Source organism: Ovis aries, chromosome 1 (genome assembly GCF_016772045.2).
Source record: "Ovis aries strain OAR_USU_Benz2616 breed Rambouillet chromosome 1, ARS-UI_Ramb_v3.0, whole genome shotgun sequence".
In the NCBI taxonomy this organism is placed as follows: domain Eukaryota; kingdom Metazoa; phylum Chordata; class Mammalia; order Artiodactyla; family Bovidae; genus Ovis; species Ovis aries.
Genome location: NC_056054.1, coordinates 262,670,663 through 262,956,125, shown reverse-complemented (window position 1 = coordinate 262,956,125; position 285,463 = coordinate 262,670,663). Strand labels below are relative to the sequence as shown.

The 285,463-nt window shown below is 49.4% G+C and overlaps 4 protein-coding genes, 1 long non-coding RNA gene and 1 pseudogene across 10 annotated transcripts; 5 read left to right on the top strand and 1 right to left on the bottom strand.

Moving 5' to 3' along the window:
* Nucleotides 1-21,887: 21,887 nt before the first annotated feature.
* ZBTB21 (zinc finger and BTB domain containing 21) lies at nucleotides 21,888-42,327 on the top strand. 4 transcript variants are annotated; one of them, XM_042237439.2, is made up of 3 exons: nucleotides 21,888-33,958; nucleotides 35,141-36,725; nucleotides 37,326-42,327. In XM_042237439.2, the coding sequence occupies exons 1-3, from the start codon at nucleotides 33,956-33,958 to the stop codon at nucleotides 38,294-38,296; spliced, it is 2,559 nt and encodes an 852-aa protein (XP_042093373.1). In that variant the 5' UTR covers nucleotides 21,888-33,955; the 3' UTR covers nucleotides 38,297-42,327. The 4 variants fall into 4 exon arrangements, with proteins under 4 accessions (XP_042093373.1, XP_027816546.2, XP_042093368.1 ...); XM_027960745.2 differs by having other exon boundaries at nucleotides 21,888-21,990; nucleotides 35,141-42,327; XM_042237434.1 differs by having other exon boundaries at nucleotides 21,888-26,351; nucleotides 35,141-42,327.
* A 30,631-nt stretch (nucleotides 42,328-72,958) lies between these two features.
* C2CD2 (C2 calcium dependent domain containing 2) lies at nucleotides 72,959-135,910 on the top strand. The gene is made up of 14 exons (XM_027960742.3): nucleotides 72,959-73,602; nucleotides 86,265-86,363; nucleotides 99,238-99,357; nucleotides 101,658-101,762; nucleotides 103,384-103,506; nucleotides 106,318-106,438; nucleotides 108,571-108,679; nucleotides 112,203-112,267; nucleotides 114,864-114,988; nucleotides 116,026-116,200; nucleotides 117,363-117,476; nucleotides 120,255-120,382; nucleotides 122,299-122,617; nucleotides 131,627-135,910. The coding sequence occupies exons 1-14, from the start codon at nucleotides 73,330-73,332 to the stop codon at nucleotides 131,845-131,847; spliced, it is 2,097 nt and encodes a 698-aa protein (XP_027816543.1). The 5' UTR covers nucleotides 72,959-73,329; the 3' UTR covers nucleotides 131,848-135,910.
* Nucleotides 135,911-141,980: 6,070 nt separating this feature from the next.
* Nucleotides 141,981-204,318, top strand: PRDM15 (PR/SET domain 15). Of its 3 annotated transcripts, none has more exons than XM_042237413.2 (24): nucleotides 141,981-142,058; nucleotides 155,474-155,519; nucleotides 156,045-156,138; nucleotides 157,512-157,665; nucleotides 159,913-160,165; nucleotides 170,464-170,565; nucleotides 170,882-171,106; nucleotides 172,576-172,696; nucleotides 174,079-174,260; nucleotides 174,375-174,469; nucleotides 174,820-174,907; nucleotides 182,280-182,447; nucleotides 185,005-185,102; nucleotides 187,224-187,355; nucleotides 188,228-188,362; nucleotides 189,053-189,216; nucleotides 190,039-190,118; nucleotides 190,413-190,532; nucleotides 192,084-192,215; nucleotides 193,811-193,894; nucleotides 194,228-194,403; nucleotides 198,159-198,239; nucleotides 199,910-200,119; nucleotides 201,694-204,318. In XM_042237413.2, the coding sequence occupies exons 2-24, from the start codon at nucleotides 155,483-155,485 to the stop codon at nucleotides 202,168-202,170; spliced, it is 3,408 nt and encodes a 1,135-aa protein (XP_042093347.1). In that variant the 5' UTR covers nucleotides 141,981-142,058; nucleotides 155,474-155,482; the 3' UTR covers nucleotides 202,171-204,318. The 3 variants fall into 3 exon arrangements, with proteins under 3 accessions (XP_042093347.1, XP_060261778.1, XP_027819821.2); XM_060405795.1 differs by having other exon boundaries at nucleotides 141,981-142,062; nucleotides 170,470-170,565; XM_027964020.3 differs by having other exon boundaries at nucleotides 141,981-142,062.
* LOC132658549 (uncharacterized) lies at nucleotides 161,183-168,335 on the bottom strand. Its single transcript, XR_009598356.1, has 2 exons — nucleotides 167,955-168,335; nucleotides 161,183-167,411 (listed from the first exon to the last, which is right to left on the bottom strand). It is a non-coding gene; the product is annotated as an uncharacterized LOC132658549 (long non-coding RNA).
* Nucleotides 204,319-233,997: 29,679 nt separating the features above from the next.
* RIPK4 (receptor interacting serine/threonine kinase 4) lies at nucleotides 233,998-261,077 on the top strand. Its single transcript, XM_027960699.2, has 8 exons — nucleotides 233,998-234,224; nucleotides 243,913-244,204; nucleotides 249,038-249,186; nucleotides 251,032-251,081; nucleotides 253,324-253,482; nucleotides 254,251-254,354; nucleotides 256,549-256,810; nucleotides 258,525-261,077. The coding sequence occupies exons 1-8, from the start codon at nucleotides 234,043-234,045 to the stop codon at nucleotides 259,682-259,684; spliced, it is 2,358 nt and encodes a 785-aa protein (XP_027816500.2). The 5' UTR covers nucleotides 233,998-234,042; the 3' UTR covers nucleotides 259,685-261,077.
* A 23,745-nt stretch (nucleotides 261,078-284,822) lies between these two features.
* LOC114110417 (translation machinery-associated protein 7-like) lies at nucleotides 284,823-285,013 on the top strand (annotated as a pseudogene).
* The last annotated feature ends 450 nt before the right edge of the window (nucleotides 285,014-285,463 follow it).

Below are 285,463 nucleotides of genomic sequence, written 5' to 3'. Positions count from 1 at the left end.
AACAATACCCCGCCCTTCCCCAGCCCAGACAGACCTGGTAGTGCCAGCTTTCGTCTGACTTCCTGCAGAATGACTGCACTTGGTTGTTATAATCTGCCCTACCGAAGATGCTGGGGTGGAGCCTTCACTCCGCTCTGTCCCTGGTCTGGCGCCATGCCCCCCAGTGGTGGAAGACCCTGGAGGACTTCTCCACCCCTGGAAGAATCAGTTCCCAACCCCAGGGTTCCAGAATCTGACTCCTGCCTCCTTATCCCCAAGGCCTCAAGTCCCATCTGCCTGGTTGCCAGCCTGTTCTGTTTCACCCCTTTTGCAGGCTTTGGCTTGGTTCTCTGTCCTCTGATTGTGTGCGTGTGTGTCCCCAGTCATGTCCGACTCTGTGCAACCCCACAGACTGTAGCCCGCCAGGCTCCTCTGTCCATGGGATTCTCCAGGCGAGGATACTGGAGTGAGTAGCCATTCCCTTCTCCAGAGGAATCCTCCCAACTCAGGGATCAAACTCACATCTCCTGTGTCTCCTGCATTGGCAGGTGGATTCTTTACCACTGTGCCACCCGAAAGCCCAAAATTTAACAGCCATTTTTAAACAGCTCCATATAATTGGCATGCTCTAAGGAGAAGGCAATGGCACCCCACTCCAGTACTCTTGCCTGAAAAGTCCCATGGATGGAGGAGCCTGGTAGGCTGCAGACCATGGGGTCGCTTGGAGTTGGACACGACTGAGCGACTTCACTTTCACTTTTCACTTTCATGCATTGGAGAAGGAAATGGCAACCCACCCCAGTGTTCTTGCCTGGAGAATCCCAGGGACAGGGGAGCCTGGTGGGCTGCCGTCTATGGGGTTGCAAAGAGTCGGACACGACTGAAGCAACTTAGCAGCAGTAGCAGTAGCAGAAGGACCTAACACGTCAAGTTCAGAAGGGAGCCTCATGAACGGGGCTGCATCTGGGGTAGGGAGATTCTAGGGTCACAATTAGGGTCTCTACCTGTTCTTCCCTATTTCCCTGTTCCCTGTGTGTGCTCAGTCATGTCTGACTCTTTTGCGACCATACGGACTGTAGCCTTCCAGGCTCCTCTGTCCATGGGATTCCCCAGGCAAGAATACTTGAGTGGATTGCCATTTCATCCTCCAGGGGATCTTCCCCACCCAGGGACTGAACCTGCATCTCCTGTATCTCCCTGCACTGGCAGGCGAAATCTTTATCACTGAGTGACCCAGGAAGCCTCCTAATAAATCCTTACTCAAACCCAAGGCCTTCCCAGTCCTAGCTACACCTACCCGGAACCTCAGCATGCTCAGGACTTCACATGGTCACCCTCCGATTTCAGAAGTCACATTTCCCGTGAGTGGCCTTCAAAGTGCATCTTCTGGACTTCCACGGGCTCTGGGAAGCTGCCCACTCAGACCATAGCAGGGATGTATCTACAGAACAGGTTCAAACAGCACCATTAACAGCTGACTAACCACTGTTCAGTTCAGTTCAGTTCAGTTCAGTCCCTCAGTCCTGTCCAACTCTTTGCAACCCCATGATTCACAGCACTCCAGGCCTCCCTATCTATCAGCAGCTCCCGGAGTTCACTCAAACTCATGTTCACTGAGTCAGTGATGCCATCCAACCATCTCATCCTCTGTTGTTCCCTTGTCCTCCTGCCTTCAATCTTTCCCAGTATCAGGGTCTTTTCCAATGAGTCAGTTATTCGCCTCAGGAGGCCAAAGTACTGGAGTTTCAGCTTTAACATCAGTCCTTCCAATGAACACCCAGGACTGATCTCCTTTAGGATGGACGGATTGGATCTCCTTGCAGTCCAAGGGACTCTTAAGAGTCTTCTCCAACACCATAGTTCAAAAGCATCAATTCTTCGGAGCTCAGCTTTCTTCACAGTCCAACTCTCACATCAATACATGACTACTGGAAAACCATAGCCTTGACTAGATGGACTTTGTTGGCAAAGTAATGTCTCTGTTTTTTAATATGTTGTTTAGGTTGGTCATAACTTTCCTTCTAAGGAGTAAGTGTCTTTTAATTTCATGGTTGCAATCACCATCTGCAGTGATTTTAGAGCCCCAAATCATAAAGTCTGACACTGTTTCCACTGTTTCCCCACCTATTTCCCATGAAGTGATGGGACCAGATGCCATGATCTTCGTTTTCTGAATGTTGAGCTTTAAGCTAACTTTTTCACTCTCCTCTTTCACTTTCATCAAGAGGCTTTTTAGTTCCTCTTCACTTTCTGCCATAAGGGTGGTGTCATCTGCATATCTGAGGTTATTGGTATTTCTGCCCACAATCCTGATTCCAGCTTGTGCTTCTTCCAGCCCAGCGTTTCTCATGATGTACTCTGCATATAAGTTAAATAAGCAGGGTGACAATATACAGCCTTGATGTACTCCTTTTCCTATATGGAACCAGTCTGTTGTTCCATGTCCAGTTCTAACTGTTGCTTCCTGACCTGCATACAGATTTCTCAAGAGGCAGGTTAGGTGGTCTGGTATTTCCATTTCTTCCAGAATTCTCCACAGCTTATTGTGATCCACACAGTGAAAGGCTTTGGCATAGTCAATAAAGCAGATATAGATGTTTTTCTGGAACTCTCTTGCTTTTTCGATGATCCAGCAATTTGATCTCTGGTTCCTCTGCCTTTTCTAAAACCAGCTTGAACATCTGAAATTTCACGGTTCACATATTGTTGAAGCCTGGCTTGGAGAATTTTGAGCCTTAATTTTGAGCCTTAGAAAGCATCACTATGAACAACGCTAGTGGAGGTGATGGAATTCCAGTTGAGCTATTTCAAATCCTAAAAGGTGAGGCTGTGAAAGTGCTGCACTCAATATGCCAGCAAATTTGGAAAACTCAGCAGTGGCCACAGGACTGGAAAAGGTCAGTTTTCATTCCAATCCCAAACAAAGTCAATGACAAAGAATGCTCCAAGTACCGCACAACTGCAGTCATCTCACACACTAGTAAAGTAATGCTCAAAATTCTCCAAGCCAGGCTTCAGCAATACGTGAACTGTGAACTTCCAGATGTTCAAGCTGGTTTTAGAAAAGGCAGAGGAACCAGAGATCAAATTGCCAACATCTACTGGATCATGGAAAAAGCAAGAGAGTTCCAGAAAAACATCTATTTCTGCTTTATTGACTATGCCAAAGCCTTTGACTGTGTGGATCACAATAAACTGTGGAAAATTCTGAAAGAGATGGGAATACCAGACCACCTAACCTGCCTCTTGAGAAATCTGTATGCAGGTCAGGAAGCAATGGTTAGAACTGGACATGGAACAACAGACTGGTTCCATATAGGAAAAGGAGTATATCAAGGCTGTATATTGTCACACTGCTTATTTAACTTATATGCAGAGTACATCATGAGAAATGCTGGGCTGGAAGAAGCAAAAGCTAGAATCAAGATTGCTGGGAGAAATATCAATAACCTCAGATATGCAGATGATACCACCCTTATGGCAGAAAGTGAAGAGGAACTAAAAGCCTCTTGATGAAAGTGAAAGAGGAGAGTGAAAAGGTTGGTTTAAAGCTCAACATTCAGAAAACGACCACCATGGCATCTGGTTCCATCACTTCATGGGAAATAGATGGGAAACAGTGGAAACAGTGTTAGACTTTATTATTTTGGGCTTCAAAACCACTGCAGATGGTGATTGCAGCCATGAAATTAAAAGACGCTTACTCCTTGGAAGGAAAGTTATGACCAACCTAGATAGCATATTCAAAAGCAGAGACATTACATTGCCAACAAAGTTTCGTTTAGTCAAGGCTATGGTTTTTCCTGTGGTCATGTATGGATGTGAGAGTTGGACTGTGAAGAAAGCTGAGCACCGAAGAACTGATGCTTTTGAACTGTGGTGTTGGAGAAGATTCTTGAGAGTCCCTTGAACTCCAAGGAGATCCAACCAGTCCATTCTAAAGGAGATCAGTCCTGAATGTTCATTGGCAGGACTGATGCTAAAGCACAAACTCCAATGCTTTGGCCACCTCATGTGAAGAGTTGACTCATTGGAAAAGACCCTGATGCTGGGAGGGATTGGGGGCAGGAAGAGAAGGGGACGACCGAGGATGAGATGGCTGGATGGCATCACGGACTCAATGGACATGAGTTTGGGTAAACTCCGGGAGTTGGTGATGGACAGGGAGGCCTGGCGTTCTGCGATTCCTGGGGTCACAAAGAGTCAGACACGATTGAGTGACCGAACTAAGCTGAACTTACTAGCTGTGTGAGATGAGTGCAATTGTGCAGTAATTTGAGCATTCTTTGGCATTACCTTTCTTTGGGATTGGAACGAAACTGACCTTTTCCAGTCCTGTGGCCACTGCTGAGTTTTCCAAATTTGCTGGCATATGGAGTGCAGCACTTTCACAGCATTATCTTTTAGGATTTGAAATAGCTCAACTGGAATTCCATCACCTCCACTAGCTTTGTTCTTAGTGATGCTTCCTAAGTCCCACTTGACTTCACATTCCAGGATGTCTGGCTCTAGATCAGTGATCACACACCATTGTGATTATCTGGGTCATGAAGATCTTTTTGTACAGTTCTTCTTGTATTCTTGTCACCTCTTCTTAATATCTTCTGCTTCTGTTAGGTCCATACCATTTCTGTCCTTTATTGTGCCCATCCTTGCATGAAATGTTCCTTGGTATCTCTAATTTTCTTGAAGAGATCTCTGGTCTTTCCCATTCTATTGTTTTCCTCTATTTCTTTGCACTGGTCACTGAGGAAGGCTTTCTTATTTCTTCTTGCTATTCTTTGGAACTCTGCATTTAAATGGGTTTCTCTTTCCTTTTCTCCTTTTCTCCTTATTAGCATATGTGTAATGCAGTTGAAGTCTTTCCCATCCAAGATAACAGCTACTTATTTTGATGAACTCTGGCATGTTTGGCAGTGTTAATTAATTAATCAGGGATTGATTAATGCAACCACCTGCAAGGATTCAACAGGCAGGGACAGTGGGCTGGGGCAGTGTGTCCAGAGTTGATAGCATGCAGAAGGGCATGAGAAGGAAAGTGAGAGGGGAAGCAGCCGTCATGGGCTAGGCCCTGGGGTACATCTCCCTCCCTCTTCGACTGGCAAACCCTTGGAGTCATAGCACCCTAGACTTTCCCTCCTGGTTGTTTGCATCAGTGTCGACGACTGCTGTCTTGATTCAGGCCCTTTCCATTCCTCGCTGTAAACATTTCAGTTGACTCATCACTTTTGCTCTCCTCCAGTCCTCTGCAGAACACCAAGGCTCACAAGTTGGATGTGTCTCTCCTGACAGGAAAACCTCACTATGTCCTGATCACCCAAGGGAAGACCAGGCCTGGTCACGTGCTCACAGATCCTCCACCCATCCAGGCTCAGCCCTCATCCTCATGGGTGCCAGCTGGGCCCACACTTGTCCAATGTGGACTCCATGAAGGCGGGAGATTTGCTTTGCCTATTGATCCATCCTAAGGGCTGGAACCGGAGAAGGCACTGACAACCCACTCTAGTACTCTTGCCTGGAAAATCTCATGGATAGAGGAGCCTGGTAGGTTGCAGTCCATGGGGTCACAAAGAGTCGGACATGACTGAGCAACTTCACTTTCAGTTTTCACTTTCTTGCATTGGAGAAGGAAATGGCAACCCACTCTAGTGTTCTAGCCTGGAGAATTCCCGGGACAGTGGAGCCCTGGTGGGCTGCCGTCTATGGGGTTGCACAGAGTCGGACACAACTGAAGCAACCTAGCAGCAGCAGCATCAAGGGCTGGAACAGTGCTCAGCATGTAGTAGTGGCAGAAGAATGAATGGATTAAGACAAGTGACCACTTGGTTTGGGCACAGGGAGGCTACCAGTGACCTTGGCAAGGGGTGGAGACTCAGAAAGACTGGAGTGAAGTAAGGAGAACCCGAGGGGTATGTGAACAGAAATAGGGACACAGACACTATCACACTGATTTTATGTTGATGACTTCCTGTGCGCCACTGACTAGTTGAGCTCCTTCAGGGCAGGGTCTGAGCCTTGCACATCTCTGCACCCCACCAGCAGCAAAAGCACACTTCCTCACTGGCACCTGCTCAGTAAACACTGATCAAGCACCTGCCTAAAGCTGTAGATAACAAACATCACTTTTTCTCACAACTCACCAGCCATAACTGCTCATTGGTCCTCTCCAATGGCAGAGGGCAGGACACGTAATTACTGTGAGCACCCTGGGTTGAAGGGGAAGGACACTCAGAGAAAAGTGTTCTAGAGCCCGTGCTCTGCAACAAAAGAAGCCAGTGCAATGAGAAGCCAGCTCCCCAAAACCAGAGAAAGTCCACACACAGCAGTGGAGAGCCAGCGCAGCCAAAGAAATAAACTTTAATAAAAAAGAAAAGAAAAGAAAGGGAGGAAGGAAGGGACAGGGCATCTATTTTAGGAGGAGTAATTTCACAGGTATCAAGGAACCAGACAGTGCACCAAATCAACTGGGTCACACATTGGGGTGCTCGCTAATTGGAGAAAGGGCTTCCCAGGTGGCGCCAGTGGTAAAGAACACACTTGCCAATGCAGGAGACATAAGAGACACATGTTCGAGCCCTGGGTCCAGAAGATCCCCTGGAGGAGAAAATGGCAACCCACTCCAGTATTCTTGCCTGGAAAATCCCACAGACAGAGGAGCCTGATGGGCTACAGTCCATGTGATCGCAAAAGGAGCACGCACGCACTAATGGAGAAAGCAGATTAAATCATCTGGCCACGTTTTTATGAGAGTGCTTCATAAGCAAACTACAACTTTTATAATGTTTTATTGAGTCTAGGTCTATAGTTGCTACTTTAATATTAATTGGGGGGAACTATTAAAGGTGTTTAAATGTGTCAAATGGATGGCATAAGATATGCCCAATAGCAAAAGGAATCTTGGAAATGATTAAGTACAGTAAGTAGTTTTAAAATCGAAATTCAATGCATGTTCATATCCCTTGTTTCAATAGTGACTCACGTTCTGGACAAGGGTCAACAAGGCTGACTCTTACTAGAAGAAAAGGGATGAAGCTCTAGAGTCTCCAAGATTTTTTTAAAAGGAAAAAAAGAGACAACAAAAAATAGTGACATCTCTGATCTTTTAAAAGTGGCTTCAAGATCAAATCAATTTAGTCGGCAGTTTTATTTTATTTTATTTTTATTTTCTGGCTGCAGTGAATGGCATTCATGATCCTAGTTTCCTGATCAAGGATCGAACCTATACTCCCTGCAGTGGAAGTGTGGTTCTTAACCACTGGACTGCCAGGGAAGTGCCTAGTCAGCACTTTCAGCCCTCGGTTTACTATGTACTTGGAAACATGTGAAGCTTGAGCTCCAGATGGGACAAAAGTGCCCATTCATGGGCGTGTCCAGGTGAGAGACGCCTCCATCCCACCTGCGGATACCCATAATGCACTGCTGTTTGGAAACTGCCACCTGACCAATGCCTTTCAGTGAGTGCTTTTCCCCCTACAATTTGCTGTCTTGGTCTAAAAGTCCAGAAGGACCATCAGCTCTCGTGTCTGCCCTGGACCCATCTTCCTTTACCAAAGACATCAGCTTTTAAAAGGATTGCATTGTTGTTGCTCAGTCGCTCAGTCATGTCCTACTCTGTGACTCATGGACGGCAGCACACCAGGCTTCCCTGTCCTTCACTATCTCCCGGAGTTTGCCCAAACTCATGTTCATTGAGTTGGTGATGCCATTCAACCATCTCATCCTCTACCACCCTCTTCTCCCCCCATCTTTGATCTTTCCCAGCACCAGGGTCTTCTCTAATGAATCGACTCTTAGCATGAGGTGGCCAAAGGATTGTAGCTTCAACTTCAGCATCAGTCCTTCCAATGAATACTCAGGGTTGATCTCCTTTAAGATCGATTGGTTTTGAAGAGCCTAAGCTATTCCATCTTGTAAAAGAACTCCATTTTGTAAAGGTTCCGGGGAAAAAGACTTAGACTTTGGATATTGCCTAAACTTACCCCACTGTGCATGAGCCAATCAGCCCTTAGGTTAAACCTCCTGACTTTAAGTTCAAGAATTTGTGATTAATGATTTACATTTGTGATTTACCTTGGAAGTAATGAGTTACATTTGTGATTTACCTTAGAAGTAATGATTTACCGTGGAAATGGGAACCAATCAGAACCCAACACCTAACCCCTTCCAGAGAAGGTAACCAATTATACGTCTCCCAACACGGAAACTCCCGTTTTTCGAATTTTTCGCGCAAGAATACCCTATATAAGCAATGTAACCCAGAGTTCGGGGCTCCTCTCCTTAGCCGCTGTGTCGGTAATGGTGGGAGCCCCAGCTCGAGCTTGGTAATAAAAACTCTCTTGCTTTTGCATTGGATATTGGCTCCCTGGTGGTCATTGGGAGATTTCGCAACTTGGACATAACAGTTTGATCTCCTTGCTATCCAAGGGACTCTCAAGAGTCTCCTCCAGGACCACAGTTCGAAAGCATCAATTCTTTGGTGCTCAGCCTTTTTTGTGGTCCAACTCTCACATCCGTACATGACTGCTGGAAAAACCACAGAGTTTTGACTCTATGGACCTTTGTCGGCAGAGTGATGCCTCTGCCTTTTAATATGATGTCGAGGTTTGTTAGAGCTTTTCTTCCAAGGAGCAAGTGTCTTTTAATTTCATGGGCTACATTGCCCCCATCTTTCATGAGAGCAGCTTATAGAATGGCACACATGGCACACATATAGATGATAAATCTCATCTAAATCCATGCTTATTACATAGTTCATAATCAATACTGAGAACTACAACTGCTATTACACACACACACACACACACACACAGGAGTCCTTTCCCAATCTTGCTGAAGACAAAAGGGCTGCTAGGAACTGGTGTTGAGGTGTTGATGTGATCTGGTTGCTCGGGAGCAACTTCGGCTGAACTGGGGGACCTTGAGGTGTCTATGTCTTTAAGGACCAGGGTGGTGAGAAGAGAGGGCAGGAAATCAGGTCCTGCCTAGAAGGGGAAGAGCACAGAGGACTGATGCTTCTGCTGGGGGAGGTTCTTCAGTTTGGTCCCCAACCTCTTCTTACCATGATGTGTAAAGACCGGCCTTCTCAGCAGTAAGAATGTAGTGGAACTGACACTCAGCCTAAGAGAGAGAGAGAGCTGGGGCCCACCCAGTTCTGAGGCTCACTGAGCATTTGACATGACTTACACTGTGCAGGTAATTGTCCTAATCCATTCACACAGAAGCTAACATTTCACTTCTCTTTCCCTTCCTTTTGTTCTATATCATCATATGCTTTTCAAAGACCTTTCCCTACCTCTAATATGCAAACAACAACACTAGCCTCATGTGTGGTAGGTTTAATAGTAGCCTCAAGATGTGTGTGTGTGTACACATGTGTGTGTACACAGTGTGTACACTTGGTGATGTCCAACTATTTTGCGACCCTATAGACTATAGCCCACCAGGCTCCTCTGTCCATGGAATTTTCCAGGCAGGAATGTTGAAGTGTGTTGCCATTTCCTACTCCAAGAGATCTTCCTGATCCAGGGATCAAACCTGCATCTCTTGCATCTCCTACATTGGCAGGTGGACTCTTGACCACTGTCAGTTCAGTTCAGTTCAGTCACTCAGTCCTGTCTGACTCTTTTCGACACCATGGACTGCAGCACTCCAGGCCTCCCTGTCCATCACAACTCCTGGAGTTTACTCAAACTCATGTCCATTGAGTCACTGATGCCATCCAACCATCTGATCCTCTATCGTCCCCTTCTCCTCCTGCCCTCAATCTTGTCCAGCATCAGCGTCTTTTCCATAGAGTCAGTGCTTTGCATCAGGTGGCCAAAGTATTGGAGTTTCAGCTTCAACATCAGTCCTTCCAATGAATATTCAGGACTGATCTCTTTTAGAATGGACTGGTTGGATCTCCTTGCAGTCCAAGGGACTCTCAAGAGACTTCTCTGACCACAGTTCAAAAGCATCAATTCTTCAGCCCTCAGCTTTCTTTATATTCCAACTCTCACAACCATACATGACTACTGGAAAAACCAAAGCCTTGATTAGACAGATCTTTGTTGGCAAAGTAATGTCTCTGCTTTTTAACATGCTGTCTAGGTTGGTCATAACTTTTGTTCCAAGGAGTAAGCTTCTTTTTATTTCATGGCTGCAATCACCCTCTACAATGATTTTGGAGTCCTCAATCTGAATGCAGAGTTCCAAAGAATAGCAAGAAGAGACAAGAAAGCCTTCTTCAGTGATCAATGTAAAGAAATAGAGGAAAAGAACAGAATGGGAAAGACTAGAGATCTCTTCAAGAAAATTAGAGATACCAAGGGAACATTTCATGCAAAGATGGCCTCGATAAAGGACAGAAATGGGATGGACCTAACAGAAGCAGAAGATATTAAGAAGAGGTGGCAAGAATACACGGAAGAACTGTACAAAAAAGATCTTCAAGACCCAGACATTCAGGATGATGTGATCACTAATCTAGAGCCAGACATCCTGGAATGTGAAGTCAAGTGGGCCTTAGAAAGCATCACTATGAACAAAGCTAGTGGAGGTGATGGAATTCCAGTTGAGCTGTTTCAAATCCTGAAAGATGATGCTGTGAAAGTCCTGCACTCAATATGCCAGCAAATTTGGAAAACTCAGCAGTAGCCACAGCACTGGAAAAGGTCAGTTTTCATTCCAATTCCAAAGAAAGGCAATGCCAAATAATGCTCAAACTACCGCACAATTGCAGTCATCTCACACGCTACTAAAGTAATGCTCAAAATTCTCCAAGCCAGGCTTCAGCAATACGTGAACTGTGAACTCCCTGATGTTCAAGCTGGTTTTAGAAAAGGCAGAGGAACCAGAGATCAAATTGTCAACATCCGCTGGATCATGGAAAAAGCAAGAGAGTTCCAGGAAAACATCTATTTCTGCTTTATTGACTATGCCAAAGCCTTTGACTGTGTGGATCACAATAAGCTGTGGAAAATTCTGAAAGAGATGGGAATACCAGACCACAATACCTGCCTCTTGAGAAATCTGTATGCAGGTCAGGAAGCAACAGTTAGAACTGGACATGGAACAACAGACTGGTTCCAAATAGGAAAAGGAGTACATCAAGGCTGTATATTGTCACCCTGCTTATTTAACTTATATGCAGAGTACATCATGAGAAACGCTGGACTAGAAGAAACACAAGCTGGAATCAAGATTGACGGGAGAAATATCAATAACCTCAGATATGCAGATGACACCACCCTTATGGCAGAAAGTGAAGAGGAGCTAAAAGCCTCTTGATGAAAGTGAAAGAGGAGAGTGAAAAAGTTGGCTTAAAGCTCAACATTCAGAAAACGAAGATCATGGCATCTGGTCCCATCACTTCATGGGAAATAGATGGGAAACAGTAGAAACAGTGTCAGACTTTATTTCTCTGGGCTCCAAAATCACTGCGGATGGTGACTGCAGCCATGAAATTAAAAGACGCTTACTCCTGGGAAGAAAAGTTATGACCAACCTAGATAGTATATTCAAAAGCAGAGACATTACTTTGCCAACTAAGGTCCATCTAGTCAAGGCTATGGTTTTTCCTGTGGTCATGTATGGATGTGAGAGTTGGACTGTGAAGAAGGCTGAGCACTGAAGAATTGATGCTTTTGAACTGTGGTGTTGGAGAAGACTCTTGAGAGTCCCTAGGACTGCAAGAAGATCCAACCAGTCCATTCTGAAGGAGATCAACCCTGGGATTTCTTTGGAAGGAATGATGCTAAAGCTGAAGCTCCAGTACTTTGGCCACCTCATGCAAAGAGTTGACCCACTGGAAATGACTCTGATGCTGGGAGGGATTGGGGACAGGAGGAGAAGGGGACGACAGAGGATGAGATGGCTGGATGGCATCACGGACTTGTTGGACGTGAGTCTGAGTGAACTCCAGGAGATGGTGATGGACAGGGAGGCCTGGCGTGCTGCGACTCATGGGGTGGCAAAGAGTCAAACACAACTGAGCGACTGAACTGAACTGAACTGAAAAATAAAGTCTGACACTGTTTCCACTGTTTCTCCATCTATTTGCCATGAAGTGATGGGACTGGATGCCATGATCTTCGTTTTCTGAATGTTGAGCATCAAGCCAACTTTTTCACTCTCCTCTTTCACTTTCATCAAGAGGCTCTTTTGTTCCTCTTCACTTTCTGCCATAAGGGTGGTATCATCTGCATACCTGAGGTTATTGATATTTCTCCTGGCCATCTTGATTCCAGCTTGTGCTTCATCCAGCCCAGTGTTTCTCATAATGTACTATGCATAAGTTAAATAAGCAGGGTGACAATATACAGCCTTGACATACTCCTTTTCCTATTTGGAACCAGTCTGTTGTTCCATGTCCGGTTCCAACTGTTGTTTCTGGTACTGCATACAGATTTCTCAAGAGGCAGGTCTGGTGTTCCCATCTCTTCCAGAATTCTCCACAGTTTACTGTGATCCACACAGTCAAAGGCTTTGGCATAGTCAATAAAGCAGAAATAGATGTTTTTCTGGAACTCTCTTGCTTTTTCCATGATCCAGTAGATGCTGGCAATTTAATATCTGGTTCCTCTGCCTTTTCTAAAACCAGCTTGAACATTTGGAATTTCACAGTTCACGTATTGTTGAAGCCTGGCTTGGAGAATTTTGAGCATGTGAGATGAGTGCAATTGTGCAGTAGTTTGAGCATTCTTTGGCATTGCTTTTCTTTGGGATTGGAATGAAAACTGACCTTTTCCAGTGCTGTGGCCACTGCTGAGTTTTCCAAATTTGCTGGCATATTGAGTGCAGCAGTTTCACAGCATCACCTTTTAGGATTTGAAATAGCTCAACTGGAATTCCATCACCTCCACTAGCTTTGTTCATAGTGATGCTTCTTAAAGCCCACTTGACTTCACATTCCAGGATGTCTGACTCTAGGTCAGTGATCACACCATGGTGATTATCTGGGTCATGAACATCTTTTTTGTACAGTTCTTCTGTGTATTTTTGCCACCTCTTTTTAATATCTTCTGCTTCTGTTAGGTCCATCCCATTTCTGTCCTTTATTGAGCCCATCTTTGCATGAAATGTTCCCTTGGTATCTCTAATTCTCTTGAAGAGATCTCTAGTCTTTCCCATTCTATTGTTTTCCTCTATTTCTTTGCACTGATCACCGAGGGAGGCTTTCTTATCTCTCCTTGCTATTCTTTGGAACTCTGCATTCAGATACTTATATCTTTCCTTTTCTCCTTGGCTTTTTGCCTCTCTTCTTTTCACAGCTATTTGTAAGGCCTCCCCCAGACAGCCATTTTGCTTTTTTGCACTTCTTTTTCTTGGGGATGATCTTGTTTTCTGTCTCCTGTACAATGTTACAAATCTCCATTCATAGTTCATCAGGCACTCTATCCGATCTAGTCCCTTTAATCTATTTCTCACTTCCACTGTATAATCATAAGGGATCTGAGTTAGGTCATACCTGAATGGTCTAGTGGTTTTCCCTACTTTCTTCAATTTAAGTCCGAATTTAGCAATAAGGAGTTCATGATCTGAGCCACAGTCAGCTCCAGGTCTTGTTTTTGTTGACTGTATAGAGCTTCTCCATCTTTGCAAAGAATATAATCAATTTGATTTCAGTTTTGACCATCTGGTGATGTCCTTGTGTAGAGTCTTCTCTTGTGTTGTTGGACAAGGGTGTTTGCTATGACCAGTGCGTTCTCTTGGCAGAACTCTATTAGCCTTTGCCCTGATTCATTCTGTACTCCAAGGCCAAATTTGCCTGTTACTCCAGGTGTTTCTTGACTTCTTACTTTTGCATTCCAGTCCCCTATAATGAAAAGCACATCTTCTTTGGGTTGTAATTCTAGAAGGTCTTGTAGGTCTTCAGCATTACTGGTTGGGGCATAGACTTGGATTACCATGATATTGAATGGTTTGCCTTGGAAACGAACAGAGATCATTCTGTCATTTCTGAGACTGCATCCAAGTACTGCGTTTCAGACTCTTTTGTTGGTTATGACTACTCCATTTCTCCTAAGGAATTCTTGCCCACAGTAGTAGATATAATGGTCATCTGAGTTAAATTCACCCATTCTAGTCCATTTTAGTTCACTGATTCCTAGACTGTCAACATTCACTCTTGCCATCTTCTGTTTGATCACTTCCAATATGCCTTGATTCATGGACCTAACATTCCAGGTTCCTATGCAATATTGCTCTTTACAGCATCAGACCTTGCTTCCATCACCAGTCATATTCATAACTGGGTGTTGTTTTTGCTCTGGCTCCATCTCTTCATTCTTTCTGGTTTATTTCTCACTGATCTCCAGTAGCATATTGGGCACCTAGCTGGGGGTTCATCCTTCAGTGTCCTATCTTTTTGCCTTTTCATACTGTTCATGGGGTTCTCAAGGCAGGAATACTGAAGTGGTTTGCCATTCCCTTCCCCAGTGGACCACATTTTTTCAGAACTCTCCACCATGACCCACCCGTCTTGGGTGGCCCTACATAGCATGGCTCATAGTTTCATTGAGTTAGACAAGGCTGTGGTCTGTGTGATTAGATTGGTTAGTTTTCTGTGAGTGTGGTTTTCAGTCTGCCTGCCCTCTGATGGAGAAGGATAAGAGGCTTATGAAAGCTTCCTGATGGGATAGACTGACTAGGGGGGATACTGGGTCTTGTTCTGCTGGGCGGGGCCATGTTCAGTAAATCTTTAATCCAATTTTCTGTTGATGGGTGGAGCTGTGTTCCCTCCCTGCTATTTGCTGCTAAGTCACTTCAGTCAGTGTCTGACTCTGTGCGACCCCATAGACGGCACCCCCACCAGGCTCCCCCGTCCCTGGGATTCTCCAGGCAGGAACACTGGAGTGGGTTGCCATTTCCTTCTCTAATCCATGAAAGTGAAAAGTGAAAGTGAAGTCACTCAGTTATGTCCAACCCTCAGTGACCCCATGGACTGCAGCCTTCCAGGCTCCTCCGTTCATGGGATTTTCCAGGCAAGAGTACTGGAGTGGGGTGCCATTGCCTTCTGGGGTCAAACTATGGTGGAGTAATGAAGCAGTGGTAGGCACTGGAGTGGCTGTGAGGAGAAGCCCCAGCAAAACGGTAGGAGGGGCGAATTCACGTTTAGAATCAAACCCTGTTCCTGCCAGAGACACTCAGAGGGCTCAAACAAACCTTGTGGGCACCAGGACCTAGGGACCCCACAGAGACTGAGACAGAACTGTGTTTGAGCATCATCTCCTGTGGAGGTACGGGTTGGCAGTGGTCTGCCGCAGGGACAGGGGCTCTGGGTATGGCATAAGTCCTCTTGGAGGAGGTCACCATTAACCCCACTATAGAGCTGCCAGAACTTACATAGGACTGAGAAATAGACTCTTGGAGAGCACAACAGAACCGTGTGCACCAGGACCCGGGAGAAAGAACAGCGACCCTGCAGGAGACTTGCCTGTGGGAGTCTCCGGTGAAGGCATGGGTCAGTGGTGGCCTGCTGCAGGGTTGGGGGCATGGACTGTAGCAGTACATGCCTGGGATCTTTCGAGGGAGGTCACCATTATCTTCATTACCTCCACCATAGTTTTTGACCACTGTGCCACCTGGGAAATCCCATATCCGGTCCTAAATACTATTTATTCCACTGATATGAGGTCCCTAGAACAGTCAAGTTCATACAGTCAGAAAATACATTGCACTAATAGATGCTGGGGGCCAAGGCTGGTTGTGGGGAAGGGGGGAAGGAGGCAGGTAGGGAGGGGGGATGGGAGTTAGTGTTTAGTGGGGACAGAGTGCAGTTTATGAAGGTGAAAAATTGGGGAGATGAATGATGGTGGGAGCCGCACAACAGTATCAGTGCACTGAGTGCGACTGAACTCTACAGTTATATACGGTTAAAACAGTATGCTTTATAATATGTGACTTTTACCACAATAAAAAAAAAAAGAAGTTTAAAAAATGATATCAGGTCCTAATCTCTGGAACCTATGATGTGGCTGTATATGGAAAAGAGGTCTTTCGCATATATGATGTGATTAAGTTCAAGGTCTTGAGATGGAGAGACTGTTGCTATTGTTCAGTTGCTCAGTCATGTCTGACTCTTTGCAACCCCACTGACTGCACATGCCAGGCTACCCTGTCCTCCACCATCTCGCAGAGCTTGCTCAAATTCATGTCCATTGAGTCGGTGATGCCATCTAACCGTCTCGTCCTCTGTCATCCCCTTCTCCTGCTGAGATGATCATCCTCAATTACTCAGGTGATGCCTAAATGCCATCCCAAGGGTCCTGATAAGAGAGGCCAAAAGCCAAGGAATGCCAGCAGACAGCAGCTCATAGGCACCCGAGCATCCTCCCCACATCCTCGATGGGGAGAATGATCCTGCCAGAACCCTCATTTCAGCCCAGCGACATTCATTTCAGATTTCTGACCTCTGGAACCGTGAAAGAATACATCTCTGTTGTTTTAAGTCACTCAGGCTGTGGTAATTTGTTTAAAAAAAAAGCCACAGAAAATAAAACCACCACCCTCTACCCTAACGTTAGTGTTTAAAGGGACAACCCCTCAACCTACAGGTTGGGAAAATTTGCACATTTAGATGCAAGTTCAAAATGAAATGGAAAATCGCAGCTGGTTAAACCTTCCCACTTCCAGGACTTTCCTGGTGGTCCAGTGGTTAAGAACTCATCTGCCAATGAAGCGGACGTGGGTTAACCCCTGGCCCAGGAAGATCCTGCATGCCTCAGAGCAACTAAGCCCTTGCACCGAAACTATTGAGTCCTCACGCCCTAGAGCTTGTGCTCCACAACAAAAGAAGCCACCCGAATGAGAAGCCCAAGCATCTGCTCACCTCAACTAGAGAAAGCCTGTGTGCAGCAACAAAAACCCAGCACAAAATAAATAAATAAAAACTAGAAAAAAAAAAAAAAAGCTTCCCATTTCAAAGTATGGAGAGGCTTATATTTTTAAACCTCAATTAATGAAAGAGGTGTTTAGTACAAGAAATGCAAACAAGTCAACTTATAAAATTACTGACTCAGACTCGGACATCACAGTGACAGTTTCTGAGGGAAAACTGGTCATCAAAGGCAGATGGCCCAGGATGCTAGCCATAGGCCGGTAGCTGGGGGCACACAGGTTAATGGGTGCAGTGTCTGCACCAAGAGCCCACAGGCTAGTGGAGCGGCTGGCCCGTGAGCAGCCAGCAACGGATGGACAGGTGTCCCAGCAGAGCAAGTACAGCACAGCGACAGGAGGCCTGAAGTGATGGCTGGAGGAGAAACGGGGTCTGCCAACAGATTGAATAAGAAAAGGGGATCTGGGAGGTGTCTGTCCCAGCTGCACATGCTGGAGCTGTGTGCAGTAGGGACACCTCCACTCCACTTTGCAGGCCTTGCCAGCACTGAGGGTGCAGACATCAGATCTGCACTCATATTGGACTGAAAACGAACTGGACTGGGAAAGGACGGTGCAAACCCAGAGCAGGAACTTGGTTGAGTGGCTACAATGACTGGCCGGAGGCCCTGGAGGCAGGGAGCAACAGCAGGAGGGCAGCTGAGGACAGATCGGGTGTTCAGAGGTAGGCTGATAGGCCTGGGTGATGGCTGAATGCAGACACTGAGACAGGAGAGTAAAATTACCATCAGGTTTCTGGCCAGGATTACAGGGCAGCCCCACTTGGTAGGACAGGGTTAGGGGTGGAGGAACAGGTTTAAGGGAAGAGAGAAAGCACCTAGAAGCTAAACTATGAGCCTGCTGAGCGCAGAGCTGTAGGTTATCTGAATGGTGATAGCTAACAAGAAGTTGGCCAGATAAATGATGTTAACTGTGTCTAAATAACTGATGCTTTTGAATCGTGTCCAAATAATTAATGCTTTTGAACTGTGGTGTTGGAGAATGAAATGGTTGGATGGCATCACTGACTCAATGGACATGAGTTTGAGCAAGCTACAGGAGTTGGTGATGGATAGGAAAGCCTGGAGTGCTGCAGTCCATGTGGTCGCAGAGTCAGACATGACTGAGTGATTGAACTGAACTGAACTGTCTAAATAAATATATAATTATATGGAGCTAGAAATCCCACTGGGAGCCATCTGTGTATGGATAACAGGCAATAAAAAGATGTTAGGGGACTTTCCTGGTGGCCCAGTGCCTAAGACTGTGCTCCCAATGCAGCGGGGCTAGGTTCAATCCCAGGTCAGGGAACTAGATCTCACATGGTACAATTAGGAGTTCGAGTGCCACAGGTAAAGATTCTACACGCTGCAACTACGACCTGGTAGTTGCTGTTGTTCAGTCGATCCATTATGTCCAATTCTTCGTAACCCCATGGACTGCAGCACACCAGGCTTCCCTGTCCTTCACTATCTCCCAGAGTTTGCTCAGACTTATGTCCATTGAGTTGGTAAAGCTATCTAACCATCTCATCCTCTGCCACCCTTCTCCTTTTGCCTTCAGTCTTTCTCAGCATTATGGTCTCTTCCAATAATTCAGCTCTTCCCATCAGGTGGCCAAAGGGTGCAGCATCAGCACCCTGCTGAGCACTAGGCAGGCAGAGGCGGGACAGGAAGCCTACTTCGGGGGAGAGGTTACTGGCAGGCAAATCCAACAGCATGTGCATGAGTGCAGAACAAGCTTCTCTAGCAACCATGGGAGCATGAGGCAAGAGCACCAAACCCAGAATGAGGCTGAGTGATGACAGGGGAGGAAGGGGGAATGTGAACCAGGAAGATAAAATTACCAAGGGGAGACTGAATGTGCACAGGGCTGGGGGAGGAACTTCTCAGGGAAAAGCACACACACACATGAGGACACTCAGAGGCAAGAGACAGAGCGTGACTTGTTCAGAGAAAGTGTGCGTCCATGTGGGTGCCAGGGATTAATTAGAAGTGGGCTGTCACCAGGCTGGTCAGCCACACTGTGAAATTTGAAAGTTATCCTTAAAGCAGTGGACAGCCATCAACAACTTGAACAAGGGGGCGGTGTGATACTTCTGGCTTTTAAAAAAGATCATGTGGACTGCAGAATGACTATGGGTTGAAAGGATACCTCTTGGCAGCTGGGGGGACAGTTAGAAAGTTCCTGGACTGGCCGTGGTTACGTTATCAGAGTAACAGTCAGGAAGTGGTTGGCGTGGACTTGGTGATGGGCCGAACACTGGCAATGAGGGAGAGCCTCTGGCTCAACAAGCTGGGCTCACGTCCCAGGGATGGACAGGACGGCATGGGGTGAATGGAACAAGAGGGCCAAGGTCAGAACATCAGGAGACCCAAAGTGTGAGCAGGGTCTGGGCAGAGGAGCTGACAGGGAAGGCCAAGGGGCAGAGGTCAGATTAACGGGTAGGAAATTCAGGGGGAGGAGGCACCACTGAAACAAGTAGGTAGAAAGTCCAGAGCAGGGGATTTCCTGGTCCTCCAGTAGTTAGGATGCCGCACTTCCACTGCTGAGGGGCCAGGTTCAGTCCTTGGTTGGGGAGCTAAGATCCTGCAAGTTGTGTGGCACGGCCCAAAAAAGAAAAAGAAAATCCAGGGGAACGAGGAGGCATCGCCAAAACAAGTAGGTTTCAAGATGAAATTGGTAGAGCCACAAACCAACGGGGCCAGCTGAACAGACTGAAAGATTCTGCTGGATTTAGCAGTGTCCCCATTTTTATTGGTCTGTCTGAAAGTCACTCAGTTGTGTACGACTCTTCGCAACCCCATGGACTGCAGCCTGCCAGGCCCCTCTGTTCATGGAATTCTTCAGGCCAGAATGCTGGAGTGGGTTGCCATTTCCTCCTCCAGGAGATCTTTCCAAACCAGGGAGGGAACCCAGGTCTCCTGCATTGCAGGCAGATTCTTTATTGTCTGAGCCATCAGAGAAGCCCGATTTTTATTGGTCATTGTTATTTTCATTTATTGATGTTTTATTTTTGGCTGAGGTGGGTCTTTGTCCCTTTGCTGGGGCCTTCTCTAGTGGCAGCAAGTGGGGGGTACTCTTCATTGTGGTGCACACACTTCTCACTGTGATGGCATCTCTTGTAGCAGAGCACAAGCTTTAGGCACACAGTGTTCCGTAGCTGCAGCACGCAGGCTCAGGAGTTTTGGTGCACTGGCTTAATTGCTCAGGGGCATGTGCAATCTTCCAGGACCAGGGATCAAACCCAGGTCCCCTGCACTGGCAGGCAGATTCTCACCCACAGCACCAATCCTATCACTCAGATCCCTTTCCTTGAAATGTTCTTAAACAGGAGACACCAACATGGCTCCTCCTGAAGCAACTAGAAGGGACGCAGGCAGAGAACTGCTTCTGGCATCTGGTGTCGTACACTAAAAACCAGACAACTGAGCTTCTAGCTCTAGCTACACAGATGGTATAGGTTTTCTTACCTGTAAAGCATGCTCACCCAGCCTAACCACACAGAACCATAAAACTCAAGGCCGTTTGAAAGACTTACAATCACTGTTCTTTTATGTTCAAAGCCATTTTTTGCTCAACCATGATTCAGCTCAAAATACAAAAAAACTTTTATAAAGTTTTTAAATAGTTGCAGCAAAGACTTTGAGGAGCAAGATCCTTCCTTTGAGACTGAGTCTTCTTAAAATGAGAGGAATGAAAACAACTCACAATAGAGCTGTTCACGTGGGACACGTTTTTCATTTCAGCCAACCTAAGGCAAGATTATTTCTTACACATATTCTTCAAACATTTCATAAATTATTTTATCTTAGGTCATGTGCATAAATTCAACTTTAAAAAACATTTTATCTGAAAATTAAGACTTTTGAAAAGTGTTAAACAACATGGGTTTAAAATCCAGAAATTAAGACATCAGTCCTAAAAATTATCGCTTTAAAAGGCAGTCTCCAGAACTCCCTGAGGGTCCAGAGGTTAGGACTCTGACTTTCCACCACAGGGGGAATAGACTGGACCCCTGGTAGGGGAACTAAAATCCGGCATGTCCTACTCAAACAAAACGCAGTCTCCTCACCCTTCCAATCTGATCTGTTCTGGCTTTGGGGAACACATCTAGATGTATGTTTATCTTGCCCAACAGAACCTTTCTTTAGTGTTTACAGTTTGGCATTTCTGTCACACTAATTTTCCGGTTCTGAGTGAGTGAAGTGAGTTTTCTAATTGACGAGCTTGTAACATTCATACAAGAAAACAACACTCTACCAGACAGCAAATGAGAATTAATAAGAGATGGGGGGAAAAGTTAGCTGCCCATTGATCTTTGAGTCAATGACTATAAAGCTGAAGGCGTTTGGGAACGCGCAGCTGACAAGCGGATGCCGCGGGAGGCTGAAACACAGAGCAGCCACCCCCACCTGTTCAAGTGGAAGGAACCTGGAGGCCGGTCCACCTCAAGTCAGCCCTGAGTGGTACCCAAGACCGGACCGCCCAGGTCGGTTCTTCTCGGCAGGTCGCAGCCCGCGTGCCCCCACGGGCATCTGCGCCACCGGAGGCACCTGGACCTGGAGGTACCTGGGGTACCGCGCCGCCGCCGTCGGAGAACCATCCTTCGAGGGGGCGAGCGGAGGCGCAGGCGCACCGCGCCGGGCCCGGGGCACCAGCCGGCCAGCCCACCGACGCGTGACCCCGCGGCGCCAAGCCCACCGGGGCTGCCTCTTGTGCGCCCTCGCGATGCGCGCCCCCTCTAGCCTTCGCTGCCGCCTCCCCTCAGGGCCGCCCGTGGGGCACGCGCACCCCGCCTAGGGCCGGGAGAGGACGCGGGCGCGGGCGGCGCGGGAGGAGGAAGAACCTCGAGCGGAAGGCGCGCGCGGGACGACGCGGCAGCGGCAGCAGCGGTGGCGGCGACCCGGCTCCCGTCAGGCCCGCCCTCGCCCAGCCCCCGGCGCTGCGCACCTCCCTCGCCCCACCCCCCCGCGGCCCGGTGGCCAATCATAGCGCCGCGCACGTGACGAGCGCTGCCTGCGATGACCTCATCCCTGGTGTGGGATGACGTCAAATTCAAGATGGATGGAATCACAGCGGCAGCGGCGGCTGCGGCGCGCGCGAGCCGAGTGTGAGCGGAAAGGGGCCTGACGTCTGCCTCGGGGCTGAAGACCGGTGAGTAACTGTCACGCCCCTCGCCCCAGGGGAACTGCGGGGCCCGTGGGAGGCCATAGCCTCCCCGCAAAACGCGGCCTTTCCTGACGTAACTCTGAGGTGATCTCTCTCCTCCTTTTTCTCTCCGCCAGCGGGTTGCGGGTTCTGAGCGCTTCTGCGCGTGCGCCGGGCCCGGCTCTCACCGAGCATGCCCCAGGCTCCCACGTAGCCGATTGTGCCTTCACACTGCGCATGCTCTTTGCCCGCACTTGGCCTCGCCCTCGCCACTGCGCACGCTCCATCCCTCACAGGGCTTCCCCCGCCGGGCTGGGCTCCCGTCCGCCGGGCGGTTGGGGTACCTTCCGGCCGAGGGCGCGTGCTCCATGCCGGGCAGGCGTGGAAGCCGGCCGGTGTTCGCCAGGGTGCGCGAGCGTACGCGGAAGCTGGGGTGCGGGAGAACCCGCACCTGCCGCGGCCCGCACCCCCGCCCCACCACCCCCTCGAGCCCCGCCTGGCGGCCAGCGGCACATCCAACCATTGACCCAAGTAGACTGCTCTCCCCGCCGCGTCCCCCGATCGACCCCTCCGGGAGGACCCGGTTCCCTGACTTTCCACCGCTGGTCGCGAGCGTCCCTGCTGGAATGTGGATTCCCCCCCCCACCCCCAATCGAGAAAACTCTGGTCCGCAACCTGCGGGGTTGGGGTGGGGAAGGGGGAGTTGAGTCCCGACTGTCGCGCTGGAGATCCCGCCCCAGAGACCTCCTCTGCCGGAGTCCCCGACATATTTTCTCTCATCGCCCAGACCCCTCACTTGGAGCAAGTTCACTGACCCACTACAGAAGAGCATTCCCTTGACCACAGGAACGCTCCGCGGTCCTGGCCCTTCACCCCGGTTGGTGCGCACTCAGTCCGCAGCACTGCTTTGCTGCTGGAAGAAGCCCCTCGAGCAGCACGTTAGCGGGCGGGGTGATTTTAGAGACAGGTTCTCCGGCTGGATGGCCTGGCAGTGGGAGGTGGGGGAAGCGTTAACCAGACGCCGCACGGTCTAGCAGCCTAGGGGTTTTGGTGCCGAAGGTCAGGAGCGGCTCACGACTAGCGTCTGAGGGCACCAGCATGTTCAGCAGAATCCATGAGTGTTCATAACGCTGTCCCTGAGTCATCCAGACGGAGCCTCCGTTGTGTACTGGTTCCTTGTTTGGAAGAAAGTGGGTTAATCCATTTTAGATTTCTCCTTGACGGTTATTTTCGAGACCTTTTACCCTCCGATGCTTGGAGTTAAATCCTTCATCCACTTTAATGAGTAATAGCCATTACATTGAGAATCACTAAATATCGATGTTAAAAAATAAAGTAGAAATTTGGGGCACTGGTTTACTTAAAAATAACTTGAGGTTTAATTCATTCTTCCTGTTAACACTATCCCACGTTTAATGTGCTTCATTCTGTGGAAATAGAAGTTGGAAAGGCTATGACCCCCACCTTAGAGGAACTTAAGATAGTTTACGGCAGGGCATATTAGGTGTTTAACAGAGGAGGGGCCAAGTTATTGAGAGAGTGTCTGGGTTAGCGGGAGATGACTGAGGGACCATTTCAGTTGGTCCCAATGTCAGTGGGGTTGAGGAGAGCAGACTCTAGAGCTGTTTATGAGCAGGGCTTGACAGGCTGGGTCACTGCCCTGTCGGAAAGAGAAGAGGTTTCTAGTTTGAGAGACTTGCTGGTTGGCAGCATACCAAACTAAATGGAATATGTGAAGACCAGCAGATGTGGGGGTCAGAGTCAGGGTACTGGACAAGGGGCATATCCTGTAATGGAAGAGTCCTGAGAAGTCTAAGCAGGAGTACAGAGTTGGGAGTCATTGGCTGGTGGGATTTAAGGCCACAACCACTCATACCAAAAGCAAAGATAGCTGCCACCTGCAACTCTCCTGGCCCAGCCCAGGTCTCGAGCCTTCCTGATGGTTTGGCTCTTTGTCCAGGAGGCACTTGTTGGACCTGCATGAAGCATTAGGAATACACAGCTAAAAACAAGTGTTCTTCCTTTCATGGACTCTCATGAGAGGGTAGATGTGGAGGCAGGTAACTTAAAATAGCTGTTACTGAAGAAGAGATGAGGTGCTGTGGTGGCTTAGGTGGCTGAGCTCCTGGCCAGGAGCCATCTGTGGAGCTTTGCAGAGGCAATGACATTTGGGCCTGTAGAAGTTCTACCAGTGAAGGAAAGGTAAGAAAGACAGTGGGTAGGGTAAATGCTCATCTGCATGCTGTCCAGGAGGGGTGGGGAGGTGAACTGTGATCAGAATATGAAGACTCTGGTGTGCCAGTCTGGAGAGTTTGGTTGGGTTTTATCTAGGGAGCAATAGAAAAATCGATACAGTATTCTAAAGGGCACTGATGGGACTAGCTCTGCTTTAGGAAAACAAATAAAAGGCACAGTTTCTACTCCTGCATCTAATTAGAGTGTCAGAGTCCAGAAAAATCAACAAATATTTATTGCTGTGTAAGATATTGTGTTGGGCATTGTGAAGAGTGTCAAAAGACATTAAATAGAGTCTTAGCCCTTAAATAGCTTCCAGTTCTGCTGGGGGAACAGACAGCTAACAGTACGCGGCACTGAAGAAACACTGTGGGATAATACTGGAGTTGAAAGGTGTTTGCTCAATGCAGACAGCAGTGGTCCAGGAAGGTGTGTATAGAGTAGTGATCTAGGGTGGCCATAACAGAGCACCACAGATCAGGGGCCTTGAACCCCATTCTGGAGCCATTCAAGATGAAGGCTTTGGCAGGGTCGATTTCTCCTGAGGCCTCTCTGCTCAGCTTGTGGCTGGTCGTCTTCTCTGTATTTACAAAGTCTCCATGTCTGTGTCCTTATCCCCACCTCTTACAGAAACACCACCCCATTTGGGGGGACCTTAGGGCCCACCCTTAAGGATTCGTTGTAACTTCTGATCTCTTAAGGGACCCTGTCCCCATATCCACTTACATTCTGAGGGGCTGGGGTTAGACCTTGTGGGACAGCCCATGACTGAAGGCTTAATGGGAGAAATGGGCCTTGAGCTGAGCTTGGAAGAGTGAGTGAGCTTCAGCTGAGCAGTGTCAGGGGAGGGGTCAGAGGAGGGCTGGGACACTGTAAATTGGATAATAGAAGAGGTGAGACCTGCAGGTCATGTCTCAGAGACAAAGTATCTGAAGCAGGAAGTTATCACAAGGCAATAACTAAAGCAAAGAGAATTTTAAAAGTAGTTTGAAACCAGATTGATAGAATCCTGAAGTCCATGTTTTTAAAATTTTGCGTTTTAACCTATGAAGAGCCATTGTTTTCATCGTTTTATTTTTTACCGAGGTCTTAGGTGTCAGGTAAGCCATGACATCAAGGCATTTACCGACCATCTTCTGCGAACCCTGGTTACTCCCCCAAGTCCTAGCACTCTGTTTATTTCCTTGTAGCTCTTAACAAAGTCAGAGTTACCTTGTTTCCTTGTTCACTGTCTGATTTACCCCACAAGAAAATGGGGGCCTTGTCTGTCTTATGCACCTCTGTATTCCTGATGTCTAATTGCGCCTTGCACATAATAGGAGCTGAGTAAATAAGCTGAATTAATGATAGTAATACTTAATGCGCACATCCAGGGAATGATCAGAGCTGTGTTTTAAGAAGCCAGTCTGGCAGCAGTATTAATAAAAGGTGGATTTGGAGAGCATGATGGGAAGAACCTAATACCACTTGAAAATATGTTAGGGTCCTTTTGTAACAAGAGCAGAAACTGACAGACCAGCTTAAATAGAAAAAGAAATTGACTTTAAAAGTGGAGGGTTGCTCTTGGGAGTGAAGGGGAAAACGAAGAATGGGGCCAGGAAGGATGAAACCAGGGTAACTGCAGGAGTCTGGATCGTGGGTGCCGCAGGCTGCATTTTCAGGCTGTGACTGAGATGCACCGGCTCCGCTCAGTTCTGCCTTTGTTGTTCTGAGCCCACTTTCCAAAAGAGAGTTTCCTACCAGGCTTAGCCAGCCCTGAGCAAGGCCTGACAGACCACTCAGGATGGCGCGCTCCAGTGCAAGGACGACTGGCTGCCCAGCGGCCAGCACCAAGCAGGAGGCTGCTTTAGTCGCCGAGGTGCCTCCTCCTGGTCGTGGCCAAGCGCACACCTTTAGACCAGATCAGACCCTCTCTAGGGAGACTGAGCATGTGGGAAATGGGACCCAAGGCAGTGACATCATTGCTCTCCAAGGGTCAGATCAGCCAGGCCCGCTTTGAAATCCGAGGAGCTGTCAATGGTGTCTGGATGTCTGCGTTATCTCCAAGTGAGCCATGATTAGATCTCACCTCAGAGCCGCTTCCTGTCACCATCTCACAGTGAAATCAAGGAGAGTCAAGGCTGAACCCAGAGGTAAGACTGTGAGGTGAACAGTGTGTGTTTATATTCCAGAGTCAAATGTAGGTGCTTTGTTTTTCTGTTTGCTTTGTAGGACTATATAAGCAATCTCCAACATTCCAAAGCATCGTGTGCCCAGAGTTCAGTTTCACATTAATGTTTTGGATGTAAAGAGATATTTCCCTACAGAACTGGTAGCAAGGGTTTTATGGACTAGTCTAGGAGTAAATTTGATTTGCAGTGTACCTTTAGCTCTGACGCCAGTCTGGTGTTAGTCTCCAGAACTCGGAAGCTGGTTGGTGTGAGGTTATGTGGCCCCTCCTCATCTCCCGGCCCTTATCTACTCCCAGTTTCCTTTTATCTGCGTGTTAGCTCTGCTTTGCTTTCTTTTGTTTATAGCCCCAGAATGTTCTATAGTCCAAAAGTGCCTACCCTTACTCCATCTCCTTAGAAATCTTAGCTTCCTGCAGTTGGTATAAAGAGGGAATTATTTGCATTGAATCAACTTATATTAAGATATGGATTCTCTGTCTTAGCACACGGTCCCTGAGGACTTTGAGGTGATGGTATGAAGTAGTTTTCTGGAATCCAGTTGTGAAGGGCATTGAAGCTTTTCTAGGGAATTGGAACTTCAGTCCAGGGGCTTCTGGGGTTTTGAAGCCCTGGCACTGTTAGATGCATGTTTCTGGAAAATGTCTACAATACAGTGAAGAGTGGAGTCTGTGGTAACATAACCATCCAGTGAGCACGGAGTCCCCATCTTTACTCACATCCCCAGCATTCACTCATGGACCCTCCCACCCCTGGGCCAAGTCGACTGCTTGCTGAAATCATTCTTCTCATAGCACTTTTTGTATCCTTATGTGTCTTTCCTACTGTGGAAACTTTCAGGAAAGGAAGAGAAGGATGAAGTCAAGTGCCAGCTTGCAGACAGGAAATACTGTATGTACCGGAAACTTGCAGACATACTGCGTTCGTTGTCCTTCATAAGAATCCCATAGGGTGGGCAGCTGTTAGTCTCATTGAACAAGTTAAGGAAACTTGTACTCAGGTCAAGTGATCTTTACAAGGGTAGATACCTAATAGGTGGCAAAGCCAGGATTTGAGACAAGTAGATGACTTTGAAAGTCTTTCCCATGGAGCTGTAGTGACTGCCATGGAGTGTTAACTGTAAAGATTCCCTCATTTTGAAATATCAGGAAACAACATGAAATAGAAACAATTCAGGCAGAGTTTGGGAAGATTTCTGTTCAAGGATCCAAGTGGTAAGCAAGCCAGCCCTGCTTTAGAATCTGGTTTTCCTGGGGGATTTCCCCCCAGTTTTTTCCATAGGGGAGGGACCTTTTCTTCCCTGTTTCACCCACTTTTCTTGTAACAGTGCCAAGGTTTCCACCGTGACTGCAGCAGTGGCTGGCGCTCCTGCACTGGGGACTCCAGAGATGAGCAGTGGAGGGAGGGGCTGAGTTACAGCACATGTCTACATCAGAGTCATCAGACCCAGGATGCCCTGTGTGTCCACAGTTAAAACATACTGAGAGATTAGGGCTTGATAAGTCAGCAGAGTTACGAAGGAGGAAGTACCTCTGGCACCAAAACTAGCCTTATCTGAGGCCAAAGAGCTGAAAAGGCAGGTGGTTTTGAGAGTTCAGCCTGCATATCCACCAGCCACCAAGGATGTGATTGTCACCCTAATCTTGATTATCTCATGACACTCAGTAGTCATGATCCCTGTTGTTGCCTGCATTCTTAGTGTAGCATTTTATATTTTTAATAAAATTCTTATGCTCAATGAGTATACCTACCGTGTCATGAAAGCACTAGTCCACAATGATCACTGTTTGCCTCTAGACCAGGAAGGGGCTCCATTGTTAAGCTTTGGTGATTGAATGGAAAGGTGACAGCAAGGGCTTCTGCAAGACGGTGAGGAGTCTGTGCTGCTGTGCCTGTGTGCCGCTCTCACCCCAGCACCCAGAACCCTTGGTCTGTTTCCTGAAGAGGATGGGAGGGGTCACTGTCCTCCAGTGACCCCAGAGGGGCCTTATTGATGCGCCCAGGGCCTCATGCCTCCACCCGCTCCGCAGCCTCATCACCTGCCCTCCCCTACATGTGTCTTTTGCTTCCCCCAGGCACTTGGTCTTGTCTCTGTATATTGGACACACTGCTCCTGTCCTTGATATGTCCTCCACCCATCCTTCCTGCCTCCTACGTTTTCTGACGTCAGCTTCTCCAGGAAACTTCTACTGTGGAATGCCTCCCCAACCTTCCTCTCACCTGGACCCAGTGCCTCACCTCTGCTCCCATGTGTACCTCTGCACCCTGCTGCCTGCGCTTACACACCGGAGTGTGTGAGGGATCGACTTGTCCTGTTCCCACGCAAGGCTGAGAGGCAGGCAGGACCATGCTTGTCAGACTGACAGCCTCCCTGTCTGGCCAGTTCTAGCACACACTAGACAGGCGCCCAGCCATGAGGAGCGTGCAGCATGATGACTAAGTGCAGGCTCTGGGGCCAGGCTCCCAGCCCACTGTCAGCTGAGGGGGTGACCTTCGGCACACTGCCCCCGACTCTTGGTGTCTGGGTTCCCTGCTTGGTGAGACAGGGATGATGGCAGTGCCTATTTCAGATGTTTATGTGAGAACTAAGAGAGGGAGCTAGAGGTAGGGTGGTATGTGGGTGGAGATCTTGCATGGCCTCTGGAGCCAGGTCATCTGGTGAGAGTTCTGCTCTGCTCCTCACTGTCTGTGCAGACTTGAGCAAGATACCTAACCTCATGTGCCTTGGTTTTCTCAGCTGTAAAACGGTGATCAGATAGTACAACCTCCTCAGGTTGGTGTAAATAATGAGTTTAATAATGTAAACACAAAAGATGTTCACAGTAGTATGTTTCAGTTCAGTTCAGTCGCTCAGTCGTGTCTGACTCTTTGCGACCGCATGAATCGCAGCACGCCAGGCCTCCCTGTCCATCGCCAACTCCCAGAGTTCACTCAGACTCACATCCATCAAGTCAGTGATGCCATCCAGCCATCTCATCCTCTCTCGTCCCCTTCTCCTCCTGCCCCCAATCCCTCCCAGCATCAGAGTCTCTTCCAATGAGTCAACTCTTCGCATGAGGTGGCCAAAGTACTGAAGTTTCAGCTTCAGCATCATTCCTTCCAAAGAAATCCCAGGGCTGATCTCCTTCAGAAGGGACTGGTTGGATCTCCTTGCAGTCCAAGGGACTCTCAAGAGTCTTCTCCAACACCTCAGTTCAAAAGCATCAATTCTTCAGCGCTCAGCCTCACATCCATACATGACTACTGGAAAAACCATAGCCTTCACTAGATGGACCTTTGTTGGCAAAGTAATGTCTCTGCTTTTCAATATGCTGTCTAGGTTGGCCGTAACTTTTCTTCCAAGGAGTAAGCGTCTTTTAATTTCATGGCTGCAGTCACCATCTGCAGTGATACTTTTCCCTAATTCCTTATTTCATCCAAGGAGTATAGAAGCCTGTGGTTTAGGGATGAGAAGCAGTTACTTAGAACAGAAATACAGGTCATGATAATTGGAAAGGAGAAAAAGAAGGAAACTTTTCTGAACAATTAAAAGTGAGAAAATGTAGGGGTAGGGAGCAGATGGTGTGTGGGTCAGCACTGCTTCCTGTCCAGGGACGCAAAACATCTCACTTGGTTTCATCTTCACATAGTCCCTTGATTTCTTCATTTGGGTTCCCCCAGAAGCAGACCCTGAGACATGGATTCAGATGTAGGTGTTTATCTGGGAAGCGATCCCGGAAAGCACAGGAAAGGTTGTAGGGAAAGTGGAGCAGGAAAGGGTGTCCCCAAAGGGTCCATTAAACGACGAGGTTCCTGTGCATGTTTAGAATATCTAAATGAATTCCAAAAAAAATTCTGCACCCGTTTTTCGGTCAAACTTCCTCTCAGGTAAGGACATCCTTCCAGTTCTGGCAGAAACCTTGGAGACATCTTTACCTCCTCCCCTTCCCATCCTCTGCAGTCAGTCCTGCAGAAATTTTAATGGTTATCTTTACATCCACTCCTGCCACCCCAGTCCAGGCACCATCCGGTCTGGCATGTGTCCCTGCAGTGGACTCTCAGCTGGCTTCCCAGCTTGTAGCCTCTCCTGTGCTCCATTCTTTGCAGCATAACCAGTGGAATCTTTTTGAAACAAAATTCAGGTGGTTGTCATTCTTCTGCTCAGAATCTTCCAGCAGCTGCCCTAGTAGAGTCCAGTCCTCCCAGTGGTCCAGCCAGCCCTGCACGATGCCTCCCCGTACTCCTTCAGCATCCTCGTCCACAGCTCCCTCAGCTCTGCTGCAGCCTGACTGTCACCTTGTCTTCCCTCTGCCCGTGTGCTCGACCCTTGCTGATCTCATGGCCCACCTATGTGTCTTCCAGGCCTCCTCAATGCTGTTTTGTTGAGGGAGTGAATAAGTGGATGATATGTGAAGTTCCTGGTGCCATCTGTAGTGTGTTATAAGTGCTGAATAAATGGTAGCAATTATGGTTTTCTCCTTTAATTCTCACAGTAACATTATTAATACTATCGTTGTTTTAGGTGGGAAAACTGAGGCTCAAAGAGCTCTAGAGCATTAGCCTAGAGCTGTGCTGTGCTTAGTTGCTCAGTCATGACCAACTCTTTGCAACCCCATGGACTGTAGCCCACCAGGCTCCCCTGTCCATGGGGATTCTCCAGGCAGGAACACTGGAGTAAGTTGCCATGCCCTCCTCTAGGGGATCTAGAGCACTGACATTTAAACTGTATTAACTCTGAGCCACAGGAAGGAATGTATTGTACAGTCAGTCCTCCATATCGATGGGGTTCACATCCATGGACTCAATCAACTGCAGATGGAAAATATTCAAAAAGAAAAATATCCAGGTAGTTCCAAAGTGCAAAACTTGTGTTTGCTGCTCACCAGCAACTATCTAAGTATCATTTACATCATGTTACGTATCACTGATGTAAGTATCTAGAGATGATTTAAAGTGTTTAGGGGGATGTGCTTAGGTTATATGCAAATACTGCACCATTTTTATAGGAACTTGAGCGCCTGTGGATTTTGGTGTCCGTAGGGCCTGGAACCAGTCCTCTGTGGATACTGAGGGATGACTGCATCAATTTTAAATTGATTTTAAGCAACCCTTTTGGAAAGTACTTGTCCAGACTTTTGATTTTGCATCTCCTGAGCCTCTCGGTCCCTGGGGCAACATCTGAACTAGCTGTCTCAAAAATTATTTGCACTAAAAATAGTGCTCAGAATGCAGCTGAGTTATGAGTGTGGCATTTATAAGCTTTTTTTTTTTTCCTCTGCTGACCTCTGTAAATGATGGTGGATTTCTTTGCAGATAATTAGATGTGTGAGTACAGTGTAGTAGGATTAAGGAAGAAATTTAAATGGCTATCAGAAAAAAAGAAGGGAAAGTTTCTCTCTTGGGTGCTCACCATCAAGATGAAATGATGCCAGGCAAGACTGAACAGCAACTCAGCGCAGGTTGACCGAGGGAGTTATCTATGTACAAGCTACAGGCTCCGAGCTTCGTCCCTGGAAGCAGAGCCTTGCCTCTGACAGTCAAGTTAAGTCAGCACCATAGCAGGGAGGGAGACCTGGGGCCACCAGACACTGGTCACTCCAGGTGGCAGCCTCTGTGGCTTCTGCCGAAAACCACAGAGCCTGTCAATTTGGTCTCTTAGTTGTGTCCGACTCTTTGGGACCCCCATGCAAAATAGCACACCAGGCTTCCATGTCCATCACCAACTCCGGGATCTTGCTCAAACTCATGTCCATCAAGTCAGCCATGCCATCCAATAATCTCATCCTCTGTCGTCCCCTCTTCCTGCCTTCAATCTTTCCCAGCATCAGGGTCTTTTCCAATGAGTCAGTTCTTCACATCAGGTGGTCAGAGCATTGGAGCTTCAGCTTCAGTATCAGTCCTTCCAATGAATATTCAGGACTGATTTCCTTTAGGTTTGACTGGTTTGGTTTCCTTGCAGTCCAAGGGACTCTTAAGAGTCTTCTCCAACACCACAGTTCAAAAGCATCAATTCTGCAGCCCTCACCTTTCTTTATATTCCAACTCTCACAACCATACATGACTACTGGAAAAACCATAGCTTTGACTAGATGAACCTTTGTGGGCAAAGTAATGTCTCTGTTTTTTAATACACTGTCTAGGTTTGTCATAGCTTTTCTTCCAAGGAGCAAGTGTCTTTTAATTTCATGGCTGCAGTCACCACCTGCAGTGATTTTGGAGCCCAAGAAAATAAAGTTTGTCACTGTTTCCATTGTTTCCCCATCTGTTTGCCATGAAGTGATGGGACCAGATGTTATGATCTTAGTTTTTTGAATGTTGAGCTTTAAGCCAACTTTTTCACTCTCCTCTTTCACTTTCATCAAGAGGCTCTTTGGTTCTTCTTTGCTTTCTGCCATAAGGGTGGTGTCATCTGCATATCTGCTGCTGCTGCTGCTGCTAAGTCACTTCAGTCGTGTCCGACTCTGTGCAACCCCATAGATGGCAGCCCATCAGGCTCCGCTGTCCCTGGGATTCTCCAGGCAAGAACACTGGAGTGGGTTGGTTATGGATATTTCTGCCCACAATCTTAATTCCAGCTTGTGCTTCATCCAGCCTAGCATTTCTCATGATGTACTATGCATATAAGTTAAATAAGCAGGGTGACAATATACAGCCTTGATGTACTCCTTTTCCTGTTTGGAACCAGTCTGTTGTTCCATGTCCAGTTCTAACTGTTGCTTCTGGACCTGCATACAGATTTCTCAAGAGGCAGGTATGGTGGTCTGGTATTCCCATCTCCTTCAGAATTTTCCACAGTTTGTTGTGATCCTCACAGTCAAAGGCTTTGGCGTAGTCAATAAAGCAGAAGTAGATTTTTTTTTTGGAACTCCCTTGCTTTTTCAATGATCCAATGGATGTTGGCAATTTGATCTCTGGTTCCTCTGCCTTTTCTAAATCCAGCTTGAACATCTGGAAGTCCTCTGTTCATGTACTGTTGAAGCCTGGCTTGGAGAATTTTGAGCATTACTTTGCTAGCCATGTGAGATGAGTGCAATTATGTGGTAGTTTGAGCATTCTTTGGCATTGCCTTTCTTTGGGATTGGAATAAAAACTGATTTTTTCCAGTCCTGTAGCCACGGCTGAGTTTTCCAAATTTACTGGCATATTGAGTGCAGCACTTTAACAGCATTATCTTTCAGATCTGAAATAGCTCAACTGGAATTCCATCACCTCCACTAGCTTTGTTCATAATGATGCTTCCTAAGACCCACTTGACTTTGCATTCCAGGATGTCTGACTCTAGGTGAGTGATCACACCATCGTCGTTATCTGGGTCATGAAGATCTTTTTTATGTAGTTCTTCTGTGTATTTTTGCCATCTCTTCTTAATATCTTCACCTTCTGTTAGGTCCCTACCATTTCTGTCCTTTATTGAGCCCGTCTTTGCATGAAATGTTCCCTTGGTGTCTCTAGAGGGATACCAAGAGGCTGTTGACCAACTGTTGACCAGAGGCTGGGTAGCCAGCAAAAGCTGACCCTTTGAAGCCGGAGGAGAACCTGCCGGTGTGCTGGGTGCCATGTCTGCGTATCGATAGTTTGCCCTCTAGAGAATGGTAAGACTCTCTGAACAATCTTAGTTACTCTGAATCCATTTTATATAAAAATACATGTCTTAAGTATTGTAAAGAAGAGATGGCATTGTAAAACCAGCCCAGAGAGATGAGATGTTATAGCAGCAGCTGCCTGAGAGAAAGATTTGGAGAGTCAAGCATCGTCTCTGTGTGAAATGGCTTCATCTTCATCAGGAGTTAATCTAGACGCTTTTATTCTGAATTAAATGTCTAGTAACCCTGCAATTTGTGAAAATTAATGGCACGTTTGCAGGTTGAGGTACAGGCTCGTCTAATTTTCCAAGCAGCCCTAAAGGAGGGCACGGCTGTTACCGTCCCATGTGAGGGACCTGGTGATCCCAGAGACTAGCTGACCACGAGGGCAGAGCCAGCACCCAGCCACTAGGCCTTAAGATCTCACCTTCAGGCTTGAAGAGTCTCGGTGAAATCTCAAGTCAGACCCCTTAGGTTTAGAATCAGTATAATTAAGTTTAGTTCCAGGCTAAAGTTTCCACTGTGTTATTGTTGAAAGTGTAATTTGGTAAGAATTAGTATTCGGATTACATGGTGTTCAGCATAAGAAACTAAAGAAACTTTTCTGTATGATATTTTTTCTAACTTTTTAAAAACACTTTGATGCAGTAGTAATTAGTTAAATGATTTCTGTCTTTCTAAATTCTTATCTGTTTTTTGCAACCTCTACAGCCTATTGTTAATTCACATTGTGTTTATTCATCTCGAGTAATAAAACTGTTTCCTTCAAGAATTGTGGACTTTATAGGGTTTGGTACTACATACTTACTCTCTGATCTAATAAGGAATAGAATTAAGCATCAAATGCATAAGGGCCCTAAATAATAAACCTTGTTTTCAAATATTGCTTCTCTACATACCTGCCAGGTTCTAGCTGCCTTTTCGATGGTATGAAATGGGTTGTTACAGAGACTTAGTTCCTCAAGTTTGTCAGTTTTAATGATCGGTGACCTATTTAAGCTGTGATACTTGTTTCTTTGTATTTTCTGTGTTATTTAAATAAGATTGTTCATCCAGAAAGTTTTTGTCAGGCCACAGTCTGCTAAATATTGACACCGGTGAGAAGACAGCTGCTGTTCCCTGCCCTTGAGCAGCCCTCCCCTGGGGGAGCGTCGCCCGGCCTTGTTCACAGTGACTTTATCTGTCTTTCAGATAAGGCCGAGCATGGAGGGGCTGCTGCACTACATCAACCCAGCACACGCCATCTCTCTCCTCAGCGCCCTCAACGAGGAGCGGCTCAAGGGGCAGCTGTGTGACGCACTCCTGATCGTCGGTGACCAGAAGTTCCGAGCTCATAAGAACGTCCTGGCTGCCAGCAGTGAGTACTTCCAGAGCTTGTTCACCAACAAGGAGAACGAGGCACAGACTGTATTCCAGCTGGACTTCTGTGAGCCAGATGCTTTCGACAATGTGCTCAACTACATCTATTCTTCGTCTCTGTTCGTGGAGAAGAGCAGCCTGGCTGCCGTGCAGGAGCTCGGCTACAGCCTGGGCATCTCCTTCCTGACCAACATTGCCTCCAAGACACCCCAGGCCCCCTTTCCCACGTGTCCCAACAGAAAGAAGACTATCACCGAGGACGAGGAGAACAGTTCTCAAAAGAGAAGTGTCATCGTTTGTCAGAGCAGGAACGAAGCCCCCGGGAAAGCTGGGAGTCAGAACATCTCTGAGCTGAGCCACCCTCCCCGGCCCTCCCCCAGCATCGCGGTCAAGGCAAACGCCAGTAAGCCCCCCGGCCCCAAACCCACAGAGCCCCCGCACCACGTGGCGCCAGCTGAAAAAACCTGGCCAAAAGATGGTCCCGCGGTTCTGGCGAGGCCGCCCGAGCTCGCCGGGCCTTCGGAGGAGCCAAGCCGGAGCGGCCTGGCCAAGCGGGCCGCGGCACCGCCTTCGAAGCCCCCGCTGGATCGGGCGGCCGTGGACGAAAGGCCAGGCGCCAGCGCCCTGCTCCCCAAAGGCGTGGCCGTGGAGCTGGCGCTGCGGAGCCCGCGGCCGCCCGTCCTGTCCCTGCGGGGCTCACCCGAGACGCCCTTCCTGCTGAAGGAGGCGGGCCGGGGCAGTGGGCCGGGCGAGGACCGGAACCTGCTGTATTACTCTAGGCTGGGGCTGGTCATCCCAGCCGGGGCGCCGGCGCCGGGGGCCCAGGGTGTGGACCGCAGCGGCCCGCTTGTCAAGAGCCTCCTGCGCCGGTCGCTGTCCATGGACAGCCAAGTCCCCGTGTACACGCCCACTGCCGAGCTGCAGCCTCCCCCAGGCGCGGGCTCGGGCGATGTGGCGGGCAGCGTGCTCTGCGCCTTCTCTTCTCAGAGGCCGCCCTCCAAGGACGGGGGCGAAACGGTGGCCCCCGACGCCCGGGCCCCTGCCCCTCAGCCTCACCGCCTCAGGTCCTTCAGCGCCTCTCAGCCGGCTGAGCGGCCGGGGGCGCCCCCGGGGCCGGAGGTGCGGGTCAAGGCCGAGCCGCGCAGCCCCCCAGAGCCATGCGACATCATTCGCGTCACTGTGGGGGATGCCGCGGCCGCCACGAGAGACCTGGCCCTACAGACAGAAGACGACCGGAAAGACCCCAGCAGACTCCCGGCTAAGAGGCGGTTCCAGACCGACAGGAGGCTGCCGGCCAAGCAGCCCAAAGCTGAGAGCCCAGGCTCCCCGGGCTCGGGAGACCCCCGCGAGGAGGGCTTGAGCCCATCTGCCCTCCAGGCCGACTTCCCAGGCTCTGACTTGAACAAAGACGAATTCGGTGAGTTGGAGGGCACGAGACCAAACAAAAAGTTTAAATGCAAACATTGCCTTAAAATCTTTAGATCCACGGCGGGCCTGCACCGGCACGTGAACATGTACCACAACCCCGAGAAGCCGTACGCCTGCGACATCTGCCACAAGCGCTTTCACACCAACTTCAAAGTGTGGACGCACTGCCAGACGCAGCACGGTGTGGTGAAAAATCCGGCTCCGGCCGCCAGCTCCCACGCTGTCCTGGACGAGAAGTTCCAGAGGAAGCTCATTGATATTGTGCGAGAGCGGGAGATCAAGAAGGCGCTGATCCTAAAGCTGCGGCGCGGCCGGCCGGGCTTCCAGGGCCCTGGCGGCTCCCCAGCGCAGGTCCTCAAGCGGGGCCTGCGCTCCCGGGCCAAGGGCGCGTATGTGTGCACGGCCTGCGGGAAGGCCTACCGCTTCCTCTCCCAGCTCAAGCAGCACGTGAAGATGCACCCGGGGGAGAAGGCCCTTGGGGCTGCCAGGGCCACGCGGCCCAGGGAGCGCGTGGCCCCCGGGGGCGCAGCGGGCGGCCCGGAGCTCTATCTGTGCCGCCTCTGTAACGCCAAGCTCTCTTCTCTCCTAGAGCAAGGCAACCACGAGCGCCTGTGCCGCACTGCTACCGTGTGCCCCTACTGCAGCCTCAGGTTCTTCTCGCCCGAGCTCAAGCGCGAGCACGAGGGCAAGTGCGAGTTCCGCAAGCTCACGTGCCTGGAGTGCATGCGCACCTTCAAGTCGGCCTTCAGCATCTGGCGGCACCAGGTGGAAGTGCACAATCAGAACAGCATGGCCCCGGCCGCCGGCACCTCCCCACCCCGGCCTGACCTCAACGGCGAGGCCACCGGCCCTGCCCGGCCCCCTGTCCTGCCCGAGCCTGGCCGAGCCGACCCTGCGGCCACTGCCGCCAAAGATGACCCCTCGGGGGGCGGCCGCGGCCCTGAGCCTGTGAACTTTGACTCCGAAGATTCCACCTGCCTCCCCGAGGACCTCAGCCTCTCCAAGCCGCTGAAGATCCAGGTCAAAGAGGAGCCGCCGGAGGAGGCCGAGGAGGAGGCACCCGAGGCTGGCGCGGCCCCCAAGGACCTGTGGCCCTGCGAGAAGTGCGGCAAGACCTTCCCGGCACCAAAGCAGCTGGAGCGGCACCAGGAGCTGCTGTGCTCCGTGAAGCCCTTCATCTGCCACGTCTGCAACAAGGCTTTCCGCACCAACTTCCGGCTCTGGAGCCACTTCCAGTCCCACATGGCCCAGGCCTCTGAGGACCCTGCGCACCGGGAACCCGAGGCTGGCCCGGGCCCCGCCGGCTCCCCGTCACCGCCCCCGCTGCCCCCACCGCTGCCCAAGATCCAGCCCCTGGAGCCCGACAGCCCCACAGGCCTGCCCGAAACCCCCACTCCCACCGCCGACAAGCTGTTCGCGCCCCGAGAGTCAGACACGCTGTTCTACCACGCGCCCCCCCTCTCCGCCATCACTTTTAAAAGACAGTTCATGTGTAAGCTCTGCCACAGGACATTCAAGACGGCCTTCAGCCTCTGGAGCCACGAGCAGACGCACAACTGAAACACTTCTCAGCCCTGGAGGCAAGCACTGGTCTCCAGGCTTCAGCCCGAATCGTGAACTGTGTCATAAGAAACAACTTATTTTTTAAAAAAGAATAATAAAGGTTGCAAATTATTATGCTTGAATATAAGTTTGAGGTAAACTGATATTAATGAGAAATGTCCTTATTCAACCTAGGAAAACTCCCCAAAGCCTTGTGCTTCTGGACCTTACAGTAATGCCTTTATTACTGTGGAAGTTTGTTCTTGGTTGTTTGCATGGTTCCTCATCCCATGGTATCAGTATAATCTACTTGAGGTGGTTTGGTTTTTTCTTACTGATTTGCAGTTATTGAAACACTATGAAAGTATTTCTTCTTTAGATTCTATGAAGAAACCTAAGTTTGTACATCTTAGCCATGTTCTCAAGTCCAAACATATCAGAACAAAGTGGAGTAGTTTGCAGTATTAAGATCCTAGAGTACTTCAGCAATAAAATTAAAAAAAGATAAACCTCAACTTTTAATAAGATATCCTGACACTTGATAAAAAATAAATATTTGGTATTTTGTGGTTATTTAGAACCTTTTTTGTATGAAAATCGTGAGAAATTTAAATCAGCAATAGTAATACTTAGGTTTATATAAAATAACAAAAAACTTGCTCTTGGGTCATTTCATATAATTAGTGATGGAAGACTCAGGAAAGGAAAGCATGGAGATTTCTGGAAGCTGTCCACCTTTGCTTCTAAAGCTTTGGTGGTGGTGGGCGTGGTGGTCAGAGCACCCACCAGGGCCCTGAATTCAGACCAGCATTGAAGGGCTGTGCAGGTTTGCTTCCCCGGGTTTGTGCCATCACAGATTGAAACTGCGTATATTGGGGCCAGAAAACAGCATACGGCACAAATTTTGAATTTAATGTTAGTATAACAGGTAAGGTCAGGACATGTACTTACACAGCACCCCCCAGAGTGAGTGCAGCTGCTCTAAATCCCGAATTACTGTTCACTTTCAGAGACTTGAAGCAGAGGGAGGAGCCACACCGCAGTCTCCACACCCTTTTCAAGAACAACCTGTACAGTCATCAGTTTTCCTGCCTCTTTGTGTTGTGATTTCTGTTAAGATTTTTTGGAGTTTACAGTGGTAAAATGTCCATAGTGAAACCATCCTTCTTTAAGGCACTGCTGAATATTTCATAAATATGTATGAAAGTACTCTCAAGGGTCCACAATTAGTTATTACTTATTTTGCTACTTATTTTGGCCCATAGCACTTGGGCTTTTTTTGTTTTCCTATTTTGTGTAAGTTGTAATTTAAAGCCTTTGAGTTGGTATAGTCCAGAATTCGTTGGGATGTTTAAAAAGGAAAAGAATTTTATTTCATTGGCAGGGGTGGGGAAGTGAGGTACATAAAAGTAGGAATATTGTCAAAACCCCTAAATTCTTTCAAAGTAATGATGGACCTTGATGGTAAAGCCTCCAAGTTTATTAATTTTTTGCAAGCTCTTCTTTCAGATAAGAAAATCAACTACTGTGACTGAGAAATACTCTACCAAGTACTTAAACTGGTCCTCTGGCAGAAGTCTAGTCATAGTCTCATAACCCGCATTCCATACCAATAGTAGGAAAGAGATTCTTACTTTTTTATTGAAACAAGCATTTTTATAAAGTTCTAATTGACTTTGTACATTGTAGAAACTACATGTGAAATTTTGCTTTTTATTCTTTCATTTGGAAATTATCAAAAGTCCCCTTCCTATTTTGGTTCTTAAATTTGATGGAGAAAATAAAATTAAGTTGCCATTACTGATTATTGCCATCTTTAGATTTCTTTGAACAAACCTATGCGTTTTAAAGACAAAGCAAGAGCATGTGGTTTTCTGTGAAACATTAGGATAGATATATTGTTCGTTGAATTCATTCCCTGCATAATGTGGTATTTCTTACTCTGAACACCCTGGTAGCTATCACTTCAAAAGAAGATAGTTCCGTTCAGAGTAATGCTTACTTATGGCTGCTGGAGGCTAGGTGGATAATTCCCTGATACATGGGATCTTGACATTGTAAACTCAGTATCCCAGGACTTGAACCTTTATGCTACATTTTTGAAGATTTTTTAATAACATTAATTAGTAAAAAAAAAAAAAATATTTTTGATCTAAATATAGGCTCTGCATATCTGTTAGATTTTAAAAATTGCCAGTGTTTTGTCTTGTCCACATTTTTGTCTAGGCAAGGAACATAAGTTTTCAAATAAAATTTTGAACCAAAAACATTTATAATGCAGTTCTGGTTTTTCTATTACTTTTTATACTGTACCTTAAAAGCATTAGGCTTGGAAGAGTTTATTTTGGTGGTCAAAAAAAAAAGGCTTCCTCTCATTTGACTATTTTAAATGTTAAGATGTAAAATAATGAAAGACAGATAAATTGCTTTATGCAGTAAAGTGTTTTTTTAAGAATGTTTAACTCAGCCAGTGGGCAAATACTTGGTATAAGACAAGTTGGTCTTTTCATACTGAAATGCGTTAGCTAGGAAAGATATTCTTGAAAATCTTTTTTTTTTTCTGACTGTAATTAATTTTGGGAAGTGTAGAAAGCTCCTTACTCCTTTGTATGTATTCAGGATGCCTGCCTTTTTATGCAATTGTGGAAAGAATGTCAGATGTTTTAATATATTCTTTGTTAATCTGAAAACTTGTTATCTGATCATTTTCTTCATTTGGGGGGAGGGAGGAACACCACAAAAAGGGCATTTTTATCAAAATAAGTAATGGAGGTAACAAATCTTGTACATTTTTTATAGTAAAAATATTTAAAGAGTAAGAGACTATTCACTTTTAGAACTGGCTATGGTTAATATGCGTTTATAACTTTGTCGAAATATACAACCAACAGTTTGGCAGTGATGTTGTCTGCATCTGTAGTGAGATGGATGTGGTTCCTGGTTTTCTGTTTGGGAACAGATCATCCCAGCCTTCTCTTAAAAAATATAACCCCAGCACTTAATCCGTGATCATCTGGTCCACACACAGCACCCATGGGTGCTAAGAGTAGTAACTGAGACCGGAATAAAATGTGCCCTTCGGTGGAGAAAAGAGGTGTGTTCAGGCCAACTCTGTGGTCGGATGAGGGAGTGACAGAAATGGACGGGTCCAAGTCGGCCTTTGTTCCCTCAAACTGTGTGTGTGTGTGTGTGTGTGTGTGTGTGTGTGTGTTATTTTCATTTCTTACTGCAAAAATAATTACATGTCATTTGTAACAGGTTTCTTTATAAATTGCACTAATTAATATTGGAATGTTACAAGTCAGTTTGTCAATTTCTGAAGTCTCTTTGATGTTTTTTGCAATAATTGTGAAAAGCATTATTGATTTCAATAATGCTAGCACATATTCTTTAATAAGTTCTTTAACACTGGCTTTTTTTTAAGTTTTACACATAGTTTTTTCTCTTGTGGCTTTAGCACTTTAAGGAGTTTGGCGTTTGCATAGTTTTTGGTGTGCTTCCCGGGTATGCGCCAGGACGTCACGTTGCCACGTGACTGGAGAAAACTCATGGTCTGTCTTTAGATTCTAGAGGAGAAAAAATGAGTCAATGTCAGGTTTTTAAAAAATTCCATTTAGAGGCAGTCATTTGGGAACCAAAGTATTTTACTGTATATCTTTAAAAGCATTGAATTCAGTGCTCTTTAGTCATTTATTCGTGCTGTCCAGATTTTCCACAAAGTTGTACCTGGTTAATTTGCAAAAGTGATAATTTCTTCTTGACATTAATCCAAGACTGTTTCAAAATTTTCATTGAATAAATGCTTATTGCTAAAAGAACAACAAATGTGGTTTTATAACTGTGTGTATTTTGTTTCATATGCCTCAGCAGAGAAATCATTGTTCAGTTTTATTTAGGAATAAGCTTTTTTGGACTGAAAATTCATAGTAAAATAGGATTCTACCTAATGTTAAGCCATTGCTTCTTTGTATCCAGTTGTCTGTTTACTTTGCTTAAATCTCAACTAAGATTGAGTGGAGTCAATAAATTTGTACTGTATTTTGTTTTGAGTTGTGGTCTCATTGGTATGTTTTGGACTTGAAGGATACAATAGTTTATGGAAGCTGAGATAAAGCCCTTTCTTCTACTTGGGGAGTGTGAGTAGCCACCCACGTAAGAGCTGTGAGAGAGATTTCATCTCCCCACTGCTCCAGGTGGCTCGTAAAGCTTAAGTCATTCGGGCACCACAGATGCATAATAAAACCCCATAAGCGGAAGTCTTTGCCTGTCCACCTTTTTCTTTACTGTCCAGAAGGGTAGTTTTTAATGTGATTGTGGGGATAAATGCATTAAAAAGGACGTGTTTAGCACCCTAGTTTTGTTTCACGTTTTAAGGGATTCCACATAACGTCCTTTGTCATTCTAATCAGGCTCTTCCAGAACACCCAAGGTGTGCTCACTCTAAAATGTTAGCTTAAGTGAAGAGCTGGGATGATCAAGGCTAGTTCCGCTCACCTGGGCTTGCCCTCACGTCTTCTCAAGGTTTCGTTTTCCCTGCCTGATGCCCTAGACTAGCTTTTCTAGGGAACCTCTGCCTAAAAGTTATGAACATACTGCACCAGGTGTAAGTGGTTTTAATCTTTATTTTAATCCACTTTAGCCCTGCTGTTCAATTTGCCTCCGAATATTGTTTCCTAAAAAAAAAAAGCTTAGGTTTGCCCTTTGTTCTTAGTAATCACAGGCTTCCTGAGGTTGGCACAGTGACACTCCCGTTGCATCCTTGGTCTTGGGCACACACTCAACAGACGCTTGTGGTGGCAAAACCATGACATTACATGTCTCCAACATGTAACATTTTCCTGGCTGGAGGCCCAAATCTTGGCTCTGTGAACCATGGAAGTGGAGTGGCAGGTATACCTCCTACAAGGCAATTGTCTGGAGAAAATGATTCCCCATGTTGTCACAGAAGGTCTTTAAATAGAAAGCCTGCTGTAGCATGAACTTGGCTACCATCAGCCCCCAACCTTGGGGTAGAGCCCCTGGGCCCCTTTATTGACATAATGAAAGCCACCATCAGCCCCCAACCTTGGGGTAGAGCCCCTGGGCCCCTTTATTGACAGGAGGGAGGGGGGCAGGGCACAACTTCAGGACACAACATAAACCCATTAGAATCAAATGGGCCCAAGATGGCAGACAAGTCAACTTCGACTAGACCTTGATCCTCAATCAGCAAGCTAAATGGCACACCCAGAGGCACCATGACAGTTCCAAGGTAAAGACCAAAAAGTGGGCAGTGGCCCAACTCTTGGAAATCCCCACCTCTTCCCCAAAATAAAGACCATAAGGAAAGCTGAGTGCCAAAGAATTGATGCTTTTGAACTGTGGTGTTGGAGAAGACTTAAGAGTCCCTTGGACTACAAGGAGATCAAACCAGTTAATCCTAAAGGAAATCAATCCTGAATAATCACTGGAAGGACTGATGCTGAAGCTGAAGCTACAACACTTTGACCACATGGTGGGAAGAACTGACTCATTGGAAAAGACCTTGATGCTGGGAAAGATTGAAGGCAGAAGGAGAAGGGGACAATCAAGGGTGAGATGGTTGGATGGCATCACCGACTTGATGGACAAGAGTTTCAGCAAGCTCTGGGAGTTGGTGATAGACAGGGAAGCCTGGCGTGCTGCAGTCCATGGAGTTGCAAAGAGTCAGACACAACTGAGCAACTGAACTCCCCAAAATACTTGGGATGATCCTATGAAGTTACCCAGGCTGTAAAAACTAACCATGCCACATTTCAAAGCCACTGCAACTTACTGTCTGTGGTGAACCACAGTCTATCTGTGGAGTGTGTTTCTCTCTGAATAAATCCACTTTTTACCTATCACTTTGTCTCTCACTGAATTCTTTCTGTGATGAGACATCAAGAACCTGAGTATCATTAGGTCCTGAAACCAGATTTGTGATCTCAGTTGGGAGACCATGGGTTTTGGCTGAGATTGAGTCCCAGTCATGTGAGTTCAAGTCCCAAGAAGGGTTTTGGCCAGATTGGAATCCTGCCCATGTGGGTTTGAGTCCCAAACTGAGTTTTGGCTGGGTTCAAGCCCCAGCATGTGGGTTCAAGACCCAATCTGAGGTAAATGGTTTCAACAATGTAAACTTGCTTTTCACCCAGCTGAATGTCTCAGATCCCACTTGTGGTTGACAACATTTCCTCCAGGAAGTACTTCCCTTCCTCTGTCCAGCCACTCCTCCCACTCCAACCCAAAGCAGCTGTCCTCCAACGTGTTCTCATAAAACTGACATGACCCTACCATCCCTCTAACACCTCTGTCCCACGAGGTATGGTTCCTCAGGAAAGGCCCAAGGGTGGGGGCTGTTATTACCCATCTCTGTTTCCGGGGCCAGGCAAGGGAAGGGTTAACTATTTGATAACTACAGCAAAAAATCTTGCCCAAGATGAGGGACAACCAGACCATTGGTTTTCAGCTAATATTAGCAGGAAACTTCCTGAATACCTCTGCATATATTCCCCCAATTTTGATTCAACTGCTTAATAAAAGGCCCAGCATGCATGCATGTGTGTTAAGTCACTTCTGCTGTGTCCAACTCTGTGCGACCATAGGGGCTGTATCCCACCAGGCCCCTCTGTCCATGGGATTCTCCAGGCAAGAAATCTGGAGTGGGTTGTCTTGCCCTCCTCCAGGGGATCTTCCTGACTCGAGTCATTGGCAGGCTGGTTCTTTACCACTAGTGCCACCTGGGAAGCCCAAGAGACCCAGAATGTATTTTCATTTTCCTGTTCTCAGTTAGCCTGAGGAGGAATGGAAATGCTCAAATAAGAAGTCTTAGGAGGAGGAATGGAAATGCTCAAGTAACAAGTCTTAGGTTGATGAGTCCCTTCAACTGTATATATGTATCACCCTTGCACTGCTAACCATTCCGTATGCATCCCGGCACTCACTGCCAAAGGGCCCAATCGGTCAACACCAGTGTGGCCAATTGGCCAGATAAACTCATCATTAAACCCAGGAGTAGCAGTAGCTAATTGATAGTGGTTCCTAGCGTTGTTACAGAAAGGGGGACCCCTTACAGGGCCTGATAGTGGGCTCCTGTCTAACACTCAGAAAAACATTGTCTAAGGAGACACGTGTGCTGACAAAGCAAGAGACTTTATTGGGAAAGGGCGCCTGGGCAGAGAGCAGGAGTATAAGGGAACCCTGGAGAACTGCTCTGCCACGTGGCTGGCAGTCTCAGGTTTTATGGTGATGGGATTAGTTTCTAGCCAATGGGTTGTCCTTCGCCAATCATTCTGACTCAGGGTCCTTCCTGGTGGCGCATGCAATGCTCAGCCAAGAAGGATGCCAGTGAGTAGGATTCTCAGAGGTGGTAGGACACGTGATATCTCCTTTTGACCTTTCTCAAAGTCTTCCAGTTGGTGGTGGCTTGCTCCATCTTCCTTTCCAGACCCAGTAAGTAGCTGTAAAACAGCTCACACAAACGGTTACTATGGTGCCTGGTCAGGGTGGGCGGTTTAGGTCAGTATGCTTCCCCTAACAATATTGTGCTCACTGTGTGTGAAGCAAGACGCATGTGTGTCTGAGAGATTGTAAAACAGCAGCAGCAGGGCTTGTTTTCCTCACATGTTACTTTTGACTTTCCCTTCCTGACCCCTGCACCCCCGCACCACCCCATCTCAGATAGCCCAGTGCTCTCTGTTCTCCTTCAATCTGGAACATTCCTCAGTCGGTCTATGACTTCTATGGCCTTGATGATTATGAAGACTGTGGGCCAACCATCTAGCAGATTCCCTCAAACACTGGAGTTTGTCCAGTGTTTTCTCATGACGAGGCCATGTCATGGATTTTTTGTACCGGGATGTCACAGAGTCTGTGTTCATCTCAGCCAATGGGTGGCACACGATGCCTGTGTGTCCTATTACTGAGGGTATTAATTTTACTCATTTGACTGAGATCTTTTCTGCCACGTTTCCTCATTAGGTTTTTCCCCCTTTGGTGCCAGTAAATACTTAGCAGGGAGACATTCTGAGACTGCACAAAATTACCTTCTTCATCTCAGTTTTACTCACTAATTGTAGCAACTGTTGATATTTCTGTGTCTTGCCTGAATTATTTGTATAGTTGTTGCCAAGTGGAGATTTTCTCAAACCTTCATTCTTCCTTCGTTTATCTGTGGGCTTTCTGCTGCAAGGAAAAAATGTTCTGTTTCTCCCATTAATTTGTTCATTTACTTATTATGTGTTGCAGATTCGTGGATTCATGTTCTATTCAATAGGTTACAATCAGTTGCCATCATTTTTTGTTTGTTTGTTTTCATGCTCAGATTACCCTGGATTTGGCCAGTGGGGCCATCACCCTGTCTTCTCTGACCTTTGGCATGTCCCCTTTATTCCTTGAGTATTTTCTTGCTTGCTGACACATCAAGATGTTCCAGACCCATCTTATCTCTTCTCTGCTATAGCCCTGAAATAAGCCATTTCCCTAAAGAATCTGATTCCTTTTAGTGGAGAATGGGGAGAAGGCAATGGCACCCCACTCTAGTACTCTTGCCTGGAAAATCCCATGGGTGGAGGAGCCTGGTAGGCTGCAGTCCATGGGGTCACTGAGAGTTGGACACAACTCAGTGACTTCACTTTGACTTTTCACTTTCATGCATTGGAGACGGAAATGGCAACCCACTCCAGTGTTCTTGCCTGGAGAATCCCAGGGATGACGGAGCCTGGTGGGCTGCCGTCTATGGGATTGCATAGAGTCGGACACGACTGAAGCGACTTAGCAGCAGCAGCAGCAGCAACAACAGTGGAGAATGGTTTTTGGAGACCAGCATCTGGGTGTTAAGCATGCTTACTGATTGTGACCAAAGTGTAGGTGCTCCCGGGCCCTTCTGTGGACAGGCTTAAAGGGGAAGCAGACACACACACTTGAATTTATTTCTGGATCTTCTAGACCTATTGACACACTCAGAAATCTATGAGCTCACACACACAGCTTCAGTTACAGTCCAACACCACACGATTTATTCTCTGGCTGCCCCTCTCCAGGTTTGTATCTCTCCTCTCCAATGGTAAGGAACTTAGCTCCCTGCATCTTCAGCCCCCTTGGGTCTCCCTCCCACACTCAGGCTGACTACTGTCCACGCTCTATTGGCTTTTAACAAAGGAAAGAAGGATGGGGGAAGAGAGGAGGGAAGGAACAGAGGAAGGAAGGGAGGGAGGGAGGAGGGACAGAGGATCATAATGGTCTATTTCTTTTTCCCTTTCAGTTCTCTCAGGTTTTATATATGTAGTTTAACACTCTGATGTTAGGTCCATAAATGTACAAGGTTGATTAACTGACCCCTTTTTAAGCTTCCCTGGTGACTCAGATAGTAAAGAATCCTCCTCCAATGCAGGAGACCTGGGTTGGGAAGATTCCCCTGGAGGAGGGCATGGCAACGCAGTCCAGTATTCTTGCCTGGAGAATCCCATGGACAGAGGCACCTGGCAGGCTACAGTCCATGGGGTTGCGAACAGATGGACATGACTGAAGTGACTTAGCATCAGTAATATTATAGATTAAATCTTCAAATAATTAAATGTTGCATTTAAATCTACCATCTTGTTGTTCATTTTTTACTTATTCCAACTATTCTGTGTTCCCTGTTTTCTTTCTTTTTGTAGGGGAGAGGAAGATGAATTGAGTTGTTTATGATTTCATTAATGATTTTTTAATGATTTTTTGATCTTTTTTGTTGGCTTGTTACCTATAACTTTATTGTTTTAGGGTTTACAAGATGCATCTTTACCTCATCATAATCCCCTCTTAGTAATGTCATGCCACCTTATGGATTTTATAAAAATTGACAGCATAAGCTTCTCAGTCTCTACACTTGGTGGTCATACATTTCATGTATGCATGCCTGTGTATGGCATAAGCCCCACAATACATTGTCATTATTTTTGCTTTAAATAATTAAAATTTAAAAGGAATTTAATTAGTGAAAAATAAAGTCTTTATATTTACCCATATAGGTTTCCATTTCTGGATCTCTTCATTTCACCTGCAGATCCAGGTTTTCACATGATGTCATTATCCATCTGCCTGAAGAACATTAACGTTCCTTTCTCTCTTTTTTTTAACATTTCTTACAGAGACAGTATACTGGTGCTGAATTATTTCAGCTGTGTATGTTCAGAAAAGTTTTTTTTTCCCCAATTTTGTTTACTTTTTATTTAAATATATTTGGTTTACAATGTTGTGTTAGTTTCAGGTGTACAGCAAAGTGACTCTGTTATATAATTATATATATATTATATGTGTATAAGTCTATATTCTTTTGTTATTCTTTTCCATTAGGGGTTTTATTTTGCCAATTTTGAATGATAGTTTTGCTGGGTATAGAATTCTAGAATGAATAGTTTTGTTTTTTTCTTTCCAGTATTTTAAAGATATTGCTTTACTGTTTCTATCTTGAATTATTTCCAGTGAGAAATCTGCTCTCCTCATCTTTGTTACCCTATACATAATATACCAATTTTCCTTTAAATGTTTCTCTTTATCACAAATATTATGCAATCTGATTACGACATACTATGGTATACTCTTATGGGGTGTGTGTGTGTTTGTGTGTGTGTGTGTGTGTGCGCCCATGTACACTTGAGCTTATTTACTTTCTTAAATGTTTGAGTTTATAGTTCTTACCAGATTTGGAAGATTTGCACCCATATTTCTTCAAATATTTTTTGCTTTTCTGCCCTCTCTCCTTCAATATTCCAATTACACATTTATTAGGCCACTTGAAATTGTCCAGAGATCACTGTTGCTTTGTTAAAATTTTCCCTTTCTTCCTTTCTGTTTCATTTTGGATGGTACTAATCTTTTTTTTTTTTTTTTTCCCCTGCAGTGTATAATCTGCCACTAACCATCTGGTGTAGTTTTCATCTCTAGAAATTTGATTTGGATCTTATATTTATCTTGTGTGTCTCTACTTAATGTGTTTGATCTTTCCTCTAGTTTTTTGAACATATGGAATACAGTTATAATTACTTTGTAATGTCCCTGTATACTAATTCTATCATCTGTTCCATTTCTAGGTTGGTTTCAATTTGCTTCTTTCTCTTCTCATCCTGGGTAACATCTGCCTCTTGGCATATCTGGTAATTTTTTGTTGGATGGTAGACATTGTGGATTTTATGTTGTTGGATGCTGGGTATTTTTGTATTTCTATAAATATTCTAGAGCTTTGTTTGGGGGGACATAATTAACTTACTTGGAAACAGCTCTAGCCTTTTAGGTTTTGTTTTCAAGCCATGTTAAGTGAGATTCCAGCAGCATTTTATCTGGACTAATTTTTGCTCCTCTGCTGAGGCAAATACACTCCCATCCAATGTCCCATGAGTTATTTAAAGCAGTGTGAGCTCCAGGGTTTTCCTTCTGATTCACTCTGGTGGTTCTTTTCTTGGCCTCAGAGGTTTCCTCACTTGCACATGTTGATTAGGATGGGGCTGAAGAGTCAGGTCCTCGCTGTGCAGGATCCTCCTCTCTGGTCCCCTCAGAATCCCAGCCACCATGTCTTCCTGGACTCCCAGCTCCAGTCCTCCATCATGGAGATGCTGCTCTCCTTCATTTCTTTCTCACCCCTCAGTGGCCACTGTTCCTCATTGCCTGGGTGTTCGTTGTTTTAAACCTCATCCTTTCATATTGTGTTGTCTGGAATTCAGTTGTCTCAAGAAGGATGGAGAATGTAGTCCCTACTACTGCATGTTGATCAAAAGGGGAACTGAGACTAGTTATTTTATTATCAGTAGGTCAGCAAACATGTCCTAACACTGTGCATCTGTAGACGCTACACCAAAAACCTGCCTATGGAGGAGTCCTGCAAGTTCCAAGCAACTCATAAATGAAAGAATTCAGTAAGGATTTTCCCTGACTTGAGCAGAAAATCACATCTCACTAAACCCAAACTAAACTTGTCCCCTCCCCAGCTTATCCTTAAGCAGACCTCACGAAACCTATGTTCACCTCCACACCAACCATCGAGAAGGAAATGATGGCAGGGGGGATGCAGTATGGGAACAGACAGACCTCTCTCTCATGTTCAGTGTGTGCCTGGTCACTCTGTGATACAAGTTGCCACAGTTGGATAATTTATGAAGTGGCCTGCACAGGTGAGGAGTCCTGGAGCCTAGCTTCATCAGCTGCACGGTAGATCGGCCTTTGTTTTATTCATTTACTATTAAACAAACAATACCTCAATCATAACCCATTACATGAATTTCCTGATCTGGTAATGGGTCACAGCCCACAGTTAGACAATTTATCCTGCCCAGGTATGTGGATAACTGGGTGGCAAGGGTGTCCTCCAGAAGGTAGCTAGGGGCCCTGTGACTTGCTACTGCGTGAAGAGCTGTCACCTTTGATACTTGGTGTTTTGATGGCAGAGATGATAAGTAGTTACAATGGCAGGCTTGCCAAACCTATTTTTCTCCCTCATGTGATAAACACATCAGGTTGTTCTTATTTGTTGTTGTTTAGTCACTAAGCCATGTCTGATGTTTTGAGATCCCATGGACCGTAGTCCACCAGCCTCCTCTGTCGGTGGGATTCTCCAGGCAAGAATACTGGAGCGCCCTGCCATTTCCTCCTCCAGGGAATTTTCCTGACCCAGGGGTGGACTGCATCTCCTGTGTCTCCCACACTGGCAGGTAGATTCTTTACCACTGCGCCACCAAGGAAGCACAAACACATTAGGATGAAACCTTAACTTGTTCCTTTCAAAATGGAAATCTGGTAGAAGCAGGGATTTAGTTCTAATGATCTCAGTGAAGAAAAGTAGGTGCTCATAGGCATTAAACTTGGGTCTCCAAGTTGAACTCAAAGAGCTTATTAAGAACCCCTTTCTGTTCACAAAAGCAAAGACAACAGATGGGTTACTGAATAGTTTGTAACATCTGAGGTAATTTTTTTGAGTTTCTAACACCTAATACCCAACTTGTTCAGTTGCTACGTCAAGTCTGACTCTGCGACCCCATGGACTACAGCACACCAGGCCTCCCTGTCCTTCACTGTTTCACAGAGTTTGCACAAACTCGTGTCCATCGTGTCGATGGTGCCTTCCAACCATCTCATCTTCTGTTGCCCCATTCTCCTCCGGCCCTTAATCTTTCCCAGCATCAGGGTCTTTTCCAGAGAGTTAACTCTTCGCATCGGGTGGCCAGAGTATTGGAGCCTCAGCTTCAGCATCATTCCTTCCAATCAATATTCAGGGTTGATTTCATTTAGGATTGTCTGGTTTGACCTTCTAGCTTCCAAGGGAATCTCAAGTGTCATTTCCAGCACCACAATTCAAAAGCATCAATTCTTCGATGCTCAGCCTTCTTTATGGTCCAGCTTTCACATCTGTACATGACTAATGGAAAAACCATAGCTTTGGCTATACAGACCTTCATCAGCAAAGTGATGTCTCTGCTTTTTAACACACTGTCTAGGTTTGTCATAGCATTCCTTCCAGGGAGCAAGTCTCTTGATTTCATGGCTGCAGTCAATGTCTACAGTGATTTTGGAGCCTATGAAAATAAACTCTGTCACTGTTTCCATTGTTTCCCCATCTATTTGCCATGAAGTGATGGGACCAGATGCCATGATCTTTGTTTTTTGAATGTCGAGTTTTAAAGCAGCTTTTTCACTCTTCTCTTTCACTTGCATCAAGAGACTCTTTAGTTCTTTGCTTTGTGCCATAAGGGTGGTGTTATCTGCATATCTGAGTTTATTGATGTTTCTCCCAGCAATCTTGATTCCAGCGTGTGCTTTATCCAGTCCAGCATTTCGCATGATGTACTCTGCATAGAAATTAAATAAGTAGGATGACAATATACAGCCTTGACGTACCCCTTTCCCAGTTTGGAACCAGTCCTTTGTTCCATGTCCAGTTCTAACTGTTGCTTCTTGACCTGCATACAGATTTGTCAGGAGGCAGGTAAGATGGTCTGGTATCCCCATCTCTTTCAGAATTTTCCACAATTTGTTATGAGCCACACAGTCAAAGGCTTTGGCATAATCAATAAAGCAGACATAGATGTTTTTCTGGAATTCCTTTGGTTTTTCTATGATCCAACGAATGTTGGCAATTTGATCTCTGGCTCCTCTGCCTTTTCTAAATCCAGAGAAGGGAATGAGAAACCACTTCAGTATTCCTGCCTTGAGAACCCCGTGAACAGTATGAAAAGGGCCATGCTCAGTAAACCCAGTTTTCTGTTGATGGGTGGGGCTGTGTTCTCTCCCTGTAGTTTGACCTGAGGCCAAACTATGGTAGGGGTAATGGTGGTAATGGAGACCTCCTTCTAAAGGAGTTATGCCAAGACTGTTGTATTCAGTGCCCCTGATCCCACAGCAGGCCACTGTCGACCCATGCCTCTGCCAGAGACTCCTGGACACTCACAGGCAAGTCTGGCTCAGGCTTTTGTGGGGTCACTGCTCCTTTCTCCTGGGTCCTATGTACAAGGTTTTGTTTGCGCCCTGCAAGTGTCTGTTTCCCTAGTCCTGTCGAAGTTCTGTAATCAAATCCCACTGGCCTTCACAGTCAAATTCCATGGGGGTTCTCAGTCCCTTGCCAGATCCCCAGCCTGGGAAATCTCTTGTGGGCCCTAGAGCTTTCGCAACAATGCAAGAACTTCTTTGGTATAATTGTTCTCCATTCTGTGGGTTGTCTGCTGGGTGGCTCTGTGGTGGGGCTCACATGCCTTGGCTCCCAGATCTGCTGCAGCCCCTGTCCCCACGGCAGGCCACTGCTGACCTGGACCTCCACCCAAACACTTAAAGGCAGGTCTGGCTCAGTCTCCTGTGGGATCCCTGGGTCCTGGTGCACACAACGTTTTATTTGTGCCCTCCGAGTGTCTCCGGTGGGCATGGTGTTTGATTTAAACGCGATTTTGCCCTGCACCTCCACACCCCCACAAGCCACCGTCTTGTTTGCACTTCTCCTTTGCCCTTGGGCATAGGGTATCTCTTTTTGGTGGGATCCAGCACTCTCCTGTCGATGGTTAGTTGCAGTTTTGGCATTCTCACAGGAGAAGATGAGCGCACGTCCTTCTCCAGGTCCCACAGACCCAACCAGGCTGGAGGTATAATGGTTGTCTGAATTAAGCTGGCCAGTTCCAGTCCATTTTGGCTCATGGATTCCTAAGATGTCAGTATTCTCTCGCCATCTCCTGCTTGGCCGCTCCAACTTACCTTGATTCATAGACCTGACCCTCCAGGCTCCTGTGCAATATTGTCCTTTTGTAAACCACTATACTTTAAGCATCAGAAACAGCCACGACTGAGGGTTGTTTGTGCTCTGGCCCAGCTGCTTCATTCTTTCTGGAGCTGTGAGTAATTGCTCTCTACTCTTCCCCAGTAGCGTATTTCACCTTCTGACCTGGGTGTCATATTTTTTTGCTTTTTCATACTGTTCATGGGGTTTTCATAGCAAGAATACTGGAGTGGGTTGCCATTCCTTTCTCCAGTGGACCACACATTTTGTCAGAACTCTTTACTATGACCCATCCACCTTGAATGAGCCTACACAGCATGGCGCATAGCTTCATTGAGTTACACAAGCCCCTTCACCATGAAAAGGCTGTGATCCATGAAGGGGAAGACTGTGTATGTAGGGTGTACATTGTTTTGCTGGTGATCCAGTATGGCTCAGCTCAACAATGGCCTTTGTTTAAAATGTTGGTAATTTGTTCATCATGGATTTTATGCATTCATCTTGATTTTTTAAAAATATTGCATAAAAATGGTGATTATCTTGATTTCTGAGGGGTTGAGTCTCCTTAAATTTTGCACCCAAACAAGTGCCTTCCTCACCTTACATTCACCCTGGCACTGGGCCCCCTTGCCCCCCACCTTGAGCCATCTACCAACCAGGAGCAGGGAGAGCGGGCAGAGATGGAGCTTCCGCCTTCTCCCTGGCTGGACACTTGAAGACTCGTGGATGTGGGTATAGGTCACATTGTTGTTCATCAGAGCTCCTGACTTGAAGAAAGTAAGGTTGGACTTGAAAATTTATCACAGCTGCCGCTGTCCTGGAGGAACACAGAGGCTCCTGGAAATGGCCATTTGTTATCCTAGGGCAGCTGGACGAAAGATAGAGAGGGCCTCTGCCAGTGCCATTCAGTGGGCGCTGAAGATGGAGGGGCTGGGGCCTGGGTGGGCCTTGGCCTGGCAGAGGTGCCAGAGGGATTGAAGCATTGCGTGGGCCTGTGGCTCTGCCCTGGTTCTGCGCTGAAGTCAGTACGGTAACCGTGAAGAGAAACTGGTGCCTCATCCACAGCAGTCCAAACGGGAAGTGACCGGTGCCCCCCCACGGCGAGGGTAGCGTGGATGGAGCATTGAGTCTTCATGATGGGCTTGTGCGCAGGCTAACAACGAAGCAGCTCAGCTTCCCATAGCAGCTTCTGGGAGAACCACAGCCGCGACCCTGGGCTGGCAGCACCATCACCAGGTTATCTCTGGAGGTGGTGAGGGGGCGTGACCGGGAGGGAGTCCGTCTGTCTGTCCGCAGGGCCCCAGGCGCTGGTCCCATTTAGATTCCTCACCTGGGTTATGTGGGGACGGCCCATTAGTGACAACTCACAGAGCTAAACACAGGTGCGTGCACTGTTTGAGATACGATACATTGCGGTAAACGCTCACAAAGTAGCTGGAAGGTGCACAGTGCCGGGCCCACCGCAGGCTGACCAAAGGGCCGGAGAGGCAGGGGAGCCCCAGGCCTGAGGCAGGCATACTCACCCTCCAAGAGCCCCCGGTAGACTGTAGTGTAGGCACCCAGTGCAGGGCCTCTCAGGCGTCAATGGGCCTCTCAGGCGTCAATGGGCCTGGCACCTCTCTAACTGCAGCTCCTGCTCACCCAGGCCCAGGCAGCCCAGGACTCTGCATTCCTACTTGTGTTAGAACAAACCCAGTGGGGGCAAGGCTGCCCGACCCAGCACCATCCAGGAGCGCAAGTGCACTGTCTGTCCTGGCCTGGGGAGCCCGAGGCCCTGCATTTTAAACAAGCACTGTGGTTCTTAGGCAGGTTTGGGAAACATCCATCAGGTTCCCAATTGCTTCACTGGATGGTGAGAACTTCTTTAGAATTATCTGTTTTTCTGCAAATAAGAAAGTTGGCTTAAGGGATTTCAGAAGCTACTTTCAACAATTATTTTAACCGGCCAAAGGCAGGAGGCACATTCCAGGCTGGGAGGAGGCTCAGGGAGGGCACTGCACAGGTGGGGAAGGAAAACAGGGGCCCCAGAGACTCCCCTTCATCTTGAGGGAGGCTTCACAGAGTGCCCACGATGACTGCGCCCTGGCCGCCAGCTGGAGGCAAAAGTTGAGTCCTCCTGGGTGACCCTGAGCGAGGCGAGGCTGGCAGCTCGGGACCCCCCACCCCTCCACCACAGGGGCCCTCAGTCTGTTCTGACTTCCTGTGACCCCTCACCCACCACAGCTGTCCGCAGTCTGAACATCATCAGCGGGATTGGGCGGGTGTTGCAGCTGGAGAAGGAGACAGTTCTGCTCAGGTCCGCAGGCCCAGGTAGGCCAACACAAGGACGCCCAGCTGCAGGTCTGGCCGTAGGATCCCTGTCCTTGGAACTGGGTGAGCAGACAGGTGTGCTGGGGGAGCACCCCAACCTCCCAGGGACCCCCTTCATGTGGCCCCCCTGCAGTCCTTGGACATGCTACCCAAGCTGCCTGCAGGGCACAGGTGTGCCCAGCCCTCCCAGTGCCCGGGCGCCTGCACCTAGCTGATATGGGGGCTCAGCTAAGACACCTAGTCAAGTGTCCACTGGGCTCACCAGCACCAATGATGCCAGTCTCCTTCCTTGTTAACTGGTCACTTCACTACCAGCTTATTTAGAACCTCAGTGAGGAAGCAAGGTGCTAACTTTGGAGGGACCCCATTCAGAGATTCTACTATGAGGTGCAATGAAGGGGGATGGAAACATCCTGGGTTTTTCAAGGCGGCACCCAGAAATTTCAGTCTGTCCGTGTTGGCAGTGATCCCTGACAGCGTGTCAGATGTATCATCGAGCAGACAGTCTGCAAAGATTTAGAAAACAGGAGACTCAAAACCAGCCAGGTTGCTACCACCGCTCCCAGTGCATGTCTCCGGTTTCTAAGTTCTGGACCCGCAGCCACAGACGCCTAACAGGTAACATCCCCTACACGGAGCCCACTAGCCACCTTCCTCTTCTCTCAACCTGCTCTCAGCCCCGCAGCTCCACAAAGGATTTCAGCCCACCCGTGGACGAGAGTCGCTGCCTCGGCCCTACCCTCCAGGTTCTTCTGTAGGTGCCCCTGACCACCCACCCCTCAACCTCCCCACAGGACGCGGTGCCCACCCTACCCACGCCACCAAGAGCCTCCTGGGACAGGACTTCTCAAATTTTAAAGTGAAACGCCTGGGCTCTTCTTAAAGGGGCAGGGCCTGAGAGTCTGGTTGCCTACAGGCTCCCAGGTGACACTGCTGCAGCGGGGCCCAGGCCACGCTCTGCACGATGAGGTTCTGGGGGCCTCCTGCACAAGGTCTTCGCTGCTCAGGCCTTGGCTGGTCCCCCATCCCTCTAGGGCCATGGCCCAACTCTCCACACGGCCACGTGTGGCCAGGCCCTGCCTTCACCCTCAGCCTCACCCCAGCACTACTCTCACTTCCTGGCCTTTGAACCTGCTCTGCCCCTCCTCTCTGTGCCTGGCCCTCCCACCCCCACTTCCTCCCCCAGCTTGTTGATTTCTGCTGGCATTCAAGACCCAGTTCAGACTTACTCACATCCACGGCCGCCCCAGCAGCCTGGTATGCTTCTCCTGTGTCCCCCAGGCCCACTGTTCTGTAACTAATGGTTTCAGGGGTGCTTTCTGCATCTCTGTGGACCCGGAACCCCTTGTGCAGGCCATCACCAGGCTTCCCCAGGGGTAAGAGCCTGCCCCCTGGTGGTTTACTTTTGGAAGTGATTCTTGGGGGCTGGGGAGAAGGGGGCCCGCCAGAAGATACAGAATCAAGCTATTTATGCTGTGGGCACGGGGGCGCCAAATTCCTTAACCTGCTGTGTCTCGGTTTCTTTAATTAACAGTTAATGTTTTAACTACCTGGTCTTTGTTGCAAAAACTCCTGTATATCCTGGCTCCCCGCTGACCTCAGAGATGCTGTGTCCCAGGCTCATGTCCTCAGTTTTGTCTGCCAGATAAAACAACTCTCAGCTTTCAGGCTGCACATTTTATTTCAGTCGACACAGTCAGAGTGCAACCATCAGCAACCACCTGTCGAGTCCATGCCCTCTGACCTGTCTGCTATTCCATGTGGGCATACGGCTTACAGCACAGCAGAGAACAGGAATTCCTGGTCTTGTGAGGGAAAGAGACACAGAAAATGGGATTGCCACATCTGCACATCACCAGAGAGGAGCTAAGAGGGCCTGGGAGCTGGGCCGCTGCCAGCACTGTGCTCTTACACTTATGCGTTAGCATGTCCAGTCCTCTTGGCGATGAGAAAAATAACCTCATTTTACAGAGGAGGAAACTGAGGCATGGAGCAATGAGACGACTTGCCTTAAATCACAGGGACCCAAATTTGAACCCAGGGGATCTGACCTGGAGCCTGAGGTCATAACCCCCGTGTGACAGTTCCTGTTAGGGGGTGACTTTGACCTGATCTTGTAGGTAGGAGAGATGTTTGCAGCTGGAGGGGGAGGGAGGGGAAGGAGAGGAAGGGAGGAAAGTGGAAGGAGAGGGACGGGGAGGGAAGGGAGGAAGTGGAGGGGGAGGCCCAGAGGGATGCTGAGAAAGGGACAGTTTGGCATTGATTGCTTCCAGGCTGAGGGGAAGCAGCTCCGCCCTCCTGTCTGCATCACCGAAAGACACCCCTGGCTGCAATGGGAAGGACCAAGCCTGAGGTGGGCGCAGGGCCTCTGGTCGCCCAGAGTAGACCCAGCCCAGCCCCGGAGGGCACTGCTGGAGCAGCGCCTGTGCGCACCTGGGCTGAGGTGCAGACTGCAGCCCTACACCAGACTGGCCTCTGGGACGGACTCAAGCTACAAACCTCTACGCCAGACCAACAGACAGTTCCTGAAAACCTGCAGATTCTTGCAGAGAATCCAAATGACTGCAGTCTCAGTCCTGAAGGAACCCAGAGTCTAGTGAGGTCACAGGCATGTGCACGCGTGCGCGCACACACAGAAATGTGAAGATCCCTCTGACGTCCACACAGTGGAGGAGATATGACAGCGGAGGGTGTGCAGGCTCAGGTTGGGGTTGGGGGAGAGGCCATGGCAGGGGGCACAGGCCCAGTGCTGTAACCTGGGGGAGCACCGGTCTGGGGAATGGGCAGTGGAGGGTGGCTGAGGCTGGGGGAGCCTCGGTGCCAGGAAGTAATCCTGGGAGCACTGGAGAGCCATGGGCGACACTAGACCCTCTCAACTTGCACCTGGCACTAGGCAAGAGCTCAACAGCTGCTGGGGTGGCTAGGCCGCCCAGTGGCCAGGTGAGCTCAGCATTCTTGTGCCCGTTTTGTGAGAGGAGGTGAGCTTGAGGAAAGTCAGGTGAATATGAAGGTCACTCAGCCTGAAAGGTACAGGAGTAGCCACCCACCCCAGGTGGTCGGAAGTTGGGAGCAGGTGGCGTGGAGGAGAAAGCGACCCAGTCACGGGAGGATTGACGGGAGAGCCCTGCAGACAGGACCTGGGAGGAAGGAAGCAAGAAACTGCATTTAGACTGAGAAGGACAGGCTTGGGGTTCCCATCTATCAGAGGGGATGGGACCAGAGTTGGAGACACGAGGCAGGTAAAGATGATTTGGGTGTGTTTGTGAGAGAAAATGATGCCACTGGGGCACAGAGAGAGAAGTAGAGAGGCAAGAATATTTCCGTTGTTGCAAAAACATTTCAAGCTGTTTTGTCTGTTGCCGCTCCAATGAAGCACTGTGTAAGCATGAGTTGCATGAATGAATGAGAGGCTCTTCGCTTTGTGCTTTATTTGATTGTATTTAAGGGAGAGAAGCATCACTGCCTTGGGTGAGGCACTGTGTCCTCTTTTGATTCATTCTTATTTTAATAAAGTAAAAATGAATAAATAAAGTAAAAAATGAATAAAGTAAATCTTACTTTAATAAAGGTAACATTACATGACCCAAAAGTCACCATTTTACAATGAACAATTTGGTGGCATTTGGCATTATTTACAATGTTGTGGAGCCTGGTGGGCTGCCGTCTATGGGGTCACACAGAGTCAGACACGACTGAAGCGACTTAGCAGCAGCAGCAGCACAATTTTGTGCAACCATCACCCTAACTAATTTCAGGATGTCTTGATGGTTGCAAAAGGAAACCCGTAACCATTGAGAGCCAGTTTCCATCCCTCCCCACCCCCAGCCCCTGGCATGCATGGAAATCCACTTTCTCTCTGCATCCATTCACCTGTCTAGACAGTTCATATAAATTCAGTCACACTCTACATGGCCTTTCATTTCTGGCTTCTTTCGCTTGGCATCATGGGTCGAGTTTCATCCACTCTGTAGCCTGCATCACTACTTTGTTCCTTTTCATGGCTGAACTATTCCACAGTATGGAATAAAAAGAAACAGGAAAAGAGGAGAAGGCAGATGTGGTCTACCTGAAGCTCTACTGCTGCCAGAGGTGTGTTTAGTGTGGAACTGTGCCCCTCTGAGTGACAGACTGGTGTGAAGTGGTGACACAGGGAACATCCTTTTTTGTTGAGGACAGCTGTCCTGGCCATGAGTGAATGCAGTTAGTGAGAGCCCTGGACCAGGAGGACATCCAAGAAGGCCATTAGGGGAATTGTCCTTGTGAAGGAGGCCAAGTGGTGCACTCGGCTGACCATTCATCTGTCGATGGACGTCTGAGTCTCCATGCTCATTTCTGCTGACTCGAGCCCTGGCTTCCCTGAGGCTGATCCCAGAGCCACAGAATGGAGGATAGGCTGCCTCTGGGCTCATCTGGCACCATCTCTCCCCGCTGGCTCCCTCTTCCCTTGGTCTTCTCAGGACAGAGCTCATTCAATACGATGGATGGACCAGCTCTGCCCCTTGGCCTCGCGCGTGAGGACAATTCCTCTAGTGGCCTTCTTGAACATCCCCCTGGTCCAGGACTCTGACTAACCACATCCACTCATAGCCAGAGCGGCTCTCCCCAACAGAAATATTCCAGCTCTCGCCAGAATCGTTAAATCCTACACAACCACCATCAGGAAGCAGTTTCCATCATCTGTTCCCTGCCTCTTCCTGGGAGGGAGGCGAAACTTTGGTCGGCATGCCTACTGACACGTATCTGGGTGGCTCTCGCCCATCATTTCTGGACCACAGAGCCTGATAGCCCCCCACAGTCTGCCCCTCAGAGGGACACGGTTCCACACTAAACACACCTCTGGCAGTGACAGAACTCGACATAGACCACAATTTTTTTTCTGTTCTTTCAATTTTGCATAACCTCTCAGACAAACTTAAAAAGACAATCCCCCAGTCAAGGTGCATTTGAACAGCGATGCACAACTCCATCATCGGCAGCCTGCCCACTGACGCCTGTGCACTTTCTCACTTGAGGGCAGCTCTGATGATATTTCCTTAAAGGATATTCAGGGCCTTATTACTGGAGCAAATAATGCCAACCAGCCCTTTGTAATGGCTCGAGCTAAAGACCAAGAGGTCCCAAGGGCTCATCCAGGGTGGAGGACGAGTAAGGTTCACGGCCCCTGGTCCCTTCTCTTCCCCACGGCTGTTCTCAGTGACCAGGGGGAGCGCATGGGAGCAGCAGTGCCCTGGACACATACATGACCCCTCAGGTGTGTCGGTAGTAAATGCAGACTCTCTGGACTGCAGGCTCCTGCCACAAAACAGGGATGTCCACATCAGAGCACTGTGATAAAATCAAACCATGTCTCATTCCTCGTCCATGTTTTCAACTCCTTTTAAAGAATCTCTGATCATTTTTACTCTGGGTTAGTCTATGCTCAATCATATTGGCTAAGATTCTGGGTGGTTTCAGCTGCCAACTTTCCCCAAAGATTTTGTAACTTGGCATCTATGTTGCATGAAGCAGTTTAGCCAAGGGTCTTCAGAGTCACGATGAAAGATATCACTCTCCAGAGGGACTTCTGCAGGTGCCCTGGGCGTTCCCTTTTGTATAAATATTTGCATGGATTTCTCAGATTGCTCAATTAATGTAAATGTAAACTATCTTCCTTGACATCATTCTTTTCTCCCAGAAAATTGTTTTTCCTTCCAAGGGGTGTGTTCAACTTGAGAGAGGGGGTCTCACTTCCACCTGCTCTTATTCATCTGCTTCCTAGTGTTCTTAAACCCCCAGCTCCTTGGTGACAAAGACCACCGAGCCTTCCCTGCCTGCCCTGTCCTGTTGCATGGGAAGCCGCCCTGGCTTCTTTCTGTTCCTTCGGGGAGGCCTTGAAGTCCAGGCTGTTTTCCAGTCAAACTCAACAATGCATGTGAAAGGCTGCTGGTGTCACTCCCCAAAGGATTCCTGCTTGTGTGGGGGCAGGATGATTCTCAGGGTGTTTTTGCACCCTCCCATCTTGCTGGACACAGAGCATGGAGCTAAAACCCATGTTATGTATGAAGATGGCCAACAGATATATCAAAAGATGCTCAATATTGCTAATTATTAGAGAAATGCAAATCAAGAGCACAATGAAGTATCACTTCACAACAGTCAGAATGGCCATCATTAAAAAATCTACAAACAGTAAACATTGGAGAGGGTGTGTAGAAAAGGGAACCTTCCTACACTGTTGATGGGAACACAAACTGGCACAACCACTGTGGAGAACAGTGTGGAGATTCCTTAAAAAACTAGAAATAGAGCAAGCTTATGATCCAACAATCCCTCTCTTGGGCATATATATGGAAAAGTTCAAAACTCTAATTTAAAAAAACGTGCACCCCTATAGTCACAGCAGCACTATTTACAGTAGCCAAAACATGGAAGCAACCCAAGTGTCCATCGATGGATGAAAGGGTTAAGATGTGATGCATAATATGTATATTATGCATCACATCAACATATCGATATTATATATATGGTATATACAATATTATATATCACATCTTCTTTATGTATATGTATATCCCTGGAGGAGAAATGGCAACCCACTCCAGTATTCTTGCCTAAAAATCCCATGTACAGAGGAGCCTGACGGGCTACAGTTCAGTGGGGTCACAAAGAGTCGGACATGACTGAGCAACTGCTACATACATACATACATATATATATATATGACATATTTATATGACAGAATATTACTCAGCCATAAAAAGAATGAAATAGCGCCATTTGCAGCAACATGGTTGGACACAGAGATTATCATACCAAGCAAAGTTAAGTCAGAGAAAGATAAGTATCATATGATATCACTTATATGTGGAATCTAAGAAAAAAAGGTACAAATGAACTTATTTATAGATGTAGACTCACAAACATAGAAAACAAACTTACGATTACCAAAGGGGAAAGGGGGGCTGGAGGGAAAACTTAGAGGGGTTTGAGATGAACAGATGCACACCGCCATATAGAAACTAGATGAACAACAAGAAAGGACCTACTATGTAGCACAGAGAACTATATTCAATATCTTGTAATAACCTATAATAGAAAAGAATCTGGAAACGAATTATACATACATATATATATATATAAAACTGAATCACTTGTTGTATACCTGAAACATTATAAATCAACAATACTTCAGTAAAAAAAAAAAAGAAATATTTATAGGCTCAAAATGGGTTAAAGACCTAAATGTAAGACCAGACACTATAAAACTCCTAGAGAAAAATATTGGCAGAACACTTTCTGACATGAATTGTGGCAGTATCTTTTCTGAACCGTCTACCAGAATAATGGAAATAGAAACAAAAATAAACAAATGGGACCTACTTAAACTCAAAAGCTTTTGCACAGCAAAGGAAACAATGAAGAAAACAGAAAGACAATCCACAGGTTGGGAAAAAATATTTGCAAATGATGTGACCCACAAGGGATTAGTCTTCAAAATTTACAAACAGTCCATGAAGCTTAATAGCATCCAAACAAACAACCCAATCCAAAATGAGCAAAAGACCTAAACAGATGTTCTCCAAAGAAGATATACAGATGGCCAAGAGGCACGTGAAAAGATGTTCAACATCACTTATTATTAAAGAAACGCAAGTCAAAACCACAGTGATATATTACCTCACACCAGTCAAAAAAGTCCAGAAACAGTAAATGCTGGAGAGGGTTTGGAGAGAAGGGAACCCTCCTCCACTGTTGGTGGGAGTGCAAACTGTACAGCCACTATGGAGAACAGCGTGGAGGCTCATTGGAAACTAAAAATAGAGCTACCATATGACCCTACAATCCCACTCCTGGTCACATACCCAGAGGAAAGCATGGTCTGAAAGAGTACATCACCCTAATGTCCATTGCAGTGCTGCTTACAATAGCCAAAACATGGCAGCAACCTAAATGCCCATCAGCAGAGTGGTGGATAAAGAAAATGTGGTATATATACGCAATGGAGTACTACTCAGCCTAAAAAGAATGAAATAATATCATTTCCAGCAAACGGATGGACCTAGAGATTGTCATACTGAGTGAAGTAAGTCAGACAGAGGAAGAGAGCTATATCATATCATATAGATTCCCATATATGTGGAATCTAAAAAGCAATGGTGCAAATGAACTTACTTACAAAACAGAAAAAGACTCACAGGCTTAGAAAATGAACTTACGGTTGCCAGGGGGAAGGGATAGTCAGGGACTTTGGGAAGGTCATGTACACACTGCTGTATTTAAAATGGATAACCAGCAAAGACCTACTGTACAGCACATGGAACTCTGCTCAATGTTGTGTGGCAGCCTGGATGGGAGTGGGAGGGGGGTTTGGGGGAGAATGGATGCTTGAATATGTATGCCTGAGTCTCTTCATTATACACCTGAAACTACCACACATTGTTAACAGGCTATACCCCAATACAGAACAAAAACTTCAAAGTTAAAACCAACAACAACAACAACAAAACGAACTTATTTACAAAACAGACTCACAGAGAATGAAATTATGGTTACCAGCGGGTAAAGACAGGGGAAAGGATAGTTAAGGAGTTTGGATGGACATGTGCTCACTGTTATATTTTAAATGGATGACTTTTTAGCATGGTTTTAATTTTTAGGTTTTTAAATATTTTACTGAAGATAGTTGATTTATAGTGTTAATTTCCGCTGTACAGCAGTGATTCAGTTATGTGTGTGTGTATATATATATGTATTCTTTGTCATATTCTTTTCCATAATGGAATATGGACATTGAATACAGTTCCTTGTACTAAACAGTAGGACCTTGTTGTTTATCCATCCTATACATATACTAGTTTGCATCTGCTAATCCCAAATTTCCGATACATTCCTCGCCATCCTCCTCTCCTCCATGGCAACCGAAAGCCTGTTCTCTATGTCTGTGAGTCTGTTTCTGTTTTGTAGATAGGTTCATTTGTGTCCTATTTTAGATTCCACGTATAAACGATGTCATGTTATATTTGTCTTTCTCTTTCTGGCTTACTTCACTTAGTATGGTAATCCCTAGATCTATCCACATTGCTCCAAATGGCACTATTTCATTCTTTCCATGGCTGAGTAACATTCAAAAAAATAAAATGGATGACAAACAAGGTCCTCCTGTACAGCATGATGTTACGTGGCAGACGGGATGGGAGGGGTGTTTGCGGGACAATGGATACATGTGTATGTATGGCTGAGTCCCTTTGCTGTCCACCTGAAACTGTCACAACATTGTTTATTAGCTACGGGTGGTGGTTTTGTCCAACTCTTTTCAACCCGATGGATAGTAGCCCACCAAGCTCCTCTGTCCATGGAATTTTCCAGGCAAGAATACTGGAGCTGGCTGCCATCTCTTCCTGACCCAGGGATCATACCTGCATCTCCGGCATTGGCAGATGGATTCTTTACCGCTATACCACCTGGGAAGCCCCTATACTCCAATATAAAATTTTTAAAAATGTAAAGACATATTAAAAAAAAACAGAATATGTATTGAATAATATTCTATTGAATAATCAGGAATTGCAGTACTGCTAACAGACTCCAGGCAAGATTATTATGTTTGCACAAACTGAAAGGGTGAGGCCAAGGCAGGACCTTTTTCTCCCACTGGGATCATCAGCTGCCTTCTTCCTGTCGCCTGGGGAAGAGCCTGGAGAGTGAGGGCTCAGTTGCTCCCCTCGCTGGAGTTTCTGCTTCATCTTTGTGACCTCCCCCCCTTAACTCAAGGAGACCCAGGCCTGTTTGGGCAGAGAGGGAAGCTGGGAGCACAGGGGTGTCCCTCTCCCATGGTCTGCTGGCTGCCTGGTCCCTGGGCTCAGTGGGGACCCTGAGAGGGAGCTGGCAGACTTTCTAGAAGGTGATTCTGCCAGAAATGATGCACCAGAAGATGCACATGATGACCTCAGGTGTTCACAGGTACAGTCGAACCTCCCACTCTAGTGGCGTGGGGAGATGACAACTCCATCACAGTCAGTGAAAAATGAGACTCTGTGATAAGTCGTCGTGAAGAATCTCTCATCAGTTGCAAAAGGTTGGTCCGCAGGTGCAGCAGGAAGGGTCCCACAGAGAGCACCTGGATTCCGGGTCTAGATCCACTCAAGCCACGTGGTCCCTGCTGAGCTACCTGTTGTGGGAATCACTGCAGAGTGCCAGGCAAACAGCAGGCATTTGTGTTTCCCTCTTTTAAGCACTAGATCAGTCGTTTCCAGACTCCAGACTTTTCCAGACCAGCAAAACTGTTCACTTAGTCTTACTGGACTGCCCCGCTTGCCACTGCAATAGATAACTGTGTGCAGTCCCTCAGTTGTGTCTAACTCTTGGCAACCTCATGGCCTGTAGACCACCAGGCTCCTCTGTTCATGGAATCTTCCAGGCAAGAATACCGGGAGTGGGTTGCCCTTTCCTCCTCCAGGGGATCTTCCCAACCCAGGAATCAAACCTGAGTCTCCTGCCTCTCCTGCATTTGCAGGCATGTTCTTTACCACTGAGCCACCAGGGAAGCAACAGATAATAACCATATGTAATTACTACATTCATTCTCTGTAGGTAAACAGGTGTCTTTAGTTTTTGTTTGTTTGTTTTTTTTTAAGGTGTCTTTGGGCTGGTTTTAAAACCCTTTAATAGTACTTTAACTCTCAAAGAGACTAAATATTCCTCCAGATAGTTAGTTGATCCTAACCTTGTGCCCAGCAAGGCTTTTTCAGAAAAACACATAGCACAAAGGAAAATTTGGGGCTAGAATAAAAGCAAAATATTAATTATATGGCCTGTACCTCGATGGGGGATGGGAGAAGCTTTCCGAGGCTGCAGGTGGGCTAAGTGTGGCCCTGCCTCCAGTTTGCACCTTGTGCAGCTGCCCCATCCCATGCATCAAATCCATGTTATTCTGAAGTCCGCCCCGGGAATGGTCAGGTTAGGGGGAGGCCGGAGGCAGATCCCAAGGGTTCTGAGAAAGAAGGGGCCGTGCCCCTCCGTGCCCAGGAGTCTGCATCCAGCAAGAAGGCCCCAAGGTGGCCACACAGCTGTCCCCCTTGGAGCCTCTGATGTAGCCGAGCAAAGTTCCGACAAGGTGAGGGAGGGGCGACATCTGTCTTCAGCACCTCCATCTCTCTCTTCCTTGGCGTGCACTTCCGCCAGGCTGCCACGGCCACCCTGCCAATGTGACCTCTACCCAGCGGACACATCCGATTCTCTGACAGCGTGACTTCAGACTCCAGTGGACAGGTGCGGGGCCACATTCTTCTGAGAGCATAGGGTGTAGGCAACTGCCTCCTCAGGACAGTTTCACAGTATGAAAACAAACGAGCTCAAATATTTATTCATACGGTAGATCCTAGCCTTGGGTGCCAGCGAGCTTGCCCAGCCCCCTTGCTCTTGGGCAGTCACACATGGGAGGCTGAACCGAGCCACCTGGATGGGCTGGATTCCATTCCTCTGCCCCACCTCTGTCCCCCGCCACCCACTGTGGGCGCTGTGCACAGGAACTGTGTCACCAGGGTGGCCCAGGCGGGCCCTAGGCTGGCTGGCCGGCCTGCAGCAGGCTGCCAGGCCCTGCCTCTGGCCCTGCAACACCAGTGACTCAGGCTCCTCAGCAGCCATTGCCAGGGAATGAGGGCACATCCTGGTGGCTGCTGGCTCTGGGTGAGAGGTGGACGGCCTGGGCACCGTGCAGGGGTGCAGGGGGTGGGGCTTGGTGCTCCTCGCTGTGTGCCTGCACGGGGGCTGTCTGACTGCCCTGCAGTCTTCCCAGGAACGGGCTTGGATCCCAGGAGAAGCACCACATAAGCCCCTCTTGTATGAATGACCCCTGAATGAACTTCCTTCCCCTCTGGGTCTGAAGGAATCTGCCTCTCCTGGACTTCCGAACACAAAAGGCAATTCATCTTCTTTCGACAGATCTTCAGGGGAGCACAGGAGAAACGGGACCCCTTCATTTCCAGCTTTGAACAGGTTTCTAATTTTAGCAGAATGTGTTTACTTTATGATACTTGACGGAAAGAACAGGGGCTTGGGGGTCGACAACACCTGGGGGCCGACTCCGGCCCAGCCATTTTCTCACTGTGTGGCCTTGGGCCAGTGACCCAGCCTCTCTGAACTCTGATTCCACACCTTTAACACTGGATGGTGACATCTGACACAGTGCCATGAAAATTAAGTGAGTCCCTTAAGGGCAGGGGCTCCTCAATGTTGCCAGCACCCAGCTGTGCCTGCTGTGAGCACCTGCAGTCACCCACCCACACCAGGTGCCTCTGTGGGGGCCCACCTCCAGGTGCAGTGGTGGCCTCCGGGACGGGGCACGCAGGACAGATGGGATCTCCATCTCACGCAGCCAGGGACGACCTGCATGTGGTCTGATCTTCAGCCTCAGACATTTTCTCACGGCCCTCCTGACACCGGTACTTGGGATTTAGGCAGTTATGCAGAGATGCAGCCTTTCTCCCAGGGATGGCATCACAAAACCACAAACATCACCAGCAGGAGGATCTGAGGCCTCTAATGCCACCGGGCTGCAAGCTCCCTGCATCCCTGCCCACCCCCACCCCCTGCCGTAGGCACAACAGGAAACGGCCCCCAACCCCCAGCCTCCGACTGTGGAAATGACTAAGTCGTGCCAATGGAGCCTAGGAGATGGGGTCAAATGTCCCCGCAGACCCCCACAGCTGAGGGCACAGAGCCAAGTCTTAAAAGCATTTCACTAAGAAGGAATTCTCGGAATGTCTTCTGTCAAACACAGAGGAAGAAGCTGCACGTTTGCATTTCCAAGTGGCCCATCACAGCCCTACTGGGGCCCAGGGTGCCCATCCGTCAGTACGTCTGTCCATCGGGGAGTGCGAGCACAAGTTGATACTTTAAGCCATTGTCATTATCACCCTCAAGCAAACTGCTACAGGGTGAAGGAGAAGCGTCCCCACCAAGTCAGAGACAAACTAGAAGCTTACTAAATTTGTCCCTTTCCTCTTCTGGAAACTTAAGATAATTAGGCGGAAATTTAGTGACATTTTTAGTAAGTACTTAATCCCACTTTTTTGTTAAGTGTTTTTAAAAGACCATAAGAATATCTGGTTCAATGGTGAGGAGCACTTTCCAGTGTTAATAACTTTGTGTGTAGTTATGAAACATATATGACACTAGACATACTATTTTAAAAAGTAACATCATGCTCACAGAGCCTCCTGGGCTTGGTAGACGGAGACATTAGAACAGCAGCATGGAAACACAGATGAGCCGCCAAAGGGGACAACGAAGGCTCTCCTCTGCTTCTTGTGCGCAAGCTCACAGCCCGTTGCTGCAGAGCGTTGTCTGGGCAGGCCTTCGAAACACAGTGTCTGCTGTTTCCTCTCTGCTGCTCTGGGACCCACATGGTCCAAGGCTCAGAGTCAGGCCTTTCTGGAGAATTCCAGGCAGGTGGCTGCCTCTGGCGGCCCAGTAGGTTGAGGTGTAGATGGTTTTCCTTGGGCCTACTGGGTGGGGCACAATGGCCAACAAGCACCCATGAGCCCCACCCCTGCACCCAGACCCCTATACCCCCCACCCCACTTGCTCACAGAAACTCAGTTCTGGGGCTCGGAGGATTCAAAGCACAGTGGTTTCCTTTGAGGTGGGGTTAACAGCAGCAAGCCACTGCTGCAGAGTGTTATGGTCCCTGACCCATCGGGAGGTTTGAGGGGGTGACAGCAAAGTTCCTTCCTGGGTAGAGCTATGGCCTGGTCCCTTGGGTTGAAGGGCTGCAGGATTAAGGACTGTCATCACACGTCAGGGGAATGCTGCTCTCCCTAGAGACTGAGCCTCCAGTATCCTCCACACACTGGATGGACGGGACCAGGTGACAGAGCAGAAGTGAAGGGAGTCTGCTCTCTTTCCTCGGTTTACAAGAAGAGTTTTAGTTCCTATTGCACATTTTGGCCAGCTGTGTGTTCCTGTGAGCTTGTGATATCCCTTCTTTTCTTCACTTTGCTTCTACACAGAAGCAATTCAATATTTATATGTTTATCTTCCCTTTGAAAACACTTAGAGCATGTGATGAATTCCACACCGGGGTGGTTGTTAGTTTACAGTGTGTGACAAGCCTCTAAATGAGCCAATAGGGGTAGCGTGCCCCAGAGATATGGCAGCAGAGGAATGAGACTGGTTCCACCAGTCACACGGGGTGGGGACGGCCGTCTCCTACCTGCCACCCAGCCAGTGCACAAGTGCACACCTGTACTCTCCATGGAACAGGGAGACGGAGAGCCCGGGGTACCCAGTTGTCCCAGTTATTCTGGTAAGGGGGCCAGCCTAACTTGGATTATTGAACTGCATAGGTCTGGCTACAGATCAGAAAGTAATTAGACATTTCTGCCAAATAAGAAGAGATTTCTGAGAAAAGAAAAGCAATTCTCAACCCTTTCCTGTGTGGGGGTGAGGGGTGAGCTACAGTTTAAGGGATTGATAACTTGCTGGAAACTGATAGGATCACGGCATTTCCGCTTTTAGAAGGTCAGACCTGATATCAGACCAACTGAGGAAGGGCTGGTTCTCCTTGGCTCCGGCTCACCTGGGCCATTTGATGAATTCCCTTACCTGCCAGCTTCCAGTCCTGTCTCCCACTAGGGCTCTCAGTCCACCTACCTCCCAGTTCCTACCTCCTTCTCAAAGAAAGCGGCTTCCCTGATGGCTCAGATGGTAAAGAGTTTGCCTGCAGTGTGGGAGACTTGGGTTCGATCCCTGGGTGGGGAAGATCTGGAGAAGGAAATGGCAACCCCACTCCAGTATTCTTGCCTGGAAAACCCCAGGGATGGAGGAGCCGGGCAGGCCCAGTCCATGGGGGTCACAAAGAGTTGGACACGACTGAGTGACTTTACGCTCAAAGAAAATCAGGCCCTTGAGTGTAAACTCCTTGGCTGCTCTCACCACATCAAACTTACTCTATAAACAACGAGGTCCTACTCTATAGCACGGGGATCTATATTCATGATCCTGAAATACTGCAATGGAAAAGGATATGAAAAAGAATGTATATATCGATGAGTCACTTTGCTGTACAGCAGGCATTAACACACCATTGTAGATCAACTATACTTCAATTTTGTTGTTGTTGTTGAGTTGCTAAGTCACGTCAGACTCTTTGCAATCCCATGGACTGTAGCCCATCAGGCTCCTCTGACTACGGGATTCTCCAGGCACGAATACTGGAGTGGGTTGCCATTTCTTCCTCCAGGGGATCTTCCCTACCCAGGGATCAAACTCAGGTCTCCTGTGTCTCCTGCATTGGCAGGTGGGTTCTTTACCACTGAGCCACCTGGGAAGCCCGTACTTCAGTAAAATTAAAACAAAAAACACAGAAACCTCATCCACCCTCATCTCTTTGCCTCCAGTCTCTAAGCCAGAAATGTCCTCTTCTGTGGCGGCCCATTCTCCCCCATGCCATGCACCAGGCCTGTGTTAAACCCTTCTTGTAGACCCTTGGGATCCCCTTCTAATTGGTCTCTCTGCCCTCTCCCACTTTCTTCCAGTCTAGTCCCACGTGTTGCTAGGCGTGATCTTTGTAAAATTCAATTTTTCCACTCTGCTTAAGACAGGTTGTTGCTTCTCCTTTTCTGTGGCACAATCTATTATCCATAACTCAGGTGCTCCAGGTGCAGCCTCTGCCCCACCTCCTACCCCCCTGCAACCCTCACACCATCCCACTCACATTCTATGCCTTGGGGTACTGAGCCACATGCGGGCCTCAGGGCCTTTGCACATGCACACTTCTTCAAATACCATTACACCAAGCTCGCCCTTTCCAGCCAGCACCTCAGCCTTGTCTCTAATATTTGGCATCCAGGGCAGATCTGTCATAGCATCTGTCTGTGGTTCTCTTTGCTCTACTGTCTCCAGGATTTGTGCATAATAGTTGTCAATAAATGCCACCAACCTCCCAGCCGGATCTAGAGCCTTATGTCCTTTGGCCAGACACTAGTCTGTCTTAGTAATCTCTCCCTGAGCCAGGTTGGAAAGGAAGGGTTGGGGAAGAATCAGCGAGGAACCTCTGCTGCAGTGGTGGGGCCAGGACCCATACTGATGGTATCAGACAGGCAGACCCAGCCAGAGAGACACCTCTGTGCCCAGGTTCAGTCAACCCAATTCAAGGTCAAATCCCCTTCATAGAGCTGCAGAAAGTGAAAGTGAAAGTGAAGTCACTCAGTCGTGTCCAACTGTTTGCGACCAGGTGGCCTGTAGCCCACCAGGCTCCTGTGTCCATGGGATTCTCCAGGCAAGAATACTGGAGTAGGTTGCCATTTCCTTCTCCAGGGATCTTCCCAACCAGGGATCAAACCCAGGTCTCCTGCATTGCAGGCAGACGCTTTAACCTCTGAGCCACTGCAGAAGGACAAGCAAATCACTATCTTACGGGTTCAGGTTTGTCTTTAGGACTCTGAGAGTCTCAGGCTACTGCCTTGAGGCATTCCCTAATGATGGGGGCTGACTCTGCCAGGTGAGGGGCGCCAGGAGGTGTCACACGCTTCCATGCGCACAAACTTCTTAGTGAGCCTCCTTTCTGACGCTCCTGGGAGATATCACGGCAGCTCTGCAAGGGAGGGTCCAGACTTCAGGGTGCGAATGGTGGGTTTCCAGGGACTTTCCAAGGATGTGAAAACCAGATTCAGTATTCTGCTGGCGGGCAGACCGCAACCATAGAAATCACCCTTCCACACGCACGCACACACATATGCACACACACACGTGCACACACGTGTGCGCAGACGCTCATGGAAGTCCAGCCAGACCGCCCCACTGTAGCCTCGGCGTCGGGCTAATTGGAAAGTCCCGCGCTTTCGCGTCGCCACGCTGTGCACAGGTCAGGTCCGGAAGACGCCGCGCTGCCGCCGCCCTGGGGAGGCCCCGAAGCGGGCGGGCGGCGCGCGCACGTGGCGGGCCAGGCCGGAGGCCGCGGCGGAGGCGGGGCCGACAGCGGAGCCGGACGCCGGGCCTTTAAGAGGGCGGGCGGGCGGGTGGCGTGGGCGGGGACGGGCGCGACGACCCAGGCACAAGGGAGGCACAGGCCCCGCCCCGCCCCCGGCCCGGCCCCGCCCCGCAGGCCGCGCCCCCTCCCCCGCCCCGCGGCCCAAGCCTTCTCCGGCCGCCACTGGGCCGCGGGCGGGACGCCTGGGGCGGCGCGCGCAGGAGGAAGCGCGGCCGGCCGCGGCCCGGGAACAGCCCAGACGCCCGAGTCGGCAACGCGGGCCGCGTCTCTATCTGCCAGGTGCGCGGGGTTGGAGGCGCAGTCCTGGGCCGTGGCCGTCGCGCGCCGGCCGGCTTTTCCTCCAGCTCACGCCTTCCGCCCGGCCTCTCGGCGCCCGGGGCCCGCACCGCCAGCTGCCCTGATCCGCCCGCCGCGCCCCCGTCCCGCCCCCCGCGAGTCCCGGCCGGCGGCGAGCTGATGTCCTGAGCTTGCCGCCCGCGGGCTGTGCCCCCGGCCGGGGGCTGCCTGGGAAGTTGGGGCGAGGCGTGCCGGGTATGCGCCATCACCATGTCCCGCCTGGGCTCGTGGCTCGATGAGGTCCAGTGGCTGGCCTTGGTGGCTCTCTTCGTCGTGGCCCTGGGCACGGTGGGCCTGTACCTGGCGCAGTGGGCGCTGGCCAGGGCGCGACCCCGCTCCCGAAGGCGGGCGGCGGAGCCTGGTGACTGCCAGCGCCCAGAGTCGGATGCGCTGCTCGCCTGGATCCTGACTCTGAACAGCTGGAGGAGCCAGTGGCAGGCCGCCTGGGTGACCGCCCTGAACGATGAGGCCAAACGGAAGGGGGTGAGTTTCTGTGAGGGCGGCCGTGCTGCGGGGTCGGGCGCGGTGATCGCGGGGTGTCTTCAGGCTCTTATTCCCTGGAGCCTCGCCACAGCCCTTGACTGCTTCAAGGGGCAGAGCATCCTTGAAAGTTAGAAAGACCGTGGAGCCCGAGGACCCTCGGTGGGGAATGAAGGCGGAGTGATTAGGTCTCATTAGCCTGACCTGAAGTGTGCCAGGAGGACAGCCTGGCTGCTGGAGGGACTTGTTCAGGGGCCACTTCCCCGCTGGCTCTTACCTGTCCTTCCTGGCCGGCGTCCCAGGTGGCTTCCCGTATTCGCCTGGACACTGGACCGCTTTTGCACCTGATTTATGAATCACTCTGAACCAAATATGCTTCCATCTATGGAGCTGAATTTTACCCAGAATGTATAACCCAAAGGTTTGCACTTAAAATTAGTGGCCATTGAGGGCCAGCTACTGGCCAGACGTGTGTTGGGGGCTTTAGGTACATATGATCGTCTCTGAATCCTCACAGTTCCTGGAGCAAAGGCATCCTCAGCATTTTAGAGGTGGGGGAAACTGAGGCCTGGAGAGGTTAAGTAGCCTGCCTAAGGTTACACAGCCCATGGGTGGCAGAGCTGGGATTTGAACCCAGCTACCTGCCTGTTGGGATAGTCCTCCTTAAACCATTCTGCCTGGCTCCATGACATTTCCTGATTGGCTCAGAACCTGTGTTCTGAATGAGAACTTCCTGAAAACTCTTAGGGGCTTAGTCTGAACTCTGTTGCCTTGGGCACCTGTGGTTGTGTTCCTGGTCTAGTTAATGGCTGGGTGGCTTATTGGTACTTTTAAGGCATCTTGGTTTAATGATGCACTCCTCTTGTCTGCTGTTTCTAAATATTCCATAGAAGGAATGAAGGCCTGGTGAGTCTGGGGCACTAAGTCTTTGCCAGTCCTCCTTGCTCCTTGCTCCCAGGTGTACACGCTCCTCCACCTGCTTGGGAACTTAGTGGAGAAGCCCATGGCCTTTTGCTTTGGAAACAGCAAATGCTGCGTGTCTAAACTGTCAGCCTTCAGAATACTGCATGGCGAGCCCTTTGTCTGGTTCTTGTGCCGTGGCCTTGACTCATGTAGCCATGGACCTGAAAAACAGAAAAGCTTTGAGTGCGAATGAGCATAAATCCAACAAAAGACTATGTTCTGAACTCTGGGAAAAAATAACCATGCCTTTTGGATGCAAAAAGCCTTCAAGGTCATTTGACTTCTGACTGCCCGGGTGCCTGGAGTCTGTGACCTCGCTGTGAGAACTGGACAGCTCTTCAGAGGAACCACCCCATTTCTTGTGGGAACCCTGAAGCCCCGTGACCTCACCTGGACAAGCAAACACAAATTTGTTTCCCCACGAAGCTGCTGTCATTGACCCCTGGTTGACCGGGTGTCCTGGGCCTGGGTTCCGGGGCTGAGTACACTGCAGGCTGGAGTTGTGAGCGGGTGAAAGTCTTGTCTCAGCTGGAAGAGACGGGGGCATGATGTGGGCCACTGATTCTGCCTCTCAGCCTTTTCTGAGCTGATCTGTAGGGTCCTGTTGTCACCCTGGGGCCCTTGAGAGAGTCAGGCAGAGGCACAACCCTCCCTCCTGTAAGTCTGGGACAGTCCTGCTTAAACCATTCTGCCTGGCTCCCTGACATTTCCTGATTGGCTCAGAACCTGCAATTGCCTTGATTGGAAGCTTCCAGATTATCTGTGTGCCTGGAGGGCTGAGAAAGGAGGAAATCTCTGCCCTGGAATTTGTGGGCAGCCCTTTGAGTAACTGGAGAAAATACCTGAAGGTTTCGGATGAAGACCTTTCTTCCTGCTCGCTCACATCTGTGTGGGTGGAGGCCTCGGCTTGAGTTGGGGGAGGTTTGGCTTATTTGCCTGTCCTCTGCTATTCACCATGCACTGCAGAATCTTAGACACTAGTTTTTCCAGAACTCCTGCCTGGAAGGGGCAATGATGTACTGAGTATAAGCTCAAGGCAGCTCTAAGTTTTCTCTGACAGCAGTTGGGTCTGAGTGTGGTATCAGGTGGCTCAGTGTGTGTGTGTGTGTGTGACTTTGCTCTCCCTGGTACCTGGACGTGTTGCTTGATTTGAATTCAAATGGAAGGTTCTGCAGGCTGATAGGATCTGGATAACTGCTGCTATGGCCTTGGCACACCCCCTCCCCTGTCCTGGGCCATCCGATTGCAGCACTAATGACAGAGTGGGTGAGCAGGCCCTGGTGCTTTCCTAGTGGGTGTCCTGACCTGGCAGCCAGCCCTGCGGGACTCTCCCTCTGTCCTCCCTTCAGCTCGATTCCCACTAATCCCCGATTAGGGTTGACAACTCCAAGTCCGCATTCGGTGCAGCGAGCCAGCTTAGCGGCCCCCTCCTGCCCCCACCCTGTGCTGTTGTCTGTTTGCCCTGGCCCAAGAGGAGAGCACTCCTGTCCCTGGGGGATTGGCAATAACTGTCATCTCCAGCATCTTCTGTGCAAGGTGGAGTTCTCTCCTGAGTGGAGCAACTGCTCTCATCCTGTTTTACCCCAGTTCGTATCTTAGGACTGCAAGGAACCCTAAACCCTTCTAGCAGCACCTCTTCCTTCTCCAAAAGGGGAGACAGAGAAGTATGAACTGGAGAGACTTGCCAGTGTTGAGCTAGACCCAGGGCCAGGGGTCTTCATGGTTCATCTACATCTGCAAGGGTCCATGGTCCCCCATGGGCAGCAAATTTGACTTTGAGACTCAAATATTTCCTTCAGTTGAGGTCCAGCAAGAAAGGATCAAAGGGTATGATTGTTTAACACGTCATCCCCAACAATGGGGCTCCTGTCTCCAGGGAGTTAAAGATGGTTAGTAACTTGTGGAGCCTCCTTTGACCCTGGATGACCAGTGACTGAGGCAGGGCAGGCTCCTTGTATCAGGGGGTCCTGCAGGGTTTTGACCCTTACTCCTTATGATTAGACAGGATGCTGAGTTGGAGAGACAGATGAGGGCATGGCTGCTCTGGCAGCACATACCTGGTATTGGGGAACACTGGCAAATTGCCTAGAGACCTTTGAAAGAATATACATGTCTGCCACCTCCCCCACCTCAGACTCAGGGAGTCAGCGGGGGTACAGGGAGCCTACTGTATGTTTCACAAGTTCCCAAAGCTAGCTCTTCACTAGAGAGAAGCTGCTGGACACACACAGGGTCCATAAGCCAGCCAGCATTCTGTCAGTCAGAGTCCCCCCATCCAACACCACCCCTCCACGCTGGCATTGCAAACACCTGACATCAGCTGCTCTGATCACAGCTCGGTCCATGAGAACGGGAAGATCCCAGGATTGGTTCAGTCACCAACCTGAGAACTAATGTCCTGTTATCTGAGGGCAACAGTGGAGGATTTCCCTTTGCATTTATGAGAATATTTACAAAGTTGTTTGGGGTGACATCACCTCAGCAGCAGTCCACACCCTTGACACCCACCGCTGACTCTGGGGCTGCTCTTTCCACAGCAGGTCACCAGCTCTGAAAGCCAGAGCCCATGGTCCTGAGACCCCTACCCACAGGCTGGATAGAGCCCCCTCCCAAGGCTGATGCTGTCGGGACTACATGCGGGGAGCGGCGGTCTGAGAGCAAGCACCATGTTCTGGACTTGTCTGGGAATGGGTTTCTTGAGTAGGCCCAGGCCCTGGTGGAGAGGGTCATGAAGCTGTTTGTTTCTTTAGTCCTTTGCCCCAGGATTCTTTTCAGAGGAATGTTCTAAATGTAGATGACCAAGACTGTAGGACAATTTGTGGTCTTCATAAAAAAAGAAAAAAAAAGAAGAAGATGCCGTGTGAACTTAAAACATGGTATTAATAGCTCTGACTTGTATATGAGCTGCAGCAATTTTAGGAGTAAACAAAGTGACAAGACTTGGAGGTTTCTTGTTCTGTAATGAGCTTCCTTCAAGTGCTCCTCACAAAAATTCAAGGTCATTGAGTACCGATGGTGCCCACAGTGTAAGAGGTCAGCTGGTAAGAATGGGAAGGTGACCTTGAGTCAGTCATCCTTTACCTGACCGTCAAATTACTCTCCTTGCTGTTGCTCAAACATTCAGGGTTCTTTCCTGTGTGGGGTCTTCCCGCAGGGCATTCCTTCTGTCCCCAACACTTACTCAGGCTTTGTCCTGACGCTTTCGAACTGTGGTGCTGGAGAAGATTCTTGAGAGTCCCTGGGGCAGCAAGGAGATCAGACCAGTGAATCCTAAAAGAAATCAACCCTGAATATTCATTGAAAGTAATGATGCTGAAGCTGAAGCTCCAATACTTTGGCCAACTGATGCGAAGAACCGACTCACTAGAAAAGACCCTGATGCTGGGAAAGACTGAAAACAATAGGAGGAGGGGGTGGCAGAGGATGAGATGGTTAGATAGCATTGCTGACTCCATGGACTTGGATTTGAGCAGACTCTGGGAGATGTTGAAGGACAGGGGAGCCTGGTGTGCTGCAGTCCATGGGGTTGCAAAGAGTCAGATGTGAATGAGCGACTGAAAAACAACAGCAGTATTTCAGGTCTCAAAACAAAAATCCCTCCTCCCCACTTTTTGGCGACTGCTGGCCCACTCCCACCCCAGCAGCACTGTGTGGTCACTGGTGCCCTCATCAGCTCCCAGGATCGTGAGGGAGGCCAGAGCTCTGTCCATCCAGGTGCAGCCCACCCGGCGCCGAGTGCTCAGCTGTCTCAGGGCATGAATAACAGCCCCTGTTAGAAACTTGTCACTGAAGGGGCGAAACGGTGGTGATGTACCTCGGCCTGTCTGGACTCAGGCCTCCCCTGCTTGGGAGCTGGCCAAGCCTGGGCCAAGCAAACTGTTTAATGTGCTTTGTTTTTCACTTCTAAAGCATCAACCTAAAGGAGGCCCACTGATGACTCTGCAGATTGTCAGTAGAAACGAGGAAGAGATGCCAGTTCAGGTTGTTCCTTGTGTTCACCCATTCTCTCAGCAACATGGGAATTCAGGGGAAGGAAGAGTGGGTGTAGTGTTAATGTCAACTAAAATGCAGCCAAAGCTAACTTCCACTCCCGCCAGCCCCCCTGGGTTGTTGAGGAGGGAGGGGACCTCTTGAGCTACTTGGAAGAGCTGTGTGTTCTCTGCTTAGGTTGGGAGGCAGCTCTGGGGCTGTGTGACCTTGGGCAAGCGCTGACCTCTCTGTACTTCATCCCTGGAAGAGGATAACTTGGGGTTCAGCCTGGGAAACAGCATCTAGTCCAGATGAGATGAGATCTGTGTGAAGCCTTTAGCCGATGGGGTCAAGATGGGCTGCTTTCTTGTAACATCCCCTTAAAAAAAAACTTTAAAAATGTTTACTGCGTTTAGATTTAGAGAAAAGTTGTAAAAACAACTGAGTCTCTATCCTTTCCTAATCCATCCTACATAACCATCAGTCAGTTCAGTTCAGTTCAGTCGCTCAGTCATGTCCGACTCGTTGCGACCCCATGAATCGCAGCACGCCAGGCCTCCCTCTCCATCACCAACTCCCGGAGTTCACTCAGACTCACGTCCATCAAGTCAGTGATGCCATCTAGCCATCTCATCCTCTGTCGTCCCCTTCTCCTCCTGCCCCCAATCCCTCCCAGCATCAGAGTCTTTTCCAATGAGTCAGCTCTTCTCGTGAGGTGGCCAAAGTACTGGAGTTTCAGCTTTAGCATCATTCCTTCCAAAGAACACTCAGGACTGATCTTCAGAATGGACTGGTTGGTTCTCCTTGCAGTCCAAGGGACTCTCAAGAGTCTTCTCCAACACCACACAGGGCTGCAATAATCAGAAACAAGAAATTACATTGGTACAATGTTACTATAATTCATAGTACAATGATATTAACATTGTAACAGTATAAAAAATTAACATTGGTACAGTGTTACTATAGTTCATAGTACAACATTAAAATTGTAACAGTATAAGAAATTAACATTGGTATAATATTGGTATAATTCATAGTATAATGATATTCACATTGTAACAGTATAAAAAGTTAACATTGGTACAATGTTACTATGATTAAAATTTTTTAAATTTATTTTTGGCTGTGCTGGGCTGGGGCTACCCTCTAGTTGCAGCACATGGGCTCTAGGGAGCACGGGCTTCAGGAGCTGCAGTACGGAGGAGGCTCAGTAGTTGAGGGTTCCGGGCTCTGGAGAACAGGCTCAATAGTTGTGGCCCACGGGCTTAGTTGCTTTGAAGCATGTGGAATCTTCCCAGATTAGGGATCAAACCTGTGTCTGCTGCATTGGTAGGTGGATTCTTCACCACAGTGCCAATTCATAGTACAATGATATTCAGTTCAGTCGCTCAGTCGTGTCTGACTCTTTGCAACCCCATGAATCACAGCACGCCAGGCCTCCCTGTCCATCACCAACTCCTGGAGTTCACTCAAACTCATGTCCATCAAGTTGGTGATGCCATCCAGCCATCTCATCCTTTGTCGTCCCCTTCTCCTCCTGCTCCCAATCCCTCCCAGCATCAGAGTCTTTTCCAGTGAGTCAGCTCCTCACATGAGATGGCCAAAGTACTGGAGTTTCAGCTTTAGCATCATTCTTTCCAAAGAACACCCTGGACTGATCTCCTTTAGAATGGACTGGTTGAATCTCCTTGCAGTCCAAGAGACTCTCAAGAGTCTTCTCCAACACCTCATTTCAGAAGCATCAATTCTTTGGCACTCAGCTTTCTTTACAATCCAACTCTCACATCCATACATGACTACTGGAAAACCATAGCCTTGACTAGACGGACCTTTGTTTGCAAGGTAATGTCTCTGCTTTTGAATATGCTATCTAGGTTGGTCACAACTTTCCTTCCAAGGAGTAAGCATCTTTTCATTTCATGGCTGCAATCACCTTCCGCAGTGGTTTTGGAGCCCCCCAAAATAAAGTCTGACACTGTTTCCACTGTTTCCCATCTATTTCCCATGAAGTGATGGGACCAGAGGCCATGATCTCAGTTTTCTGAATGTTGAGCTTTAAGCCAACTTTTTCACTCTCCTCTTTCACTTTCAACAAGAGGCTTTTTAGTTCCTCTTCACTTTCTGCCATAAGGGTGGTGTCATCTGCATATCTGAGGTTATTGATATTTCTCCCGGCAATCTTGATTTCAGCTTGTGCTTCTTCCAGCCCAGCGTTTCTCATGGTGTACTCTGCATATAAATTAAATAAGCAGGGTGACAATATACAGCCTTGGCGTACTCCTTTTCCTATTTGGAACCAGTCTGTTGTTCCATGTCCAGTTCTAACTATTGCTTCCTGACCTACACAATGATATTAATGTTATTCTAATATAAGAAATTAACGTTGGCAGAATGTTACCGTATTTCATGGTACAATTATATTAGCATTGTAACAATATAAGAAATTAACAAAACATTTTAACTAAACTGAAGACCCTGCTTGGTTTCCCTTGTCTTCCACCAGTGTCCTTTTCTTGTTCCAGGGTCCCATTCAGGTCCTACCTTTGTTGAGTTGTTGCTTTGTGCTTGTCTCCAGCAGTCAGTAAGTTTCCCAGTCTTCCCTTGTTTTGATCATGACCTTGACAACTCTGAAGAGTATTGATTGCTGTTTTGCCAAATATCCCTCAGTTCAGTGTTTTGCACAATTGGGCTGCAGTTCCACAAACCACAGAAGGGATGTGCCCCTTTGAGTATACTATTTCGTGGGTTTATGATGTCAGCATGGCCTACCAGTGGGGACTGTGGCCTTGATCCCTGTGTTAAGGTGATTTCCACCCATTTCTCCTCTTACATCTTATGTCTCCCTTATCCTTCCTCCCTATAGTTAACAGATAGCTCGGGGAGGTACTTTGAGACTGCACAAATCCTGTTACTCTTCACACTTCTGCACGCTGATTTTGGCATCCACGTATCTAGTCTGCGACACTTCTGTGGAGTTTGCCTAATGCTGATTTTCTCTTTTTCTCTCTTTCCTTCGGCGTTTATTCCTTGGAATTCTGTTGCAAGAGAGAGCTGACACTTCTCTTCCATCTATACATTTTATTGAGTATTTACATAAGTGTGTATTCATGGATATTTGCTTTATTCCATGGGTTACAACCCAGCATGATATGCTCAGTCATGTCCAACTCTTTGCAGCGCCAGGGACTATAGCCTGCCAGGCTCCTACTCCATAGAATTTTCCAGGCAAGAATACTGGTGTGGAATGCCGATTCCTACTCCAGGGAATCTTCCCAACCCAGGGATCGAAACTTCGTCTCTTGAGTCTATTGCCTCTCCTGCATTGGCAGGCGGGTTCTTACCACTGTGCCACTTGGGAAGCCTCTATAATCCAGTACCATCACTATTTGTTTTGTTGTTTAAACTGTTCTTGTTTGGGCCATTAGAAGCTCTTTTGTGTTCTTACACACACACACACACACACACACACACACACACACACACACACATACATATATTAGCATTTCCTTGATGGTTCTGCAAGATCTTGTATTTTCTTCTTCTCTGGCCCTGGATTTGACCACTTCTCCAAGCAGCTCTGATTCCTTTTACTGAAGAATTATTTAGAATACAAGATTTGGGCATCAGGGGTGTTCATTACTGCTGGGGCCTCATTGCTTCTAGACCCTCTTAGTGAACAGACCTAGGAAAAGATATGTGTGGATGGCACATATTCATCTAACACATCTCTCTGCCTCTATCTTCAAAATCATGACTATGTTGACACTCCTTTTCATACTGTTGGAGAAAGGAATGGCAAACCATTCCAAGTATCCTGGCTTAAAACTCAACATTCAAAAAACTAAGATCGTGGCATCTTGTCCCATCACTTCATGGCAAATAGATGAGGGAAAAATGGAAACAGTGACAGATTTTATTTTTCTTGGCTACAAAATCACTGCAGATGATGACTGCAGCCATGATATTAAAAGACACTTACTCCTTGGAAGGAAAGCTATGATAGATCTAGACACTGTGTTAAAAAGCAGAGATATCACCTTGCTGACAAAGGTCCAGCTAGTCAAAGCTATGGATTTTCCAGTAGTCATGTGTGTATATGAGAGTTGGACCATAAAGAAGGCTGAGCACCAAAGAATTGATGCTTTCAAATTGTGTTGCTGGAAGAGACCCTTGAAAGTCCCTTGGATGGCAAGGGGATCAAACCAGTCAATCCTAAAGAAAATCAACCCTGAATATTCACTGGAAGAACTGATGCTGAAGCTCCAATACTTTGGCCACCTGATGCCAAGAGCCAGCTCATTGGAAAAGACCTTGATCCTGGGAAGGACTGAAGGCAGGAGGAGAAAGGGGCAACAGAGGATGAGATGGTTGGATGGCATCACCAACTTAATGGACACAAGTGTGAGCAAACTCTGGGAAATGATGAAGGACAGCGAAGTCGGGTGTGCTGCAGTCCATGGGGTCACAAGAAGTTGGACATGACTGAGCCACTGAACAACAAATGCTGATAACCCAGATTCCAGGCCAGTGGCACAGAGTTCATTTTCATCTTCCCCTTTCCTTATCTCTAACTTCCTCCTCCAAGAGCGAGGCATCTGGGACTCACTGTCTTTGACATACTTATGTGGTCAACTCCAACGTACACATAACGTGCTTTCTGCATTGCTGACCTGTGCCCCCATGAGAATCACATTTCCTGGCTAGATTCTTGCATTTATGTGCAGCCAGGATCCTGTTTGCCACAGTTTCTCCGGTTCAATCTGTTTCCTGCCCCTTCTGGCGGTTGTGTTCTTTACTTGCACAGTTACGTTTGTGTTCTATCTGGGGCTCCTCCTACATCCAGATTTTTCACAACTCCATCTTTAGCCAGTGATTTGGGATGCCACTCTTGTCACTGACTCTTTCCATAGATGTTGGGGTCTATTCTGCAGGCCCAGTGTTAGCCCCACTGGTCATCTGTGTGTTTGTGTGCTGGTACCACACGCTTGGAATCATTGAGGCTCTGTACGTGCATGCATGCTGTCACTTCAGCGGTTTCTGACTCTTTGTGACCCTATGGACTGCAACCCACCAGCCTCCTCTGTCCATGGGATTATCCAGGCAAGAATACTGGAGTGGGTTTCCATTTCCTACTCCAGGGAATCTTCCCGACCCAGGGATCAAATCCACATCTCTTCCATCTCCCGCATTGCAGGCAGATTGTTTATCACTGTGCCAACCTGCGAAGCCCACAGAGGTTCTGTAGTGTGTCTTAATGTCTGGGAGAGCTAGTGGCTTGTGTTTCTTTCTCAGTTGTTCTCCTGGCAGTTGCTACCTGTTGCTTTTCCTTGTAGATGTAAAGTCTTTCTTTGGTCTGAGGGGGGTTGAGTCTAGAACAATGCTACCTGCCCATGGACAGAGTGCAGAGATGCAGGGATTTTGCTGCACACAGGCTGGGCTCTCTGAAACTCCAGGATCAATCAGAAAGGGAAGGGGAACTTTGGGGTCCTCATTTTAACTGAATCACATATTTTCTTTGTGAGCCTGCCTCTTGACATTAACTTTCCTAGCAGACTATCTACAGGGTTTTCATTCAGAAGGTGCCATGGGTAAGAGGGTGTAGATGGCACCTCCTGATGGGCAGGGGCAGGAGGTGACATCCAGGCTGCTTAAGTCTACGTGGTCTCGTCAGGCTGGTGTAGAAGGTACATTGTTTCACATGCAGTCCCAGCAGCTGTGGGGCTTCCCAGGTAGTACAGTGATAAAGAATCTGCCTGCAATGCAGGAGACACAAGAGTCATGGGTTCTAGCCCTGGGTGGGGAAGATCCCCTGGAGGAGGAAATGCAACCCACTCCAGTATTCTTGCCTGGAGAATCCCATGGACAGAGGAGTCTGGTGGGCTCTAGTCCATGGGGTCACAAAGAGTTGGTGGTGGTCTAGCAGCTGTAATGACTGCTGCAAGGGGTCAGTCTCCTGCCTAGTACTGCACTCTGTGCTGGGGCTGCTGTTTCAGTAGGAGGCCTGGCACACGGGGCGATGTCACCCCCAAGCCGCTGGCCAGCAGGTCGCACCAAAACAAGCTCTAACCATGGAGAACATCCGTAGAGCAGCCCCGAGCCATGACTTCATCGCTCTTGAGAAGTAGATTTAATTCTCCCCTGATGGTTTGTAGAGGTGAGATTGATGTCGCTAAGACAAGATGAGGTTAGAAGAACGTCAGTGACAATGTTCTGTGCCTGTAGGTGTGCGCTGCATCACTGGGGATTCTTAAGAAACAGCCCTGGGCTGACTTCATTCTTGCTCATCCCCACTGCCCTTGCCAGGAGAGCTTTGCTGCCATTTGTACCATTTCTGTCCCCCACCCTTAATCTTGCCTTGCAGTTGGAACCAGCTCATCACAGCCGGGAGTCTCAGAAATAGATGAGATGTGGTGGGGAGCTGCGGGGCTGAGTCTGGTTTTAAATCCATGATCAGAACTCATTTGATAATGATGGGCTTTCTGGAGCATGTCAGGAAGAGAGTTGAAGGAGAGTTTGTTCTAGGGTCGTATTGTTGGCATACGTGTTCAGCAGCACAAGAGAACTTTTTAAAAAATATACATAAATTTATTTATTTTAATTGGAGGTTAATTACTTTACAGTATTAAATTGGTTTTGCCATACATCAACATGAATCCACCACAGGTATACACGTGTTCCCCATCCTGAACCCCACTCCCTCTTCCCTCCCTGTACCATCCCTCTGGGTCGTCCCAGTGCACCAGCCCCAAGCATCCAGTATCATGCATCGAACCTGGACTGGTGATTCATTTCATATATGATATTATACATGTTTCAGTGCCATTCTCCCAAAACATCCCATGCTCTCCCTCTCCCACAGAGTCCAAAATACCAAGACCTGGTTGGTAATCCAAGTCCTGATTTATTCTTTCATAAAGCATTAGTCTTATTGCCTTGCGTTTATAATAATTGATTTGCATGTCTTGCATTGAAGATTTTAATTGCAAAAAACAAAATTTAATGCAGAATTTTCATGAAAGATTTTAATTGCAAGAACTTGTCACCTGCCAGAGTGACAAGCCATGGAGGACATTTCTGGGAGGGTATGAGAGGATGTGGAGAGCTGAAGGTGGAGTTAAACCAGGAGACCACGGAGGGCAGGAGCCTGGCAGCTCTGGGGGTCCTCAAAGCAGGGATTCAGGAACCTGATCCTTGAGCAGTACTGCTGGCTGGCTCATTTCCAGGCAAAGAATCCTAAATTCCATGGAGAAGCACCTGTCTGCTCCCCACGGGTTCCTGCCCACCTGCCACTTGGGCAGTGGGAGACAAGAAGAGGGTAACCTAAGGAGAGTGCCCGCACCCCTGTGGGGCAGGGAGAGGTGATTCTCTGAAACTAGGGAGAGAGCTTTCCTAGAGAAAGGGGAGAACACAGCCCATGTACCTGCTGTGCCCCACCTGCAGGCCAGCCGCGCACCCACCCTCCTGGGAGCCTGGGCTTCTCCGCTCTCACTGTGAACCTGAGCTCTCAAAACCCCCTCTGCCGTCTTCATTTTTTATTTTGTCCCGGAGTTTCTTACTGATATTTGTCCCGGGCTGCTCTTCAGAAGCACCTATTGAACTAAATGAAGTCATATCACATCTTCTTAGAACTACAGAGCTTTGTGGCAAGTACATCATCTCCTTTAGAAAGTAGCTCCCCCCCCAGCCCCCACCCTCCCAGGGCACCGTCTCCTCACTCTGCTCTTCTGTTCCAGGGCCCGCTGCTCCTCTGCTTCCAGGAGGACCTGCTGCAGCCACCCCTGGAGCTGACCGTGCAGCAAGTCTCCAGCGTGGCCCAGTCGGCCCAGGAGAAGGTGAGCCAGGTGCTGTCACCTGCTGGAGGTCTTTCCTCACCCAGGAAGCCAATTTTAAACTGGGATGTATAACTGGGTTACTTTGCTATACACTAGAGATTGACACATTATAATCAACTATACTTCAATTTTTTTTTTAACTGGGGTGGGGGAATTTATTCTTCGAATTATTGAAAATGCCAGACATCTTACACCAAAAAAATAAATAAAATATGGCCCATCATTGATGAATGGATAAATAAAATATGGCATTCCCACATGATGGAGTATTATTTGGCCTCATGAAGGAATGTGATTCTGACACGTGCTCCCACGTGGATGAGCCTTGAAGACATTCCACTAAGCAAAAGAAGCCAGACATGACACATATTACGAGATTCCAGTCACATGAAATATTCAGAATAGATAAATCAGTGGAGACAGAAAGTAGACAAGTGGTGTCCGGGGCCTGGGGGTGGGCTGTGAACAGTCACTGCTGATGGGGCTGGGATTTTAGGGGGTGACGAAACGTTCTAAACGTGGTGCTGGGGATGCTCGTACAACAATGTGAAATATATCTAACATATATTTAATATACTTAAAAGCCATTTGATTGTATAGTTTAAATGATCAGATTATTTGTAAATTTATATATATATCAGTTCAGTTCAGTTGCTCAGTCGTGTCCGACTCTTTGCAACCCCATGTACTGCTGCAGCACACCAGGCCTCCCTGTTCATCACCAACTCCCGGAGTCCACCCAACCCCATGTCCATTGAGTCAGTGATGCCATCTAGCCATCTCATCCTCTGTCGTCCCCTTCTCCTCCTGCCCTCAATCTTTCCCAGCATCAAGGAGTCAGCTCTTTGCATCAGGTGGCCAAAGTATTGGAGTTTTAGCTTGAACATCAATCCTTTCAATGAACACCCAGGACTGATCTATAAATTTTATTAAATTATAACCATACATTTTATAATTTATGAAATGTTGTTTAGTTGCTAAGTCATTTCCGACTCTTTGTGACCCCAAGGACTGGAACCCGCCAGGCTCCCCTGTCCAGCGGATTTCCCAGGCAAGAATACTGGAGTGGGTTGCCATTTCCTTCTCCAGTGGATCTTCCTGACCTGGGGATGGAACTCATGTTTCCTGTATTGGCAGGCGGGTTCCTTACCACTGGGCCACCAGGGAAGCTCTAGATTTATATGAGTACAGTTATAAATAATATGTGAATAATTCTGTGGCATCATATATAGATTTTAGCCATTTAGCTATTACACAGAGTTTATTTTATAGTTGCTAACAGTTTACAGGCTGAAATTACTTGTTACACTGGTCAACTATCATAAAAAATGGGAAAAATTTTTTGTAATAAAAAGTCTCTGCGAAGTGCTGAGAGACTCTTAAGTATAAGCCTCCCCTTGTTCTTGATATTTTATTGTCAAGTTAAATGCATACCATTTAGCAGACTGTGAGGAGGAGATACCTGGGTGGCCCCTGGGCTTGGAAGGAGCTCCCACCCAGCCACTGGAACCCCATCCTTGTGTATCCTCGCCCACCCCCATCCTGGGTCAGCTAGAACATCATTTGTACATTTCAAATGTTTATTGTTTTATGTGTACATTTTCACAAAAAGCTTTCTCTTTACAAGAACATGGCAGTTTGGATGTTCACCCAGGTTGGTTTTTGGGGCTGTAGTTCATTAGCTGGAACTGCAGTTCACGACTCTGGGTGGACACAGGCAACTTTGCCCACCTTCTGCAGATGGACAGTGAGACGGTTTTCTCTTTTTCACAAGTGCAGCAAGGCTGCCCTGAACTGTTTCCTGAGTCCTCAGACTCAAGCCTGGGAGTATCTCTGGGGCAGGTGTGAGGTTCCTGGGTTGTAGGTTCACACAATCAGCTCCAGAATTGCTCACCCAGGCACTGACCCAGCGTCCCTTGCCCTGGCAATGCAGAAGGGCTGTCTCTCCCCATGCCCTGGTGGATCCTGGAGCCTCAGAGCTCCATAACCCCTGCAGCAAGTATGGGAAATCCCTGGGAGATGCTGGGAGGAAACTGGTGGCAACAAGGCAGGATGGCACCAGCACAGCCCTGAGAGCCGGAAGGGGCCCTGTGAGCAGGTGGTGCAGTGCCCAGGTTTCAGAAGCCAGGGGTCTGGGGGCAGCTTGCTGTAGGCCTGACCTACCCGAGTTCCCTGCTTGGAATGTGCCCCTGTACATTGATTGAGTGCCCTATTATTGACAAATAAGCCTCAAGCCCCTTTGTGGTGGACAGTTTCTGTTTTCCTGTTTTCTGACACTGTCAGTATTAAAAGAACAGAGCTCAGAGACTGGCCTGGAGGTGCTGGGGAGGGAGCAGGGATTAGAAATGGCCATAGACCATTTTTAAAGGTCTTGATAGATAGATATAGATAGTACCAGAAACACAGCATTTGGGAAGTGGATGTTTAAACTGTGTTTGTTTTAATACCATGGCAGAAATATTGCACACCCATCAAAAAGCTGAGAAAAATGTATAGAAGTCCACAGGCTTTATTTTTTTAAAGCCTGTCATTAACACTTTTTTAAACATTCAGTTAATTAATTTTTTTATCTTGGTTGTGTTGGGTCTCTGTTGCTGCCCCCAGGCTTTCTCTAGCTGGGGCAAGCGGGAGGCTGCTCTTGGTTGCGGTGTGTGGGCTTCTCACTGTGGTGGCTTCTGCTGTTGCAGATCACAGGCTCTCGGTGCCCGGGCTTCAGTAGTTGCAGCCCCTGGGCTCAGTAGTTGTGGTACTTGGGCTTAGTTGCTCCCCAGCATGTGGGATCTTCTCAAACCAGGGATCAAACAGGTGTCCCTTATGTTGCAAGGTGGATTCTTAACCATGGGACCGCCAGGGAAGCCCTGCATCAAGTTTTTTAAGTCTGCCCTCTTCCTCCTTGCTCTCAGCCCTCCTTCCTTTGCTCCCTGCAGATGGGACTGTGGGCAGAGCTGTCCGCACTCTGTGCTAGGAAGCTTTTCACCCAGTAAACTACTAGAAAGTGTACACGATTTTGTTTTCTTTTACAAGTTTCTTCATAGTTCTTGTCTCCTATGTTTTCTTGGCCAGAGAGGACCTGAGCGCCTGCCAGTGCCTTTGTGCGGGCATCAGGGCCCTCCTCTTGGGCAGGAGCCCAGCCCCCTGAGCAATGCAGGAAAGTGGGTTGAATGTCGTGGTCCCAGGGAACCAGCTCAGGCGCCCTGTGGGGATCCACCTGGCCCGTGGGAAGTGGGGAGCAGGATACCCCCAGGTGCTTGGATCCTGTACACAACCTCTTCCTCTCTTGGACGTGCATCTTGACAGATCACAGCCCATTTCAGGGTACCCACTTGCAAAGCAATCGAGGCTGACTAGTCAGTTTCTCTTGTAACGTGTCCCCATGGGAGGTTCCCAAATATCCGCAAGTTAAATGAAGGACAGACATCGTCCCAGGAGCTGATGACAGTGCCTTCCTTCTTTCAGGGTCTGGGCCGCCCACAGGGTCTCCAAACGTAGATTGAATCCTGTACCAGCATTGTCACATGCTCCCTCTGCGCGATGTAATTCCTGAGAAGGGGAATCCACAGCAGAACCTCAGGATACAAACAGATCGTGTCCAGGGAATACAGACTGGAGATTCTAGGATATCCACCACCCCTCCCCCACCCTGTCCTTTCTCTGCTCCCCTCAGAGCATCAGGGCCCATGTTTCTCATCCTCCTGTCTCAGCCCTGACAAGGGACGTGTGGATGGTGTTTGAGGTAACGAAGAGGAGGAATCTGCCTGGACAAGGGGGCTGGTATATAGTCACGTCTTGGATCAAGACTTGAATGGGGCTTGGGTCAGATGAGAATGGGGCTCTGGTCTCCCTTTGTGGGTATCTTGCCTACTTGGGTTTGAACTTGAGTCTCCCTGCAGGACCCCCCCAGAACAGAACTGGGCCTCCCCCCGCCCTCCAAGTGCTCTGTGCTCCCAACTTTCTCCTGCAGCCCCTGAAGACCCCTGTGTGCCAAAGTAACTACCGTTGCAAATATCTTTCATCAGCAAGCCCCCTGCCCTGGTCCTGCACAGAGAGTGAGGTCTTGCATAGATCAGAGCATCAGAGTCGTCTTGCAGGACCCATGGGAGCTACACATTCCACACCCTGCAGCCAGGGCTGAAAGGGGACCTCTCAGTGGTTTGCTTATGACTCTTGACACCAAATGTGTGCATTTGTTCTTTCACCCAGCAAGCAGTCCTCCAGTCCTCTGAACACCAGCTGGGTGTCCTACAATTCAGTTCAATTCTGGCACTAACTGTAGTGCAGACCCCTCAGATCAAGGGCTCCGTCCCACAAGACTGCTCCCTATTTCAGATGCCAACCGTAGGTCTGGGCTCCCTGTACCCACCATCTGGCTATAAAGTTGAGGGTTCCCACAACCCCTCCTCATGCTAGAACAGCTCACAGAACTTGGGAAAGCAGTTTCCTTACTATTGTTGTTGTTTACTTCCTCAGTCATGTCTGACTTGTTGTGACCTCATGGTAGCTCTTAGGCTCCTCTGTCCATGGGATTTCCCAGGCAAGAATACTGGAGTGTGTAGCCATCCAGGGGATCTTCCCCACACAAGGATTAAACCTGGGTCTCCTGGACTGCAGGAGGATTCTTTACCACAGAGCCACCTGGAAAGCCCTTCCTTGCTATTGAAAGTGAAATTGTTGTGTCTGACTCTTTGTGACCCTGTGGACTATAGCCTACAAGGCTTCTCAGTCCATGGGATTTTCCAGGCAGGAGTACTGGAGTGGGTTGCCATTTCCTTCTCCAGGGGATCTTCCCAACCCAGGGATCGAACTCGGGTCTCCCGCGTTGTAGGCAGACGCTTTACCCTCTGAGCCATTACCAGTGTCTTATAAAGAACACAGCTCAGGGACCGCCAAATGACAGTAGTGTCTGGAGCAGGGAAGGGAGACGGGACAGGAACTTCCGTGGCCTCTAATGTGCCACCCTTCCAGGACCAGATGCTCTCTGAACCCCATTGTTAAAGGGTTTTATGGAGGTTCCATTACAGAGGACGTCTGATTAAACCACAGGCCATGGGTCTGTGGTCCCACCTCTAGTCCCTGTCCATTCCCCTGGGCTCCAGGTGGCAAAGCTTCTCCCCTCTCATCACGCCTTGATTGTGCGGACCTCCTGCCTACCTCCTGTTGTTATCTAGGTCCCCAGCCACCAGTCATCTCCTTAGCATCTAAAAGACATTCTTATCACTCTGGAGATTCCAAGGGTTTTAGAAGCTGTGTGCCATGAGCTGAGGACACCACCAAATATTTATCCCAAGAGACAAGCCTACCAGGGGCTGGGGCATTTCTCTAAGGGAGTGCTCATGGGACAGGGCATCTGTGTTCCTTTGGAAGGGCATCTTTTCAGGTGGCGACTGGAAGCACCCCTGTCTGCAGCACTCGTGGAGCAAGGCATCACCCTTTAACTTCTCTGCAGGGCTCTCTGTGTCCTCCCTTCCAGTCCCAACACGCCCCCAGCACATTTCTCTCTCCCCGAGTGTAATTACACTCTTACACAAGAGCAACAAGTTTCAGCTGCATTCTCTTTGCTCATGTCCTGGAAGAGCTTTGCTCCAGAATATTTGATCCAGAAGATGGAGACTTAATTTCCGTATTGCAGGTAGCCTGAGAGCAGCTCCTCATCCTCAAGTGGCAGCAGCGGCCCCTCCTGGTGCACCTGTGGAGGCATGAGGTCTACATGGGCAGCATTTGAGCTCCCTGAACATGATCCGGGGTTAGGCAGATTGTGCGGGACAGGCATTTGCTGCAAAGGCCACTTATTTCCTTAGCAAGTGTGGTGAGTGTCCCTGTAAACGGGATTTGTATGTTGAAGGCTCGCCAGGGAAAGCAACAAACATTGGTCCTGAGGGACTGCAGTGCTGTTTACCTTGGTAGGTGGCCCTACCCCGTAAAAAGTATGAATTAGCTTTGTTGTCTGTGTCATTTGTAAATAAATAGAGGCTTCTAATGGTGCATCGATCAGCTGCAGGTTAAAGTTTTAAATAAACAATCCGCCCAGACTGGAGTAAGATCTAGAAGTCAGAGAGATCCAGGCTGGCTGCAAGCTTGTCTTGGGTATTTCCTTCTCCCTCTGAGCCGTGGGCTGTGTCTGTAAAGGTGAACCCCTGCCTGGCCCCGGCCTGTGCATTACCTGCAGGGACTTGCTCCTGATGTCGTTGGGCTATACAGATTCTGTCTGTTCTCCTTAGCACCCGCAGCTCTCCTCCACCCAAGGAAGCATCGTGACCTTTGTATAGAGGGGGAAGCCAGGCAGAGAGAGGCTGGTAAGGGAACTAAGAACCACTGAATAAGCAGAGACTGTAGCTGAACCCGAGTCAGCCTCCAGAAACAGGCTTTGACTGTGATACACCATAAATGGGGCTGTTACGATTATTCTTTCCTTTCTTAATATTATCATTTTATGTTTATCATTTCACTTTAGCTCCCACCCTCCCCAGGAAAGAGGGAAGATGGAAAAAGGGGAACTGAAAGGCACTAACCAACCTTTGCTTCCATGAAACCATAGCAACAAACAGATTGAGGCATTTGCTTGGAATTTCCCCCAGAATCTTATTCCACGTGATATGTCGGGGAACCCCGCATCCCTCCCTGGGTATGAATTGTGTATTCTGAGCACATGGACTTTTTCGATCTAAAGGCTGTGTGTTATACATTTATACACTAAAATACACTGAAAGATTCCGGGGTCTCCTCTGCTCTCTCCAAACCTTGGTGAACCCCGTACTTTGCAAGTCTATTGTTCAGTCACTAAGTCACATCCGACTTTGCAACCCCATGGACTGCAGCACGCCAGTCCTCCCTGTCCCTCGCCATCTCCCAGAGTTTGCCCAAGTTCATGTCCATCCAACCATCTTATCCTCTGTCACCTCCTTCTCCTTTGCCAGGGTAGTGGAACACAAAGTTGTAGTTGCAAATAGGAAATTTGGTTGACTTTTCTTTTTTTTCTGGATGAGTGAATATTTATTTATTTACTTTTGGTTGTGCTGGGTCTTCATTGCTGTGCAGGGACTTTTATCTAGTAGCGAGCGGGGACTACTCTCTAGTCGTGATGCAGCAGCTGCTTGTCACAGCAGCTTCTCTTGTTGCAGAGCAGAGGCTGTAGGCACACGGGCTTCCGTAGTTGCAGCCCCTGGGCTCTAAAGCACAGGCTCAGTAGTTCCCCACAGGCTCAGTTGCCCTGCAGCATGTAGGATCTTCTCCACCCAGGAATGGAACTGGTGTCTCCTGCATTGACAGGCAGGTTCTTTACCACTGAGCCAGCATGGAACTGGTTGACTTTTTTTTTTGGTTTTGCATGACTTGAAATTCCAGGTACCCTATTAGCCTGGTATTTATGCTAAAGTTCTAACAACTTGTGAAACTGTTTTGAAGCAGGGTCTTTCCAAAGGCAGGTGAGAGATTCCTCCCTGGGGGCCCCACCCTTTGAGGCCGGATGGGAGCAGAGCCTCTGGGAGAGTCACCTGTTTGTTTGAAGGGAGGCAGATGGAATCTGGGCTGAGTCAGCCCTCAGGTGCTTTGCCTGGTGTAAACTGCTGAAAGGACCCTCGGGCAAGCTGGGGGGTTGTTTGTGAATTGGAACACGAGGCCGTAGCTAATGATGAAGATATGACTGAGCAGAGCGCTAGAACACTAACAGCCAGCCTGGGAAAGACCCAGCTCTCTCCTGCCCTCATTTGAAAGGCAGTGTCTTGTATGTGTCTTTTAATGCATAACGACCATGGAGGAGAACGCATTCTCAGGTTTTTAAGCCAAGGAAAGCCCACATTAAGCTGCATTATGTAGTAACAATACCTCCTGGTAGTGTTGTTGTTCAATCACTCAGATATGTTTGACTCTTTGAGACCCCATGGACTGCAGACTCATGTCCATTGAGTCGATGATGCCATCCAGCCATCTCATCCTCTGTCACCCTCTTCTCTTCTTGCCCTCAATCTTTCCCAGCATCGGGGTCTTTTCCAATGAGTCGACTCTTTGCATCAGGTGGCCAAAGTATTGGAGCTTCAGCATCAGTCCTTCCAATGAATATTCAGTGTTGACTTCTTTTAGGATTGACTGGTTTGATCTCCTTGCCATCCAAGGAACTCTCAAGAGTCTTCTCCAGCACCACAGTTTCAAAGCCTCATTGTTCATTCTAAAGAATCCAAACAAGAGAAAGGATGGAGAGCATGGGTGGGGGTGGGGTGTCGGAGCCCGTGTGGTCCAAGGCACACCCCTCAAGGGGGTGAAATAGAGCATCCACCCAGCATTCTTTGGGGCTGGCTGCCATCTTGTTTCCAGCGTTTTCCACCTCAGTCCACTGGGAAGTGAAGTGAAGTGAAGTTCTCTTAGTTGTGTCCGACTCTTTGCGACCTCATGGACAATACAGTCCTGGACATTCTCCAGGCCAGAATACTGGAGTGGGTAGCCATTCCCTTCTCCGAGGGGATCTTCTCAACCCAGGGATTGAACCTGAGTCTCCTGCATTGCAGGTGGATTCTTTACCAGCTGAGCCACAAGGGAAGCCCCTAGCCCACTGGGAGACAGCGTATAAAAATATATCTTCAACCATGTATTGTGAACAAGCAGCCAATAGGGTTAGCTTTATAGATGTTTTGAGAATTTTCAGCCAATGACACTTTACTTTTTAAAATGAGTTTCTGTTCCAGAGTAGAAGTAATATTTTATATCAGACTCATGCCATCTTAGTGGCTCAGTGGTAAAGAATCTGCTTGTGATGCTGGAGACAAAGGAGACGATCATTCGACCCCAGGGTCGGGAAGATCCCCTGTAGGAGGGCATGGCAACCCACTCCAGTATTCTTGCCTGAAGAATTCCATCCTACAGTCCATAGGATCACAAGGGAGTCGGACACAGCTTATCGACTGAGCACACACACGCGCATGCCATCTTACAGAATAATTATCTGACCAAGGCTGGATGCAGAGCTGGGGCAGAGACCTGGCTGGGAATTCTGAATGATTAGTGAAAGGTCATTTCTTCCATCTTATTTTGAAGTTCTTTCTTCATGATGTCATGTAGTGTGATTAAAGCAAAAACTATTCAGTGACATAAACCTTTTAGGTCCTTTTTATCAGCTGTGTTTCTAGTTCTTTTGAAGACAAAAGTAATGAAGTTACTTCCAGTTCTCTAGAGTGTTCTCAGAGAAGGAGGAGCTGGAGCACTTGTTGTTCAGTCCCCCAGTCGTGTCTGACTCTCTGAGACCCCATGGACTGCAGCATGTCAGGCTTCCCTGTCCTTCACCATCTCCCGAAGTTTGCTGGGAGACTCATATCCATTGAGTCAATGATGCTATCTAACCATCTCATCCTCTACTGCCCTCTTCTCCTTTTGCCTTCAATATTTCCCAGCATCAAGGTCTTTTCCAATGAGTTGGCTCTTCACATCAGGCCAAATTATTGGAGCTTCAGCTTTAGCATCATCAGTCCTTCCAATGAATATTCAGGCTTGATTTCCTTTCGGATTGACTGGTTTGATCTCCTTGCAGTCCAAGGGACTCTCAAGAGTCTTCTCCAGTACCACAATTTGAAAGCATCAGTTCTTCATCCTTCACCCTTCTTTATGGTCCTGCAGATCAAACCCATGTTTCCTGCATCTCCTGCATTGGTAGGCAGATTCTTTATCACTGATTCAATCCCTGGGTCGGGAAGATCCCCTGTAGGAGGGCATGGCAACCCACTCCAGTATCCTTGCCTGGAGAATCCCATGGACAGAGGAGCCTGGCAGACTACAGTCCACAGGGTCGCAAAAGAGTTGGACATGACTGAGCGACTAAACAACAACAGAGAATCGGACGTGAGTAAAGTAACTTAGCACACATGCACCTGGGAAGCCCAAGTCATATCAAACGGCTCAGTGTAATTGGGATGCTCTGAGGACCTAATGTATAAACTCCAGAAGGGAGCCTCATGAACAGGTTTGTGTTTGCGGTAGGGAGACTCCAGGGTCAAGATCGGGGTCTCTACCTGTTTGTCCATATTTAATAGACATCAACCTTGATCACTGTGGCCCTGGGTGGAAGGGTCTGTTTGACCTTGCATTGGGTGATCCTGCCTTCTGCCATTACAAGAGGGGACCCCTTGGTTACAGGGATGGCCTGGCCACTATTTGCCTGGGTTGAGATCATTTAATCTCCATTGTGTATAAAACACCATAATGCCCTGAAAGAAGATTACTTATATTTAAAATCTCTTTTCCATTTTGTTCTGGTCCATTTGACAAATGGGACTTTTACTCTCAGGGTGGAGGAGCAGAGGCTGGCCCTGGTCATTATCCCTCCCCACTGGACCTGTAGGAACGGTGGGGGCATTTTGTTTGCCTGTCTTGAAACTGATCAGATAGTTGTTTTAATTAGGTTTCTCAGGTGAACACTGAAGAGAAGCCGAGAAACGGTTGGTCCATATGACAGGTGTTACTGAGAGCATTGGCATAGGGCCGGGAAGACCTTCCAGGGATCTCTGCAAAAGGTGTCCCAGTTTTAATGAATGCACCTAGTTTACAGATGTGACGTGAATGGTAATTGTGACCTTTGAGGCTTGCATTCTAGAAGTTTTAAAGTCTTAAAATCTATGCTGGATTATTTGTTTAATTGCTTTTAACCAGGTGCTTCAGCTATCCATGTATCAGAAACAAAGCAGTGAGGTAGCATTTTTTTTTTAAATTTCATTCTTTTTTAAAATTAATTAATGGATTTATTTTTGACTGCACTGCAGCCCGCAGGCTTTCTCTGGTTGTGGTTTGCGGCTTCTCATAACAGTGGCTCCTCTTGTTGCAGAGCATGGGCTCAGAAGCTGTGGTGCACAAGCTTAGTTGCCCTGAGCCATCTGGAATCTTCCCTGACCAGGGGTGGAACCCATGTCCCCTGCATTGACAGGCAGATTCTTTTCTTTTCTTATAGTTACTTTTACCTTTGTCTCGGTGTATAGTCAATTAACAAACAATATTGTGATAGTCTCAGGTAAACAGTGAAGAGACTCAGCCATATATATATATATTCTCCATTTTCCCCCAAATTCACCCCCATCTAGGCTGCCCCCTCGGATTCTTAACCACTGGATCAGCAGAGGAGTCCAGCTTTTTGTAGAACTGAATACAAACAGAAACCAAACTCTTCCTTGAGTTAGGGTGCTAATGAATCTGTCAAGGTTCTCAGTGACGTTCTAATTAGCTTCATATAGAAAGTTCCATAGAAATAACAGAAGTCAACCAATCACTGACTGTTTTTTGTTTTTTTTTTTTACTTTAAGGAGTAAAACGACCTCAGCTCTTGAGACAAAGGACAGAATTTTCTATCATGTCACTTGTGTGTGTGTAACTCATCCGGCATCAAAATACATTCCTCCTACAAGGAATGTTTACAGAGCATTTATTTTTAAAGTGAATAGGCGACATTTCTTATACAAACATTTTTTTGTTCCAACCTTTGATGAACTCTGGAGATACAATAACATGATGAAGATGTAACTAATCCACATAAGTCAGTCCTCAGAGAGGGCCTTTACAGCAACGGATGAAAATAAGGGTTGTGCAATGTTCTGCCAGTATTTAGAAAAGGCAGGGTTTTCGCTTTCTAACCCTGTGCTGCCAAAAGCTTTTATAGTGGACCCTGGAAATGGACCCCTTGCTGGAGGGTCCCTGTGTAGTACAGATCATGTCATTTTTGGAGGGGCAGGTGGGCTCCGAGTGAAGCTAAGCCTGTGAGGGGGCCAGTGAGCTGGGGATCGGGACGAGGGGGAGGGAGACAGGTTTTCAGCCTGAACTTTGTGAAATAGCAGTTGCCCCGACAAAGTAATTATTTTGTTAATCTTTCTACTTGGTATTTTAGGTTCTAAATCCACCAGAGAATTAAAGAATTTTTCCTTCCTTCCCAAGTGACACCATCCAATGTGGGGGTCAGCTTGTTCCCTTGGGAGTGTGGGGGTCCATCTTATCTTCCTCTCAGACTCTTTTGGCCAGACATGCTGGCCCCCTGCCAGACACCCCTCATCCTCCCCAGCACCCCTCTACCAGGCGCAGCTGGTACCTGGCCTCATAGTCAGCCTGCTCTGGGCTCACTTGGCATCCTGCCAGGAGTGTGGCCAGTCCCTTCTTCTGGAAGGTCTGCTCCTGTAGGGGATTCGCTGGAAGGGACTGAGTGCTTCCCTTTGCAGTAACAGCATTCCCAGTCCTCTCTCAAAATGCTTTGTGATTTATGTCAGGAATATGGTCTGGTTTGTTCCTGATGTAATTGCTTTGTCTCATAGGTTTTAAAATGAGCTCATTTTAACAACTCTATTTTTGTTAAGACTGTATCATTTTGTAACCGTTCAATATTTCACAGTTCTTTGAATTATCCCCCACATCTTTTTAAACCACAATAGGTTACAATATATTTAAATAGAAACAATTTCTTATGTTCTGGGTACTTAAAATTTTTTTTTTACCTGTAAACATCCATAACTAATTTTCTTTTTAAGGCTCATTTTTTTTTTAACTGAGAGATGGTGGCTAATGGCTTTCACACCGTATGAATCAATTGCCCAGGAAATTTAAAAATCAGCTGCATGAAGAAATAGAAAAAAGAAATAGTTAAAGGACAAAAAAAAAGTTGTATGGAAAGATTCTAACTAGATTTGGGCGAGTCCTGAGAATACATCAGGAAGAAAAGATTGGAAATATTGTTTCCAGTCTTTAAGCTCTGGTGTAATAGAAAAGACAGGCATCTAGAGAGTGACCCACATTTGAAGCTGAGTTCTTGTTCTTGCTGACCTGCAGAGTCCAGGTGGTTTTGTTCGGTGAACTGAAGATGGGTAAGGTGGACGCCCTCCTCTCTCGGGTGTAAAGTTTGCGTGCTTTCTGGCCCCTCCTCCAGGTGGTATTTTGTCACGTGGTGGGCGAGACCATCCAGTTCCTGGTCAGCGCGGGGCCACCCTCGTCTGAGGACACGGGGCGCTCGCTGTATGGCGTGCGGCTCTCTCCGCTCCATCTACAGGTAAAACTGGGAGACTTGAGTGTGTCCTAGGAAAACAGTGTCCCTAAATCTGTCGGGTGAGTGGGGGTGCTGTCACAGACGTGAATGCTCCTATTTTCATTAATTACTGCTCATTTGTTTCAGACTGTTACCTTCATATTATATTGTCTTTGTGGGAAATACAAAAGTGTGCATGTAATATGTTTATGTATAAATACACACAGGCTTCCCTGATAGCTCAGTTGGTAAAGAATCTGCCTGCAGTGCAGGAGACCCTCGTTCGATTCCTGGGTCGGGAAGATCCACTGGAGAAGGGATAGACTACCCACTCCAGTATTCTTGGGCTTCCCTGGTGGCTCAGCTGGTAAAGAATCCACCTGCAATGCAGGAGATCTGGGTTCGATCCCTGGGTGGGGAAGTTCCCCTGGAGAACGGAAAGGCTACCCACTCCAAATACGTAAATAAATACACCCATGTATATATATGCATAGGTATATATACACACATACATGCACATGGATACACACACAGGTATTTGCACACACATACATATACACACCTGGAGAAGGAAATGGCCATCCACTTCAGTATTTTCTCCTGGAGAATCGCCATGGACAGAGGAGCCTGGTGGGCTACAGTCCATGGGGTTGCCAGAGTCAGACACGACTTAGTGACTAAACCACCAAAACCACCATATGTACACACATATGTATACATATATATAATGAATTCAGAGTTTCCATCTATCAAATATGGGAGATATGGTATTTTTCAAGGCACATGTCCAAGATGTTGTTGACTGTTGGATTGAGGATGATGGCATCTGAGATGAGGAAGGTGGTTCTGTTAATAATTTAGAATCAGGTGCTGGCCCTCAAAAGTCCCCTGCAGCTTGGAAAAACAGCTCAAGGTCTGGACTTAGCATTCTTCCTTTCAGTGTTTGAAAAAATCAACTTTAAAAGGCTCATTATTTTTATGTTAGAAAATGAGTATCACCATTATTTTTGGATAGTCAACATTATTATAATAATTGTAATAGACACATAATATGTAACTTTTATAACTGATATATTTTTATACATTGAACAATGATAGATAGAGATAATAATTATAATAGACTTAGTGACTAACCCACCAGATAACTGTGTATGTCACGCATGGAGCAGAAGTTCACTGATGCTCTTTGTTTAGAGCAATGTAGAAATTGTTAATTTCTGGGTCTGTTTTAGGGGTCACTGCCAATTCAACTTGTGCTTGGCTGCTAATTTGGGAGTGATCCCAAATCTTTCAAGATTCTCAACCACAAGAAGAGATTGTATTCCATTTGGTTTCCTTAAAAGACATGGTTTTAAACAACCAGGACAGACAATTTCCGGCTACCTAAATGGCTTTTTTTTCTGAAACCCATCCCCCACCCCCATCCATTTTCAAGAGTCAGGGAAGTTAAGTCGACCTCATGGACTTGTCAGATGATAAAGCCCTTCTGCTTCCCCTAGTGTTTTGGACAGTGTGGTTAGAAGATAATTGTAAAGTCTGGGATGTGTTCAGGATGGGGTGAGTTCAGCAAGGACCACAGACATTCACCAAGGAAACACGTTTGCTGAGATGCTGTTGCTATGCCACTGTACATAGCTCAGACACAGGTAATTCAATTGTGTCTTTGATCTCTTAACACAGTTTAAAGGCAGCCTGTCGGTTACGTCTCAAAGCAGAAGCAGCTGCTAGAGGTTGGTGAATTATTAATGCTCATGGCAGGAGGCATTCCCTCCTCTGTTCTTCAGATAAAAACTGCATAGAGACCAGCAGCTACACCCTCTCCCCCACCTGGTGGAACAACTCAGGGGCTGTGGCAATGAAATTAAAGCATGACCTTGCTAGAGTCGCCCAGAATTACAGGGCAACAGGGGCATCCTTTGTCTGGGAGAGGGAGGGGCCCATGTGAGTGTGTGGGAGCGGACAAGGCATCCCGGCTCCCTTCTCTGTGCCTCCGGCTCCAGTATGTCTTGGTGATGCTCTCAGAAGAGAGCTGCACAGCAGAGGTTGCAGGGTTTTCATGACATCTGGTATTCAGCCCCAACCCTGATGTTCCTCTCTGAGTGGTTGGTTGAGGTAGAGGAAGGTGCTTGTGGGGATGGGGTAGGCTATATGACAGGGGAGGGGCAGTCAGGAACTGGGGACTCTCCTTGCAATTTTGAAAGCACACAGAATGCCAAGGCAGGGGATAAACCACTGTCTAAGAAAAGAACACACAGACATACATCGAGGCTCCGGTGGAGAAAGCAGCCCTCCAATAATCTTTTTTTTCTTTTTTTTTTAAACAGCTGGAGCTCCACATGAAGGAGAAGAGGGAAGACATTCAGATCAAGTGGTCCTTCATCAGCGTCCCAGAGATGGCCATCACAGTCCAGCCCAAAGTCCTAGGGGAGGTCAGTGTGTGGGGTTTGGTGATTCCCTCATCATGAATATGCAAACGTGGGCACGTTGTGACTACCAGCTCTGGGAGACAGAGCCTCTGATCAGTGGGGTCTCAGGTGTGTGATCCTGGGGGATGGCAGGCAGGGCAGAGGCAGGGCAGCATGGTGGGTGGGGGGTAGCTTCCGTGGATTTAATGCCAGGCTCTCACCTGGGCTGCACCTGTAATCACCTAGCAGTTTTTAAAAATTCCCAAAGACTGCCCCGCCTCCCCAGGCAGGTTTGATTGGCCCGGAAAGCTTTTAAAGCCCGCTTGTGCGGTGGTGGCTGAGAGCCTCTGTGGTGGTAGCATCTAGGTTTTCCTCGCCCTTCTGTGACACTGCCCCTCCGTTGCCCTCCTTCCCTGTAAGGGCACGTCACTCACCTCCGTCTCGGGCTGGGTCCAAGACCTGGCTCCCAAGGCCACCACCTCCCTTCTCTCCCAGCTCTTTCCAAGCTGTGTCTCCAATCTGAAGGGCACCCCCCTGCTCCCACAGCCTTGGGTGTGTGAGGAAGTGACTTGGGAAGTGGGGCTGGGGGTGTAGGGCAGGCTGCTAAGTCACGTAGGGGCTGTTACTTTTAGTTACTGGAAAGATCATTCAAAATCATGTACACTGAAGGCTGAGGTCGTGACGTTATTCCTTTGCAGTGGCTTTTATGATATTTTCTTGAAATTTCACTCTATTTCAGACTCTTATTCTGTTACAAAACTATCACCACAGCTGAAATGTGTGTATTTAAAAATTCTTCCAGGGGCTTCCCCAGCGGTCCAGTGGTTAAGACTCTGAACATCCAGTGCAGGGGGCACGGGTTTGCTCTCTGGTAGTTCTGTTTTTAGTTTGTGTGAACATTCTAGAACATAGACACATTTCTTTTGAGTATTAATTATTATAATCTAATAGAGCTTGCCATCTGGTGGTGCATGTCATCCTGCTTTGTTCTTCTACAAACTTCTTTTCATTCTTAGGCTTTTCAAACTTTTTGGATTAAAAAAAATTTTTTTTAATACCAAAGTTTATTTCTCAGAAGCAGGGAGATCAGGGCTTGTGCAATGGTTCCTCTGTATCATCTGGGATCCAGGACCCTAATCTTTTTTATTCCACTATTGTAAGCACGTGATTTCTATCCTTTTTTTTTTTTTTTTTTTGGCCACATACAGCATGTGGGATCCTAGTTCCCCAACCAGGGATTGAACCCATATTCTCTGTAGTGGAAGCACAGAGTCCTAACTGCTGGACTGCCAGGGAAGCCCCTTGAATACGTTTTAACTTAAAAAAAAAAAAAATCAGATGTCAGTGAAGAAAGAAAAACACACGTCTATGTATTTGGGGAAAGAGACTGAAAGAATGTACACAGAAATATTGACATAATTCTATGTTGTATGTGTCTTATTTTTAACCACTTTGAAGAGTAAGGAGCATGAGTGACTTCTGAGGTCAGTAAAGATGAGAACGAGTGAGTCTTTCCTAGCCTGAACCTTGCAGAGCCCCAGCAACATGGAGTTTGTTTCATGTTGGGGGCATCAGGAAAGCCATGTGTTGGCCTGCCCTCTGCCCGGTTTGGAGATGATCTGGTGACAGCCTCCTCTTTCGACAGGACCTGGTAGCTGGGACAGAGGCAGTCTCTGAGAGCCTCAAGGACATTCTGAAGCACCTGGTTAGCTCTGCCTCCCCATCGGTGGTTCTGAGCACCACGCCTGCGGACCTGAAAGAAGTTCAGGTAAACCGGCTCTCGGGGTGTGGGTGCTTCGCAACCCCGTGACGGACCATGGTCATCCTCTCTTGGGGGATCGGTGGCACCTCCCATCCCTCTGCCCCGCCCCAGGGTAGAGCAAGATTGCACAACTGCTGGTGGGTGATGACTGCAGTCTGGGGCGAAGCTTTGTGTTCAGGGCACAGGGTTCCAAGGCCCCATGGGAGGGAAGGAGGAGGTGTCTGGACCACTCAGCATAGTCCATGTCTAAGTAGCCCAGAACCTGTCATTTTCAGGGACCAGTACGTGACTTTTCACTGTCCATCCAGAGCCTATTGTTGGAAACCTTATCCTTCCAGGATCAAAGTACCTGGGAACTTGCCCTGAGACAGACAGAGCCAGTACACTGTAGCCACAGACTTTTAGCCCAGGCCCGGGACAGCCTGGTGACCAGGCCCTGCCTCCAACAGCACCACCTCTCGGAGGTCTGCCTCTCTTGGGCAGTGCAGACACACGAGGCTGTCTCCTCTCTGTGGGTCCCTGCCCATGCTGCCTGCCCTCCCTCCCCATTCTGGGACCCTCACCACTGCCTGATTAGGTGCTAATAACTCTTTGGCTAAATTTACATTCACGAAATTTATCCAGGCCAGCCCCTAGGCTTGGCCTCTCACATCTTTACTGGCAGCACATCTAAAAACCTTTGCTTGGGATGAATTAATTCTCCCAATTATGAGCAGATCTTCTTATGCTGGTTATGCAAAACAGGCATGTACAGTCCCTAAAGTGATTTTTCATTCGTGTCTCCAGTATTTTTATGTGGCATGGTAGAATAGCCACCATTATTATATGATGTGAAGAAGATGGTCGGTCCCAGTCATGTCCGACTCTTCTCGACCTCATGGACTGCAGCACGCCAGGCCTCCCTATCCCTCACCATCTAATGGAGTTTGCCCAAGTTCATCTCCATTGAATCAGTGATCCAAACATCCTCTGTCACCCCCTTCTCCTCCTGCCTTCAATCTTTCCCAGCATCAGGGTCTTTTCCACTGAGTCAGCTCTTCGCATCAGGTGGCCAAAGTATTGGAGCTTCAGCTTCAGCATCAGGAGGGAATACTGAAGGAGGAGGGAATGGCAAGCCATTGCAGTATTCTTCCTGTGAGAACCCCATGAACTGTATTTTTAAAAAAGGCAGTATGATAGTATAACCTTAACTTGACTTTGATGCAGGCTCTTGGGCTCTGGTTCCTCTTAGGGCATCAGCAGCCGTGAGTGTGTAGAGTCTGGAGACAAAATCTCTCTGCTTCCCTGGACACATACCAGTGGATCACACAGTTCTGCCACTCCCTCTGGGCACTGAGGGTTATCAGAATATAAGAAGTAGGCTTCACCCTCCTGACGAAGCAGAAGGAGCCGCTGAGTAAGCAGACAGGCAGAGTGAGGGTTTTGTGGGTGTTTGTGCAGGGTTCCCAGTTCATCAAAGCTGCCTGTTTGGAATATGACTATACATGCTTCCCTGGTGGCTCAGAAGGTAAAGAATCAGCAATGCAGGAGACCCGGGTTTGCTCCCTGGATCAGGAAGATCCTCTGGAGAAGGGAAAGGCAGCCCACTCCAGTATTCTTGCCTGCTTCTGTAATGCATTCTATAATGCTTTTAAATACATTTGCAGAGTTTATGTATCAAAGTAGCATGCATACTATATTAGGGTTCTGTAGAGAAGCAGAACCAAGGGATGTGTGTGTGCATGTATTTATGTACACGAGCCTCTCTGTAACTGTGTGAGCCAGCTATATACACATAATTGCATAATGTGTATGCGTGCTTATCTGGTTAGTCAAGGGCTGCATGCCCGGGCACCCCACGGTCCAGTCAGGTTGACACAGAAAATTAGCCATCACACACACAGAATTGAGAAAACATTGCATCTCCACCCCAGACATGTGGGTTACTCTGTCCCCAGAGCTCAGGGACCTGGATCTTAAGGATTCTATGATGACTTCTTGGCCACCCCGCCCCTTCAGCTCACAGTCGGCAACAGTGTTTTCTAGGTAGTGACCTAAAGGAGACTGCAGTCCTTGAGATGTTGGTAAGTGTCCCCCCCAGAAAGCGCTGTGAGGTCAAGTCAGCTTTAAGGATTGATCCTTCCTGGAAGACCTCACTGTGCAGAGGCCCGTGATGTCTCTGAGAAGCCTCTCAGGACTCCCAAACATTTGTGTCTAAAGAGCTCCTCTTAAAGAATACTCAGAGCCATGAGTGGGAGGCGGAAGTTAGCTTGGAAAGGCTGGTCTGAAGGTGGGGTCCCCCAGGCTCTGGGAGGCTCTCCATTGGAGATACCTCGATGCTGATTTGAGGATGAGGTGACTAAGCTGCTCCAGGGCCACCTGCCTCTGCTTTGTCCCCAGCGTGACACCTGGAGGACGCTTAGCTCCTCCCCACGTGGATGGCGGGTCCGCCCCGAGGTGCGAAGCAGCCTTTCGTGTCCTGGTTGGTGTCCCGCTCGCTGCTGGTGGGCAGTGCGTGCCTGCAGCCCATGGAGCATGTCCCATTCTGTCGTTAGCTCATGGACTGGCTTGGGCTTAACCCCATCTCCACCCACAGTGGGCCCCTGGGGCGCCCTCTCTGGGTGAACACTTTGCTCCTCCACTTGCTTTCTGGGGGAAGCGGCTGTGAGTGAGTGGCTGGTACCCTCCACCCTCCTGAGAAGGGAACATTGTTCCAGAGCTGGCGTGAGGGCCAGGCTCCCTCTACAGGTCTTCTTGAAGATCCCTTCCCTGGAACAGGTGCCCAGTGGCCACTGCCTCTTCCCCAGGAGTCACTGCTCTGCGTTTTCCTTTCTGTAGCATCTGCAGCACACTTCATCCACTCAGGAATCCTGCCCTCCCAAACCTCCAAGGGCTCATGACCTCAAACTGTTGGTGAAGAACATCCGAGTCTCGCTCCTGAGCCATCCTGGTGCTTCAGGTGGGTGATGGGGCTGCAGAAAGCACCCTGGTGAGGGCGTGGTGCCGGCTGGCTGTGGATGTGACTGTCTGCAGTATGAGCAGAGGGGCCGGGTAGCCTCATGAGTAGTTTGTGCTGTTTGCTTCCTTCTGTGGCCCCCTGCAATCTGGTGTGCAGTGTGATCTCTGCCTTTCAGCAGAGAGCACCTCCTAAACACTGTAGTCATGATGCAAGACGGTGAAAACGCGGTCCTGATTCTGCACACATGAGGCTGAAGGAGGAAGGAAGGAAGATACTTTTTTTGCTTTGTCCTTTTCTCTAGCCTGGAAGCCATCTTTCTATTTTTATCTTTTCCTAGTGACGCTGTAAATACATGTTAAGCATCCCTGACCAGCGCACTCCTTGCTTCCTGGGAGAGGAGGTGCCGCATGGGATTATGGGTGTCACGCAGGTGTCGGGCCCCTGGGGGCCCCTGTGTTGCCAGGAGAGGCTGCTATGGAGGAGGACAGAAACACTGCAGAACGGGTGACTCTGAATCACTGCCGAGACTCCAGATGCCGAGGAGCCTGGGACTGGACACGTCTTTCCACTGCGGTGTGGTTTTTGCCAAGAATAGCAATGAGTTCTTTTTTATTGTCTGAGAACGTCAGGGGTTACTTGTGTTTATTTGTGAGGCGATTCATCCAGTTCCAGAAGTGCAGGCAGAGCACATTTGACAGCCACCGCTCTGTGAAGCTGGGCATAGGTGGCTGTTTTGTTGATTCAGAGGTCGCCTCTGGAGGCCACACCGCTTAGCAGGTGGGAGGGGCCGTCCGGGACCCATTTCTCACCTCTGCCAGGAGGTCCCCATCTGGGTTGGAGTCTCTTCTTGAAGGTGATTGTGGTCATTAGTAAGGTGATGTGCTGCTGCTGCTGCTGCTGCTGCTGCTGCTGCTAAGTCACCTCAGTCGTGTCCAACTCTGTGCGACCCCATGGACTGCAGCCCACCAGGCTCCTCCGTCCATGGGATTTTCCAGGCAAGAACACTGGAGTGGGTTGCCATTGCCTTCTCCAATGCATGGAAGTGAAAAGTGAAAGTGAAGTCGCTCAGTCATGTCTGACTCTGTGCGACCTCATAGACGGCAGCCCACCAGGCTCCTCCATCCATGGGATTTTCCAGGCAAGAGTACTGGAGTGGGGTGCCATCGCCTTCTCCAAAGTGATGTGCATGGAACACTGAATACCACCTGTTAAAGGGTCAACACAGTCCGGTCCTTCACCATTGATTTTTTATATGCACAGATGACTTCATTTATTTATTTGATTTTGGCTCTGCTGGGCTGTTGCTGTGCAGGCTTTCCTCTGGTTGCGGGGAGCGGGGCTGCCCTCCAGCTGTGCTGTGCAGTGGCTTCTCTTGTTGTGGGGCACGGGCTCTAGGGTGTCCAGGCTCAGCAGCTACAGCTTCCAGGCTCTAGAGCAGGGGCTCACTAGTTGTTGGCACATGGGCTTTGTTGCTCTGCGGCATGTGGAATCTTCCCAGACCAGGGATCAAACCTGCATCCCCTACGTTGACAAGTAGATTCTTTACCAGTGAGCCTCCAAGAAAGCTCTACCATTGATCACTGATTACACGATATAGTCACAGCTTTATGTCATACAGCAAGCATAGCCTTGAAGCAGACACAAATCTTCACTAGTGAAATGTCCTGTTACCTGGATCAAACACCTCAAAAATTTTTGGCTGAGCTGAGTCAGCTGTAAAAACATACATCTTTGTAAGAGGGAAGCAGGTTCTATGTGAGGTACCCCCAAATTTACCTGTTACCCCAGATGCCCTGACTTTTCCAAGCAGTTAGTCTTATCTAAAGTGGGGCCCATATCTCTGCCGTAATGTCACCCCAGGGAGGGCACCCCCCCCCCAGGGGGCAGTGCCTACAGTCAGAGCTGAGCGGGGAGGAGTGTGACTTGGAGGCAGTCTAGAGCTGTGGACATCCAGCGAGTATAGAATCTGCCACCCCAGAGTACGTGCTTTGAGAGGTTGTAAATGGACACTCAGAAGTAGGAAAGCCAAGACACAGACATCGAATTCAGCCTTTCTCTTATATGCAAAATGTCTTGATCCAACTAGAAGAGAGAAATAAAGGCTAATACGGTGGCCTTCTGTCTGATTACAGGCAATGCTAACCCGGTGTGTATAGTTCGGCTGAATGATCCTGTGCAGAAGTTCTCCAGCACCCTCGCAAGAAACACTACTGCCCTCACTTGGGAAGAAGAATTCACCTTGTGAGTACTGCTGGCTGTCATGGACTTGGGTTTCCATGGCCTCACCCACTCGATGCTGCCAATTCTGAAACCATCCCGTAGCACAAAAGGAGGGAAGAAAGGAAAGGAAGAGAGAAAGCGTGGCTTTAAGTCAGACATGGATTTCTTTTTGAAGGCAGTGCTTAAGTATCGGTTCATGCCTCACCTACTCCCATGCCCCGCTGTGACCAGAGATGTGTTGTTGGGCCTCCCACTTGCTTTAGAAACACACACCATCCAGAGCAGAATGGAAGGAAACTTCTAATTGATAGTGATAGCTTACCGTGAACAATGCTGGATTCATGATCTCCGAAGATTTAGCTTCAGGACCATAGACCAGGCTTGATCACTCAAGAGCTTTTGTGCAGCAGAGTTTTATTAAAGTAAGAAAAGGGACAAGAGAAAGCTTCTGACATAGACATCAGAAGAGGGAAAAAGAATACCACACTTGCTAGTCTTATCAAAGCCTTATATACTTTTACCCACTCCTACAACATAAATCTTAAATTAACAAGATTAGAACTAACAATTGAGAGGTCTTATCAGACCCACTCTTACAACATACATCTTACGATAACAAGATTAGTCAGAATGTTCTTGCTAAGAAGAAGAAACATGTCCTCGAGCAAGATGCATTGTTGATATATAATCATTAGTACAGAACTTAAGGAAAAACATATTCTTGAGCAAGATGAGTTTGTGTCATCACTGGCTCTGGGCTTAAAGAAAATAACCTCTTATGTGACTAAGACAAAGCAATGTAGAAAAAAAAACATGTTTGTTCTTTTCTCCTCCTTGAGGGCTCCAGACTCCTTTTCAACCCACCCAAGAATTAATTATTTCAATACCAAAATCTGACAAAGAGAATGGGAAAGGGGAAAAGTGTAGACTACTTATAAGTTATGATGTAGGAATTACATCATAATTATGATGTAAGAACTAATATTCTATTAGTTAATTAGTCTGATTCTATTATCAAATAGAATCCAGTCGCACATTAAGAATACTATACCAAGGACTTTCCTGGTGGTGCAGAGGGTAGGAGTCTTCCTGCAAATACAAGGACATGGGTTCATCTCTGGTCTGGGAAGATTCCATATGCCATGGGGCAGCTAAGCCTGTGAGCCACAACTACTGAGCCTCGCACTGTAACTACTGAATTAAAAAAAAAAAAAAAAAAAAAGAATAATCCACTGAGGCTGAGTTCATACCAAAAGTGCAAGTATGGTTTAATGTGAGATCTATTAATGAAATCCATTGTGTCACTAGATCAAAGGAGAACACAAAGTAATTATCTCTATATAGGCCCCAAAGATAGTCAGTGACATTTAATACCCATTTCTAATTTTTAACACTTAATTAGAATAAGATTTATGTTCCCATTTTTTTTCAAAAGATTAAAAAAAATTACATTAGTGATAAGTATTAGAAGCAATCCCACTAAAGTCAAGAGAAGGAGCCCCATTGTTTTGTTCTAGAAGTACTGATTAATGCAATTAGATAAGAAAAAGAAACAGTATGCAGGTAGTAGAGAGGAAGAGGCAAAACCAGTCATTACTTGGAGATGATATGATTGCATATTTCGTCTACTCAGGGTTTCCCTGGTGGCTCAGGCGGTAAAGAATCTGCCCGCCATGCAGGAGGCCAGGGTTTGATCCCAGGGTAGGGTCGGGAAGATCCCTGGAGAAGGAAATGGCAACCCACTTCAGTATTCTTGCCTGGGAAATCCCATGGGCAGAGGAACCTGGCAGGCTACAGTCCATGGGGTCACAAAGAATTGGACACAACTGAGCAACTAACACGCACAGACTGCTCAAGAAAATCAATTGACACTATTAGAACTAATGGATGTAGGATAGAAACAATAATACAAAAATTAATATAAATTATATTTTGGTAAAGTAGCTGACTATAAAAATATAGAAATCACTTTCTGGTGTTAAATAGTAAATAATTAGAAAAGTAATGGAAGAAGGTGTCCCAAGTGTAATATAAAGGGGTTTTTATAAATTATTAATACAAATATGAGATTCTCATAGAAAATTGGGCACAATATCTCAACTAGAAATAAAAAAGTAAGAATTATAGATAGCTAGAAACATCTGAAAACATATTCAATCTCAGAAATAGCTAAAGTAATGCAAACTTAAGCAAAGATTATTTTTCCCCTTACAAGTGGGTAGAGAAAAACTAAAAGTGGCCAGTGGATATAGATATTGGAATAATTATTCTGAAAGTCATCAATATATATAAAAAACAAAATCGTTTATATGCATATACCTTTTGATTGGCAATTGCTCTTTTTCTAAGGAAATAATCACACATGTGTGCAAAGATATACATATGAGGATGTTGTTCTCAGCTTGTTTATAATTATGAAATATTGGAGGCAAACCATTATTAAGGCTTGGTCATTAAGGAGTTGGCTGAATAAAATCTCATAGGGCCAGATACTGGAGTACTAGATGCCTATGAAAAAGGATGTTGCTCTACAGCTATTGACATGGGAAGATGTCCATGAAATCTTCAGTGAAAACACTATATTATAAAGGAGTGGGGAGGTATATTATGTTCTGAATAGTTATACAGCTCGACCTTTTAATACAGGAACTACTCACTACATGCAGCTCTTTAAATTTCAATGAATTAAAATTAACAAAATGAAACCCAGTTCCTCAGTTTACGCTGGCCACATTTAAAGTTCTCAATAGCTGGGATTCCCTGGTGGTCCAGTGGTTAAGAATTTGCCTCGCAATGCAAGGGAACACAGGTTCGATCCCTGGTCCAGGAAAATTCCACCTCCCATAGAGCTGCTTAGGCATGAGCCACAACTACTGAGCCTGTGTGCCTGAGCCCATGTGCCTGGAACCCATGCTCTGCAACAAGAGAGGCCACTGCAATGGGAAGCCTGCTCACCACAACAAAGAGTAGCCTCCGCTGTTTGCAACTAGAGAAAGTCCGTGCGCAACAATGAAGACCCAGTGCAACCAAAAGTAAAATAAATGTCTCAATAGCCAAATGTAGCTGGTGGCCACCAAATTTGATGGCAGTTCTACAGAATCTTTCCATCATCATTCATTAAGTCCCATTGGCTAATCCTAGAAATGTCCATGTGGGCTCAGTCGCTAAGTCATGTCTTATTCTGCAACCCCATGGACTGTAGCCCACCAGGCTCTGTGCATGGGATTTTCCAGGCAAGAATGCTGGAGTGGGTTGCCATTTCCTACTGCAGGGAATATGCCCTGCCCAGGGACTGAACCTGCATCTCCTGCATTGGCAAGCGAATTCTTTACCACCGAGTCACCTGGGAATCCTAATACCAAATATTAACTATTTCTGGATAGTGAAGTTGCTGATAATCTTTGTATTTACTTGGCTTATATGTCCCTGTAGTTTCTTGAATATTGATGGTGACTTGCATTCCTTTCTGTCAAATCAGAAAAAAAATACTATTTCAAGAAAATAGTAAAGCATTTTTAAGGACTCACAGCCCTTCTTTCCACAGTGAGTTGAATGCCAAGTCAAGGGAGTTGCACCTGCAGATTTCAGATGACGGGCAGTCCTCAGAAGGTGGGTGTTCAGCAGACAGAAGGAGGTCTGCTCTATGGGAGGGTCATACAGCAGCCCTGACCAGGGCCTTGGGGCAGGGAGGGTGGGAGATTCAGCAGAAGGACTGGCCATGCCCACTAAGCCACTCCAGGTCTTCCCAAGGGAATGTTTAGTCAAAAGTCCATTCCAATTATTGCTGCTGTTGCTAAGTCACCAAGTCCTGTCCCACTCTTTGTGACCCCATGGACCGCAGCACACCAGGCTCCTCTGTCCTCCACTATCCCCTGGAGTTTGCTCAAACTCATGTCCCTCAAGTCAATGATGACCTCCCACCATCTCATCCTCTCTCGCCCCTTTATCCTCCTGCTCTCAATCTTCCCCAACATCAGGGTCTTTTCCAGTGAGTCAGCTCTTTCCATCAGGTGGCCTGATGGAAATCCTAAAGAGTTCCTTTAGGGTTGATTGGTTTGATCTCCTTGCAGTCCAAGGGACTCTCAAGAGTCTTCTCCAGCACCACAGTTCGAAAGCACGAATTTTTCGGTGCTTAGCTTTCCTTATGGTCTGACTCTCATATCCATACATGACTACTGGAAAAACCATAGCTTTGACTGTATGGACCTTTGTCAGCAGTTACTCTCGTTATTAGCAAGGTCAAACATTCTGAGAAAGAGTATATTCAACTGGTTCTTTTCATTTTTTAAAACAAATATCCAAAATCTTTTATTCAACAATTTTTGGCTTGAGAAGCAGTTCTCAGCCTTCTTGGGCTTAATAAACCTTCTTTCTTAAAATTTTATCTCAGTTTTTAATTGTGGTAAAACATATATAAATGTTACCATCTTAACCATCTTTGAGTGTAAAGTTCAGTAGCATTAAGTGCATTCACATGGTTGCACAGCCATCACCACCATCCATCTCTAAAATTCATCTTTGTTGCGGTTCATTCACTCAGTCTTGTCCTACTGTTTGCGACCCCATGGACTGCAGCACACCAGGCTTCCCTGTCCTTCAGCATCTCCCAGAGTTTGCTCAAACTCATGTCCATTGAGTCAGTGATACCATCCAATCATCTCATCCTCTGTCACCCCCTTCTTCTCCTGTGCTCAGTCTTTCCCCGCATCAGGGTCTCTTCCAGTGAGTCCACTCTTTGCGTCAGGTGGCCAAAGTATTGGAGCCTCAGCTTCAATATCAGTCCTTCATCTTAAAAAACTTACACTCACTCCCCATGCCTCTCCCGTAGCCTCTGGCACGTACCCTTCTGCTTTCTGTCCCCATGAATTACAACTGGCTTTTCCTTGTAAAAGAAGCCCCGGCAGCTTCAGCTGAGCACATGCTTTGAAGCAAAGTGTTAGCTGGCTCAGTGGTGTCCGAGTCTTTGTGACCCCCTGGACTGTAGCCCTCCAGACTCCTCTGTCCATTGAATTCTCCAGGCGGCAATATTGGAGTGGGTTGCCATTTCCTTCTGCAAAATTGGGCACATGCTTTAGATACAAGAAAACAATAATCAGAGGTAAAACTCCCTAGACTGAGCGTGGACCTGTGTATGCATGTGTATAAATCCATAGTTTCAGTATTTATTAGGTTTCTTAAAATCTTTATGAACAAAATGGGGAGGTGACCCTTGCCTGGCTAATTAAGCTGTGAAACTAAGCCATCTGTTTATCTCCTAAAGTTACCAAGACATAGGAAAAAGCAATTCAAGCTCCCTAGTTAATTAGCCATAATTTTGAGGCAGTTTCCTCAGCTCTGTAGTCTGGAGATAACTGGGATGCTCCTGAGATAAGAACTAACATTCCAAGAGAGGGTGTGTGGTCTGAACGCAGGGTGGAACTGCTGTTTGCTAATCCATGCCCAGGGCACCGCCCCTGCTGGCCATGTGGGAATTCCATTCCAGTCCAGCCTGATGGGATTTGTGAAATTTCTAACTTAAGTAAAAACAAAAAGCAGAACAAAGAGCAACCATATAACCTTTACTCGAACTCAGATATTTTTAACATTTTGCCCGTTTCCTTCATTGTTTGTGCTCATACATGGTGGTTGCTGTCAGTTGGTCTTTCTCTCTCGCCACACACACACACACACACACACACACACACACACTCATACACACACACACACTCACACACTCAGGGTAAACCATGTGCATGTAAGTATGGGACATCCTGGCCCTTGGCTCCTAAATTCTTTAGTATGTGCTTCCTAAGAAGAGGGGCATTCTCTTCTTTGTCCACAGTGTAGTTATCAGCTTCCTGAGTCACACTGATTCACTTTGTTAATCTACCGACCAGATTTTTCAGTTCCCATCAGCCGATCCCCTAAGGTCCTTCCTAGCAGTATTTCCCAGTCCAGGACAGGATCACATACCGCCTCTGATCTTCATAACTCTGTAGCCCCCTTGGTTTGTGGCTTTTCCACAGCCCTCTTGTACCTTTTACAACACTAACTTTTCTAAAATGTTCTGAAATGGGAGCGTTTCCCAGGGAGCAAGGCAGGAGGGTGGGGAGGGGGGAGGGGTGGGGGGCACGTCCAGGGTTGCTTCTGGGTGCAGCTGCTCTGGGGCCATCCTGCTCCCGTGCAGACACCCATGGTTCTCCCCACTCATCCCCTATCTCTTTAGCTCTGTTGGCGATGACGACTGTCCCCTTGGATTTGTTCAAGAAGCAGCCTTCCGGGCCTCAGAGCTTTACGCTAACCAGCGGGGCCTCCTCGGGCAGCTCGGCGTTGGGTTCAGTTACTGCAGAGGTATGACATCCTCTATGAGGCCAACGTTCTGCTCCAGCCACTTGAGCAAAGGGACATCTTTGTTGATGTCATGGTCTGAGCACAAGTTGAAAAAGAAATTTCCAGACATGAGGCAGAATGAGAGGAGAAGAGAATTTATTAGAGTGGGAGACACTGATAGAACAGCGGACAGGCTCAAGGAAGAGCCAACCCCTTTCGAGGACTATTGGCCAATTTTTACAGCCTCGAGACAGAGGAAATTCATGCTAGAATGGTGGTATTAAGTGATTGGTTAGGATGCTGTAGAGTGGGTAAAAGGGTGGGTATTTTACCTAATATGTCAGGGAACTGGCAGGTTTAGATCCAGAGGTTCATGGTAAACGGTTGCTGTGGGGCTTGGTTAATTCCAGAAATTTTTGTCCTGTGACCTCGGTGTAGGATGCCACAACTGTGACCACAATGTAGGGCTCCACACCTGTGACCTCGGTGTAGGGCACACACCTGTGACCTCGGTGTAGGGCTCCACGCCTGTGACCTTGGTGTAGGGCTCCACACCTGTGACCTTGGTGTAGGACTGCGCACCTGTGACCTTGGTGTAGGACTCCGCACCTGTGACCTCGGTGTAGGCGCCACAATTTATGTCTATCAGACTCCTGCTCTCATTCACCTTGAAACAAGAAGCTCGTCCAGGAAGAGCTGATGTTTCCTCCCACACATTTCTAGACATGAGTGGGATGCTTCCTGCCCAGGGTTACATTGTGTCGTCTGCCTGACATAACTGCCTGTGACATCCTTTCACTCAGGCCTGACTCAGAAAGGGCCATCTTATTTTGTTTGGTTCTCCATCCTGTGTTCCCGTCTTTACAAGCTGAGTGGCTGGGTCTGAGCCTGGGTCTCATCCTCCCATGTCACTTCTGGGAAAATCAGAATTCTTACCCATTAATTATGGTACTAAGTGACAGGTAAAGATATCAGAGGTTATTGCAAAGGCAGGCAGTATGCCATGGCGAGGTGTCCGTCGGCACGGACTACAAGCAGGTAACCAGCCTTCTCTGCAGTTTTCTTACATAGAACCCGGTGAGGGAAAAGCCTGGCAAATGCCTGCACCTGCTCCTGCTGCAAAGATAGAGAAAGACCGCACTGTGCTGCCATGCGGGACCGTGGTTACTACTGTCACTGCCGTGAAGACCAAGCCTCGCTTCGACGCAGGGAGGGCGTCCCCGCTGGGCTCTGGTGAGGCTCCTCCCCACAGAAAGTCTGCAGTCGCGCTTCCCCGGTAAATGTCTTGCACCTATAAACTGCAGAGCACCGCAGGCCGCAGGATCATTCGTGAGAAAAATCTGGCACAGGAAGAATGGTGACTGGCAAGGCTTCTGCATAGCTTTTTTTCTTTTAAGACAATTATCTTTCTATCTTTTCAGACACAGGACAAGACAAAGCAAGGTTCAACCCTGCAATGTATTCTGATACCAAAGTCAAGATACTAGATGAAATATCTCATTAAATTAAGTACGCCATGACATTTACATGGGGCAGCACTTTATCTTAAAACTTTAGATGTGAGTGGCCAGTGTGTAGTCTCATGTTAAAATGTTCATTCGGAGGCTTGATGCATAGTGGTTTCGGATCTAGCCAAATTCTGTACCTGTCCCCACATCCACTGCCTTGGAGACAACTTCTGTAGAAGTGTATGATTTATTATTACTTTTTAATTTGTACTGTGTTCCTGCCTATACAGAAGTATTATCATGCCAGAATAAATCACTTGGCCCAGTTCTTGAATAAAAATCAGAACGTGAAATTCTGGCTTAATTCAAAGGTTTCTGAAATTTAAACCTAGGTTTCCAATGCCCCTTTGGGGGCATTCCTCCCCTCCCCCACAAAAAGAATAAGAGTGTGTTAAAAATATTTTAAGGTTTTCCTCTTACCTTTTCCAGCTGCATGGATATTTGGTTAGTAATAGATTTTTTAAGTTTATTTATTTTTTAATTGAAGGGTAATTGCTTTACAGAATTGTGTTGGTTTCTGCCAAACATCAACATGAATCAGCCATAGATACACACATGTCCCCTTGCTCTTGAACCTCCCTCCCACCTCCCTCCCCATCCCACCCCTCTAGGTTGTTATAGTTAGTTATATTTACGTATTTGGCTGTGCTGGGTCTTAGTTGTGGCACGGGGAATCTTTTGTTGTGGCATGTGGCATCTAGTTCCCTAACCAAGGCTCGATCCAGGGCCTCCTGCTTTGGGAATGTAGAGCCTTAGCCACTAGACCACCAGGGAAGCCCCCCAGGCTGCTTGAAGTAGAGCTGAAATGAGACATGATTTCACTTTCTGGTGACTGCAGAGTCAGACAGCTTTCGAAGGGCCGCTATAACCAGGATTTCTCCCGGCAGAGTCTCCCCTGAGGACACCTGTCAAGGTGAAGGTCATTGAGAAGGACATCTCGGTCCAGGCCATCTCCTGCCACAGTGCCCCCGTCAGCAAAACATTCTCTTCCTCAGACACAGGTAACGTGAGACCACTCGAGATGGTCCCCAGTTGGCTCCTTCAGGCTCTGCTTGCGAGCTCTCATCTGGTGAGAAGATGCATTTCCTTGTTAGAGTTTGGGGAAGAGTTGTTTTTTTCAAGGATAAGTGAGGAGCCAGAAGAGCACGAGGGAAGTGGAAGTCAGTGGAAGACTGAGAGTGCCATTGGCATCCCTGCCCTAAGTTTTAGGGAGCTTGGACAGAAGAAGCAGAAAACCCAGCTCATGCCTCACTACGAAAAATTTATGACTGTTATTTTCCCCCTTGTTCAATGTGCCAGTTACCTGGATATCATAAAATAAGCAGGATTCAGGGATGTAACTGTAAGGACTTCTTTATTTTTTGTCTCTGGAAACCTCTGTAATAAGGTGGCATAAGTCACTCAGTCATGTCCGACTCTTTGCAACCCCCTGGACTGTAGCCCACCACGCTCCTCTGTCCATGGGGATTCTCCAGACAAGAATACTGGAGTGGGTTGCCATGCCCTCCTCCAGGGGATCTTCCTGACCAGGGATGGAACGTGGGTCTCTTACATCTCCTGCATTGGCAGGTGGGTTCTTTATCACTAACGCCACCTGGGAAGCCCCTGTAACTGGGTTAGTGTCCCCAGAACTCGGGATGCAGGTTCTCACTTCCTGATCGCTTGTGTCACTGCCATTGGGGTTAAATTTCCTGCCTTTGATCATCACACGTGACCAGCACTTTGAGAAGGATGGAGCAGGCAGCTTCTCTCCAGCTCGTCCACCAGCCCCTGTCCACTGAGTCCTGTTTTTCTTTCCTTGTTAAGGTTGCAGACGGGATGGGAGGGGTGGGCAGGGGGCAGGCAGCACTCCTTTGGTGGGTGCTGTCTTGGGATGGCCGTGTGTTCTCAGAGCCTAGCAGGAGTGGAAAACTGCCTCTTCCCCATGGGAGTTTCCCTGGCTCTGTGGGAGCTGCAGGGTACCCCCCCCCAACAACAACTGCAGAATCCTCGGCAGAAGCAATACCCCTTCTTTGGCTGCTCCCGAGAGTCCTTGCTCAGCTCTGCCTTGTAGCATGGGGGCACCTTCACCCTGAGCGGGGTGTCTCTGCTGTGGTTCCCTCGCTGGCCTAAGGGTGGTATCCCCAGCCTGCTCTGTGCAGCCAGGGACCCTGGAAGCTTTCTCAAGCATAGCTGACACCCGGATGGGCTCTCTGAGGATGGACGGAAGCTCTGGGCTCGGTGCCGCCACCCCCGTCCTGAGACTTGGGACTGACAGCGCAGCCATCTCCTGGGAGCCCTCGCCATGTTCCACTCTTCCCCTGGGGTAGGGGGTCGGGGGCCGGTCAGTGGCCACATAGGTCTCCACCGCTTGGTCCTTCACGACTGCATGGAAGTGGAGCATCTGTGGTCCACAGACTGAGGCCAAACTGAGAAAAAGTTCCTGTTGACATCCTGCCCCTTCACCCCATGTCCTTTTAATTGCCCCACAGCAGCGATTACCTGTGAGGCCCAGCAGCATCTCTGAGTGAGAGAGACCTGGCCGGGGAGCGGGGTGGTCCCAGCCCTGCCGCCCACCTGGCTGCCTCCTGTCTTCTCCATTCCTCAAATGGAGACTGAAAAAGCAGCCCCCGGCTGAGACTTGGGGGGATTTACCTGAAATAACACACACTGAGCTCTTTGCAGGGCTTGGGTCCGAGTAAAGCGTTCCCTGGACGTTGGCCTGGGTGCAGGCTAATCCTGGGAAGGAGCAGCCTCTGTAAACGGTCCCTCGACACCGTGAACAATAGCTTGTGTGTCCAAACCTCTTGGGAGGGCCAGGGAGTAGCTGCACTGCCCTTCAGAGTTCACATCGCCCCAAAGCTCCGAGGTTCCTGTTTCTTTACCTACCTTAGTTATCACCCCTACTGAGGCATCACTTCCATGCATTAAAATGCATGATGTGAGGGCCTCCCTGGTGGCTCAGTGGTAAAGAATCCCCCTGCCAATCAGGAGATGCCGGTTCGATCCCTGATCTTGGAAGATCCCATAGGCTGCAGAGCAGCTAAGCCTGTGTGTGCCCTGCAGCTACAGAGCCTGTGCTGGAGGCTAGCCTCCACTTGCCACACCTGGAGAAAAGCCCAAGCAGAAGCAAAGCCAAAAAAAATAAACAAAATTATCGTTATTTTTTAGGTACATGATGTGGAGCGTACACCTTGGTGAGTGTGTGTAAGCACAGAGCCTCAGCTGTAGATCAGGAACATTGCCTGTCCTGCGCATGAAGTTTCCCCAGAACCTGCCATGCCCACTGTAAAAAAAGTTATTTATAAATTTTTAAATTATTATTTATTTGATTGACACACTGGGTCTTCGTTGCTACGCACGGGCTTTCTGTAGTTGCATTGCACAGGCTTCTTATTGCCGTGGCTTCTCTTGGTGCAGAGCACGGGCTCTAGAATCTGGGCTCAATAGTTGTGGCACACAAGCTCAGTTGGCCCGAGGCATGTGGAATCTTCCCGGACCAAGGATCAAACTGATGTCCCCTGCCTTGACAGGCAGCTTCTTATCCACTGGACCACATTCAGGGGTGAAGTCCCCTGTGCGCACTCTTACCTCCAGCCTTGCTTACCCACTTCTGAGACAGTGTGGAGTATTTGTGACAGGCCAGCTGCCCACAAAGCCCAAGCTAGTCCCTCTCTGGCCCTTTACAGAAAATGTTTGCCAACCCCTCCTTAACGACCAGATCTGTTGTCCAGTCTTTGAAGTTCCTGTCGAAGTTCCAGGGTTTGCTAATGTGCCCGACCCTGCTCTTCCCCCGGCAGAGCTGCTGGTGCTGAACGGGGCCGACCCGGTGGCCGAAGTCGCCATCCGACAGCTCAGTGAGTCCTCGAAGCTGAAGCTGAAGTCCCCGAGGAAGAAGAGCACAATCATCATATCCGGGGTCTCCAAGGTGAGCCTCTCCTCCTCCCACGCCCGCCCCGCCCCACCCCGCCCTCCACTTAACTCCAGAAAGTTCCACCCCCCGGAATGTCAGGTTGCCTGTGGGCTTGCTAGGTGGCTTCAGTCGTGTCCGACTCCTTGCACCCCCATGAACTGTAGCCCGCCAGGCTCCTCTCTCCTTGGGATTCTCCAGGGAAGAATACTGGAGTGGGTTGCATGTCCTCCTCCAGGCGATCTTCCTAATCCAGGGATCAAACCTGCATCTCTCAGGTCTCCTGCGTTGCAGACAGGTTCTTTACCACTGAGCCACCCGGGAAATGTCAGATTGTGTTCCCCCAACAAGGGATTACTTGCGGCATTTTTGTTTACCCAGCTTATCCTGTTGAGGAAGGAACTTGACGGTTTCTGACCTGGGATGCTTTGGGTGTTGAGAGGTTGGTGAATCATTTGAAGAAAAATTACTGAAAGAGAAAGACCAAGATGAGGTCAGCTCCCCTTCGGGACAGGACCTCCACCCCCATCACCGAGCCGTCTTGGGGAACTTTCACTTTACACATGACTCATTTCCAAACGCTTCCTTTTGCAATGAATGTTTATGCCTCCTGCAGTCAGAGAAATGAAGCTTGTTTTAAAACACACCCCCGTCCCCGTGCCTTCCTTGTGCTGCTCTGTGACCTTAGTTCAGAGCGGATGGCAGGCTCGAGGCATCCCATGTGGACATCCCCTGGCAGGCCAGGCTACGGGAGAGGCCAGCCCCTCTGGGCAAGGGCCCAGGTGACAGTCCCTTACTCTTTTTAACCTTTCAGAATGAGCAAAGAAAATGTGAGTGATGGAGAGGCAGGTGGGAAATTTAGTAGTTGGAAGGGGACAAGGAGGAAGATGAATTTTTGGACACGGCAGGTGGCTTGATTTCTTGAGGGCATAAGAGGGTGGCCAAGAGGGCATGCTGAGAACTGAGCCCCTGGCTCTTGGGAAAAGGGCCATAACAGGTCCTGGGAGGTGCTAGGGGCGAGTCACCAATGTGGCAATTATACCCAGGGTGTGGGTGGCCTTGGAAACCGTCTTCCAAGAGCCAGGTGATGCCTCTGGGTTTCCTGCATGCACTTCCAGAAGCAGCCAGGAGGGGGCGATAGCATCTCTGGAAGCACCTGGCTCAGTTCAGTAGTTGGGTTTTCTTTAGGATTAATAAATAAGTGAATGTACTTCCCTGGTGGCCCAGTGGTTAGGACTCCGAGTTTCCACTGCAGGGGGCAGGGGTTCCATCCCCGGGGCAGGGAACTGAGATCCCACATGCCAAGCGGTATGACCAAAAGCAAAACTATACCAACCTAAAAACCAAAAAATAAGAATGAGGGTCGAAGTGTTAGTCGCTCAGTCGTGTCTGACCCTCTGTGACCCCATGGACTGTAGCCTTCCAGGGTCCTCTGTCCATGGGATTCTCCAGGCAAGAATACTGGAGTGGGTTGCCATTTCTTCCTCTAGAGGATGTTTGCAACCCAGGGATTGAACTCACATCTCCATCACCGGCAGGCGGATTCTTTACTGCTGAGCCACCAAGAAAGCCTCATTTTTTTACTGAAGGTCAAATTGTCCCAGATTAAATCAGTGGGCATTTCTGACTTGGGTCAGAAAAGGCAGTTGTCAGCGGTCACTAAACAGACTGTGTGCCACCTCTGCACCCAGACAGGGTACTCTTTCCCAGATTCCCCCAGCCTGGCACTTCAGGCTGACCCTCTGCCTTGGGAGACCTGTGTCCACTGATTCTCAGTTTCCTAAGCTGTTTCCTTGGAGGGCCGGGTACCTTCGGACGCTGAAACCACCCCCATGGCTGTGTGTGTGGGGCTGCCAAGGCTTCCCCAGCTCACTGCTCCTCCCGAGTATCCTGGCATCTTCCTCACCCTGACTTTGTCTCTTATCCCCGGACAGACCTCACTATCTCAGGACAGTGACGCAGCCCTGATGCTGGACTACGCAGCCTCCATGGATGGTGCCCACCAAGAGGATGCCCCCCAGGACCAGCCGGAGAGGGCTGTGACCTCTGCCCCACCCGAGGAGGAGGCCCCAGTGGGGACCCTACCAGTCCTGGAGCCCCAGGAGATAGAACTAGACTCCTGGGACTTGGAGAAGGAGCCACCGGCTGGGGCGTGGGGTGGCCAGGCCCTGCGGGACCCCGAGGGGGACGAGTTGTCTGAGAGCTCCCTGAGTGTGTCGGAGTTGGAGCCAGCCGCTGCCAAGAAGCATAAAGGTACCCGCCCCTCCCCACCCCTCCCTGCCCACCTCGGCCCTGCTCCCCACCACTCCCCTCCGCCAGTCCGTGGCTTTGGTCTCCTGCTGGTTTCCAGACTGAAATTCGGTTCTCAGCCTCTGCTCTCTTTCCCTTCTCTCTACAAGGGCACCCTACCCTTGCACCCCCACGCCTACAAAAACACCTGCACTCAATGTTTGAGCCCCTTTCGAGCCCATGGGCAGGGCTGGGGGCACGTTCAGGACCCTTCTGAGTGTGAGCGGCCAGGTCATCTCTCTGTGTTCCTGGGGCCACTTGGTGTTCATGGCTAGAGGCACCCTGTTCTCTGTCTGTGCACCCTCCTCCTGGGGGTAGAACCATCCAGCGCATGGAGAGGGGCCTCCAGGAGCCACACACCACGATGGAGCCAAGGAGACCAGCTGGGCCGAGACTGGGGTCCCCTCAGCTGCACAGAAGGGCTCCTCTGCACTTGCGTGCCTCTCAGACGCTTCCCTCCAACTGAAACCAAACCAGACCTCCCCACTCAGCCCTGACAGGACCCACGGGGAGAGAGCTCCCTAGAAAATTAGCCAATTAACTTAACACATGTGCGGAGGTGAGGTAATCACTGTATTAGAATAAGCAACTGTTTCGCATTAGCACTGAAACAGGGCTTTAAATCTGTACATTTCTTCAGTGTGCAGTTTAACCCAGACAGCGCTTTGGCACGATGGTGACCTGAAGATACTTGGCAAGAGAATTTAGCCCAGAGGTTCGGCCAGCTCTAGATGTGAGGCTTCAAGACTCGCTGAGTCTCAGCTCCCTCCTCTATGCACAGGGATGTACCTACTCAAGGTGGCCGCCTCCCCGAGAATCCCACCGGCCGGGTGGTTATAGGAGGTCCCGGTGCGGAGCATGGGACAGGAGAGCCGAGGCAGGGGCTGGGGCCAATCCGGGAGTCCTGGGTGCAGCTCGGTCCCGGCTCCTCGGCGAGGGTAGATATTAGGAATCTCACAGGTCGAGAACCGTGGTCAGGGGCTCTGCCTTCTGCTCCTTTGTTCTTGGTGCCATGGACCAGTGCAGTGATCCCTGCTTGGGGCAATCGTGTCCCCTCCCCAGGGGACGCTGGATGTAGCTGGAGAATTTCAGTTGTCATAGCTGGGAGTTGGGGGCATTGCTGGCTTCAGCCAGGTCGAGGCCAGGGGTGCCGCTCATCACACCTCGGGGCACAGGACAGCCCCGGTATCCTTGGGATGGAGCTGGAGAGCCCTCCCCATTCGATTCCTGTCTCTCCCCCTTGACCCACTGCCGCAGATCAGATCGGGATAGATGGGGGAGGAGGCAGAAGTGAGAAGAGGAGGGGAGAGAAAGGAGAGGATTCCTGGGTGTGGTTCCAGACCCTGAGATGAAGATCAGACTCCATCTGCCCCTGCCCAGTGTTGAGACCTCATCCCCAGGGCCTGGTTGGGTGACCAGGAGTGGTGTGGGGAGCGGTGACCTGAGCACTGGCTCTGTGGTGGCTTCCTGGCTTCTGTTGTGGAAAAGGTGGCCTGGTTGTTGGTCCACAGCCCGGCATGCACCAGCCCCCGCCCCCTGCCCCCAGCCTCTTGGGGCCAGAGCCACCCAAGGGGGCTCACCTGGACCTAAGGCAGGCAGGTGGGCGCTGGGCAGTGGACACATGGGGAACAGGTGGGTGCGCCTCTTCTGTGCCCAACAGACCAGCAGCCGTCCGTCTGCTCTTCTCACGGAAGCTGACCCTGCCTCCCGCCCTCAGTCCATTCTGAAAGGCTGAGCCTCGCCAACCCAGGTGCATTTGGAGACCGCTGTTCCCTCCTCCCTCCCTCCCTCTGCCGGTCCTCCCAGGGAGCGCTCTCCCTGCGGTGTGTGTCCTTGCTGTGTCCTGGCCACCCTGCTTCTCTCCCGTGACCGGCGGGATGGGTGACATCCTCATTCCTGGGGACCTGGTGCCCGCAGATGTGCTGGCTCTGCACTCTGAGCTCCGGCCGGCGGCGCTGGGCTCGCAGGACGCACCTCACTCCTAGGGCTTCACAGACCCAGGATGTTTTAAAGGGACCCATTTGGTAGCGCTTAAGGAAAGTACTTTATATTCCAGTGTTATCTGAGAGATCTGTTGTCAGAACCTTAGATGATTCTGCGTTGTGCAGATAGTTGCTGTCTTCCACCAAAACTGGTGACAAGGAGGCAGCTCTCCTTTTTAAACTAAAAACCAGTTTTCAGGTTAAGAACCACCTATGTCTCCTGGCATAGGAGGAAGTTAGCTTTCCGAGACCTGCCTGCCTGTTAGAATTCCCCTGGAATTCTGCTGATTGGAAATCTACTTACTGTGATGATGCAGCCAAGACAGGAAGTGCATTCCTCAAACTAGTTTTATTTTTAGCTTAACAAAGCCCTGGTGTGCTTATACCACACTGCGAATGCGCTGAAGACAAACCAAACTTAGAAGTGGCTAAGATGGTACATTTTCTGTCTGTTTTACCACAAGTCAGAACAAAAGCGTTGGTGGAGACTTTGAAAAATATTCAAAAGTAAGACAAACAAACCAACGTCCTGCTCAGTAACGTCCTATGTTGTGTGATGTAAATGCTTCAAACTCTTACCGTCTCGCATTCTGATTTTGCTGTTGCAAACTTTTCTTTTCACTTCTTCCTTTTCTCCATCTCCTGCTCATCCCCTTTAACTTAAGAGGATCGCTATGCCAACCAGAGTTAATTGCCTACACAGTAAGTTATTTTTGTTTTATATATATATTTTTAATTAAGAATAGTCTTGCTATGAGGAAAGCAGATAATCCTAACTGAGCTGGAAGTTAAATAACCTCCCCACTTCCTTATTCGTCCCATCCCTTCCCAGTTTGACCTTCCCAGGATGCTAGTTTCCCCACCTTCCTCCTTCAAAGTGCCCTGGTCAGGTGGTAGAGGACCAGCATCTCAGGGAAAGACAGAACTGTGTTAGCTGATATGACGACAGCACCTCGCCGAGAAATACAGACAGACCGGCTTCCATAACTGTCCTTGGTTCTAAAAGGTAGTCGTTCCTATGAATGGGCTGTCTATGGTTCCCCTTGAAATCTAAAGCTGTCCTTTAGGTAGCAAACTGCAACTTATAAGTTTACTTTTGGTCACTGTTCCCCTGTCTGTAAGATGTTGGGACACATTTTTCCATGAGTGATTTATGTCAGTTAAACTGTGGAAACAACCAGGAATAAAGTGGGGAGTATCTGCAACATTAAATAGAATAATTATTTTTAATTCCTTCATATATGAGTTTATGGGGTTTCTCGGGAGGGGGTGCCAGTGGTAAAGAATACACCTGTCAATACACCTGCCAATGTAGGAGACGCAGGTTCGATCCCTGGGAGAAGGGAATGGCAACCCACTCCAGTATTCTTGCATGGGAAATCCCATGAACAGAGGAGCCTGGCAGGCTACAGTCCATAGGGTCGCAAAAGAGTTGGACACAACTGAGCAACTGAACAACGTGTTTATACTTGAGCCTTATGTGTGTGTGTGTGTGTGTATATATATATATATTTTTTTTATTAACCTTGCTGGTGGAAGAGGCAATGGCACCCCACTCCAGTACTCTTGCCTGGAAGATCCCATGGACGGAGGAGCCTGGGAGGCTGCCGTCCATGGGGTCCCGAAGAATCGGACACGACTGAGCGATTGCACTTTCACGTTTCACTTTCATGCATTGGAGAAGGAAATGGCAACCCACTCCAGCGTTCTTGCCTGGAGAATCCCAGGGATGGGAGCCTGGCGGGCTGCCATTTATGGTGTCTCACAGAGGCAGACATGACTGAAGCGACTTAGCAGCAGCAACCTTGCTGGAACCAGGGAAAGATTTTTTTTTTTCTCTTCCTGGTGCCATCTAAGATTTTGGTTATTTGCCTTAAATTTCTTGTAACCCATTTTCACATTTGACCTTCAGGCATCTTTAAGATTGGGAGTGAGGTCTGAGCCGTGCTTCCTGCCCGTCAGGTGAATGAGGTGGGCTTGTTAAATCCGAACAGCCCCACTCCATTGCCCCATGGTTGTGAGTTCCCCCATCAGCAAAGAGTGACAGATTCTGGGGCCTGGGGAAAGTGTGACCTTCCAAACTAGAGTTCTTGTGTCATCGGGGTTCTCCAGGGAAACAGAATCTATTGGTTCTAGGTTTCAAGGATCTAGTTTGTGTGGGTGAGTCTGGAACCTGCAGGGCAGACAGGAGCTGATGCCGCAGTCTTGAGGCAGAATCTCTGCCCGGGGATCCTTCCTCTTTGTTCTCAGCTGATTGGATGAAGGCCATGCACGTCGCCTGGGGTATCTCCTAGGGCTCAGGCACAGATGGGAGACTTGGACCACACGGACAGGGGCTTCCCAGCAACACTCAGCTCAGTGCCGGATGGAGTCGCTGGGCACACTGGGCAAACTGACATAGGACGCTGGGTGCCAGTGTGCTGATCGTGGTGGCTCTGAATAGTCCTGCCTCCCTGCAAAGAAGAGTGTACTTGCCCGCCCGAGCTACGACCTACCGTGCTGCGGCTGCATCAGCATCCACCAAGCGCACCCGTGGCTGTGTCCATCCCCAGTTATTTACCCCGAAGCTCACTGTGCTTGAGTGACCAAGTTTAGACAGATGATCACATGGAATAACCTCGGCTTGTACTGGTCCTTCTTCACGTGTGATGAGTTAAACTGCGGAGCCTGGAGAAGGGCTCACAGTGCTGGAATATTCTGTGCTCCCCAGGCCACCGGCATGCCTTTCATCACGCCCAGAAGCCTATCCAAGTCCCTGCCAAAGAGCAGGGCTCTGCTCTGCGCTCCCTCTGAGAACTGCTCAATTCAACTCTCCGGAGGACTCCCCGGCGGCAGTGTGGTAGACTGGCCCTCCAGATGCCCGCCGGCCACCTCCAGCTCAGATGCTCAGCAGCACAGAGGAGCCAAGCTTTGCAGGACAGAGCATGTCCCTCTCTGAGTCTTTACTTCCTTATTTGTAAGCAAGAGATGAGAGCACCCTCAGAGGTGGCTGGGAAACGTAACCTGGGCTGCAGCTTGTAGAGGTGCAAACCTCAGTCTCGCCCCTCACAAGACCATCCTCTGTCCAAGAAGCTGATGTCCCCAGAGAAGCCACGACGAGTCGTGTCAAGTTAGGGGTTGATCTGCACCAGAGCACATGTGGCAGCATCCAGTTCTGCACTGACGCTGAGCAGGCAAAGTTAACAACAGAGCCCACCTGCTCCAGAGGGTGGAGGATGAGGACCAGAAACCGCGCGTGTGCCTGGCAGGGAGGGCAGCGTGATCTTCCACCCGGTGTCCAGGGTTCAGGGATACAGGAGGACGCGGCTGCCGTTTCAGGATCCTCACCCTAAGTCAGATCTTCCCCTTCCCTGTCTCGTCTGTGTTAGATCCTGGGGGTGGCTGAAACAGAGCTCCAGAGGTGAGGTGCTTTAAACAACAGAGATTGCTTCTCTGAGTTCCAGAGGCTGGAAGTCCAAGATCAAGGTGTGGGCAGGGCTGGTTGTTCGTGCGGCTGGGAAGGAGGGTCTGTCCCAGCCACTCCCCCAGCTTTGGGATCGGGGGGATTGCTGACAACATAGCATATTGCCTCTTGGCTTGTAGATGCGTCACCTTGAGCTCTGCCTTCACCTTCACATGGTATTTCCCAGGGTGCCTCTGTTCAAACTTCCCCTTTTTATAAGGAGCCCAGTCATACTTGATTAGCACCTGTCCTAATGACCTTGCTATAACTGAATCACCGATGTCATGACCATCTCTCTAAATAAGGTCACATTCTGAGGACCTGGGTTTAGGACCCCAGCATAAGAATTCTGGATGGACAAGATGCAAACTATGACACCGCCCCCACTCACACCTCAGACCCTGGCTCCAAACCCCGGATGGGATTTCAGCACAGGGACACGTGTGAAATGGGCTTTGTGGATGGAGTGTTCGAGGGGAGGTTCTCTTACTGCTGGCTTCCACATCGCTAGGTCTGCAGCTGGCCTGGGGGACAGAACAGTCTGCTCCCCTCCCCACACCTCCATTCCCTGTCCGCCACCCCAGGGAGATGGGAATGGGAAGTGGGATTAGAGTCTAGATTAACCAGATTGGTCCCTCGGACCTCCCTCCCTCTCCTCTGTTCTGATGTGGCAGCCCCACATTTACATGCTATTTGAGGGGCTGAAGCCTGTGTGCTGCGGTCCATGGGGTCGCAAAGAGTCGGACATGACTGAGTGACTGTGAGCTTAACCCAGAGCAGCTACCTGTAGACCGGAAACACCTCCTAAGTGCCTCCCACCCCAACCCAAGGGAACCCGGCCAGGCTGGGAGCCTCCGGGACATTTGAATCCCTAGGTCATTAGCCATCAGGCGTCACTGTATCCACCCCACTGGCCAGACTCCAGAGTCAGGCCCCGGGGCTGGTGGTGACTCCTGCCATCACGCACCCTGCCTGGCAGCTTTTTTGAGATCCGCTGCATCTTCCAGGGATTAGAGTGGATCCGGGAATGGACCTCTGAGGTCCAGGGAGCAGCCAGTCAGGCCCGTTGACTTGGAGTAAAGCCACTGAGACTTACATTCACCTTTATGCTTTGTCCCCCTTCCAGCCTCCCTCAAGCCCCCACACACCACCTCCCAACGTTGGTGGTGGTGGTGGTTTAGTCACTAAGTCGTGTCCGACTCTTGCGACCCATGGACTGTAGCCCGCCAGGCTCCTCTGCCCGTGGGATTTTCCAGGCAAGAATACTGGAGTGGATTGCCATTTCTCAAACTCATGTCCATTGAGTTGGTGATGCCATCCAACCTTCTCATCCTCTGTGTGTATATATATATATATATATATATTTACAAGTATATAGGTATTTTTATATATTTTCAATTATATATTGGAGAAGGCAATGGCACCCCACGCCAGTACGCTTGCCTGGAAAATCCCATGGTGGAGGAGCCTGGTAGGCTGCAGTCCATGGAGTCGCTAAGAGTCGGACACGACTGAGCGACTTCACTTTCACTTTTCACTTTCATGCATTGGAGAAGGAAATGGCAACCCACTCCAGTGTTCTTGCCTGGAGAATCCCAGGGAGGGGAAGCCTGGTGGGCTGCCGTCTGTGGGGTCGCACAGAGTCAGACACGACTGAAGCAACTTAGCAGCAGCAATTATATATACTTATAATAATTGTAAATATATACATATAATGCATATAATTATGAATATATATAACTATAAATATATATATATACACACACAGAGGATGAAATGGTTGGATGGCATCACCAACTCAATGGACATGAGTTTGAGGAAACTCTGGGAGTTGGTGATAGACAGGGAGGCCTGGCGTGCTACAATCCATGGCGTCTCAAAGAGTCAGATACGACTGAGGGACTGAACTGAACTGACTGATGTATATATGTATATCCTATTCCGCTTTCTTGGAAGGTGATTGTATCCAAAGAGAAAATCAAAACAAGTCTTTGGGGGAAGCTTTGACCGAATGAAATTCAGCACATTTCTCTTGAGCTTCCACACAGAAGCTCCTAAGTTTTCAAGTTATATGGCTAATATCAAAATCAGATGTCTTCCTACATTTGTCATAGTGCCTTCGTTCCCGTGGTGGTTTCTCTGTTTCTCTGTCCCACCTCTCAGTCCACGGGAGTGGCTGCACTTTTTATTTGGAGCAGCCAATCAGGAGAGGAGACCCATCCATTCTGGGCAGAGCAAGTAGGACGGGCATCCTTAAGTTCAGGTCTAGGTTGTGGCCTCTGAAATTCACGGGATTGATGCCTTCCCCACAGTCAGTGCTGATCCTGCAAAGGTCTGTGGACAAGACTGGGTCAGATTTCACAACTGGCTGAACATTTCAGCTAGAAGAGCAAAGTGTTGCTCTCGGGCCTCCCATTTGGATAAAGCCGGATGGTTTCTGCTATGTTACAGCTTTTGAAGTACTCGCTGGATCTGTCATGAAAAGAATGAATTGCCAGATTAGCTATAAAGCTCCTCACTGGGAATGTCAAGCCATTCCTCTTTCAAAGTCCTTAACTCCTATATGCAAATGGTCATGGGTTTCACAGCCTGACTGGAAAGGACCCTGTTGGGCCTTGTTCACAGGGTGTTAAACTAGTTTGTGGAAGTGAAAGCAGGTTAGTGGGCTCTGTCCCGTTGCTATGGTAGCTGGCCTTTAACCTTTAAGGAACCATCGCCGTTGAAATCATTGCTGCTGCTATATTTTTTCTACTTCATGTTCCATCATTTTACGTCGAATACGCATAGGTTGGAACAGGCGAAATTGAGGTTTTGTAGATCAAAAGTGATCAAGTAACAGACATTTCATGTGGCTTAGCTTGATAGACACATACTGGATCTGGAGTTGTAAAAGCTCTTCCTCCCCAAAAGAATAAGTGTTATTTAACTTTCCTAAGGGGCTTCCCAGGTGGCTCAGTGGTAAAGAATCCACCTGCCCCAGTGCAGGAGATGCGGGTTTGATCCCTGGGTCGGAAGATCCCCTGGAGAAGGAAATGGCAACCCACTGCAGTATTCTTGCCTGGGAAATCCCATGGACAGAGGAGCCTGTCGGGCTACAGTCGACAGGGTCGCAAAGAGTCGGACACGACTCAGGGACTAAACAACTTTCCTAAGAAGGTGAAAATCATTTCTGTCAGAGTCCTTAATTTGGTTTTAATATCAGAGCATCCTTTCTGGGTCATTAGAGCCCTGCTCTGCTACTTATACTGTTCCTCATGACAAGGAGTGGGTAGGGCTGGGGGATCCCTTAAAGTCTGGGATCTGAGTGCCTTCCCTGGGAATGGATTCCAAGGACAGTCCAGCCCGCTGCCCCTACTCACATGTTTAAGCTGCTCTGCTCACTACGCCTTGGGAGCTCTTGTGTTGCGCACAGGCCTGACCCAGCTACCTTTCTGCGCTTGCAGTCACAGGCTGCCTGTGTTAGTCACTGGAGCTGCCTTCTCTCCTTCCCTCCCGGGCACGTCCCAGCCTCTCGCCACAGCCCTCTGACCCTGTGCCTTGCTGTTTCAGGAGGAATTTTAAGGAAGGGTGCCAAGCTCTTCTTCCGCCGGCGGCACCAGCAGAAAGACCCCGGCCTGAGCCAGTCGCACAACGACCTTGTGTTCCTGCAGCAGCCTGATGGGGCACGGAGGAAGGGGGTGACGCTCTCCCGGATCCTGAACAAGAAGCTGCTCTCCAGGCACCGGGGCCAGAGCACCCTGAATGGCGCCCCCTCGGACCCCTGCCCGTAGGCCGGTGCCCCCTCTCTGGGTAAGCTGCACGTGCGGACCCACCATCACCACCTGCCAGGATACAGCCACAGGGCCAGCGAGCTGCTGGACGGCCGCCCTGTCCACCATCTAGCTGGGGTTTTCCCAACCGTTTTGTCTTTTAAAGGGGGAAAAAAAAAAACAAAACAGTCTCCATCCAGGAGGTTTCCCTGAAGAGAACCTGCAAAGCCCAGTTTGCCACCAGAAGCCAGGGGACCCGAACACTCCACCGTTTGTGCTCACAGCTGAGAATTGAAGTTAAATGGGAGGATACTTCCTGTGCGAGCTGTGGAACTCACTGGAAGGGGCTGTGGATGGGCAGCTGGGGAAACGAGCTCGGTCCTCCGTGCTCTAACCTTGGTTGGTGCCTGGACCACATAGCAAAGGGGGCGGTCCCTCCGTGCTGTCACTGTGAATGGAATGGATGGGTCACCTCTCCTGATTGGCTACTCAGAGTAAAAAGTACGGCTGCCCCTGAGGACTGATAGGAGGGACACGGGCAAACAGAGAAATCACCACAGTAACGGAAACACTGACAAATGTAGGAAGACACTTGCCTTTGATATTAGCCATATAACTTGAAAAATTATGCAAATACTAAATATATCCTATGCATATTATGCTGAACACTTTTCTAAGTTTACTTTGAGCCTATTTGTAAGTAGGAGATATGTAAATCCTTATGTGGTTTTACATTTTTCTGAATAGCGTCGGAAGCTATAATAATACCAACAGAGCAGTCAACACATGGAATGTTTTCCCTGCCGTCTGCCGTCCGGGCTCACAGGAGAGCAGCCAGCCCGTCAGATGAAGTCAGGAGCAATAAGCCACAGACACAAGGTTGTGTTCACCATACATACGTGGTTTTTCTTTAGTTCAAGGTTTTGCCAAATATTGCCAACAGCTGAAACAAAGTACTATCAGGGCAAAGGAGGAAATCATTTTATGTCTCAGGTGTGAGTCTTAGGAATGGAAGTTTAATAACAAATGAGCCAAACATACATCAGATTTCTTTTATGAGCTCTTCAGAATGCTACTGTGAACGGTGCTCAGCTGCTCTTGGGAGGCCCTTGTTTTAATTTCCAGTGGAAAAAAACAGTGAGCTTGGCACACGATGTTAGTACCCTATGGATCTTCCAAACTACCTTCCTCATCAATTCGCCTTTCCCCTGGGGGGAACCACGTTCCTCATCCGTGAGCCCATCCCCTGGGGTCCAGTCACAGGTTTTCACTCCTTCTGGATGAGGCACTTTTAGGAGAAATGCTCATTAAGGAGCACCTGTCATCCTGATGACAGGTTTTGCATAAGATCCACTTTTGTTCGTAAGACTTGAAGGCGATTATGAACACTTGGCTTCTGTCACAGATATGAAATTGGGTGAGTCCCTATCCAGAGGTGCTTTTGTGACTCCTTCAACATATATGTCACGGGTAAGGGAGCCAGGGATGAGCAGAAACCTTTATAAAAATCATGTTTATAGAATTCTTTCCTACTTTTTTTCTTTTTGAGGATGAGATTAGAAAATAACATTAAGAATTTTATTATAGGGACTTCCCTGGTGGTCCAGTGGTTAAGGCTTTACCTGCTAGTGTAGGGGGTATGGGTTCAATCCCTGGCCAGAGAGCTAAGATCCCACATGCCTTGTGGCCAAAATCTAGAATATAAACATCAGAACCAATACTGAAACAGGTTCAATAAAGACTTTAAAAATGGCCCACATCAAAAAACGTAAAAACTAAGAATTTTGTTTTAAAACGCACTATTCAAAATCCTTAGGTGTCCCAAGAGTTATCAACTGACTGTAAAATGCCTTTTTTTTTTTTTTAGCATGCATTGCTTTTAAAGATTATACTCCAATTGTTATCACTGTAAATTAGCACCTGGCATTCCAAAATCTAGTATGTTCATACCAAGTTAGTCCCCACAGACTAGAAATCACTACTAGTCTCTTGGAACCAATGGTCTCATTAACGTTCTGTTTCACTTGAGGGATTCTTGTCCTTTCTTATGTGGTCGGCAGAACCTGTGACATTTCACAATTAATTCTAAGAGAGTATTGTGTATGTCAGAATGTCAGGCACTGATCAGAAGTTGTCAGTGCAATTTTTTATTTGATTCGAACTCAACTTTTTAGTTTCAACTTTCTCGCTCTAAAAGAAGTCGTAGCCATTCCCATTCCTGAACAACCCCATGAGCGTCCTGCTCACTGCTCCATACCTTCATCCAGGGCTCTGCTTCTCAACTTTCTCAAGACCTGACACCTCTTCAGGGTCCTGGGGAAGTGTCAGGGGCTCTCCTTCCAACCTGTGAGGGAGGGAGAAGCACATGGGCTGGCTCGAGAGGGAGGGTGTACTGACGACATGTGCGTCTGCTGGTGTCTATTAGATGCACATCAAGAACCTGTACATTTAAGTCACTCCAGGAGCCCACCTTCCAGACGCACGTACATTAGTCTCCGGCAAATGGGTTTTTCGGAAGTGACAGAGGACACTGACATAGGAATAAGACAAGAAAAATGAGAGGTAGGGTCAGGGTAGTGCCGTGAGAACACGGGCTGTATTGATACTGTGAATGTTTCATTTCCAAGTTGTTTATCCAGGTGTATTTTTTAATAGTGTAGGGTATTTATGTTAAATGTCATTGACACCAAACATCAATTAAGATTATACACCAAATGCAAAACCTACTTATTGTAAATCACTTCATTCCCTTTACCTTTTCCACACATGAGAGTGGTTTGGGGGCTTTTAATATTGTTTTGATGAAATTTCTTGCAGAGTGGTGCTTTGAAAGCAATTTCTCATGAACACTAATATTAATGTGTATCTGTATGTCTGGAACCAGCTGCTCATGTCTGTTTTAATAAGTTGTCAATACTTCTATTGGATTTGTTTAAGGATGAGCTTGTGTTATTTCCTGAGGAATGAAATGGACCTTTAGGTGTGTGTCTGATTTCATGTAGCATCAACAGAAGTACCCATCTCATCATTCTGGCTGAAAACCTGCTGTGAGGAAGAAGGTTTAGACCAAGCACTTTATTTCCATCAGGTCTCAAGTTTAAGTCCACAAGTATCCGAGGATTTCTAGAGATAACTACCTAGCCTGCCGCTGCCAGCCAATCACAAGCTGGGTGCCTATCCAGACGTTTGATTGGTCTTACTGGCCACGTCTATAGAAGAATGCTATACGTTTTCTTCTTGAACAGAAAGGGAAAGGTTAATTTACACTGCTGCCACTCAATTCAAATGTTTTCTGAGTAATGTTCTCATGGCCCTCGGTCTTGAAACTTGAAATATAAATTGGTGGCTGTTGGAAGCCAGAACATTTAACTCCATCAGATGAAAAACAGGTCTCAGCACCAGCCTAGACCCTGTTGCCAGGTCCTGCCACCACCATCCCAAACCTGTGAAGGTGTGATGACCAAAGCAAGCAGCCCGGGGACATCAGCACTGCTAGTCCTGCGAAGCAAACTCAGGTTACACCTCTCTGCTTCCTCCTTCTTCTATTTTTTTTTTTTTTTTTTTTTGGCATTCCTTCCTTCCAGATGAGGAAGCAGTCAAAATGCAACAAACTGCCCCATTCACCCTGGAGAAGGAAATGGCAACCCACTCCAGTGTTCTTGCCTGGGAAATCCTATGGACAGAGGAGCCTGGCAGGCTACAGTCCATGGGGTTGCAAAGGGTTGGACATGCCTGGGCACAGCACAGCCCCATTCCCCCAGCTTCCAAACGACCAGTAATGTGCCATTTATAATTTAGGCTTATAGGTCCCCTCCCCAGTGTTGCATCAAAGCTACAGTTTTTGTTTTTTTTTTTTTTTTAAAGAAGAAAACAGAAGGGTTTCCAGGTATGCGGAGAGGTTTGGCTTGATGACCAAGCGTGGTGATGAATTTACCCGACCGTGATTGTATTCCTGGGTAGCACTTTAAAAACAGACTGCGGTCTCGTACTGACCTTGTGTGGTTGGGTTCATTCCGGGAAGATGTGGCTGGAATGCAAATGGTCTTAGAAGGAAATAAATGGCCCACAGAGCACTAAACACTGAGTTGCCTTTGCTGAGTCCTGTGTTGCCCCTGTGTCCCTCAGCTTCTCCGACAGTCTGGGAATCCTGGTCTTTCTCTCGTCAGGTGTGACCCTGGTCAGGTGGTTGGAGGAGGAGCTGTCCTAACATTCTTCCTAAATGATTCATATGCCACTAAGCACCTGCTTTAAGCCTGGGGCTAAAGTCATTTATTGGAACGACAGTGTCTCCAGTGAACTTCAGGGCACCGGTGAATTGTAGGTGCTGCCTGCCACTCAGGGTCTCTTGGCCTGGGTCCCCCAGTGGTTATGTGACCCTGTGTGATCCCCAGGGCCTTTTGGGAAACACTGTTCCCCTTGGGGTGAAACTGCTATCCATCCATCATCACCCTACCCCAGCCGCCTGAGAGTTGGAGGGGTAGATGCCAGGTGGGGCCCCAGGATGGCTGGGACCCAGGCTGCAGGTTCTGGGGGTAGGGGTGGGCAGGGGCCAGAAGGGGCGTGCAGACAGAGTATCCAGTGCCAGCCCTTAAGGCCTCACATCTTGGCTGCTTATCAGCTTCCCTGCTTGCATCAGATTCCCGGCCCCCTGCTCTGCCCAAGCCCTAAGAAAACTGGTCCCCAGTCCAACCCCCATCCCCATCCCCCACCCTTCCTCTCAGCTGTCCTAACCCTGAACCTCCACTAGCGTATGGAGTGGTCACTCGGGGGCCAAGACTGACTGACTCACAGCCCTGCATTTCAGAGGAAGGGTCCGCCTGCATAAAGCCCCAGCATTGTAGGCTCGGCTCTGGGTTCTCTGCTCTGGACACGGCAGGTGGCGACGGCACCGAGTCTGGTTTGGGATCAAGGCATCTCAGGCCCTCTGTTGAACAGCTGCTTCCTGCATGGCTAGAGGTCTGTTCCGCTCTGACAGTCCAGGAGGAGTCTGGATGGAGGTGCTGGATAGCCAGCTGTCCTAACCTGACCTCCTGGTGGTCACTTGCAGGTGCCCACTGTGTTCTTGCCAATCCCGTCTACACAGCATAGATGGATTGAGTTCAGCCACTTCAGCACATTCATTGTGGCGCACGCACCCCTCAGCCCCAGGACACACCTCTTCTGTTCTTATGGTCTAACCAAACAAGTCCTGCATTCTATGTGAAGTGCCTGCCCCGGAGCACTTCTGTCAGCATCCTTCAGCTCTGTCACTCAGCCCCTTCTCACCCTGTCCTAGACTTGAAGCCCAGCAAGAATGTGGGTGCCCACATCCCCTGGGTTTAGAATGATGCCCATGAAGAGCGATGATGGACATCGGTTGACAGCTTTGTATTAGCTCATACAGGAATTCTGCTTACCCACTCCTACCGCACTCACCGGGGTCTGGGGACGGAGTGGACATGGAGGGGATGTGCGTGACCAAGAGTGCTGCTCTTGACCTTGGTCCCTCACAAATGTAGAGTGCTGTGTGTGTCAGTAAATCGTTTATTGAAAGAAAGGCAGCTTGCTCACCATAGAGGGCTGGATACCAGCATGAATGACCTAGTACAGTGCCCGCCCCCAAGAGAAAGCTGCCAGGCCAGGTCCCCTTCCCAAGGTGAGCCAGGGGCATCCCCCTCCACAGCTGTGCACAGCTCACCTCTGCTCTGAACTGTAACGTCCGTAATGCAAATGGCCAAGCTGTGCCTTGCATGTGCCAGGCACTCAGAACTATTCATGATACTGATGCTGTCAATATTCATCAAGTTGGATGCTTGTATAGGTGCATTGCGCTGCTTCATATTTTAGAGAAATACCAGGGGAGGACTCGAGATCACAGTAATTATTGCCAAAACTAACTGAGCGCTTGCTATGTGCCAGGATTTTTCAAAGTATTTACTAAGACACTGACGTCTATGCTCTTTGAAGCAACCCTGTGAGTTATGATCTCAGGAAACTGAGGCATCAAGAGGTTTAGTCGCTTGCTCAAGATCACACAGCTGGTAACTGGCAGGACCAGACTTTAAGCCCAGGCTGCCCGGCTGCAGAACCCATTTTTATGACCACTAGTCTCCACTACCTCCTGTCAACTGAAGAGACCAAGGACTTATGGCCTCACGTGGTCTTTCCTGGACTTTATGTGATGGGTGAGAATGATGGAACATGAGATGCACTGCTTGGCGCACAGTAGGCATGAGACTATTTGCTGGTTAGTTCTCTTTATCTGGATGGGAAGAATTAGCCAGACTGAAAGCAGAAGCCAAAGGTGGGTTGGAGAAGTGAAGCTGTGGATACGTATGTCCACAGTATCCCTTAGCAAAGGAGCTTTATGTTTAAATTAACAAAAACCAGCGCTATGAGACATGTATCAGGCAGGCCAATGTCAGGGCTGGGAGCAAGAGCCCCAGTCTGGGGCTGCACACTAAAGCAATGGCATCCTGACGTCACAGCAGCTCTCTGAGAAGGAAAACCCACTGATAGTATGGGAAGCACTTCTCTGTTTATGTGGGGTTTTATACATATTCAGTTATTTGGCTGTTCCTGGCACACAGGATCTTAAATCTTCTTTGTGGCATGTGGGATTCAGTTCCCACCAGGGAACTAACCTTGGCCCCCTACATGGGGAGCGTGGAGACTTAGCCACTCAAACACACAAGGGAAAGCCTTGTGTGTTTTTAATTCTCCCAATTTATTTTTTAAAATTCCAACCTAGAGAATAACCTATGTATCCTTCACCTAGACTCACTGGTTTCGCTCCATTTGTTCAGTCCAGGATCTAGTGCTCAACTGATCGATTATTGTTTGAGGACATCATGTTTCACCCTAAATTCTTCAGAAAGCACTTTCTAAGAACATGTTCTGTCGCTCAGTCGTGTCCAACTCTTTGCGACCCCATAGACTGCAGCACTCTGGGCTTCCCTGTCCTTCACCATCTCCTGGAGCTTGCTCAAATTCATGTCCATTGAGTTGGTGATGCCATCCAAACATCTCATCCTCTGTTGTCCCCTTCTCCTTTTGCCTTCAATCTTTCCCAGCATCAGGGTCTTTTCCAATGAGTTGGCTCTTCACATCAGATGGCCAAAGTATTGGAGTTTCAGCTTTAGCAACAGTCCTTCCAATGCATGTTCAGGACTGATTTCCTTTAGGATTGACTGGTTTGATCTCCTTGGTGTCCAAGGGACCCTCAAGAGTCTTCTCCAACACCACGGTTCAAAAGCCTCAATTCTTTGGTGCTCAGCTTTCTGTATAGTCCCAACTCTCACTTCCATACATGACTACTGGAAAAACCATAGCTTTGACTAGATAGACTTTGTCGGCAAAGTAATGTCTCTGCTTTTTAATATGCTATCTAGGTTGGTCATAGCTTTTCTTCCAAGGAGCAAGCGTCTTTTAATTTCATGGCTGAGGTCACCATCTGCAGTGATTTTGGAGTCCCAAAAATAAAGTCTCTCACTGTTTCCATTGTTTTCCCATCTATTTGCCATTAAGTTATGGGACCAGATGCCATGATCTTAGTTTATTGAATGAGACCTGCGAGTGATGTTTCAAGAGGGGTGGGTGTGTTGATGGGGGTTGCTCATTAGCTGCTGTGGTCAGTTTGGGGATCTTCGGAGTTGGGGCACACTTGGGCAAAGACCTGAATGATGGGGAGAACCTGGGGACATGTTCTAAGATACAGGGGTGAGTGTGGACCTTGGCAATGTGTTCAAGGAACAGAAGGCTGGAATCTCACCACTGGATGGGGCTCAGCAGGGTGGAGCTGAGGAGACACAGGTGAGGTGATCCAGGTGTGGGAGGCCGTGATGCGGACCTACTGAGAGTGCCACTGGGCAGCCACTGGGGAAGGCTGTCCTTCAAGGTTGGGGATGAGCAGAGAAAGGAGCCCCAGCAGCACTTCCTCCCCAGTCCCTATGGACACGCGCTACTGATGGGAAATTAAGATCAACTTCACTGCCCAGGGCGTGGTTTCAATTCCTAGTCAGGGAATTAAGTCCCACAAGCCTCAAGGTATGGCCAAAGAAAAAAAAGATCAACCTCATACACAGATCAATTTGTACAAGTGAGTCCAGCTGAAGGATAAATTCCTGCAGGTGGGACTGCTAGGCCAAAGGTTCTGTGCATCGAGGATTTCTGTAGGTATTAACAGATGGCCCAGATGGAGGCTGTGCTGATTACATCCAAACCTGGAAAGGATGAGACCGTTTGTTTCTCTACAGGCTCTTCAAAATCATGCTATTAAACTTTGAAAATCTTTGCTAATCTGAGAGATAAAAATGATCTCACTGTAATTTTGCTTACATACATAGCTGCAATAATATAGTTGGTTAGCATTTCCTATGGGTTTCCCTGGTGGCTTAGACAGTAAAGAATCTGCCTGCAATGTGGGAGACCTGGGTTTGATCCCTGGGTTGAGAAGATCCCCTGGAGGAGGGCATGGCAACCCACTCCAGTATTCTTACCTGGAGAATCCCATGGACAGGAGAGCCTGGAGGGCTACAGTCATGTGGTTGAAAAAGAGTCGGACATGACTGAGTGACTAACATACATAGGAGTCACTGTATTTTCTGTGAACTGTCCATACACTGTTCATTTTTTGTTGGGTTCTTTATCTTTTTTCCTATTGGTTCTTAAGAGCTTTATATATATTAGGGGAAGGAACCCTTTCTAATATCAATTTCAAATCATTGCTCTCAGTTCAGTCCCTCTCTTTGATTTTATTAATGAGTTTTTGGCAGGCAGAAATGTACAAGGCAGCTACATTGCCAAACCTGAGCGCCCAGGACTAGATGAAGGATCCTTCTGGTCTCTTCTGTTTTTATTCCTCTGTGACTGTTTGTTCAGTGAATGATAAGGGTTGAGACCATACAAGCCCCATTCCTCCCCCAAGCTTGGGTGGAAGGCAGAGGGGACAGAGTTAGTGCCAGGCAGTGGCACTCTGGCCTCAAGTTCGCAGCATCCGGGGTGCCTGTAGGTACTTGGCACAGCGCAGTGTGGGGCAGTGGTTAAGGCAGAACTCTGGGGACTCCCAGGGCCTGGACTGAAAAGGCAGGATCTCCACTCACCAGTGAGCTGCTCTAATTTAGGAGCTTGGCAGGCAGGTCAAGAGCCTCTAAGCCTTTACCAAGTAGAGAGAAAGGTGACCAAGGGTAGCAAGCAGCTCCGTGGGCTAAATCCAGACATTGTTATACCTGGGCAGCAAACAGACATGGGCACCGGTGGGTGGGGGTGGCAGGGGGAGGGGGGAGGTTGAGATGTATGGAGAGAGTAACATGGAAATTTAGAATACCATATGTAAACTAAATAGCCAGTGGGGATTTGCTGTATGACCAGGGAACTCAAACAGGGGCTGTATAACAACCTAGAAGAGTGGGATGGGGAAGGAGATGGGAGAGAGGTTCTGGAGGGAGGGGACACGTGTGCACCCATGGCTGATTCTTGCCGATGTCTGGCAGAAAACAAAACTCTGTAGAGCAATTATCCTTCAATTAAAAAATAAATAAATTAGAAAAAAATAGTTCGACTCTCTTTCACCTCCCCTCCCCCCACCCCCAAGAAATTAAGTCTCGAGGGAGCCATCAGAAGAAAGGTCCGCGCGGGGTGGGGGGTGTGCGAGCTGCCAACGCGAACCCGTCGCGGGTATCTGGACCCGCCACGCCACCGGGGAAGGGGCGCGTGCGGCCGCTTGACGCCCCCTCCGGCCCCGGGGAAAGGGTAGCCGGAATCCGCCACGCGTGTCCCGGCCGATCCGGATCCACACCGCCCGTTCACCCAGCGACTGGCCCACGCCTAACCCGCGCCCTGCCAGTCCAGTCCACGCCGCTCCGGTCCCCCTTGTCCATGAGGTCCGCAATCCCGGACTGCCCCGTCCACCACGTCAAGCTACTCTCTGGTCCATGCCGCCCGCTTCCGCGTCCACACCGCCTACTCCCAGGCTCTCCAGTTCACGCCGCCCGCTGCCCCGTCCACACCACCCGCTCCCGGTCCACCGTGCACACTCCCCAGTGTGCACTCCGCGGCCACACCGCCCAGTCCAGGCCCAGGCCGCCGGCTCCCGCTCTCCTGTCCAGGCTCTCGCCTCCACGCCGCCCGCGCCCCCCAAGGACTACAACTCCCACAATACCCCGCTGCCGCCCCCCGGCTTCCGGTGCTGCGCAGTTTCCGGAGCGGATCGCAACCCGGAGTCCGGATCCGATCCCGCTCTGCACATTCCAAAGGCAGGTAAAGCCCGGGCCCCGCGCCCGCCGCCCGCCCCCGCGCGCGCCGCCTTGGCCGGCCACCCCCGGCCGGCCGCCCCCGCGCGTCCCGGCCCGGCCTGCCGCCCCCGGCCCCGCCCGGCCCGCCGCCCGCCCCGGTCCATCCGCCATGCCGCCTGTTCTTTGTTACATTCGCCGGCTGCGGGCACCGTGGGCGATCGGAGTCAAAACCCGGCTGGATTTCCCGGAGCCGCTCCGGGATCGCCCTGCGCGCCGCCTGCCCGCCCGCCCGTCGCCGCCGGCCCCGCCGCGGGCCCCGCCGCCCGCCGAACCCCGCACCCCGGCCGGCCGGCCGGCTCCCGGCGCGGGGCCGGGGCCGCGCTCGCCCGTGGGCGCGGCGCGGGTGGTCCGCCGCCCCCCGGCCCCCGGCCCGCGGGCCCGCCCCCGGGCGCCCTCGTCGCCGAAGGTCCCTCGTGATGTCACGCTACCCCGTCCTAGGGCCCAGCCTCCGGGGGCGCACAGGGAGGGTCCCTGGACCCCTGGCTCCTGAGATTACAAAGGGCGATGAATTTGGGCGATGGGGCTGCCCACCCCACCCCCACCCTCAAGAGCACCCTGCATCCCGTTTATGTAAACCCTTGCGTGGCAGAGGCATGATAGGTGAAACCCATGAACAGGTGACATGTGCCTACTCTCCGGGTGGGTGGCCGTGCTGGGAAGGGGTGCGCTGGCCCCGCCCTGACGCGGACAGGTGGACCAGCAAGCCATGTGGGCCTCTGGAGAGGATGTCGGGGACCGGTGAGGGTCAGCTTTGAGGGGACAAGTGGAAACGCCCTATGGAAATATCCACCTACCTGACAGTTATAGTTATTTCGTGTTTATTAAGCTCTTAATGTAGTGGATGAGATTTTTTTAAATCCACAAACGCTCAGAAAATTGCCTCCTCCCCACCACTGGGTACACCATGGGTAGATTAAAATGGTAGAAAAAAGTGTGTGATCAGAGACACGTGGACCCGTGTACATAGTTAAAGCTGCCAGCCCACAAATACCACGTTTGCCTAAGCCACTCTCATAAAATCTGGACTCACCAGATCAATTTGGAGAACACTGTTAAGTTCCTGGAAGTATTTTTAAGGATGAAAAGTAAATGAGCAACTGGTTTTGTGACAAATATTTGGAGGCAACAGTGTGAACTCTCCCTGGAACCTGTAATGATTGTGGACACTTTGTTTTTATAAGTCAGCCTCCCTCTTCTCTCTCCGCCCCACTACACACACACCACTACCATATTTTGTTTCAAACCTGGATATTTTCACATTTTCCACATTTTCACTGCTTCACTCTGCTTCTCTGCATTTCCTTGACATCACTACCTTATGGGAATGGTTAAGAAAACAACTGTAGTTTGAATTTTGAAGAGGAAAAATAGTAGGACTTATCCTATGCAGTTTTTTCCTCCTAAATCTTTGATTCATATTTTTGCAAGAAAGTTGCCAGCAAAGAATGCAGTAGTAATATGTTCTATTTTGTAAACAGAAAAAAAAATTATATTTTTCCAGAACACCCATTAAAAAAAAAAAAAAACAACCCTCAACTACAAGGCTAATAGCTTTTCTGGGAATGATTGTATCTGAGAAAGAGCTCCATTAGCTTGGCATATATGTCTCACATACCATTGTCTGTGTAGAAGGCCAGGAGAACACTGCACCCATTCTACAGATTTAAGAGAGATTGAAGGCAGCTGTTTCTCGGACATGGGATTTGAGAAGTTGAGATTGTGAGCAGGGACTCAAATGCTTTCTCAGCCTCCTTTTCACAGTTGTGACCCATGACAGTACTTGCTGCGTTCATCTCACACAGTTCATGTATGCCTGCATTCAAGCAGCTGTCCCTTGCCGGGTGCTGCAGAGGAGAAGAGAGAAGGCCCTGCCCCATAGATCGAATGTTCTGGAGGGGAGGAGATGGATAGTGGTTGGAGCCTGGCGGAGAAGGCAGGAAGAGTAGCAGGTGGAGGTGGGGGTTTGGGCAGGGGTGGGAGCACTTGGGCAGTGGGGACCCAGAAGGTCTGTCTGGGGAGGGGATGGCTGAATGGAAACCAGTGTTCCTCAGTGGAGATCTGGGGTGAGGGCAAGTGCAAAGGCCCTGGGGTGGCAGCAAGCTTTGTGTGGCCAAGTCAAGGCAGCACAGGCTGTATTCTACTCAGAGTTCACCCTGAGAGCCAGACACCCCTGGGGGCTTTGGGTAGGGGTCCAGCAAATCTGTGTCTTCCCCTAGAAACAGGGTAGAGGCAGAGGGGAAATGAGTCAGGACGGGACAAGGAGTGTTTCTAGAGTGAGGCAGGCCTTGCTGCTGGACTGGTGGGGAATGTGCAGGGGGTGTCAGCTGACAGGTGTGCAGGTTGGGGCGTGGTTGGGGAATCAGGGCCCAGGAGACCAGCAGCATTTTTAAACTGTCCCTCAGGGTGAGAGAGACCTTTGCCCTGTGCTCACGGCCCTGGTCCTCACGTCCCTGGTCCTCACCTCCCTGAAGTGCTCCCGGCTTAAGAAAGAAAGGTCCCTCCCATCATCCAGGACATGGCGACCCCCAGACCTCGGGTAGTGGCTTTCGCTAAGTAGTGACAGAGCTCCTCCCCCGCAAAGCTGCTTGTCTGTGGAGCAGAGCCTTCTGCACCTACATCTGTGAGAGCAGAGGATAGGAGCAGAGCTGAATCAACTTCTACCATACGTGAGTGGACTGGGGAGAAAGCCCCGTTTACCTCATTAAACCGAGCTTGTGTGTCAGGTCACCGGTCGCCAGTGTGGGCAGCATTTCCATTTTGATCAGTGGTGTCCCAGTTATTGGAATGATAGCTCAGTCCAGGAGAAGTTACCACATACTCAGGGTCCTAGAAAATCAAGACTGGTTTGATCTATATGCATAAAAGATCTGTGTAAGCACCAGTGTAACACGTGGGGTTTAACACCTGCAGTGATGGAAACAAACGCTGGTAGAGACAGAAGCGCCTCCTGAAGGGGGAGAAGAGCTTGTCCACATACCCTATGACCGGATGGCACACTCTGGTGCTTCAATTCCAATAGACCTGCTTAAAGAGCCACAGAACTATTTTTTAAGAAGTCAATATTTATAATATGCTGGAAATTGCATCCCTCACAGCTGTTTCAGATGGTGATTGCAGCCATGAAATTAAAAGATGCTTACTCCTTGGAAGGAAAGTTATGACCAACCTAGATAGCATATTCAAAAGCAGAGACATTACTTTGCCAACAAAGATTGTCTAGTCAAGGCTGCGGTTTCCAGTGGTCATGTATGGATGTGAGAGTTGGACTGTGAAGAAAGCTGAGCGCCGAAGAGTTGATGCTTTTGAACTGTGGTGGTTGGAGAAGACTCTGGAGAGTCCCTTGGGCTGCAAGGAGATCCAGCCAGTCCATCCTAAAGGAGATCAGTCCTTGGTGTTCATTGGAAGGACTGATGCTGAAGCGGAAACTCCAATACTTTGGCCACCTCATGCGAAGAGCTGACTCACTGGAAAAGACCGTGGTGCTGGGAGGGATTGGGGGCAGGAGGAGAAGGAGACGACAGAGGATGAGATGGCTGGATGGCATCACTGATTCGATGGACGTGAGTTTGAGTGAACTCCGGGAGTTGGTCATGGACAGGGAGGCCTGGCATGCTGCGATTCATGGGGTCGCAAAGAGTTGGACACGACTGAGTGACTGAACTGAACAGCTATTTCAAGTAAGGCTGAGCCACTTAATACTTTCAGGTGAAGGGCAGGAAGTAGTGTTTCGCACAACACTTTTGTGGGACTGTCAGCAAAGAGGTCGGTCATGCCTGGACCTAAGCGTCAGGTGGGGTCAGGGTCTGGGTGGACTCGGGCGTGGGAGGTGATGGCAAGTGAGTGTGGGGAGAGGAAGAAGGTCAGCCATGTTTGGAGTGACCCAGAGGTCAAGTGAGGTGAAGAAAAAGATGTTTAGTGGACTTGACGTGTGTCTTCAGTCAGCTCTGGGGGCAGGACTCAAAAAACGTCAATGGAAGCAGAGGAGAGGGGACGTGTATGGGTGCCACTCACAAGGAGTTTTCATACGAAAACCTGGACACAGGAAACAGGCTGGCAACAGTCACTCATCTATCACCACCCCAGCCACCGCTGCCCGGGGCCTGACCGCCCCCTCCACCCCGGCGAGGACTTGCCACTGGTCAGACCCAGAGGCAAACCCTGGTCACGTCACTGTATCTGTGAACATTTCGATCTGTGTCTCTCCAGGAGAAGGACTCTAAAAATAAACACCATACGTGAGCCCACCTAAAACGTTTAATGCTGGCACCTTGATGTGGTCAAAATCTGGCCAGATGCCCAGCCAGTGTTCAGATATCCAACTGTCCAGTCAAGGTCTGATGTGCTTTATTTCCACCGGGATCCAGACCATTCCCACCCATTGTGCTGGACGTCGCTTTTAAACTGCTGTGATTTGGAGATCACTGTGGCTACCCCGGTGGTTGTGAAAAAGAACGCAGAGATCCATGTTCGCTTCATCCACTTCCCACCAGTGGTACCACCATGCACAGCTCCGGTACTGGGTGACTGGAGGAATGGTGACCTTGATGGGGTCCAGATACAGGACATGCCAGCCTGGTTGGAGCCCTCTTATAGCCTCATGCCCTCTGTCTTTCCACCCCAACCCCTCCTTGACCCCCACCAACCACTCACTGCCCTAGTTCCCGTCTCACTGATTCTGCCATTTCAAGAACGTGAACAGGATCACACACTATGTAACTGCTGGGGACTGGCTTTTTTCACCCAGTAGCATTCTGGAGACTCACCAGGGTCTGTCCTGTGTCAGGAGTTGCATATTTTCAGTGCTGACTGGTACTCCAGACTGTAGATGGGTAACAGAAACGGTCACTCAGTGAGGCACCCTGGGTTATCTCCGGCTGGGGCTGTTAGGAATCAAGCTGCCCCTAACAGTTTTGTACAGGCTTTTATATGGATGTAACTTTCCATTTCTCTGGGATGACCACCCAGCCAGTACTATTGCTGGGTCATAAGCCATGTTAATTTATCAGAAATTGTCGAATGGATCCATTCCCACCAGGGCACATGGGTGCCCCAGTCCCCGCTGTTCTGAGAGGTATGTAGTGGTGTCTCATTGTGCTTTGTACTTGGAGGCTCATGATGTTGGACATCTTTTCATGTGCTTGTTTGTCATTCCAGTGTTTTTGTTGGTGAAATGTCTGTTTCTGTCTTTTGCCCACTTTATAAATGGGTTGCTTGCATTTTTATCCTTGGGTTTTAAGAGTTCTTTGCGTATCTTATATATGGATACATGGTTTGTTAAAATGTCTCCAGGTCTTTACTTTGTTCATCCTCTTAACAGTGAATTCTGTAAAGCAAAATCTTTAAATTTTGGTGAAGTCCCATTTATCAGTTTTCCTTTAGTAAACTATGCTTTTGGTAACAAGTCTAAAAGCTGGCTATCCCTAGTTTCTAAAGATTTTCTCCTATTTTTCTAAAAAAAAAAAAATTTATCCTTTTAAGTTTCTTATCTGTTAGGATAAGATGTGTAAGATGTAAGGTCACAGTTCTTTTTTTTTTCTTTTATTTTGCCTCTGCATGTCCAGTTGCTCCAGCACTGTTGAAAAGACCATGTTTCTTTAATTGAGCTGCTTCTACCCTTTGTTCAAAATCAGTTGAGCATATTTGTGTGAATATGTTCTCCATTTCCATTGACCTGTGCTTCTGTCCCTCCAACTAAACCGGAGTACTCATTGCTGTTGCTTTATAATTAAGTTTGAGTCAGGTAGGGTGATTCCTCCCACTTTAATCTTCCTTTGCAGAATCATTTTCTAACAGTTGTCATTACGGGGGCTGCCTTGTAAACCTCAGTTGTCACAGAGAACATCTGCTCCACATCACCCTTCTTTTCAAACCGTTTCTCACCACGTTGCACACAGGTCATCCTGACCTGAGCCTAAATGACATTCAGGATGAATCTGGTTTCCTGACACTATTACTGCGGCCCTCCAGTGATCACAGTTGTTGTTTGTTTTCTTTTGGCAGCCGTGTAAGTTTTAAAAAGATTTAAGGTTAAGCAGCTGTTCTCAGACTTGAGCTGCCTCAGAATAACCTAAAGGTTAGCAGAGTAGGGAGATCCCAGCCCAGAGAGGCTGCTCCAGCAGGTCTGGGGAGGGATCCAAGAATTTGCCTTTTCAAGAAATTCCCAGGTGCTGCTGGTGTTACTCTTTGCTAGTCCAGGGACCACACTTTGAGAACCACTGGTGTAAGGTAAGTATCTCCAGGATCAGTAGTTAAAATGGCTAAATCTCACACTCTGTGAATTTTTCTGTCATTTTCCCCTACAACAGTACTATCTACAGTCCCTTATTCTAGGATTTCTTACATGCTGGAAAAGTCTAGAGACTGAACTTCCCTTCTACAAAGGAGCATTCCACGCACCAAAGGGATTTTTCCAGGATAGCACAGACTTCAGGAGGCTTCTTTATAAAACCTATTATGACATACACATCACTAATGTAATATGCAACAGTGAAAAGCTGAAAGCCTCCTTGCTAAAATCTAGAACAAGTGTGTCCACTCTCACCACTTCGGTTCAACATAGTTATTAGAAGTGCAGGCCACAGCAATCAGACAAGAAAAAGAAAAGGTATCCAAACTGGAAGGAAGAGGTAAAATTGTCTTTATTTGTAAGTGACATGATACTATATATAGAAAAACCTAAAGATGCCACATGGATCATAGCCTTGTCGTGGCAAAGGGGTTTGTGTAACTCAGTGATGCTACAAGCCATGCCATGCAAGGCCACCCAGAATGGACAGGTCACAGTGAAGAGTTCTGACGAAACATGGGCCACTGGAGGAGGGAATGGCAGCCCACTCCAGCATTTTTGAACTCAGATCATGGCATCTGGTGCCATCACTTCCTGGCAAATAGAGGAAGAAAACGTGGAAGCAGTGAAAGACTTTATTTTCTTGGGCTCCAAAATCACAACAAACCTTGGTTGCAATGTGATGTCTCTGCCTTTTTTTTTTTTTTTTTAAATGACAAACCTAGATAGCAGATTAAAAAGCAGAGACATCTCATTGCCAACAAAGGTGCATATATAGTCAAAGCTATGGTTTTTCCAGTAGTCGTGTATGGATGTAAGCACTGAACCATAAAGAAGGCTGAGTGCTGAAGAATTGATGCTCTCAAATTGTGGTGGTGAAGAAGACTCTTGAGAGTCCCTTGAGCTGCAAGAAGATCAAAGCAGTCAATCTTAAAGAAAATCAACCCTGAATATTCATTGGAAGGGCTGATGCTGAAGCTCCAGTACTTTGGCCACCTGATGGGAAGAGCTGATTCACTGGAAAAGACCCTAATGCTGGAAAAGATGGAGGGCAGGAGAAGGGGCAACAAAGGATGATATGATTGGATGGCATCACCAACTCAATGGACATGAGTTTGGGCAAACTCCAGGAAATAGTGAAGAACAGGGAAGCCTGGTGTGCTGTAGTCCTTGAGGTCATGAAGAGCTAGACACAACTTAGCCACTTGAACAACAACAAAAAAGATGCCACACAAAAACTATAAGAACCGATAAATGAATTCAGAAAGTAGCAGGGTACAGGATTAACATGCGTAAATCTGTTGCACTTACTTTACACTAACAGTGAGATATCAGAAAGGGAAAGTTAAAAAAAAAAACCCTGTTTAAAATTGTATAAAAAATACTTAGAAATAAAGCTGATCAAGGAAATGAATGACTTATATGCTGAGAACTATAAAACACTGATAAAGGAAATTAAATATTGTTTAAAGAAATGGAAAGATAGCCCATGCTCTTTGATTAGAAGAAATAGTATTGTTAAAATGGCCATAATACTCAAAGCAGTCTACAAATTGATTGTAATCCATATCAAATGACCGGAGACATAATTCATAGAAAAATAATCCTAAAATTTATATGGAACCATAAGAGACACAGAGTTGCCAAATCAGTCCTGAGCAAGAAGAACAAAGCTGGAGGCATCACAACTCAGGCTTCAGATAATATTGCGAAGGTATACTAATCAAAACAGCTTGGTATGGCACAGAAACAGACCTGTGGATCAATGGAACAGAATAGAAAGCCCAGAAATAAACCCAAGCATCTACGGTCAATTAACTTTCAACAAAGGAGGCAAGAATGTACAATGGAGAAAAGACAGTCTCTTTAGCAACTGACACTGGGAAAGCTGGATGGCTACCTGTAAAGCAATGAAGTTAGACCATGGTCTCTCACTGCACATGAAAATAAACTCAAAATGGCATAAAGACAAGACACCAGAAAACTCCTAGAAGAGAATATAGCCCAAACATTCTCTGACATAAATCGTACTGTTTTCTTAGTTTCCCAAGGCAATAAAAATAAAAGCAAAACTGAACCAATGGGATCTAATCAAAGTCATAAGCTTTTGCACAGGAAAAGAAACCACAATGAAAAGACAACCTATGGAATGGGAGAAAATATTTGCAAATGATGCAGTTGACAAGGGCAGAATTTCCAAAATATACAGATAGCTTGTATAACTCAGTAACAGAAAAACAAACAAGTCAAAAAGTGGGCAGAAGACCTAAATAGACATTTTGCCAAAGGAAGTCGTAGGGATGCCAAGTGTCAGTTGCTCAGTCGTGTCTGACTCTTTGTGGCCCCTTGGACTGCAGCAGACCAGGCTCCTCTGTCCATGGGATTTTCCACGCCAGAATACTGGAGTGAGTATCCATTCCCTTCTCCAGGGAATCTTCCTGACCCAGGGATCAAACCCGGGACTTCTGCACTGCAGGCAGATTCTTTACCATCTGAGCCCCCAGGGAAGCCCAGGGATGCCAGATGGGCATGTGAAGGGATGCTCAGCATCACTAATTGTTAGAGAAATGCAGGTCAGAACTACAGTGAGGTATCACTTCACACTGGTCAGTATGGCCATCACTGAGAAGTCTACAGATAACAAGTGATGGAGAGGGTGTAGAGAAAAGGGAACCCTTCTACACTGTTGGAGGGAATGTCAGTTGGTACAACCACTGTGGAAAGAACTATGGAGGTTCCCTAAAAAACTAAGAATTAGCGTATGATCCAGCAATCCCTGGGTATATCCCTGGGAGAAAACTGTAATTCAGAAAGATTCTGGCACCCCAGTGTTCACAGAAGGGCTACTTATAATAGCCAGGAAGTGGACTCCTTGAGAGGCCAGACCAGAGGCAGGTGGCCACATCAGGCCTTGAGAAAGGCCAGAATGGTTCCCGTCGTTTGCACTCTCTGATGCTGCCAGCTTTGTGGGAACCCTGTATTCTGCCATGACCTGGCAGAATCATGCAGGAAGTTCAAGGAAGTTCTTGAGAACTTCCTTGAACATGACCGGGTATTGACCACTGGAGGGGGTTCCTGCCAGTGGGCAGACGGTTCTCAGGCCCCTGGGGGCACCTCAGCAGCTCATGAAAGTGGGTTTCCACATGTTTCTTCCTGTTTGTCCTTCCTCTTTTGCTCTGTGACCAGCTGCTGCCCACATTCCAGACTGACCTCTGACCCTGCCCGTGCAGGCCATCAGGCAGGAAGCCCCAAGTTAAACATGCTGAGCCGCCTGAGACATCTTGTAATGTAAAGGAGTGTTCCTAGGAACAGAAACTATTGTGCTGTGTTTGGGGGAAAATATGATCCTTGGCATTTTAAGGGCAAATTGGAAATCCCGTCTCTCTGCCTTGTTTCCTTGTAACTAATTGACTTCCGTGGTGGAATTTTCAACTCTGTCCTCTACTCTGCTCATGAAATTATGTGCTCAGCAAATCTGTATTTTCATTTGGACTTTGCATTGTCTGCTGTTCATCCTTTAATAGCTCCTGGGGATGGAAATGGGGCAGAGGGCATATGGAATCAGCATTCAGGAAGTATGCCAGCCTGCATACTTCCCCAAAATGGTACCACAGATGGTCTTGGCCAGGAGTGGGATACAGGAGGGATGTACTGGGTTGACTTAATTGGGGATGGAGGGGTGGGATGGAAGAGGAACTGTTAGTGAGTGGCACACACCAGGTGTATCTCACTTTATACACACCCCAAAACTATGTGGGGTGGGCATCTTAATTTCCCTTTTATGGGTCAGGAGTCTGAGACCCGAGAATGAACATGTTCAGATTGCCCACAAATATATAGGTAGTGGGGCTGGGCGTGGCTGCCTGCTGTGGAGGTGAACCTCAAGGCTGAACCGGAAATAGAAGTTACCGGATGTGATAAAGGTTTTGTGGAGAGCGGGAGGGCTCCCCTCCATGATGTTAGGTGGTGCCTTAGTCCCCGAGAGAAATGTGGTGTTTCGCAGAGGTTAGCAGGTGGAGAAAAACAGGTCATGTGAGACAAGGCTGCCCTGGAGGCATTCACAGTCCTGTGAGGGAGGGAGAATAGAAGTGGCCACGTGAAAACCGGCTTTCTTTAAATGGCAGTATATTAAAAAAAACTAAGATCATGGCATCTGGTCCCGTCACTTCATGGCAAATAGATGGGGAAACAATGGAAACAGTGACAGAGTATTTCCTTAGGCTCCGAAATCACTGTGGAGAGTGACTACAGCCATGAAGTTAAAAGACACTTGCTCCTTGGAAGAAAAGCTATGACAAGCTTAATGTATGAAAAAGCGGAAACATCACTTTGCTGACAAAGGTCCATATAGTCAAGGATGTGGTTTTACCAGTAGTCATGTATGGATGTGAGAGTTGGACCGTAAAGAAAGCTGTTCAGTCGCTCAGTCATGTCCGACTCTTTCCAACCCCATGAATTGCAGCACACCAGGCCTCCCTGTCCACCACCAACTCCCAGAGTCCACCCAAACCCATGTCCCTTGAGTTGGTGATGCCATCCAACTATCTTATCCTCTGTCGTCCTCTTCTCCTCCTGCCGTCAATCTTTCCCAGCATCAGGGTCTTTTCTAATGAGTCAGCTCTTCGCATGAGGTGGCCAAAGTATTGGAGTTTCAGCTTCAGCATCAGTCCTTCCAGTGAACACCCAGGACTGATATTTAGGATGGACTGGTTAGATCTCCTTCTGTCCAAGGGACTCTCAAGAGTCTTCTCCAACACCACAGTTCAAAAGCATTGTTCTTCAGCACTCAGCTTTCTTTATAGTCCAACTCTCACATCCATACATGACTACTGGAAAAACCATAGCCTTGACTAGACGGACCTTTGTTGACAAAGTAATATCTCTGCTTTTTAATATGCTGTCTAGCTTGGTCATAACTTTCCTTCCAAGGAGTAAGCGTCTTTTAATTTCACGGCTGCAGTCACCATCCGCAGTGATTTTGGAGCCTCTCAAAATAAAGTCAGCCACTGTTTCCACTGTTTCCCCATCTATTTGCCATGAAGTGACGGGACTGGATGCCGTGATCTTAGTTTTCTGAATGTTGAGCTTTAAGCCAACTTTTTCACTCTCCTCTTTCACTTTCATCTGAGTGCTGAAGAATTGATGCTTTTGAACTGTGGTTTTGGAGAAGACTCTTAGGAGTCCCCTGGACTGCAAGGAGATAAGTCCATCCTAAAGGAAATCAGTCCTGGGTGTTCATTGGAAGAACTGTGCTGAAGCTGAAACTCCAGTACTTTGGCCACCTGATGTGAAGAGTAGACTCATTGGAAAAGACCCTGATGCTGGGAAAGATTGAAAGCAGGAGAAGAAGGGGGCAGCAGAGGTTGAGATGGTTGGATGGCATCACTGACTCAGTGGACTTGAATTTGAGCAAGCTCAGAGATGGTGATGCACAGGGAAGGCTGGCGTGCTGCAGTCCACAGAGTCGCAAGAGTCAGATACAACTGAGCGATTGAACAAGAACAACAACATTTATTTTACAAATGGAAGCGGATGGCCGCTAGGGAAAGGTGAAAGTCAGGGTTCACGACAATGTCCTAAATCCAGAGCCATGCACATGCATGGCTTGCTAAAAGCAACATTGTTCTGAGTGAGGAAACATTTCAAGGCCCAAACCCATCCCACAATAAAGAGGACCGTACTGCATGTTGCCTTTAGAGCACAAAGTCAGGGAATTCCCTGGCTGTGCAGTGGTTAGGGCTCTGTGCTTCTACTGCGAGAGCCCAGGTTCTATCCCTGGTCAGGGAACTAAGATTCTGCAAGCCACATGGTGTGACCGAAAAAACAAAATGGAAAAATAATTTTTCTTCTAATCACAAAGTCAGTTTCTATATATGATTTAGGGGGCCATTAGCTGCTGCTGCTGCTGCTAAGTCGCACCAGTCATGTCCAACTCTGTGCGACCCCATAGACGGCAGCCCACCAGGCTCCCCCGTCCCTGGGATTCTCCAGGCAAGAACACTGGGGTGGGTTGCCATTTCCTTCTCCAATACATGAAAGTGAAAAGTCAAAAGTGAAGTCACTCAGTCGGGTCAGACTCTTAGCGACTGCATGGACTTCAGCCTACCAGGCTCCTCTGTCCATGGGAGCAGGAACTGCCTTTAAAAATGCCAATGGAGGGGGACCTCCCTGGCGGTCCAGTGGCTAAGACTCCATGCTCCCAATGCAGGGGGCCTGTGTTAGATCCGTGGTCAGGGAACTACCACATGCCTGGTGCAACCAAATAAATAAATACTAAAAAAAAAAAAAAAAAAATGCCAGTGGAGCACTGAGCTGAGCTTCCTGTCTTTATAGCAGCTTCCCAGTAGGTAGCTATTTTACACACAGTAATGTATATATGTCCATCCCAATCTCCCAATACGTCCCACCCTCTCCTTCCCCCACTGTGTTCACATGTCTCTACATCTGTGTCTCTATTCCTCCCTTGGAAATAGGTTCATTTGTATTCTTTTTTCTGGATTTCACATATATGCATTCATATGTGAAATTTTTCTCTTCCTAACTTTACTCTGTGTGACAGACTCTAGGTCCAGAAGCACAGGGAGCTCAGCTCGGTGCTCCGTCTCGGTGCTCCGTCTCGGTGCTCCATGGTGATGTTGAGGTGTGAGATGGGGGTGGGAGGGAGGTCCGCAAGGGAGGGGATATATGTATACATTGTAGCTGATTCACTTCATCCTACAGCAGAAACTAACACAACCTCGTAAAGTAATTATCCTCCAGTTAAAAAATATTAATCATCAAAAATGCCAGTGGGAAAGAATGTAAGGAAGAATTGTATATATAACTGATGGAGAAGGGCACGGCAGCCCACTCCAGTGCTCTTGCCTGGAGAATCCCATGGACAGAGGAGCCTGGTGGATACAGTCCACAGGGTCACAAAGAGCTGGACACGACTGAAGTAACTCGGCATGCATGCATATGTAACGGAATCACTTCGCCGTGTAGCAGAAATTAACACCACATTGTAAATCAAGTTTACTCAATAAATTAAAAAAAAAAAAAATGCCTTGGGCCCAAAGCTGCTCACTAATGCGGCGCTGTGTCCTGACAGGTGGCGGCGATGGCTGAGGACGGGAATGAAGAGATCATGTTCATCTGTGAGTGTTCCGGGGCCTGGGGCCCCCCTTCACCAGCAGGCAGAGTCACGTGCACGTCTGGTCTTTGTGTAGAGAAAAGCTGTCTCCTTTTAGATGGGATTTTCCCTGTTACTAAGAACCACGGTGTATGACACGAAATGTGCTACCAGGACCAATTTTAAAAGAATCTTTCCCAGAACTCCCTGCAAAGGGCACTGGGGCAGGGGTGGCAGCAGACTCAGAAAGGTAATCCCGGGTTTTAGAAAGGTTTCTGACATGTTCAATTTATGAGAAACAGGTTATGTTGGTAAATTTTCATTTACTCTCATTTACGGAGACCCTGTCCTGCATCCCCATAGAGCTGACTTGGGCAGCCTTGCCGTGTGCCGTGGAGCTGGGTTTTTCTCCTAGGGGCACGTGTCCTGTGTTGCTCACTTTTTGTACTTGTGGGGAGTGCTGTGGGTCACCCCCAGGCTGCGGGATGCTCTGTGGGCATCTCCCTCCCCTCTTGATGCCCCCCGCTGATGCCAGGATGTCTGTTTTCAGGGTGTGAGGACTGCAGCCAGTACCACGACTCTGAATGTCCTGAGCTGGGCCCGGTGGTCATGGTCAAAGACTCCTTCGTGTTAAGCAGGGCCAGGTGAGTGACCCCCTCCAGCTATCTTTACCATCCTGCCTGTCAAACAGGGTTGTCTGTTTGTCACCTGTAGCAAGACCCTGGCCACCTCGGTGTCTACACAAAGGGAGGAGACAGCAAATGAGGAGAGGGACCATCCTCTCGTTTGAGGCCATCCGAGATCTCCACCCACTGCAAGCTGGTTACCTGCCCCTGGGATGAGCCAGGGCGTGTTGAGGAGGCATCTGGGTTAATGTCTTTTATCTAGTTCCTGGTTCAGCTGGGGCGCTGAGTTGATTTATACACCACACAACCACAGCCGAGGTTGTAGGTCTGCTCATTCAGTCTCCCCTGTGGTTCAAACCCAGGCTCGCTGTCTGACACATGCCTGGTTGGGGACTGGAGCCATGGGCAGTGAGTGCAGGTGGCCAGGCAAAGGGGGAATAGCTGCTGGATGAGCCCCTAGATCTGGAGCCGGGGCTCTGTGGCTCTGCCAGCCCACATTTCCCTGGGGTTGGGGGACCGTGTCCCCTATGGAGCCCCAGGTTGCAGCCCTGTTGCCAGGTAGTAGCTGTTTGGACTTGGACGAGACATGCCTCTCTTGCATCTCGGTTGTCTCATCTGTAAAGAGGAGAGGATGGCCCCTCGGACGTGGCTGTCATCACGACATCTGCTTTAGGAATGGGCTGGCACTCAAGCTGTCCTCTTATCACTGCTGTTCCTAGAAGCCTCCCAACTGGTTTGACTGTGACTTACCCGTGCAGAGCAAAGAGATTCCTATTTTGGCCCGGAGCACAGATCTGACCAGCTCTCTTCCAGACCCAGTGGTTGCCCATTGCCCACAAAGCTCCACTGGGAGCCATTGGTCCTTCCCGGATGGGTTCCTCGTCTCAACTGGCCTGCCGCTTCTGTGAGGGGTCCATGCACCACCCCAGGCGTGGGTCAGGCGTGCCCTGGTCTTGGCTCGGGTTAGGTCCCCACCTACATGCCTCCCTTCCTCTTCCCCTGGGATACACGTGTCCTCTCCTTAACATTGCCTGAGTTGACTTAAAAAGGCCACATTCATGATGAACCCAGCCCAGCGCAGCCTCGCGGGAATTCCTCTTTGTGGTCCTCCCTCCCTCTCTATGGGCCCACTTGGGTGGGGGGTGTGTGTGTGTGCGTGCGCGTGTCTGTGTGTGCGTGTGTGTGTGCGCACGCGCACGCACATGCACGTGAGCATTGGCTCTGTCTCCTGGGTAGGGAGTATAAACACATCTTCAAGTCAGTGCCTCTCCATCAGCTGCTCTGGGGCCAGCGGGAGCGACCTTCTCCATCGTCCTAACCCTCTGTCTCTGGTGGCACCCTGGCCAGTGAGCACTCGGGGCAGAGACTCTCTTGCTTTGTTTTATCTCTAGGTCATCCCTTCCCTCCAACCTGGAGATCAGACGCCTAGAAGACGGAGCTGAGGGGGTGTTTGCCGTGACCCAGCTCGTCAAGCGCACGCAGTTCGGCCCATTTGAGTCACGACGTGTCGCCAAATGGGAGAAGGAGTCTGCGTTTCCACTGAAGGTACACGCTGGGCTGGTGGGGGCTGCAGCATCCTTGTTTGTGACCTTCCTCATGTGCAGGTGGGCGAGGGCGATGCTCACTGAACAGTTCAGTGATTTATAAACATCATAGAGACAGCTCTAGGTGTTGTAGTCCTGCTGAATTTCCAAGAGAGTGTTTCTTTTTATTTTATTTTTTTAGTTTATTTTTATATCACAGGAGCATGAGTTAAGTTAGTATTTTGCAAAACTCAGAAGAGTGTATTTAAAACATAGGCAAGAGTGGACCTCCCCGCCGCTGCCCACCAGTGCAGGCTATAGGAGGGGCTTTCTGTGGAATTTGCAGGACCGCGTGGAGATTTCACACCTGCACGGAGTGTAGGGAACTTTGCAAGGCTCTTTCAAAAGGAAGGTGTTTTGTGTTGATAAGAGACCAGTGCAAAATTTGGCAGCTCTGAAAACACATCAGACAGGGAGGTGATGGCTTCTCTGTGACACTGAGAAAAAGGAAATGGAAGAAAATCACAGGGAGGACTTGATCCCTTAAAGTGAGACCCCCAGAGGCGCCGCGAGGCTGGGATTCTGAGTATGAGTCACAGCTCTGGCCCTAGGCCCAGAGGGCTCAGCCGCAGCCAGCCTTCAGAAACACCCATGAAATAAACTGAGAGGGACAGGCACTGGTCGGACAGCAGTGTGCCCCAGAGGCGAGCTTTCCTGGAGACCCTTAGCAGAGACCCAAGTGTTTTTGGACAGAGATGATCCAGCTGACCATGGGGACTCGACAGTCCTCGGAGAACTGAGTTTACAAGGCAGATTTCAGCATGGTGGAGAGAAGGGAAAGGGACTTGATTTGTTTACAAAGAAAGGAAAGAAATAAAGGCTGTTTTATGTGCAGGAGTGATGTCAAGAGACCCAGGGCTGATGGGCGTAATCGCTGTGGGCCCGTGGTTGGCCAAGGCCTCTTTGAAAAAGCCCTTTGTGCCTGTTTTGGTTTCTTTCGGTGACTCAAGATTCCGAAGGTCTGTGTCTGGTATTGAGTTGTTCCAGCACAGGCTCAGTGTTGGGTACCTGGGTGCTGGGGGCACCTTTATGCCCACAGAAGGAGGCTAAGGCCAACTGGGAATAGCCCCTGTACCGACTGGGGGACATTAGGCACCTGGGAGCCCCCTCTACCCGCTCCCCTTCTCAGAGGGGGTTCTCTAGCTCTTAGCAGTTGGGAGCCCCTACAGGAAAAGCCAGAAGAAGAAGGAAATTTCTTTCTATAATGAGGAAGCAACAATTGCATCAGAAAATAGGGGACAGGAGCCCCCTATTCCATGTGGTTACTTTGAACTTCAAAATATTCAAGCTTCTCCCCCTTGTCCCTGCCTGCATTCCATCCATAAAGTGATGGTGCTGCTTTTTAGATGAGGGCACAGCTTATAAAGATCAAGGAATGGGACTTCATGGTCCAGTGGTTAAGACTCCGCACTTCCACTGAAGGGTGCACGGGTCCAATCGCTGATCTGGGAGCTAAGATCCCGCATGCCACCTGGAATGGTCAAAAAGTCAATAAATAAACGAATAAATAACTTAAACTTTAAAAAAGGGATTGAGGAACTTTGCCAAAGTCATTGAACATACTTGCAAAAGAACTGGAAAAAGAACTCAGGTGTCCTGATACACCTGTCCAGGTATAGAGTTCAGGTGTTCCACTGACACCCTGGGCCAGGAGTAGAACTCAGGTGTCTTCATGCCCACTTGAAAACTGACCAGAGCTGTGTGTCCAGGTTCTACACCTGGACCACAGGTAGACCTTAGGTGTCCTCATTCCCAGCAGGACCATGCATAGCACTCAGGGCTCCTAAGAACTCCTGACCTGGGAGTAGAGCTCAGGCTTCCTCATGCATCCTGGAACAGGAGCAGAGCACACATGACCAGGTACCTGCCTGGACCACAGGTGGAGATGAGGCATCCCAGCACCCACCTGAGAACTCAGGCCTCCCGTGACACCTGACCTTTAGCTGTGCCTCCTGCTTCCCCTTTGCCTGTGACCAGCCTGACCTGTTCCGGGGGTCTTCCCCTGCCCTCCCATCAATGTGGTCACCCGTCAATGTAGATCAGGCCCGTGGCTACTGACTGACGTGGCAGTGTCTAGACTGGTCACTTGGTAGCCCCACGTGTGCACGCATGCACACACACACTCACACCTGTGTGCACGCTAACACACACTGGTGGATAACCAGCCGCCCCCCGGCCCTGCGGTGGTCTGCGCTCCCCCCACCTCCAGGTGTTCCAGAAGGATGGGCACCCCGTGTGCTTCGACACCTCCAACGAGGACGACTGCAACTGGATGATGCTGGTGCGGCCGGCAGCGGAGCCGGGACACCAGAACCTGACGGCCTTCCAGCACGGCAGCGACGTGTACTTCACCACCTCCCGGGACATCCCTCCAGGCACCGAGCTGCGTGTGTGGTACGCAGCCTTCTACGCCAAGAGGATGGACAAGCCCATGCTGAGGCAGGCCTGCCCCGGGCTCCAGGGTATGTGGCGGCCCCCTGCCTCACACAGCAGCCTGATGTTAGTGGGAGGCGTCTGGCTGGGCAGGCCTGCGGGGGTGGGGAATGTGGCTGGGTTGGTTGGTCTGCATGTTGATTGCCCGGCCTGAGAGGCTGTTAGAAGAGCTCGCCCCAGGGCAGGCTTGCTGGCGGCAGCTCCATTCCCAGCTCGGTCCTGTGGCTTCCCACATCACTCACCTGCCCGTCCTCTGGGGTCAGGTTATGGTCCCAGGGTTCGGGCAGAGGGAATGGAGCACAGAGAGGTTAAGAAACCTGCCTTGAGTCACAGAGCAGAGAGTGAAGGAATCAAGATTTGAACCTGGATTCTGGCTCCAGCAGCCTTCTCCTAGAGGTTGGGGTGTGTGTGTGTGTGTGTGTGTGTGTGTGTGTGTGTACATCCATGCATGTGTACATGCATGTGTATGTGTGTGGGTGGGGTCAGAGAAAGACCTAGTGGACACCTGTGATCCACCTGCATCGTACCAGAGAAGCAAATCAGATGCAGGGCTTGCCACCCCAAACTGGGGCATCTGACCTCATGAGGGGGCCGGTGGACTTAAGTCTTTTCCTCCCCCATTGTAGGTCCTGTGGTTGCATGTCCTCCCCACCTGACCTTGTGGATGGCTTGCATGTGGGGCTGTGACCTGGGTGAATGGGATTTCACACACCCGACTTGGGACTGCCTGGGGCAGACACGCTCGTGGCTGCCTCTAAGATGAATTCCTCTTGGGGAGAAGCAGACACTGGCTTTCCTCCTGACCCCAAACCACAGGATTCTGACAAGGAAATGATCTCTTTTGTTTTGAGCACTGTGGGTTACAGATGGTTCAGTAGGGCAAGAGGAGTAACAGGTCTGGGGGGCTCTGGGCTGTCCCATGACCCCTCCATTGTAGCTGAGGTTTGGGAGCCACTCCAGGTGGGCTTGCCCAGCGGTATCAAGGAGGGATACTGGAGGTCCGTGAGGTGGCCCATACGGTTTGTCAGAGCACCACAGACCAGGGCTTAAATGAAAGAAATGTATTGTCTCACAGTCTGGAAGCCTGAAGTCTAGGATCTAGCTGTGGGTAGGGCTGGTTCCTCCTGAGGTTGGGAGGCAGGGTCCTTTCCGGGCCCCTGTTCCAGCTCTGGTGTTGCTGATGGCCTTTGGCGATCCTTGGCTGGTCGCTGCATCATCTTGTCCCTGCCAGGATCTCTCCCTGGGTCTCTGGATCTTCTCCCTCTGAGGATACCAGTCAGTGGATTTAGGACCACCCGAATCCAGTCTCACCAGCCTTGCCTTGGTTACTTCTTCAAAGCCCCTATCCAGAGCCTCTGGGTAGACGTGAATTTCCAGGGCATTTCTTCAGTCACTATAGGCTGGGTGCAGGTGGCAGTGTGCTGAGCTTCTGGGGGGTCCCCCAGGAAAGACAGACGGCTGCACATGGGGCCTGATGGCAGCAGAGGGTTTACATCTTCCCAGGGATACTGCAGAGGGACACTGGCCTTGATGGGCCTTTCTTTATTTTGATAGGAAAGGGGACAGAAGGAATTTGGAGAGACCCTTGGTTTTTCACCAGACTGCTCCTAGACCCACCCTCTGGATTTGCTAAAACTGGGTACCTGGCCCTGCCCCTCAGAGGCACCCGCAGTGGGTGGGATGAAGCCAGCTCCCCCACTGCTTCCAGGCTCACCAGCATCTTACTGACCTGGTTTCCTCGTGTCCTGGATTCCGTATTCCATGTGACCAGCCTAGACTGCACGTCAGGATTCAGTTGTTAGGGTCTGACCTTATCGGTTGTGTGTGGCACATGCCTCATGACTCTCAAGGTCAAAGCCGGCACAGAGGTTATCTCCCCATATTGGAGTTTCTCCTTCATGGATCACAGACTTGTCAGTGCAAAGGAGCACATGTAACTCATTGGAGCTATGAGCCATGCTGGGCAGGGCCACCCAAGACGGATGGGTTATAGTAAAGAGTTCTGGCAGAAACGTGGTCCACTGGAGGAGGGAATGGCAAACCACTCCAGTATTCTTGGCGCGAGAACCCTATGAACAGTATGGAAAGGCAAAAGGATATGACACTGGAAGATGAGACCCCAGGTTGGAAGGTGTCCAGTATGGTACTGGGAAAGAGTGGAGGGCAATTACTAGTAGCTCCAGAAAGAATGAAGCGGCTAGGCCAAGTGGAAATAACGCTCAGCTGTGGATATGTCTCATGGTGAAAGTAAAGTCCAGTGCTGTAAAGAACAATATTGCATAGGAACCTGCAATGTTAGAGCCATCAGTTCAGTTCAGTTCAGTCGCTCAGTTGTGTCTGACTCTTTGCAACCCCATGAATCGCAGCACACCAGGCCTCCCTGTCCATCACCAACTCCCGGAGTTCACTCAGACTCACATCCATCGAGTCAGTGATGCCATCCAGCCATCTCATCCTCTGTCGTCCCCTTCTCCTCCTGCCCCCAATCCCTCCCAGCATCAGAGTCTTTTCCAATGAGTCAACTCTTCGCATGAGGTGGCCAAAGTACTGGAGTTTCAGCTTTAGCATCATTCCTTCCAAAGAACACCCAGGACTGATCTCCTTCAGAATGGACTGGTTGGATCTCCTTGCAGTCCCAGGGACTCTCCAGAGTCTTCTCCAACACCACAGTTCAAAAGCATCAGTTCTTCAGTGATCAGCTTTCTTCACAGTCCAAATCTCACATCCATACATCACCACTGGAAAAACCATAGCCTTGACTAGATGGACCTTAGTCGGCAAAGTAATGTCTCTGCTTTTTAATATGCTCTCTAGCTTGGTCATAACTTTCCTTCCAAGGAGTAAGCGTCTTTTAATTTCATGGCTGCAGTCACCATCTGCAGTGATTTTGGAGCCCAAAAAAATTAAGTCTGACACTGTTTCCACTGTCTCCCCATCTATTTCCCATGAAGTGATGGAACCAGATGCCATGATCTTAGTTTTCTGAATGTTGAGCTTTAAGCCAGCTTTTTCACTCTCCTCTTTCACTTTCAAGAGGCTCTTTAGTTCCTCTTCACTTTCTGCCATAAGGGTGGTGTCATCTGCATATCTGAGGTTATTGATATTTCTCCCAGCAGTCTTGATTGCAGCTTGTGTTTCTTCCATCCCAGCGTTTCTCATGATGTGCTCTGCATATAAGTTAAATAAATAGGGTGACAATATACAACCTTGACGTACTCCTTTTCCTATTTGGAACCAGTCTGTTGTTCCATGTCCAGTTCTAACTGTTGCTTCCTGACCTGCATATAGGTTTCTCAAGAGGCAGCTCAGGTGGTCTGGTATTTCCATCTCTTTCAGAATTTTCCAGTTTCTTGTGATCCACACAGTCAAAGGCTTTAGCATAGTCAATAAAGCAGAAATAGATGTTTTTCTGGAATTCTCTTGCTTTTTCCATGATCCAGCGGATGTTGGCAATTTGATCTCTGGTTCCTCTGCCTTTTCTAAAACCAGCTTGAACATCAGGAAGTTCACGGTTCATGTATTGCTGAAGCCTGGCTTGGAGAATTTTGAGCATTACTTTACTAGCGTGTGAGATGAGTGCAATTGTGCGGTAGTTTGAACATTCTTTGGCATTGCCTTTCTTTGGGATTGGAATGAAAACTGACCTTTTCCAGTCCTGTGGCCACTGCTGAGTTTTCCAAATGTGCTGGCATATTGAGTGCAGCACTTTCACAGCATCATCTCTTAGGATTTGAAATAGCTCAACTGGACTTCCATCACCTCCACTAGCTTTGTTCATAGCAATGCTTTCTAAGGCCCACTTGACTTCACATTTGAGGATGTCTGGCTCTAGGTGAGTGATCCTACCATCATGATTGTCTTGGTCGTGAAGATCTTTTTTGTACAGTTCCTCTGTGTATTCTTGCCACCTCTTCTTAATATCCATGGATAAATGTAAATTAGATGTGGTCAAACAGGAGATGGCAAGAGTGATCATTAACATCTTTGGAATCAGTAAAACTGAAATGGAGGGGAATGGGTGAATTTAATTCAGATGACCATTATATAAATCTACTGCTGTGGGCAACAGTCTCTTAGAAGAAGTGGAGTAGCCTTCATGATCAACAAGAGTCTGAAATGCAGTACTTGGGTGTAGTCACGAAACTACAGAATGATCTCTATTCATTTCCACGGCAAACCATTCAGTATCACAGTAATCCAAGTCTATGCCCCAACCACTAATGCTGAAGAAGCTGAATGGTTCTGTGGAGACCTACAATGTCTTCTAGAACTAACACCAAAAAAAAGGGTACCTTTTTCATCATAGAGGATTGGAATGCCAAAGTAGGAAGTCATGAGATACCTGGAACACAGGCAAATTTGGCCTTGGAGTATAAAATGAAGCAGGGCAAAGGCTAACAGAGTTTTTCCAAGAGAACACACTGGTCATAGCAAACACCCTTTTCTAACAACACAAGAGACAGCTCTAAACATAGACAATACCAAATGGTCAATGCCAAAGTCAGATTGATTATGTTCTTTGCCTCCAAAGATGGAAAAGCTTTATACAGTCAGCAAAACAAGACCAGGAGCTTACTGTGGCTCAGATCGTGAGCTCCTTACTGCAAAATTCAGGTTTAAAGTGAAGAAAGTAGGGAAAGCCACTAGACCTTTCAGATATGACCTACATTAAATCTCTCATGATTATACAGTAGAAGTGGCAAATGGATTCATGGGATTAGATCTAGTAGATGGAGTGCCAGTGCTAGTGAAGAACTGTGGACAGAGGTTCGTAACACTGTCCAGGAGGCAGTGACCAAAACCATCCCCAAGAAAAAGAAATGCAAGAAGGCCAGGTGGTTGTCTGAAGAGGCTTTACAAGTAGCTGAGAAAAGAGAAGCAAAAAGCAAGGGAGAAAGGGAAAGATATACCCAACTGAATGCAGAGTTCCAGAGAATAGCAAGGAGAGAAGGAGGCCTTCTTAAATGAACAGTGCAGAGAAGTAGTAGAAAGTAATAGAATGGGACAGACTAGAGATTTCTTTAAGAAAACTGGAGAGATCAAGGGAATAGTTCATGCAAAGATGGGAACCATAAAGGACAGAAATACTGAGGACCTTACAGAAGCAGAAGAGATTAAGAAGAGGTGGCAAAAATACACTCAAGAACTGTACAAAAAAGGTCTTAATGACCCAGATAACCATGATGGTATGGTCACTCACCTAGAGCCAGACATACTGGAGGGTGAAGTCAAGTGGGCCTTAGGAAGCATGACTACAAACAAAGCTAGTGTGGGTGATGGAACTCCAGCTGAGCTATTTCAAATCCTAAAAGATGACGCTGTGAAAGTGCTGCACTCAATATGCCAGCAAATTTGGAAAACTCAGCAGTGGCCACAGAACTGGAAGAGGTCAGTTTTCATTCCAATCCCAAAGAAGGGTGGTGCCAAAGAATGTTCTAACTACCGCACAATTGCATTAATTTCACATGCTAGCAAACAATGCTCAAATTCCTTCAAGCTAAGCTTCAGCAGTACATGAACCAAGAACTTCCAGATGTACAAGCTGGATTTAGAAAAGGCAGAGGAACCAGAGATCAAATTGCCAATATATGCTGGATCATAGAAAAAGGAAGGGAATTCCAGAAAAACATCTGCTTCTGCTTCATTGACTGGGCTCAAGCCTTTGACTGTGTGGATCACAGTAAACTGGAAAATTCCTCAAGAGATGGGAATACCAGACCACCTTACCTGTCTCCTGAGAAACCTGTATGCAAGTCAAGAAGCAGCAGTTAGAACCAGACATGGAACAACAAATTGGTTCAAAATTGGGAAACGAGTGTGACAAGGCTGTATGTTGTCACCCTGTTTATTTAACTTCTGTGCAGAATGCATCATGTGAAATGGCGGGTTGGATGAAGCACAAGCTGGAGTCAAGATTGCCGGGAGAAATATCAACAACCATAGATATGCAGATGATACCACCCTTATGGCAGAAAGTGAAGAGGGACTAAAGAGCCTCTTGGTGAAGGTGAATGGGGAGAATGAAAAAGCTGGCTTAAAATTCATCATTCGAAAGACTTAAGATCATGACATTTGGTCCCGTCACTTCCTGGCAAATAGAAAGAGGAAATGTGGAAGCAGTGACAGATTTTATATTTTGGGGCTCTAAAATCACTGCAGATGGTGATTGCAGCCATGAAATTAAAAGGTGCTTGTTCCTTGGAAGAAAGCTATGACAAACCTAGACAGCGTATTAATAAGCAGAGACATCGCTTTGCTGACGAAGGTCTGTATGGTCAAAGCTATGGTATTTCCAGCCTGGATGTGAGAGTTGAACCATAAAGAAGACTGAGTGCCGAAGAATTGATGCTTTAAAATTGTGCTGCTGGAGAAGACTCTTGAGAGTCCCTTGGACTGCAAGGAGATCAAATCAGTCAATCCTAAAGAAAATCAGCCCTGTATATTCATTGGAAGGAGTGATGCTGAAGCTGAAGCCCCAGTACTTTGACCACCTGATGCGAAGAATCACCTCATTGGAAAAAATGCTGATACTGGAAAAGACCTCAGTCTTTTGCCCTCAAGCAAAAGGAGAAGAGGGCGGCAGAGGATGAGATGGTTAGGTAGTATCACTGACTCAATGGACATGAATTTGAGCAAATTCCAGGAGATAGTGAAGGACAGGGAAGCCTGACGTGCTGCAGTCCATGGGGTTGCAAAGAGTCAGACCCAACTTAGCAACTGAACAACAACAATCCGAGTCACAGTTGTCCTGTTGGCTTTTTTTTTTTTTTTTTTTAACCTGTAGGAGAGCTCCTTAATCTGGGCTGAGTTTGGTAGAACAGATCTTAATGAACTCACCCTCGAACCATGTCGTCCAGACCATCTGCCTCTCCACCCTGTCCTGACTCTCGTTTAGGAACAGCAGGGTAGCCGTGACTCCACCTCTGGGCTTCTAAGAACATTGGGCGCTGTTAATAATTAACAGATTTTATGCCTGTTTGCAGTTGGCTAGAATAGATATTAAAATATGGAAGGAAGTATTTCTCCTTCCACCTGAAGGAGCGGTGACACACACTTCTTTCAAAACTTAATCTATAAATTTTTTTCTCTGGTATTGGATTTACTTTCCTAATCACATGTTTTCATTGAATGTCCATGAAGGTTAATTTCTCTTCTTTACACACATCTGGGCCGTTGGCCGATGAAGGAGGTGGCCCAGGAAGCCTCGCAGTCTCAGCCAGCAGGCGTGCAGGGTTTAGAGTCAGCTGTCAGCGTCAGATTTTCAAAATCACTTTCCTAGTGAAAGAGGTGAGCTATAAATACATTTCCTAACACTTGAGGAACTTCTTGAGTACATATAACATCACCATCTTAACGACTCATGGCATTTTTGCGTGGCATTTTCTATCAGTTTTTAAAAACCAGCACAGTGGGCATATAGTTTTCAAACGATAAAATAGTGATTTTAGTGGGCCGTATCAGAGTTTGAACAAATGTCCACAGTTGCGTGAGCTCCATCGCAATCAAGATAGAGAATGGTCTGGGACTTTCCTGATGGTCCAGCAGTTAAGCTTCCTTGCTTCCAATGCAGGGGGCCTGGGTTCGAGCCCTGGTCAGGAAACTAGATCCCACATGCTGCAGTTAAGAGTTTGCATGCCACAACTAAAGATCCCGCATGCCGCAACTAAGACCTGGCACAGCCAAAGAAATTAAAAGATAAACATTCAAACATTTTTTTTTTAAAGATATAGAATGTTCTCATCACCCCAGAAGGTTCCCTTGTATAACTCTGTACCCCATCCCTGGTGACCAGCATCCATCCTCTGTCCTTGTACTTACGCCATTTCTCTTCCATTGTTTAAGCAGCCGTGCGTTTCTGCGTGGCTGAGGTCCTGCCTAGCATGCTGACACACCGCGTGCTCGATCTTCATCACTTGTTTTGGTGACTGTCTGCTGGGAGCCTTCCGTGTCATCACTGCCTCTCCCCCACAGCACCGTTTCATTTTGCATAGATGAGTCTCTCTTACTGGACATGCGTGATTGTGATCAGGAGTTGCCTCTTGATCGTTGGCTAATTTTTTTTTTTCTTAGAATTTTTACCTTTTAAGATAGTTTTTGTGAAATAGAACACTGCCCTCAGTGAGAGGACAGCAGTCATGACTGGTTCTTCTAGTTGGTCCTGTCAGCGCCACTTCTGGACATCAGGCTAAAGAGAAAGGTTTCCTGCCCCAGGTCAGATCAGCGTGAATTCCACCCTTGGGCGGGGACCTGGTGCAGTGACCGCAACTTATTTGGCTTAGGAGCTGCCCACTCACCCCTTCCCAGCCTCCTCCTCTGAAACTCTCCTGTGCAAGAGTACTCCGCCCTCTTTAGACCATGTGTGTTGGGGAAGGTGAGTGAAATACGGGATTTTGGTTTCAGAGGGCACGTCCTGAGACCATACCCTGCTTCCGTGCTGCCCGCTCTCCACTCTTTCTGTTCCAGTTTTGGTATAACTGAAAATTTCACATCCACTTAACATTTCTAATCTCTTGTTATCTGACAAAGACTCAGAAAATGCACACAAATATTTGTAGCGGTGGTCTCCATTTTTCCTTCCATCTTTTGCAGCCTTATTGCTGGTTTTTGATACAGAAAGAGGTGTGCTTTTTCCTAGTAACTGAAGACATGAGCAAGTCACAGTCCTGGAGGGTCTTGCTTTGTGGGTGGCCCCAGCGTGTTTTGATGGGTGTTGTGATGGGTCCTGAGTGTCAACACAAGCTGCACAGAGACAGGAGTGGAGGTGGTGGTGAGAGCTGGTGGCCCCTGTCCAGCCCTGACAGGCTGCCACGTGGGGTTTAGAGAAATCAGTCTCCTGCGCCAGGATATCATGAACATACATTCGCTTGGAACATCCCTGTTACAGAATCCAAGCTCATACTGCTCACTGCATGAGCAGCCAGTCAATCGAGAGACAGTTGTTGGAGCAGGAATAGCCACTTTATTTGGAAAGCCAGTGGGTTGAGAAGATAGTGGACCAGTGTCCCAAAGAACCATCTTCTCTGAGTTAGAATTCAGGCCTTTTTTGTACTAAAAGGGAAGGGAATGAAGGCAAGCCTTTCCTGGTTCCAGTCAGCCTCCAGAGGGGATGTGTTAATTTCTTCCTTCCTGGAGCCATTCACAGGTGAGCTGGTCAGGATGTTTCCTGTGAGCTAAACAAAGGTATTTCAGCTTAATGTTCATTACCTGAGAGGCAGGGTTCCCGGGGATGGGCCATAATGTGTAATTTAAGCTTATAGGCAACATCCCTTTAGTGATTAACTTGCGGGTGCTTGTGTGCTAAGTCGCTTTAGTCATGTCTGACTCTGTGTAACCCAGTGGACTGCAGCCCCCAGGCTCCTCTGTCCATGGGATTTTCCAGGCAAGAATACTGGAGTGGGTTGCCATTTCCTACTCCAGGGTATCTTCCTGACCCAGGGATCGGACCCGTGTCTCTTCACGTCTCCTGCATTGCAGGAGGATTCTTGACCACTAGTCCCACCTGTAATAGAAAACAAAGGTTCTTCTCGATTACATCCCTAACTCAGGACTCACAAGAGCATCAGTAATTTTTTTTTAAAGAATCTACACAGCCAGGATCTCCCTCTGTGTTCCATGGACCCTGGTCATCCTCCTCCGCCCCAGACTCCGGTGGGGGTACCAGGAGGGCTAGAGGCACTGCCCCCCAGAGCAAGCACCTGCCCCCCAGAGCAAGCACCTGCCCCAGGGTGGCTATTTAAACCTAAATTCAAATGCAGTAAAAGCAGAAGTCCAGTTCCTCAGAGGCACTAGGCACACGTGGCTGCCATCTGGAAGGCAGTTACAGAACATTTCTGTCATTGCAAAAGTTTTGTTGACCGTGCTTGGGCAGGAGCAATGGCGAAACTGGGCTCAGGGCATGGGGCCTGACTGTCATGGCTTTGCCCCTTGTCACGTGAGCCAGTGAGAGAGTGGAGAATTCGCTGTGGGCTCTAGGATGCCTTTTTCCCTTGAAGTCATCAGTGTGTGTGGTGAGGTGTGCGTCTGTTCCCACTGGACTGGCTTCTGTGAAGAGGACTCATTTCCTTGACTGGCGCCAGCCCTGTGTCAGACTGGTTCCAGTTCTCCCTGCCCGGTTTCCTCATCTGTGAAATGGGGATACTCACAGGCATGAATGAGTCCCTGTGGATAAAACTCTGAGAACAGTGTTTGGAGGGTTAGATTTGCTCCCGAGAGATGGCAGTTGTCAGCACTGTCATTGTCACCTCCTATGGGGCAGGTGCGCCCTCCGCTGGGCTGGGCAGCACAGAGAGGAGCTTCTGGACCTTCTCCCCCACCCTGTCTTTTGAAGCCGCAGGCGCCCCAGAGAACAGCACCCCGGTGGAGGCAGAGCCCAGCCAGTGGGCATGCAAGGTGTGTTCAGCCACTTTCCTGGAGCTGCAGCTGCTGAATGGTAAGGGCCAGGCGCCTGCTGGGCCAGACGCCAGGGAGTCCCCGGCTGCGTTCACCGAGATGCGCACTGTCACTTCCATCAGGGAGGATGTCGGGATTCCCCTGGCTTCGCTCCTGGCCTGTGTCCTGCAGGCCTCCTCCCAGGGATCTGTGCTTTGCCTTGAAGTCCTCTGCGTGTCTGGCGCTGAGGGATCTTGTTTTCTTTCCGCCAACTCAGCAGAGTAGTTCAGTTGGGGAGGAGGGTAGTGGGGGCTGTCTCTGTTTTTGTGGCCTAAGTGTTTTCAGACTGGTGGATTCATCATAAGCATCTTCTGCAGAGCACCTGTTGGGCCACTTGGAACAATCCAAGAGCGGCGCCCCAGCCTGCCAGCAGGAGTCGGCCCCGGAGAAGGAAGCAGATGTGCCCCGGGGGGAACCTGCTGAGGTTCCCAAGACTGTCAGTGCCACCAAAGAGCAGAAGAAAAAGCCTCGAAGGGGAAGAAAACCCAAAACATCCAAACCAGAGCAGCCTCTAGTCATTGTTGAAGGCAAGGAGCCAGCAGGTGAGGGCGGTCCTGGGGGAGGAGCCAGCTCGGGGGCGTGGTCCTGGGGAGGAGCCATCTTGGGGCGTGGCCCTGGGGGAGGAGTGATGATAGCGGGGAGGGGCCTGAGGCCATATTGCCTCCTTGCCAGGCAGGAAAACTTGGTCCAGAGTCTTCATGGGGCTGCTGTCTAAGCCCTGCTCTTGCTGTGAACCAGCTCTTTCGAGTACAGCTTACTCCCAGTGCGGTTGGTAGAATGCGTGGGCTGTGAACTTTGATAGGCGGGTTCGCCAGTGTAGGCGGTCGTCTGGACAGAACATTTCAGTCTCCTCAGCCACCCATCCCGGGAGCTCTGTGCTCAGCATCTTCCAGGCCACATGTGGAAAAGACTCGCCCACGTTGGGCTTCCTTCGGTGCCGAGCCATGTCGGTCCATCCTGTGGGTGCTTCAGCGTCTGCTCCCTGTCTCCCGTGAACGGGCATGCAGCTGCGCTCTGGGCCATGGCTAAAGGTGTTACTCTGACTCTATAGTAGCCTCAGTTGAGTTTGGAGGGAACTGGGTCTCTCGGGTGAGGGGTCCCCACGAGGCCATGTCCCCTCAGCCCTCATGGCCTCGCCAGAAGTGCCACCAGATTCCTGGCGGGTCTGGCATGTAGGGACCAGACTTGATGCTCAGACATTCGTGAGTCCCCTCACTGCCTTCCTCATTGACCACCCACTGGGCAGTTTTTCTTCTTGCTGTCTGCTGTAGCCTAGGATTTCTTGTGAGTGACAAGAAGTTCTTGTTCTCTCTCAGAATTAAAGAGAATTCAGAGGAGCAGCCCTCAGATAATATTCTCAGGAGAAGTGGTTTAAGCTTCCCCTGGACAGTCTCCATACTTCTCTACAAGAAGAAAAGACAGAAAGAAGTGAAAAGCTTATTAAGTGATTATTTCACTAATTATTAGTTGCATTAGGAAGACACATCATAGTAGGTGAAGTAGATAAACCTTTTTGTGTAATCTTCCCATATTTCATTTGTCTAGAGGGTCAGTCCTGGGTGCCTATTACTGTGGCCATTTGATATTTAGCTCTTACAGAAAATGATTATTTGCTTTTGAGCATACGGTGACTTATGTAATTATAGAAATTAGTATTCCTAAATCTCTGTCAGGATGAGTTTAATAAGTCATAAGTCCCTACTATATATCAAAGTGTTTCCTTTTAGGTGGTATGAGAAGGGATTGAAATAGAGTCATGACTCCTGTGGTTTTAAAAAGAATCACAGATTCCAACTCCAGTTTTGAGTTAAGAACAACATTTTGCTGTTTTCAATCTGCGGGCAAAGGTGTGGATTCTAAAGTATTGCTGTTTTTTTTCCCTCTGTCAATCTTGTGACCCGTGTCTACGGCATCGGCCTAGCTGCGGCCCCTTGGGCCTGTCGTCTGGGTTCAGCTGTGTTCTGTCCACGGCTCCGGCAGTGACACAGCTTGTCTCATCCCCTCCTTGCAGAGCAAGTGACTGAGATCATGACTGAGGTTGAGCCTGTGACTGCAACGCCAGACGAGCGGATCATGGAGCTTGTTCTGGGAAAGCTGGCTGCCACCCCCAGCGACACCAGCTCAGTGCCAAAGTAAGTCCCAGCATGGCACTCGGCCTGGCTTCACAGGCAACAGTATGTGGTGGCTAATCCATTTCAGAGGGAAAGCCTGACGAGAGGGAATGGTTTACTTCTTTTGGGAAATGCACATGTATGGGGAGCAGCAGGAATGTCCTGGAGCTCAGGGAGTTAATAGTGCAGCTTCTGTGAAAATAGATGAAAAGCCTTTTTATTGTAGTAAAATACACATAGTATACAATTTATCATCTTAGCCATTTTTAAGTGTCTGGTTCAGTGGTTTCAAATACATTCACATCTTTGTGCAACCTTCCATCCATCTCCAGAATTGTTTCATCTTCCCCAAGATGAAACTCCATCCTTATGAAATACTAACTCCCATCTCCCCCTCTCCAGCCCCTGGCACCCACTATTCTGCTTTCTGTCTCTGTGAAGACCTTACAGGAGGTACTCGTGTCTCTCAGGACCTCGTATAAATGGATCGCACATGTTTGTCCTTTTGTGACTGGTTTACTTCACTTAGCGTAATGCCCTCGAGGTCCATCCATGTTGCAGCAGGTATCGGAGTGTCCTTCTGGTTTAAGTCGGAATACTACTCCATCATGCGGGAGGACCACACTTGGTTCATCCACTCCTCCACCAGCTGATACTTGTGTTGTGCCTAACAAGGCTGCTATGATGAACAGTTTGTATCTGAACTTCTGTAAGTCTAATATTCTGCATTTCTCTTTTTATGAATGAGGGAAATGTTTATATTTTAGCTATTATTCTTGGTAATTTTTTGCCCTGAAGTTGAATAAGCCTGTGACAGTTTTTCAGGTCCTTTTTGGAGTGCAGCCTTCAGTGTCAAAGCATGCCTGGTCCTAGACAGTCCAGGAAGCTGTGCAAAAACAGAGCAGAGCAGAGCAGTATCAGAAATGGTGAGCGTGACCTACTTATTCATGCTCCATCTTATTGCCCAGAGGATTTCAGTAACTTACTGCTAGAAACACATTTAATAGGGAGAAGAAGTTTGCAAAAATCAGGTTCAGGGAAGATATGAAACAGGGTAGAGGCAAGTGAAGAAAGCAGAAGAGATGGGGTCACTCTGGCCAACACACTAACTGAGGTCCAGGCTTCTGGTGACCAGAGTTAATGCCGAAGGAGATGAGTGGCTGGTGTGGAAAAAGTTGAGTGATGCCACTGAACATTCAGGGTGTTTGCCTTCCAGAGACATTCAGGGTGTCTCCCTTATCCAGAAGCCCCAAAGCTGGGGGACACCTGAGCCCAACACTCCCCTCCGGTGTCGAGCTAGGAAGATTCGACAGGCGCTCTTTCCAGGACAACTAACCTTGAACTTCTCTCCCCAACGACCCTGCCTCCCACCCGCCTCACCAGCCTGTGCGTCTCTCCCGCAGGTTTCCGCATCACCAGAGCAGCACCATCACCCTCAAGAGGAGCCTAATCCTCTCGAGCCGGCACGGCATCCGGCGGAAGGTGGTGCGGCAGCTGGGCGAGCATAGGCGGGTATACCAGTGTAGTATCTGCAGCAAGGTCTTCCAGAACAGCAGCAACCTGAGCAGGCATGTGCGCTCGCACGGTGAGTCCCTGCCGCCGCCACGTCCGCCCCGGGGGCCAGGCGGCGGCCCCAGGTGGGTACCATGGTCTCGGTGCGCCTGGAGGAGTGACACGCTCATCACTGGCTGGTCTTTAGGTGACAAGCTGTTTAAATGCGAGGAATGTGCCAAGTTATTCAGCCGCAAGGAGAGCCTGAAGCAGCACGTCTCGTACAAGCACAGCAGAAACGAGGTGGGTGACGGAGGAAACCAGAGAAATGATGACTGGAGAGTCCCAGGCAAGGGGAGTGGGGAGAGGGAGCTGGAGGGGGCCGAGATAGGCCGGGGCCTGGCGGGGTGCTGCCGGGGATCGGGGAGGAGCCGGAGGCCAATGTGGGCACCGAGGTCACCTGGATGCTTCTCTTTCCAGGGCAATGGGTCAGCCAGGCATGGTTCGTGTTTCTAAGCTGGGTGGGAGGGTAGCAGAGGGAGGGGCTGTGAGAAATGACATTGCTGGAGCAGCTCCCTTGAGGAGAGGGTGTCCCAGCTGCCCCACCACGGCCTCCGCCCCCCCCCCCCCCCCCCCCCGCCTTCTCCCACCAGGTCGACAGTGAGTACAGATACAGGTGTGGCACCTGCGAGAAGACCTTCCGCATCCAGAGCGCGCTGGAGTTTCACAACTGCCGCACAGGTGAGCGGCCCCGCCCAGCGCTCAGGCACAGGTACCTGGCGGGGCGGGAACCAGGTGCTCCAGCAGGGGGTGATGGTGAATTTAACTGGTAACCTCACCTTTAAGATTCTGCACCATTTGGTTTGCTTTCAAGCAGCTGCTATGCTAAGACATGCAGGTGGAGAGTTCCCATTTAAAAGAGAATTTATTTTATTTCCTACTATTCATCAAAAGCAGCTGCATATGGTTGCATTTGCAGCGTCCCTGGTGGCGCTACTGGTAGAGAATCCTCCTGCCAGTGCAGGAGATGCAGGTTCCATCCACGGGTCAGGAAGATCCCCTGGAAGAGGGCCTGGCAACCCACTCCAGTATTCTTGCCTGGAGAATCCTATGGACAGAGGAGCCTGATGGGCTACAGTCCATGGGGCCACAAAGAGCTGGACACGATTGAGTGACTAAGCATGCACATGGCTGCATTTGAGACTGGGGAGGTTTCATCCTCACCAAGAATGTTGGCGGCCGAGGAGGGTTTGTTCGGGGATCAAGGGAGAAGTACGTGCCGAGGTGGGGTCACGGCTGGAGGAGTGGGCGTCTGCCTCTTTATCAGTAGGACCTTCCTCAGCCGTCCACCCTCCTCCCTCCATGGACCCACCCGTGTCTAGCAAAGGCCTGGCTGCTCCCTCTTACCAGCTGGTTTTGCTCTGAGCCTGCCTCTGTCCCTGGTCTCCACTCATGATCTGGACCTTCGTCTGCTTGTGTGTGGCTGATGCCATATGCTCAGATCAGCCTGTGGCCAGGATGGGTTGCTGGGCCTAGCCAAGCATCCTGAGCTCAGTGTCTGGCCAGCTCACAGCTGGTGAGCGCACATGATGTACATAAATCCCTGAGGATGGCCAGGAGACAGCTGTGCGGGACTCAGCCAGTCGGGGTGGCCTCTGTCTGGCACCCCGTGGGTGAAGGCTCGCTGTCTCCATCCCCACCCTGGGAGGATGGACACTGGGGAGGGTCACTGTTGTCTTTTCGGCCTCTCTTCTCGGAATCATGGCACCTGGGCAGGGGTGGGTGGGAGGGGGTACTGGGGGCAGCCAGCTTAGACACTTCCCAAGTTAGCACTTAATTCCGAATTCCCTTCCATTGACCCTCCATATGGGTCCCTGTTCACTCTGACTGTGCTGGTTCTTGTTAAGGTGCTGGCCAGTCCTCCTCTTGGGGCATCCTTACCCACCCATCATATCCACCATCGCTGCCCTCCCTGCCGGCTCCTGCTCCTGCAGGCTCTGCTCTGTCCCTTTGTTTGATTCATGTGCTTGTTCCGCTCTGCGGGCTTCTGTTGGAAACCAAGGCTGTTTCCTCCACCCACGGTGGGGCTTTTCTGAAGTGGCAGGTGAGTCTTGTCTCACTTGAGCTCAGGCTGCTCTGCAGTGTCAGTCACGGGGTGAAGGGGACTTGGAAGCTTCCAGGTGGATCCATATAATGCACCCTGCCACCTGCAGTCTGCAGTCCAGTGTGCCCCAAACCTGGGGAAACCCACCAATTTTTGATGTCATATCAGTCAAATTGTTCACTTAGGATGGCTTTCTTACTATTCTCTGGAACTCTGCATTCACTTAGGAATATCTTTCCCTTTCTCCTTTGCGTTTCACTGTTCTTCCTTTCTCAGATACTTGTAAGGCCTTCTCAGACAACCACTCTGCCTTCTTGCATCTTTTTCTTGGGGATGGTTTTGGTCACCACCTCCTGCACAATGTTACAAACTGTCCATCGTTCTGCCTACCTATTACTATCTATCTGTAGTTCTATCTGTCAGTCTACCAGATCTAGTCCCTTCAGTCTATTCGTCACCTCCACTGTATAATCATAAGGGATTTGATTTAGGTCATACCTGAATGGCCTAGTGGTTTTCCCTACTTTGTTCAATTTGAGCCTGAATTTTGTAGTAAGGAGCTGATGATCTGAGCCACAGTCAATTCCAGGTCTTGTTTTTGCTGACTATATGAACAATGCAAAGAAATAGGGGAAAACGATAGAATGGGAAAGACTAGATATCTCTTTAAGAAAATTGGAGAGATCAAGGGAACATTTCATGCAAAGATGAGCACAATAAAGGACAAAAACAGCAAGAACCTAACAGGAGCAGAAGATATTAAGAAGAGGTGGCAAGAATATACAGAAGAACTATACAAAAAAGGTCTTAACGACCCAGGTAACCATGATGGTGTGATCACTTGCTTACATCCAGACATCCTAGATTGTGAAGTCAGGTGGGCATTAGGAAGCGTCACTTTGAACAAAGCTAGTAGAGGTGATGGAATTCCAGCTAAGCTATTTAAATCCTAAAAGATGATGCTTTGAAAGTGCTGGACTCAATATGCTAGCAAATTTGGAAAACTCAGCAGTGGCCACAGCACTGGAAAACATCAGTTTTCATTCCAATCCCAAAGAAGAACAATGCCAAAGAAAGTTCAAACTACCACACAGTTGTACTCATTTCACATGCCAGCAAGATTATGCTCAAACTCCTTCAAGTGATGCTTGTACAGTATGTGAACCGAGAACTTCCAGATGTACAAACTAGATTTAGAAAAGGCAGAGGAACCAGAGATCAAATTGCCAACATATGCTGGATCATAGAAAGAGCAAGGTAATTAAAAAAAAAAATCTACTTCTGCTTCATTGCCTAAGCTAAAGCCTTTGACTGTGTGGATCACAACAAACTGAAGAATATTCTTAATGAGATGGGAATACCAGACTATCTTACCTGTCTCTTATGAAACCTGTATGCAGGTCAAGAAGCAACAGTTAGACCTGGACATGGAGCCACAGACTGGTTCCAAATTGGGAAAGGTGTACATGAAGGCTGTATACTGTCACCCTGCATATTTAACTTCTACGCAGAGTACATCATGTGAAATGCAGGGCTGGATGAAGCACAAGCTGGAATCAAGATTGCCAGGAGAAATATCAATAACCTCAGATATGAAGATGTTACCAGTCTAAAGGCAGAAAGTGAAGAGGAATTAAAAAGCCTCTTGATGAAAGTCAAAGAGGAGATTGAAAAAAGCTGGCTTAAAACTCAGCATTCAAGAAACTAAGATCTTGGCATTCAGCCCTGTCACATGACAAGTAGATGGGGAAACCGTGGAAACAGCGTCAGATTTAATTTTCTTGGGCTCCAGAATCTATGCAGATGGTGATTGCAGCCATGAAATTAAAAGACACTTGCACCTTGGAAGAATAGCTATGACAAACCTAGACAGTGTATTAAAAAGCAGAGAGATTACTTTGCTTACAAAGGTCTGTCTAGTCAAAGCTGTGGTTTTTCCAGTGGTCATGTCTGGATGTGAGAGTTGGAGTATAGAGAAGACTGAGCACCAAAGAATGGATGCATTCAAACCGTGGTGCTGGAGAAGACTCTTGAGAGTCTCTTGGACTGCAAGGAGATCCAACTAGTCTATTCCTAAAGGAAATCAGTCCTGAATATTCATTGAAAGAACTGATGCTGAAGCTGAAGCTCCAGTACTTTGGCCACCTGATGTGAAGAACTGACTCATTGGAAGAGACCCTGATGCTGGGAAAGATTGAAGCCGGAAGCAGAAGGGGACGACAGAAGATGAGATGGTTGGATGGCATCACTGACTCAACCGACATGAGTTTGCACAAACTCTGGGAGATAGTGAAGGACAGAGAAGTCTGGTGTGCTGCAGTTCATAGGGTCGCAAAGAGTGGGACACATGTTAGCCTTAGCAACCAAGCAACAGTCATTTGGGCCTCAGCTGACCTTGGTGCCCAGTGGGACGATGGCGCCCCACGTGGCCATGCTCGGTTCTGCAGGAGCACGCTGGGTGAGTGGAGGGTGATACAGGTCATTTGGTGAGACTGGCTCAAAGCTGAGGAAGAGAAGTTGTCCTTTTTTTATCTTTATTTCTCTGGACACAAATGAAACAGAATGTTTGAAGACAAAGCAGCAGTTGCTACATGTCAGCAGAAAATTCTGTTAAAAGAGACGCTTGTGGTTCTTTGTTATATAGAAGTACCAGAGCAGCAGTGGGTTGAAGTATAATTTCTCTGTAATTTCAAACGTTAGAAGTTTTGAATGGAAAACAAAGGATAAACCGGGAACTGAGCTGATTTGTGTCCTATATATTTGCACCATTATACTTTTGTATAGTACTCACATTAGGAGAATGTATCTTCCATAGGCTGTTAAGTCAGGGATTTGTGTGAGCTTTGAAATGATGATTTCTTGGGCTTTTCTCAAGGTTTTGCTTGGCGGAGCCTGTCCTGGGTGTGAGGAGGCGTAAGTCTAACTCCTGTAAATGGCCCTCATCTGCTCTCAGCCTTTTTGAGGGAGCTAGAGAAGAGCTGAGGTTCACGTCTAGGCCATCGGGCAAGACAGAGCCACCTGGGCTCCCGTGCAGCCAGGCCCCTGGAAATCCTCCATTCTGTCTTCTGCACACCTACCCTTCACCAGAGCCTGCATGTCAAGCTGCACTCCCAGGTTTGCAAGCCTTGGAGTTGCCTGTCCTTGAGACCAAAGAAAGTCCAGAGACAGCGACAGAGACATTACCTTACACGTCAGAAACATAGGTTCTGAAGCCACAGCTGCCTCTGCTATACATACACACATACACACACACACACACACACACACACACACACACCCCATTTCTGGGGGGAGATTGCCTCTGCTGTACACACACCCCCCCCCCCCATTTATAGGGGGAGATTGCCTTCAGGCTGGCTTGTCAGTTACCAGGGAGTCCAGCAGCTGGGCACACCCCTTCCAGCCCCTCAGGTTAACAGCCAGGACCAGCACGAGGGCAGGTGTTTCCCTTGAATGAACTAGCAGGTGGAGTCTTTCTGGCCTAAGGATTAGGACAGTCCCTAGCTGAGACAGAAGGCAAGCGGTTCATGTGAATGGAGGGGAGACAGATGCTGGTCAAGCAGGAGGTGGACATCGAGCTGGAGGATGGCCGTCCCGCGTGGCCTGACCACACACCACGTAATAGGTATTCGTTGTCAGTAGTCTGCATTTCGTCAAAAGATCAGTGTAGACCTCGAGGGCAGCAGGATTATGGGTGGGAGAAGGTTGTCTTTGAGCACCTATCTGGATTCCTGAGCTGGTGACAGGTGGATGCCACACTGGGAAAAGCCGCCCGAGCTGACAGCCTGGCCCGGCAGCTGCTCCAGCTGCACTATCGTGGGGCAGAGGCCACCTCCGTGGGTTGGGAAAGGCTGGAAGTGGGTTGTCTCCATTGGCTGGGAGGGACTCGTTAGGGAGAGAGGGAGCTGAAGTCCAAGGGCTGCACTGCACTTTCCATCTGTCGGGTTCCATCTGGGGCTCATGGGGCCAACCTGCCCAGGAGGGACACTCACCTGTGTGGTTTGGGAGGCCCAGGATGGCTGGGGCCTCCAGTAATCTGATGGGATAGCTCTGTAAGGTGTTGTTCAGTCGTTCACTTGTGTTTGACTCTGCGACCCCATGGACTGCAGCACACTAGGCCTTCCTGTCCTTCACTATTTCCCAGGGTTTGCTCAGACTCATGTACACTGAGTCAGTGATGCCATCCAGCCATCTCATCCTCTATCATCCCCTTCTCCTCCTGCCCTCAATCTTTCCCAGCATCAAGGTCTTTTCCAGTGAGTTGGCTCTTCACATCAGGTGGCCAAAGTGTTGGAGCGTCAGCTTTAGCATGCTGGAAGGTGTGGCCCTTCACTAAGCAGGATGGCAGATGCCCTGGTCTCGGGTCTTGTTCCTAAGAATCAATGCTAGGGAAATCTAGTTGGGGAAAAAAAAAAAAGAAAGTTACCAAGAAATACTAAATTGTCTGCAATATCAAAAATAATGAAGAAAATTGTGATACATGAACTGAGTAGACTATTATGCAGCCATTAAAATAAGTCTGAAAATCTTTGCCTGCTGAGTGCATGTGCTGCACACACTTGCACAAACCCGTGTACAGGGCATTGTGTGGACATGCCTGGGCCTCACGGGGGGCTGCACACTGGGGTCAGGAGAGAAGTTAACTGCTGAGTCTGGAGCTGATTGGGTTGTAACAGTTGAGGGTGCTGCTGGCATCTGAGGCAGGGGAACCAGGGATGCAGCTCAGCACGCAGACCATGGGACAGCCGCCCCCCCCACCCCCGCCATCCCCCTCCACTGTGATCCAGCTCAAGTGTCTGCAGCACACAGGCTGAGATTCTGGGATGGGGGTCCATTGTGAAGCAGAACGAGAACCCCAGTCAGAATCAATGTAGAAAATGAAACTTTAACTCTGGGATTGGTGCACTCAGCACACAATGACTGACCACGGGAAGTGGTCAGTGGGCTGTAACCAAGGGCCCAGAAATGAGTGCGATGCAGAGCATCCTCTGGCCCTTGCTCCGGGGCAGGAAGCACACTGTCGTGCCCATCCACGCAGGTGACATGGGACAGGGCTTCTGGGCTGCAGGAGGGCCAGTGGGTAGCGGGGACTCCCTTCTGGGGCTGGCTTAGGTGACAGACTGGCAGGTACGCGTCCTGGCAGGAGCAGGGTGGGTATGGGGGTTAGGGGATGACATGAGAGGGGGGATCAGGGGACCAGTCTGAGAGGAGAGTGCTGGCTGAGACCTCCTGGCGGAGGCCTGGTGGGCGGGACCAAGGTGGACAGCTGAAGAGAGGCTAGGGCCTCACAGGTCCTCAGATGGCCCCTCTGCTTGCACTCGTGGGGAGCAGATCCTCAGGGCTAGGGGCGTAGGCAGGAGGGCTGAGGGGGTGCCCTGCTTACCTGGAAGGAGAGAGCAGTGTAGGAACTGTCAGAGGCCCTGGTGGGCAGTTTGGCCACCTTTGGGGAGGAACTGGGGGCGAGGCTGGGATACTGGCTGTCAGTATTTCCAGAGGCTTCATTAGGGAAATGGAAGGTATGTCTCCTAAAGGGGCCCTAGGAACAAGGCAATTTCTTTACAGGTGGGAGAAATGGGGGATGTCTATGTGAGATGGGGGAGGAGCCCGTGGAGGAACAGGTGGGAGAGAAGGGGCAGGTGATAGCTGGGCTCTGGGGGAGCAGCGGGGGGTGCTGAGCCTGGGGTGGGGTGGGAGGCAGCTTGTCCGAGGTGGGTGGGGGAAAGCGGGGGTGGGGGCTGCGGTCAGGTTAGCGGCCTCTTGCCTCACTAGGAATCCCCAGATGCTGTAGATGTGTGTCCTGGGGCTGAGGGGATGGGCTGGGCAGTAGCTCTTGTCTGCTCTGCACATGGCTCAGGCCTGGCTGGGCAGGGTGTCTTCTCAGTTCAGGTGGTGGCAGCGGTGCCTTTTCCTGGCTCTGCCCTCCCCCTGGGCATCCCTGCTGGCCCCAGGGGAACGCGCGCTCAGTGTCACACACCTAAAAGCTGCTTCCTTTTCCTACCTCCTCGACAGACGACAAGACGTTCCAGTGTGAGATGTGCTTCCGGTTCTTCTCCACCAATAGCAACCTCTCCAAGCACAAGAAGAAGCACGGGGACAAGAAGTTTGCCTGCGAGGTCTGCAACAAGATGTTCTACCGCAAGGACGTCATGCTCGACCACCAGAGGCGGCACCTGGAAGGTGAGCGCACCTGTGGGCATGGGGTGACGCCACTCCACCCCCGCGGGTGCCTGCTGTAAGGCGCTGCCTGACGGGGATTGGCACAGCCTCAGAGGTCCTGCTGGGAACTGTTGCGTCATGTGTCGGGGGGAACTGGAGCCATCCCGAACACTCCACGGGGTGCTGAACATTCCACGGGGTGCGGGGAGGATATCAGGGAAACTGGACTCTGTGGGACTGAACGTTCTCAGTCACCCAAAAGAGCTTTTCCAAGGAGTTTAATGCTGAGGAAATGCTTCCGATATAAGTAGGGAAAGGACGGGGTATGAAGTGCCACATGGGGTGTGCTTGCAGCCATGTGGGTGGAGCAGAGCGCTGCAGGAGGATGTTGGGGCCATGAGTGACTCCCCCTCATCCGCCTCTGTTTGTCGAGGGGCCCTGATGACCCTTGCCAAGTGCGGTGGGCCTGGGGCTGCCCTTCCTGTGGGGGGCTCACGAGAGGCCAGCACAAGACAAAGGTGCACTTAAGTGGGGTCAGTAACGGGCTGGGATGTGGCAGGGTGATTGAGGGAAGGAGGTAAGACAGGAAGTGAGGTGTGTGTGCGGGGGATCCAGCAGGGCAGACCCGACGGGAAGGCCAGGGCACCAAAGAGAAGAAGACCTGGTTACCTGGGCCACAGGTGTGTCCTGAGCACACACCTCACCTGAGGCTTTCTCCAAGAACCTGCTCTGACAGACCCTCTTTTTAAGTGGCATTTCAACTTTAGTGGCTCAGATGTAAAGAATCCACCTGCGATGCGGGAGACCCAAGTTTGATCCCTGTTTTGGGAAGATCCCTTGGAGGAGGGCATGGCAACCCACTCCAGTATTCTTGCCTGGAGAATCCCCATGGGCAGAGGAGCCTGGTGGGCTACAGTCAGTCCATGGGACACAGAGAGTCGGGCATGACTGAGTAACTAAGCACAGCACAGCACAATCCTAATTTTTATTCTACAGGCCATTGCTCTCTTGCCAACTGGCCTCTGTAAGCAGCACTCACTGAACAGAGCACCTTCTTATTAAAAAAAAAAAAAAATCACTTTATAAAGAATTATGGAGTATATGCCTGTTGGGGGAAAAAGTCAGATAACAAACTCGTACGTGAAGTCTGACCACTGCACACAGCTGTGTCATCGTGGCTTTTAATACATGCCTGATCACGTCCTGCCTCACATTTGCATCCTGCCTTTTTACCTGGCCCTTCCTTACCTGGTTCATAAGCTCCACCACTCCCTCTGTGATCTGGGGCTGCTCCAAGGGCCTGGTGTCCACTTAATGACTAGGTGGCCTTGGGCATGCCCCTGGGCCTATCTCCTCACCATCTGTGCTGGGGATGACCACTGAGCTGAACCGCTGGCCTTGTTGAACTGGACCCTGATTATCAAGCCCCAGGTGGGCCCCTAAGAGCCGCTATTACCTGGAGAAGTCAGATGTTTCCTGACTGATAGATGTGTGGGTTGCAGTATACAACTTTTATCTCACAACGTTTTACAGCTGACACAGCTCAGATCATTTTCCTTGGGAATGAGCGAATACTGTGTGGCTGTTCATGGCCTTCCCTTCTATATGGAAGCGTAAAGCACACCCGCTTCATACCTGCATGCTTTACCCGCTGGGAACTATTTGTCTCCAGGTCACCTTGCCAGCCAAGTTTGAGCCTGGCTCTGTGTTCACATGGTTTATGCAAGAATGCCCCAGAAAGAGGTCAGTGGTTAGTAAGAGACCTTGAGAAGGAACTTCTTTCTTGTTTGTATCCAAAAATTCCTTGTTTTCTGAGAACTCAGTCTGTTTTGATCCCAATTATGAACACTTGGGCTTCCCAGGTAGTGCTAGTGGTAGAGAACCTGCCTGCTAATGCAGGAGGTGTAAGAGGCCAGGGTTTGATCCCTGAGTGGGGAAGATTCCTTGGAGGATAGCAAACCAACCCACTCCAGTATTTTTGCCTGGAGAATCCCATGGACAGAGGATCCTGGCAGGCTACAGTCCATGGGGTTGAACAGGCAGACACTGAAGTGACTGAGCACACACACGTGAACACTTATGCCTTAATTTTTTTTTTTTCCTTACTGTTTACCTTGATCCTGATTGGGCTGATTTAATGTGAAGTAGGAATATTACTATCTTTTTAATAAGTTTTTTTTTTTAATAAGTATGCCCGCCTACTCTCAGCTGCCTCAAAGAATCCTACAGTTGTCTTGAGCCTTTAGGTTGAGCACAAATGCCTTCCTTACCAGTAACGCATTGTGACTCCTCTGCGTTGTAAAACTCGCTGCCCTTGGATTTGCAAGTTTCAGGTGCGGCCGGCATTAAGGAGCTTGTGGCCTGGGCTCCTGTTGCATCGCCCGGGCTCCGTCTCCGAGTGGCAGGTGGCACTAGTGCGTCATGGACAAGAGACCCTGCTGGCTCCTTGGACCCACCCGTGGGCAGCCCTGACCTCCGCTGGCTGGGCGAGCCCCTGGCCGATGGCGGATGTCGGAAGGGACCAGGGCTCCCGTGTGCGGTGCGCGCTGACTCTGACTCTCGCGGGCGGGGGTTTCAGGAGTGCGGCGGGTGAAGAGGGAAGACGTGGAGGCCGGCGGCGGTGAGAACCTGGTGCGCTACAGGAAGGAGCCGTCTGGATGCCCGGTGTGCGGCAAGGTAACACGCATCGGTGCGGGACCCGGGACCCAGCTCACCTTTTCCTATGGGAAACCTCAGAGCTCTACCCACTGCACGCGGGGACTGGTTGAGGGAGAAGGTTTAGGGTCGAGTGGATGCTTGGGTGTCCTGACCCACGGGGTCCCCTCACTCGGTGCTCCAGTCATCTGCTCTCTTGCCGTCGGGGTGGGTCTCCAGTGAAGGAGCTCAGCCTTGTCTCCGCTTGGCTAGGATTTTCCACCGATGCCGCCAGAGTGCGCATGCTCCATCTCCAGTGCGCGGAGCCGGGCGCGTCTAGTGGAGGGGGCTGGACGTTCTAGGTTTACATCTTGGTCAGTGGTGATCCTCCCGCACTATTTCCAAGTGAGACACTGACCCAGCCACAGCCACACACGCCATGCATGTCCATGGATGCTTGTGCCCCAAGTAAGCAGATCAGTGCTGGGGTGTCTGAAATGGCTGTCAGAGAGGCCCAACTGCTCCACAGACCCTAAGCTTCCGGAGTGCACTGACCATCTGAACAGCCCCGGGCCACGTCCAGCAGGGGCATTGATTATCCCTCTGTGGGGAACCCTGTCCAGGTGCTGCCGTCCAGGCCACGTCAGCTTACTATGGGAAATGGTGGTGGTCTTTGTGTATGCACCCCTTGCAGTTGCTCCACCCTTAGACTTGCCTCCCACCACTTGGGAGGCCCAGGCTCTCAGTCCCATAAGCCCACGGGAGCCACGTGGCCCTGAAGCATCGGTGCACCCTCAGCAGACACGAGGTCCAGACAGTGGAAAAGTGAAACCCCAGGCCACTGGGCAGCTGTGATTTGGCCCAGCCTGCTGGCATGTGGCCACATTGCCAGATCTTTTGACCTTTTCAAGAGAAAACGGAAATCCATGTTTTTATGGGAAATTTCCTGATTTTTTTTTTTTTTTCAAACCACAAAGCAAATAGGTCAGCTGGGTTGTGTGGCCCGTGGACCCACGGTGCAGGTCCTGACTCAGTGTGGGTTTAGGGGCTGGAGGGGCAGGGGCAGCTAGTGCCGCAGAATACACACCTGAGCCGAAGTGTCCAGACAGGGGTGGGTGAGGCTGCCCTGTGTCCACGGAGCCTGCCGACCACTGGCTCTGGGCAGTGACAACACCGTGTCCCTCCTGTGTCCTTGGGAGACCCTGTGCACGAACCAGCCAGCTATGTGACTCACACTCAGACACGTTTTATTCTGTGAGATGTTCACTGGATGCTCCCAGAGGGATGCCGGCAACAAAGGAACCTGAATGTCTCCAGAACTGACTTCTTCACTGCCTCCAACTATACCTTGTCTCCAGACTTGCCTGCTTGGAGAGGACAGGTGCTGGGGGACACCCAGGGCCTCTGTCCCTCCCCAGAGATGCTTGTCTTCCTGCTCTGCTGACTCGACTTTCCGCCTGGCCTCCCTGGGCTGTGGTCTCAGGGCTGTCGGCCCCAAGTCACCTGCAGATCTTGAACGGAAATGTCCCTCAAAATCATTTGCCTCTGTTCCTTGTGAACTGTTTTCTCTTTCATTCAGGTTTCGGTCTCTTTCTGAGAACAGCTCTAAGGAGACCTGCTCCTCTGGTTACTTGACCATTAGGGGGAAAGCCATGTGGCCTGAGACTTCAGATCGGGGGGCTCATGGGGGTGGGCTCTGCAGCCACATCTGGATTAGTATTGATTGGGTGAATGGCTGAGTCCTCACACTCATCACTTTAGACAGGAAATACAGAGAATTGAGGGAGGTGATAATTATGCATGAAACAGGGGACACAAACTGTAACTCTGATAACCCACTTTGAGAAGACTGCAGCTGTTTGTGTGACTTACTTTTCTTGGTAGGCCCCATTCCAATGAAATATTTGAGTAAAATTGTGAGCAGAGTAGTTTATGGTGAAGACTAGAGAACGGTTAGTTCTGTATTATAATGTAAGCACCGGTTTAAATGGTTAAATGATCATGATTGCAGCCCCACGCGATTATTTCTCTCGAACACTGAGGATTTGTTGCAACTTATAATTGGGGAAGAAAATACTGCATTTTTGTGCCCGATTATGTTCTCTCAGTGAGGTACTACATGTGTGGTAACAAGCATCTCCGCCCCCGCTCTCCTGCCCACAGGTGTTCTCCTGCAGGAGCAACATGAACAAGCACCTGCTGACCCACGGCGACAAGAAGTACACCTGTGAGATCTGCGGGCGCAAGTTCTTCCGTGTGGACGTGCTCAGGGACCACATCCACGTCCACTTCAAGGTGAGTCATGCGCCTGGCGCGGGGCGCACGGGCGGGGAGGCGGGGCGCACGGGCGGGGAGGCGGGGCGCACGGGCGGGGAGGCGGGGCGCACGGGCGGGGAGGCGGGGCGCACGGGCGGGGAGGCGGGGCGCACGGGCGGGGAGGCGGGGCGCACGGGCGGGGAGGCGGGGCGCACGGGGAGGCGGGGCGCACGGGGAGGCGGGGCGCACGGGGAGGCGGGGCGCACGGGGAGGCGGGGCGCACGGGGAGGCGGGGCGCACGGGGAGGCGGGGCGCACGGGGAGGCGGGGCGCACGGGGAGGCGGGGCGCACGGGGAGGCGGGGCGCACGGGGAGGCGGGGCGCACGGGGAGGCGGGGCGCACGGGGAGGCGGGGCCGGCCCTCGGGGTTTGAGATATCTTTTTGCTGCTCTCCAGGTGAGCTCTCTTGAGTGTTTGCTGCCTTTCACGCCCACCTAAAGGGCTCACGTTAAAAACCTTCCACGCTAGGTTCCTCCTGGAAGAAGACCAAGGATCAGGACAGGGGCTTTTGCTTCCCTCCCTACCTTTGAGGAACGTGAGATGAGATCTTCCCAGTGTGCAGGGTAGTGAGGATTAGGGGTCGCTCTCGGGGGAGAAGTGCCGATCCAGGAAAAAGGAAAGAGTGGTAGGGGCCCAAGTGAGAATGGAGAACACGCCCTCCGGGCGTCGTCCGGCTCAGGCACTGGTCTTGGGAGCTCCAGCTCTGGCATGCAGAGTCGTCTGAACGCAAGCAGGACCTAATGGTGGGGTGTTTCAGGTGACCCGAGGATAGTTTCTGCACCTAGTGTACAGGCCACCGGTTAAAGCTTCTGCCAAGCACATTAGAAGCAGAGCACGGTGATTGTCTTGCAGGACATCGCGCTGATGGATGACCACCAGAGAGAGGAGTTTATTGGCAAGATTGGGATCTCCTCAGAAGAAAACGATGACCATTCAGACGAGAGTGCAGACTCAGAGCCTCACAAGTACAGCTGCAAAAGGTGTCAGGTAACCGGACCACGGCTGCCGAGTGCTCGGGGTAGCAGGGCTGCTGGCCCACAGAGGCTCAGGCATGGGTGGGGGCCCTCACAGACGTCCTGGAAGGCACCCTGGGGCTCGTTGCTTCTCCAGGATGATGGTTGTGGGCCTTATCACCACCACAGGGACCACCGTGTCAGAACCAGTCTGGTCCACACGGTGCCTGTGTGGCTGACCAGCATGGGCCTGTGCGCCGGGGCTTCTCTCCTTGGCTGTGCCCTTGCACACAGCAGAGGGCCTTGCTTAGAAGCTGGGAGTGCGGGGGGAGGTTTCTATATCCAGCAATTGGTAGACCCTGCGGTTTCACGAAGTAGGTCCCTGTTCCTCTGGGGCACCCGCACCTGGCCCTGTACTTGTCAGGACCTTTGGGCGTGGGGGAGATGGGGTCGGTTGAACGCAGAGGAGAGGATTTCTGGAAGCTGCCTTGGGGGGTGGGGGACAGGACCTGCTGTAAGAGTTACAGGAGGACCTGAGGTCCGCCTCTTACAGCACCCCCTGCTTCGCGGGTTTGCCCGGCACCGGCCCTGCCCCTTGGAATTCTGCTCTGCTGCGTGGAGGCGGGTTCTCCCCCTGTGCCTGGGGCGCCTGCGTGGAGGCGGCGCATCGTTAGCCGGGGAGGGGTGGGCTGCGTGCGCAGGTAAACAGCGTGTGCATCCGCAGCTCACCTTCGGCCGCGGGAAGGAGTACCTGAAGCACATCATGGAGGTGCACAAGGAGAAGGGCTACGGCTGCAGCATCTGCCACCGGCGTTTCGCCCTGAAGGCCACCTACCACGCCCACATGGTCATCCACCGCGAGAACCTGCCCGACCCCAACGTGCAGAAGTGAGGATCCCGGGACTCTAGGGTGGAGGGAGGGCTGGCTTCCCGCAGAGGGGTGATGAGCACAGAGCAACTTGTCTCCTCGGAGAGGCCTGGGCCGGCCTGGGGGATGCCCTGGCCTTGCTCCTTCCTTGGTCATCAGCTCGCACAGTCTCTGGGACCCACAGCAGTGGGCGGCATTGCAGACCTGCCTACATAAAACCAGAGACCCTTTTCCCCAGAGTAATTGGGGTTTGTGAACATCAGCTCCCCCATCTAGCTGCAGCCAGTAATCAGTACTGCGTGTCTGGGTGACTCAGGCTACAGCCTTGTTTAGAGCCAAGTCCTCCACTGGGGCTGCGACACGGCGGCCTGAACAACAGTGGCGTGTTGTGTCGATGCTGAGGCCGAGCTCTGGGTCCCCCTGTGGCCATGGGAGAGGGTCAGCCCCAGCTCTCTCCTTGGCGTCAGGGTGTGTCTTCGTGGCCTTCCTGCTACGCTTGTCTCTGTGTCCCTGCTTCGCTTGTCTCTGTGTCCCTGCTTGAAAGGATACCAGTTACTGGGTTAGGGCCCTTCCAGTGACCTCATCTTTAATTTGAGGACCTCTGCAGAGACCCCCATCTCCAGGCTTAGCCATGTTCTGAGGTGCAGAGTCAGGATGCCAGCGTGTGAACTTCAAGGGGGACAACTCAACCCAGATGTAGGCTGAAGTCTCGGGCCCGTTGTCACCCCCACAGCACCTTTTTTCTTTTCACCCCACCTGCTGATAAAGGCGCTTATGCAAGTGCACTCTGAGTGCCGGTCCACCGAGGCTGTGTGCCGTCCTGAGCCTGTGTCTCTTTTCAGGTACATCCACCCCTGTGAGATCTGCGGGCGGATCTTCAACAGCATCGGGAACCTGGAGCGGCACAAACTGATCCACACAGGTAGCCAGGCCTGAGAGGACACAGTGCCGGAGGGCGAGGCCCCTCTGCGTGCTTCCTGCCCCAGGGGGTCATCCTCGTCTCCAGGCTGGTCCTTCTCCATCCATACTTGCTGCTCCTCCCAGCTCAGCCCCTCCTTGCCCAGTTCCCCTCTGGGTCCTTGCAGAGGCCAAGGAGGGAGGGCTCCAGCTGCAAGGGGTGGGTGGAGGGGATGTGCTTCTTCCCGATGCTGCCCTCTTGCAGTGACCTTGGGTCAGGATTCCCTGCGGTGACAGCCTGCCGTGTGTTTGCTTGTAGGTGTGAAAAGCCACGCCTGTGAGCAGTGTGGGAAGTCCTTTGCCAGGAAGGACATGCTGAAGGAGCACATGCGTGTCCATGACAACATCCGGGAGTATCTGTGTGCGGAGTGTGGGAAAGGTGAGGGCAGGTGCGGGCCTGGCCGTCATCCAGAAGGGGCAGCAGGCCAAGTGGGAGTTGGGGGTTGCCCAGACCTGAGTCATCTACTCAAGAAAGATAAGACCTGGAGTATTTAACTGCGGGTCAAGAAGAAAAATCAGTCAAAGGCGGGGGATAAAACCAAGGCATAGGTAAGCTGTTTTAAGAGTAGGGAGATGGTGCAGTGTGACTGTGTGATGTATAGAATACCCTCAGAATCACCATGTGGCCTCAGTGGAGGTGCAGAACCCTCAGCTGCTTACAAGGACCAGCTGTGTATTAAGACTGACTTTCTGTGGCCGGTGATGACGATGACCTTTATTTTAATCGGGTGAAATTAGTTCAATGAACCTGTTAGTAAAATAGCTCATATTGCTAAGTATAACCAGAAGGAGAGAATCCCAGTCCATGGTAAAAATTTAACCCATTTCTGTTTAAAAAGAAACCAAAACTTGAGGAAGGCTTGGAGCTGTAGATCTTCGGTGGTTTCAAATGGCTGCCAGTGCTGTGTATGGTGGAAGAGCAGCAGGGCCACCCTCCTTCAGATACAGGACAAATCAAGTTTGTCTTGATTTAAAAGTTTGTCTTGATGCCATTAGCATCTTTTAAAAATTTAATATTTTATGAAGTTTTTATTTTTCCTTGATTTTTAAAATTAATCAGGAAAATATAAAGCAAACACAAATGTCCCATAATTCTACTCACTGGCTCAACCCCTATTAGCCTCGTAAAATAAGATTACATGTAGAAGATTAACCAGAGAAGAGCAGAAAGTGAGAAGCTGCTCACCCCAGGCAGCTCCAGTCCCCCTCCCCAGAGGCGAGAGTTTCTTGTCTGTTCTCGAGTAACCATGTGCAGCAGTGTAGATTGTTCTACTGAAAAAGTAACACAAGCACCTAACCAAAAAAAGTTTATTTTTAAATAACTGGAATGGTTACGCAAAATAGTTTTTCCCACCTCAGACCGTAGTTATGTGCTTCCAGAGCAGCATGTAAATGTTGCACAAAGTCGTTTCTAGAAGTTTCTGCCCATGTCTTAGCCCTGGCTGTAGTGGGTGGAGCCCCAGCCCCATTCCCACCGGCCTGGAGGGGACAGGTGTGGTGGGCCCTGCCCCTAGGTGGCCAGGGACAAACACAGCTGAACCCTGAGTGCTGCTCAGTGGGCCTGGCCGGATGGGGAGGGGTGCCCAGGGCAGGTACTATGGTCTGTTCTCCCATCTTATACTGCATACATTTCCTGGGGGTGGGCATGGGTGCTTGTGGGTGGGCATGGGCACTCAGAGTGGGGCATGGGCTCTCGGGGTGGAGTGGGGGTGGGACATGGGCACTGGAGGTGGGGCGTGGGGGAAAGGAAGGACATGGGGATGGGGACAAGGACCCTTGGGGCAGGACATGGGCATTGAGGGCAGGGGGTGAGCGGGATGTGGGGGGCAGGGCATGGGCACTGGGTGGGGGGTCGGCAGGCATGGGTGCTGGGGGCGAGGTGTGGGGTTGTGGGCCTGGGCGGCTCCCGAGGTGGGGCTCTGTCCTGCAGGCATGAAGACCAAGCACGCGCTGCGCCACCACATGAAGCTGCACAAGGGCATCAAGGAGTACGAGTGCAGGGAGTGCCACCGCAAGTTCGCGCAGAAGGTCAACATGCTCAAGCACTACAAGAGGCACACCGGTGAGTCCGTGGTGCTCCCGTTTAGAGAGACCAGCCCGCTGGTGAGAAACAGCTCGAGCAGAGCCGCCACTGCTTCACAGGGTCTTTAGTTCCCAACAGGCCCCCAGCTTTCTGGTCGAGCTTTGCTGCTACTGCTGCTAAGTCACTTCAGTTGTGTCCGACTCTGTGGGACCCCATAGACTGTAGCCCACTAGGCTCCCCCATCCCTGGGATTCTCCAAGCAAGAACACTGGAGTGGGTTGCCATTTCCTTCTCCAATGCATGAAAGTGAAACTGAAGTAGCTCAGTCCTGTCCAACTCTTAGCGACCCCACGGACTGCAGCCTACCAGGCTGCTCCATCCATGGGATATTCCAGGCAAGAGTATTGGAGTGGGGTGCCATTGCCTTCTCTGCTGGTCAAGCTTTAGGAAGCTGGATAAGTAGCCGATTTCCCAGAAGCTCCCCCATCCCAGCAACAAGCCCCCTGCGTCCTGCTTGCCGCCCTCAATGCCTTCGGCGCCCTTCCTCCCACTCAGCTAGGAGAAACCATCAGACAAGGACCTGATGTGTGTGTGTGCATGATCGTCATGTCATCTGGACAGGAAGCTGGACCACCTTAAGTGTCTGTCAGCAGGGCAGAGGCTGAATTGTGGTGTGTCCACCTTAAAGGACAGTGCATCCTTCACATGATGAGATATGCATGTTAGCTTTCATCAGTGTTCGTGAGCTCATTTGTTATAAACAGTTGTCTATCAGTAAACGTGTTTAAGACAGAATCAGATCGACGGCAGAATGAGAGACGGTCCTCCCTGGGTGGTGGAGCTGTGTGTGAAGTTTCTAGTAGGAGCGTCTGGTTGGTTCATATCTTCTCTAAAATGGACTTGAGTCTTGCCACTGCCTGGCCCAGTTGTGTGCCCACCTCTCTCACTGCCCCCAGGCCTGGCCAGGCCACCACACAGGTCTGCTTTGGGTCCACCTGGAATGCCAGCCCCCAGGGCGCTGGGCTTTCACAAAAGCATGCCGCTCTCCTTTTCCTGGGAAAGTCCATCCATTTCTTGCTTCTCCTTTTCTGGGAAGCACTCGCCTCCTGGGACTGGGTCCTGCACCTCCCTGGGGGGTCTCACAACTCTCCACCCACTGGGGTATAGTGGCCTCTGTCCCTCTTGCCTCCAGGAGCCACGTGAACATGGGGTCCCGAATACCAGGGGCCCAGCAAATACAGGACCGAGATAAGCAGGCTTGAAAGTCACTTGCCTTGCTTTACATTTAGGGCAAATGTTTATTTAAGAGGCAGAGGGCCCACCTTTTTTGTCAGCTTGGGGAGTGCAACAGTCTTGATGGCTCGATGCTTCCATATTACCAGGTTCCAGGCGGGCAGGGTGACCACCCCAGACCGAGTTACTGATCTGAACACTCAGACACCTGCAGTAGGATGGTTTTCAAGCCACAGTTTGCCTGTTGAGTGGGGGAATGAAGGCTTACTGTCTTGTCATCTCTGGGTAACTTACAGCCCCCACAGTCTTTACAAATAAAGAAACGTGTCATGGACAAGACTAATGCTGTATACAGTTAAAACACTCGTGAAACGTGAAGTTAAACGTGCCTTTTCCCGCAGGGATTAAAGATTTCATGTGCGAACTGTGCGGAAAAACATTCAGTGAGAGAAACACAATGGAGACGCACAAGCTCATCCACACGGGTAAGCGGGGGCGCCTGGGGACCGGCTGGCTGCTGTGGTCTCTGCTGGGGCCTTCTGGGTGTGCAGGGTGTGAAGAGCTTGGCTATGAGGCTCTATGTGGACTTTTTCAGAATATCTGGCACTATTGTGCCTTAATGCTGGCCCCTTGCCCGCTAAAATTCAGCCACAAAACTTTCAAATATTCATGCTCGCCTTATCAGGCTGTGATTGAAGCATTCCTGGGTGGGAGGAGGGTCTTTCCAAGGCCTGACCTCGGGGTGGGTAACTCAGTCCTCAACCTAGAGGCTGACCCCCTCACCACCCGCGCTCGTCTCTCCCCGTGTGCGCGGGCAGTGGGCAAGCAGTGGACGTGCTCCGTGTGCGACAAGAAGTACGTCACTGAGTACATGCTACAGAAGCACGTGCAGCTCACCCACGACAAGGTGGAGGCGCAGAGCTGCCAGCTGTGTGGGACCAAGGTGTCCACCAGGGCCTCCATGAGCAGACACATGCGGCGCAAGCACCCTGAGGTGAGCGCGCACCAGGCGGGGCTGCCGTGTCCCAGGCAGGCCCGGCGCCTCTGTCCTCGGTCCCCTGTCTTCCCCCGCTCCGAGACCCCACCACGCAGGGTCACCACCCCTGGGATTCCCCTGGGCTCCCCTCTGCCTGCGGGTAGGAGTCACTGAATGGATGCGTGAATAGAAGAGCCCCAAATGGGTTTTTGCTGAAGTAATCGATTACTCCCTCCCTGGAATTACAGCAGGACAGGGGTGCTACCCTTCCTCTCCCCCATTCCTCCCTTTAGAGTAGCTAAAAAACGTGCAGAACCAGGGGCTCCGCATGGTGTTGGGGGCTGCTTAGAAAGTGGGCCTGAGGACTGAGACGGAGAAAGTATATCCAGGAAGGTAGGTGGACCCTGACACCCCGGTGCTAAAGGCAGGTCCAGGGGCATTGAGTAAGTCATTGTGTTTGAAAAAGCAGTAAACTGAAAACAAAACTAGAGGCTTTATAAGCGCAAAAGCAGTGAAAATTTTGAACAAACGATTTGACTCAGTAAGCAACCTAACATTTAGAGTTTCTGGGGGTCAAGAGAACATGCAAAGGGCAAACTGAAAAATGCATCAGTATCGTTAACAGATACTGGCTGTTAATAGTAAAGATAGCACGCTTTCCACAAGAATAACGGAGAACCCCCTGTGTCTGGGGAGAGGAGATTCACAAAAGGAAGTACATGTGGTTGAGATACGAGAGAAAGCCTTTAATAGTAGAAGGTGCCATCCTTCCTCCATTGAATTAGTGGAGGTTCTGGGATTCAGAATGACTGGAATTGCACCCAGTTCCAGGACTGGAAGCTGAGGTTAAAGCGTCTGCCTGCAATGCAAGAGACCAGGGTTTGATCCCTGGGTTGGGGAGATCCTCTGGAGAAGGAAATGGCAACCCACTCCAGTACTCTTGCCTGGAAAATCCTATAGACGGAGGAGCCTGGTAGGCTACAGACCATGGGGTTGCAAAGAGTCGGACATGACTGAGCGACTTTACTTTCACTTTTCCACGATGTGCACAATTGCATGTCCTCCTGAGGGTAGTGTGACCATCTCCCAGTGTTTTAACAAATGACTCTTTGGACCGCTGGGTGTCCAGCCAGAGGAACGCCACTGTGTTAGTGGTAGTTCAGTGATGTGCGTGACTGTAACGTAGTTGCAGAGAGTTCTGAGTAAGATTGTGAGTGCTCATTGTAAGAAGGCAGTATACACCTTGCACAGGCTACAGGTGCCCCCTGTCAGCATGTCATGTCAGCATGTCATTCACATTGTGTGTCTACAGGATGCTCACCTGTGTAACATAGACAAGGTGGTGAAGCAGGAAAGGGAGAAAGCATTGCACTGTGGTCTTCTGGCACCGAAGTTTTGGTTCTTTCTTATCTGTGTGTTTTTCTCTGTTTTAAATAGTTGCCTCTGATGAACATGGGTTACTTTTGGAATTACAAAAGCACCTTCTGCTTCATTTGGGTGATAAGTTCGTCTTTTTCTCCCATCACCTCGCCATGTCCTCCACAGCCCGTGCAGGTCCCTGACCCGCGGACCCCCGGCTCTTTCCGATTAGCACGAGGAACTGGGATCCCACCAGCTTTGCTCCCTTCACTCCAGCCTTTCCACCTAGTGGCCTGCTGGCGTCTCCACCTAGAGAAACAAAGTTGGGAGCAGGAGCCTGACGTGTCAGCATCTATCTGGCTGCCCAGTGTCAGTGGGGCCCCCTTTAGGTGTTGGGGCCCAGGGCAGGCACTGCAGGCTCCCCCGGGGGCTCATGGTGGGTGGGAGTGAGTGATTTCTTGGCACGTGGGTGTCTGTAGCTCCGTGCACTAATGGTGTGCACAGCGGTTTTTGCCCATGGCACGTGTGATGCCTGCTGCTGGGTGCAGGGGCCTTGCGGACACGGAGTGGCTCGGCAGACGTTTTCCTCTGGTTAACGATCACTTGCCTCATGTGTCCATCTGCACGGCCACCTCTTGGCACCTCTTCTTCTCAAGCCCACCTCACTGGGCTGCAGAGTGCTCTGGAGGGGCCCCCAGCAGGCTCGGGCTCCTCTGTCGGGGCTCTCTTCTCAGTCCCTTCTGTCTCAGGCACTTTAGCTTCTCTCCCCTGGGCTGCTTTCCTTGGATCCTTTGATGTTTCTCTGTTGTGTGTTCAAACAAAGTGCCTGCGGGGATGAGCACTGTTGACCAGCTGGAACGGGGGCGCCCCGTCCTCTTGGACCTGAGGGTCTAGGGTGGTAGATGGAAGGAGGGGAAGGATGCAGACATGTCACACACAGGAGAGCAGAGGGACCGGAGGAAACGTCCCCAGACTGCAGGAGTAAGGCAGGGGAGGCTCTGCTGTGGTGAGGGCACCGCCCACGGCCAGGCTGTGCAGGTGTGCTGGGCGCAGACTCGGGCGTGAGGGTCTGGTGAAGGCTGGCCAGCGTGTTAGGGTGTTAAGCATAAACTGCTTTCACATATTCAGGATCTTTCAGAATTGATGCTGTTTTGTGATTTCCCACTTACAGTCTTTCCCTTTGAATGAGTGTTACATTGAGGAAAATGCAAACACAAAAAGTGTTTTTCACCTGTGGTCTAATCTCCTAACGAGAGTAAAGTCAGTAAGTGCTGCTCTGGTTGGTCTCTGTGGCTTCCAGATGGTGTGACGAGGACACTGATGATGCCGTTGGTGATGATGGAGATGGTGGTGGCAGTGATGGGGTGGTGATGGTGACTGACAGCCTTGGAGGTGGTGTGGCGGGAGAGAGCAGTCAGTGGCCTCCAGCTGCACTGACTCAGCTTTGCAGCCTCAGTCACGCTTGGGTTCTTGCCACCCCGTCACAGAGGACTGCCTTGCTGGCCACCCTCTCAGAGGGTGCCCTGTCCTGGATGGTCTTGGATCCTAAGCCCAGAAATACAGTGGTCGGTCATCTTTCTTAAATAAGCCACACCCATGATATATAGCCTGTAGTTTTATTCTTAATTTATTTTGGAACAAAAAAGGGAAGATGCTTGCAAAGGCTTTTGACTGCAGAGCCATTTGGACAGACTGCCGTGCTCTCCCTGGTTGTGTTTAGTTTTCCCACAGCCGCCTCCGTCCCTTAGCAGCTCCCCGTCACAGCCTCCCTCCCAGGTGTCCTTCGTGCTCTCTGCGCCACCTGTGACTTGTTCACGTAGGTGACCACAGTCACCTGTATAGCCAGCGTCAGTGGGGTGTGGACCAGGTTCGGGGTGAGGGAGGAGCCGTGTAAACCTCGAGTGTGTGTCCCGGTGTGAGAGTCTGCTTCCTGCTGAGGACAGGCCGGTGAGGCTCGTGGGGGCGCGCAGGTAGGAAAGTAAGGTGTGTTACGTGTACACGTCTCTCGGCAGCTCATTGTGGGATGGGTTTGCCATACTGTGTCTCTTCTGCTCTGCTCTTAGTGAGAGATACTGAGATTGAGTGAGGACACACTTCCTGAGAGAGGGGACAGCGTGGACAGGAAGGGAAGCAGAGTCTCCACCTGGGGCAGTGGACAGTGCGATGATGCACAGACGGGCGAGGGGACACCCCCGTGTGTGGAAACGCAGCAGACACTTGAGAGGGGACCTGGGAGGAGGGAAGGAGAGCCGGGCAGGACTCTGGATCCCAGGCTTCTGAGTGCCGAGCAGGGCCGGTGGGCGCCCGGGGGCCTGTGAAGGAGATGGCTCAGCAGCCGTGTGTCTGGCCCCACCCGCCCTGGGCTGGCCTTCAGGCACCGTGTCCTGGGCTCACGGCCCTGCGCCCCCTCCTAGGTCCTGGCCGTGAGGATTGACGACCTGGACCACCTCCCGGAGACCACCACCATCGACGCTTCCTCCATCGGCATCGTCCAGGTGAGCCCGGAGCACATGGGGCGGGTCGTCTCACCTAAGGAGCCCAGCAGGTGTCAGGAGCGGCCTTTGGGGAAACCCCCATGTGTACACTCATTTCCCTCTGTTTTGTTAATTGGTCGTCAAGGTAGCTCAGACAGTAAAGCATCTGTCTGCCTACAGTGCGGGAGACCCAGGTTCGATCCCTGGGTCGGGAAGATCCCCTGGAGAAGGAGATGGCACCCCACTCCAGTATTCTTGCCTGGAAAATCCCATGGACTGAGAAGCCTGGTAGGCTACAGTCCATGGGTCACTAAGAGTCAGACACGACTGAGCGACTTCACTTTCCAGGAGCCTTCTAGTTTCTGTGAACGTTTCTAGAATTTAAGTTTTCTGAAAACAGATGTGTGTCTTTTTAGAGAATAGATTGTTTATTGAGACTGAGTTCCCCCAGAGAAAACAGTAAAGTGTGTGTGTGTACGCACATGCAGAGAGAGTTAGATTTATTTAAGGAGTTGGCTCGCTCAGCTGTGGGTCTGGCAGGTCCAGAGTCTGCCGGGAGGGCTGGAGGCTGGACGCCTAGGAGGAGCTGATGCTGGAGGCAAAATTCCCTCATCTTCTGGGAACTTTGTCGGCTCTCCAGGCCTTTACCTGACTGGTCCAGGCCCATCCCCATTTCAGAAGGTGCTGTTTTATTCACCACCTACTGGCTTCAGTGTTAATAATATCTGGAAAACACCTTCAGGATAGCATCTGGACTGGTGTTTGACCACATGACTGGGCGTCCCAACCTAGCAAAGATGATGCTTTAGTTAATCATCACAAGTATCACCCAGAAGAGCTTAGTGTGATTAGACTGTTATAAGCAAAATAACCTTAAACGTATTAGGTGAACTTTCAAAAGGGATTTGTAGTCAGTACCTCTATATAAAGGTTTTCTCTTATTTTGAAGGGAACATTTCATGCTCAGTTACTTTAAAATCTCATTTTCCCATCTCTGTTTTGCAGCAGAGCTTTGAGCGCAGTGCTCAGTGGCTGGGTTGCGCTGAACAGCCAGGCCCGAGGCCCAGGACCACATCCACCCCTGACATGGGCAGTCCCTTGTGGCCATGGGGTCTGTCTGCCACTGGGTGGGACCACACCTCATGGGATGGCACTGAGGACAGGACGGGTGGTGGGTGACCGGGGCAGAGAGCCCTTCGGGCCACCACTGCCCAGCGGCCTCTGTGATCCTGGGCTGGGCCAGCTGTGGGTCAGCAGGAGGGAAAGAAGTATGCTGGGCACCCATCTGCAGTCACCGTTACCGCTGGGCCCTTATTTGCTGTCCCTAAAAACCACAACCACACGGTTCTTGCAGTCAGACTCATCCTTGATCCAAGATTATGTCTACAGTGAACCTATGTCAGCCTGGGGCAGAGAGCCCAATGTGAAAGCCTTTGCAGCCTCAGGCAGAGCTCAACAGGGCTGAAACGGGGGCTCAAAATCTCTGTTTTCAGATATATTTCTATTTCAGCACAAAGTATGATTTGTACCCAACTTCCCTCACTTTAAAGAAAAGCAGCGGGAACTTGTTCCCATCCCTAGACGTGCACATTAGCAGATGGGCCTGGTAACCTGGTGTCTGGAGATGGTGCCAGGCCACCTCGGGGGCACGGCGCACTGACCTGCCATTGTCTCACCTTCCGCTCCTGCAGCCTGAGCTGAGTCTGGAGCAGGAGGAGCTGGCCGAAGGGAAGCACGTGAAAGCCACCAGAAGAGCTCCCAAGAGGAAGCAGAAGCCGGAGGAGGAGGCCGGGGCCACGGGGCCTGAGGACGCCACCTTCAGCGAGTTCTCAGAGAAGGAGGGCACGTTCTCGGGCGCTGTTGGGGATGAGACGGACTCGGCCGTGCAGAGCATCCAGCAGGTGACGGTTGTGCGGAGTCCGGCCCGGGTGCGGGGGACTGGCCTGTTACCCTTCCCCCCGTGGGGACTTGGACCCTGACTGCTGTCAGCCTGTGCCCTGTTTCCCCGTGAGCGTTTCCCAGTGCAGACCCAGAGGTCACCGCCATCGTGGTGAAAAGCAGCTGAACCCCCACGGTTGGGAACTGGCTGGGACCAGTTTGGGAGGTTCTCAGGGGCCTGAGTGTGCTGGTCAGGCAGGGGGACCCGACCCTGCAGAGCAGGGGGTGTGTCCAGCCGCTGCTTTTAGCCAGAACTTCCCCTTTGCCGACCCTTCCCTGCCTGGGTTTCAAGGCCCCCAGCTCTCTGTCTGCGTGTGTTGGACGCCGCACCTCTCTTGAGTGGCCCTGGTCATCCTGGTTGCAAGGGTTCCTGTGTTTCTCTGGTCTTTTGTCCCTCTTTGTGGGGAGAGCGCCGCTGTCTGTTTTGTTTGTTAGCTCTTGGCACTGCACTCGGGTTTGTTGTCCTTCTGAGCTCTGCAGTGTGTTAAGAGGCAACGAAGAATGTTCTCGTGATCGTTGTTGGTCAGTTGCTGAGTCATATCTGATTCATTGTGAATCAGATATGACTTCCCTGTTCTTCAGAGTTTGCTCAAACTCATGTTCCTTGAATCGGTGATGCCATCCAACTATCTCATTCTCATTGTCGTCCCGTTCTCCTCCTGCCCTCAATCTTTCTCAGCATCAGGGTCTTTTCCAATGAGTCAGCTCTTCACATCAGATGGCCAAAATATTGAAGCTTCCGCTTTAGCCTCAGTCCTTCCAGTGACTAGTCAGGGTTGATTTCCTTTAGGATTGACTGGTTTGCTCTTGCAGTCCAAGGGACTCTCAAGAGTCTTATCCAACACCATAATTCAAAAGCATCAATTCTTTAGCGCTCAGCCTTCATGATCCAACTCTCACATCCATACTACAGGAAACACCATAGCTTTGACTAGATGGACCTTTGTTGGCAAAGTAACGTCTCTGCTTTTTAACACACTGTCTAGATTTGTCACGGCTTTTCTTCCAAGGAGCAAGCATCTTTTAGTTTCACCTTCTGCAGTCACCATCCACAGTGATTTTGGAGCCCAAGAAAATAAAATCTGTCACCGCTTCTACTTTTTCCCTATCTGTTTGCCATGAAGTGATGGGATCAGATGCCATGATCTTAGTATTGAATGCTGAGTTTTAAGCCAGCTTTTTCACTCTCCTCTTTCACCCTCATCAAGAGGCTCTTGAGTCCCTCTTCACTTCAGCTTCTCTCGTGATTACTGTTCTGTTTTTTTTCTCGACACTGAAATCATTTATTGCTCAGTTCCAACTGATGGTCTCAGTGATCATATCTGTATCTCGTTTCTCTTTTTCCCTGGAATTCTGTTTCCAGGAAACACTAGCGTGGTTTAGTCTTTCACCAGCACGTTTCACCTCCTTCCCTTGGGCCGAGCGTGAGATGATCCCCGCGTCACGGGGGATCCTCCGCAAAGCACAGCACAGGAAGCTGCTCTTGTTCTCAGTTCTTGAGAAACTAAAGGACGCGTGTCGTGCGTGACTCTTCCAGGTGGTGGTGACTCTGGGCGACCCCAACGTGACCACCCCGTCCAGCTCCGTCGGCCTGACCAACATCACCGTGACCCCCATCACCACCACGGCCGGGACCCAGTTTACCAACCTCCAGCCGGTGGCCGTCGGGCACCTGACCACTCCGGAACGCCAGCTCCAGCTGGACAACTCCATCCTGACTGTGACCTTTGACACCGTCAGCGGCTCCGCCATGCTGCACAACCGCCAGAACGACCTCCAGATCCACCCGCAGCCGGAAACCTCGAACCCTCAATCTGTGGCCCACTTCATCAACCTGACCACCCTGGTCAACTCCATCACCCCCCTGGGGAACCAGCTGGGCGAGCAGCACCCGCTCACGTGGCGGGCGGTGCCCCAGACAGACGGGCCGCCCCCACCACCACCGGCCCCCGCCCCGCAGGCCGCCCAGCCCTCAGTGCCGGCCGAGCAGCAGCCACAGATGTACAGCTACTGAGGCGGCTTGCAGAGACCAGGGAGAGAGCCACAGATGGGGGTTTGTTTTCACTTGAGATTTGCTGGCTAGATACCAAACAGAAAAGCAAACACATTATTGCAGTGTAAGTGAGGTTGACTTAGCTTTTGCAGAATTCTCTCCAAATGCCCCCAGAACCATGGCAGTATGGCAGCTGAACTCAGAAGTGAGCCTGGGCAGGCCAGTTGTCCGCGGGAGCAGCCCCCTGCCTTCCGCCGGATAAGGCGGGCCCCCAGGCCTCCCTCCCAGAGCTGGAGGGACTCGAGGTTTGGAAAAGGGAAGTGGTTTGTTTGCTTGCTTGTTCCCTTCAGGGCTCAGCTGCTGTGTTAAAATGTAGCAACGTGCTGGGCAGGAACAGAGTTTTCTCCTGGCTCCGGGACTTTGAACAGATAGAAGTTCAAGTCACATTTACCTTCTTTGAAATTCCAGTTGAGTTGTCCTTGGCTGAAACCACGTGGGAAGCTGCCCTGTGGGGTGACGCCCCTGCTCTTGCCTTCCATTGGTCACAGGCAAGCGGTCACATGAGGTCGCTCAGCAAGGTGTCTTAGTAATAGGGTTCCTGAATGGATTTTCGGTATGGTTCTTTTTTTAAACTTTACCTAGAGCATATCTCGCGTGTTCAAAACTGCAGAGACCACGTTCTTCTCTGTTTTCCTTTGACGCGCGATATCATTTGCACTGTAGGCCTATGTCCAGCTTACATAGCTGCCCCAACGCTGGAGTTGCTGTTAACATGCATCAAGAGGGCCTCCTGCTGGCCCTTCTGGAGGCTCCCTGGAGCCGTCTCAGGACTCTGCCATCCAAATGTATTTATTGTGGCTGAGACTCAGCTAGAGTCCCCTGAACTGGAGAACAGGGAAGAAATTCATGTCTTTTTTCTGTTTAAACTCTAATTCCAAAGGTTGATGTGTTTCAAGACCAGTTTTCTATAAAAATGTTGAATGAACTTTGCTCCTTATGGGGAAAAGGGGTAGGTTTTTTCTGAAATACAGAGGTAGCGCTGTCCTGCCAAGTAGTATGAAAGCAGAAAAGGTCATTAGCTGAGCAGTAGAAGCATCAGCGCCCCGAATGAATGAATGAATGAATGAATGAATTGCTGAGTGACAGCTCACACGTGTGCACCCATTTCAGGGGTGGTGGGTGAGGCTCAGGGCCACCGAGGTGGTGGCCAGCAGCCAGTCCTCTGGCTGCCCAGCCAGCGAGACAAAGAGGCAGGTGAAGAAGCTTGAGTGAGGCCTTTGCGCTGTCCAAAAAGAAAAGATAACGGTTGCTTTGCTTTGTCTCAATCGCTCTTTGTGCTCCTGTGTTAGTTGGGAGACCTTCAGTAAAGAGGGAGTAAATGAGACAGGCTCACCTGATGGCTGCCAGTGCGGCTGCGGGTGATCAGTCACGCCAAAGGCAGCGTTCTCAGCACTTCACGTAGTTCTAAGTCACAGGATGTTGAGGAGAGGGCTAGGTTTTGATGTGTGCAATACAGGCCTTCGTGAACTAAGCTCATCACCCATGCAGCATGTGAAAGGGGGCTGCAGAATTCACCCTCCACACCCAGCTCCTCCCTAACTCCCAGCTTGCACCTCTCCATTGAATTTGTCGTGGGCGATTATTTGACTTTTAATTTATGATAATTATTTTTATGTTATTTATGTATATAATTAACTGCTTTATACGTAATAGTTTCATCAAATGAACTTGGGCTAGGGGTGATAATATTTTCTAAGCATTCTCTCTGGTCTCCAAATGTAAGTGGTCCAGGTGTCTGTGGAGTCATCAAGCACGCCAAGGTCCCTAAGTTATTTTTTTAAACATCACTGACCATTTCCTTTTGCACTTGCAGAAGATAAAGGACAAATGACCAAGGAAAAAAACCCAGATGTGATTGAACACCCGCTATCATTTATCTTTTATTCCTCTTCCCTATGAAATAAAGGCCTTTTAAATCACAATTTTATTTTTTTAAGAAAAGTTGTTTTTGTGACTAGGATAAGAATGCATCGTATGTTTTTAAAGAACCTAATTTAGGTTGTGTGGCCCCGGTGTACTTACCATTGTTCATTTAAATACACAGATGTGTAATAATACTTCTTGTTACAATAAGTGAAAACTCGAAATAAAAATCAGATTTACTCCTGAGTTTTCTGTAGAAATATTTGTTCTAATAGGATCACTGTCTGAAGCAAAATAGATTTGTGCTATTGTAAAATAGTTACTATGAGTTTCTATATAAAAAACTGGGGAGCAAAAAACCTCCTCGGCCCAGAGTCATCAGCTCTAGACTATTGTACGCAAATGGACAAGGCAATGGCACCCCACTCCAGTACTCTTGCCTGGAAAATCCCGTGGACGGAGGAGCCTGATAGGCTGCAGTCCATGGGGTGGCTAAGAGTCGGACACGACTGAGCAACTTCACTTTCACTTTTCACTTTCATGCACTGGAGAAGGAAATGGCAACCCACTCCAGTGTTCTTGCCTGGAGAATCCCAGGGACGGCGGAGGCTGGTGGGCTGCCGTCTATGGGGTCGCACAGAGTCGGACACGACTGAAGCGGCTTAGCAGCAGCAGAGGGGTTCACAGAGGGCCACAGTGATTTCATCCCATTTTCTCCTACAGTTGTGCACCTGGGATCTATTAAAACACTAAATCCTTTCTACCAGGAAACAGGGGTGCTGCTGCTGCTGCTAAGTCGCTTCAGTCGTGTCCGACTCTGTGTGACCCCATAGACGGCAGCCCACCAGCCTCTGCCGTCCCTGGGATTCTCCAGGCAAGAACATGAGTGGGTTACCATTTCCTTCTCCAATGCGTGAAAGTGAAATCGCTCAGTCGTATCCGACTCCTAGCGACCCCATGGACTGCAGCCTACCAGGCTCCTCCGTCCATGGGATTTTTCAGACAAGAGTACTGGAGTGGGATGCCATTGCCTTCTCTGGAATGCCTCTGAGTTACGCTAAATCAGTAAACAGAAGACGCTTGATCTAGGCCCGTAAACTTGTGAAGTTGTGTCGTTCCGAGCCACCCAACGCTGTGAGCCTCGCAGAGCTGGCCCCCAGGGTACACTGCCTGACCTGGACTGTGAGGCAAGGATGGGAGGGGGCCCGCAGGGGGCTGTGTTCCCATGCTGGGTGCTGCTCCACTGTGACCATGTGACCAAGGGTGACCGCCTTGGAGGATTCCAGGCTCTGGAGGCAGATGGGTGGGCCTGACTGCCACGGCACCCAGAACTCATGGCTCCCAACTCAGGGTTGTGTGAGTCACTTTCCTATTGGGTTTTGAAAGGTGTCAAGGCTGAGAAGTCACATGTCCTTCAAATCCCATCAATTTGTTCAAAGACAAGATTTGCCAGGAGCTGTGCTTTTCCATGGCTCACGGTCTGCTCAGATCACTCATCCCGAGTGGGGGACACATTTGGTGTATTTTGAGAACGATTGTAATTCCTTTGTGGTTCAGACCCTGTGAAATGTTTGGATTATTTTAAATGACCCAAACATTGAAAATATATTAAAATATTAGAAGCTTTCACAGGTTTGGTTTGGTTTTGTCTTTTAAGGAACAGAGCCAATCCCTGGTCAGAGAACTAACATCCTGCATGTCCCGCAGTGCAGCCATCAATTTTTTGAAAAAGCAGGTGGTAGCAATTTTCATAAAGCTTAAGTGGAGACGTGTGTTAGTTACTAAGTCATGACCGACTCTTTGTGACCCCATGGACTGTAGCCTGCCAGGCTCCTCTGTCCATGGAGTTCTCAAGGCATGAATACTGGAGTGGGTTGCCATTCTCTTCTCCAGGGCATTTTCCCACCCAGGGATCAAAGCTGGGTCTCCTGCATTACAGGCAGATTCTTTACAGTCTGAGCCACCAGGATAAGCCCTTAAACGGAGAGAATCAGTCCAGTTCATTTGCTCAGTTGTGTCCGGCTCTGCGACCCCATGGACTGTAGCATGCTAGGCTTCCTGTCCATCACCAACTCCCAGAGCTTGCTCAAACCCATATCCATTGAGTTGGTGATACCACCCAACCATCTCATCCTCTGTCACCCCCTTCTCCTCCTGCCTTCAATCTTTCCCAGCATCAGGGTCTATTCCAGTGAGTCGGCTCTTCACATCAGGTGGCCAAAGTGTTAGAGTTTCAGCATCAGTCCTTCCAGTGAATATTCAGGGTTGATTTCCTTTAGGATTGACTGGTTTTATCTCCTTGCCATTCAAGGGACTCTCAAGAGTCATCTTCAGCACCACAGTTCAAACGGAGAGAATAGATCCAAAAAAGATGAGTAGCCAGAGAAAGGAAAACATAACAAGCAAGGCGTTTCTTTGGGCAGGTGGTCTGGAACAATCTCTTAAATTGTATTGATCAAATTGTCCTGATTTGTTAGGAGTGGTCATTTTAAACTTACAAAACACCTGGTGTGCCATCAGACCTTCTAAGGATTTGAATTAGGAGATCCTTGTTTTGGATGCTTCGGTTCTGTCTTAGAGGACAGCTGATAGCAGCTAACCCTCCTGCCAGTGAGTGAGATTCACCTGCTCAGCCTGCAGCAGGCTGTCGGCACATTCTTGTATGTCCAACAAATTCCAGTAGAAAGAGGGAGACAGTTGGGCCTCTGCCTGCTTTTCTTGTCACTGTTTTCATCCGGCTTGAGTGCCTCTGCATCAGAAGTGCCCTGGTTCTGGAATGACAGCGAATGATCTGACTTGCCTGATGGTGGAGGCAACAGAATTGTCTGGAAGCCGCTCTGGGTTACCCACACAACCAGCTGACTGGGATCACCCCACCCACCTAGCCCCAGTGCCCCAGGATCGGAGGCTTTCCTCCCTCCCCACAGTCCCAGGTGCAGGCAGCTGGCATCCAGACAACACCTGAGGGTTGGCACCTGCCTGCAGACTGCCTTGGATCCAAGCTGTCTGCTCTTCCCCGTTGACAGGTGTGTCTGCCCACATTTGCTCCTGAAGGAGGGAGACGGACCGTCTCTGTGGGAAGATGGCCCATCGATGGGACACAGACCTACCTGAGTCTTCGCAGGGAGCCTGGCCTAGCACACCTCCCTGGAAGAGCCAGGATGCAGGACCCGGGACTCAGTACCCAGTGATCTCTGTCTGTTCCACTTGGGACTTTCAACTCCTCCTGGGCACTAGTGTGTCATGCCCTTGCACGACCATCTGGAGCTTGCCTTCTACCCTAGAAATTCTCACTTCCAAGTTTTAGCCACGAATCAGGGAAGCAAGATCATCAAGGAAAGAGAGGGAGTTGGCACTGCATTGCAGGAGCTGTTTTAGAAGTCCTCAGGCGTCACCGTCTGCTTTTCCTAGACGATCTAGGGTGGGGGCAGGGGGCTGGCTGCAGGTGGGGGAACACCGCTGTGTGGCTCCTGCATCGCCATCCTTTGTTCCCGGGAAGTCCACCGACTCATCTCCACTTAGATGTCCCCGAGGGTTGTCAGGCTTGCACGTCTGACCCTGGAATCTATGACCCCCGACCCCAAACCTGGCGCCTCCCCTACACTGTCACCTCTCACAGCCGATAGCCTGGCCCGCCACCTACTCACACAGGCAAGAACCCAGAGCCGCATTTAGACCCCCAACGCCTTTGGATCTGTCTGGGTGTCACCATCTCCGTGACTGTCCCCCCAGGTTTCCAGTGGACAGCCCCATGGGGCTGGTCAGCCCCCCTCATTCCCCTGTTCCACACGGCAGCCTCAGTGGCCCTTGTGGAGGTGTTGCACTATGGTTACCCATGCATCGATGCTTGTGTTCTCCAACAGACTCTGTCTCTGGACACACCCTGATCATTTCTGCGGCCTCGAGCCTGCAGCGGCTGTCCTGCCTCCCTCCTCCACCGCCTCCCAAGGAAGGTCTCCACCCACCTAGCACCCAACCCTCACTTGGTTAAATCTGCGTGTCCTTCAGATCTCGCCTCAAACTCCGCCTCCTCAGAGACGCCTCTTGGACTCACCCTCATATCACATCTGAAAGCAAGCACAGCACTGATCAGTTGGCAATTACACTATTTACTCATTATATGACTTTGTTCATACTTGAGCCTCCCTGCAGTTCAGTAAGCTCCAAAAGGCTGTGTATGCTTAGTTGCTCAGTTGAGACTGCTTTTTCTCATCATTTCATCATTTTCCTCTGAGCCACCCCCAGCCGCATGCAGTAAGCCTGACCCACAGAAGAGATTAATAGGTAAGTATTTTTCCTAAGCATCGAGGGAGAAAACATACTTCCTTGAGCACCAAAGCTTTGAAGCACTAACCCCCCAAAATAGAAATTTATTATATCTAGTTGGAATTATCACTTGAAACTTCTGAGTCTTTGAGGGACTTGGAAATCCTAGTCTCCAATGAATCAATCTTATTGATGAGATGACTAATTAGTTCTTCAACTTTGTTTTATTAAGATAGTCTATCTCTGTGTCATAGGTTTATTTCTGTCATATGTTAGATTCCACATACAAGCAATACCATATGATGCTTGTCTTTCTCCTTCTGACTTACTTTGTTTAGTACGATAATCTCCAGGTCCACCCACATTTCTGCAAATGGCATTATTTCATTTTTCCAAGGCTGATATCCCTCTGAATATATGCACCACATCTTAATCCATTCATCTGTCAGTGGTTCCATGCTTGCTTTCGTGTCTTGGCTATTGTGAATAGTGCTGCTATGAAGCCTGGTGGGCTGCCGTCTACGGGGTCACACAGAGTCGGACATGACTGAAGCAACTTAGCAGCAGCAGCAGCAGCAGCAGCTATGAATGTTGGGGTGATGTATCTTTTCAAATTCTAGTTTTGTCTGGATAAATGCCCAAGAATGGGATTGCCGGATCATATGGCAACTTCATTTTTAGTTTTTTGAGGAACCTCCATACTATGTTTTTCCCTTTTTAACTGCAAAGGCAACAATAAAAAAAAAGTTAAATGACTTTACTGGCTCCCTTCCAACAGTTTGTCAGACAGGGCTCAGCTTTCCCACTCAGGCTGTAATTACCCCTCACCCCTATCCCACACCTGCCTTCAAGTAGAGTCACAGCCTAAATGTTTCAACTGCTTAGTCACCAGCCACAGTCAGACTTGTGACACCCCAGAGCTTACCGTCACCTCTGGCTTGCCGTGTGAATCGCTCTGAGAACTTCTCTGGCTCTGGTGACTCACGCCCAGCGGAGCGGCTTTTCCACAGCTTGCTACAACTCAGATTTTAATAGCCCTGAGCTGCTGCTCGGCACCAGTATTTCAAACCAAGAATAGAAACACAGCTAAACTCCCCCAGACGTGATTTATTTTACTGCTAATGAGGCGAGTGGAAGAGATTTCATCACACAGTTGTTTCTGTGTAAAAAACATCCCTGTGTCAGATAATTGAGGGTATGCCTCCAAAGATCAAGAAGAGCCAATCACAGGATTTTGTCCAATAAGCTTTCACTTCTTAAACCCACAACTAACTCCATAACCTGCCCTAGCTCTTCAGACTTTTGTTCTTGATGTTTTCTCCTCTTTGATTTACCCTTGAACCTTGAAGGGTTCCAATTTTTTTCCAATTAAATTATAGTTGATTTACAATATGTTAATTACTGCCGTACAGAAAGTGATTCCGTTATAAAAATATATACACACATTCTTTTTTAATAGTTATTCTTTTCTGTTATGATTCATCACAGGATGCTGAGTATGGTTCTCTGTGCTGTACAGTGGGACCTTGTTGTTGGCCCTTGCGTTTATAAAGCTTGCATCTGCTAACCTCAACCTCTCCCTCCAACCTTTGCCCAACCTCTTGCCCCTTGGCAACCACCAGTCTGTTCCCCATGATTCTGTCTCATAGATAGGTTTATTTGTGCCATAGTTTAGGTTCCACATATGAATGATACCATCTGATATTTGTGTTTCTCTTCCTGACTTCACTTAGCATGGATAATCTCAAGGTCCATCCATGTTGCTACAAATGGCCTTATTTGGTTCTTTTTTATGACTGAGTAATGCTTCATGGGCTTCCCTGGTGGCTCAGAGGTTAAAGCGTCTGCCTGGAATGCAGGAGACCCGGGTTCCATCCCTGAGTCGGGAAGATCCCCTGGAAAAGGAAATGGCTGCTGAGCGCCGAAGAATTGATGCTTTTGAGCTGTGGTGTTGGAGAAGACTCTTGAGAGTCCCTTGGACTGCAAGGAGATCCAACCAGTCCATTCTGAAGAAGATCAATCCTGGGATGTCTTTGGAAGGAATGATGCTAAAGCTGAAACTCCAGTACTTTGGCCACCTCTTGCGAAGAGTTGACTCATTGGAAAGACTCTGATTCTGGGAGGGATTGGGGGCAGGAGGAGAAGGGGACGACAGAGGATGAGTTGGCTGGATGGCATCACAGACTCGATAGATGTGAGTCTGAGTGAACTCCGGGGGTTGGTGATAGACAGGGAGGCCTGGTGTGCTGCGATTCATGGGGTCGCAAAGAGTCGGACACAACTGAGTGACTGAACTGAACTGAACTGAACTGACCCACTCCAGTACACTTGCTTGGAGACTCCCATGGGGGAGGAGCCTGGTGGGCTGCAGTCCATGGGGTCGCGAAGAGTCAGACACGACTGAGCGACTTCACTCACTTCACTAATGCTTCATGGTGTATAGAGAGCATATATACCATTCATCTGTCCATAGACATTTAGGTTGCTTCCATGTCTGGGCTATTGTGAATAGTATTGCTGTGAAAACAGGGAAGTATGTATCTTTTTGGATCAGAGTTTCATCTGGATAAGCCCGGGAGTGGAAATGCAGGATCATATGGTAACTCTATTTCTAGTTTTTTAAGGAACCTCCATACTATTCACCATAACGGTTGCACCAACTTACATTCTCACCAACATTGTAGGAGGGTTCCCTTTTCTACACACTCTCTCCAGGATTTATTGTGTGTAGACTTCTTCATGATGGCCATTCTGCTGATGTGAGGTGATATTTCTATGTAGTTTTGATTTACATTTTTGTAATAATTAGGCATATTGAGCGTCTTCTCATGTGCCTGCTGGCCATCTATATGTCTCCTTTGGAGAAATGTCTGTTTGGGTCTTCTGCCCATTTTTGATTAGTTTTTTTTTTTTTTTTTTTTGGTGTTGCATTGTATGAGCTGTTTGTGATTTTGGAAATTAAGCCCTTTTTAGTCACACAGTTTGCAAATATTTTCTCCCAGTCTGTGGGTTGTCTTTTCATTTTGCTTATGGTTTCCTTTGCTGTACAAAAGCTTGTAAGTTTGAATGGGTCCCATTTCTTTATTTTTGTTTTATCTCTATTGTTTTGGGAGACTGACTTAAAAAAACATTGGTACAATTTATGTCAGAGAATGTTTTGCCTATATTCTCTTCAAGGGTTCCAAATACTTTTGACTGTAAACCCAAAAGTATTATTTTGCATATTCTAGTTAAGGGTCTTCCTGACAAGGGTTGTATCTAGTGAATTAGCAACTCCGAATCATTTTACTTCAATTAAACCTGACTTAAGTGCTCAGCAGTAAAGAATCTGCCTGCCAATTCAGGAGATGCAAGAGATGGAGGTTCCATCCCTGGGTCGGGAAGATCCCCTGGAGATCGAAACAGCAGCCCACTCCACTGTTCTTGCTTGGGAAATCCCATGGGTGGAGAAACTTGTCTGGCTACAGTCCAGGGGGTCACAAAGAGTCGGACATGACTTAGCAACTAAACAACAGCAAAGTACATAGACAGTTTGTAGAATGGACTGACTGTTCTGTCTTTGGTGATGAAATTTGCAGGACATTCCTGAAATGATAGCCTTTTTAAAATCCCCGCTTTCAGTGCTAAGAGGAAAGTTCATAGCAATACAGGCATACCTCAAGAAACAAGAAAAAGTCAAATAAACAACCTAACTCTACAACTAAAGCAACTAGAAAAGGAAGAGTTGGAGAACCCCAGAGTTAGTAGAAGGAAAGAAATCTTAAAAATTAGGGCAGAAATAAATGCAAAAGAAACAAAAGAGACCATAGCAAAAATCAACAAAGCCAAAAGCTGGTTCTTTGAAAGGATAAATAAAATTGACAAACCATTAGCCAGACTCATCAAGAAGCAAAGAGAGAAAAATCAAATCAATAAAATTAGAAATGAAAATGGAGAGATCACAACAGACAACACACAAATACAAAGGATCATAAGAGACTACTATCAGCAGTTGTATGCCAATAAAATGGACAACGTGGAAGAAATGGACAAATTCTTAGAAAAGTACAATTTTTCAAAACTGAACCAGGAAGAAATAGAAAATCTTAACAGACCCATCACAAGCACGGAAATTGATAATGTAATCAGAAATCTTCCAGCAAACAAAAGCCCAGGTCCAGATGGCTTCACAGCTGAATTCTACCAAAAATTTCGAGAAGAGCTAACACCTATCCTCCTCAAACTCTTCCAGAAATTGCAGAGGAAGGTAAACTTCCAAACTCATTCTATGAGGCCACCATCACCCTAATACCAAAACCTGACAAAGATGTCACAAAAAAAGAAAACTACAGGCCAATATCTCTGATGAACATAGATGCAAAAATCCTCAACAAAATTCTAGCAATCAGAATCCAACAACACATTAAAAGATCATACACCATGACCAAGTGGGCTTTATCCCAGGGATGCAAGGATTCTTCAATATCCGCAAATCAATCAATGTAATTCACCACATTAACAAATTGAAAATAAAAACCATATGATTATCTCAATAGATGCAGAGAAGGCCTTTGACAAAATTCAACATCCATTTATGATAAAAACTCTCCAGAAAGCAGGAATAGAAGGAACATACCTCAACATAATAAAAGCTATCTATGACAAACCCACAGCGAACATTATCCTCAATGGTGAAAATTGAAAGCATTTCCCTAAAGTCAGGAACAAGACAAGGGTGCCCACTTTCACCGCTACTATTCAACATAGTTCTGGAAGTTTTGGCCACAGCAATCAGAGCAGAAAAGAAATAAAAAGGAATCCAAATTGGAAAAGAAGTAAAACTCTCACTGTTTGCAGATGACATGATCCTCTACATGGAAAACCCTAAAGACTCCACCAGAAAATTACTAGAGCTCATCAATGAATATAGTAAAGTTGCAGGATATAAAATCAACACACAGAAATCCCTTGCATTCCTATACACGAATAATGAGAAAGTAGAAAAGAAATTAAGGAAACAATTCCATTCACCATTGCAACGAAAAGAATAAAATACTTAGGAATATATCTACCTAAAGAAACTAAAGACCTATATATAGAAAACTATAAAACACTGATGAAAGAAATCAAAGAGGACACTAATAGATGGAGAAATATACCATGTTCATGGATTGGAAGAATCAATATAGTGAAAATGAGTATACTACCCAAAGCAATTTACAAATTCAATGCAATCCCTATCAAGCTACCAGCCACATTTTCACAGAACTAGAACAAATAATTTCAAGCTTTGTATGGAAATACAAAAAACCTCGAATAGCCAAAGCAATCTTGAGAAAGAAGAATGGAACTGGAGGAATCAACTTGCCTGACTTCAGACTCTACTACAAAGCCACAGTCATCAAGACAGTATGGTACTGGCACAAAGACAGACATATAGATCAATGGAACAAACTAGAAAGCCCAGAGATAAATCCACATACATATGGACACCTTATCTTTGACAAAGGAGGCAAGAATATACAATGGAGTAAAGACAATCTCTTTAGCAAGTGGTGCTGGGAAAACTGGTCAACCACTTGTAAAAGAATGAAACTAGATCACTTTCTAACACCGCACACAAAAATAAACTCAAAATGGATTAAAGATCTAAATGTAAGATCAGAAACTATAAAACTCCTAGAGGAGAACATAGGCAAAACACTCTCAGACATAAATCATAGCAGGATCCTCTATGATCCACCTCCCAGAATGCTGGAAATAAAAGCAAAAATAAACAAATGGGATCTAATTAAAATTAAAAGCTTCTGCACAACAAAGGAAAATATAAGCAAGGTGAAAAGACAGCCATCTGAATGGGAGAAAATAATAGCAAATGAAGCAACTGACAAACAACTAATCTCAAAAATATACAAGCAACTTCTGCAGCTCAACTCCAGAAAAATAAACGACCCAATCAAAAAATGGGCCAAAGAACTAAATAGACATTTCTCCAAAGAAGACATACGGATGGCTAACAAACACATGAAAAGATGCTCAACATCACTCATTATTAGAGAAATGCAAATCAAAACCACAATGAGGTACCACTTCACACCAGTCAGAATGGCTGCGATCCAAAAATCTGCAAGCAATAAATGCTGGAGAGGGTGTGGAGAAAAGGGAACCCTCCTACACTGTTGGTGGGAATGCAAACTAGTACAGCCACTATGGAGAACAGTGTGGAGATTCCTTAAAAATTGCAAATAGAACTACCTTATGACCCAGCAATCCCACTTCTGGGCATACACACCGAGAAACCAGAATTGAAAGAGACACATGTACCCCAATGTTCATCGCAGCACTGTTTATAATAGCCAGGACATGGAAACAACCTAGATGTCCATCAGCAGATGAATGGATAAGAAAGCTGTGGTACATATACACAATGGAGTATTACTCAGCCGTTAAAAAGAATTCATTTGAATCAGTTCTGATGAGATGGATGAAACTGGAGCCGATTATACAGAGTGAAGTAAGCCAGAAAGAAAAACACCAATACAGTATACTAACACATATATATGGAATTTAGGAAGATGGCAATGACGACCCTGTATGCAAGACAGGGAAAGAGACACAGATGTGTATAACGGACTTTTGGACACAGAGGGAGAGGGAGAGGGTGGGATGATTTGGGAGAATGACATTCTAACATGTATACTATCATGTGAATTGAATCGCCAGTCTATGTCTGACGCAGGATGCAGCATGCTTGGGGCTGGTGCATGGGGATGACCCAGAAAGATGTTATGGGGAGGGAGGTGGAGGGGGTTCATGTTTGGGAATGCATGTAAGAATTAAAGATTTTAAAATTAAAAAAAAATAAATAAAAATAAAAAAAAAAAAAAAAAAAAGTAAAGCCAACAACAACAAAAAAAATAAAATCCCCGCTTTCCTCGGGGGTTGAAACAATGATGAGTCTAGACCACTTTTCTGTGACCTGAAGAAGTAAGACTGAACATGTTGACCCTCCGTGGGGGCTTGAATCTAGCTCAGGTGATAAAGAGTAACTGTCGGGAGAGCCCAGCTGGTCTTGGAAAGGTCTTGCACAAAGAACATTGCTCAAAAATAGATCCCTTAACACAACATTGTAGTAAGATAAAATAAGAAATAGAGTCCTTGCATGGTTCTTAATAAAAAGGACAATGATGAAGCCAAAATTTCAAGCAGAAATCTACCTGTTGCTCTATTTGTTCATGGACAGCAATCTGATTTTCATTTCTTGAACAGAAGCAATTCATTATTGTGCATTTCTGCGGCTTTGCTTTCTGTAATCTGTTTCTTTTTTGTGTTTTGTTTTTTGTCCACACCCCATGGCACATGAGATGCTTGTACCCCAACCAGGGATCGAATCCAGGCCCCCTGCATCGGAAGCATCGAGTCTTAACCACTGGACTGCTAGGGAAGTCCTCTGAGGTTTTGTTTTCATCCAAACATGTACTCCATATAAACTTTGAACTTAACTTCTTTTGACCGAGGTGTGCAGCATTCAGGATTGAACCCATGGACTCTGCAGAAGAAGCACAGAGTCTTAACCACTGGGCCACCAGGAAAGTCCCTGAACCTAACTTCATTGATGATCTATTTTTCAGGTTTTCGGGGGAATTTAGCTTTTTAATGTACCCCTCATCCCCTAAGCATTGTGGTTACATCTGGATGGACTTCCGAATCATGTCTTAGACTGAGCTGGCCCACACTGAGGGCTGGCGTGCCCCTGGGCTACACACTTTTCCTAGTCTCTTCGTGTTCTTTGAAAGAGCATGCACCAGTAGTGAAAATCCAGTTCCGTCTGTCCCATCTTGACTAGACGGGGAATAAAGCTTTCAGGATCCGTGACTTGAATCACATTACTTTGTATGTGTGCTTTGTAATTGTCTTCCTTTTCAAGTGGATGTAAATAGAGCTCTCCCCTAGACAATGGCTGGAAATATTGCTCAAGTTCATCATCTCCCTTTCACTTTTAGAATGCCTTGCAAAAAATAATGTTACTTTTATCACATGACCCAGCTGAAGGGGATCTCTTAATAACTGCAAGGACATACCTTTAAGACAGGGGCCAGGAGAACAGGAGGCACCAACCCAGCGGGCACTCAGAACACACCCTCAGGAGGACGTTCTGGCTTGTCCTGCTCGTCCAGGAATGTTCTCCCCAAATGTAAACTTTTGATCTTGTGAAATCACAGGTTCCAGAAGACAGTAAGTCCATGGCTGTTTTTTGTTTTTTGATGACAAAGTAAATATTCTTGCCAAATATTTTATTTTCTGAAAGTCAGATTCAATCCAGAGGTTAAAAGTATGATGTTTTGAAGGCTTTTGAATCATAGTTACATGCTTTTAAAAAATTGATTATTTAATGTTTTACATTTGGCTGCACCAGGTCTTAGGTGCAGCAATAGGGATCTTTGATCTTTGTTTCAGCACGCAAACCGTTAGATGTGGCATGTGGGATCTAGTTCTCTGAACAGGAGTCAAACTTGGGTCTCCTGAATTCAGAGCATGGAGTTATAGCCAGTGGACCACCACAGTAATATGCTTTAACTTGGCACTTCCTTTTGGATCTGAAGTAAGGGAGACTGTGTACATATGATACACAGCCCTTCTGGACAGCTGGAGAGACTATTCCTCAGTTGATCACCGCAGTTCAGTAGGTCTTTAACAACTTCTTTTAGAGTTAAACTGAATTGACAAGACACTGACATCAACTTCACCGTGTTGTTATTGTACAGTGAAGTTGTAGGCTATGGTCAGTAATGGTAATATCAGATGAGCTCAGGGTCCAGGCAAACGCCTACATAGGTGAAATGTGTAACACTGGCCTCCTCTTAACCTGTCACTGTGGACACACTGTGTGTGACTCTGTACAAGGGCTTTCTTCAAGTTCATTTTATGTGTGTGTGTGTATTTTATTTACTTGTCTGTGCCAGGTCTTGGTTGTAGCAGGCGGAGTCTTCTAGATGTGGCATGTGGAATTCAGTTCCCTGAACAAGGATGGAACCTGCAGCCTGCTGTGTTGAAAGACTGGAGTTTTGGCCAACGAACCACCAGGGAAGTGCCTCAGGTTCATTATATTTAGATTTGAAGTTCTTTTAAGAAAGGTTTAGAAAGTGTATCACTTATTGTTAGGACGGGAAAATGAATGTTTAGAAATTGGAGGTTTGGGAAAGGTTTAGAATTTGTTTTTAAAAGAGAATGGCATATTTTTCTGTGGTTATTGTTCTTCATTCATTAAAAAAAAGAGAGAGAGACTTTTTTTGCAATTGAATGCATTTGCTTTTGGAGGTCATCGAATTGTAGCTTCACCCTTTCTTAAAAACTCCTTGATATCTTCTTATCATAACTGTGGGTGACCTACAAGTGACATAAACTTTTGTGTTGACAAATTGGGTGCAGTCTCAGATTAAGTAAGGGATCAGGGTCATATTGTGCTCTCTGGGTTCACTAGCAAGAAAAGAATTTAGCACTTTTCTAGAGCATTAACTCTTGGGACCTTCCTGGTGGTCCAATGGTTAAGACTCTGAGCTTCCACCGCAGGGGAGGCAGGTTCCATTCCTCCTTGGGGAACTAAGAAGTGGCCAAAAAAAGAAGAAAGAAAGAAAGAAAAAAAATAGATAAATAAAGCATTAGCTCTTAGGAAACTTCCTTCTTGATTTTGTACGGATTGGGGCAGCTTGAGGTCCTTGTAAACTGCTTGGGTCCCAAATATCTCTACTGAATTAGAGTGGGCTGGAGTGTCCTGATATGTCCATTTCTAAATGGGAAGTCCCTTGGAGTGTCAGGATATCAAATCAGTCAATCTCAAGGGAAAGTAACCCTGAATATTCACTGGAAGGACTGATGCTGAAGCTGAAGCTCCAGTATTTTGGTCCTCTGATGTGAACAGACACCTCACTGGAAAAGTCTCTGACGCTGGGAAAGATCAAGGGCAGAAGGAGAAGAGGGCGTCAGAGGATGAGATGGCTGGATGGCATCACCGATGCAATGAACATGAACTTGGGCCATCTCAAGGAGATGATGAGGGACAGGGAGGCCTGGCGTGCTGCAGTCTATGGGGTCACAAAGAGTCGGACACGACTGGCAAATGAACAACAACAAATGGAAAGCAAGCCTATGGAGCACATTGTAAGATCAGCAATCTACGGCTAGGCTCTCATGACCCCTAACGAAACCTGTTGCTGGCATCAGTTCAGTTCAGTCGCTCAGTCATGTCTGACTCTTTGCGATCCCATGAATCGCAGCACGCCAGGCCTCCCTGTCCATCACCAACTCCCGGAGTTCACTCACACTCACGTCCATCAAGTCGGTGATGCCATCCAGCCATCTCATCCTCTGTCATCCCCTTTTCCTCCTGCCTCCAATCCGTCCCAGCATCAGGGTCTTTCCCAATGAGTCAACTCTTCGCATGAGGTGGCCAAAGTACTGGAGTTTCAGCTTTAGCATCATTCCTTCCAATGAACACCCAGGATTGGTCTCCTTTAGAATGGACTGGTTGGATCTCCTTGCAGTCCAAAGGACTCTCAAAAGTCTTCTCCAACACCACAGTTCAAAAGCATCAATTCTTTTGTGCTCAGCCTTCTTCACAGTCCAACTCTCACATCCATACATGACCACTGGAAAAACCATAGCAGTTCTAGTCTATTCTGAAAAGGGTAAAATATCAGGTTGGGGAGTTTGATTAATTAGAATCTACCCAAGCTGAGGAAAGAAAAATGGAGATGAATCCCTAGAGATTCATATGACAAATTCATCTTTAAAAAAACAAAGAAACAAGTGGAACTTTTATATTCTGAATTTCCTTGTAATGAGGTTTTTTTTCTGGTGATTTTCATTTTTGGGCACCTGGCCATGTTTTGATGCTGAGCAGTTTAGCATAGCAAAATGTATGGTTTCCATAGCAACTACAATTTCTCTCAATTCCTACCTCTGACCAAGACCATCTGCAATCTCTTACAATGTGTGGGACTCTTCATTCTCCCTGTAGCTTTGAGTGGCCAGGGAGAGCCCCTGGCAGCTAGCAGGACCTATCGCGTCCAGCCTTCCCTTGTCAATGTGAGGAAGGGAACAGGAAGCCAGCATGGGGTCGTTGAGGGCAGGAGGGAGGTACGGAGCCCACCCCTTCTCATTGTTGAAGAGACCGTCTTGGAAATGGCTGGTCCACTGGGGCTGTAGGTTAAAGTATTTTAAACCACTGCTATGAAACATGCCAAATAGTTAGGATTTGTTGGATACAGAACATATATTTATTCAAGACAGTTGACATTATTTTCAACATCTTTGCTAACAAATTACCTTTTAATAAGTAAGGCAAACATCATGGCGGGTGCTTGCAAAGCCTTTTGCTTTGTTTTGCAAATCGAAGAATTAAGGTGTTGACTCACATTAACTGGATTGTTTTAACTTTCCTACTGATTTCTTTTTCATTAGCTACTCAGTCTGACTGCTGTGCCCTGTGGTTTGTGTCGATGTCTCATCTCTGAGACAAATGATTCTTGAATTCTGGTTTCTGTGATAGCAAGACAGGATCAAGGAGAAGACAACTGGACAAAAGTAACTGAGGGCTTCCCAGGTGGTGCCAGTGGTAAAGAACCTGCCTGACAATACATGTTAGATGAAAGAGATGCCAGTTCAATCCCTGGGTAGGGAAGGTCCTCTGGAGGAGATCAGGGCAAACCACTCCAGTATTCTTGCCTGGAGAATCCCATGAACAGAGGAGCCTGGTGGGCTACAGTCCATGAAATCACACAGAGTTGGACACAACTGAGCAACTTAGCACCATGTACGTACTCAGGGAACATGGGTAGCAAGCCAGGAAAACATACACGTGGGAGGTGTTATCTGCTCAATTATAACGCAACTTCTTACCAGCTTGAAAAAAAGTAAATGGGATAGTTTTTTTTTTAAATTCAATAAGACTTTATTGAATGAAGAAAAGAATGATCTTCAGCACGTCAAGTTTCAGATATAATGGAAAGGTTTAAAAGTGTTTCCGATTTATATTGTGCAATCTTAAAGTACGAAAATGATCATATGAATCTGAATTAACAAAATATTAAGTTTTTGCTTAACATCTAACATTGTTATGGAACAAAACCAACAGAAGAGAGAAAGGCAAAGGGCTGTGTAATTTAGTATTTCCTCCATTAACATTCCTAATGAGGATTTATTTTAGATGCCATACCTCTTTTTATTTAATTTTTATTTTGTATTGGAGTATAGTTGATTTACAATGTGGTGTTAGTTTTGGGTGTACTGCACAGTGATTCAGTTACATATAAGAAGTAGGCATTCTTTTTGAGATTCAATTCTCTTATAGATTAGTGAAGAATATTGAGTTTAGTTTCCTGTGCTATTCAGTAGGTCCTTGTTGATGATCTATCTTATATATTGTTGCTGTTGTTTACTTGCCAAGTTGTGTCTGACTCTTTTGGGACCCCATGGACGGCAGCCCATGGGGTTCCTCTGTCCATGGGATTTCCCAGGCAAGAATACTGAAGTGGTCTGCTATTTCCTTCTCCAGGGGATCTTTTCTACCCAGGGATCACACCCGCATTTCCTGCATTGGCAGGCAGATTCTTTACCACCAAGACAGCTGGGAAGCACCTATCATATGTTGTAGTAGGTATATGTTAATGCCAGATACCTTAAAAAATGAATATTTTTTAATGTAATACGCTCAAAATTATCTCCAAGGAGAGCTTACAGACGCCTTCGGCATGAAAGGCAGGGACCTGTCCTTGAACCTTAAACCTAAGATGTATCAGGGCTCTCAGGGAATTGCAGCCAATCTTGCCATCCCCTCTAGGCACCAGCCTGTCAATATTTACTGAGTTAAGGTGCTCCTGGCTCCCATCCATGCACCCACCTCTTGGCCTTCTGCATGCTGTTGACTTGTACATGGAGACTAGCTGGTTGCAGAAAAAACAATTTCCACAGAAAGTGAAAGTACTTAGAAATGGATCCTAAAATGAAAAAATCTATCTTCAGTGTGTAGTTAGTAGTCACTTAATTTAAACGTTAATTTTAGATTATTAGGTAAGACTAACTTATTGGTTGTTGCTGTTGTTCAGTTGCTAGGCTGTGTCCAACTCTTTCTGACTCTGTCTTTCTGATGCCAGTCTTGCCTGCCCCTCACTATCTTCCAGAGTTCACTCAAATTCATGTCCATTGAGTCCTGGCCGTTTTCTGTGTTATCTGTTAACCTTTCTATCCCTCCATTTCTCTCACCTCCTGTTTTGGAATTCCTGTGAGTTAGTCATTGGACCTCTTCTGCTGACCTACTCTATTTTCTCCTTCAATTTCTTATCTCTGCCTTTTGTTGAAATATCTAGAAGATTTCCTTGGCTTTTAAAATGTGTTTAATTTCTAAGAGTTCTTTCTGGTTCCCTAGTCATCTTTCTACTTACCATGCCCCGTCTTCTAACTTCATGGGTGCAAACATCTTGTTCCCCTAAGGTTATGTGCAAGCCTCCTGTTTTAAGCCATGCCCCCCTCCCCGCCCCAGGCTTCACATAGTTGTCTCTGAACCATTTCTTCTGAGTTCCCTTTTTAAAATTGTTTATTGCTTTCACACTGGAGGCTTTTCTCAAATCTCTGCCAGTCTGGAAGGTTCTCTGGGTGTGAGCTGGGCCTCTTCCCTTAGTCCCTTCCCAGAGGCCCTCAAGTGCTGTGTGTAGGATGTGGGGTCATCTGTGTGATGGGAGTGGGTTATGGGGGCATGTCTGGGTGACAGTGTCCTAGGGAGGGGGTCCTGGGGAAGCTGAGAGGGGAGACCTTGGTTCAGGTTCACACACACAAACACATGTGTGTACACACAGGGGAAAGACAAGTGCTCCAGACCTTAGGAAGGAACGCAGCTTAAGGATAAAGTTTGATAAAAGTTAACTAATTTTGTCATGTACTCTGGAGTCACACACTTGATGTTTTCTCTTTCCCACTAGACAGGACTTGTATCTCAGCCACATCTTTAGTGATTAATATCGGCTTTTCTTTCTGCAAATCAAAAAGGAGCATTTAAATCAGGCAGCATTTGTTTAATCTTTAAATCACAAATGAAATGACTTGTCATAAAGCAGAGGTGGGTCCGAGAATCATTTAAGGGTGGCATTAATGACCTTCATCTGAGTTCACTCCAGTTTTACAACGGCACGTGCTGCCCTAGGTAAGCATGTGGGAAAGTTACGTGACCCGCCTTCTCGGATCAGCAGCAGAATTTCACCCCAGTGCCCTCCCAGAAATTCGGATCCAAAGGGGAGTCAGTTACTGAAAGCATGAAAACCCTGATTTCTGCAGAATGATTTTACTGGTTGCATGTAACCTACTGTTGTTTGATAGTTTTCAAATGCTATGTTATTCTAGAGAGTGAGCATGTTGCTGACTTTTACAATTAACAGTGAAAAATTAAAAATTACGATAATCTCATCGTCGATCACGGATAGAAGTAACCGATCAGGTGGGGAGGGTTTTGGCATTTTGAGACTGTAAGCAAACTCTGAATAATCTATTTCACCTTTTATTCTTAGGATGGCCTGAAGATTCACTGCAGCAAACAGTGCCTCTCATTTTGGTAGAAATTGAAGTCTTATGTGTATATAAACATAGTCAACACAAGGAGCAGAGGAGGAGAGCCCTTCGCTATTTGAAGGAACGATTCCCCAATACACTACTGTACGATGGCTAACCAGCCTGATTTAGAGCTTGTTTCTATTATCCATTCTGATTAATTTTGCTGATGACTCTGTGCTAATATTCCTTTTAAGTTCAGAGCTCCTCAACTTCCACCCTCTCAAAACAAAAACCTCCATATCACAGGTATTGACAGAATCTGAATATCTCATTTGCTTTATCCCTTGACATATACCAGTCCCAGAATAATAACACCAGAATAATACCAATAACAAGTTGATAAATACTTGACAGATTATGATAGATAGCTGAGAGCTGGTAGACAGTTGATAAATCTTGATGGGTAGATGATAAATAATTGAGGCATAGTTGATTGATTGGAGAAGGAAATGGCAACCCACTCTAATATTCTTGCCTGGGAAATCCCATGGACAGAGGAGCCTGCTGGGCTCCCATAGTCCATGGGGTCATAAAGAGTGGGACATGACTTAAAGACTAAACAGCAACAACATAGCTGATTAAAATGGTTATGATTATATGAAATGATTATATGATTTATGCTGAAGCTGAAGCTGAAATACTTTGGTCACTTGATGCGAAATGCTGACTCACCGGAAAAGACCCTGATGCTGGGGAAAATGAAGGCGAGAGGAAAAGGGGACGACAGATGACAAGACGGTTGGATGACATCACTGACTCAATGGACATGAATTTGAGCAAACTTGGGGAGATAGTGAAGGACAGAGAAGCTTGGCATGCTGCAGTTCATGGGGTCACAAAGAGTTGGACACGACTTAGCCACTGAATAAAAGATATGATCAATATATTGATTATGATGATAGACAGGTATTATGATGATAGCTGACTGCCTTCCCGTTCCCACCTGTCCTGGAAAAACTGTGATATACACTTTGGGCTTCATTAGCTCCTTCCCCTTGTTCTGTTTACAGATCTCTGTGATCACCCCAAGGCCACTGCTCAGAACTGACTCCCTCCCTCTTCCCCACTGCCTGCTGCTCCTCCGCAGGGATAAGTAAGTGTTCAGTTCAGTTCAGTTGCTCGGTTGTGTCTGACTCTTCGCAACTCCATGGACTGCAGCACACCAGGCTCCCTGTCCATCGCCAACTCCTAGAGTTTACTCAAACTCATGTCCATTGAGTCAGTGCTGCCATCCAGCCATCCCATACCCTGTTGTCCCCCTCTCCTCCTGTCTTCAATCTTTCCCAGCATCAGGGTCTTTTCCAATGAGTCAGTTATTCGCATCAGATGGCCAAAGTATTGGAGTTTCGGCTTCAGAACCAGTCCTCCCAATGAGTATTCAGGACTGATTTCCTTTTGGATAGTCCGGTTGGATGTCCTAGCTATCCAAGGTATGCTCAGGAGTCTTCTCCAACACCACAATTCAAAAGCATCAATTCTTCAGTGCTCAGCTTTCTTTATAATCCAACTCTCACATCCATACATGACTACTGGAAAAACCATAGCCTTGACTAGATGGACCTTTGTTGGCAAAGTAATGTCTCTGCTTTTTAATATGCTGTGTAGGTTGGTCATAACTTTCCTTCCAAGGAGTAAGTGTCTTTTAATTTCGTGGCTTCAATTACCATCTGCAGTGGTTTTGGAACCCCCCAAAATAAAGTTTGCCGCTGTTTCCACTGTTTCCCCATCTATTTCCCATGGAGTGATGGGACCTGATGCCATGATCGTAGTTTTCTGAATGTTGAGCTTTAAGCCAACTTTTTCACTCTCCTCTTTCACTTTCATCAAGAGGCTTTTAGTTCCTCTTCACTTTCTGCCATAAGGGTGGTGTCATCTGCCTATCTGACGTTATTGATATTTCTCCTGGCAATCTTGATTCCTGCTTGTGGTTCATCCAGCCCAACGTTTCTCATGATGTACTCTGCATAAAAGTTAAATAAGCAGGGTGACAATATACAGCCTTGACGTACTCTTTTTCCTATTTGGAACCAGTCTGTTGTTCCATGTCCAGTTCTAACTGTTGCTTCCTGACCTGCATACAGGTGTCTCAAGAGGCAGGTCAGGTGGTCTGGTATTCCCATCTCCTTCAGAATTTTCCGCAGTTTATTGTGATCCACACAGTCAAAGGCTTTGGCATAGTCAATAAAGCGGAAGTAGATGTTTTTCTGGAACTCTCTTGCTTTTTTCAATGATCCAGAGGATGTTGGGAATTTGATCTCTGGTTCCTCTGCCTTTTCTAAACCCAGCTTGAACATCTGGAAGTTCATAGTTCACATGCTGTGGAAGCCTGGCCTGGCATTACTTTACTAGCTTGTGAGTTGAGTGCAATTGTGTGGTAGTGTGAGCATTCTTTGGCATTGCTTTTCTTTGGGATTGGAATGAAAACTAATGTTTTCCAGTCCTGTGGCTACTGCTGAGTTTTTCAAATTTTCTGGCTTATTGAGTACAGCACTTTCACAGCATCATCTCTTAGGATCTGAAATAGCTCAACTGGAATTCCATCACCTCCACTAGCTTTGTTCGTAGTGATGCTTACTAAGGCCCACTTGACTTCACATTCCAAGATGTCTGGCTCTAGGTGAGTGATTACGCCATCGTGATTATCTGGGTCGTGAAGATCCCTTTTGTACAGTTCTTCTGTGTATTCTTGCCACCTCTTCTTAATATCTTCTGCTTCTGTTAGGTCCATACCATTTCTGTCCTTTATTGTGCCCATCTTTGCCTGAAATGTTCCCTTGGTATCTCTAATTTTCTTGAAGAGATCTCTGCTGCTACTGCTAAGTCACTTCAGTCATGTCCAACTCTGTGTGACCCTATAGACTGCAGCTCACCAGGCTCCCCCGTCCCTGGGATTCTCCAGGCAAGAACACTGCGGGGGGGGGGGGGGGGGGGGGGTTGCGATTTCCTTCTCCAATGCATGAAAGTGAAAAGTGAAAGTGAAGTCATTCAGCTGTGCCCGACCCTCAGTGACACTATGGACTGCAGCCCACCAGGCTCCTCCGCCCATGGGATTTTCCAGGCAAGAGTACTGGAGTCGAGTGCCATTGCCTTCTCCTGAAGAGATCTCTAGTCTTTCCCATTCTATTGTTTTCCTCTAATTCTTTGCACTGATCACTGAGGAGGGCGTTCTTATCTCTTCTTGCTATTCTTTGGAACTCTGCATTCAGATGCTTATATCTTTCCTTTTCTCCTTTGCTTTGGCTTCTCTTCTTTTCACAGCTATTTATAAGGCCTCCTCAGACAGCCATTTTGTTTTTTTGCATTTCTTTTCTTGGGGATGGTCTTGATCCCTGTTTCCTGTGTAGTGTTACATACCTCCACCCATAGTCCATCAGACACTCTATCAGATCTAGTCCCTAAATCTATTTCTCATTTCCAGTGTATAAATCATAAGGGATTTTATTTTATTTGAATGGTCTAGTAGTTTTCCCTAATTTCTTCAATTTAAGCCTGAATTTGGCAATAAGGAGTTCATGATCTGAGCCACAGTCAGCTCCGGATCTTGTTTTTGCTGACTGTATAGAGCTTCTCCATCTTTGGCTGCAAGGATATAATCAATCTGATTTCGGTGTTGACCATCTGGTGATGTCCATGTGTAGAGTCTTCTCTTGTGTTGTTGGAAGAGGGTGTTTACTATGACCAGTGGGTGTTAGTCCCTCAGTTGTGTCTGACTCTTTGTGACCCCAAGGACTATAGCCTGCCAGGCTCCTCTGTCCACGTGATTTTCCAGGCAAGAGTACTAGAGTGGGTTGCCATTCCCTTCTCCAGGGTTTCAGTCCCTCCAGACCCAGGGATTGAACCCAGGTCCCCTACATTGAAGGAGGATTCTTTACTGTCTGAGCCACCAGGGAAGCCCAAGAATACTGGAGTGGGTAGCCTCTCCCTTCTCTTGGGGATCTTCCTGACCCAGGTCCCCTGCATTGCAGACAGACCCTTTACTGTCTGAGCCTCCAGGGAAGCCCCACCCAAGGGGATGAATGACAGTAATTCACCCAGTGCCCAACAGTGGGGACTTGGGTTGCTTCCAATATTTTGCTTTTGCAAATAGTATCATATTTTAACAGAAACCTAAATCAATGGGAAGACACACCAGATGGAATTAACAGCAGCAGTTTTCCGTGCATCACTGAAAGCCCTTGAAAGCAGCCCAGATGGAAAGAAAAAAGACAGTCAGAGCCCACACTCTTGCTGACACTGTCCTGGGGTCACGTCTGTTGAATTCTCAGTCCTGAGCGGTCGGAAGCCGCAGTTCCACCTTCCTCCTATAGAGGGAGAAACTGTCACCTGCTGGGTGGTGGCAAGGCAGGCAGGCCAGACACCACGAGGCAGCCCTTGCGGCCCGCTGGAGCCCAGGCTGAGAGATCTAGAGGGCCAAAGCGGGTCCGCGGCTACCCGTGCCCACAGCGGCGCCCGGCACACAGCCGCGCACCACGTGGATGTCCCAAGCGGCCGCCGCTGCAGTTCCCACGCTCGGCCCACAGGTGGCAGACGTCCACCTTGTGGGACGCTCCTTGCAGACCTTGGCGAAGCCACCTGGGCCTGTGTGAGAAGCAGGACCCAAGGAGAGCTCCTTTCCACACAGATATCTTGGAGAGGAAAGCCTTGACTGGTGAGGTCTGATCTGGAGCAGCGATAGGAGAGACCCCGGTGCAACGCAAATAGCGGGATGTGGGCCCTTGGGGCGAGGGAGTGGGTGTGTGTGTGTGTGTGTTTGTTGGGAGGGGGTGGTGGTGGAGACAGGAGGGCCTCCTCCTGGCTAGGATCCTTTGTACAAGTTTTGTTCCAATTCCTATTTTCAATTCTTATGGGTATATACCTAGGAGTGAAGTTGCTAGATTATATGGTTTTCCCACAAATACTTTTCAAGTTGTTTGATGCAAGCTTAATTCAGGAAACTTCAGGGCATTTCTTTGGGGCTCACTGAGATATTAAGAAGTTTGGGAGCCTCTGACTTAGGGAGCTGTATCATCCAGGCACTAGAGGCTTGGAGGCCAGGTAAGCAGGACTCACTCCTGAGTAACTGAACTCATTAAGGGCAAGTGTCAGCAGAGAGATGACAAAGTCACCAGCATCCCCCGTGGCTCCTAGGGTGTGCCATCCAGGTAGAGTGGGTCAGTGCTTTCGTGGACAGGAAGGCCTCAGTGAGGTGGTGATACTGAACAGAAAGAGGTGAAGGCAGGTGAGGCCCACTGAGGATTAGGGCCAGAGCAGCCTAGAACCTGGAGCCCCACCTGCCAATGGGCCGAGGGGGAAAGGCCAGTGGCTATGACAGAGAGGGGTTGGGGGCCAGTGATGAACCCACACAAGTGCCTGGGGTGGCGTTAGACATGGGCCTCTGCCAGGGAAGGGGGAGGGGCTTCCCTGTCCCCATGGGGCCCAGAGTGGAGGAGCCAGGTATTAATCAGCAGCCCCCCAATAAACACAATGATACACCCAGCCACATGCCCCATGAGCTTGTAACAGAAGCATGTGACCGAGTCTGGGACTTGGGGAAAACAGAGAGATGTGCTGAGTGGGAGTTAAGCAGGCATCAGCTGAACTTTCCAGACAGACAGGACAGCTTGTGCAAAGGCCCTGGGGAGACTGGGTCAGAGGACCTGGATGATGCAGGGTTGGGGAGGGGCCACCAAGGACAAGACCAGGGAAACTAGAGGGTGAAGCTAGACAGGCAGGCTCATTTCCATCCTCAGTCAGTGAGATTGGGGTTTGAGGTTTTTTTTAAGATTTTTTTTTTTTTTTTTTTGGATGTGGGCTATTTTAAAAGTCTTCGTTGAACTTGCTACAATATTGCTTCCATTGCTTTTTATGTTTTGGATTTTTGATTGCAAGGCATGTGGGATCTTAGTCCCCAACCAAGGGTCAAACCTGAACCACCTGGGTTGAAGGCTTGGTTTTAACCACTGGCTGCCAGGGAAGTCCTGGATTTGTGTTTTCAAAACATCAGCTACAGTGTGAAGATGGGAAGGGGCTGTAATGACCCTGCTGGGCAATAACCAAATAGCTCAGGGGCTGGTAGGGAAGAAGGAGTTCTCTTGGGAGATTCTCAGGAGGGAAGAGCTACTGTCAGTGATCAGACTACGCTGACATTTCTGCGAGGGACAGGTTCAGATCAAAATCTACATGCTAATTGTCTAAACTGGTGAAGATGATAAACCAAGCTACCAAAATACGAAGTAAAATGTATCCTGGGGCTTCCTTGAATAGGTTAAGAATCTGCCTTGCAATGCTGGAGATGTGGGTTTGATCCCTGGTCCGGGAAGATCCCACAGGCCTTGGGACAACTAAGCGCATGTGCCACAACTACGGAGCCCTTATGCCCTAGAGCCGTGCCCCACAGTAAGAAAAGCCACCCCGCTAAGGAAAGCCGCTGCAGTAAGAAGCCCGTGCGCCACTACCAGAGTAACCCTCACTTGTTGCAGCTAGAGAAAGGCCCACACAGCAGCGAAGACCCAGCACAGCCAAAAATAAATAAATAAAATAATTTTAAAAAATGTATTCTCAGGTCACAGGTGCCCAGAGCTTGATGTCAATGGGTGAGCCTCTCCTGGCCCTGGGCAGGCCTAAGAAGGGCAGACAGGAGCCCTTTGGAGCAGCTCTGTGGTCCATGTGTAGGGTGGGGCTGTTGGCGGTGGACTGGATCTTGTAGGATGGAGGGTGTGTGAGATTCTCACACATTTCTTTGTTCCTGGCCTTCAGAACACAAGGCATTTTATTCACAGAGATGGGTGGATAAACCAGTCTGAGGGTGAAAATTATAAGCTCATCTTAAATGTGTTGAGGTGGCTTAAAGATATTCCAGTGTGGGTGCCATGCTGGATATGGGGGTCTGAGGCTCAGAGGAGAGGTCTGGCCTGAAGTTAGACATACAGGAGTCTTTGTTGAGTAGATGGAAACTGAGGCCTGGATGACTAGGGATAAAGAGAGGAATATCCAGTGAGGGAGAAGAGGGCCTGGATGGGGCTTGACGGAGCCCAGCACTTAAATACCAGCGGGCAGAGCACTACCATGAGTGTAATTCAACAAACAAAGGCTTAATGTTGCACTCCATGTGAGGGCCAACCAGGGCGTTGACACTGACCTCACAGGAAGACCCAAGGGAGGACATATACAGGACCTCTAGGGTCAGAGGCGGTGGTCTCTGAAAAGGGAGTTTGGGTAAAAAGGACACAGTAGCCTGAGAAAAGCTAGGAATTGGGAGTCAGTTCTTCCTTCTTTTCTAACCCAACCCCTGGGGCAGCTGCGGAAATCCTTGCCAGAAATCTGGCTCCTGGTGCCCTGTTCTTCCAAATCACTTTTTTTCAGAATTCAGGGAGGCAGTATCGCCAGCAGCGAACAAGTTATGTTCTATTTGCAAATAGCTTTCAAATCATGCAGGGAATTCTCAAAAGTGGCCACGCAGGTTGCTGCAGGAGTTGCAGTTCCAGGTGAACAAGGACACCTTCCTAGGGAGGAGCCTGCAGGGCAGAGAAGGGGCAGGCCTGGGAGGAGCCCCTGGGAGGGCAGGGAGGATGGGGAAGTGGGGAGAGGGAGGGGGAGGGGCAGGGGGAGGGCGGGGACGGGGTGTGGAGGATGCCCTGGCTTGGCGGGGGATCCACTTCCTAACTCTCCCTGTGGGCCGGTCGAGCAGGAGGATATTAGCGGCTCTGGCTTCCTTCTGGGCCCGGGGACCACGGTGGCTCCAGGACCTAAATGAGCCATTTGCCTGGGAAGTCTGTGTCAGGGGGCGCGCTGTTCCGGGGACCCTAAGGAGGACAAAAACAGGTGTACGTTCTCAGAGCTGACACACGGCTGAGAAGTAACAAACAATTGACACAGTTTATCCATCACCGGATATCTGCCAGGTGCACTGCCTGGAGACTGTCGCCAACCTGAGGCCGGGACCCACACTTCAGGAGCCGGCAAACTCATCCACAGTAGTGGTGCTGGGACCCTGCCCTGGGAGAATCTTCGCAGCTGCTTGTCCTTTGCCTGTAGGGTCGGCCTGTCCCCACAGTGGGACTGAGGCAGTTCCCAGCCCAAGGCTGACCCGCAGGGTCAGCGCATGGTGCTAAATGGCTACGTGGAGAAGGGGACATCTCCTCACAGCTCAGCACAACCTGAGGGGCCGCCTATTGAGATGCACCAGCCGAGGACCCAAGAAGGAGGAAGCAGACTTAGGAATTCTTAGCGAGAAGGACCAGCAGCCTCCCTGTGGGTTTCCTCCTCACTGTCTCTCCCCTGCTCACCCGTGCTCGGCTCCCAGGCAGGTCAGCTGTCTCTTATCTGAGCATCAAGCCCTCGGGGCTCTGCTAACAAAAAACTTTCCTCCTGGAGCCCCTGTGATGTGCCCAGCGCAGTGCCCTCGTGGGGTGGCCCCTGTCTGGGCTGACCGATTCCCTACCGCATCGGGACACCCAGGCACCGTGAAGATGCGATGGCAGGGACTCTCATGATCACCACTTGCCAACTGTGAGATGCAAGGCTTGCACTGTTATCCACCTAATATTTTTCTTTAAATCAATCCACTTCTACTTTTACCTTAAATGTATTAAAAGTAATAGTTGATGCTTTGATTAAAAGTTCCCAGTGATATAAAAAGTATTGAAGCTGGAGTCAGTTCAATCATTTCCTTGAATATGAATGCTTACAAAATACAGATAAGGTTTCTCTGTTTACTAAGAAACTCGCTACAGCTCTTTTAAGAGGGAAAATTCACTTCAGTATGCATTTCTTCTGTAATATTCTAATAAGGTTTATTGCATTTTAAAGCTAACATTAAATGTTTTGCATTTCAATTGTATATGTGTAACTCCTACAGGGACTTCCCTGGTGGCTCAGACAGTAAAGAATCTGCTTGCAATGCAGGAGACAGGGGTTCGATCCCTGGGTCACGAAGATGCCCTGGAGAAGGAAGTGGCTACCCATTCCAGTATTCTTGCCTGGAGAATTCCATGGACAGAGGAGCCAGGCAGGCTACAGCCCATGGGGTCTCAAAGAGTTGGACAAGACTGAGAGACTAATCACCTAACCCATACTGCCTCTCTCCCTGCTGGTAACCACTAGTTGGTTCTCTCTCTATATATATATATGAGTCTGTTTTTGATTGTAAGTTACTTTCGTGTTTCGAAATATCAGCCTTACCTTCCATTAACATAAATACCATAAATGACATAAATAACATAAATACCATTAACATAAATAATGAGTACTCTCCTATATTCCCAAAAAGTCTAGAACCCACCTGTCTTCACAGTTCATGTAAAGGAAACTGTTTCCCTTTTACAGATGAAAACCCTGACCCTCAGAGATGGATGAGCTGCAGACATGAGGACCCCAGTATAGCTAGCTGGAGGAGCAGCCGGGCCAGTCCAGCCAGCCCTGGCCTGAATCTTTGGCTCCATCTACTTGCAGCTGGGTGCTTGCTCTGCAGGCCCCTGTGGGCTCTGGATCCCCAGTTCAGGAGGCCAACACTGAGCCTGCGGCAGACACTCCATAAATATTTGTCAAGTGAAGCAAGCGGGTGATTAAAGAAATGAAATTGGTGTGTTTTATTACTAGACTGGTGTGGACTGTTAGTCACCAAGCCTGCTGAACTTCCTGTAGCTGAGACTCCGGAGTTGATAGGAAGTTGAGAGAAAGGTGGCAGAAGGAGCCCAAGAGACTCATTTTCTACCCAATTCCCCCCCCCCCTCAAAACAATGACCATGTTATATGTTTCAACTTGTCTTTATATATCTTAAATCCCAATTATTTTTAAAATGTTAGTTACATTTGCCATGAGCAAGCTTGAGATAACTATTTGCCATGCTAGTCTCAGGGAGACCAGTGTTGATTTCAGGATCATATAGAAAAGGATACAGCCTCCTGGTCTTCCCAAGAGGCCCTGGAACCAGCACTGCCCTGTTTTCAGTGTGTGAGTACTCGCCAAAGAGAAGATGAAATGGGGATCAGGTACTGGCAGTGAACTAAGATTATGTGCCTGTGGGTAGGTAAGGTCTGTGAGAGCTAAGGCTTCCATATGTTGCCCAAAATCAACCTCTCCTTTTTGGTGACTAACACAAAAATACAGTTGATGTCATTAAAATGCTCCTTCTCATCTCCCCCATCCTACCCCCATTATTCATCTCTTTGGCCAAAAAATAAATTTCTCACCGCTCAGCCATACACTCGATGAGTGGTATTTTAAGCATGAAGTTCGCAGTCACGCTTCTTGACCTCTGATCCAGATGTCTTTCCAAGAGCAGGGAGCATTCAGGAGGGGAATTTTTTTTTTTTTCTCTCCCAAAGGTGGAAAAGCATCTTTTCAAATGGTCGCCTCATAAAGATGCTGCTCTCTAGGAAAAGATGGGAACCTCTGCTGTCTTAGGAGTGCACTTTAGATTTTCTGCTGGGGTAACTGAAAAACAAAACAAGGTACTTTCAAAGTGGAAGCTTCGGTGTGAAAAAGCGAGACATGAATCTCCAGAGAATTATGCTGAGTGCAAGAGGCCAATTCCAAAAGCTCCCACGCTGTGATTCCTGTGTGGGAACATAAGGTAGTTTGAGATAACAGGATTTTAGAAACAGAAGAAAATTAGTGGTGAATGGGGCTTGGGAGTTCGGTTATAAAAGGGCCACAGAAGGGGTTCTTGCGTGATGTAATGTCCCAAATGTTGACTGTCCTGGTGGATACACGAATCTACACAAGTGGTAACATTGTATAGGACTTCTTACTAACAAAGAACATAGGAGAAATCTGAATAAGATGGGCGGATTGTATCAAAGTCTATCTCCTTTTTTCTATTTTTGCAAAATTTTGTAAAGTGATAGCACTTTGGCAGAGTGAATTATTTTTTACAACTGCGTATGGCTCTACGATGATCTAAACACACACACACACACACACGCACACTCGCAGGCCCGCAGCACACACGCGGGCGCCGCCAGGTGCTTCTTACGCTGGGCGCCCTGCGACCTCACCTGTCCGGTGGGTCGTTCTGCCCAACCTGGTGCTCGGGGGGCGGGGCCGGAGGGGGGCGGGGCCGATGGCGGACGTGATGTCAGCGGGCGGGGCGCGCACCTGGCACCTGGGCGGCCGCGGCGGCGCGGGGCGGCGGCTAGACGCACGCGATGGAGGGCGAGAGCCGGGGCCCGTGGGCCCTGGGGCTGCTGCGCACCTTCGACGCGGGCGAGTTCGCGGGCTGGGAGAAGGTCGGCTCGGGCGGCTTCGGGCAGGTGTACAAGGTGCGCCACGTCCACTGGAAGACGTGGCTCGCCATAAAGTGCTCGCCGAGTCTGCACGTCGACGACAGGTCAGCGGCCCGGGCGGGGGCGGCTGCGCTGGGCAGGCGGTGGGGAGCCTGGGTTCCGGGCGTTCCCGTTCTCTCCACCCGAATGGCCTCCGGAGCAGCCTCGGCAGGAAAACCCAGCGCCGGGAGAGGCCGTGAGCCCCCGGCGGGGTCGGCGCCGCTGGCCGGGTGGGAGGGACGCGAGAGGCGGCTTGGCGAGCTCCGGGTCTATTTGCTCCCGCCGGGGTCCCGGGATGCGGCGCCTACGGGAGAACCTCGGGGAGCTGCGTTCGCCTAAGGAGCTGTTAAGTGCTTTGTATTGTTACCCGGCTTCCGGTGAGCCCCGGATTTTCAAGGTACCGGGCTCGCCTTGCTTTCGACCCTCGGTGGCCTGTCCTGTCCGTCCAGGTCCCACCCTGGCGCTGCGGTTTGCGCCCGGCTTATAAAAATTGCCGTGTGGGGATCTGGGCTTTGTGAGTGAGTTAGACTCCGTTCGACTTACTTAGTAATTTACTTTGGAGCACAAATTGGTGTAAGACTGTAATTATTTCGGTCGGAAGCCCTGGACTTGGCTTGGCCAGGCTTCCTCGGCGCCCTAGCACTTGAGAGTCGCTGCCTGGCTTGGGCCTGGCGGTGGGTCCGGCAGGTGACCCGGGAGCCTTGTTACAACACTCGGTGCCTTCTGGTCGCACACTGTCTTTTAGGCTGATTTCATTTCCAGACAAGGCCTCTGGGGAGTGGCCTTGCACTTACCCACTTTGTGGCATGGCCACGGCGCCCTCCTAGACCCCGGTTTCCCCATCCAAAGCTGGGAGGATATCTGCTTGTCCCTCGGTAACAGGGGCGCTCAAATAAAGACAGTTGAAAAGGACCAGAGCTGCCCCAGTTAAATTCAGCTGGTGGATTATGGTCTGTGTGTAATTTTAGGGGAGAGGGAGGTGGGAGGAGAGTCTTGAGAAGCAGCTCTTTTTGGCTGGGTGTTGTTCACTCTTTATGGTTGCATTTTAATAATTTATAAGCTTTAATTGAGTGCATCTAAATTACTTAGCCTTTGGTGAAGTTTGCATTCAACTTGGAAGTTGTGTGGCATTTATGTTTCGTATGGAGCCATGCCACACAATGCTTGTTGCAAAGTTGGGGCTCTTTGCAACCCTATGGGCTATAGTCCACCAGACTCCTCTGTCCATGGAACTTCCCAGGTAAGAATACTGGAATGGGGTGTCATTTCCTACCCCAGGGGATCTTCCCCACTCAGGGCTCGAACCCAGTGTTTCTTGGGTCTCCTGCATTGACAGGCGGGTTCTTGGAGAGCTGTCGCTATAGCCAGCCCCAAACAGACACAGCCTAGAAAGGTGACTCCTTTGCTATCTCAGAGACCTGGTTTCTAATCCTCGGCTTATTGAGTGATGGGGCCTACAAACTCCAGCTCCTCTCCCCCTCCACCCATCACCCCCCCTCCCCAGTGGTGGCAATGCTCATTTCCAGGGTGGCCATATACGTCCCCTGGACTGAGGTACACAGAATCACAATGTGTGTTGCCACAGCCCATGGTCCTGGATAGGAGGAAGCCCTGGGCATCTTTTGCGTTTTCATCCTGGCCTAAGAGATTATACATAGAGCAGAGCTATTGGTGGCCTTTTGCTCTAAGCCTCAAATTTCAGTAGAGTGTTGACAAGTGTCATGCAAATATCAGCAGCTCAAAGGTGAGCTGCCTGAGAAGATCCTGGGAGCTTCTCAGTCTGGGAGGGGCGCTGTGGTTATTTTGATGAAATCTGAATCACTTTGAAAGCCAGCCAATAGTTAGATCCTGAAAGGCAAGACTCTTGCCGCTGTGTAGATATTTTTACGCTTTCGGGGGCATTTATTTGTCTGCTGGAGTCTTCTGGCCGAGTTTTCTTCATCAGCGAAGGCTTTTAACATCACCTTATTGTGTTGGAAAAGCAGAGTAAACAAGCAGGTCCCCAGGCTGACTCATCAAGCCCTCCCTAGGATCTGTTATTTCCAGCGTCCAGGCCCTTGTTTCTTGGGTGGCCCATTTGGAGGTCTGGTTTCTCCATGTGAGGCAGGCCACTTAGGATCTTACATGGCCTGGTTGAAAAGTGTTTTGTCCTGTAACTGGAAGGCTTTCCTGCCCTGCCTGAAATAGGCAGGTGGAGGCATGTGCTGGGCAGCTGGGTCGAGGTCAGCATTGCCCAGCAGGAAGAATTCACCTCTTGTGCTTTGCCAGGCTGAGTGGAGCAGGCTGGCTTCTGCATTAGCAGCGGATTCCTCTGATTGAGAAGATGGTCAAACCCCTGCTCTTTGTAAAGAAAACTCTTCAGAGTTAATTATTGACGCTTTGGTTTGAGAGTCTCTTTTGGAGTTCATGCCCCTTCCTCAGTGGCGCAGGGGGAGCAGGCTTGCATCCCTATCTTGGAATGGTGGAGTGTCCGGCCAGATTTCCACAGATTTCCACGGCTCCATGCTCTTTTGATGAGCTAGCTGCGCACCATCCTGACTCTTCTGCTTGCAAGATGTTTCCTGGAGTGGGGAGTTGATTTGACTGAGGTTCCTGGGTGCAGCCCCCAGCACCGTGCCCCTCCTGGCCAAGTCTTGTCTCACTTGTTTTTAGGCTGGTACTTCTCACCCCTGCCACGAGGGCCTGACCTTTTCCTTCCAAGGGCCTCTTCCACTGGTTACATTGGGACCCACTCATCAGCTGCTTCTCCCTCTAGGGAGGCTGGGGTCTCCTGGCCCCAGTCTTCATGCCACGCCTTGGCCACAGTGGAGCCTGATCCCCAGCACCCAACGAGGGCTCCTCAGAGTAGCAGGCTGCCCCAGACCATGTGAGCAGGTACTTTTCTGGGAGAAAGTCAGAGGCTGCTTGGTCCCAGACACCCCTTGAAGTTTGCAGCAGGCAGAGGAACACCTGCCGCGTAGCTTCCAAGGGGGACCTGGGAGAAATGATGCCCCCTTCATCTGCATCTCCTCTCATGGGGACGTCTGGTAGGCTGGTAGCTTAGGGGAGACGTGTGTTCTCCCACCTGACCCTCATTAGGGGATCTTGAGGTTTTGGGCAGAGCTTAGTTGCGGGGGGCATTCCCATTTAGGTGAGAACTAGCCCTGCAGGCCCGTTCCTCTGGCCCCCACCCCTGGCTAAGAGGAAGCCTGGGATAGCTGAGCACCAGCAGCTGCTGGGTGATTGGCTGAGGCTCGTTGGGGCGAGCCTGAGCAAACCCCAGGTTTGTACATACAGAGCCGACAATCCGACAAGCCCGGTTCTTGTCAGTTTTAAAAATAGCAGTGTGGGAACCCCTTGCAGGCTCCCTGGGAACGTAATTGGGTTGGTGCACAGAGAGGAGGCCCGGCCGGGAGGCTCAGGAATGATTAAACGGTGCTCCTCTGCCTCTTCCCATAGGTGCTTCCCAGCGCTCTCCCTCTGAGGAGCTCTTTGTTACCAGGTGCCTTCCCTGCACCTCCACCCTTCCTCCTCTGTCTGCAGTGTCCTGCGGCTCCTTTTTCAGAAGCCTGAGTCCCAGGACCCATTTTCTCCCCTCCTCCCCACAAGGTACTTGCCTCCAGATATGGCTGGATGTCTTTGGAATTTCTGCCTGAGACTGGAGGAGAACCCCACAGCTTCTCCTAAAAAGGTCCTTTGGAAATAATCAGTTTGGGACTTCCCTGGTGGTCCAGTGGCCAAGACTCCTTCCTATGCAGGGATGCAGGGAACTGAGATCCCACTAGCTGAAAGGCAGCTCAGCTCAGGCTGCAACAAAAGATCCCGCATGCCTCAACTAAGACCCGACACTGTCAAATGAATATCAAAAGAAAGAAAGAAATGATCAGTCTGGTGAGATTTCTCATCTCTCCCCACCCCACGTCTTCTCTGGGGTGGGGGAAATGGGTTTCAGCCAGAAGAAAGATTGTACTGACCTAAATGCTGCTGAGTAAGTGACTTTAACAAATTGGACCCTGGCTTGGTGTTCCCTCTTGGAGCAAGAGGGGTGGGGCGGGGGTGCTTTCCCCCATTCCTGCTGGGGAACAGCAACCCTTCCCCAGATGGGAGAAAGGAGATGTGATTGAAATGATTACAGAAGAGAAACATGACGCCAGCCCTACTGAATTATGCCTAATTGTAGACACGCTTTTAGCACGTCACCATTTTGGGGTTTAATGAAGACTGATGTCGGTGTTCTTTGAAAGGAATGATGCTAAAGCTGAAACTCCAGTACTTTGGCCACCTCTTGCGAAGAGTTGACTCATTGGAAAAGACTTTGATGCTGGGAGGGATTGAGGGCAGGAGGAGAAGGGGACGACAGAGGATGAGATGGCTGGATGGCATCCCCGACTCGATGGACGTGAGTTTGAGTGAACTCCGGGAGTTGGTGATGGACAGGGAGGCCTGGCGTGCTGTGATTCATGGGGTCGCAAAGAGCTGGACACGACTGAGTGACTGAACTGAACTGATGTCAGTGGACTCTGGTGGCTGGAGCTTCACCCCTGACAGGGTGGAATGGGATTTGATGGTGAGGAGTCTGGGCACCTGTAGGCCCCTGGCCCGGTCCTGCACCTGGGCTCTGGGACGGGTTTGACAGTCTCTCCTGGTCTTTAAATAATAGCAGCCGTCACAATATCCAATCTCCATCCTTTGTGTGCTGTCAACATAAACTGGAAACACTGCTTCGAGGAAAAGTGCATTTAAATTGATGAAAACACACTGGTGGTTTCATTCTGTGTAAGAAGCACTTTTCTGTCTTTTCCAGCAGCTCCCAGCCCAGCCCTAACTTATTGAACTGCGGATACTGGCAGGTGTGGGGTGGGTATGGGGGGTCCTGGCATGGTACCAGAGGCCCGGGAAAGAAAGACCTAGAGGATAAATGGGATGAACACCTTTTGTGTAGACCTTCCTGAACCTGAACAATGAGGGTGGTTAGGGGGCTCGGCCAGCCCGCCCCCAGGTCCATGTGAGGGGCTCTTTCCGGGTTCCCTTGATTCCCCTGCTGTGTGGTCCTGGAACCCTCTTCCCCTCCCTGGTGGGTGCAGCCAGGGTAGGGTCCTCGCTTTAAGGCATTTCTGATTGAGCTGTCAGGAAGAAGGTGATTTGTTCCTTGAAATGCAGACTTCATTTCCAAGATATCTCACCTTCCTCCTCCAACTGTCCTGGGATGTGTGGCCAGTGGTCACACTGACCTGTGTCAGTCAAAAAGCCTGCCTGGTGTTGCTTCCCAAATGGGTACAGGCTGTCTCAGAACATTCCAGCCACAGTCAACTTTCTGGAGCAGACAGCTGCAGGGCTGCCTGCCGCCCCCCCCCCCCCCCCCCGCTCCCCCCCTCCCCCACCAACCCCGCTTAAACAAAGTCAGGTTAATGGGGTCTCAGTTTGGCAGGAAGGGCCCAGGGCAGGGGAATGAGCCGGGGACCTGCTGACCTCGGCTGGTCTGGCCTGCGCGAGTGATCTGCTGCCAGCGGCTCCCCTGAGCCTCACGAACTCCGCCATCAGAAGTCACCTGGGTCTTATGTATTCAGCCCTTTGGGCAAAAGGAAGCAAACGCTTTTGCTGAGAGGCACAGAGCCGCTCTTCTCAAGACCTTCAGCCTCAGTGTAATTGACAGCCTCCTTGGCTGTTGTCAGGCTGGCAGAGGGGTGGGGTTGGGGCTGGCTCTCAGAATGTCCTCTGAGTGACTGGCCTATAAACTCTGGAGCCAGCAGTGCCGGGAAGCCTGTGGGCCTGGGGGGCGCTCCCGGTGGAAGTGTGTCTCTGTCCATCCCGTGGCCAAACATATACGTCAGGACCACATGAGCGCTGTGTGCTGGACTCGTGCGGGTGGGGAGCAGCGGCACACCAGTCACTTTAAAAGAATATGAAGGAAGGCAGGAGGACCAGACAAGTCACAAAACTGATTCTTTAGTAGGGAACAGGAGCGGCCCCAGTCCTGACCCCCACCACTGGGTAGTGAGTGTCCGAGGAGGGTGCTTGAACTGGTTAGTGTAGGTGACGTGAGGTCTCCCCGGAGGAGGAGGAAGGGGATGGGCCCAGGGTGCCATTTCTGATCCTTAAGTGACTTGTGTTGTTCAGTCGCTAAGTCGTGTCCAACTCTTTGTGACCCCATGGACTGCAGCACATCAGGCTTCCCTGTCCTTTACTACCTTTATTTTAAATGATGCTTGATCCAGCCCTTTTTCGGTATAGATGTCCCTCGAGATTGGGTACAGGGCTGGGGTCTGCCTGCAGGCCATCCTGGAGCCCAACGAGCAGCGTGGCTGCAGGGAGGGACTGGCTGGGGCCAGGCATCTGAACCCAAGCTTCAGCCCAGCCGGGTGGGCCCCCACAGGGGCTCTTGTGGGCATCCTGCTGTCTGCCTATTCATTGGCTCTTTAACCAGAGTGCTAAGGAAGCGCATCAAACTAAGGCGAGTTAGCTCAGTTTTGTTTTGTAGTTGTGTCTTTATTTACTCCTGATGCCTGTCACACTTTTGTTTGAGGCCAGTGGGGTTCTCTTGCTCCTCAGAGAACCTGTTTAGAACTAACCCACCCCAGCCCCTCCGACCTCCCACCTCCTGCTGCTTCCCTGAATGGGGAGCTGCCTAGTGATTCCCAGTAGCATTCTAGGGCCATCCTTGTTCCCTCCCTCTTCACATCTAGTCTGTCACCAAACCTTAATGATTCTCATTCAGAAATGAGCCCCGCGTCGACCAGCCTGCTCCCCCTCTACTTCTGGCAGCCAGGGCCCCGGCGACCTCCCTGAGTGGGTCACCCACCCTGAGTGTGTGTAGCCCCTCTGCTCCCGTGGTTCCTAGCCTGGGACCCCCTGCAGAAGTGGGGGTGTGACCTCCTCATAAGCCCTTACTGCTGCCTGCCCTCTGCCCACCCAAGTTAGGGACCCGCTTTATTAAACCTCCCCAGGTCTCTGTTCTTTCCCTTCAAAGATCTCGGATTTTTCAACGACACCTCTTTTTTGGGGGTAATTTTCCATCTTCTCCTCTAGAAGGTAAATATTCTGAAGGCAGGGAAGGGTCTTCTTGTCATCAGTTCTAACATGTAGAGGATGTACAGTAAATAAATGTCAGTAAATGAATTTTGATTGGATACAGATTAAAATGAAAGCAAATGCTGGGAGTACTGAAGTGGGTGATTCCAGGCTGTAGTGGTTTATTTTAAATTTGGCTAAAAATTTAGTTCTGTTGCAGGGGTTGTCAAGCTTAAACCTTGGCTTTGGGGGCTGGATAAGTCTTGGCCTTGGGGGGTGTCCTGTGCAATGCAAGGTAGGGGGGTGGGCGGTGCTCCTGGCTTCTCCCCACTGGATGCCAGCAGCCCCCAGCTGTGATAACCCACATGTCTCCAGACAGTGCCCAGCATCCCCAGAGGCAAAGTTGCCCCTGGGTGAGAACCACTTGTCTACACCCAGAGATCCTCTCCCTGAGGCGCCCACCTTGGTGAGTGTTCATGGGGTTGGGGGGCTCCGCTCCCAAATGCAGGGGCTGGACAGGTAGGCAGAGGTGCTGAGATGCTGTCCAGCCGAGCCCACTGAGGGCAGAGCCAGAGCTGATGTCAGCATGTCACGGCTCCTCCTTGCTGGTGGCCCCACCCTGGGAAGTGCTTTCGCGCCTGTGAGGGGAGCCTGAGAGTGAACTGTGGTCACAGAGGGGAGGCTGCTCAGTGAGAAACAGACTCGTTTTTCTTGGTGGTTTCTGATTCTGCAGCAGGCTGAGAAGCGGGACCAGGGACAGGCGGGGTTGGCAGGTGCACCCAGACTCTGGAAGAGACCCTGTGGTGGGAACCAGTCATCCTGGGTCTGGGTGAGGTGGCTGGTGTGGCAGTCTGCCTTCTGGGGGAGGGGGTGTCCCTGCGGCCTCTTGAACTGCTTCTGCTTCAGTTCCCAGCCCTCCTTGGGCTGTGTGCTTCTGAACTGTCCCTTAAGGAGCTTCGGAGAAGACAGGTTCCTGGCACCCACCTGGAGCCCATTCCCCAGGAGCAGGGCTGAGGATTGCATTTCAGCCAGCCCTCAGGTCCTTTCTGCGGTGGCCAGACGCTGTCCTTTTGGGCCTCAGCCTCATCTCCTGAATGCACCCTGAGACTTTGACCCGTCACACCAACCCTGACCGAGGCCCTGGGTGCTGGGCTGTAAGGCCACGGGCTGCACCAGGAAGTGACTGTTACAGGAGAGAGCGAATGTTTCAGGCTCTGCAGCCCACGGAGTCTGGCCACGCATCTCTGCCTTGAGTGTAGAGGCTGCCCTGCCCCTGGGGACGTGAATGGATGGGCAAGACTCCCAGCCCGTCAGAGTTCCTTTACAAAATAGGAACTGGCCGTGGACAGCAGTTCAGCAGTTTCTCAAAAGGTTAGACATGGAAATACCAAATGACCGGGCAACTCTCCTTCTCAGAGTTTATCCAAGAGATAGAAGCGGGGACTTGAACCACCTGTGTGTATAACTGTACAGCATTAGTCCCAGTAACTGAAAGGTGCAGACCAGCCGAGCGCCCATCGGCAGATGAACAGATACACACAGCATGTCGGTTCCTACAGTGGAATGTTACTCAGCTCTGAGAAGAGTGACCTTCCGGTGTGTGCTCCAGCATGCGTGGACTGGGAAAGCATGATGAGTGAAATAAGCAAGTTACTAAAGGACAAGTATTATGTGATCCACTTATGTGAAGTCCATAGAGGTCCTGGAAAGTGGAAAAGAGGTTGGGGGCTGCGAGGAGGGTTCCGGTTGGGGTGGGCACAGAGGTTTTTGTTGGGATGATGACAGAGTTTGGGTGGAGAGAGTAGTGTTGACTGTACAACCTCGTGAATGGATATTGATGCCTGTGAATTGCACACTTGTGAATGGTCACAGTGATAAATACTGTGTTACGTGTAGTTTACTTACAGTGGCTTTAAAGAGAAGGAGGCTTTTGGACAGTGGTCTCTGCAGACCCTGCTCGAGACCAGTGCTCTCTCTGTGGATTTCAGTGTGGGGTTACGGTCAGGAATGATGAGGCCGGCTGGAGTGATGGGCTTCAAAAAGAAGGGGGCTGAGCTCTTTGGGTGGACAGTTCATTACGTTTTAACCTGAACATCCCTTCTGTCATTCTAAGAGAAGGGTTTGTCAGCATCGGCCACTGCCTCTGAAGCCCAGAGCCTCACTGGCTCAGTGCTGCCTGAGAGTTTTCAGATCATAATCAGTCTCTGTTTTCACCTCTGATAACCCCAAAACATGTAGCTGTGTTTGAATGACCATGGAACTGAAGGCCTTGGAGGGACCAGAAAGTCCCCTACACACGAACCTTTAAGTTGCCGACTTTCAACGATGTGAATGTGCCCTTGTGTGCCAGCTGTTGTGCTGTGCACTGTAGCTTTCAAGGTCCTGTACTGTAAGGTTAAAAGATGTTTTCTTTCTTATTTGTGTTTGTTCTTTAATATATTATTTCTGAAAAGTATTTATAAACCTATGACAGGATAGTACTATATAGCCGATTGTGTTAGTTGGGTACCTAGGCTCACTTTGTTGGACTTACGAACACGCTCTCGAAAGGAACTCTATCGTAAGTAGGAGTCTCACTGTATTTGACACTAAAGTGAGCCCTGTGTGTATGTGTGCACACACATCCATGCATTTGTACATATGTGTACGTGCATTTTAGCAATTTAGTCAGCCATATGGAGCTGATTGTCTCCTGGCTGCGGTGCCCGTGTTTGCGGCCAGGCGACTGCTGCCTGCCATGTTCCTCATGTCTTTGAACTTTTCCAGGGAGCGCATGGAACTTCTGGAAGAAGCCAAAAAGATGGAGATGGCCAAGTTCCGTTACATCCTGCCCGTGTATGGCATCTGCCGGGAGCCTGTGGGCCTGGTCATGGAGTACATGGAGACTGGCTCCCTGGAGAAGCTGCTGGCCTCCGAGCCACTGCCCTGGGACCTGCGCTTCCGCATCATCCATGAGACGGCCGTGGGCATGAACTTCCTGCACTGCATGGCCCCGCCGCTCCTGCACCTGGACCTCAAGCCCGCCAACATCCTGCTGGACGCCCACTACCATGTCAAGGTGGGGGTGCGTGGGCAGGGCTCGTGCTCTGGGGGTGTGGTAAGGGAGGCTGGACCTCAGGCCCACCAACATCCTGCTGGACGCCCACTACACATCAACGTGGGGGTGCCCAGGGAGGGCTGGGTGCTCTGGGGGTGGGGTGGGGAAGGTGGTGGAACCTCAGGGCCAGCAAGAAGGCAGAAGAGGAGGTGGTTCTCCTGCAGGAAAGAGCTCGAAGCAGAGGCTCTCTCAGCATCAGGATCCCCACTGTTGTCGTATGTGGCTGGTCCGAATGCCCCTGATGGTGTAGCTGGAAAATGGGCTCTTAGGAACACAGGTCACCCTGCCCCACATTTTGGATCAGGACTCTAGGAGTCCGGGCTTATTGGCCATCTGACAAAATCAGGTTAGAAAGTGGACCGCGGATTGGCCGACTCTGTGTGAGGCCCGTTGGGGCTGTGTTTCCCCTTGGTGGTTCCTGGGGTGATGGGAGTCTCGGGGTGTCATAGAGAGAAGCCCTGGAGGGACTCCTGTTGTCTTCACCCAAGGCCTGTTAGTTCTGATCTATTTTTTGGTAAGTTTATAAAGCAGAAAAGCATGAGGTATAATAAGACTAAAAACCAGGGGCTGCCTGCTGGGATTGGCCACTGTTAGTGTGGTCAGGGTTGCATTTCTTTGGGTGTCTCTGTCCATGGAGGGCATGAGGTGATCTGGGTCCTAGGGCTCACCCAGCCGCCACGGTCTCCCCATGCCTCAGGAAGGCAAGTTGGCAGGAAGACCCGCACGCCATGGCCTGGGTCCCCTCTGGCTCCTCGGCATCCTCGCTCACCCTTGGAAGGGAGGCTGGAACCCCGCACGCCGCGCCCACCACCCGCATCCTGACTCTGCAACAGGCACAGAGCTCTGGCCAAGTCCACCTGTGGCCGGTGGGGAAATCAGTTTTCACATCAGATGTTTAGTTACAATGTGTCCTTAAGGAGGTGTCGCTGAATGATCAGATTTTAGTAGAAATTGGAAGTACGCTCCTGCTAAAGTGAAGCAGGGAATTGAGAAAACAGATATCAGGTGGGTGGTTCCTGATCCGCCCAGCTCTCGCACCCCTGCAGTCTTGCTTCCTTCTGGTTGGGGTGCTGGCTTCACGTGTGGACCCTCTGCCCCTCATGAACATTACAGAGTTGTGACTGGGAGCCTGGGGTCAGTGGGCACCCAGTCAGTGTGAGACCTTGGATCTCAAACTTGTATATGCCCAAGAACGGGGAGGTGAGGACAGGTCCCTGCTGTGTGCAGAGGACCCCACCTGCAGGAGCTGTCGCATCTCCCAGGGGAAGTAACCACGTGGACAGTAGCTCCTGCCAAGCTGGGGCTCAGAGGGTTGAGTCAAGGGCCCGTGTTGTCCCACTGTACATGGTTGAGCAGAGGTTAGAACCAGATTCGGGGGCCCTGGAGCCCTTGGACCCTTACCCAACCCGCTGCCACACATGGGATGCTCACAGACATAATGGGTGGCAGGCATTGTCACGTAGGGGTGGAGTGGGTAGTGCTGGTAGGTGTCCAGGCAGCCCCCGGGGTGCAGTGTGAGGAGACACTGTAACTCCAGCGCAGGGTGGGGGTGTTCCTGGATGGGGCTGGTCTCCAGAGAGTACCAGTCAGGATTGGGGGTCACATAGAACAGCTCAGGGTGGGGGTGTTGCTGGGTGGGACTAGTCTCCAGAGGGGACCAGTCAGGATTGGGGGGCATACACGGAACAGCCTTTTGGTGGAGGGAATCATCGAAAATTCTGGGTTTTAGGGGCAGGGGAAACAGACATAGTCGGGTTAGGGTACAGGGTGTAGGAAGGTTGCTGAGACATCGCTGGAATAAAATGCGCCTTTCTTAGGGAGTCCCCAGTGGGCACAGCCCGGCCTTCAGAGCTGTCTTTTCAGCATCATGGACCACAGTGGGCCTGGTGGGGCTTGTATTTCAGCCCATTCCCTCCCCATGGTGCAGGTTGCTCTGCTGATAGCCGCGTTTGGGGCGGGAGGCCATGCCCTGTAGGACCACGGTGACCTTCCTCCCAGCACTCTCCTCAGCAGCACAGCCCTCCCGTGCTCTGCCCTTGGTGGGTGGGGTGATAGCCCTGTTGTTGGGGGGTCCCTGCGCCTTGCCCGTGGGAGTTGGAATGGCCAGGACACAGTCCCTCTGTTCTGTCCATACCGGATGTTGACCCATGCAGGGATGGTCCCGATGATGCTGGGCGCACAGTAGGACCAAACACTCACCCAGCAGGGTGGAGAGTGCCACTCGCCAGCACCTGGGGCTGGTGTCCCTGTGGTCTGTTTCTGTGTCGGCTCTGAGGCTCCTCGGTTTGAGCACTTTCTCCCTCCGCTTTCTTCTTCCTGCACTTGGCAGCCCCTGGCTTGGCAGGCCTGGTGCTTTGTGACAGTTTTAGGAAGTGGTTGGACATTCCACAAAGGACCATGTGGCTTGTCATGGAGGACCTGCGATAGCTGGGAACAGGTGGGGAGGGGATGCTGCCACTTTGAGGAAGCGGCCAGGGCACCACCCGACTTCCCCGGAGAGGTCAGGAACGGACTTCTCCGTGACTCCCTTCTCAAGCAGGGAGGCAGCCACCACGCATAGCCCCAGACCAGCAGAAAATCTATTTATGGTCTGGGCTTCTTCCATCCTCAGTAATGGCTCAGCGGGAGCTTGGTCTGAGGTTCTAAGTCATCTGCTGGATTTCTGGACAGCTCTTGGTTGATGGTTATTTGCAGTGATATAGCTGGAATCTGCAGTCTTGAAATAAGATGATAAATTGTCACTCCACCCCCTTCCCTTGATCCCTCCAGACTACATTTATGTCCATAGATAGGAGGATTGGAACTGAAAATTTCACAGCAACCACTGTGTTTTGGAATGAGTATTCAAGGTGCTTAATATTAAATTAATACTTGATATTAAGTATACGAAGTGTCACTACTAAAATATTAATTTTAGTATAAGCCGTAAACCCATTTCAATTTCATAATGAAATAACTCGATTTAAAACCTCAGGCTATGCTTGAGGCCCAGGTTGCTCAGCCCAGACTGTGTTCAGAGGGACAGCCACATTGTAGTCCACAGTGGCCTTCTCCCCAAGGTGGCGCAGCCCTGCCCCTGGCCTCGGTTACTCTCTGTTAGTCTCATCCAGCTGGGCCTAGCAGGGAAGGGCTGTGTCTCAGGGCCTGTGTGGACACTGGCTCTGGGCAGTACCAAGGTGGACACTAAGTGTGAATTCATTTGTGAATTGTAGACGCTTGCTTTTCACCGGGATTGCCACACTGTCCCTCTCTCCAGGAACCTGGGGACGGACGGGGAGATGAGAAAAGTCAGGTGGAGAAGTCTGGCGGGCCGGGGGGTCAGTGGGCATCAGAGGATTCTCATTCCTGAGTTTGATTTTGACGCCAGGGCTTTCACATAGAATTGTGGTTCTTGTCTTTTCACCACGTATATCGTGAAGCAGCTGGCTGTGCCTGAAAACAGCAGAAATGAAAAGAAAGAGCAGCCAGCAGGCTTCTGAGAGTCTGGTCCTGACACTTTCCACTTGTCCAGCTGTTACCTTGTGTTGCTCCCTCCTCCCAAGCTGCGGGGGGTTGGGTGATGGGTCTGGCGCTTTGCTCTCCGGAGTGGAAAGTGTCTTGGAGGCCAGAGAACAGACAGCTGCTGGAAGCCCAGAAATGGCCAGACTGGCCTCCTTCGCATGGACCCACACCCACCCTGGCACAGCCTGGCCACAGAAATAGGGGGCCAGGTCCAGTCTTGCAGGCTTTCTTCCCATCACCCTCCCCACCCCCTGCAGATGTGAGGACCGGGTCCCCAGTCATGAACTTCCCTTGCTCAGCAGTGATGACACCAGGCCCCTGGCTCACCTTGTGGGCAGGTGAGCCCAGGACTAAAGGTCTGACTCAGCCGCATTTCCGATCACTCCAGAGGTGTGTTTGAGGAGGAGCCCAGAATTAATTAGAAGGCTTAGAAAATCCATGAGCCTCAGAGAAGAATTTATTAAGGGGCCATTTTCCACCTGCCGGCAAGTGTGGCTTAACTGCAAAGGGCGTTTAATACCACCAAGGGCTCTGATTGACAGCTGGGGTGGGGGGCTGGAGGTCAGTGGGTCCCTGCAGTGACTTCCCCCTTGTGGCTTCCCCAGACCTTCAGGGTGGGCACCTTTGTCCCAGGAGCCGAGGAGGCAGAGGGGTGTGAGAGCCACCTAGGAACAGGTGGCCTTGGACTGGTGGGCTTTGCGGTGTACAAGCCAGGTGCAGGATGCTGGGATGCTGTGTGTTTGCAGCCAGCAAGTGTCTGTCCCCAGAACGTTCTGCGTGGAGGACAGATTGGCTGTGTGTGTTCTGCTCACTTTAAAGGGCTTCTGAAGACATATTTCCCTTTAAAGGACGTGCCGCCACTCGCCCGCTTCCCCAGCTGTGAGATTGCATAACTGCTTTGCCCCAACACCTGAAAACAGAGGGCCGCTTCCTCCCTTTGTGCGACGGGGCAGACGCAACGCCCCACAGACAAGCTGTAATTCTTCAGTTTCCTCTCCCAGTGAATTCCTTCCTGATAGTGTAATCTTTTCCCTGCCCGTCAAGCTCTTAATGTCTTCAGGCTTGGCTCTTCCCTGGCTGGCTGGGCTTTCCCGCCTGCTTGGGGAGCGCAGCCGACGTGAGAGCTGTGATCCTGATTGGTGAAGGGGCCTGCACAGCCAGGCTGGGGGGCCGCACCCCCCCAACACTGCTGAGGGACATGATGATAAACATCATCAAGCGGCAGCTGGGCCGCCTCGCTCGGCACGCTGCCAGCCAAGCCTGACCAGCTCCCTCCTCGCCGCTCTGTTCCAGATTTCCGACTTCGGGCTGGCCAAGTGCAACGGGCTGTCCCACTCGCATGACCTCAGCATGGACGGCCTGTTCGGTACCATTGCCTACCTCCCTCCGGAGCGCATCCGGGAGAAGAGCCGGCTCTTCGACACCAAGCATGATGTGTACAGGTGGGCGACAGGTGTACAGCCCCGGCTGGCCCTGCACCTCCATTCCTTGGGTTCGGACGAGGCTTTCCCAAGGGCTCCTGGGTGCCGTCAGATAAGAGGCTCAGTCCAGATGAGAGGGCGTTTAGTCGGTGGGCACAAGCCACCGCAGAACTTTCTTTTTTTCTTCTCTCTTTCGTTGCTGCGCTGTGCAGCATGTGGGGGTCTTAGTTCCCTGACCAGGGATCGAACCCGTGCCCCCTGCATGGGGAGCTCAGAGTCTTAACCAGGGACCGTTAGGGAAGTCCCAACCCCAGAACTTTCTTACAAGAGGAACTTCTCTGCTGTGGGTGATGCCGCTCAGGATGGAGGTCGTGAATGGCTGGTGTCAGTCAGGGCTGGTTACGTAACACATGGGCAGCTCCCGCCTGGTGAGAGCTTCAGTGTTTGTAGGAAAGGTGGGCTTTCTCACTTGTCTGTTGAGAGCGCCTGCTTTCAGTGGTCTGTGCGGCTGTCTGCATGTGAATTCAGGCTCCCAAATCCAGTCCCTCTGGCTCAGAACTTACCCTTCCTAGCATCACTTACCTGGGACAGGAACATGGACACCTGGAGGCTGTTCACAAGCCAGCATCGGGGATTTCTGAGCCAAAGAACAATCAGGAAACACGTGGTAGCATTGTTTCCCTAATTGTCGTGGTCTTAATCCCTCAGACTTCTCGAAGAAGAAAAGCAGGCGGGCGGGTGCGAGCGGCACTTAAGCCCCGTCATTGTGGTTCTTGTCCACACGGATGACTGTCACCCCGAGCCCTGCCTTTGTGTCATCGCCGCTGCCTGGAGTCCCAGCCAACTGGTTTGACCACAGCCACCCTGTCTGTGCTGTGCTGGGCTTCTCCATGTCCATCTGTAGTCAGCAGTACAGGGGGCACTGGGCCCGGCTTGTAGGGTTTAGGGAGAATAAGATTTTCTCTTTATTCAGAGTTCAGAGTTTCAGTTTTTGAACTGGCAGATTTCAGTTAATTTTCACTGAGGACTTTTGGGTCTCTATAAACAGGTGCTGTTATCCCCGTGCAGCTGATAGCCCAAGTTTGGACTTCTTTTTTTTTTTTTTTTAATTTACCAGATTGAGCTCTTTGGGGGGTATATCCAGAGCAATTATATAGATAGATTGTGTGTGTGTGTGTATATTATATATATAGATAAATATGTGTGCATATATAAAAATATGTGTGTACGCACGCACACATTTATGTATGTATATTTATATGGTTGGACAAAATGTTCGTTCACGTATTCCGTAAGATGTTACAGAAAAACCCAAATGAACTTTTTGGCCAACCCAATTTGTATATGTATTACCACACAAGTATACATAGCTTCTCATCACCACAAAGGGCTGTGGAAAGTTCAGCTGGCTGCCTGCTCACCTTTTCCGTGCACTTGGATGACATCAGTGGGCAGGTTACTCAAGTCACCGAGAGCTGTAGTCAGCATCTTGTGGACGTGTCTGCAAGAACACAGCGCAAATGAAGCAGTCACGGTGTTCTTCTCACAAGCTGATGGTCCAGGGACAGGGTGGCTCCCTCTCAGGGACCCCTTCCTACTGTTTGGACCAGCAGTTCAGTTGATAGAGTTTTGTCTGTTGTTTGACATCTGAGCTTCCAGCATGCCTTGTCCCGCAATAAGGGTATTTCCCCATTTAAGACATTCATGAAAAATACCTCCATGTCCTCTCTCTCTCCCCTTCCCTGTCTCTTGAAGACCCTGGTTGATGGGGTGGTTTTCCTGAGCTTGTTGCAGTGTCAAGGGAGGGGGTTCTGGCTTTGTTTGAGAATCTGACTTGCAGGCACTGATGTGCTCGTCTCCTTGCAGCTTTGCCATCGTGATCTGGGGTGTGCTCACGCAGAAGAAGCCGTTTGCAGGTGAGTGGACGTGTTGGGGGTGGTGCAGCCGTCTCTCCTGGCACCGTGAAGGGCGCACTTTGTGGTCCTTTCTGTGTAAGGAGGGCCTGCCAATTGCAGAGGGGCTGCCCTGGCTCGTGGAGCTGGTGGGCTGTCCAGGCAGGTGGGGTGGTGAGGCTGCTCTGTCCAGCCCAGCAGGTCAGCACAGAGACCTATGGCCCACCTCATTGCGGGCTTTCATATATGCCAAAAAGGTGATCTCTCCATGCAGTTCACATACAGGGAAAGGCACAGATCTGATGGGGTCCAGTCAGTGGATCTTGTTAGGTACCAGCTCATTATTTTATGTTGTGTGACGTAATATACATAGCATACATTGCAATTTTTAAGAAGTAATTCTTATTAGCATTTAGTTGCTAAAATTCCCATTTTTAATCACTTAAGCTATACACTGTGGTGTTAAGCTCACAGTGTCATACGATCGTCACCACCTGGACCCCCTGGCGGTTAGGCAAGTCATTCCCAACCCCCCACCCCCAACCCCTGATCACCACTCATCTGTTTTCTGTTTCTGTGGGTTTGTCTGTTGTATGTATTTCCAGCTAGTTTTATTTTTTTTTTTTAATTTTGTAATTTTTGGTTGTAAAACACATGTCTAACAGAAATGACTATTGGAACTGTGCTGAAGTGTATGGTGTAGTCGTGTGAAGGATGTTCTTCTTGTGGGGCAGCCAGTCTCCAGAATCACTGTGCAGATGCTGTCGCAGAGGGGTGCCCCCTGGTCAGAGTCCCTGGGTCAGCCCGCCCAGCCTGAGAGCTGGGGGTTTCCTCCTTCCCCGCACCCTACCCACAAGGCACCCACCATGTGGATTTCTGGCCTTGAGATTTCAGTACCTTGACTTGGTTTATTGGAAAAGTCAAGTACTTTTTCTCTTTATTTTGGAAACCTTTCCTCTTCCTCTCCAAGCCTATCTGGGCTACTTCATCTTTTCTGGTTGGTTTGACCAAAAAGTTCTAAAAATGCAGATCAGAGTCAGCGTGCAGCCCTAGGTCTGCTGGTTGAGAAGCAGAGTAGGATCCTTGTAGGGTTTTGTCCGTAGTTGTTACCATGTCTCCATGATACTGCCTCATCTGCAGAGGTCCAGGGTCTGGGTTCTTTACAGTGTGGCCGTGTGCCTGTCTGACCGCAGCCGTCTGCTGGACACGGCCCCTGGGGTCAGACACACGATGGGAAGGAACGTGGGAGCTGAGGTGCCCCTGCTTTATCGATTGGTCGATGGGCTACCCAGGGTGTGCAGAGGCAGCTTATGAACCTGTTCCGTCTGTGTTTGGCAGCAGAAACCCTTCCACGATGACTAACGTTTTATCCAGAGGACCTGCTGGGTTTTGGAAGTCTGAGTTATTGTGGAGATAACATGTAGATACCTGAGCTCGCTATTGCATAAGATTTAACGGGAAAGTGGAACAAAACATCAGAGCAGACTCCTGGCAGCCATCAGTGACTTTGGGCCAGTTTTCCACCCCTGTGGCTCGGCATCTCGGGAGTCCCCTGGTGTGGGCGTGGTGGGAACCAGAAGCTTGCACTCCTGCTTGGTCGCTGGTTTGGTTTTAGGCTGATTGAGGAAATCTGGGCCCTGAGGGTCACCTTGGGCCCCTCATTCTGTGACCAGGATGATGATGGTGAGGGGTCCATGCCTGCTTCTGAAGGGGGTTAGGAAGGAGGCCAGGTGGGGCCCCACATTATGAACTGCAGGAGAAGGGTCCCCGTTTACACAGCCCATGTGTGAAGGGACTGAGAGCCATGTACCATCACTGGGGCTGGCTCATCGCCAGGCACCTGCGCTTTGGGGTAGGAATTCAGAAAGACTTTTTCGTCGTTGCGGGGAGCTATGGGCCACTTGGGGGCTGGTTAGTGTGACTCCACAGTTCATCAGTTTTCCTCTGTTTGGGCCCCTTTGGAATCTGCCCCATTAGATATTTTTCTCCTTTGAACTTGATTTTTCTTTGAGTTCGCTGCACAGAAAGATCTCTGCGATACAAGAGAGTAGATCACAGGTGGTTTCCAACATCTGGAGAATAGAGGACAGGTGTGTCCGGCAAGGTTAAGGATTTCAGAAACCTTTGTGCTTTAAAGAGGAAATAATACCGTGTCTCCCAGGCAGGCGCCCAAACTTTCCCACGGTCGTCGTTGCTCCTCCTGAGGATAAGAAATCCAACCTCAGCCCCTAGGAGCTGCCCTGACTTGTGCGCCTTCCCTTTGCAGATGAGAAAAACATCCTGCACATCATGGTGAAAGTGGTGAAGGGCCACAGGCCGGAGCTGCCGCCTGTCTGTAGACCCCGGCCGCGTGCCTGCGGGAGCCTCCTTCGCCTCATGCAGCGCTGCTGGCATGGGGACCCCCGGGAGCGGCCCAGCTTCCAAGGTGAGCACCTGCCCTGGGCTCCGGGAGCCCTGCTGCCTGACACTCATGCTGTTGTCCTAGGGGACGGATTTGATGGCCAGGAGGGGGACAGGCGGCAGCCGGGACGAAGAGGCTGTCCACAGACAGGAGTGCCAGAGTGAGCTCGCCTCCTGCAGGCTGTGCCCGCCCAGGGCCAGGGAGGGGCGGCTGGAGCCACTTGGTCATCTCCAGCTGTCTACCCCCGGCTGTGGCCTGCTGTCCCGAGGAGCCTGGTGTTCCGGGTGCAGATACAGTAGTGCATCTTTTGGGGACCACGTGACCGCTGGCCTGTGGCCTTTGCATTTCTCGTGGGGCCTCATCCCCGGGGAACAGCTGTGTCCTTTGGTTAGGAAAGTGATCCTGATGCCTTTGGAACTGATCATGATATTTCAAACATACAAGGAAAATGAGTATGAACAAGGTAGGGGCTTTCTAGCCTGGTACTGGCAGCTCAGGCCGTCAGGGTACGAGCTCTGGCTGGGCTGGCTAGCGGGGCTCCCTGGACGAAGGCTTCTTGGGGAAACAGTGACACGGTGGCTCCTTTTAGAGCCTGGCCAGACGCCACATGTGGTTGCTGATGGGGGTGCCAGCGGTCCTCCGTGAGCTCAGCCAGGGGCCAGCAGCGTGAACAGCGCTGACCGGTCAGACTGAACCCCGCAGGCGCTGGTCCCCTCCAAGGCCACAGGCTTAAGTAGCTCATTTGCTAATTCACTGTCTGAGTGACACACCCGTTTGTGTTTTCCTCCAAAGAAATCACTTCTGAAACGGAAGACCTGTGTGAAAAACCTGATGAGGAGGTGAGGGAGACGACTCAAGACCCGGATGTGAGAGAACCGCCTGAGGCCGAGGCCGAGGTAATGGGGGCCCTCCCGGGGCCTGGTTTCTGCCACATCAGCTTCAGGGATTGAGTCTCTGCTTCTTGCAGACGCCCTGCCAGCCTGGACCACCTGCCCGGTTCTGAGGCTTGGGCCGGCCGCAGAATTCCATCTCAGGGCAGGGGTAGGCCCGTGGTGTGCTGGCCCCAGGTTGATTTCCTGCCTGATGGTATCCCATCCCCACCTGCTGTCTGTGCTTAGGGAAGGGCAATGTGGGCCCATGGCTGGCATTAAGTAGCCGCCGCCTGGATACTGTGTGTGTGTGTGTTTTCTGACTGCACTGCACAGCACATAGGATTTTAGTTCCTTGACCAGTGATAGAACCCACATCCCCTGAATTGAAAGGGCACAGTCTTAACTATTGGACCGCCAGGGAAGGCTGGGCCAGATGCTCTTTGAACCAGGGTAGCTGCTTGAAGCCCCTGCTGGGCCACACTGGGGAGAGAGGTTTGGGCTCCAGGGGTCTGGGTGTCTTTCTGCACATTGAGGTTGGGGATTGGCGCCTTTCTCAGTTCAGTTCAGTTCAGTCGCTTAGTCGTGTCCGACTCTTTGCGACCCCATGAATCGCAGCACGTCAGGCCTCCCTGTCCATCACCAACTCCCGGAGTTCACTCAGACTCATGTCCATCGAGTCCGTGATGCCATCCAGCCATCTCATCCTCAGTCGTCCCCTTCTCCTCCTGCCCCCAATCCCTCCCAGCATCAGAGTCTTTTCCAATGAGTCAACTCTTTGCATGAGATGGCCAAAGTACTGGAGTTTCAGCTTCAGCATCATTCCCTCCAAACAAATCCCAGGGTTGATCTTCAAAATGGACTGGTTGGATCTCCTTGGAGTCCAAGGGACTCTCAAGAGTCTTCTCCAACATCACAGTTCAAAAGCATCAATTCTTCGGCGCTCAGCCTTCTTCACAATCCAACTCTCACATCCATACATGACCACTGGAAAAACCACAGCCTTGACTAGACGGACCTTAGTCGGCAAAGTAATGTCCCTGCTTTTGAATATGCTATCTAGGTTGGTCATACTGCCCATAAATGTTTTTCCTCTATGAGTGCCACACGGGCTATGTAAGATATGATAAGAAATTCTAACTATGCTAACTAAATAAATACCTTTAAGGCAGTAGGACTTGTAAAGTGGAGGCTGATAAACTGACTTTATAAGGTGTTATCTGGTGTTATCATCCCTGGCTGGGGTGTAAGGCCGGCAGATAAGTAACCGTTTATGGTGTGTCTGCTGTCTGGGCACAAAGGCCGTGTGTGTCAGGTCAGGGGGCCAAGCGACGGTGGAGGGGACCTGGCCCCCGATAAGAAAAAGCGCCCCAGCACATGGGCGTGACTCGGCACACCAGGCCACCGGGTCAGAGGATTTAGGGAAGGGCTGTGAATCCCTCGCAGGCTCTGATCCCTCAGGACCTGCCTTTCTCCCTGCTGTCAGGACAGAGCCTGCGAAGGGCCTGTTAGCACGGGTTGAGCTGGAACGCCATGACCTCCCCAGGGCTGGGCCCCGCACCTCACCTGTGCACCCGCAGCCCCCAAGCCAGCCTTGCATGGCCCCAAGGAAGGTTCAGGGTGTTAGGACCCTACCCAAAGCCATCTCCTTCCTCCGTTTCCTATCGGCGCTGACCTGTCCTGGGTGGACCTGGCCAGCACGCAGGCTTCACCTCCTGCAGCTTATTCACCTTCTGTCTGGATGGCGGTGCACTGGGGCTCAGCATGGTGACGGACATCTGTTCCCACCATCTTGTCTTACGCTGTCCTCCTGCAGGAGTCTTTGGGCACTGTGCAGTCGCGGTGCATGCTGCGTGCTAAGTTGCTTCAGTTGTGTCCAACTCTTTGTGACCCCGTGGACTGTAGCCTGCCAGGCTCCTGTGTCTGTGAGATGCTCTAGGTAAGAATACTGGAGTGGGTTGCCATTTCCTTCTCCAGGGAATCTGACCCGGGGGTTGAATCCACGTCTCCTACGTCTTCTGCATTAGCAGGCGTGTTCTTTACCACAAAGAGTTGGATTCGACTGAGTGACTAACACTTTCACTTTCTTTAGCACCAGCACCATCTGGGAACAGGAGTTAAATTCTCTGTGTGGCTCAACGGGGGACCCACGTGTTCCCCTGATCCTGCCCCATCCGGTCATGGATGGAGCCTCATCTCTTCTGTCTTCTTGTCTCCACAGGCCCCTGTGCCCACCCCGCTGAAGCGTGCCTCTGCCCCCACCTTCGACAACGATTACAGCCTCTCCGAGCTGCTGTCCCAGCTGGACTCGGGCATCTCCCAGACCCTTGAGGGCCCGGAAGAGCTCAGCCGCAGCTCCTCCGAGTCCAAACTTCCGTCGGCAAGCAGCGGCAAGAGGCTCTCGGGGGTGTCCTCTGTGGATTCTGCTTTCTCCTCGAGAGGGTCACTGTCCTTGTCTTTCGAGCGGGAGCCTTCAACGAGTGGTGAGCAGGGGCCCCCACACCGGGGAAATAATGGGTTTAATTGGGCGGGGGGTCAGGCACGGTGTGAGCAACAGAAAAGGATCAGGCGTCTTGTTTCATGACCCGGCTGTAGTTCTTCTGTGTTTTCTGCAGCCCTTTGCTTATTGGATTTGGGTGTCAGTGCACAGTGGAGGGGCACACGGGCTGAGCAGGTGTCACTTAGGTGTAAGGGGAGTGGGTCCTGCCCCTGGCTGTGGGGAGGGTCTCGCCTGTGCCAACACCGGGTGCAGGGACTGACCTCAGGTGTGTAGGTTGAAGAAGCTGGATTGTACCAGGTAGTCCTGTGAATGGATGGACCCCCTCTTCCTGGAGAGCTCTCTCTCTTTTGTAATGTCAGCCCTGCACCCCCTTTCTCAGGCAACGCTGGGTACACACCCCATTCTTTCCTATTTGTGGGCTCCCGTTTCCTGGGCCTGTGTGTGTTGATGGATGCACTGTCGCTGGCGGTCATAACTGCCTGGTCCTGACTATACACTTTGAGTTTTCTCTCTGGAAGGCACTTTTCCCTGCTCCGGCCCTGTCCCAGTTGCTGGCCCTCGGGCCTGGGGGCCCTCCTGTGAGGGCCTCACTGCATCTCCTGTGAGGACATGTGAGGTTTCCTTTCCATGAGGAAAAAACGGATGTTCATGCGTAGGGCTGCAGCACAGGGGTGGCCGGAGGGTTGTGGGGTGGGTGCAGACCTCAGGAGGAAGGGGAGCTTGCTCTTCCTGGGGAATCGGGAATTTCTCCTGGAATGAGCTCCTTGCCTAAATGCCTTGGCCCTCCTGGGTTTTTAGAGTGGTGTGTTTGGAATTAAAGAGAGCATTTTGAGTAAGGAGACACCTTGCAAAGATGCAGAGGTAGGGAAGGCCTGGCTGCATTGGAGGTGAGCAGTCAGCACTGAGGTTGGAAAGAAAGAAGCACCTGTTTCCCATGGAGAAAGTCATTAGAACTCTCTCTTCTCAGGGTCTGATACCTTCAGGTGACGTGTTCATGCTTAGATCAGTCACTGGTCCGTCTCATGAGCCTGTGCTGAAACACCAAGTCCCAACTGCATTTACTCTGTTTTTTTGGTACACCCGGCACCCCCTCCTCCTGTGCAAGGCCCCTTGAGCATGTTTCCCTTGAAGGCGTCTCGTTTCATGCACATCAGAACCCCAGACAGCATAGTGCTGTTTTTCTGTAAATCTAATATTTACATGTTTACATCATAACAGTCCTTCTAAAGTGGGAGTCTCAGTCCTTGGAGGACTTTTCTAGAAAGCGTCCTAGGTGGTGGTACCGGGACAAGAGGTACTGTTTGGAGGTTGGGCTGCAGGCAGCTGCTTGGCCCTGGAGGGGTGCCCCGGGGTGGGAGCTGCCAGCTCTCCAGTGGCTTGGGGGCTCCTGCCTGCTCTGTTCACCGCCCTCTCCCCCTTGTTAGCAGTCACTGCCACTGCTGAGCACCAGCAAGGGCCTGAATTTTATATCCTTTATTTAATTACAACTTTATCGGTTAGCTGGAAAGATTTCCATTTTGCAATTTGACAAAAGAGCACCTTGGGGATATTCATTGACCTGCCTGAGGTCTCCCCACTAGATCTTAAACTGCATGGACAAACACTTAAGTGATTTCAGGTAAACAGTAGCTACGTTCAAACACCAGCCAGACCTCGGGAGCTGCCCCGTCTGACCCCTGCATCTGCTCTCCCCGCAGACCTTGGCACCACCGACATCCAGAAGAAAAAGCTGGTGGATGCCATCGTGAGTGGGGACACCAGCAGGCTGATGAAGATCCTGCAGCCCCAGGATGTGGACCTGGTCCTGGATGGGGGTGCCAGCCTGCTGCACCTGGCCGTGGAGGCCGGGCAGGAGGACTGTGTCAAGTGGCTGCTGCTCAACAATGCCAACCCCAACCTCACCAACAGGAGGGGCTCCACGCCACTGCACGTGGCCGTGGAGAAGCGGGTGCGGGGCATCGTGGAGCTCCTGCTGGCCCGGAAGATCAGTGTCAACGCCGCGGATGAGGACCAGTGGACGGCCCTGCACTTCGCGGCCCAGAACGGGGATGAGGGCAGCACGCGGCTGCTGCTGGAGAAGAATGCCTCCGTGCACGAGGCAGACTGCGAGGGCCGGACGCCCATGCACGTGGCCTGCCAGCACGGCCAGGAGGGCGTCGTGCGTATCCTGCTGCGCCGCGGCGTGGATGCAGGCCTGCCGGGGAAGGACGCCTGGGTGCCGCTGCACTACGCCGCCTGGCAGGGCCACCTGCCCATCGTCAAGCTGCTGGCCAAGCAGCCAGGGGTGAGTGTGGACGCCCAGACGCTGGACGGAAGGACACCCCTGCACCTGGCTGCCCAGCGCGGGCACTACCGCGTGGCCCGCGTCCTCATTGACCTACACTCCGATGTCAATGTGTGCAACCTGCTGGCGCAGACACCGCTGCATGTGGCCGCAGAGACGGGCCACACGAGCACAGCCAGGCTGCTCCTCCACCGGGGCGCCCACAAAGAGGCAGTGACTGCAGAGGGCTGCACTGCTCTGCACCTGGCCGCCCGCAATGGGCACCTGGCAACCGTCAAGCTGCTGGTGGAGGAGCGGGCCAACATGCTGGCCCGGGGCCCCCGCAACCAGACGGCGCTGCACCTGGCCGCTGCCGGCGGGCACTCAGAGGTGGTGGAGGAGCTGGTCAGCGCCGACGTGCTCGACCTGTCTGATGAGCAGGGCCTCAGCGCGCTGCACCTGGCTGCCCAGGGCCGACATGCCAAAACGGTGGAGACTCTGCTCAGACACGGAGCCCACGTCAACCTACAGAGCCTCAAGTTCCAGGGAGGCCTCAGTCCTGCTGCCACGCTCCTCCGGCGGAGCAAGACCTAGCCTGCTGACCCAGGAGACAGGGCCCAGCAGGGTTCCTGTCCCAGCGTAGTGCTCTGCTCGTCCCGTCCGTGGCCTGCGGGACACTGACCGAGCTTAGGCGTTACCCGCCCTCCCGATGAGGTTGATCAGAGTGTGCTTGGCCACTGATAGTGGGCACCCCGTGTCGGAGGGATGGTGGGCCGGAGGCATTTGGTTGTGTCCCTCACTCCTGATATTGGTCCCTCGGTGACAGAACCGTGAGCCCACCTGTCCTGAGCGGCTGCCCGGAGTGCACGGGAACACAGGTGTGGGAGGAGCTGAATCTTTTGTTTCCATTTGCAGCAGTGAAGAAGCTTGCTCCACAAAGTTTGAGTGGGATTCTTATTTTATAGAATATCATTAATGGATGAAGAGTGTCAGCTATCGCTTGAAATCTGTTAAAAGCACTCACTTCGGGGACCACCCTGGTGGTCCAGTGGCTAAGACTCCATTCTCACGACGCAAGGGGCCTGCGTTCGAGCCCTGGTCAGGGAAGTGGATCCCGCACGCCACAACTGAAGATCTGCATGCACAGCTAAGACATTGCGCAGCCAAGTGGACAATGAAAATTTAAATAAAAAGTAGGTAATCTAGTTTGTGGGCAACGAGCATAAACTGATAAGTTGGGTTTTTAAAACAAAAGCAGTCGTCTTACCGGCCCTTTTACACCCAAGCTTGATTGTCCGTCACTCTGTCCTTGTGGGCGGCCACACATGGATGCCAACCGTGCTACCTGCCTTTGTTCATTTCATGTTGCATAAAATATTTGAACTCTATAAAGTCAGCTGTCCAAAAGTCAAGAAAAATGAACTGACAGCCTCAGTTCTGGATTCAGAACAGTGTTACCGAGTTCAGTGACCCACCTTTCATGTCATTTTCTCTCCGGTTCTTGTTTTTGGAGAGACGGTGGTTTGTGACGAGTGATGCTGTGTTGGGGTCTCCCAGGGGGCTCCTGACTTGCTTTACAAACAGCTACACTGTGCAGGGGCCTCAGCTTTCAGGGTGTGACCCCCGAGATGACTCCAGGAGACAGCCTCATGGTCTTGGCTATAAAAGCACTGTTCTTTCATTTTCAAGTGGGTCTCACACCTCCCGCTGATGCTGTTGTGAGAGTCAGCTTGCTGAAGGACCCCAGCCTGTATGTACACATGCGCCTTGGCCTGGTGTATGAAGCAGAGATTGATATTAATGTACTGTGTATGTTAATGTGAATCTGTGGGCAGGTTACTTCTTTTCTATAACAGGAAATATCCCAGCTGCTTAGAACTGGCTATGTTTTAATATGCCTTGTGCTTTACTATGTTGTATTACTGTTGGATGTAGAACGCGTGGAAGAAAGTCTGCTTGATGTCAATAAAGCTGAGTTCTCTTCCTACTTCTCGGAAGCCCATGAGACTACATCTTTTTATACATGAGCTCAGATAATCGGATTTCTACAGACCAGGGGTGGAGGCGGTCACACGTGGTGTGGAGACACCCTTTAGAAGGGCAGCTTGGAGTTGAGGTCAGAACCAGGGGTGGCTTGGCGGCAAACATTCCCTTGTTACCGACCAGGATAGCCAGGGCGGGGACCACCCAGCGCACAGTATCCGCTGGCTGTGTCTGCTGCGTCTCAGCCCCAGCCCTGGAGATGTGGTCCGATGGGCTCAGGTGTCTCGTGACCTTGTTGTCACTGTGTCCCCCCTAGAGGCCTGCCTGCTGCCTCACTCTGAGCAGAGAGGTCAGACCCCTGACCATGACTGGCGTAGCCCTGTCATTTCTGTGGTTTCCCGACTCCAAGTCCAACAACTGTGAGGTCATTCTGAGCCGGGGGCAAATTTCTTCTGGATCCCCGTTGGGCTAAGGGCACCGCCCTTCAGCTCCTGGTGCCCTTTCCACTGCACACGGGCCTGGGCACCATGGGCTCCTGGTTTTCCACTTGAGCGCTCCACACCCAAGTGCTGACTCACCCAGAGTTGCCGTCTTCTTCCAGGTCACTGCCTGGTGCCGGTTCTTCGGGGCCTTGGCTGGAGGCATTTCACCGCCAGCCTCAGCTACTTGGGTGTGGCAGGCAGTTTGATTCAGGCCTCCTGTTGACGCAGCAGCAGAGCGGAAACTGGCGTTGGAGAAGCTGACATTCAGCAGGGTCCTTGCCCTGAGGTTTCACTTCGCTGGCCAGCTTATGGAAAACTGATCTTAACCCTGGGCAAGGGTCCCTCCCCACTCAGCCACCCCCTCCCCCTCCCACTTTCCTCAGTCTTTTTCCGCCACCCACCTCTCCCTCCCATCCTTATCCCCCTCTTTTCCTCTCTTCTCTTGCCTTCCTTTACAATTATCATATGAAGTCAGGGGGTCAGGATCTGCCATTCCAGCACCGGCACGACCTTCCCAGGTGCTGGAGCTCCAGGCTTCCTGTTGTATCCACACATTGACGTCGTCATCAGGGACATGTGGCTGTGGTGGGGACTGTTGCATCAGGAGAGGCACTGCACGGGCAGTGTACCATGCAGGGGTGTTAGTCATCACTCTGGGCCCAATTGGCAAAGAAAAATACGCTGCACCATGATCCAGTGTGAACAATGGCTGTATCCAGTGCTCACAAGTGTCAACCTTCCCCACTGGTGGTTTCATTAAGGTGCAAGCAGGCTCCATGCACAAAAACACAAATGGCTCTGGCATCTGCAAGCTTAACCTCAGCCTGAGGATCCCAGTAGAAAGAGTGTTCTCATTGCCACTGCCCCTTCTCAAACCCCAAATTCAATGTCATTCATAGAAACTTGGGCTTTCCTGGTGGCTCAGGTGGTAAAGGATCTGCCTGCAAAGCAGGAGATGTGAGTTTGATCCCTGGGTCATAAAAATCTCCTGGAGAAGGAAATGGCAATCCACTCCAGTTTTCTTGCCTAGGAAATCCCATGGACAGAGGAGCCTGGTGGGCTACAGTCCATGGGGTTGCAAAGAGTCGGACGTGACTGAGGGACTAACACACACATACACAGAAACTTACTTTTTTTCCTCCTCACATTTTAACAGCTCTTGCGAGAGTGGATGGCATCTTACAGTTGAACTTGGCAACATTTTTTTCTCTTTTGGAGGTGCTCTAGATAGGGTACATTTTATCGTTCATGGCATCTCAGAATTGATGTAGTACAGTGGCCATTCCCCTTAGGAACGGCCTGGCTGTGCCCATTCCTAAGATCAGCTGTGGTGGCCAGGGCAAGAGAATGCTCTGGACCCCAGGCTGGGTCAGGTGGTTGATCTCACCCCGAGCTTGGGGGTGGTAGTTTGCTAAAGGAAAACCAGGACACTCCCGCTGGAAAGGTGGATTAGAGGCTGAGTAGTGATGATTGCTTCTGGGCAGGAAAGCTATGACAAAGCTAGACAGTGTCTTAAAAAGCAAAGTCATCACTTTGCTAACAAAGGTCTGTACAGTCAAGGCCATGGTCTTTCCAGTAGTCATGTACGGATGTGAGCTGGACAATAAAGAAAGCTGAACACCAAAGGATTGATGCATTTGAACTGCGGTGCTGGAGAAGACTCTTGAGAGTCCCTTGGAAAACAAGGAGATCAAACAATCAATCTTAAAGGAAATCAGTCCTGAATATTCATTGGAAGGACTGATGCTGAAGCTGAAGCTCCAATAATTTGGCCACTTGATGCAAAGAAGTGATTCATTGGAAAAGACCCTGATGCTGGGAAAGATTGAAGGCAGGAGAAGGGGATGACAGAGGATGAGATAGCTGGATGGCATTACCAATTAAATGGAAATGAACTTGGGCAAACTCCGGGAGATAGTGAGGGACAGGGAGGTCTGGTGTGCTGCAGTCCATGGGGTCACAAAGAGTCTGACACAACTTGGCAACTGAATAACAACTAACAGACACAGGTTTCCCCACACAGTGAAAGTGAAAGTGAAGTCGCTCAGTCGTGCCCGACTCTTTGCGACCCCATGGACTGTAGCCTATCAGGCTCCTCTGTCCATGGGATTTTCCAGGCAAGAGTGCTGGAGTGGATTGCCATTTCCTTCTCCAGGGGACCTTCCTGACCCAGGAATCGAGGCCGGTCTCCCACATTGTAGGCAGACGCTTTACCATCTGAGCCACCAGGGAAGCCCCTACAAAGAGCCCTCAGAAGAGCTGGAGCCATCTGGGGGCCTGAGATGCCTGTGGAATGTGTGTCTGGGCATCTCAGGAGTTGGACATAAGTCTCCCTGATCCAGGCCCTTCTTGAAACCCCAGGAAAATAGCAGGGATGTTCTGGAAGGCACTGGCCTGGTCTTTGGACAGGTACCCAGTGGCTTCCAAGCCACAGCCAGTGGGTCAGAGAGAGTATCTTGGGGCCACCCACTCGATGCATCAGAGGTGGGGGAGGAACCCCTGTTCCCAGGCTCTGTGAACTCCCACCATATCTAGAGGGAAGAAGAGTCATTCCTAGTTACTGAGCCCCTGCCCTCCCTAAGCCAAGCTGGATCCAAGAGGGTGCCCACCCGATTGAAAGGGACGAAGCAACCGAGTAGCCGAAGGGTGGCTCAGGTGGCCGCCTCTACAGGCTGCGGGAGGGAAGAACAATCCAGAACCTCCCAGGTGGCTGTGGGCCGTGATGATGAAGGGGTTGCACAAAGAGTAAGTGTCCTCTGCGACTACTGGAAAGTGCTAATATCTGTAATAAAAATGTTTGCACTAAAAGAAGTAATGTATGCGTGTGTGCGTGCTCAGTCGTGCCTGACTCTCTGTGACCCCATGGACTGTAGACTCCTCTGTCTATGGGATTATCCTGGCAAGAACATTGGAGTGAGTTGCCATTTTCTTTTTCAAGGGATCTTCCCAACCCAGGGATTGAACCTGTATCTCTTATGTCTCCTGCATTGGCAGGCGGATTTTTTTACCAGCTGACCCACATTTTTCAAAAAAGCATTTAGCTGCTGGATGAGGATGAGAAAACATGCGGTAGGAGACAAGCCTGCCTAGGGCAGGAGGCAGCCCTGCTGGCCATTTCACACCCACAAGCACATGTAGGGAAAAAATGACTATAGAGTTGTTTGTGGGCTTCCCAGGTGGTTCAGTGGGAAAGAATCTGCCTGCCAACGCAGGAGACCCAAGAGACGCAGGTTCAATCCCTGGGTCGGGAAGATCCCATGGAAAAGGAAATGGCAACCCACTGCAGTATTCTTGCCAGGATAATCCCATGGACTGAGGAGCCTGACAGGCTATAGTCCATGGGGTTGCAAAAGAGTGCATACAACAAAAGTTCGTGACTACAGAGCAATGGTTGCATGTAGCTCCAGATGGATGCTCCCAGAGTCTGTGGGGCGCTGCCCCAGAGAGTGAGGGTCCAGGGTGCTGGGGACACTCAATTTTTAAGACTCGTGTCTGAGTTAGATGCGACTGCCACTTGGCTCACAGCCTGAAGGTTTCATCAAACCTGGGTGCCTCTATGGCAACCAAAGGGAATGAGGTCTCCTTCCTTGCTTCCTCCCTCCTGAGTCACTGCCTGGGCCGGCCAGGCCACCGGAAAGATGAGCCTCAGGTGAAGTGGCACCTGGTGGGGTCAGTGAGTGTGGTTGGTGGGGAGGTGGCCCCTGCTTAAGAGGAAACTGGCTCTTGGGCAGGCCGCTGCCTCCTCCGCGGGCTGTGGTGGGCTGTGGCCATGGAAACTCCTTTTTCTTTGGTCTTTTCTGGGCAGCTGTGTGTGCGTGCATGTTAAGTCACTTCAGTTGTGTCTGACTCTGTGACCCCATGGACTGTAGCCCGTCAGGTTCCTCTGTCATGGGATTCTCCAGATAAGAATACTGACATGGGTTGCCATGCTCTCCTCCAGGGGATCTTCCTGACCCAGGGATTGAACCTGTGTCCCTTGCATCTCCTGCATTGACAGGTGGATTCTTGACCTCTAGAGCCACCTGAAAGAGCCCTGCTGATTAACCAGCCACCTCCCCAGGAGGCAGGGCATCTCCCTGCCCGTCCACCTCTCCCTGTGCCTCCAGGAACAAAGCCAACTGGATGCGTTGAATCTGACATTAAAAATGTCAATCTTCAGAGGTGAAGGTACCAGACTCTAAAAGGCAGAGACAGACACGTGGACTGCTCAACGCTCTTGCCAGGAGCCCTTAGACCCAGACCTCTCCCTGCCCTGCCCCCTGCTCCATCAAAGACAGGACATGGGACACGTTTGAACCAGTTTTGCCTGGACCCTGTGACTCTCTATACTCACAAATAGGAACTGTGCCTCCCCTGCCCCCTCCCCCAGGCCTCCCTCCCTTCTCTCAGCACTCAGCACCTCTAGCCAGGAAAAGCTCTCTGGCCCTGACAGGTAAAGGTCCCCACCCTCTGTCATCCTGCAGAGACACCTGCTCATTGGTAAGCCCTGCCCCTGCACACAGGGCTTCCAGACTTCAGTTACTAACTCACATTGGGAAGATAAACAGTGAGCCTCTCAGAAGAAAGACAAAGAAAGACACTACCCTCCACCAAAAAAAAAAAAAAAAGAAAGAAAGAAAAAGAAAAACATCACCCTCAGCTAGCCCAACAAGCAGAGAAAACTAAAGTATGGAGCAGGGGAAAACTTTAGAAGCTACAATTACCTCCGAGAGAAAGCAGAAGACTTCAAACAAACGGCAACCAGAACAGGAGTGTGTGCGTGAACATTTCGAGAACAGAAATTGAAAATTTTTTAAATGTGGTGGGAAAGATGAAACTCTTAACAGAAGGAGAGAAGGCCAGAATCATTCCAGGAGGCCCAACATCCCAATGAGAGAATGTCCAGAAGCAGAGGAGGAAGCCAAGACACCCAAAGTAAGGACAGGCGCCTCAGCTACAGAAGGGCCATCACGTGGTGCAGGGCAATGTCTGGGTGGACAGCTAGTCAAAGCATGGCACCCTGGAAGGTCAGGGTGGGGATGGAGAGGTGGTGCTGGGAACTTCCGGGGGGTTGCCGGGACATCGGGGTGGGGGGTTCTAAGTCAGGTGCCATCAGACTGCTAGACAACAAAGGGCAAACTGAAGACAAGAGAGCAATGCCGTCAGCATTCTAAGGAAAGTGTTTTTCTTTCTTCCTTTCTTTTTTTGACTGCCCAGCAGCATTTGATCTTACTTCTCCGACCAGGGATCAAACCCATACCTGCTGCAGTGGAAGCTCAGAGTCTTAACCCCTGGACTGCCAGAGAAGTGCCCTGGAAGGTGGTTTTTCAGTCTAGCATGCCTGTGAATTTTCTCCTTTAATTGTCAGCTTTGTTTGTCTCTCCACCTTTTTCTCTCCCTTCGCTATGGTCTACATCACTGGCCCCTATGTAGGAGCTGTGCCTTCTAGTTGCAGAGTCGAGCTGACTTTGTGAGAATGGGGCTGTGTCTAAACTGCCATTAACTTATCCATTGATATTTTTATTCCATTCACTGTATTTTTTATTTCTAAATGTTCTATTCTACTCGTTCTGAATATGCCTTTTTTTTTTTTTTCCAGCAGTACCTGGGTTCAATTCCTTGTTTTTACATCTATAATCACTTTAAACATGTTTGTTTTAAGCTATTATCTGATAGTCCTATTACCTGAGGTTCTGAAGAATCTCATTTCCCTGTTTATGGGGTCCGCTGGTGGATTGTCTTCTCATGTCTTACAGTTTTGGGTTGTGAGCTCATTTTCAGTAGGGCTTTGCCTGTGGGAATAGTTTGTGCTTAAGCTGAGGATGCGTTTTTCCTGAGAGATTTTGTGTTTGCAAGATTCTCATTTGTACTGGAAGTCAGTGATTATTTTCATGCTAAGCTCAGGGCTTTGTGAGTCCTAGACTATGCAGGTAGTACACATTTGACTCTCACACCTGAAAAGGACAGGCTGACCACTACAAGTTCTCAAGATTGGTTTTGTTTTTGCTTTCTTTGCTTGGTTTTTTAAACCACCCATGGCACAGGCTGACTTCCCTCATGGCTCAGCTGGTAAGGAGTCTGCTTGCAGTGCAGGAGATGTGGGTTTGATAACAGGGTTGAGAAGATCTCCTGGAGAAGGAAATGGCAACCTCCTCCAGCATTCTTGCCTTGAAAATCCCATGGACAGAGGAGCCTGGAAGACTACAGTTCATGGGGTTGCAAAGAGTCAGACACGACTGAGTGACTTCACTTCTCTCTTCTCTGGCTCAGGCTAAGATAGACAGGTTTCCAGGTCTTCTCTCTTTGTTGGTGGGTAGACATATTCCTTTGGAGGGAGCTGTCAAGTGTCTCACTCGCAACAGCTGCCTTGCATGGGCCCCAGCCTTATCTTGTGTCCTGGGATGTTTGACCCAACTCCCCAGGCATGGAGACTGGCAGCTACGTTTACCAGGTCGCTCTTCATTTCTCTCTTCTCCTTTGGTGCCTAGAAATTTTGCTCCCTTTTTTTCTGGTACATTTAGATAGTCATGTAAAGGGATTCTCACATTTTATGCAATATTTCTAGCTGTGTATTAGGCAAGTCTTCATGTCTGGTCCACACAGGATAGGGGCAGGTCCAAGCCTATTGGCCTAGGCATAGTGATGTACAAACAGTGAATTTTAATTTCATGGTGGCTGGTGGCATAACCACCCTGGGTGACTGTGGGTGTGGGTGGGGCTGTTAGTTCAGTTCAGTCACTCAGTTGTGTCTGACTCTTTGCGACCCCATGAGTTGCAGCCCTCCAGGCCTCCCTGTCCATCACCAACTCCCAGAGTTCACTCAAACTCACATCCATCGAGTTAGTGATGCCATCCAGCCATCTCATCCTCTGTTGTCCCCTTTTCCTCCTACCCCCAATCCCTCTCAGCATCAGAGTCTTTTCCAATGAGTCAACTCTTACATAAGGTGGCCAAAGTACTGGAGTTTCAGCTTTAGCATCATTCCTTCCAAAGAACACCCAGGACTGATTTCATTTAGAATGGGCTGGTTGGATCTCCTTGCAGTCCCAGGGACTCTCAAGAGTCTTCTCCAACACCACAGTTCAAAAGCATCAATTCTTCAGCACTCAGCTTTTTTCACAGTCCAACTCTCACATCCATACATAACCACTGGAAAAACCATAGCCTTGACTAGATGGACCTTTGTTGGAAAAGCAATGTCTCTGCTTTTGAATGTACTCTCTAGGTTGGTCATAACTTTTCTTCCAAGGAATAAGCATCTTTTAATTTCATGGGTGCAATCACATCTGCAGTGATTTTGGAGCCCAAAAAAATAAAATCTGACACTGTTTCCATTGTCTCCCCATCTATCTGCCATGAAGTGATGGGACCAGATGCCATGATCTTCGTTTTCTGAATGTTGAGCTTTAAGCCAACTTTTCTACTCTCCACTTTCACTTTCATCAAGAGGCTTTTAGTTCCTCTTCACTTTCTGCCATAAGGGTGGTGTCATCTGCATATCTGAGGTTATTGATATTTCTCCCGGCAATCTTGATTCCAGCTTGTGCTTCTTCCAGTCCAGCGTTTCTCATAATGTACTCTGCATAGAAGTTAAATAAGCAGGGTGACGATATACAGCCTTGACTTACTCCTTTTCCTAGTTGGAACCAGTCTGTTCCATGTTCAATTTGAACTGTTGCTTCCTGATCTGCATATAGGTTTCTCAAAAGGCAGGTCAGATGGTCTGGTATTCCCATCTCTTGAAGAATTTTCCACAGTTTATTGTGATCTACACAGTCAAAGGCTTTGACATAGTCAATAAAGCAGAAGTAGATGTTTTTCTGGAACTCTCTTGCTTTTTCCATGATCCAGCAAATGTTGGGAATTTGATCTCTGCTTCCTCTGCCTTTTCTAAAACCAGCTTGGACATCTGGAAGTTCAGGGTTCACATATTGCTGAAGCCTGGCTTGGACAATTTGAGCATTACTTTACTAGCATGAGAGATGAGTGCAATTGTGTGGTAGTTTGAGCATTTTTTGGCATTGCCTTTCTTTGGGATTGGAATGAAAACTGACATTTTCCAGTCCTGTGGCCACTGCTGAGTTTTCCAAATTTTCTGGCATATTGAGTGCAGCACTTTCACAGTATCATCTTTCAGGATTTGAAACAGCTCAACTGGAATTCCATCACCTCCACTAGCTTTGTTGGTAGTGATGCTATCTAAGGCCCACTTGACTTCACATTCCAGGATGTCTGGCTCTAGGTGAATGATCACACCACCGTGATTATCTTGGTCATGAAGATCTTTTTTGTACAGTTCTTCTGTGTATTCTTGCCACCTCTTCTTAATATCTTCTGCTTCTGTTAGGTCCATACCATTTCTGTCCTTTATTGAGCCCATCTTTGCATAAAATATTCCCTTGGTAACTCTAATTTTCTTGTAGAGATCTCTAGTCTTTCCCATTCTGTTGTTTTCCTCTATTTCTTTGCATTAATCGCTGAGGAAGGCTTTCTTATCTCTTCCTGCTATTCTCTGGAACTCTGCATTCAGATGCTTATATCTTTCCTTTTCTCCTTTGCTTTTCATTTCTCTTCTTTTCACAGCTATTTGTAAGGCCTTCCCAGACATCTCAAAAATGACAGAATGATTTCTGTTCATTTCCAAAGCAAACCATTCAATATCGCAGTAATCCAAGTCTATGCCCCAACCAGTAATGCTGAAGTTGAACAGTTTTATGAAGACCTACAAGACCTTTTAGAACTAACACCCCAAAAAGATGTCCTTTTCATTACAGAGGACTGGAATGCAAAAGTAGGAAGTCAAGAAACACCTGGAGTAACAGGCAACTTTGGCCTTGGAGTACAGAATGAAGCAGGGCAAAGGCTAATAGAGTTTTGCCAAGAAAATGCCCTGGTCATAGCAAACACCCTCTTCCAACAACACAAGGGAAGACTCTACACATGGACATCAGCAGATGGGCAATACCAAAATCAGACTGATGATATTCTATGCAGCCAAAGATGGAGAAGCTCTATACAGTCAACAAAAACAAGATCGGGAGCTGACTGTGGCTCACATCATGAACTCCTTATTGCCAAATTCAGACTTAAACTAAAGGAAGTAGGGAAAACCACTAGACCATTCAGGTATGAGCTAAATCAAATCCCTTATGATTATACAGTGGAAGTGAGAAATAGATTTAAGGGACTAGATCTGATAGATAGAGTACCTGATGAACTATGGACTGAGGTTCGTGACATTGTACAGGAGACAGGGATCAAGAACATCCCCACGGAAAAGAAATGCAAAAAAGCAAAATGGGTGGGGCTGTTACGAAAGGGCTAAATCTTCATCTTTTGTAGTCAGGAATGAAGACTTAAACAGAAAACACAAATGAACAGCAGTGATCACTTAGGACAGGATGAACACTAAAGATTTGAACTTCAAGTTAAAAAAAATTTTTTTTTATTTATTTGGCTGCCTCTGTCTTAGTCTCAGCATGTAGGATCTTTGTTGCAGTACGTGGACTCTAGTTGTGGTGTTCGGGCTCCAGAGCAGGTGGCATTAGTAGTTTTGATGCACAGTCTCAGGTGTTCTATAGGACCTTAGTTCCCCAATCACGGATTGAACACATGTCCCCTGCACTGCAAGGTGGATTCTTAGCCACTAGACCACTAGGAAGTCACGAACTTCAGGACTTGAATGTGGCTGCCGCACTGTGTGAGAGCTGGATTTTGGCAGCGGGCGACCAGTAAGGCAGGGGACAGCTGTGTTCCGCTCCCTTGTCTGGACCTCTTTACTTTATGCACTGTGTATTTTTACTGATCTGATTAAAAAACACACAAAGAATACTGTGGCCACCTGATGTGAAGAGCCACTTCACTGGAAAAGACCCTGATGCTGGGAAAGGTTGAGGGCAGGAGAAGAGGGTGACAGGATAAGATGGTTGGATGGGACCACTGACGCAGTGAACAAGAGTTTGAGAAACTCTAGGAGATGGTGAAGGGGAGGGAAGCCTGGTGCGCTGCAGTCCATAGGGTCGCAAAGTAATCCGTAGCGTTGCAAAGAGTCGGACATAACTTAGTGACTGAACAGCAACACGAACATGCCTACACATGTTGATTTGCTGATGAGAGGGCCCCAGGGGGCTTGGGAATGAACAAGGCCGGGTATCTTGGCAGAGACCCATCTCTCTGAAAGATCCCAAGTGCAGGATTCTGAGGGCTCTGCTTTCACTTTTTAAGGCAGCTGCCTGGAGTTTCAACGTCCACCCAACAAGCATTCTTCAGCCCTTCCCAAGTGCCAGCGCCTGAGCTAGGAGCTGAGAACCTCTGGGCTTTCCTGAGGGAGAATGGAAAACGTTCACCAGTGATGTCCATGAAACCGACCCTGAAGACTTCTCTATTGACTGAAGATCTGACCCACTGACTTTGTAATTAACCCACTCAGATTTTCTTGTCCAGGCAAACCCACCTTCAAAGGCTGATGGTGGCTTCTTGGGATGGTGGCATCATCAGGGAACTTTCCTTCTCATTCTTTTAGCCCCGAGTGGGAATAACAAAGTTTACCTGCCACTGAATAACTGGGTGAGGCTTCACTCATGAGCCTGCTCCTCCTGGCTCCCCTCCCTCCCTCCACCCAGACTTGGGCTTTGCCTCTCTCCTTGAGACGCTGAACCTTGATCTCTGTCTGAGGCTAACCAGGTTTCCTCTAGCTGCCCTGGCATGTGGACCAACCTGGTTATTTCATGTGGCGCGGGTGGGCGGTGGCAGGCTATGTGGGCCCCACCTCCAACAACATTGCCTGCGGCCTGGCCTGGTGGGTGTTGCCCACCTGCTAAGGCAAGCGGATACACCTTCTGTTCCCTTTCTTCACCATCGGAACAGCCTCAACATGGAGGGAGAATGACATGCAGTCTGGAGACCTGGGTACAAAGCCGGCCCTCTGCTCCTGACTGTGGGTGGTGAAGCTATGATGCCTGAAAACTGGATATCCACAGTCCTGTGAACTGTGAACTGTTGGTGGTCGACACCCCAAGAGTTGCAAACAGAGACTCACAGAAGAGCAAATGCACCTGTGCTCAGAGCAGCTCATTCACAACCAGCAAGGGGGAAAGAGTGCAGGGTCTATCTGTGGGCACCTGAATCAACCCAATGTATCATCTCCACACAGTAGCGTGTTATCCAGGAAGGATGGAAGGATGGATGCCCACTACCACGTGAGTGAGCCTCTAAGTCACTACGTCCAGAGAAAGACAACAGACATGAAGGTCACATACTGTAGATTCCATGGATAGGAAATGTCCTGGATGCGGTGGCCAGGCCTCGGGGGAGGGCTGGGAAGAAACTGCTGAGAGTTCCAGGGTTTTCCTTTGGAGGGAAGGAAACACGGGGTTGAAACAACAATGTGAATGTGTTAGATGTTTCCTCAACTGCCTCTAACATGACTAATCTTATGTTGTGTGTATTCATCTCAATACATTAAAAAAAAAAAAAGGTCCCTCTACAGAAGTAAGTCCTGCAGCTGCCAGGTCCTGAGCTAAGGGTACCAAGGGGCCACTTGCTTGCGTTTTCCTCTTCTAGTCCCGCTAAGGACCTGGGCGGTGCCTGGTGCGTCCTTTTACACTGACTTCTGGCTTGTTTTATGATTCACTGCGTCTCTTTTGTAGATGTAACGAGGCTGTGCAGCATGGACATGTCAGACTAAGGCATCTGTTCAGTTCACCTTTTGTTCCTTCACTTCCTCCATCGTTTGCACAGACCAAGCTCCCACCCAGCAGTGTGGGTCACCTCCTGCTCTCCTGGCCACAAAGGGCACCAAGCCCTCTAGCATCTCTGACACTTGCTCACCTTCTAGAGGACAGTGGGAGATAGAGGGAGCCGGCCCAGAGGAGAAGGGGAGGGAGGAGGCCTGGAAGTTCCTGGCCTGGGGAGTCAGCCCTCAGGTGACTAGGTGAGGGTGTTGGGAGGTCAGGGAGACCAGGAAACCCCTTGCAGGTGGGAACAATGGACTGAGGTGTGTCATGGGCTGGTGTGCTGGGAGTGATCTGGATGCTGGTCAGAAACAGGGGCTGTGGAGACATGGGGAGCAGCCCATGCTGCCCCTTTTTGGAGTCAGCTAGGCAGTAGCTTAGAACACTGTGGCCCCAGCATGGTAGTGAGCCATCCTGGGCTCTTCCCAACAAGTTGGACGAGCTCCTAGGACCAGACCTCGTGAGCTAGAGAGTCTGTCCAGGGGCCCCCACCCCCGCCCTGCCCTCCACCATTTCCATCTTGGCTGGCAGGGCTCTGTCCCCAGGGAAATCGCTACAATAGGACCCGTGCATGACCATCCACTCACGGGACACATCTTCCTGAGGCAGAGGCATCTCAGGCTGTGGGGCCCCAGAGCTGCACTTTGGAGCAACTCTGAAACAGCAAAACAGAGATGCTCCTGAGGAGTCAGAGGAGGCCTGGCTGTTGTGGAACCCTGTGTGGGTGCCGGGCTGGGTGGAGTTTCCTGGGGATTATTGGTGGTGGCAGTAATGATCTCCACGCCCTGGCCGTAGCCATGTCAGGGATGGAGGGGTGGGGCTGGCCCATGACGGAGGAGCTGGGGGAGCTCTGCCAGTTGTTTGGCCCAAATCTGGCCCCTCCAGAAGGCTTCTCCCAGCCCTGGTCGAGCCTGGGAGCTGTGTGTCTGATGCTTGTCGGCTTCTCTTGGTCTTGGGGGAGGGAGCAGGCCTGATGCGCCCCACATTCATCACATCTGTCCAGAGAAACAGAACAGTGGGTGTGGAAATGTGGAAATTAAGAGATTTATCATGAGGAAATTGCTCATGAGATTATGGAGGCTGGCAAGTCCCAATCCTATGGGGTAGACCAGGTGGCTGGAGACCCAGCTGAAGTCCAAAGCTCATATGTTGCTGCTGCTGCTGCTGCTAAGTCGCTTCAGTTGTGTCTGACTCTGTGCAACCCCATAGATGGCAACCCACCAGGCTCCCCTGTCTCTGGGATTCTGCAGGCAAGAATACTGGAGTGGGGTGCCATCATCTTCTCCAATTCATGAAAGTGAAAAGTGAAAGTGAGTCTCTCAGTCGTGCCGACTCTTAGCGACCCCATGGACTGCAGCCTACCAGGCCCCTCCATCCATGGGACTTTCCAGGCAAGAGTACTGGAATGGGGTGCCATTGCCTTCTCCTCATCTGTTGCAGCAGACCTCTTCTTCTTGGGAATGCAATCTTTTGTGCTATTGGGTTCTTTGACTGATGGGGTGAGGCCCACCCACACCACAAAGGGCAATCTGCTTTACTCCAGGTCCACCAATTTACATGCTGATCTCATCCAAAAGCATTCTCACAGTAACATCTAGAAAAATGTTGGCCATATGTCTGGGAAACATGGTCCAGCCCAGCTGATGCATAGAATGAAACATCACATTCTCCTCACCCTTACCAGCAGCCCTGGGTGCTGAGGGTGCTGGAGCCCCCCTCAGCATCACCAGGTTCCCATGGAACCCTGTTCATTTGGGTGAATGTCACTGTCCCCACCTGTATCCAGGTAAACTAACAAGACTGAAGGTATTGGCTTCCCCAGGGATGCAGGGTGGCCTGGCAGTCCCACTAGGGGCCTGGACCACACATCCTCTCTGGAGATGAAACAACAGGAGGGAAGAGGTTAATGTAGACAACCACAGCGCCGCCGAGGAGGCCAAGTCACAGGAAACCGCTTCTGCTGATCTGGCCACATTCTTCCTTCATTCATCAAAGGCAGCAAAGGCCTGCCGGGACCTGCCACAGGAAATCATCACTTCTACCTACCTGAACACACCTTCCTGGGGTGGCCTCCCCATCGTCCTCACTCACAACCCAGTTCTCCCTTGACCTTCAGCCCTGGGAATGACTCCCTGCGGTCCCAAGTCCCCTTAGAGGGGGGCTTCCAGGATGACCTGAGTCAGAGCATCACAGCCAGGGGCCAACTTCCCTGACCATGTTGGTTAAAACCAAGGTCAGTATCATCACTCCCAGGGGACAAGGAGAATCCTGATTAAGTGGGGATGGGAGGGTGTATGCTGGACTGCAACCTTGGATATGAAACAGTTGAGGCCCCAGAGTGGTGGAGCTATTGCCCAAGATCACTTTTTAATTCCCCAATATTGCACAAGGCATACTTACAATAAAAAGTTGGCCATAATATCACTTATTAATTTTTTATTAAAATGTAAAATTCTCAATTTTACTAATGTTCTGTTTGAAATTTTAAAAATGATTCATAATATTTAGCACAAGTATACCCTAAATATTGCATGGGACTTACAAAAAAATGATGAATAGCTCACAAATGTTTATAATTTTATACTTTATTACTTATGACTGTGTGTATGTGTGAAAGTCACTCTTTGTGACCCCATATACTGTACAGTCCATGGAATTCTCCAGGCCAGAATACTGGAGTGGGTAGCCTTTCCCTTCTCAAGGGGATCTTCCCAACCCAGGGATCAAACCCAGGTCTCCCACATTGCAGGCAGATTCTTTACCACTTGAGCCACCAGGGAAGCCCAAGAATACTGGAGTGGGTAAGCCTATCCCTTCTCCAGTGGATCTTCCCAACTCAGGAATCAAACTGGGGTCTCCTGCATTGCAGGTGGATTCTTTACCAACTGAGCTATCAGGGACTAGTCATACTAAAAAATTGTTGCTGATCTGAATTTCACATTTAACTGGGTGCCCTGCATTTTATCTGGCAACCTTACTTACATAACATCCTCTTAGTAATTCTTGGTTCTTTAAAGAGTATACAATTTTGTTTCTATCTTTTAAATTTTGAATTTTTTCTTGTTTTTTTGTTTTATTGAAGTATAGTTGATTTACAATGTGTTAGTTTCAGCTGTATAGCACAGCGATTCAGTTTTATATTATATATAAATTTTTTCTTGTATATATATATATATATATATATATATATATTTCTTTTTCAGATTCTTTTCCATTAAAGATTATTATAAGATAATGAATATAGTTTCCTGTGCTGTTCAGTTGCTGTTTATCTATTTTGTATATTGTCATTTATATATTAGCATATATATATTTCTGCTAATTTCAAACTGTTAACTTATCCCCCCAAAAAGTTTGTTTTTAAATAGTTCAATTTTTGGATTTCTCTCCAGTAAGTTTATTGTATAGGTTTTACTGCAACCCACAGATGTCATTATTGTTGTTCAGTTGCTCAGTTGTGTCCGACTCTTTGGGACCCCGTGGATTGCAGCCTGCCAGGCTTCCCTGTCCTTCACTGTCTCCTGGAGTTTGCTCAGACTCGTGTCCCTTGAGTTGGTGATGCCATCCAACCACCTCATCTTCTGTTGCCCCTTCTCCTCCTGCCCTCGATCTTTCCCAGCATCAGGATCATGACCATTAACAAAGAGCTGACGTTTCTTTCATTACAAAGACAACGGGCTTCGCTATCTTGTTCTTGTCTCTGGGCACCACTTCGGGACCAAGGACGTTGGGGGAGGTGTGGGGGCTCCTGGGTCCATCTGCAGGTACCCCCAGTGGGTGCGGCACTCAGTGGTGAAGCACCTGGGGTGGAGCCAGAACCCAGAAAGTGCCCAGGAGGGAGCTGGGAGAGTGTGGGCTGCCGGGGGTATGCTGGCTGGAGTCCCTGAGGTCCCAGGTGCAAAGTGCAGAGGACTCTGTTAGGTGGCTGTGAGTGCTCACCAGGGCACCTGACAGGAACTTTGGCCTCTTCCGTGCTCTGAGCATGAATTAACTCATGAGGTTAATTCAGGACACCAGCCAGGAATGTCCCTCTGGGAGGCTCCAGGCCTCCTTCCATCTTACCTTCTGTCTTCTCTCCCTTCAGGGGCCAGCGGCCTCTAAAGGAACTTGACTCTCCTTCCCAGGCCTGACGCCCCCAGGCCCTTCAGTGCTCCTTTTGCCCCCATGAAGGCCGCTTCCTCTAGCCTGTGTCCAGCCCCACTTCCAGTTACCATTCTGGGCCTCCGTCCTGCCCCCTGAGGGGCTGGCAGCCCTTCTTACACACCCGTGCCCCTCCTCCTAGAGCTTCCTGGCTGGCCTGCTCCCCCCCTCCCTCCTCCTCCACGCAGTCCTGGCCACATTCTCCAGGAAGTCCTCCCCACATCCAGGTGTGACTGGGGCCAATAGGACAATGCCCTGCCTCACTTGTGGGACTCTCCCGAGTGTCTGCATTGAAGGAAACGGTGAAAGTATCTCCCCAACACCTCTGCCCCAACCACCAGAACAGGCAACAATAACACTCATAATAGGTGACACGCCCTCCCCCCACTGCCCCATCGAGAGAAGACAGTGCCAGGCAGATGGGTGCAGGAAGCAGTGGAGGGTTGGAGGTGGCGAGGAGGAAAAGGAAGGGCGAGAAGAAATGTGTTACATGACTCCACTCATATGAAATGCCCAGAACAGGCACAGACATAGAAAAACAGTGTTTTGGTTTCCAGGGCCTGGGGGCTGAGGGGAATTGCAGGGTGTTACTGAAAGGGTAGAGTGTTTCTTTTGAAAGTGATGAAGGTTCCAAAATTGACCGTGGAGATGGCTGGGAGATGGTTGTACAACTCTGTGAATGTACTGAAAGCCATTGCATTGAACACCTTAAATGACTGAATTATGTGGTATATGAGTTGTTGTTCAGTTGCTAAGTCATGTCCAGCTCTTTGTGACCCTAGGGGCTGCAGCACGCCAGGCTTCCCTGTCCTTCACCATCTCCTGGAGTTTGCTCAAACTCATGTCCACTGAGTCCATGATACCACCCAACCATCTCATCCTCTGTCTCCCCCTTCTCCTCCTGCCCTCAGTATTTCCCAGCATCAGGGTCTTTTCCAATGAGTCAGCTCTTCACATCAGGTGGCCAAAGTACTGGAGCTTCAGCATCCGTCCTTCCAATAAATATTCAGGGTTGATTTCCTTTAGGACTGGTTTGATCAGAGCCTGTATTGGGAGAGCAAAGTCTGGATTTAAAGGTGGCAGGAGGAAGGTGTGAAGCACAGGGAGGAAGTGGGATCTGGGGTTGGAGGTCAATGAGAGGCCACTGGGCTGGTTCCCCGTGGCTGCTGTTACACTTGGCTTAAGACAGCTTGCATTTATCAGCTCTCAGTGCTGGAGGTCAGAGGTCTGATGGGGGCCTGGCTGAAGTGGCAGCAGGGAGGTTCCTTCTGTAAATCCTGGGGAAGAATCCTTTCCCAGCTTCTAGAAGCTGCTCACCTTCCTGGCTTTCTGGCCCCTTCCTCTAGCCTCAAAGCCAGCCATCACATCCCTCCCTCTCTGCTTCCCTGAAGGTCTCCTTCACTGACTCTCTTCCCCTGGGATGACGTTGGGCCCATGTGGATAATCCAGAATGGTCTCCCAGCTCACAATCCTTACCTGAACTACAGCTGCAGGGTCCCTGCTGCCAGAAGAAATGACACAGGTCTCAGGGCCAGGATCATCATCAACCCTGGGTGGAGAGGGGTGAAGGGGGGGTTATTCTGCCCACCATAGGCATCCCCGCCTGAAAGCCGAGAAATATGCTCCATAAATATATATTGAATGAAAGAATAGGGGTGAGATGAAACCAAATCAGGCCTGATTGTTGGTCCTGGAAGTGTTATAAGAGCCTTTCCTGCTTTGAGAGCAGTGGGGTGGACGATGAAGTCAGTGGGCATCTCATAAGGGTTCTTGCCCACCTGCCTGCCTGCAGTGAGACCTGGAGGTTGGCAGGCAGGTTGGAGAGTTCTAGAAATAGAACCTTTACACCTCCAGCCATGCTGCCCAGGTCCAGTCCTGTGGAGGGTGAGATTAAGGGCAGCTTCCCCTTGGCCCCCCTTGCTGTTCCAGGGGTGCTAAGCCAGCGTCCACCTCTGCTATGGGGGCTGCCAGCCCCTGCTAGGCACAGTAGGAGTCCAAAGGACGGGACCTGTGACAGCTCAGCAAGTCGCTCCAGGCAAGCCGTTGTCCCCAACCTTAGGGAAATAATTAGACTATTGTGTGCGAAATAACAATTAGGCCATTAAAGAGAAGGGCCAGGAGAATCTGCCTTCCCACACCCTACTCCTAGACTGACCTTCAACCCCACTGTGCAGTCTGTTTCCACTGCAGGTGTCTCGGTCCCCATGGCAACCGGGAATCATTTCACACACCGAAGGTTAGAGTCGTGTGGTAACGGGGAGCTGGGGAGATGTCAAGGGGCAAAGTTTTCATTTATAGTACCTGAGTAGAAAGGTGTCAGAACAGGTCTCAGCCAAATTCTACGCAGATGACTAAGCTGGCCTCCTGACCATTTATTTGTCTGTCAACAGAATGGCTGTAGTTATAGGGTGCTTTTGGTCATAAATAATAGAATCTCTAACTCTCAGAAGCTAAAGCAAAACTTTCTTTAAAAACTTTCTTTTTTTTTGCATTTTATTTATTTATTTTTTAATTTTAAAAAATATTGGTTTCGCTTTTTTTAATTTTAAAAAATATTGGTTTTGCATTTTTTTGCTTTTTTGCATTTTAAAAATGGAAGCGTAGTTAATAGCAATGCCTTCGATCATTTCATGAGCTATGGAGGGAGGGCACTGGGTTGGTGAGATTTTCTTGGCTTTCCCCACAGTGACAAGATGGCTGCAGGGGTTCCAGGAATCACATACTCCTAGGGCAACACCCAGTGCAGGGAGGGGCAGGTGGCAAAGGGCTTCTATTCTCACAGCTCTTGTATCGCCTTGTCCAGAAGCCGTGGGTGACTTCACCTTCCTGATCACTGACAAAACAGAGTCACACAGCCACTGTCAGACACTCAAGCACTTTAAAGAAAAGGAAACGGGCGCAGGGAGCTTCCTGAAGTGTCTGCTCTCTGCGGGGGATGGCCTGCCTCCCCTACCACACTCACGTGTATATATACACACTCACATTTGGCCCAAGCAGTTCTGAAGGGGTGAGGTTAACCCCTTGTCAGGAGTGGACACCCCAGCAAGAACTGAATCAATCAGGGCTTTCTCTTCCCCAGGCCCTGGGGCATGAGCGAGGGGTGGGCTCTGCGATCCTGCCCCACACTTTTCTTTTAAAAATATTTATTTATTTGGCTGTGCCAGGTCTTAGTTTCAGCACATGGCATCTTCGATCTTCGTTGAGGCATGTGAGATATTTAGTTGTGGCGTGTGGGATCTAGTTCCCTGACCAGGGAACGAACCCAGGCCCCCTGTACTGGGAGCATGGAGGCTTTGCCACCAGACCACCTGGCACAATCTGGAAGGAGGTGCCCACTGCATTTAGCCAGAGGCCAGGACCTAGCTGGAGCTTCAGGGTACCCACTCTGAAGTCTTTTATTGAATTATATCACAAGTACAGAGAGTTATTGTTTTGTTTGTTTGTAATTTTAAGGTTAATATGGAAATAAGTGAAAAACGAACTCTATGACGCCTGGATCAACTACCTGAATTTGTGAAGTGAATAACAAACAAGCAATTTTCATTTTATTGGCTGACTTTGGCCAGCAAGTGAAAAATACATCATTGTTTTAGATGACTGCTATGGGATGTGTGTAGGCAATAAAGAATGTATCAGATTACAGACTGACAGATTTATAGCAGAAGCACTGATTACAATGATGGATGTCTCAAATGGCAGAAGGAGTATTTTGCCAGGAGATGCAGAGGGATGGGCTTTGCATGAAGACAGCCCCCTAGAAGGATGCCTAACCCCGCCCCTCAACCCCGTGGCTTGCATGTGGGACCTCTCAGCTCCTGATTTCCTGCAGACAGTCTGCAGAGGCACCCAGAGAGGACAAGTGCTCATTTTGCTTATGGCCTTGCGACTCTTTTCTAAGGGGATGGATGCAAGCCCTTTCCTTAAAAAAAAAAAAAGAGGTTGTAATCCACACCTGGTCTTGTGATCTTCATTTTTCTTTTAGGAAGAAGTGGAAGTTTTGTCAGGGAATATGCTTCTGTAGCCGATGTTAGTGGCGTTCCTACTGCACGTGTGCCCCTTGGTGGGTGCAGTTTAGCTTCTCCACCAGAGAGCATCCTGAATCTTCCTTGTTTCCAGGTGGGTAGCAGCCTTTGCACCTGGCAGGGCTGCCCCCTGTACAGTCCTTTCATCCAAAGTGGCCAATTCGTGAACTGCCTTTGAACCACTCTTTCCAATCACTGCTCTCATCACAGCCCCATTTCTCCAGGCACTCAGACCCTCATCAGCCCCTCAAGACTCCCTCTTGAGGGTTAATTATTCACATGGCCTGGGACCCACAGCTGCCAAAGTCCACTCCATCCCCTCCCCCATGCTGACAGAATCTGCCCTTTGGACTCAGGTGCCAAGGAGGAGAGAGTAATTGTTATTGGAGTCATTAAAATATTTTCTGTGAAGTAGACGTGAGCTGAAAAAATTAGAAAACATAGAAAAGTATAAATAAGGAAATAAGACCATCTGTAAGCCCACAAACCAGAGACAAGGGCTATTAACAATTTAGTGTATTTCTGTCCAGGTTATTTTCCCTGAGTATAACTCAGCATCCCACTATACAGAAACCCCTCTAAATTATTAAAACATGGTATTTAATGGTATTTAATGCAAGGAATAGACCAGCTGACAGCCCATGAGAGCCAGTGGTAAGATTCAGAACACCCAGTTAAATGTGAATTCGAGATAAACACAAATAATTTGTTGGTATAAGTATATTGTATGCAGTATCTGTTTATCTGACATCCAAGTGCAAGTTTAACTGGGCATCCTGGTTTTGTTTTTTTCCCTGCGTAGGTTTGAATGAGAACCAAAGCAGGCAGTTCTGAGGGTGTGTGGCTCTTCCTTGTCCCACTGCGTGCATATGCACACGTGCACACACTCACACACCCACTCACCATGGCAGGGCCCCCTGCACGTCTTCCTGCAGGGCACTCCCTCTCCTGGGGTCCTGGCCAGGTGTCGACAGAGCAAGGTGACCTAGGCCTGGCTAACGAGGGTGTGGACAGCCCTGCATTCCGAACCTCACACCTGCTGTGTGGATTTTGCTGATGCCAACCCCCCTGAGCCCTGGGGTCCTCCTCAAAAATGGGGCCCACACATGCTTGCCCTGCAAGATCCCAGACAGTCAATAAAATACTACAGAAGGAGTCCCAGCCTCGAAGCAGGTATGGAATACATGGATGTTTTCATCATCTCACACCCAGTTTGCACTCATTTGGGAGGGCCGGTCAGGAAGCCCTCTACCACCAGCTCGGGGTCAGCTGGTGATGTAGGGCACAGATCTGGGGCCTTCCATGGCTCCAGAGAGGAGTGTTTCCTGCCTCCATGAGTCAGTGGAGGCAAGGTGGCCTCCCCCATCCCCACCCTGCCTCCAACTGCTCTCCAATGCCTCCCCTGCTGGCTGAGGCCTGGTTCCCAGGACCCAGACACAACTGCAGGGCCTGCCCACTCGCTTATTACCATCTCTACCCCTGCAGGGAAGGAATGTCGTGGGGGACTGGTATGCCCAACGCCCCCTGTGCCCTGTGCCCCAGGTCCCAGCTGCCGCTGTGGGAGCAGGTCTGGGGGAACCCTGTTCACTTCCTGCCCCTGGCTTCTCCACATAGAGCCCACCTGGCATGCTGGTGGTGCCAGGAGATGTGGAAGTGACCGCTTGACTATGGGAGCAAGGGATGGACGGGCAAGGCTGCTCCCTGTCTGGCCTCACCTGACAACTCTGATGCCCAGGGGGCCCAAGTCCTCGTGACCCACCTCCCCTGTGTCTTGCAGTGTATTTCCTCCTCCAGTATTTCCTGGGGCTCTCTGGGGCCCTCTCCTAACAACACCTGCCCACGGGCCCTCTTTCAGGCCCTGTACGAGCGAGCCAGGTGCTGACGACTGCTCCTGGTGAGCCTGGGGGGCGTCTTCCCAGAGGACACAAGAGGAAGCCAGAGAGAAACCTGGGAGATGGACTGCGAGGATGGATCAGCCGTGATCCTGCTGAGCCCGACTTTGGGAACAGATGGTATTGCCTTGACACTCAGATGTCACCATTTCTAACCAGAGTCTAGCAGGCTGAGACCGCTGCCATCCCCAGGCTGCTCCTGAACAAAGGCACCCAAAGCATCATGTGATTTTTGAGTCGTGTCAGCACAGGGAGGACAGACAGGCCCCAACAGACAGCCTTGTACGTGTTTTCTCCAGTACCAGGTTTTAAGGTTGAGGCTTCTTAGCCTCACAGCGGCCAATACCTCTGAAGCCTGAGACCTGGCTGGCAGCCTCATGGGCTATGAAACGTAGATGGTGCTGCTGAAAGGACTCACTCACTGCATCACAGACGGTAACAGTGTGCTCCATCCACAGAGTCAGGAACAGGCCGCGTGTAACCTTGAACCATGCTTCTCTTCTCCTGGGAAAGTCACTAGGGTCCACCTGCCAGAGGGTGGGTCTCCCCAGGCCTGTGCCCCGGGAGCCAGATGCTCTTTCAGGGCCCATGACCTACTGCCCCACCTGAAACTTGACTCAGACTGGATGGACTTCAGACCCCAAACACTTTAGAGACAAATCACAAAAAGCCATCAGCCAACAAAGGTCCATATAGTCAAAGCTATGGTTTTCCCAGTAGCCATGTACGGACGTGACAGTTGGACTGTAAGAAGGCTGAATGACAAAGCATTGATGCTTTTGAACTGTGGTGTTGGAGAAGACTCTTGAGAGTCCCGTGGACAGCAAGGAGATCAAACCAGTCAATCCTAAAGGAAATCAACCCTGAATATTCACTGGAATGACTGATGCTGGAGCTGAAGCTCCAATATTTTGGCCACCTGATGGGAAGAGCCGACTTATTGAAAAAGACCCTGATGCTGGGAAAGATTGAAGGCAAAAAGAGAAGGCAGAGGATAAGATGGTTAGATAGTATCACTGACTCAATAGACCTGAGTTTGAGCAAACTCTGGGAGATAGTGAAGGACAGAGAAGCCTGGCATGCTGCAATCCACAGGGTCACAAAGAGTTGGACATAACTTAGCAACTGAACAACAACAAAAAAACCAACTTCTTCAGGTAATGTTCTCACCACTGCGTCTTTGGCACCATCAGGGTCTGTGCTCTGGTTTTGCGTTTTAATTCTTTTGTTCTGTCTGCGCTGCATGTTTTATGGGTACAAACCACGAAAGTGAAGTGGGTGTGCCTAGAGCAGGTTAGGCTTCTCCCCACATCTTCCCACATGTCTCTCCTCCCTCTCCCACCTCTGCTCCTCCAGGAGAAGCTAGGCAGTGCTATGGATTATTTATGTGATCCCCCAAAGACATGTTGGGGTTCTTATCCCCTATATCTCAGAACATGACCTTATTGGGATTCAGGGTCTTTATAGAGGTGATCAAAAGAAAATGAGGCATGGCAGGCGCCATGTCGGACCCTGAAGGAGGCAAGAAGAAGCCCCTGAAGCAGCCCAAGAAGAAAGCCAAGAAGATGGACAAGATAAGGAGTTCAAGCGGATACAGAAGGAGGAGCGGAAGAAACTCTAGGAGCTAAATGCGAAGGCTGTGGGGAAAGGCCGCTTGACCACAGGTGGAATTACGAAATCTGGCAAAAAGTAAGCTGTTCCTTGTGCCTAAGGCAATGACGATCCTTCATTCCATTCTTGTTTAAACACCTGGATGTCCTGCTATAATGTCTGTTGCCACCTAGAGCTGATAATAGAATGAAGTGTTGTCTTGGAACCTATTGTCCATTGATTAATAAACTTGCATGAAAAAAAAGCATATGCTGGCTCATCTTGTCCTTAGGACTTCTTAGCCATTCCTAGCCAGCCCAGAATATTTCTGCCAGAGTGTGTTCTTTAGTCTTTGTTCTATCCTGAATTCTACACCACCTGGAATTAACCAATTTATTTGCAAAAAGGGGCTTGCCAGGTGGCACGGTGGTAAAGAATCTGCCTGCCAATGCAGGAGATGCAAGACATAGGGGTTTGATCCCTGGTTGGGAAGATCTCATGGAGGAGGAAATGACAACCTGCTCCAGTATTCTTGTCTGGGAAATTCCATGGA

Excerpts from the sequence above, each read along its gene's own strand:
- PRDM15 (XM_042237413.2), top strand. The coding sequence starts at position 155,483 with ATGGCTGAGGACGGGAATGAAGAGATCATGTTCATCT. Across the intron at positions 170,566-170,881 it reads GGAGCTGCAGCTGCTGAATG|AGCACCTGTTGGGCCACTTG; the intron begins GTAAGGGCCAGG and ends CATCTTCTGCAG. Across the intron at positions 194,404-198,158 it reads TGCGGCGCAAGCACCCTGAG|GTCCTGGCCGTGAGGATTGA; the intron begins GTGAGCGCGCAC and ends GCCCCCTCCTAG.
- RIPK4 (XM_027960699.2), top strand. The coding sequence starts at position 234,043 with ATGGAGGGCGAGAGCCGGGGCCCGTGGGCCCTGGGGCTGCTGCGCACC. Across the intron at positions 244,205-249,037 it reads ACGCCCACTACCATGTCAAG|ATTTCCGACTTCGGGCTGGC; the intron begins GTGGGGGTGCGT and ends GCTCTGTTCCAG. Across the intron at positions 254,355-256,548 it reads CGCCTGAGGCCGAGGCCGAG|GCCCCTGTGCCCACCCCGCT; the intron begins GTAATGGGGGCC and ends TTGTCTCCACAG.
- C2CD2 (XM_027960742.3), top strand. The coding sequence starts at position 73,330 with ATGTCCCGCCTGGGCTCGTGGCTCGATGAGGTCCAGTGGCTGGCCTTG. Across the intron at positions 114,989-116,025 it reads TGGGTTCAGTTACTGCAGAG|TTTTCTTACATAGAACCCGG; the intron begins GTATGACATCCT and ends CCTTCTCTGCAG. Across the intron at positions 120,383-122,298 it reads TCATATCCGGGGTCTCCAAG|ACCTCACTATCTCAGGACAG; the intron begins GTGAGCCTCTCC and ends ATCCCCGGACAG.